Genomic DNA, 288,358 nt, shown 5'->3' with positions numbered 1-288,358 from the left:
TAATAGACATATGGAGAAAAATAAATAGGGATAAAAAGGAATACACCTTCTTCTCAGCACCACATGGCACATTCACAAAAATTGACCATACATTAGGTCACAGAAACATAGCACACAAATGCAGAAAAGCAGAAATAATGAATGCAGCCTTCTCAGATCACAAGGCAATAAAAATAATGATTAGTAATGGTACATGGAAAACCAAATCTAAAACCAATTGGAAATTAAACAATATGATACTCCAAAACCGTTTAGTTAAAGAGGAAATCATAGAAACAATTAATAATTTCATCGAGGAAAATGACAATGGCGAAACATCCTTCCAAACCTTTTGGGATGCAGCCAAAGCGGTAATCAGAGGTAAATTCATATCCCTGAATGCTTATATTAACAAACAAGGGAGAGCAGAGATCAATCAATTGGAAATGCAAATGAAAAAACTGGAAAGCGATCAAATTAAAAACCCCCAGCAGAAAACCAAATTAGAAATCCTAAAAATTAAGGGAGAAATTAATAAAATCGAAAGTGATAGAACTATTGATTTAATAAATGAGACAAGAAGCTGGTACTTTGAAAAAACAAACAAAATAGACAAGGTACTGGTCAATCTAGTTAAAAAAAGGAAGGAAGAAAAGCAAATTCACAGCATTAAAGATGAAAAGGGGGACAGCACCTCCAATGAGGAGGAAATTAAGGCAATCATTAGAAATTACTTTGCCCAATTATATGGCAATAAATACACCAATTTAGGAGAAATGGATGAATATATACAAAAATACAAACTGCCTAGACTAACAGAAGAGGAAATAGAATTCCTAAATAATCCCATATCAGAAATTGAAATCCAACAAGCCATCAAAGAACTTCCTAAGAAAAAGTCCCCAGGGCCTGATGGATTCACCTGTGAATTCTATCAAACATTCAGAGAACAGTTAATCCCAATACTATACAAACTATTTGACATAATAAGCAAAGAGGGAGTTCTACCAAACTCCTTTTACGACACAAACATGGTACTGATTCCAAAACCAGGCAGGTCAAAAACAGAGAAAGAAAACTATAGGCCAATCTCCCTAATGAATATAGATGCAAAAATCTTAAATAGGATACTAGCAAAAAGACTCCAGCAAGTGATCAGAAGGATCATTCACCATGATCAAGTAGGATTCATACCAGGGATGCAGGGCTGGTTCAACATTAGGAAAACCATCCACATAATTGACCACATCAACAAGCAAACTAGCAAGAATCACATGATTATTTCAATAGATGCAGAAAAAGCCTTTGATAAAATACAACACCCATTCCTATTAAAAACACTAGAAAGCATAGGAATAGAAGGGTCATTCCTAAAAATAATAAACAGTATATATCTAAAACCAACAGCTAATATCATCTGCAATGGGGATAAACTAGATGCATTCCCAATAAGATCAGGAGTGAAACAAGGATGCCCATTATCACCTCTACTATTTGACATTGTACTAGAAACACTAGCAGTAGCAATTAGAGAAGATAAAGGAATTGAAGGCATCAAAATAGGCAAGGAGGAGACCAAGTTATCACTCTTTGCGGATGACATGATGGTCTACTTAAAGAATCCTAGAGATTCAACCAAAAAGCTAATTGAAATAATCAACAACTTTAGCAAAGTTGCAGGATACAAAATAAACCCACATAAATCATCAGCTTTTCTATATATCTCCAACACAGCTCAGCAGCAAGAACTAGAAAGAGAAATCCCATTCAAAATCACCTTAGACAAAATAAAATACCTAGGAATCTACCTCCCAAGACAAACACAGGAACTATATGAACACAACTACAAAACACTCGCCACACAACTAAAACTAGACTTGAACAAATGGAAAAACATTAACTGCTCATGGATAGGACGAGCCAATATAATAAAAATGACCATCCTACCCAAACTTATTTATCTATTTAGTGCCATACCCATTGAACTACCAAAATACTTCTTCACTGATTTAGAAAAAACCATAACAAAGTTCATTTGGAAGAACAAAAGATCAAGGATATCCAGGGAAATAATGAAAAAAAACACATATGATGGGGGCCTTGCAGTCCCTGACCTAAAACTATATTACAAAGCAGCAGTCATCAAAACAATTTGGTACTGGCTAAGAAATAGAAAGGAAGATCAGTGGAATAGACTGGGGGAAAGCGACCTCAGCAAGACAGTATATGATAAACCCAAAGATCCCAGCTTTTGGGACAAAAATCCACTATTTCATAAAAACTGCTGGGAAAATTGGAAGACAGTGTGGGAGAGACTAGGAATAGATGAACACCTCACACCCTACACCAAGATAAATTCAAAATGGGTGAGTGACTTAAACATAAAGAAGGAAACCATAAGTAAATTGGGTAAACACAGAATAGTATACATGTCAGACCTTTGGGAGGGGAAAGGCTTTAAAACCAAGCAAGATATAGAAAGAATCACAAAATGTAAAATAAATAATTTTGACTACATCAAACTAAAAAGCTTTTGTACAAACAAAACCAATATAACTAAAATCAGAAGGGAAACAACAAATTGGGAAAAAATTTTCATAGAAACCTCTGACAAAGGTTTAATTACTCATATTTATAAAGAGCTAAATCAATTGTACACAAAATCAAGCCATTCTCCAATTGATAAATGGGCAAGGGAAATGGATAGGCAGTTCTCAGATAAAGAAATCAAAACTATTAACAAGCACATGAAGAAGTGTTCTACATCTCTTATAATCAGAGAGATGCAAATCAAAACAACTCTGAGGTATCACCTCACACCTAGCAGATTGGCTAACATAACAGCAAAGGAAAGTAATGAATGCTGGAGGGGATGTGGCAAAGTAGGGACATTAATTCATTGCTGGTGGAGCTGTGAACTGATCCAACCATTCTGGAGGGCAATTTGGAACTATGCCCAAAGGGCGACAAAAGAATATCTACCCTTTGACCCAGCCATAGCACTGCTGGGTCTGTACCCCAAAGAGATAATGGACACAAAGACTTGTACAAAAATATTCATAGCTGCGCTCTTTGTGGTGGCCCAAAACTGGAAAATGAGGGGATGCCCATCAATTGGGGAATGGCTGAACAAACTGTGGTATATGTTGGTGATGGAGTACTATTGTGCTAAAAGGAATAATAAAGTGGAGAAGTTCCATGGAGACTTGAACAACCTCCAGGAAGTGATGCAGAGCGAGAGGAGCAGAACCAGGAGAACATTGTACACAGAGACAAACACACTGTGGTATCATCGAACGTAATGGACTTCTCCATTAGTGGTGGTGTAATGTCCCTGAACAACTTGCAGGGACCCAGGAGAAAAAAACACCATTCATAAGCAAGGGATAAACTGTGGGAGTGGAAACACCGAGAAAAAGCAACTGCCTGAATACAAAGATTGAGGGGACATGACAGAGGATAGACTCTAAATGAACACTCTAATGCAAATACTATCAACAAAGCAATGGGTTCAAATCAAGAAAACATCTAATGCCCAGTGGACTTACGCGTCGGCTATGGGGGGTTGGGGGGGGGGGAGGAAAAGAAAATGATCTATGTCTTTAACGAATAATGCTTGGAAATGACCAAATAAAATATATTTAAAAAAAAAAAAAAGAAAGAAAATAAAGTTTACTTATGTAAAAAAAAAAAAAAAGAATGTGATCTTAAAATATACATTTTAAAATATTAATCAAACCAAAAAAAAATTCTTTTAAAGCTGAGCTCTTAGAACTCCTACACACACACACACACACACACACACACACACACACACACACACACACCTCCTTCCTCCCACACAACCCACCTATACAGTACCACCATTGTGTTAGATTGAGATAGCATGTCATGCTGTAAGGGTAGGAATGGAAGAAATTGATTCTCTCCCAATCCATCTTTCCCAAAGATTACATGCACTGACAAAATTAATCATTTATCTTTAGTACCCATCCTAATATTGCACTCTATTTTTCATTTGCATTCTCCCATTTTTCCTAACTTTTGTATTTTGGGAATTTATAAAGGAGTCCTCAAAAAATGGGGATACTCAGACTGGAGTCTAGTTTATGACCCAAGCATGGCTGACCCTGCAGATGGGGTGGGTTGGAAATCCAAAAACATCTACCATAAAGCATAAAATTCTTCCCAAAAGAGTTATTCTCTCAGGTGAAGGTATAGAAAGTCCCTATAAAAGATAAGATAGGTCAACTGGGAGAGATGACACATGGAACCATTTACATCTATTAAAATCTCCTTATGATAATCTGCCAGATTAGTTAGCTATTGCTTTCAAAGTACAGGGCAGGGGCCTGAACCAGTCATAGTGCAGATACATTTTGAGAGGGGGATAGAAAAGCAGGAGGTTTTTCTCAGGGAGCATAGATCTATTTAGGTAAAATGGAAAATCTGAGGGTCCTGGATAATCAAGGTTTAGCCTCATCCCTAACAAGGAAACAATGATGCTAATAGGAAAAATACAAAAGATCTGAAGGAAGTTTGTGGGGTTAGCTGTGAGTTGCTGCTGCCAAAGCATTTTTTTTTACCTTACTTGACATTTTTTGGTAGGTCTTGTTCTTATTCCAAGTCTTTCTGAATTGAATTGAATTGCATTCAAATATAACTAATACTAATACTTGAATATTTCAAATATAGCTAATATTTGGTAAATATTACCAAAATTGCCCATTTACTTTCAGAAAGCAATAAATAGAAGATTAAAGCATTTGAATTGAAGAGGACTGTAGAAGCCTTTGAATCTAAATCCCTCATTTTATAGAAAAGCAAAATTCAGAGTAGGTAAGTAAATTGCGGATCATCACAAAGGTAGGAAGTATCTGAGTCAGGATCTGAACCCAGATCTTCTTGATTCTAAATCTAGTACTCTACACACTGTATCATATTGGAAATAGAGCTCCTGATAATTTAGCTCACAAAATTCACACTAATGACTACATGTCAACATATCCCATTACTTTTGAGAAATAACCAATTTCTAATTTGGAGCTAATGAATTATGAGAGTTTTTATGTATACTTTATCCATAGTAACAATGTCCAGTGTTACTCAGAAAATTAATAGTTGTGATTATGAACTACTGATTCTGAGAATGATACTATTTTAAAAGTTTGCCTGTCTCTCAATAAAAGTCACAGAATGACTAAGCAACTCCCTCCTTACTTTGATTATTTACTTGTTTTTATTTATTGGTTGCTTTGTATATGTCAGTTGGATTTACTCTGTGGGACAGTATCCAAAAGAAAAGACCATTGCTGTTTCCTTCAGAAGAAGAGCAGATCCATATATCATGGGCTAGACTGATTCTGAGGTTAAAAAATGAGATCACATCTACCAGGTTCTCTTAAATTCATATACTGTGGTGGAGATTATCTCAGAAAGGCTCAATGGGGATCAGAATTGTAGTTCTACTGACTTTTTAAGATGTTTATTAAGTGGCTCCTAATTTTAGGGTGGCATGTGATCTTAAATGTTAATTTATAGTAATGGGAGTTTCTAGGATTGAGCATAAGGAGAAAGACAAGCTGGATCGTTTTTAGGAAATGGCACAGGGTTTTTTTTTAAACATCCTTAGGCTTCTCTTGTTTTTTAATTCCACTATTCTTTTAGTGATGTTATATAGCTATGAGTCATGAAATACTACAGTCTCAGAAGAGATGGAGCTAAGCAGGATCCAAAGGTCATTGAAGAAGTACACTGGGTGGGAAATAGCTGTAACACATTCCCAAACAGGAAATATCATGAGCAGAAGTGCCATCAAAGAAAATGACTGAAAAAGGAGATGGGCTGGTCACAAGGTGTAAAGAATCCTATGTGTTCAAACTGTATTTTCATGATGTCAGGGAAATATGAGGAACCCCTGCCCCCACCAGTACCTTGGGGCAGATTCCCCAGGCATATCTTATAGGAATAATTGCACAAGAGCTGTAGGAGATAGGCAGACATAGATGAGATGCAACCTGTATTACTGGAGTTTGGAAGGAAATATTTATATAGATGGGATCATGGATCCATTGATGTACTGGGATAGAGGGCTTTGTTTAGAAACTATAATGACAATACCTTGGGTGACATAATTTTTATATAATATACATATAAATACATAATTTAAAAGAGAAGTGAATGGCATTATTTTGAAAGGCATTTTAGTCTTTGAAAATTTGGAAGAATAGACTTATACAAAGACTTTGGAAGAGAAAGAGCAAAAAAGAAGAATTGATGGGAGTATAGGTTCTTTTACTTCATCCTTCTTCCTCTCTCCTCCCTTGGCCTCCTGGGAGATAATCCACTCAGTTTTAATTCTTGCTCACCTAGATTGGCAGCCGAGTCAGTCCTTATTAGTGCCAGACTATGCCTCATCCCATCCATTGAACTGTTCACACCTCAGGACCAGTGCAGTAATCTGGCCCTCAGTCTTGATGAGCATCCCTCTCTGCCTTTCCATATCTTGTACAGGGAATAATAATTAAATTCACATAACCACTACTACTGGAAAGATCATGACAATCTACTTTCTTACAATTTCCCTCATAATTCCTATGGTTGCTTAAAAGAAAGCTCTTTCCCCATGCCTCCTGATATGTACTACATCCACCTTAATAGAATGGTAGTCCCTTGAAGGCAAGGACTGTTTCATTTTTGTACAATTTTGTTTCAGTTCTACATGAGGCCTGGCACCTAGCAGGTGCTTAATAAATACTTGTTGAATAACTGATTGATCTTAAAGTATGGAAAACCCTTGTAAAAATATTCTCTTTTTGCTGTCAGCTTCTCTTTTTCTACTGTAGTTTCTGGTTGTAACATAGAATTTACAATGTTGCAATTATTTCCATGGCAACCGACAGCAAAATCATAAACAAAGGATTGTGACTTGACTACAGAAAAAGCTTGGATGGGAGAGAAATTAAGATTCTACTCCCATTGATATGTTGCCATTAATAGGCAGGAAGGGAAATCAGACAAGGAAAGGAAGAAAACATTTAATATCAATGACCCTCATTGACTTTGCCTTGTCACACAGAGACTTGAGCAAAAGTTATTCTGAGCACTATTTAGGGTCATGATATAGAATAAGACATTGTTCTTGAAAGGATGTAGTTAAAATAAAATGCTAACCAAAGGGAAAAGTAAAGATTCATTTCCATTTTTTCAACATTTAAAAGACAGAATAATATTAGTAGAGCTCTGTTAGAAGTTTTAAAATTCTACTTTTTGCTATGCCAGTGACTTAAATTTTGAGATTCTAGGGCAAGAAATATCATCGTAGTTTTCTTTGATCTATGAATGGGGGAAATATGACTGACTTTTTCTCATTTAATGCCTTTGAGAAACACACGCATAACACACATGTCTGAAAGAATCATAGAGAAAGAGACAGTGACAGAGAAATCATAGCCTTATAGTTGGATATACTCTGAGTGGTTATCTAGTCCCTGTCCTCATTTTATAGGATAAATTGTGGCCAAGAAAGATGGTGGTGACTTTCTTAAGGTCCTACAAGTTACTAAGTGCCATATTTGGGATAAGAACTTGTGTCCTACAGTTTCGAGTTCAATGTCTCTTTCCATTAAACTGTGCTTCTCCACTATAAAAACTTAACTTCTCATGAAAGCATTTCTACAGTACAAGCTGTTAAATGAGGGCACTTTTAAATGTACAAAATAGAGAAATTCATTTAACATACATTTATTAAATGTTTGTTGTATACAATATACTATACACTGAATGCCAGTAGCAATATTTGTTATCTCTTTAGTGGTAGGGAAATAATTATAAATGTATAAATATACATCAATATTCTCAAGATCTGTGATTTCATCAGTGTGGGTACACCATCCACTAAAGAAGATTACAGCTCCTCTACACTTGAAAACAGTGGTTAGTAAACCATAGCCTAAAAGACAAATCTGGCCTGCTGCCACCATTTTTGTCACTGTTGTTGTTGTTTATCCTGAAAGCAAACAAATTTTTTTATAATTCTAAATACAATAAAAATTAATTTTAAAAGTTAGGAGCCATTCTTAACTCATTTACTGATAAAAAAACAAACAACTCTTAGAGTTTTTAGTAGGTCAGACATAGGATCATAGTTTCCAAACATCTACTTTGAGAAAATCTTCCTGAGTCACTGTGCCCAGAAATATTTATAATCTGATTGTCATTGTTCTGATGATGAGTCTTAACAAATGTGTCTGAACTTATCCTTAGACAAACATACTTTCTATCACTAGCCTTCTACTACAAGCTTTTCCAGCCTGGTAGAAATGAAAAGAACTTTGTTCTTTTCTGTCAAAGACTTTGAAAATTCAAAGTCACCTTTTCAAAACCATGAATCACTGGATTAAGGATTTAGTGGGTGAAAATGTATACAAAACATCTTTCAAAGTCATAATAATGATAAATATAATAAGCTTACACCATCCTTGACCTTGGATTTCATCAAGAAAATAAGTCAATTGTTTGTAATAAAGGAAATAATACATTTAGCAGGCAGATCTCCTGATGTATTTTTCATCTATTATTCTATAAACTTTTGATTTTAGGATGATTTATGTAAAACATAGGAGCTCCCCTATATTCCTAAATCACGCTGTATCATCTTTACTTAGTGAAAGACTAAGAGACACTTAGCTGATGATTTCAATTTAATTGTTAACCCAGTGGAAAAATGCCAGTCATGGCATAAAGAGGTAAAAATCAGAATCTCAAACCTGCCAATAACAAGTAGGTCCTTTATTTTCACTCACCAATGAGAAGCTTATTTAGTGAGAGTTCATTCCCAGTAGGAAGGAAGAATCTTAAAAGCAAGATAGATGATTGACAAGGTAGAGAAGCTGGTTGCTCTACTCTGTTACTCATACATTCCAGAAGCTTCAAATCTTAATATAGTTTTATGCTATTAAAGAATAAAACCTCACTAAGATTTTTGGGACATCCAGGATATAGCCTGGTTGGTCATGAGCAGGGTTAGGCTAATAGGTATGAGAAGAAGGTCCATGAGCTGAGGAGATATGGGGAAAGTAACTCTTCAAACTTTTCAGGCCCAGTCCAACTGGCCATCTAACTGGAGACTAAAAGGCCCTTAGACTTTTTTCCAGTTAATTCATTCTAAATATGCTTATATTAAACAACCCCATGCTGCAGTGGAAAGAGCACTGAAATCAGCAGATACAGATCTTAATCATTACTTTGACAATGGTTATGTAACCTTTTGCAGCCATCTCCAATATTAAAAAAGAAAATAAAGGCAGAGGATTTGACTTTAAAATCTGCTTTTTCACTTAGAAAAAAGAAACCTCCAATATAACTTTGAGAGATTATCAAGGTATTTGGAACAGGATGGAAGAATAAACTTTATTACAAAAAGTCATAATAAGGGCAGGTGGTATGGCTCAGTGATTAGAGAGCCAGTATTGGGCTTGGGAGGATATGGGTTCAGGACTGGCCTCAAATGCTTTTATGATCCTGGTCAAGTCACTTGGTCCTGGTTGTCCTCTAGACGTTGCCATTCTTCTTCCTTGGAAGCAATGTTTAGTGTCAGTGCTGAGACAGAAGGTAAGGGTTTGTTTTTTTTTAAGCCAAAAAATCATAATATTGAAGACCTTTAACGTCATTATGTTAATATGAAATTTGTTGCTTCAGCTCAGTTTCCTCATCTGTAAAATGAGGGAATTTTCCTCATTGGCCTCTAGCATCCCTAAAACTATGATCCTTTCCTCCTGTCACTGTACCAGTCTTCTCCCCATTGTCAGGATTCAATGAGGACTCCCCTCACTGCAGAGGAGGAAGACAGGAAAGACTCTGGATGTAAACACAGTAGACACAGATCAGAATCATCAGAGAAGGATTAAGAATGCGTGACCAACATAGCAAAAGGACACAAGATTCAGAACAGGACCAGTTAGCACATTAAACATAGCTTACTAATCTATCAAATCCACCCCGCCTCCTCACATCTACAGTGCCACCATGCAGTCTGGGAGGCATGGAAGAGTTAATCAAAGAGCCACACCCCATGAAAAAGCAAGACAAAGACAAAGACAGGAAATCAGAAAGAAATACCTTTCAAAAATAGCTCTAAGAGGCTTTGCAAAATCAAAATACCACTTTTCTTTAATAATTGGGTGGATATGCCTATAGTTTCATTCATGCTCCAGTCTAGGGCAAATGACAACCCTCCCATGTTTTCCTTTAAACCCTCCACATCCACCCAATGTGCTCAAGGTCTTGGGAATAAGCATTTACATAGTGCCTACTATGTGCCATGTACTTTGATAAGTGCTTCACAAATATCTCATTTGATTCTTAAATAATGAGAATACTCATTTAATCCTCATTTTTCCATTTGGAGAAACTGAGGGAGACTGAGGTTTAAGTGCCTTGCCTTGAGGTCACATAGCTAATCAGTATTCAAGGCTAGATCTTCCAGCATAGAGCTTGGTACTTTCTAGCTATCTCTCATCTCTAATTCTGGTGTGCCAATATAGCCCTTCATCAGTTCTCTCCCATTCTTGTTTGATGACTGTCTTACTTTATATATATATATATATATATATATATGTACATATATATATAATTCTCTAATAAAATTTAATTATTTAATATTGGAGATGTCTGCAAAAGGTCACTTATTTGCAACATCGTTCATGTTAGGGGACATCACTGTAGGGACTTAGTGGAGGGGCAGCAGAGGGAATATGTCACAGTTTACTTAAACCCACCATGACTATTCTGGCTGTCCTTTAGTTCCCTTTTAATTTTGATTCTAGGGTAGCCAGTGGCACAGTGGACAGAGTGCTAGATCTGAAGTCAGTAAGATTCATCCTTGTGAGTTCAAATCTGGCTTGCCTCAGTTCCTAATCTGTAAAAAATGAGCTGGAGAAGGAAATGACAAATGATTCCAGTGTCTTTGCCAAAAAAACAAAACAAAACAAAAGAAAGCAAAATGAGGTAAACAAAGAGTTAGACACAATTGAAAAAAACGAGTAAATATTCATTCTTCTCATTACATCTAATTTCATTATTTTCAAATATAGCATCACCATAAGAATGACATATTGAAAAATACAGGTTTTTGTAATATCAGTCAGTTTGAGATCATCCAAAGACCTAATCAGTATCTAAAATACACTGTCATCTATTTCTCTTAATTGTCCATCTGTATGCTCTCTATCTTCTATCATTTCTATTTTTACTACTCTTCTTTAGGTTCTCATCAAATATACATGGCTTATTCCAATATACTCTAATTGCTCCCTGTTTTTGTATCTCTACTCCACCTGCCATCATTTTTGCTTATTGTAATATTAGTAATGACTATATATATATATACATATATATATATATCATATTTTCCCCCTGTTTAATTCTGAGGGACTTGTGAGAAAGAATGATATTCACATTCAGAGAAAGAATTGTGGGAGTAGAAACACAGAAGAAAAACATTTGCTTAATCACATGGTTTGATGAGGATATGATTGGGGATGTAGACTCTAAATGATCAAGCTAGTGCAAATATCAATAATATGGAAATAGGTTTTGAACAATGATACATGTAAAACCCAGTGGAATTGGTCAGTGGATACAGAAGTGGGGAGGGAAGAGGGGAGAGAAAGAATACAAATCATGTAACTAGGGAAAAATATTCTAAATTAATTAATTAAATTTAAAGATAAACAATTAAACATAAATAAATAGTTTCCCCTGTTTAATAACTTCCTATCATCTTCTATCACCATTTAGTTCTTTTGTTTGATGACAAAGTCTTTCACATCCTAACCTTCACCTGCTGTTATCACTTTAACTCCTACTATTCTCTAGCAACAATGCTTTGATTTTATTAGACTTATTTCACTCTTGAACTTTGAACATATTATGGCTATTTATGACTCTTCATATTAATTATTGCTTTGTCCCTGTATGGAATTCTCTACCTTTGCCCTAAATATTACCAATTCTTTTAATGTCCATCATAAGTACCACTTCTTTCATTTTTCACTATTCTAATTCATAGTGTTCTCCTTCTTATTTTAACTCCTACATCATCTGATAGTGTTCATTTTTGGTGCTAAGTCATAGTCTCTTGTACAATTATTTATATAGTCCACATATGTTTTCTTGAAATTGTTATTGTTGTAGTTGTTGAATTGCTTTAATTATGCCCAATTCTTTATGATCATATTTGGAGTTTTCTTTGCAAAGATACTGGAGTGGTTTGCCATTTCCTACTCCAGTCCATTTTACAGATGAGGAAAGTGAGACAAATAGGGTGAAGTGACTTGCCTAGGGTCATATAGTTAGTGCATGTTTGAGGATGGATTTGAACTCAGGTCTTCCTGACTCCAGTCCCAGACAGAGTTTCTATCAACTGAGTCACCTAGATGCCTCTTAAATTCAGAGACCATGAAAAGATATTGTGTACCTGAATTGCCTAGAATAGTGATGTGGACAAACTAGATACCCAATAAATGGAGCACATTTCAGATATTTAATAAATTACAGAAAATATGTTATTCAAAGTTTATACATATTTTTGGATCATTAGAGAACATTTTTTTCAGATCAGAAAGGTATTTCTTAGATAAAAGTTAACAGTTGTTCCCTCAGGGTACACAGCATTTTTATTGGCACCTGTGATACACAGAAGAAAAAAAAGATACAATTCTTGCTTCTTATTTCTGACACTAGTATGATTTCTGGACAGGTTAATAGACAGGGAAATAACAGGGAAAAGACATTGACACTGAAATAATTCTGAAACAATCTTCTTTCCTCCTATTTCATTGGTTATAGATCTAGAATTAATTCACCAATTAAAAGGAACTGAGGTTCCAAAAAACCACATTATTATTTTCAGTTTCAGAAAGTCCTTTGTCTTATGAATTCTTATGCAATTAGTTGCTTGTGAGAGTAAAAGATTATTTTTTTCCTTGACACATAAAATAAATACTATTGTCACAGGAAAAAAGTAAGTATTGTCACAGGAAAAAAGTATTTTACATCAAAGTTTTTCTTGTACCTAAATTCAAGTACTCAAATATACAAATGGATCTAAGATCTCGTGAATCTTGATGTTCCCTTCCATGATGAAAATTTCAACCTATTTGTGACTTCTGCTTCTGAATAACTCTTGACCACAGTATTCCCTAATTTTGCTATAGGATGGTCCATTCAATGTGCTAGGAAGCTTTTTTGCTTTTCCTTGACATCATAAAGATACCAGTTGAAACTTTTGGTTGTTTCCCTGTAATTCCTTGTCCTACCACATGGTCAGTCTATCATTCTTTTCCCAATAAATATTTCTGTGATGATATCTTTATTTGCAGTTCTTTGAAATCCTTTACAGGCTCATTTTGTAGCCTGTTCACACCCAACTATTGCCCTGAGTGTGAAAATATTTTCAATCTTCAAAAACTCTCATGTTCCATGTCTAGAAGTCACACAATAACTATAGCACAATACTGATAAAGACTTGGGGTTATTAAAGGAACTTTGTAATTTTCTGGAGGCAATCTAGCCTGTTCTCCTCTTCCATGCCAGATACACATGCTAATGGACAGGCTCTATATCCAATTATCATGTCATAATCCAGGCAATAGAAATGCCTCATCCACTTAATCTTTCTCATGTGGATGGTGAGCCAAACCCATAAAGCAGGAGAAATAGTTCTTCAGTTGTGACTGATAAGATTAATAAAACTTCATGTCCCTGAAAACTTCTATATCAACAGGATATATATACTGTACCATCATGATACTTGGAAGAATAGCAGTGTAGATAAAGAGGTGGCCTTGGAGTCAGAAAGACTTGGGTTTATGATATATACTGACTCTGTTACTCTGGGCAAGTGACTTAGAATTTTAGTATCCAAGGAAACTCTTTCAACTCTTTAAGAGTTGCATAGAACTTGCCAACCTGCATTGGTACAGCAAAGTTCCTCAAACAGGAATTACCTAGAAAAATATAATCATTAGTCTAGTCCCTATCTCTATCCCTATCTCAATGAGATAATCATTAGGGATGGGAGAAATCATGGATTAATTAAGAAGGAGCTATGCAAACCAATTTCATTTCTTTTTTTTTTTTAATGACTGGTTGCCTGGTAGACCTGGACAGTGTAATAACCCTAGATTTTCTGGTGAAAAATAGTTTATGGGGAACAGAAAATTCTCTGCCATTAGGAGCCCAATGTCCCTTGAAGTCAACCTCACAGAAACAGATTTTTTAATAGTTTTTGTTCTAATATATCCAAGTTGCATCTTGAACTAGTATTATCAGTGTATCCATTTGGGTGTTCTCTTAGCCTTGAGACTAAGACTCCTCTCTCTGTCACCAATACATTATGCAATCTCCTCATTCCCTAATTACTTTCATTGATGGGTCACCTTGCCATGTTGACACCATTTAAAAATTTTAAATCATCTAGCAATCATAAGTAAACAGCACTTTACAGGAAAGTGGTAACTTTTTATGGACTAGTAAAAATACAAACCAAAAAAATTAGTGGGGAAAAGCTTCAAATAGGTTTTTATAGTTGCTGGCAGCCTTTTCCATGATCTACTGTCTTTTTGTCTTCTTCTGCTGTCATAACCAATAGAACCTTGGGTAATGAAAAGAGAACAAACATTGGTTTTCTATTGCTAACCTGGCTGGAAATATAGAAGAAAATGAACATCTTTGCAAATACATTCCAGGCACCTTTTTAAGAATTTATTTCATTTATCTGGTTGGCCAGGAGTGATAAATCCTGTAATACAATAGCTTCTAAAAATAAGTTTGATACTCAATAGGAAATAGACTAAAATCCACTCAACCCTGAAAAATTAATTCCTATGCTGTCAATAGAGACCATAGGTGACAGTGAATCAAAGCTTTTCAGGCTCATAAGCATGTGAGGTGCAGATGATGTGAACCAATTCTTATAGTACCTGGTCTCACTCAGGGTTTGGACCAAAGTAATACTCTAAAGATGTAATAGAATTACTGATCTGAAGGTGGAAAGGACCTAGGAGGTCATCTAGTTCATTTCCCTTATTTTAATGTTTAGGAAAATAAGACCCAGAGAAGTTCAATGATCTGCTCAAGGTCATACAGGTAAGAAACATCCTCTGACTCACTGTATTAGGTGTTTCTTCTGTGATATGCTTTTCACATTTTGCATCAAAGTTGATGTAGACTCATGCCTCTCACCTCCTCATTTCTTCTCTATTCTTTCTAGATTCTCTAATATAGCCTTTCCCACAAGCATTTTGATGTCATCATGATACCTTTGAGAAAAAAAATGATGGAGATTCATTCATTTCTCTTTTTAACTCGGCATTCAAATGAGTCAAGAATAGTACTGAAATAATTAGTGTTCCTGCAATTCATGGTTCCTCTCCAGTACCACTGCTAATATCAGAAGATAGCCTTTTTAGGTCTCAATCCAACTAGATTTAATGCTTTATTTTAAAAATCCTCTTTCAACCATTTTTCTTTCTGACCATGCTATTTTGGAATGATGGCAACCCAATTTCACACCAAATATTTTCTTTTTTGTTGTATGTGAAGTACTTTTACTTAGGTCTAAGTTTTTATAATTGCTGGGACCATCCTAATTTCTATTATTATTTTTATCATCTCCAGTATGTGCTAACAAATGGGATATCTGCTGGATGCCTATATCTACATTCAATAGTAATTCTTGGGTTTAAAGAATCATTTTCACCTGTCATGACATTAGAATACTAAACAGAGCATAATTATTGGGTAAACTATCCAAGCCAGTGATTACAATGCCTGAAATAACAGTATGTTGAAAAATTAGTAAAACAATCCATCGCACAACTTTCTTCAAATGTAATGGCTGAACCATGAAATCAAACTATTGCCTTGTATTGCTGGTCACTTTTTCCTGAATGAAGGAAAAAATCAGTGCCTGATTTCACTGAAGGCTTTGCTTTCAGGAACTAACAATATAGTACAAGGAAAATCTTGACCAATAATATTTTTGGAAGTCAAATCTCACCATGGCACAAATGTGAATGTGGTTATTGACCAAGTGACCACAATCATAAAACACAATCTACACAGCATGCAACACAACACGAGCTTTAATTCCAGTGGTAGTAACACCCGCTCCTCATTTCCAGTCAAACAGGGCCCTGGGCCAAACTGGCATGACTCCATTACAGATGTAAAGCTGCCCTTTGATATTAGAGAGGAAACTGTTAAATGTTTCATTTTCCTAAGTACATTTTGTGACTCTTAAGAGGCCCATATAAACTTACCTGCAAATCTGGCAGGCTAGTTTTAGTAAATAAAGAAGCACGAAGCCGTAATTACATACTGGTGCCAAAGTGTATTTTAAAATTGTCAATAGTTAAGAGCTATTGCGATGAAGCAGATTATTTTCAGAAACCTAAACTGTGCCTGATTAATTTTGATTGTCTCTGAAATAGGGGTTACATTAATCTCATAATCCATTTACTAATCCATCTGCTTTATTGTTAATATGCTCATTAATATTGTCTAAGTTTATAATGAAACAGCTACTGAGAGCATCTCTCCTTGTATGTGGTAATTAATCAAAACCAAATATTCACTACTCTCTTAAATTATCATGGAAGATAATATATTGACATTCCAAATTAATTTACTATTAAATTATGTATTGAATGGAAATTAAATATTTTGAAACAATGTGTAATAGTTTAGTATTAGACTTGCCTTGTTGCTATCAAGAATTCTAAAATGTATTGAGCAATATTGTGAAAACAATGTATTTATTTGTCAAAGAAAGAAAAACATATTTAGGAAGACTATTAAGTTTATAATGGAATAAAAGAGCAAATATAGTAGCAAAATTATATATTGTGTGTATGTCAGTTATTCTTAAAATGCACAAAGATGAAAAGAAAAAAGATGCAATTAAAACATATAACTAGGTTAAAAAGTTTTCTCCTAATAGGTAAAATATATGATTAATTATTTTTAAATAAATAAAACTAATGATTTAGAAATGTATCACTTATTATTACGGTTATAAGAATCTTCATTATGTTTTGGATGAGTTACTTATACATTATACTTCCAAGGTTTAAAGCAAGAACAATTTGGAGTTTGAGACCATGTGAATTAAGACATTTTAAAGATATTCAAAGGTAAGGGAATGTGTTAGTGTTTTTAAAATTTCAGTCAAATTTTTTTTATTTTTGAAAATTAAATCACTACCACCATTATTTCCCTTCTAAAAATGCATTATTGATAGTATGCATAAAATATTAATTTTTAAACTATAGGAATATACATTATGAAACATGAAACAAAGCTTAAAAAATTTAATATATAGTTATTAGGGACTGAACTAGTTATAAAAGGGAAAAGGAAGGGAAATCCATAGCTGATTTAAAGTTGGATATCATGATATCCATGGGGGTGGGGGGAACTACTTTAACATATAAATACTGAACTCACAGAAAACACAAAGAATCTTACCTAGACCTCTTTCAACAAAGCAGTCATATGTGCATCCCCCCCCCCCCAATGTTTTAATCTCCTACTGGACAGGAATCTTTTAACTGTTCTCTCTCATATTTATTCACTCTCTTCCTGCTCTACTCTAAAACACACGCACTTATGCTCTTTCTTTTCCCAATAGACTGTGCAGTTAAAGCTACTATAGTTATCTCATTTTTACAAGGCTTACAGATGTCTGCCAGCCGCTGATAGGAAATACTGGATGAGGAATGGCATATCTCCACTTCATCCAAAATATGTGAGCCATTAAGGAAATTATAAAAACCAGTAACAATATACTCTGGTTTTATTCAGCATCTCTCCCATAGAGATTATTAAAAAGGATGATATTTTTAGCCAAAGAAAGCAAAATGCATCTGCAGCAGCTGGTTTCCAAGGAGACAGAATAATTTAAAACCATGTGGAACTCTGCTCTCTAATTTTCATCAATTCCCCTTCATTCCTGGAGGTAGCTTTATTCAGAATTCATAATTTAAAAGATATAACAACACGGACAAGGGATATCTCCAACACATCCTTGAAGATATATATTTGTAGTTATATATCATCTTAATTGCTTTTTATGAATTAATATTTAAAATAATTTCCTTTGACTGTTACTTTGTCTTTATTTTAAATTCACAGGTATCCATGACTAATGAGAAACATTTTCAAACTTGATGCACTGTACATTTAAAAATATAAAATATGATTTGTAATATATTATGTAGGCTTTAAGTAGGTCAATGTGACACTTTCAGTATGTAAAATTCAGTGTCTATTTTTTCTTTAAATTAAAAAGAGAAAGTAGTTTTCTAGTCAATTAGATAATTATTTAAGTTTTTGTTAGTTTCAAGAGATAATTTCTTGAAATTAAGCTATGCATGACAAAGAAAAAATCACAGTTATTTTGGAAAATTCTCTTTTTATGCTTTATCAGTTGGAGAAATAGTGAAGAGTAAATGAAAATACAGTGAACAATGTTGAAAGTTTTCTATTTTAAAATCCACTTCAAGTACTTTTTGACCATGTATTATGTGACCAGATTAGTAATTTTCTTCCAGAGAAAAGCAAATAGCAAGTAGGATTTTCATCCAGAAAATTACATATGTAGATTATTATTTTCTTTAATCTGTTGTCATCCTTTGAAAGCAAATGCACATGCAATTAATTAAATCACTTGAATATATGTATGCAAGGTTGGTTTATGATCAAAAACATGATTAATGCATTTTCTCTTTTAATTTATTAAATCTATCTATGTTTTCTGGCTTTTCCTACATACCCTCTGGGAGCTGAAGAAGGGAATCATCATTTAAAGTACTATGATATTCTAATTTAATAAGTAAAAGCTTAACCCTTCAGTTTTTTCAAAAGTAGGATTACTCACATCACTGATGATATAAATGCTGTGTTAGAATTCTTTAAATATATTTGCTTCCTGGATGAAACTGCTGATGCAGTTCATTAATTAAGCCACCATTTCTTTCCAAAATGTAACCCCTCAAAAATTCTGTTGCTGAACATTTCAGGAAGAAAATATGTGCACCTCTGTTGACAAGCACAGACACAATTCTTCATTGATCTAGTCCAGTTTAATTTATTAAATGAAATTATTCCTACCCTTCAACTGCATGAAACTCTCCTGAAGCAGTTAGTTAGAGCAAATGGCTTAAGGAAACACTTATAATCCCATTATATTAGTGCTAGGTGATGCTGCAACAATTGGCATAGATGGGGAAAGCTGTTCTCACTCATCCACCTTGTCGATGCCATTATAAAAGGATACTGCGTGTCACTTATAATAGACTGCATATTCACTGATGGCTCCATTTTCTCTGAACCATTGGAATGCAGGCAGCTTTCCTTGTCCTTTATTTGATCCCCTAATGCTCCATGCTTAATTTTTAAAGACCAAGAAATACCTTTAGTATCATTGTCTATAGCTTTTTCCTTAGGGATACTTGTGGAGAAAGTTATCCTGTGCTAGATATAGCACTGGCATCTTTATCAGCTGAGATTTCTTATAGGGAGAAAGAATAGCTCATTAAAAAGACTGCCTCATGGCATGAATGCAGCCCAAATTACCTAGCTATGATCAGAACAATTTTCACAATATAAAATTTGTCCCACAACAACTCAGAGGGCCTTTTCTGTTAAAGATCCTCTCCCTCCCCCAACCTTACCTGTATATTTGGTTTCTGTACTTCAGTTCTCTGAGAGCCGACTGAGGAACTTACTCCTCCCTCATCCATCCATCAGACAGCAGCCAACCAATAACAAAGAGCTGATCCTGGCATTCTCTGACTCATGCTCGCTGCTTTACTTCCAGTCAGTGGTCCCTCCCACCCATGGCTCATTTAGAGGACAAATCCATGGAGCTGGGAGGAGGAAAGGGAGTGGCAGAAGAAAAAAAATAAAATTCTGAGGAGAAAGCTAAGAAGAAAAGGAACATGTTGAAAAATCAGAGCTTACAGAATAACCCCAAACTAGAGAGCCTGGCTCTGTTGCAGATAAATTCAGACAGGGAAAACGTCCTCTTTTCTTTGTTTTCTACTCTATCAGGAAAGTGAGCCAGGATTCTATAGCTTTGACCACCTGCAATATAAACACATCACCTATTCTGAAAGAGGCAAAGGACCATATTCCATCTTCTGAACCACCCATATGCTCACAGAACCTCTCAATGTATACAAGCTGGCTGAAGACTGGACATCAGTGTTAGATTCGCTTCATTCCATCTGCACAGAGATTAAAAATCCAAATGAATCAAAATGCTTTTAAATGGTTCCTTCTTCTCATTGGCCCTGCAACATCCATTTAGCAATGTTTCCTCATGAAATAAGTTTCAGAGCCAGACTAGAGCCAAAGAGAGTTCATCTTTTATATCAGAATGTACAAATCACTTGGGTCCACTCAGTGCAAAAGTGAGTAAGAAAGCCATTTATTAGATAAACACCTTTTTGTTACTGCAGATTTCTTAAATCTCATGTCTTCTGACAACTAACTGAACTGGCTAGTTGAAGATTTAACTGGGAGCTAATAATTAGTGACCTAATTAAGCTGCAATTTAATTCTGATGGAAGACAAATAAAACTGCACTATGTTATATTTGATAATGTTTAGAGGTTGTCTGCAGCAATAGATTGTGAGTTTCTTGAGAGCAGGAAATGTCTTTTGCTTCCTTTTGACTCTGTAGCACTTAACATGGAGGCTGGCTCAGAGCAGGTGCTATTAATAAGTATTGATTAGCCCATAATAATAAATAATAACATTATAGTTCAATCTATATAATACATTAACATTTACCCCCCAAAACTTTCCTCACAACAACTCTATGAGGCAGAGACTGAAAGCTTTGTTATCCTTATTTTTGTAGATTAGGAAACTGAGGCTTTGAGGAGTTGAGTGATTTGCCTTTGGTCGCTGAGCCGAAGTGAGGTGGTATATGAGATCAGGCCCACTGACTCTTTATAGTCTTCATATTCTGACACTTTGCCTTTATTCTACATATGCAAATATATACATTAGGACCTTTTTTTATGCAACCAATTTGTTCCAAGATTCTTCACATTAGTTCAATGTTACACACAATAGCAAATGCTATTATTTAATCATTATGACTTTCTTAGGCTTATCAGAGCTACCAACATCACTACACTTGTACTACTTTGGGACCATTATTAATAACTAAATAGTGTTAATGAGACAAAGAGAAGCACTGCTCTGAGAGGGACACAACTTGTTACAAGTGAGAACTTGAGACAAAGACTGATACGGGAGATAATGTTTGGCACAAAACAAGGTAATGACTCACACTAACACTAGTTCCAGTGAGAATGAGTGTGATTGGGCAAATTGCTGTGAGACTTTACACCCCTTGTAAAATGGCACAGATTTAGCATGTAATTAAAACTTTATATTTAACACATTTTTCTACCTTTATATTTTCAATTGCCAGTTGGTGTGTCTGAATTTATGTGAGTTAAGTTCATGTAAAATGAAATCCTACTACTAGCATTTTTCTGCCCCCTTTTATCTACTCACCCAACTAACCTAGTTCAGGGCCACATCACCTCTCAATTAGGCTACTGTCATTTCTTCTTAATAGGTCTCTGTGCCTCAAACTGTTCTTCTTTCCAAACTATTATCCTTAAAGCTTCCAAAATTATTTTCCTAAAGCATGAGTCTGACCAAATAACATCACCTCCTCCCAACCTCAACCTTCACATCAATAAATTTCTTTTTTTCTTTTATTTCATTTCTTTATTTAGAATATTTTTGATGGTTATATGATTCATGATTTTTCCCACCCCTCTTCCCCCCTCCCTCCCTGAGCTGATAAGCAATTTCACTGGCCTATACATGTATCATCATTCAAAACCCATTTCCATATTATCCATATTTGCAATAGAGATCTTTTAAAGCCCCAAACCTAATCATATCCCCATCTTCTGAATTTCTACTTCCACAGTTCTTTCTCATAAGTCCCTCAGAATTGTCCTGGATTGTTGCATTACTGCTAGTAGAAAAGTTTGTTACATTTGATTGTTTCACTATGTTTCAATTTCTGTGTACAATATTCTTCTGGTTCTATTCCTTTAGCTCTGCATCAGTTCCTGGCAGTTTTTCCAATTCACACTGGAGAAACCCTCCAGTTCATCATTCCTTTCAGCACAATAGTATTCCATCACCATCAGATACCATAATTTGTTCAGCCATTCTCCAGTTGAGGGATACACCCTCATTGTCCAATTTTTTTGCCACCACAAAGAGAGACTCTTTTTCTTTATTATCTCTTTGGGGTACAAACCCAACAGTAGAATGGCTGGATCAAGGGGGCAGGCAATCTTTTAAAGTTCTTTAGACATCATTCCAAATTGCTCTCCAGAATGGTTGGACCAATTCACAACTCCACCAGCAGTATATTAGTGCCCCAATTTTGCCACATGCCCTCCAACATTCACCACTTTCCTTTGCTGCCACATTAGCCAATGTCCTAGGTGTGAGGTGGCACTTCAGAGTTGTTTTGATTTGCATTTCTCTAATCAGGAGGGATTTAGAACACTTTTTCATGTGATAATTGATAGTTTTGATTTCTTCATCTGAGAACTGCCTATTCATATCCCATGATCATTATATCTGTCAGATCTGTGGGAAAGGAAGGAATTTAGGACCAAATAAGAGATAGAGGACATTGCAAGACGTAAAATGAATGATTTTGATTATATCAAATTAAAAATTTTTTGTACAAAAGAAAACCAATGCAACCAAAATTAGAAGGAAAGCAATAAACTGGGGGGGGGGGAATTATAACAAAAATATCTGACAAAGGTTTATTTTCCCAAATATATAAGGAAATAAGTCAAATTTACAAAAACTCAAATCATTCCCCAATCAACAAATGTTCATGGGATAGGTTGGTTTTCCTAATAGCATCAATAAATTCCAGTGGCTCCCTATTACCTCTAGGATAAAATAGAGTCTTTGGTTTGGTATTCCAATATGGTCCCAATTTACCTTTCCTTCATTTTTGTATATTTCTTTCCTTTATGAATTCTATGCTCTTCTGCAATCTTCTTGCTATTTTTTACATTGAATCCTCTGTTTCTGGCCTCTGAGCCTTTCATAGGTTATGCCCTGAACATTGAATGCATTTCTTCCCATATATATCTATTAGATAAACTACCTTCTTTCTTTCAAAACTCTGTTCAAGTACTGTTGACCCACCCAACTCCTGTCCCTACTAGATTAAAATGTAATTAGGAGATCTTTAGCAAAACAAATAAACACAATAAGACATATATGTTACTATTAAACTCAGTCAATATGGGTCCCATAGGAATTCTTACAAATAGGTTAGTATCTTCACTGCTTCTTTTTGATTTTGATACCACTTTCCTACTTGATAGCTTTTCTAATTACCTGCTGCTAGTGTATCCCACCTAAGCTATCTGGATCTTGGGGGAAAGTGTATATACTATATAATTGTATAGCACCTTCTGGGGCTACTATCCAATTTAGCATCATGGTTTTGGAGGAATAGTTCCCTGGGTAGTAGCTATTGTAGGGTGCCACACTCAATGTGTCTGTACTCCTAACATAATAGTACACGAGTCCCCACTAGTGTGGTGATTATTAACAATTAGCCAGTGGACACAATTAGATCTTAGCAAAGGCTAAGATGGTATAGTAAAAACAATAAATATTTCACTTCCCCTCATAAATCTTGGGTACACTCTCCCCTTAATACACACAGGAACAGTGACCTCATACTTAAGAGTATGATGATAGTGAGGTACACATGTAGGATATTCATATTACAAAGGCAACTAAATTTTTTAATTTAATTAATTTAGGATATTTTTCAGTGATTACATGATTCATGATCTTTTCCTCTCCTCATCTCCCCTATCCTAGAGCCAATAAGCAATTCCACTAGGTTTTATATGTATCATGTTCTAAACCTATTTCCATATTATCAATATTTGCAATAGAGGGATCATTTAAAGTCTACATCCCCAATTATATCCCCATTGAACCACATGATTAATCATATGTTTTTCTTCTGTATTTTTACTCCCACCGTTCTCTGGATGTGGATAGTGTCCTTTCTCATGAGTCCCTCATAACTGTCCTGGATCATCTCATTGCTATTAGTAGAGAAGTCCATTACATTCGATTGTACCACAGTGTATCAGTATCTGTGTACTATGTTCTCCTGGTTCTGCTCCTTTCACTCTGTATCAATTCCTGGAGGTCTACAAAGGCAGTTTCTAACTCTTGGTACTATAAAACCTAAAAGTCATTACAGTCTTCACAGAGTCCTTACACCTATCAAGGGAGCATCAATGTTTATAGAGTTAGGATTGTTGAGTTCCCAGCTGTGGATCCCTTCTTTGCCACCATGGGTATGGTCCCTCAAAACTACATCCTTTTTCAAGTGAGTACTTTTATGTATCTGTGTATCTGGAATATCTTTCTTATCTGCTAAAGAAAATGTCTCATTACAGAAAAGCTAAAAATAACAAGACAGAGAAGGAAGAGGGAAGAAACAGAAATCTTTTCACCACCACTACCTCTTTGTCCCCAAAATGATTCTATCTCAAGAGTTTTGTTTGTTTTTTCTCCACTCATCACTAGGGGTTTGAAACTAGCTTTTCTTTGTTTTCTTGAAAAATGCAATTATTTCCTTCTTGCTCAATTATAAAAGCATTCAAATAACATTAAAGTAACACAAACTAAGACCACATTTTATAGTGACTTTAAAAGCTTATTAAAATTTTGGGATTATATTGTGGGTTTTCTGGACTAGGGGGCTGGCTAAAGACAACCAAATCCTCTACACTAATATATATATATATATATATTATATCATATATATATATATATATTATATATAATATATGTGTGTGTGCGCATGTATGTATGTATGTGTGTGCATGTGTGTTTATTTTGAGTATAAAAAGTTGAATATGAGTTTGATGAATGCTTAACTGGAAATGTCCTTGGAGTTAGGTAATTTATATTCACTTTTAAAAATTATATTTGAATTTCTATTATTTTCAGTTCTGTATCACTTAAAACTCCTTTTATTTGAGTAAATATACTAAATCTTTCTTTTTTTATTTTTTAATTCATATAATTTCTTTCATACACTTTCTAAATTCTCGCCACTTGTGTTTTGGATAGTAGTACTTAATTCTTTAGAAATGTTTACAGCTAGATTTGACCTTATGTTCTCCATCCAAATAATTGATATACTACCTCCTCTAATGGTTGGTATGAAATAGGGTTCATATTTTTCTTGGTGTGTACAAACCCAGTTTTGGTATGATTACCAGTGGAATGTGTTAAAATTCCACAACTTTTATCAGTATGGCTAATATTGCCACTAGGTAGGGATAGGAAGCTTTGTATACCACCAGCTCACTTAGAACAAGCCTGGTAGTGATCTAGCCAAATGGTTTTGGTAATCAGTTTTCTCTGAAATGTTTCCTCATGGGCATGAATGTAAATCTGTAGCATTTTCCAATCAATAACTACTGATGTGAATATTGAATGTGCATCTTTCTTGCTTTAAAAGCATAAAAATATATATATATATAATATATATTATAACTATAACTCTCCTAAAAGAATATAATTATAATGACATTTCTTCCTTCCTTCCTTCCTCCCTCCCTCCCACCTTCCTTCCCTTTTCCATTTCTTTCTTTCTTTCTTTCTTTCTTTCTTTCTTTCTTTCTTTCTTTCTTTCTTTCTTTCTTTCTTTCTTTCTTTCTTTCATCTTTCCATATATTAGGTATTTATATAGTTTTTTATAAGTTGATATAATTGAAAATTTTCATAAATAAAAGACTGAAAAATAGGATGAAAAGACTTTTGATGAAGTACTCAATTTAGAACACTGAGAGTCAACAAGGCAAATAGATCTAAGTCCAAAACCTATAGAAAGTCAAGCTGGAGTTCAATAATATCAAACTGTAGGTGAATAAAATTTTATATATTTTGAGTTATTATTTATGTTCTTTTTATATATAACCTATAACATGATAATAATATAAAATGTATAATTTCTTATAACTATGTAAAAACTATAATAAATGTCTTATCCCAGAGGAACAAATTCTCACATCAAAAATCTGTCTCATTCTTTTGTCCTCCTCTATTCCACCTTTCCCTTCTCCCCAAGAAAGCAGGTAATATGATGTAGGTTAAATATGATGTAGGTTATACATATATTTTCATATAACACATTTCCTCATTCATTTTGTTGTAAAACAAGACAAATATTCTTTATGCTAGAGAAAAATTCATGGAGGAAATAAGATGAAAAATGGTATATTTCAACCTGCATTCTGATTCTGGGTTTTGTTTTTTTTTTTATGGCAGTGGATAAACTTTCATATAATGAGTCCCTTGGAGTTTTCCTAGATCCTTGCCTTGACTAGTTAAGTCATTCACAGTTGATCATCATATGCTGTTTCTTTAAATGTGCACAATGTTCTGGTTCTGCTCATTTCACTTTGCATCACTTCATATGTTTTTCTAGGTTTTTAAAAAATATTTTAAAAAATGAAAATATGGCCCACATTCTGTTAAGTCTTTAGTAAGATCTTATATGCAGAATACCCAGTTGGGCACTAGGGAAAAATAATATGTAATTTTCTTTCCTAGAAATATTATCAAACTTTTGAAAAGTTTAAAAACCCTAGTTTGATTTTATAATATTTATAATATTCACTTAAGGAAATAGATCCAATTGGAAGAGAAGGCTGGCAAGAAACTATTCTTTAGTTCCAAACTGACAAAAAAAAATTAAATTCTTCAAATGGATATTTGTGCCACTGTTCTGCAACAGATACAAAAAGAAATAAAAGATTGACCTCTACCTTCTTCTAATGTAATAGGAGAGATAAGATATGCACAAAAATAAATATAATATGGTATTTATATGAGTGTTGTGAATTTTTACTGGAAGAAGTGATTATTTCTAGATAGAGAAATGAGTGAATGCCTTCTGGGGTAGATTGCATTTTGACTGAAACATGAAGGGATACCTAAGATTTCTGACAGGCAAGAAATTCTAGGAACACGGAATGTTATTACCAAGAGTAAAGAGGTAAGACAATATGGAATGCATTCAAGTAACTGTAAGCACCCCAGTGTGGTTAGAGGTTAGACTATAAAATGGCTTTATTACAAGGTTAGTTAAGAAAGGTAGGCTAAATCCATATTGTGGAGGCACATGAAGTACACAGAGTAAGGAATTTAGCTTTTGTTTAATAAACAATAGGGAATTATTGAAAGTTTTTGACCAACAGAGTAAAATGACCATATATATATTAGGAAGATAAACCTGAGTATGGAAGTAGAGAATTAATTGTAAGTAAAATACTAAAAGTAGGGAAACTGACTAGGAAACTGGTGTAGAAGTCTAGATGGGAGGCAATTAGGGGTGAGTGAGAGTAGTGACTATGGGGAGAGACAGGCAGACACCCATGAGAGCAATTTTAATACTTAGAAACATATATTTTATGATGACAGCATGAGAAAAGTCTGGGTAAGTGGGGAGTTGATAATGTCATTAAACTCTTTAGATATTTCATCTAATTGTTTAGATTTTAAATGCTTAATGCAACCTTCAATTGAAGATGCACCAATTGGGTTGGTAGTAATCTTTATTTGGTACTTTGATTATCTGGAAGATACCAATATAATTAATAGGTTATCATGTCTCATTTTTACCATATGACTGTTTCATTTTCTTTTCAATTAGTACAGTTCCTTGATGACTTTAAAAAATTGAAAAAAAAAAACAACCTTACCTCTTGTCTTAGAATCAATATTATGTATTGGTTCCAAGGCAGAAGAGAAATAAGGGCTAGGCAATGGGGTTCAAGTGACTTGCCCAGGGTCACCCAGCTAGGAAGTGTCTGAGGCCAGATTTAAACCTAGGACCTTCCATCTCAGGGCCTGGCTATCAATACTCTGAGCCATCCAACCGTCCCTTGATGACTTTTTTATGTTTCTTCTCATATATATCATCATTGGTACCCTGATGAGAATCTTCTTTTTTGCATCCCATTTCATATTCTTTGGTTCATGTATCTAGATAGCACTATCTGGAGACGTATAATCAAGTGCTGATGAGTTTTGGAGGCAATGAGCAGTTTAGTATCTTTGAAAACCTAGGGTAGTTTATCCATTGTGAACCAGCTTTTCTTTCTAATCAGCATTGAGTTTAATTCCGTTTTAATCTATAGCAATTGTTCAAGATTACATATTCACAATCATATATACATATATGTGTATATACATATATCGTGGAACATTATAACCTACTGTTATTAAACAAAAACAATTTCTGGAGTTAAGTGCACAGCAACATCTACAAATTGGAGGATTTGGAAATTTGTTTGGCTGTGAGCCATGAATTTCAATACTTTATTGAAGGAATGAAAATCACACAGAGGTCAATGGAGAAATGCATGATGACAAATAAAAACATATAACCAGTGAGGAACTTTGAAGAATAGGAATAAAAGATGCCATTAAGATATGAAAGGATTGATAAATGGGCAAGGGACATGGATAGGCAGTTTTCAGATAAAGAAATCAAAACTATTAATAAGCACATGAAAAAGTCTTCTAAATCTCTTATAATCAGAGAGATGCAAATCAAAACAACTCTGAGGTATCACCTCACACCTAGCAGATTGGCCAACATGACAGCAGAGGAAAGCAGTGAATGCTGGAGGGGATGTGGCAAAGTAGGGACATTAATTCATTGCTGGTGGAGTTGTGAACTGATCCAACCATTCTGGAGGGCAATTTGGAACTATGTCCAAAGGGTGATAAAAGAATGTCTACCCTTTGATCCAGCCATAGCACTGCTGGGTCTGTACCCCAAAGAGATAATGGGGGAAAAGACTTGTACAAGAATATTCATAGCTGCGCTCTTTGTGGTGGCCAAAAGTTGGAAAACGAGGGGATGCCCATCAATTGGGGAATGGCTGAACAAATTGTGGTATATGTTGGTGATGGAATACTATTGTGCAAAAAGGAATAATAAAGTGGAGGAATTCCATGGAGACTTGAACAACCTCCAGGAAGTGATGCAGAGTGAGAGGAGCAGAACCAGGAGAACATTGTACATAGATACTGACACATTGTGGTACAAGAGAACGTAATGAACTTCTCCAGTAATGGCTTTACAATGTCCCTGAACAATCTGCAGCGATCTACGAGGGAAAAAAAAAAAAACTATCCTCAAGCAGAGGACAAACTGAGGGAGTAAAAACACCGAGGAAAAGCAACTGCTTGACTACAGAGGTTGAGGGGACATGTCTGAGGAGAGACTCTAAATGAAGGCAAATACCAACAACAAGGAAACGGATTCAGAGCAAGGACACTTGTGATACCCAGACCACGTCAGCTAGGGAAGGGGGGAGAGGGGAAGGAAAAGAAAATGATCTGTTTCCAATGAATAATGTATGAAAATGATCAAATAAAATAATGTTTTAAAAACTAAAAAAAAAAAAGAAAAGAATTTCTCCTCAGTGACAAGGAGAATTAGTCCAAGAATTTTTCCATTTATCCAGGAACTCATTTGCTATACCACTACTGCTACTGGATTGTATTCCTGTAGCTCCCATGTGGCTTTGCCATTCTTTCTAATCTCTACCACTTCTGATGTCATGTGAATCTTTCTCTTTTTGGGATGTGGGTCTAAGTACTTTCTTTCACATTTTTTTAACCGTTGTCATTTGTGGAAGTGAAAATAAGTTGTAAATCCATACATACATACACATACACACAGGTATGCACAAACACACACACATACCCAATGTTCTGGTGATAAGTTTCTTGGGTTTTGGCAAAGTTGGACAATAGACACAGCGTATCTCCTGGAGTCCATATTTGAAGTCTTTTGTAAGATTGTAGATTTAGGATTAGAAAGGACCTCAGACATCATCTAGTTGAATGCCGTCATTTTACAGATGATAAAATTGGGGCTTAGAACAGGTATATGACTTCCTCATTATCACATGAGGAGTTGGCTTCAGAAGAAGGACTTGAACTGCCTTCCTCTGATTCCAAGACTTGTAGTTTTTCTAACCTACAGAATTGCCTTTCTGTCATATGTTCTTTTGACCTAGGCTTCCACAGGATTACCTTTGCATTAAAATGAGTCATCAAAACCCAATGGCTTGCACATGCTTGGATTGAATAAATATTTGTTTAGTTCAGTTGAATTGACTTTCAAGAGGCTACCATTAATAAAATGGAAATAAATAGGAAAACCAAGAGAAGAAACGGGTCTTTTGTATATTTATGCTACTTTTTTTTATGGAATGAATTTGAGATGACAATGGAATGTCCAAGTGGAGATATTCAAAACAGAGCTGTCAATATGGGATTAGAATATAGGCAAATATTTTAAATATAATATCTGTAAATAATCTAATATAACATATATTACAAAGTTTATTTAGAATGTTCACAAATCAAGAATGCAAGGCTAATATTAGGGAAATTATCAAGATGACAAATAGACTATATCAATAAGATGAAAAAAATTAGATAATTATATCAATAGATGCAAAGCAGCTTTTGACAAGATTCAGTGCCCATTTTTCTTTTTTAAAAAACACCCTAGAAAACACAGGAATGAATTGCTCTTTCATTAAAATGAAAAATAATATATCTAAAACCATGAACTAGTATTAAATGTGATTAGAACAAATTAGAATACTTTCTGATAAAAATTGAAACAGGTATTATCCACTGTCATTACTTCTTTTTGACATAGTACTTGGAATGTTAGCTAAAGTAGTAAGACAAAGAGGAATTGAGGAAGTAAGCATAGGTAAGGAAGAAATAAAATTTTCACTTTTCACAGATGATTGATGTTATACTAAAAGAACACTAGAGAGTCAAGTAAAAGTTAATTGGAAGAATAATTTCAGTAGAGTTGTAGTACATAAACTAAACCTGTATGAATTATTAGCATTTCTACACAAATACAAAAATAAACAAACCAATAGAAAGACATAGAAAGGCATTCCACTTACAATAACCACAGAAATGTATAAATTACATGGGAGTCTACCTACCAGAATAGACACAATACAAATGTTTATGAATATATCTACAAAATATTCTTTGCAAAAATAGAAATAGATACAAATAATTGGAGTAATATTAGTTGCTCCTGGGTAGGATGAACCAATATAATAAAAATGACAATACTACCCAATTTGCTTTACTTACTAAATGTCATAAAAATTAAACTATTGTAAATAATTACAGATAGCTCTTCCACGTTAGAACATTCTATATCACAACTTACCCTAACCCAGTTTTGATATATTGTGGATCAGTATAAGAAACTAAATGGGAGTTCTGAGAAAGCCACAGGTAGCACAGAAAAAGTTGAAAACTCTGAAATGCATAAAATATATGGATAGTATTGTATAGTGTCAACATATTTTATCTTTTGATACCATAAATATGTACAACTTCTTTTGCTGCAAATTCTCCATAAAAGAAAAGATTCTTACTTCTTTTCTGATTCAAAGTTAGGGCCAAAACCTTTTAAGTGGATTTTCCAGGTTTCAGGAAATACTTGCTACCATAACCCTTGTTATGTGATTCTGTTTAGAAGTAGAAAAAAATAATGAAATTCTAATGGAAGCAAGGAAGGTTAAGAATCTGATGATTAAAAAAAAGTGAAAAACAAGTGGGAAGGTGCTTAGCAGTTTCAGACATCAAACTATGTACCATATATAAACAGTATATATGAGTAGTAATTCTCAAATCAGTTTGGTACTGGTTAAAAAAGAGATCAGGGGAACAGTTTGGATATATGTTATACAAAAGAAAGTAATCTATACATCTAATGTTTAATAAACACAAAGCCCCTAGAGACTGAGAAAACAACTTGCTATTTGACAAAAATTGCTGGGAAAATTGGAAAGTATAGAAAAATTAAATTTAGACCATAAACAAGGTACTCAATTCTATTTACATAAAACTCTCCTCATTGATGGAGACTGATAACATAATGCTCCATGCATACACAAGGGCAAAATTGGGGTGGGGGTGCCTAGTAAAGAAAAGAGCCTTATCTTCTGCTTTCTAGCTTTGAGAAAATAGAAACCCAGTTCCACAGTCTCTTCAAAGCAAGATTTCTGAAGGGGAAGAAAGACTGGAAAAAAGCCAACATGTAGAAGAGCTAATATCTCAATCATATTCCTATCCCCAAGTTTACTACACTACAGACTTCAGGATTTTTTTTCCTTGGATGAGATTCATGACTCAGACTTGGTTGAAATGAAATTTCTAGATCCCAGCGGGAGAGCTCATTCACTCTGTGTGTTGTCTTGTATATTCTCATCCATGTAACTTCTGACTTCTGTTTACTATCACCTTGGATAAATGAATGTATTACTTATTCATTATGTGTGGTCTTTGTGTAACTGGCATTTGGTAGGAAGGGAGTCAAATCTTAGATATATAGCTTGGAACATTCAATCCCCAATAAAAGTCAGTAATCAGAAGGGCAGCTTACTGCTAGATTATTTCTGCTAGATTAATAATATTTAGGGAGGGAGATTGATGTAATTCTAGCTCATTACCCCTGTCTCTGAGGAGAGCAGAGAGCAGAATGGCCAGCCTTATTGTCCTTATCTTCCACACCGCTCTTGGATGAAATAAAAATTTCCTTTGGAGGAGAGTGAAGGGAGGAGAATCTAGAGAGTCACAATCAGATTCATGTGGAATCTTATAATCTCATGGGCAACACGTACACACACACATACACACATACTCATATCAATATAAGCTCCAAAAGGATATGAAACCTGTATTTAAATTGTCATATTATAAATAAATTATAAAACATGATAAAATTACTTATTGAAATGTATGACCAAAAAAGGAAGTAAGAAAATAAAATGGATAATATTGATTATATAAAATTAAAATTTTTTTTTTTTGCAGAAACACCTAATTATACTAAGGTTTAAAGAGAAACAATTGAAAAAATCTTTCTTTTTTGTGCTTTAGGGTTTTCAAAGTGCTTGCATATTATTTGATTCTCATAACACTCCCATGAAGTAGGTGATATTATCATCCCAATTTTATAGATTAGGAAATTGAGTCATAAAGGTTAAGTGAGTTACCCAGAGTCACACAGCTAGTATGTATAAAGTATTGAAATCCAGGTGGTCCTGGTTCCAAATTCACCTTTCATTGCCCTCTATCATGTCACTGCTAAAAGGTATGTAAGAAATTGATTCAAATCTGTAAGAATAAGAATCATTCCTCCAACTGACAAATTTGGTACTGATTAAAAAAATAGACCAGTTTATCAGTGGTATAGATTAGGTACACACAATGCAAAAGTACCCCAAACTAATAGCCTGGTGTAAAATAAACCCAAATATCTTTGATACTAGAGTAAAGACTAGCTATTTTGTGTAGACTACTTTTTCCCAGAAGTTTTAAAGTGAAAAAAGGAAGAAAGAAATAGGACAATAGTTTCACAGGGTTTCCTGTTGCAAGATGATGGGTGGCTTTTTATTGTTATTATTTATTTGTTTTGCTTTTGTTTGAGGATGAGAGAGATGAGTATGTATCTAGTCAAATGGGAAAGAGCCAGAGAATTTAGAGGGATTGAAGATGAAAGCAAGAGAGAAGGGGAGAGAGAAAATATTATTGATATGACAAGGACCCCAAGGAAGGGGAAGGGAATGGGAATAAGGACACAGAAGAGCTGCCTTTGGAAAAGAAGAAATCTTAATGAAAAGGCTTAAGCAAAAGGTAAAACCCACAAAGTAATGTTGAAGTGTGGTAAAGAAAAGTGAAGGAACTCTTATCAGATTGCCCCTAAAGAGACCTTAATTGGTTCCAAGTGTTTCCAGAGTAGGTAGTGAAGGGAACTGCCTTCAAAGTGCAGTAATCTAGTTTCTGCCCACTAAAGCTTCTTTAAGAGATCAGAAAACTAGACTGCCAGTCAGGCATCCAGGAAATAAACATCTATCAAACCAAGAGAACTACACTCGGTCATATTTACCTGACCCTTTTCATTTTGTGGCACTTTATTATCTGTAGAGTCAACTTAGAGCAAACCCATAGAAGTTACCGTTTAGATTCTAGCAGTCAGAATAGACACAGAAACTGGCAGTTTCCATGGAGATTAGAAGAGAGAGATGTAAGTAGAAACCAAAAAAAACCACTGTTAGCTATATTGAAATTTTAGTGTATCCAGATATCAACTATAGAGCTTGGTTCTCATTACATTAATACAGACAGAACAAAGTTGGTCTGGAACCAGGCCCTTTCTTTTCTTGTCTCTTCTCTTTTCTTCTCCTTTCCTCTCTCCTTTCCTCTCCTCCTTTTATATATTCTCCCTTCAGCAACATCTAGCTATCACCATAGAGGGAACAATTATGACCAGGACCTCTTTCTCAGGCTCATGATCTTTATCTTCAACTGTCTTCAAGACATTCAAATTCAACATATCTAACACATTTCCCTCCCATCAAAATTTGCACCTATTTATGACTTTTTTTCTAGTGATACCTCTAATTACCCAATATTATTTTTTCAAAAACTTTCTACTTTCCCTTATTTTGCCTACTCTTGAATATGTTGCCTTGTCCTGTTGATTCTACCTCCATAATATCACTTATATCTGTCTATTCCTCTGTATTAACATGCCACGAATCTGATTAAAACATCATTATCTATCTGCTAGTAGACTTTCTACAGGTCTTCTGTTTTCCAGTCCCTCTTATTTTCTTTCTATAAGTCAGCTATTACAGATTAATTTTCCAAATGCACAGATCTGAAAGAACAGGAGAATGCTATAGATATAGTATGCGGCTATTTAGTAATTTTACTCATGTCTGATCCTTCCTGACCCCATTTGGTGTCTATTTGACAAAGATAATGGAGTGGTTAGCCATTTCCTCCTTCAGATCATTTTTACAGATGGAAAACTGAGGCAAACAGGGTTAAGTGACTTGCTCATTGTCACACAGTTAGTGAGTGTCTGAAGCCAGATTTGAACTTGGGAAGATGAGTCTTCTTGACTCCAGGCCTGACACTCTATTTACTTTGCCACCTAGCTGTCTCACAGACCTATTATACCTGGGTTCTAATAAAGCATTTTAGAAAATTACTTGTATGCATGATGGAAATATATAGACTAAATGAAAATACACTTAAATGAAATGCAATTGGCAGAATGCTTGGGACTAAAGAATAATGATATCAATGTGGTAAAAGGTCTCTAGTGAACAACCCTAAGCATCCATCCCTAGTTCAGCTGTGTTAAACATCTTTATCAGCATCTTGATCGACAGGATAGAAATACAGAAAGTATACCTATTAAATTTGGAAGTTATGCAAAACTATGAGCAAGTTAATACTTAAATGACAGATTCCTAATTCAAAAAGATCTTGTTAAAATAAAGTGATGGGTCAAGTCTAGTAACTTGAGGTTTTCTTTTAACTTGAGTTTGTAAAGATTAAAATTTAAATCTCCCTTGATTGTGAAAATGAAATTAATGAACTCTCCCCGATTATGAGGATTAAATTAACTCTCCCCTCGCCCATTTTTAGATTTAATCACCAAAGGTTTAAATACCCCATTCACACTTGAGTGGGGGAGGTCTATGACCCACATGTGCAATAGTGGGTGATGAATCAAAATCAACTGATTGCCTGGACAGTCCTAAAGCAAAGCTTCAACAGTAATTAGTAGACGTAAAAATTGGAGGAAGGCACAGGAAGTGACACAAAAGAAAGTATCTTTAAAAGGGAGTTGCAACTTCCTGTGAAGGAGAATTGTCTGAGATTCATGGGAGATTTCATCTAAGATCTGCATCTGAGATCTTCAGAGAGAACTTTGACTTCTTCTGGAGTTCTGAGTTCAAGTTGGAGGCTGGTGAAGAATCTACTGATTGGACCTGAGACTTTTCCTGGTGAGACTGTTCTTAAATCTCTCCCTTTGAACTGACTCATGGTAAGTGAAAAAGGCTGCTCCTTTCCTGCATTTACTGACGAGATTAGTTTCAGGAGAGACCTATCCCTTTGAGAGAGGCTCCCTACATCCCCAGGTCCTTAGCTACAAGGGCCAAGGCCTCTCTGGTTAAGTACTAAACTCCCCTGCCTGTTTTTGAGCCAGGGGTCGGAGCAAAATACTTAATGCTTAGGCTAGATATCTTACTCTATCCTCTCTCTGATTTTCTAACCCCACTCTTTCTGTATTTTGTAAATAAATTGTAAATAAATCCCTTTGGAATTAATTAAATTCCTGGCAACCCTAATTTTGAATAATCCAGTCCAAACTTTTTTTTTACAATTAACCCCCTTTTCCCCTTACAAGTTTTTATGGTGAGGAACATAAAATACTACATTTATTTTAAGTTTTCAACCATTACAAGTGATGGTTCCCAGTTACCGGAAGTCTTCAAGTAAACTGATTAACCATTGAATCTCAGATCTAGGAGAGCCCTTACCTGACTATCTAGTCTGATTCATGTGTCCAAAAATCTCTTCTGTTACATCTCCAACAGATGATGATCCAGTCTTTTCTTTAAGCCCTCCAGTGAGAGGTAATATACTCCCTCTAAATTAGCCAAAACCAATTTGAAATAACTCTGATTTTTAGGAAATATTTTCTTATTTCTGTGATCTGATGCTCAGAGTTATTTGCACAAGACTCTCCTAACTGGTTGAGATTAACTCTTCAGTATTTCATGCTTGTAAGACGGGCAGAAATAGCAAGAATTTGGCTTCTAGCTCTGAGAAAGAAGATTCTATTCTAGACCCTTTTCAGGGAGAGGTTCTTGGAGGGAAAGACTCCAGGAAGAACATAATATGTAGAAGAACTGACACAAATCCCTATCACTAACTTGCTATGATAGAAACTACAGTGAATTTTCCTCTTTTTGAGATCTGGGACACTCTTTACAGCTGAGCTGAAATATCAAGCTCATTTACTCTGTGTATTATTTGGTATATTCTCATCTATTTAACTTTTCTGACTTCTGTTCCCTATCAGTTTGGATGAATAGATTTATAGAATATTCAATAGATATGGCTTTTATGAACATGACATTTGGTAGGAATGGAGTCATCTTAGATATATAGCTTGGGTCATTTCATTCTCACAATGATATGTTGAACAGGAACACAGCTTAACTCAACAATTATTTCCCTTAGATCATATCCTGGTCTCAGGATCCTCCGACACACAAAAAATGATTGATTACATTCCTCCAAACTTTTGTTTGAATTTTATCAATATTTTCCATATTAAAAATTAAAATTTCTTAGTATGATTATGAAAGTAGTTTTTACTTCATTGACCTTTTGAAAGTCTCTCAAAGTCCCCTAGGGGTCAGTGACCACATTTGGATAACTACTACCCTACTAGCATAATTAATTCTGAGTGAGGTTAACAGATATTATTCTAGTCCATTACCCTCTCTTTTAGAACATTACAGTGGTCAGACATATTGCCCCAATTTCCCACTCTCCTCTTAGAGGGAATCACAGTCTTCCTTGGAGAGGGGTAGGTGGAGACTATGTCGGATGCTTCTCTCTGAGCCACAGCTATATAACCCATGTGGACAAATATAACCTAAATAGGTAATATATTTTTACACACACTGAAGATTGAAATCCATTTCTCTTAAGCTTCTATCCATTATCTTCAGGTCTGTCTTCTAGGGTCAAACAAAAACAGTCTAATACAACTTTATGTCAATTTTTCAAATACTTGTGCCTTTAAATCTCTTTTTCTCTAGGATATAGACACACATGTAACCTTATTCCTACAACATAATCTCTAGATTTTTCTTTATGTTCCTCCTAAAATATAGCACTTTATACTGAATATGGTAATACTGATATGGATTGAGTGGACCAGAGAATAGTGGGAATAATACCTCTCTTATCCTGGACATTATACTCCTATTTATTTCTTACTAATTTCTCATTAGTCTTTTTACTCTTTTTAAAAATTTTTGTCATATCACACAGTTGAATCATATGTATTGATCAATGAAAACCCCTAGACCTTTTACAATTGAATTGCTTTCTAGCCACACCTTCTCTTATCTTGTATTTGCAAAGGTGAATGTTTTAAACATTGGACCAATTGTCAAAGATATTGCAGAATTTCTACTTGAATATGGGTTGACCAACTTTAAGATGCTGATTTATGCTATGCCTCTGCTCAAATGCCTTTAATGCTTCCCTAATATGCAGCAAATAACATTCTGTATCATTTGCATTGTACTCAAGTTCTCCACAATCAAGCACTAATATATTTAGCCAGAGATCTAACATATCTCATTCTGTTCCCCCTTTTATAATCTATGCTTAAACCAGCCAGAACTATTTGCCATCTTCCATACATGTGCTGTGTTTTACACTTGCACAACTTTACTTGTGCTTTTGTTTATTGGAGGAATGCCCTTTCCTATCTGTTGGAATCCTATTTATTCTTCAAATCTCAACTTAAATTTTATATTATTATGAAATCCTTCTATTATCTCCACCCTATGCAGAAATTATTTTCCCCTGGAATTTTGTATAACACTTCACTTGTATAGATTGTATGCACTTCTTATGAATATTATTAGTTTTTTTATTTAAATTATTTGTGCATGTGACATATCTACTACAATCTTGATGAGGTTAAGAACCTTTGTATGAAGGCCTTTCTTCCAAGAGTCAGAATAAGTATTTGGTTAATAAAGAGGGCATCTATCAAATAGCACATAGATGATTTAGTTAATGTTAGGAATGCTTAGAATCTGTGAATGGAAATTTCATACCTAAATAATGAATTAGTGGGACTAGAGCGAAACTGATGAAGCTAATGAGAGCAATCTGAATGTTTAACAAAATTGAGGGATCTGTAAAATTAGGCTTTTGTTTTGTTTAGTAATTTTTCAGTCATGTCTTTATAACCTTTATAACCTCATTTGGAATTTTCTTGGCAGACACACTAGAATGTTTTTCCATTTCCTTCTCCAGGTAATTAAAGAGGAAAAAACTGAAGCAAACAGGGCTAAATGACTTGCCCAGGGTCACACCTAGTAAGTGTCTGAGGACAGATGTGAACTCATAAAGATGACTCTTCTTGACTGCAAGCCCAACATTCTACCCAGTGCATCACCCAGCTGCTCTAAAATTATACTAGGTAGTCATAATAATGGAATTGCAGTTTTGTGTAGGAGGAATGTGATGAGATATAGATAAATGACTGCTAGATTATCTTATCTTTGATAAGATAAATGACTACTCTAAGAACAAGTAACTTTAGAATCTATCATGTTTTGTGTCTGAATTGTATCATGGATAAATACCAAGTGCTCAAATAAAAATAGTTCTGGATAGCCAGCAAAGTGAAAGAATGGAATATTAGGTCCTGGAGGGCAAGAATTTTGTCATTTTTCACTTTGTAGCCCTAGAGCCTAGCACAGTAATTTGTACATAGAAGATATTTAATAAATATATCTGTTGAACTGAATTAGATAAGGGACTCACTGAGGAAAAAGGCATTACAATGCCAGAAATACTGCCTAAATGGGAACAATAGGTCAGATGCAAACTAGGAATTTTAGAAATTAAAGAGATTATGAAGACTACCCTTTAAGCAAGAACCTCAAACATGACTAGTCAAAACTACTTTAAATACGTTAAAAATCCATGAAAAAAAGCGATGGAATTTAATGGTGATATTTCAAAAGGCACACTTAGAAATGAAATGATAGTATAGGGTTTAAATTAATTCCTTGTTTCATTACTTACTGAAAAAGACATTAAGATGACTAAGAAGGTTCTCTATTTATATTCATTATTTTGTTCTTAAATGAACTTTTGAAGCAAGTTGTCAGAAATATAATAAGCACAAAGAATATCTTAGATATAATATGTCAAATGGACAAAAGAGATTGGCAAGATTCAGAGGCTAGGTGAACTGGTTTCTAGGCTTAGGTCTGTTACTTATCTGTTAGGCAAGTCACTTTCTGTCTTCTCTAGGCTTCAGTTTTCTTATCTACCAAATGAGGATGTTTGACTAAATTGTTTTTATAGTCTCCTTCCAGCTCTAAAATCTCAAATTTGTTCTATATAACATTCATTACAAGAATAAGTAAAAGAATACTAGATGAATAAATCTGTCTTTCTCTGCTTTCCTTCCCAATCCATACCCCTCATTCTCTTCCTGCACACTCATACTCAAGTACTGAGTCAGAACCATAAAGCATCATAGATTCAGTCTTGTTACACCAATATCCTTTACATGATCTACAACCACCCTATCAGTTACATATTATATATATTATATATCAATTATATTCCTGTAGTACATCATTCCCAATGATGTCAGTGGACAATTTTTTCTTAAATTTTCTCTCCTTATAGTTCCAAAAAATGCACTCTATTAATTCCAAAAATGCTTATCATTTATATGATTCTTACCCTGGAAAGTATATAGCATTTTTCCTACCTTCTTTCAATGGGGGTAGGGAAGGGAGGTGACACAATAGACAAAAAAGATAGACAGTCTACATGAAAAGGACATGGAGCCTGAGCGTGAGGTTTCTGTAGCCTGACTTATCAGGACATTGTGGCGAAAGTTACATAATATATTGCTATCTCCTCAAAAACTAGTTGGAAATACTGGCATAAACATTGTGGGCAACCACAGAACAAGTGGACATTTCCCCAGTCCTTTGGATATTTATAATTCCAGATAGCCTGGTGATGCTTTCCTTCACCCTTGGATACCCAAAGTAGATCCCAAGTGTATTCATGAACCCTTTCCTCCAGACAAAGAATAATGTCTTGTTTCTAAGTAATGCTTTTAACTAGAATCACAAGACAAATCACCAGTAAACTGAGAAAATATAGAAGAGGTATACCTTGTTTTATTGTACTTCAAGGTACTGTGTTTTTTTACAAATTGAAAGTTTGTGGCAGTCTTGTGTTGAACCAAACTATTGATGCCTTCTTCCTTTCCTTTCCTTTCCTTCCTTCCTTCCTTCCTTCCTTCCTTCCTTCCTTCCTTCCTTCCAGTTAAGTGATTTGTCCAGGGTCACATAACTAGGAAGTGTCTGAAAACAAATTTGAACCTAACCTCCTGACTCTAGATATGACTTTCAATCCACTGAGCAGCCAGATGCCCCAAAAGTTACCATTTTCCCACAGTATGTGTTCACATTGTGTCTTTATGTCACATTTTGATAATTATCTCAATATCTCAAACTTTTTCATTATTATTATTATGTCTGTTAGGGTGATGTGAAATCAGTGATTCTTGATGTTAGTTCCATAATTATTTGGCGGTACTATAAAATGTCCATATAAGGCAGCAAATTAATTGATAAATGTTGTGTGCATCCTGACTGGCCCACCAACCAGTGGAAGAGTTAATTGACATGGCAAACTTCATTGTCTTATTTTAAGAAATTGACAGAGCTTTTTCAACCTTCAGCAACCACCACAATGATCAGTCAACAGCCAACAACATCAGGTAAGGCCCTTCACCAGCAAAAACATTATGACTTCTGAAGGTACAGATGATAGTTACCACTTTTTAGCAATAAAGTATTTTTAGTGTGGAAGCTTCCAGATCTTGTGTGACTCTGATTGGTGCTCCTTGATATCTGAATTGTCTCTTTTTTGGCTTCTTGTAAAAATTTCTCCTTAGCTTGAAAGCTCTTGAATTTGGCTAATATATTCCTGGGTGTTGTCTTTTGAAGATTTAGTGTGGAAGGTGCTCTATGAACTCTTTCAATGTCTATTTTGCCCTTTTGTTCAAGAACATTAGGGCAGTTTTCTTGGATACTTTGTTGCAGTATGATGTCAAGATTTCTGTTTATTTCTGGGTTTTCAGGTAGACTGATGATTCTCAAATTGTCTCTTCTAGACCTGTTTTCTTGGTCAGTCATCTTCTCAGTGAGATATTTCATGTTTCCTTCTATTTTGTCAATCTTTTGACTTTGCTTTATTAATTTGTGCTGTTTTACAAGATCATTGGCTTCTAATTGCCCAATTCTAGTCTTTAAAGACTGGTTTTCCACTATAATCTTTTGATTTTCTTTTTTGGTTTGGTCTATCCTGCTTTTCATGGCTTCCAACTGTTTAATTTTGATCTCTAATTTATTTATCATTTCATTGGATTTCTGGGCTTCTTTCTCCATTTGGGAGTTTCTGTCTTTTAAACTGTTATTTTCTTTTTTAACTATTTCCCACTTTTCTTGCCAATATTCTTCCATCTATTTGATATGGATCTGATTTAAATTCTTCAAGAATTTGTGGCCAATTTCCATTTTTGGGGGAAGGTTTGGATGCATTTATTTGTATGTCCTCTTCTGCTATTTCCTCTGTAATCTGGATTTTTCCTCCATAAAAATGATCCAGGGTCAATGCCACCTTCTTGTTTTTCTTAGTGTTGGGAAGTTGTTTTTCCTGGGCATGTTTTGCCATCATTATGGTGCTTTTTCCTTCCTTTTCTAGTCAGAAGTCTGAGTGAGGAGGGCAGGTTCTCTGTGTATGGAACTAAGGAGCAAGGTTTTTGTCTGAGGCTACCTCTCGAATTTCTGGAGCTTCTACTGTTTGCAGCCCTTCTCCACACTATCTCTGCATGTGCCCAATGTCTGTACTCTTCCACCTATTGGGGTCTCAAGTTTAGCTGCTCTTAGACGTAGGTCTTTGGTGGCCTTAGTCAGTTGCCAAGGACCTAGAGGTGCCCCTCACTCACTCACTGATTATATCATGAACTGGCTCTGAGTCCAGCACATTGGCTTTGTAGGTGGTTTGGGGGAGGATAGATCAGCTCTCGTTTTGGTGGAAGCTATTTCACCCCCTTATAGTGTGGAAATGCCCAAATCCTACAAACCTTAAATACTATGCCCTACTGTGGAGTCCCTTTGTTCTTATGAATTTGGGGTTTTTTGCCTTTTGAGGTAGTCTATATCAGTAGGCACTGAGGAGAGGTAGAGTCCTGTGTCTAAACTGCAGCCATGTTTATCTGGAAGTCCCAATAAAGTATTTTTAAATGAAGATATGTACCTTTTTAAAGACATATTAAACTGGAAAGTTAATATGAAATACTGCAAAATAAGTGAGCAGAACAAGAACATTGTAAACAGTAACAACAATAATGGATGATGATCAATCTTGAGTGACTTAACTAGATCCAGGACAACTCCAAGGGACTCATGAAGAAAAAGGATATCCACCACCATAGAAGGAACAGATGGATTCCAAATATATTTTGAAATATACCATTTCTTATTTCCTCCATATATTTTTCTCTTGTGTAAGCAATATGTGTCTTGTTTTACAACATAAGAGATATGGAAATATGTACTATGTGATAATATATGTACCAACTCTATCCTATTACCTGTCTTCAAGGGAAAGGAGGTATAAAAGGGAAAGAGAGAATTTGGGTTGTAAAAGGTTAGAAAACAAATATTAAAGGTCATATTGATGTGATCTATAAGAATAAAATTTTAATATAATTTTAAAAAATATATAACATTTATGCATTGTGCAAACAGAACTTTTATGTGCCCTTGGAAACCAGAAATTCACGTGACTTGTTTTATTGTGATATTGTAAACCTCAAAATTCCTTAGACTTATAAATGTTGGAAATTTCACCATTGGGATATTTCATACTTGGAAAATTTCTTACTGATGGTCTATTGGAATGGGAACCCCATTGGCATGGGAGGTTCTTTCTCTTCCCTTCTTAAGATTACTTTAGGACAGAGACCCTTTGCTGAACAATGGAAAGGACTTTGACCTATGCTTAAGCATAGAACAGGAATTTCTTTGAGTCTTGATTGATTTTAGAATTGATACAATGGAGATACTCCACCCTATTCAGTCCTAATAGGATTGAGTAAGGGCTGCAGCCTAGATCAAAATTTAATTATTCCAATCTCTACCATACTCAAGTTAACAGGATTTAGAAAGGGCTGTAGCAAAGGAGTATAGATTTAATCATTTGAAAATATGACCTTCAACAGACATGTGCAAAGGCCAGAAACCTCTGGGCGGTCCTGGGTTAAGCGAGAGCCTCCATTGACAGGGAAATTGATGAAGAGTGATTGGTAGATGTGAGGACTGAGGGGAGGCAACTTGGATGGTTTCCTTAAAGATAGGAGGGTCTGGAGACTCGAGGAGAGGGGGTTGAGTTTTTTGGTCGGTGTGGTTCCTGGGCTCTGAGGAAGCTTGCTCTGAAGGAAGCTGAAGGTGGGGGCCTCTGAGACTGTTTCTCCATTTTGGTCACGTGAGTAATAGGGACTGATCTCTTTTCTTTGCCCCAGCTATCTAAGGGCTTGGGCCTTTTGGCCCAGCCTAAACAGAAGGGGTATTTAAGCCCTATTCCCTTCTCTCCCCTTTCTCTCTCTCTATATATATCTCTAATTCCTTTCTTGCTCCTATTGTAATTAAACTCCAAAAAAGGCTGACGGCTGACTTGAGTTTTTCAATTAGGAATTACATAGCTGATTCCTTGGCGACCTTAAATTAATATATATCAGTCTTTTAAAGTGATTCCCTTGTAACAATATTCATTTTGTTGAGGTGACCTGGAGTCAAACCTGCAGTATTGCCAAAGTATGTCTCTATGGGCAAAATTAGTAGTAAGAGATAAATTAATATAAACAATGCACTATAACATGATATAATACAATATAACATCATAATATAGTATAAGTGATAGAGTATAATGTATTATAAATTATAGCATATAACATGATATAGTATCATGTACATGGTGTATCATATATACTATAATAGTAGTCATTAGTAATAATCATTCTGCTATACATATTTTTCTCAATTCACTCTTTAATCTTTTTTAAAATTTCAGGTGACTAGAATATAACAAGCAATTAATTAATGCCTTAAATTAATTAATATTTAATTATTTTAATAACAATGAGAATAACTAATTTTTAAATAGAGATTAAAGATTTGCTAAAGGATTTGCTATTATAATTTTATTTTGTCCCTACCATAATACTGAAAAGCAAGTACTATTATAAGTTCCGTTTTACAGATGAGCAAATTGAGCAAACAGCAGTTAAGTGATTTGCCTAGTGTCACATTGGGAAGTATTTGAAATCAGACTTTCTTGTCTCCAGCATACTATACATTGTGCCACCTAGTCACATCTTAAAAGGATTAGATATTAGGATCTAGAACTTAAAGGGACCTTCAAGTTCATCTAAGCTGATCCTGTCATTCTACAGTTAAAGAAATGAGGTCTTGAGAGGTTTATATGAATTGCCTAAGATTCAAGCCCAGGTCTTCTAAATCTAAACCCCAAACTCTTTCTAGGGCATCATGAAAAGTCCTCAAGGATGATACTTTTAAAAAACCGCATAGATTTAGCTAAGAGGGTGGGAAAGTAACAAGGACCTGCAGAAGTTGCTCAGTTATGAATCCAGTGTTATTCACAATTTCATCAATAATCTGGATAATGGTTTGGGACCTCGTTGATGAAGTTGGTAGATGATATTAAGATGAATAGCTAGTCCCTCGGTAAATATTAGCAACAGTGAAAAATAACTTTTTTTTTCAATGAACTAAAATAAAGTCAATAAGATAATGCAATTATGAGGTGGAAAAAAAACCCCCAAAATAACCAAAATATAAGTTAAGGAATTAAAAGCTATTGATTAAGTATAATTTTTCTTTTCTCATTCACTTTAAAAATGGTCATCTGAACCTACTATATTTTATTTCTGGAAGATATCCATGGATTCTTTTGATTGGCACTTTGTTTCCTATATTCAGGAGTTCTGGGCAGTTTTCTTGTATTGTTTCTTACATATATTGTCTATTGTTGTTTTTTAGTCTTTGTGATCATCAATAATCACCCAAAAATGACTCCCCAATTCTTATCAAATAAAGTTAAAATTCTGCCATTCAAACCCCAGTATAGTCTACATTTTATCAAGCTATCCAGCCTAGTCTCACATTGCTGCTTTTCACATACTCTATACTTCCATCAAACTGGACTACAAATCATTCCCTATACAACTAATTCTTAGTGAATTCATGCTTTTGCTTATGATTAGACTATCTTCTCCCCACTCTTTTTCTCATCAAACCCTACCCATACTATAACGTTAAATTCCAATTATATGTTGTCCATAATACCTTCTCTAGTTCCCTTTGAACACCCAGAATTTTCTGTAAAGTTAGCATCTCTGGGTTACATGTAATTATGTAATGATAATAGCATGCATTGATGTATGGCTTTAGGGTTTGCAATTAATTAATCAATAAGCATTTATTAAATATTTATTCTATGCCTGGCACTAATATAAGGCATTGAAGACACAAAGAAAAAAACACAAACAGTTTCTGCTCTTAGGGAGTTTGCATTCTAACTAAAGAAATGACATATGTAAATCAGAACATAATAACTAAGTATAGGGTAGAGATACTAATTTGGGGAGGGATGATATTAGCAGCTAAGGGAACCAAGAAAAGCTTCCTAAAGGAGGTAGTCCTTGAATTGTGTCTTAAAGCAAGCCAGATATTTTTAAATTGGGATATTGGGAGGGAAAAGATTTCAAGGTATTCATCTGGGCTGTATGCTTACAAATAGATCATCACTGTTTTCTCGAACATTTGAAAGTCTCACCAATTGATTCATAGGTCTTTAACTACTCATATTCTGCCCCAATTTTCTTATCTATAAAATAGGTATGATAATAGCAACAACCTCCAGGGTCATTGTGAGAATAAAACTGGATAATACTTGTAAAGTGCATGCGAATGGTCAGGAATTATATGAATATTTTTTATTTTCAGAAGTTTAGCTCTATGATAGCTACAGAAGCCCACCAGTAAGAAATATTTAATAACTATGCCCTTCCTTCCTTCTACCCCTCATCCCTGAAATAATACCTTTTAAGATGCTTGTTCTAGGATGGATCTAAGCTGTGGTATCCTTTCCCCTACCTCTGATTGAAAGGATATCTTGTGTATGTTTCTGCTCTATAAATCCATGACAGCATTATGTTTCTTGTGAAAGAATAACTATTGATTTTTTTTTAACCTTAAAAGAGGTGAAAAAAATGTGTGAAAATTTTGTGGTCCAAGTTTCGGTTAGGTGGTGCAGAATAAGAATCAGGCATGTAAACCTCTCATTCAAGGATATGATGGTTAGGCATAAAGATTTACTGGCATGAAAAAAAAATTAAATGTGGCCTTATGGAAATGATCTGAAACAATGGCTTTATTTTGGTTTTCTGTTTAATGCACCTGATGTGATTCTAAACCCAGAATATCCTGAGGTGAATGAAAGTAAAAGAAAGAAATAATGCCAAACTCCTTATTGGAAAACAATTTGGCAGATGACAGTGACAGAAAGAGAACCTCACTCACACTGAAGCACACAAAGCTATACACCAGGATCCATGCTGTTTTCCTGGTTTGATATCAGAGCCAGGAAGTTGAAAGGACGCATGCATTTAATGCGTGGTGAAAACTACAGAGACAGCCTCTACTAAAGTGGAATTTGGCTTTTCCCCAAACATTACATTACCCTTGAATGGAAAATTGATCAGATGACATATGGTGATAACATCTGCCACCCATGGATAAAGCCATAGTGCCATGTGGGTGGTAATGGAAGCTGTAATAGTGAGGGTGGAGGATTTAATGGCAGTCTATAACACAGAGGAAAGTAATAGCAATCTGAGAGGAACAATTTGAGTAAATCTTCAGGATGGGTATTATCAGGCATGTACATCCTGAATTTCTGTAGTCATTCCTTGGTGGATGGGAGAATTGAAGGATGCTTTGTCACTTTATTACCCTCAAGTTAATCCCAATGGGTATCCCTTGGGAGTCATTTCTCCCTAGACACCATTAAGGGGGTATGGTAGTGCCCTGTCACTATATAGACGTCGAGCTCTAATTTGGAACAATCACAGTGAAGAGTTGTTACAACTATTCCTTAGCTATATTACACACAAAAGTGAAGCCAGCCAGGTTATTGCTATATCTACATTCCAAAGAAATTCCATTTAACTCTGGGAAACTGGGAAATAAATGAAAGCAATTAACAGAAGAATTGTTTTTTTTAGGGAAGAAAATAAGTGGTCTGTACAGTTAAGTTGAAAAATAGACCTAAGTTCTCCAAGGGCAGGACCCTGCCTGCATTCTTATCTGTATGCCCCCAGCAGTTAGCACAGTGCCTGGCACATGGTAGGAGTTTAATAAATGTTTGTTTAATGGACTGTCTGAATTCTTTCTAAAAACAAACAAACAAAAAGAAAACATAATATCTGTGAAATATTTTGAAGCTTAGTCAAAGGACAAGTCTCTTGCTTTATCAAATCTTTAAGATGCTACAAAAGCAAGTCCTTTTGGCAGGGTTGAACAAATGAAGTTCAATATTTTCTAAAACAACAACAATGGAGTGCTACTAACGTAAAAGTTAACTCCTTAGCTTGCTTGACTTAAATAGTGTCTTCCTTTTTAAATTTCTTTTTCATCTAAACAAGAATGCCCTGTAACATCCCTCTTTGTGGAAATGAAAGAAAACAACTGCTTCACAGAGTAGCCTTAATGTGCAGTACGGCCTTTAATTGACTAATCACAGAAAGCCACAGGTGGGTAATTGAGTGATCCTTCCCCACACTTTTCTTGCCTCTACTTAGAGAGGCTTTAAAGTCTCCCCCATCAAAAGCCCTGCCCTCACATCTTTATTCTTCAAATCTCCTTTTTCCCTTCTTGCCTTCCTTTTTTCTTCTACCCCCTCCCTTTTAAAACACACACACACACACACACACACACACACACACACACACATTAAAACTCAGTTTATTAGTGAGGTCAAGCAGGTGCTATACAGTGTGTTTTTCTTAAATAGTACTTGAAAATGAGTCACATTTTCCAAGGAGAAGGATAAAATAAAAGAAAGAATACCTTTTAGGGTCACGTAAGAAAGAAAGAATAGTCTAAAACACTAATTCTGTTTGCATGTGAGTCATAGGGGCAAAAATGTTGATTAATGCCAAGCATCTGTAATTAGCTTAAATACTTAACTCATTATTATTTTGTGAATTTCAATCACTGCAGCAAATAACTTTTAAATAAATTCTTCAAGGCAAGACATAGCTCCCCAGATCCCCTTATAGTTACACAAAATGTGATCAATCTCATCCATTATCACTAGCTATATGGGTGACCTATGTGGAGACTGTATTTCTCTTTGGAATTTTTTCAGCTGCACTTTTGTCTTTTATAGATTCCTATAATTTTTATGTTTTTGAATGTGCTGAAGTCTTTATAGTTTAAGTACTGCTTTAAATATTCATTAAAACCACATACTTTTTGCAAGTGCTTTCAGAAAGAAAAAGCCAAATATAATCTTTCTTATCCAACCTAAATATTTTTTTACCTGTTCAGTTCTCCAATACAGGAGATATAAAGAAGGTTATAATTAAGTACAAAATTTCTGATTATGTAGGGCATTGATATAGGCCAGTGATGGCAAACCTTTTAGAGACCGGCTGCCCAAACTGTAACCCTCATGCTGTATGTGAGCTCCTCTCCCCCCTTTATTCCAGACAGGGGACAGAGGAAGCACTCCCATTGGGCTGCTGGGCAGAAGGTGTATTAGACAAGGGGCAAGTGATATGAGAAATGTCCTCAGGCATGGTGGAGAGGGGGAAGAGAGCAATCCCTTCAGCACTCTCCAGCACAGTATGCCTTAGGCTTGCCAGCATTGCTCTAGATAATAAGGAGAAAAATAAATACAAAGAAAATAGAAGCAATCTAGTCTAGTTGGAAAATAGGCTTGAGAAATAATCCAAAGGAAAATATGAGAGATATCATGGTATAATCAATCAATCAATCAATCAATCAACCAGCATTGATTATATGCCAGTCTCTGTGCTAAGCTCTACAAATAAAAAGACAAAGGGAAATAGATTGTATCCTCAAAGAGCTTAAATAGTATACCTAGCCATGTGTGCATATGCACAAATATATTTGTAAACAGGTATAGATGAATATATATGTATATATTTACTGGGGAGGCAGTATAAAATGTACATACATAGGTACATACATGTATACATATAAATGTATAGATACATATATGCAAATATGAATATACACATGCATTCCTTATTTGTAAATGTTCTGTAATAATTTCTTATGAAAACTGTCTAATGGGACTATATTAAGCCAGGGTTTTGTTTCGTTTTATTTATCCCCCCCCCTTATTGAACTAGGAATTACTGAGTGAGATTAGTTCTAAATATGTAGATGTGGGAATTATCTGCATAGAAATGGTAATCGACCCCCAGGAACTGCTGAGATCAAAAAGGAAGACAAAGTAGAGAGGAAAGAGAAAATTTTGGAGAGAATCTTGGAAACACACCCATAATCAATGGGCCATGGTTGATGAATCAAAGGAGGTTGGCTAGGTAGGAGGATTATAGGATTAGAACTGGAAGAGACCTCAGAGGTCGTCCTATCCAACACCCTCAGTTTTACAAAGGAAACTGCCTTCTAAAGAGATGAAGTGGTTCACTACCTAAATTCACACAGGTTGTATATGGAAGATCTATTTTTGAACCCAGGTCTTCTGATGCCAAAGCTAGGAAAAGAAGATGGTCAATAGTGTTGGATGCTACAGAGAAATCAAGAAGGATGAAGATTGAAAAGAGGCTGTAAATATTTTTCAAAGAAATACCAAGACTACCAAGAAAAAAGCAGTATGGAAAAAGATGAGAAAGGAGTGCCCAAAGGAACTGGTCTTTGGTATTAGAAGTCACAGAAAAGTAAAAACAATGGGGAAGAAGTATTTTCACAGTAGCTTAACATGAGAATAAGGAGAGGAGCAATATTTGACTTATTGTTTTTCAGTTATTTCAATTGTATACAATTATATGAGCTCATTTAGAATTTTCTTGACACATATTTACTGGAGTGGTTTTCCCATTCTTCTTCAGCTCATTTTTACAGATGAGGAAATTAAGACAAACACGGTTTAGTGAGTTGTCCAGGGTCACACAGTTAGTAAGCTATCTAAGGCCACATTCAAACTTAAGAAAATGAATCTTCCTGACTTCAAGCCCAAAACTCCATGTATTCCACCACCTAGCTACCCCAAGTAATTTACAAGTAATTTCCAAGCCCATCATGAACCAACAAATATGAGTTTGTTTCCTCCGCAAAACAAAACAAAAAAAATCTTATGTGATATTAAGCTACACACACAATTGTAGTGCTAAGGTTAAGAAAGGTGGTAATTCCATTATTCTCTTCCTAGACCACCCTTGGAATATTACACCCACATCTAGGTTCAGTAGTTTATGAAGGCCATTGACAAGCCAGCAGGTAAACCATGGTTAACACTTTAAAACAATATCATGGAAAATGGTTGCTGGATCTGAGGAACTGTGGAGAGAAAAGACAATTTCGTTATCTTTAAAATCTAAAGGGTTCTTATGTGATAATGCATGTACAACACAGTGGAATTGCTTGCCAGCTCTGGGAGGGGGTAGGGAAGAATAGAAGGAGAGAACATGAATCAGGTAACCATGGAAAAATATTTTAAAAATAAAATTATATTAAAAATTTTAAGGGCTCTTATATAATAAAACTTTTCAATATTTCTTGAGAGGATAAAACTAGAGGCAGTGTGTCAAATTTGTAGGAAGACAGTTTTCAGCAGAATATAAGAAAGTACTTTAGAACAACTATCCAACAACAGATCAGGCTGTCTCACAAAGTAATGAATTCCTGGCCAGTGAAAGTTTTTGAGTTATAGTTTGATCACCGGTCAGGAATAATATTAAAGGGACTTTTGCATTGGGAGAAAGGTTAGACTAGAAGACTAGGGTCTGTCCAATTCAGAGAGTCTGTGATTTGATGAAGAATCATATAATTTGACTAAGTGAAGATGTGTAGACAGAAATCATAGAGTGATGGCTAATTAATGGCCTTAACTATAATATTAGCATATCTTAAGAATCAAAATCCTAAATTTAGTTGTTGCAACTAGTTGTTAGAATTCTCAAACGCTCATTTATTTAATTAGTAGAGAAAAAAAGATGTTGGAAAGGCCAAATAAAAATTATTCCTTAGAGAAATTAGCTGTTTTCTTGTGAATAAAAACTCTGAGAATAACATACATACATACATACATACACATAGACAAAAATTTCCTCCAAAGTATCTGTGAGTTCTGTAAATGTTTTTGTTTTTATTATTGTGAATTTGGCCTCTCAAAAAACATGCATATATAAAAGTGTCTGAGGTCAGATTTGAACTCATGAGGAAGAATCTTCCTGATTGTGATCCCAGTGCTCCATCTACTGCTCCACCTAGCTGCCCACCTCTGCACCTTCTTACAGGAGGTAACCCCTGCCTGAAACATGCTCCCTTAGAAAATCCCTACTTTCCTTCAAGGCTCCTATCAGCTTCCACCTCATACAAAAAGACATTGCCAGTTGCTCTTTCTCCTCCAGAAATCATTTTGCATTTACTTTGCATACATTATATAATTATCTGTGTTCAGATAATTTTTATATTGCATTTACTTCAAATAAATTTTATTTTATATTATCTATTGTCCCCCTTCTATAAAAGAGTCACTCTGAGGGCAGGAGCTTTTGTATCTCCAGCATTTAGTACCGTATTCAGTATGCAAGAGGTATTTAATAAATACTTGTTGGTTTAAAAGGGTTTAGGGATGAGAATCATATTTTAAATGGTTCCTGGGAGGGAGCTAAGTGGCTTAGTGGATTGAGAGTCAGGCCTGGAGATGGGAGGTCCTGGGTTCAAATCTAGCCTCAAACACTAGGTGGGAGACTGGACAAATCACTTAACCCTCACTGCTCTTCTGCCTTGGAACCAATACACAGTATTGATTATGAGATGGAAGGTAAGGGTTTAAAAAATGATACCTAACACTGTGTCATGTAGTTTATCAGGAAGACAAGGGTCACCTTTAATGGCTGATGGGGAAATGATTTTTTCCCCTTTGGTTCAAGGTCAAAAGGAAGGACTTGAAAGGAGAATGGGAATGTCATGGATGAAGACACAGTCAGGACTTAAGCAAAAAACTTTTGGCTTTTACCCAGAAGCATAGATCTTGGCTTTACTATCCTGAAGAGAAATCCTTTCCTAAAGCTGTATTCCCTCACTAATGAGCCAGCATCCTTATTAATCACAAAATCTCCATTCCATTGTAAGATCCCTGTCAGTGCTATACCTTCGCCTCCCAATTGCCACTATAATTTCTGGATGCTCTACAGGAGTGCCTGTCCCTCTTTCCGTTTCCCTTCCGGGAAGTCTGTAAATCTATTTCATTCGATCTGTAAAGCATACATTAACTACCTACTACATATAACACACTGTGCCAGGTGCTCGGGCTACAAAGTGAATTAACTGAATCTAAATAGATTGTGCTTGTATTTTTAAAGCCCTCACCCTTAAGGAGTTTATCATCTGCTTGGGAAATATAACAGAGTCAAAATTCCTGAGCTGGAAGAGACCTCAGAAGCCATCTAGTTCAGTGCCCTCATTTTACAAATCAGGAACAGAAATACAGAGAGATTAAGTGACTGGCCCAACCCCCCCCCCCCCAACCCACTCATTAAAAGTATCGGAGTCTGGATTAAGCTCAAGTCTTCTCATTCCAAGTACAGCATGTTTGCCAGCACACTCACCTGCTTCCATGCAACCAAATAAGTATATACGCAATAATCTGAAGAGGGAGCAACTGCAACTAGGGAGACAGGGAAAGGCTTTTTATAGGAGGTGGCACTCGATCTAAGCCTTTAATGACTCTAGGGATTCTAAAAGGCAGAGTTGAAGAGTTCATATAAGCCTTGTAAGGGTTTATTCACTAGGGTAGAGTTCATCAATAAATAACCCAAGAGTGTGCAAGAATCTTACCAATGGGCCCTCTGGTTGATTTTAATCTTGTTTGAAAATAGCAGTCTCTCCAAAGCTCCATCTAGGTGTCACACTGCACATCCATTATGTGATGCTTTCTTATCATGGAGAATCTTTGTCATGTAACCCCTACTTTTTATAGTCAAGTGATTATTTATCATCTTCGGAGACTTCTGCCAGCTCTGGATCTGTCTAGCTTCTGGTTATATACATTTATCCCACAACTCTGTTTACTATCCTGACATTTGCAGCCAAAGAAGAATGGTACCACCCTCAGCTAACGGGGGAGAAGGCACTAAAACCTGGTTGTGACGACATTTTGCCCAACTGTGTCCATTAGTCATTGATTCCTAGGATCAAAGACCTAAATCATTGATACTTAGTAGTGTTCAACTCAAAAAGAAATTGGGCAACTAAATCATATCTGAGGATCCTTGGCATTGACTTAGAAAACCACATATTAACATTATCTATGCTTTATTCCATTTTTATTTTGCTAAATAGTTCCTAATTACATTTTAATCTGGTTTGGGTGATATTCTAAGTGTTGCTGGCTGGGTGTTAGATGTCTTCAGTTTCCAACATCTGAAGAAATTAGGCACAATATACATATACACAAAACTCATATGCTACCATAAGGGATGTAATTTTCCCATCACCATTTTTGATTCAATTAATTCATGTAACAAATCTACTTAAAGTAGATTATGGGTCAAAATAAGACAAAGAGTACATTATAAGATGCAAAATAGATTACTTTGGCTATATTAAAAAGATCCAGGTCTGGAGAGGGGAGGTCCTGGGTTCAAATCTGACCTCAGACACTTTCTAGTTGTGTGATCTTGGTCAAATCACTTAAGCTCCATTGCCTAGCCTTTTCCTCTCTTCTGCCTTAGAACTAATGCACAGCATTTATTCTAAGATGGAAAGTAAGGTTTTTAAAGAATGGTTCTTCAGGAAAAACCAAACAACAATGCAACTGCTATTAAAAGGCAAACAACAAACTGGGGGGAAAATCTTTATAGCAAGTGCCTCTGATGAAGGTATCATTTCTCATATTTATAGAAAATAGAGTCAAATTTATAAGGTTACAAAACATTTCCACACTGACAAATGGAAAAAGTATGGCAATTCTCAGATGAAGAAATTTAAACTATCTTTAGTCATATGAAAAATGCTCACAATCACTATTAATTAGAGAAATGCAAATTATTATTATTATTATTAGTAGTAGTAGTAGTAGTTGTTGTCTCTCGGTAACCGAGGATGACAATTGTCTTTGTGCGTTTTTGTGCACAAAGACACTTGTGGGTGAAGATTTAAGTGGAAAAGTCGATGCACAGAGACAGTGCCACTCTCTTGGCTTTGGAAGCCTGGGTCCAGTGGCATGAAAAGTTGTTACATCTGGAGACTTCCTCAGCTGCATTGGATGGCCATGTTGTCTTTTGTGCTCCAACACGCCCTAAGCACTTCACAGTGCTTATTATTATTATTAAAAACCCTTACCTTCAGCCTTGGAATCAATATCGTGTATGAGTGGTAAGGGCTAGGCAATGGGGGTCAAGTGACTTGCCCAGGGTCACACAGCTGGGAAGTGTCTGAGTCCAGATTTGAACCTAGGACCTCCCGTCTCTAGGCCTGACTCTCAATCCACTAAGCCACCCAGCTGACCCCAAGAAATGCAAATTAAACCAACTTTGAGGCACTGCCTCCTACCTATGAGACTGTCTCATATGACAAGGAAGGATAATAATCGATGTCAGAGAGGATGTGAAAAAATTGGGACACAAATAAATGGTGGAGCTACCATTCTGGAGAACAATTTGGAACCATGACCAAAGGGCCATCAAACTGTGCAGAACCTTTCACTCAGCAATACCACTACTATGTCATTATCCCAAAGAGATTTAAGATAGGGGAAAAGAACCTACCTATACAAAAATATTTATACCAGCTCTTTCTGTGGTGGCAAAGGACGGAAAACTGAAGGGATGCCCATCAATCGGGGAATGGCTGAATGGTATACGATTGAAATGGAGCACTGATGTGCCATAAGAAATGGCAGATAAGATGGTCCCAAAAAGATCTGGAAAAGTTTACATGAAGTGATGCAAATCAAAGGGAACAGAACCAGGTAAACACTGTACACAGTAAGAACAGTAACATATGATAATCAACTGTGAATGACTAATTATCAACAAGGCAAGGAGACAGAACCACTCCAAAGGACTCATGATGAAAAAGGCTTCACTGCCGCAAGAAAGAACAAGGAGAGTCCAAGTGGACATTGAAAAATACAATTCTTTATTTCTTCCATGAATTTTTCTCTAGTGTAAGCTATATGTCTTATTTTGCAACATGACAAACATGGAAAGATGGATTGTATGATATTGTACATATACAGCCTATATTATATTACCTGCCTTCTTGGGGAGGAGGGAGAACTGAGAGAAAGAGAAAAAACCTGGATTGCAAAATGTCAGAAAATATCTATTAAAAATTATATTGACATTTCATCGGGAAAAAAGTTAAATTAAAAATGTAGACTAAGAAACAGATCCATGATCTTCAAGAGGTTACTGTGGAGGGACAGATTCTGAGCTCCTTGAGGACAGGGACTACTTTGCCTGTCTTTGTATGCCCAGCCATCAGGACAGTGCCTGGAATATAGTAAGCCTTTGATGAGTGTTTGTTGGCTAAAACAGTATGTATACAGATTAATAGAGACAAATTAATTAGAAGAAATACTGGGGGGATTAGGAAAGGCTTTTCTTAGGAAGTGGTACCTTAGCTGGGTTTTATAGACATCCAAGGATTCTTAGGAGATGGCAATTAGTACTTAGAATATCCCAGTCATGAGACATGCACAGAGATAATATTGAATTTGAGAAACAGCTAATAAACTTGGTTAGCTGGAATGAAAACATGTGAGAATAATATGAAATAAGCCTGGAAACAAGTTGGAGTCAGATTATATGGAACTTTGAATAACGGAATGAGGAATTTGTATTTCAGTCTAGTAGCAATAGGGAGCCAATGCAGACTTTTTACAGAGGGGGGATGAAATGGTTGGATCCATTTCTTACCTCACCAAGGACCTTGTTTCATTATTGGATTTCCTCTTTCAGACATCTAATAACACACTTCCAAGATGAAAGATGTACTCGATTCTGATTTTGTTCCAATTGACTATTTCTTCTATAAATGTTATGAGCAGTTCTGACGTTCTCATGTGAACTGCAACATCTTACCTCTGGGTTTGACTCTGGTTCTGTTTGGTTTCTAAAACAGTTACCGAGGCATACACTGGCTATGCTCTCCACAGGGAGCTTGGGCTATGCTGCCTACCTTCATTTTTTCTACTTTAATATGTTTTCGATCCTTCCCAAATCCCTGCGAATGGCATTTTTCTTAAGCAGGGTGAAAAGAAATATTTTTAATATCACATGTTTCATTTTTATGAGTAACCCCCGCTAGCAGACTGTAAATGGTTTTGTGGTTGCTTTTTCCATCCCCTTCTCTCCAGCATCATCATTTCTGACTTGAATGATAAAATGTTGCTTTAACTTTTTCTTTTTAGAAAGGCTGATTTTTATCCTCATTGCAATGCAAGTTACTGTAAAAGGTGATTTTTGGTACACCTATTCCATATTAGGATTAGAGATTTTGAACAAAAGGGAATTTAGAGATCATTTTGTCCAATTATATAATTTCATAGATAAGGAGCCTGCAGCCTAGAGGGACCAAATGATTTTTTCAAAGTCAGAGCAGAAACAGGTTTTGAACCTCTGTTTACTATCTTCCCCAACTTTACCCCTTCTCTTGTGAACCATGCTTTTAGATTTAATTGGAGGGCAATATATTGTACTGAAGACAGACCTAGACCTGAGATAAAGAGATCTGTGTCAACTAGCTCTGAGATCCCAGGTAAAGTATTTCCTTCTTAACTATTCAGTTCTACTAAGGATAATAATACTTCTACCACCTAGCTGATAGCGAGTGGTGTAAAGGAAAAGCTTTTTGGACATTACAGCATGATACTGATGTCAAGTATTGGTAGTGGGAGAACACAGGATCTACACCAGGATCCCTGATATTTCTCCATATATGGGATCATTGGACTATAGATCTAGACCTGAAAGGGACAAAAAAACCCAAAAGGAGTTCAAAGCCCTCATCTGTGAAGTCTCTAGAAATCAAGAGTCTTGACCAAAGTCACGCAGTTGTAAAAGTCAGAAGCTGAACTCAGATCCTCTTTAAGAGATGAGAATCTCTTTTAGGAGCAAAGAAAAAGATTGCTATGACTCTTATTCTATAAGGGTGGATAAAATGCCAAACCTAGAGTCAGGAAGACTCATTTTCCTGAATTCAAATCTATCCTCAGAAACTAGCTGTGTGAGCCTGGACATGTCATTTAACTGTTTACCTAAGTTTATTTATCTATAAAATAAGATGGAGAAGAAAATGGCAAACTAGAATTTTGACAAGAAAATCCCAAAAGGGGTCATGAAGAGTCAAACATGACTAAAAATGACCGAGTGGCAATAAATTGTATAAAAGTACCCTGAGCAAAAACTTTATTAGATCCCCACTACCACTATAACGTCCTCAAACGTGTTGTTTTTCTTCAGCTCACTTACCTGAGGGTCTCTCTTGAAAATTATACTTAACTATTATCACAAGACAAAAGATCCATGACAACTCCAAGAGACTCAAGACAAAAAATGGATATCCACCACCATAGAAGGAACAGGTGGAGTCCAAATGCAAATTGGAATATACCATTCTTTATTTATGACATGAATTTTTCTCTAGTGTAAGCAATATATGTCTTGTTTCACAGCATGACTAATGCTAGAAATATCTATTATATGATAATATATGTATAACATATATCATATTATCTATTTTCTTAGAAAGGGGGAAGGAGACAGGGAATATGGATTGCAAAATAGCAGAAAAAAATTTTAAAATGGTATTAACATGTAAAATAAATAAAGAAGATTAGTTATAAATAGTTGGCATCAGGATATTAAAAAAATTTTGGAAATGGATTTCATCTTTCTGCAAAAGCTAACATCAGATCAGGATACTTTAGGGCAAATTAGAAGCTGGATTTTAATTGTTCCACATAAAAGATAGGTGTAGGAGAAGTAGCTTGTAGAGATAAATTCTTTCCCTGGCAGACAAGGAAGCCTAAGACATAGGTCACCAAGTGATGCTCCTGTAACCCTTCAGTCAATAGTTTCTTTCCTCCACATACTTAAGCTTCTGGAGAAGCTCTGATTTTGAATATCAGCATCCTGGTCTTAATTTGCTTGGTTTTAGGGTAAAGAAATGAAAAGCCTTTTGTAGTGGGTATTTAGAATGGGAGTTGGGGAAGGGAGACATTTCTGGGGCTTTCACATTTGAGTACTGCTTCATTTTACCTAAGAACCCAAAATATTTTCTCCTAAGGTTGATGGTGTTTTGTTTCCTCCCCCCCCCCAACACACAAAGACTTGTTTTTATTCTCTATTTCATTTTTCTTTCAATCCAGAAAAGAGGGGCAAGAAAAGCTTTGCTAGAGATTTCTATTCCCAATGCAAACTTTGGTTGGAGAGAGACTTTTCAAACATACCAATGACTATATCTTATGTGTTCTCTACATAACCTAGTTTGAGAAATAATATTTTGGCACAAAATACATTGGCCTAAGGCCAGTGGTGCATTCTGGATCTCTAAGAGAGACAGTTCAAGATGGAAATTCCAAGTTTGTTATGGAGTAGGAGCTGCCAATGACAAAACGGGCATATTTCCCTTTTAAATGTCATGATTCACACTGCAGAAATTATGTATCTATCATAGATGCAAACACTCTTATGCCTAAATATGTTCTGTTCTTTGCTTTGCAGTCTCAAACTACTCCAAGAGTAGAGAGAGAGCCCTGCTGCTTCCCCTGAGAGTCGTTGTGAGTGTTGTGTGCTTCGGTGTGTGTGTGTGTATGTGTGTGTGTGTGTGTGTAATGTGTGTGCTATTTTCTGGTTTAGTTCACAGATGTGAAACAAACATACCTAACCAGAGAGTTCCCTAGTTACTGCCCAGGTGCAGCTGCTGAACCTAATGATGTTGCCAATACTGCTGGCACCAATCATTTTGCATGAAAACAAAAATGTAATTGGTACCCTTTCTTCTGATGTTTTAATGATGCTGCTGGGATAGTGTTGGCCTTGTATGTTCATCCCCACATTGGGGCAGACTACACCTCTTTTGGGGCTTCTGCCAACACAAATGTTAATGACATGCAGATCTGCCCTTTCATCTGATGGTATCATCCCAGCTAAACTTGGGTTTCCTGTGGAGGTTGCTAAGACAAATACATAAATCTTGTCAGGTTTCATTAATATGCTGAGTGGATCTGACAATATCATATGGGTGATTATCAAGCACTAGCTCTACTCTCTGGCATGGTCTTTCATTTGTTTGTTGTGCCTTTGTTAATCATTCTTACAAAAATAGAAAAAGAGGAATATGCCCAAGGATTGTCACTTTGACCATCCCTAGAAAGATTGTATTCTGGTTAAATGAGTTATGTTCTTCTCAGAAATCCAGGTAAATGGGGGGAAAAAAGTATCATTATTTGTTTAAATCCTCATTGAAATTAACTGGAGACAGGTGCAGCGAGGTGGCTCATGGATAGAGAACCAGGTCTGGAGATGGCAGGTCTTGGGTTCAAATTTGACTTTAGATGTTTTCTAGCTGTGTGATCCTGGGCAAGTCATTTAATCCTCTCTGCCTTAGCCCTTCCTGCTCTTCTTCTGCCTTAGCGTCAATACTTAATATTGATTCTAAGACATAAGTTAAGTTTAAAAAAATAAAGATAGGCCTCTCTGGTTGAAACATATTTTCTTAGCCTTGGCATCCTCTCTTGTAAAATAGAGATGACAATAATAACTATATCAGAGCTGTTGTGAATATAGGCGGTAATAATTAAGTACTTTGTAAACCTTCGGGTGATATATAAATGTGAGTTATAATTACAAATTGTTATTTTCTTGAGTCACTGAGTACAGTCACTGAGACTTTACTAAATCCCATCTGACTTTCAGGTCTGTTATCAAATCTTATACCTGGATTTCTAGTTTGTTGCTTTCTTTTACCTGCTTTCTCTTCTTTGTTACATTTATTCATCTATCATTTTACCACTTCTCTCATTTAAAAAAATATTTATTTCCAGATTACATGTGGACACAATTTAAAAAATTGTTTTCTGACATTTTACAATCCATGTTTTCACCCTTCTTCCCACTACTCCCTCCTTCCCAAGAGAGCAGGGAATATGATTCAGGTTGTACATGTATTATCATTCAATATATATTTCCATGTACATCATGTTGTGAAAGAAGACACATATTGCCTGTACTAGAGAAAAATTCATGAAGGAAATAAAATGAAGAATGGTATATCTATTTAACTTCTGCCCCAGCTGAAATGCAATATGATAGAGTAGAAACAGCCAAATCTGGAATCAAGAAAGAGCCAGATCTGAATTTTGCCTCTTGACATTTGGCTAGCTGTGTGATTGTGGGCAAATTACCTAACCTCTCTGTGTCTCAATTTCTTCATGTATACTTTGGAGGGGAGTCACATGTTAAAGGGCTGCTGTGGGGATTAAATAATTTAAGATATAGAAAGCCCTATTAAGTACCCCCTATCATATAACTGAGACATCTTTGGAGAAGCCAACCACAGTCCTATTTGCCACTTAATTATATCCTGAAAAGCTAAGTGCCTTTTCTATTACACACCAAAAAGAAATTCATAGTATTTTGTTTGTTACTTGACACATTCTGTGAATGCTTACTCATTCAAAGAAGACTACCAATGGAAGGATTCATGAAACCTGATATAGGCAATAAACACAGGATTCAGTTAATTTGGTGACCTTGAGCTCAGAATACAGCCCTAGAAACAGACTGGAGAAAGCCTTCTCTCTCTCTCTCTCTCTCTCTCTCTCTCTCTCTCTCTCTCTCTCTCTCTCTCTCTCTCTCTCTCTCTCTCTCTCTCTCTCTCTCTCTCTCTCTCTCTCTCTCTCTCTCTCTCTCTCTCTCTTCTCTCTCTCTCTCTCTCTCTCTCTCTCTCTCTCTCTCTCTCTCTCTCTCTCTCTCTCTCTCTCTCTCTCTCTCTCTCTCTCTCTCTCTCCCTCCTGTCTCTCTCTGTCTCTGTCTCTGTCTTTCCCCCCCTCCCCCCTTTCCAGGAAAGGTGTGAATGAGCACTGCAGCAGAAAGAATTTAACAACAAAAATAGCCATTTACACAGGAACACATGTGTTTACCCTGACCTCCTCTTTTATCTTTTTGGGTCAGTGTTGTGGCAGGAGTGAATGGCAAAGCATCTGGATCACAATGAGCTGCAGAGTACTCTGGGTAAAAGCAGGCACGGTTCCCTGGAAAGCTGAGATGAATATAGTCACCTACTAACTCCTTTTGAAAATGTCCAGACAAACAGATCTGGACAAAGAGAATACCTGCTAATGGAAGCGAATAGATAGTAACCAGCCTATTCCTGGACAACCATCTCGTGCTCTGCTCGTTTTGACATGGCTCTTTGAAGGAAAAATTTCGGGAGATGAAGAGATGGGGTCCCTATAAAACAGAACACCTACGTGCATACACACTAGGCACAAGCATTTGATTCTTTGCTAAATCGAGATGAGCAGTGTCTTTTCAGAATGATGTTTCAAGCATACAGAAGACTATTTCTTGATAAAGGCTATACATAACGCTCTAAGGCAAACAGTCCCGGCATAGAATATCTACCCAGGGGAATCAGTCAAAAGGAGGGGTGGAGGGCCGGTGGCAAAGGGGTCAATTCGCTCCCCTCCTCCCCCACCCCTCCCCCTTTTCCCGGCGAGCTGGAGTCAAGCAAAGCTGCTGTGATAGTCCCTGATAGACAATGAGAAGCTTTGTCGAGGAAAAGCAAGCCCTGTCCTATTGTAAGGGACGTTATTATGGAGAAGGGTGGCAAAGGCTAGCTGTCAGAGTTATCACCTCATTATTTCCTTTCAAAATCCAAACCTGAGCATTGCGCAAGCCCATGAAGACTATCACCAGAAATGGAAATGATGAACCGGAGGGCCGGTTGTAAGTGCTGACCTGAGGGACTCCATTAGGATGCCAGGTTGGAAAAGCTGGAAGAGAAAATACTCAGGGAAAGATGAAAATTTAAAACAGATGAGGGGCAGCCAGGTGGCTCAGAGGCTTGAAAGCCAAGTCTAGAGACTGGAAGTCCAGCGTTCAAATCTGAACTCAGACACTTCCTAGTTGTATGACCTTATGCAAATCACATAACCCCCATTGCCTAGCCCTTACTGTTCTTTTGCCTTGGAACTAATAGGCAGTATTGATTCTAAGCCAGAAGGTAAGGGTTTGACCCGGTGGAATTGTGCCTCAGCTGGGGGGCAAGGAGGGGAGGGAAATAACATGAATCATGTAACCATGGAAAAACATTCTGAATTAATTAAATAAAATTTTTCAATTAAAAAAAAGAAGGTAAGGGTTTGGAAAAACAAACAAACAAAAAACCAAACAAACCTAAAACTAAAAAATAGCTGCCTGATGCAGCTAGGTGGCTCAACAGATTGAGAGGCAGGCCTAGAGACAAGAGGTCCTGAGTTCAACTATGACCTCAGACACTTACAAGCTGTATGACCCTGGGCAAGCCAATTAATTCTACTCGCCTAGCTCTTACCCTTGAAAATAATATGCAGTGTTGATTCTATGATGGAAAGCAAGAATTTTTTTTTAAAGATGCCTACCAAACAGATGAAAATATGATTCAGCTTGATGCAATTTGGGAAACAATTTTTAAATGCCTACTACCTTGCCACTCTACCTGTAAAACACTGATTGCTCTAGGGATTAGGGAAGCAAAGACAAAAAGAGATCATCCTCAGGGAGCGTGGATTCTACTGGAGCCTACAATATATACTCAGAGAGCAAATAAAAGCTAATTTTAGAAGGGAAAGAAAGCTGGGATTTGTATGTTCCTTTAGTGACCTCAGACATGGCAAGATTTCATGCTTTGAGGATAAATGTGATTTGGAGAAACCTCCAAGAGTCATCTGGTGAATAAGGTGACTGATTTAGACCAGTGGTGGAATCATCATGGAGGGGGAGAGGGGGGGGGAGAGAGAGAGAGAGAGAGAGAGAGAGAGAGAGAGAGAGGACTTCAGAATCAGCAAGACTGATGAGAGATAGTTCTATCTTCTGAATTTATAATGAACTTGGGCAAGCCACTCAAGCTCTTATAAGTGCCTTAGGCAACTCCAGCAGGTGCTGATCTACACTGATAGAGATAATCTTCTACTTCAGCAAAATTCCAGGCCTCTTCTAATGAGAAAAAAATAATAACAATTAGAAGAATCTATGTAAATGTGGAAGAAAGAATAGGGGATCAGGGAGTGTCTGGGTTTAGAATGGGATGTGTATATGTGTATGTGTGTGTTTGAAAGTTTCAAATTTAGTTAATAGCCCAACATTTTTAATTTCTTTTTTTTTTAAATTTAGTAAGTGCCTTTTTGTATAGTTGTACTAGATTCTTTGTGATCCCTCTGGGGGTTTTCTTGGAAAAGATACTGGAGTGTTTTTCCATTTCTTCCTCCAGGTCATTTTACAAATGAAGAAACTGAGGCAAACAGGATTAAGTGGCTTGCCCAATAATAAGTGTTTGAGACCAGATTTGAACTCAGGATGATGAGCCTTCCTGACTCCAGGGCTAGCACTTTATCCACTGTACCACCTAGCTGCCCTTCAACATGATTAATTTCAAATGCAATATATTGAAGCATTTTCTTTAGAAAGGGAAGCCTCTACCCAAGTCTAATTCGGCCATCTCACTGTATATGTGCCAGGATTGGGGTTTTTTTCAAGGACAATACCAATGCAGGACAGGTCCTAGGAGGTTCTATTATGGAAAAAAAAATAGGGACAGCCTGGACAATGACATGTGGTACATGAGGAGCAATACAGCTGAGCTTGAAAAAACTCAAGCATTGAATGACTACTCCATAATGGGTTCTTCTGATCACAGCAACACCTGAAGATTTTCCAGTAGGGTGCAGAAGGGTCATCATTTGCATCAATAGCAGCAGGGTCTACACAGACAAAATTATGTCCTTGAAATATCTGAGTATGACCTTGTACTTTATATCTCAAAGCTGCCTTTTTCATACCTGTAAAATAAAGGGGCTGGATTAGGTCCTTTCCAGCTATAAAGCCATGATTCTATGAGCCATAAGAAATATTAAATCAGCTACCAGTATATAGGCATAATCTTACATAATAAATATATTTTAGGGAAGTCTAAATTGCATTTCCATAAAGTGAAAAATCATAGATTTAAAGCAAGACCAGTGGAAAAGTGACTTGTCCAAGGAAGTAACAAAAATCCAGGGCTTCAGCACACTCTCCTCCACTTCTTTTATGAAATAAAATCCCATCATTTTAACTTGTATGTAAAGGTAGCTGCTGGTGCAGTGGACAGAGATCTGAGTGTGAAGTCAAGAAACCCTCAGTTCAAAAATGATCTTAGACTTAACTAGCTCTGTGACTCTGGGCAAGTCACTCCCTCTGTTTGCCTCAAATTCCTTATCTGTAAAATGGGGACAATAATAGTACCTGCCAGGATTGTGGTGAATATCAAATAAGATAGTAAGTATAAATGTACTGAGCAAGGTGACTGGCATGTAGTAAATACTATATAAATGGGGATTAGTTTTGTTAACTAGATTTTTTAATGAAGATATTATTTAAAATGAAGCCTGTCAGCAGTAATTGTTTTAAATGTGATCAAAATTACTTCAAATGTAGCAGTTTAAAATGTATAAATAAAATAAAAATATTGACTGTGGCATGCAAAGAGAAAAATGAATCAAATATCAATTTATATTTATCATTTTGAAGTATATAAAGTAGCCTGTGTAATAGTAGCTTATGAAGAGATATACATTTAGTCATCCTTAAAAACTCAGGCAAAAACCATGGAGTGAATTACATGACTTAAACCCCTATACAGACATTTTGACAGTTTGGGTTAGTGTAAAAATGATCTTTTCTTAGCCACAAACAAGCACAGAACACATTTTCTGGAAAAGCATTCTCAGGAGTAAAAAACATTAAACTTGACATGAGTGTGGGGTGACATCTAGTGAACAGCTTCAGAAACAGATCCACTGCCAATTGTCATCTCCATCACTAACTCACTTTGCCTCTTCTCTTTTAGAATACAGTTATGAATATTTTGTTTCCTTTCACAAGATTCAAGATCCTCCAACATCTCATTGATTGTAGTATTTCCTAGCCCTACAAAAGTATCCATTTTTCCATTGTACCAAAGTAATAAAAACCCCAGACATCTCTCCTAGATTTACACCAATGAGGAACTGGCATCCATGAGTCCTTTCTCCAATTACAAAAATATACCCAAGGGTTTCATTTTTCAGATGGTGATTCATAGCCATTAGTTTGTACTGGATAGGATGACTCCATTTTTGCTAAGTTTGGGGATAGAATTGCTTTTCCAGACCTCCTTCATGTCTCCTTGTCAGGAAATGGAAGTTCTCTTCTTTAATTTTTCAACCTATTAGGAAAGTTCTGACCTGAGAGGTGAGAGAGGAGGGAAGGAAGAAAGAGTCAGTCCAAATGGAGGACACAAGGATAATAGGTGTGTCATGGACAACTATCTGATATATGTCTTGTGTATGTATGTGTGTGTGCACGTGTGCACACATATGTGCCCTGAATGATTGAGCAACTTTGAATTCTAAAAAATGTAGTCAGTCCTATAAATGTGATGAATTATTATTTGTATATGTATATATCATATATACGTTCATATATATGATACACACACACTTGGAATATATAGGGTTGGGAATTTAAAAAACAAAGAGGCAGAAGTAGAATTAAAATACATTTTTATACATGCATCTACATATAACCAGAGGGCAGCTATAAGGCTTCTTGACTAGGGCGCTGGCCTGGAATGAGGAAGACCTGAGTTCAAATACAGATTCATACATTTACTAGCTATGTGAACCTTTATTTGCCTTAATCCACTGAAGAAGGAAATAGCAAAATTTTCCACTATTCTTGCCAAGAAAACCCTATGCACAAGAGGGTTCACTAGGGTCATGAACAGTCAGACATGACTAAATGACTGAACACAACAACAAATATATGCAAACTAAAGAATATTCATACATATACATATCTATCTGCATTTCAGAGGACCTGGCTTTTAATCCCTCCTCTGTCACTACTTCCTAGTCTTGGGTAAGTCACTTAATTTCCCAGGATTTCATTTTCTTATGTGCAAAAGATGTCAGAATTGACTTGCATGGCCTCTGGCATTTAGCCCTAAATTTATGGTCTATCTATCCACCCACATATCTATCCATGTCTCCATCCATCCATCCATCAATCCAACTCCCTTTTTCTATTTTAGAACCAGGACTCAATTCTTCCTTATTAGTACAAATAATCAAAAAGTAATTAAAAATGATTGTAATCAGGACTTGAAAAAGGAGGAACGGGTGAGTCGTCTACTCTCATCTAGTAATACCCCATCTCCTTACTTGCTTTCATGGGGTGTTTTTGTTGGATCATTTCAATCAGGTCTGATTTTTTGTGACTTTATTTGGGGTTTTCTTGGCAAAGTAGACTAGAATGGTTTGCCATTTCCTTCCTCAGTGCATTTTACAAACAAGGAAATAGACAGAGTTTTGTGAATTGCCTGGAGTCATACAGCTACTACCTAAGACTGGATTTGAACTCAGGTCTCCCTAATTCAATTCCCAATGTTCTGTCTACTATGCCACCTAGCTGCCTATATATATGCTTATTAAATTGAATTAAATAAAAGTACTGATTACCATTATGTAAAAACAAACAAAAAAGATGTAGGTTTTACATGCATTTAATTTTCACTGTGTTTTTTTCTGTTAATTTGATAAAAGTTCCTATTTTTAAAAACCTTATTTTTTGGGGGATTACATAACAAACTCTTTTGTATACATACAGAGATACAGACCTATAGATCTTGACCTATGCCTTGTCAATTGCTTTCCTGCCTATTTTCCTGCTGATCACATAGAAAGAATAATAATTGCTGCCAGTTACATAATTGTTTGAGTAAGAAGAATGAGAACCTGTTGGTATGGTATTTTGAGTTCCTGGTCAGTCTTTTAATCAGTCTGTTGGACCAGTAGAACAATCAATCTGTTTGGCTTTCTTTCCTGGCATTCCTCCAACCTTCTGACCTGGGGTTACTAAACCCCAGCTTGGAGGTTCAGCTTTGCATCTCAAACTCTGGGGTGGTGTATTATTGTAAAGGAATATTGTGATGCCATAAGAAATGATGAACAAGATGTCACCAAAAAACCTTGGAAAGACTTATTTGAAGTGATGCAGAGGGAAGTGAGCAGAACCACAAGAACATTGTATGTAGTAACAGCAATAAGTCTGATAATCAACGGTCAGTGATTTAACTGTTACCATCAATGCAAGGATGTAGGATAACTCCAAGGGACTTATGATGAAAAAGCCTATCTGCTGTCATAGAAAGGACTGTTGGAGTTTGAATGCAGATTGAGTCATGCCATCCTTCACTTTATTTCCTCCACGAATTTTTCTCTACTGTAAGCAATATGTGTCTTGTTTCATAACATGATAAATATGGAAATATGTATTGTGTTATAACACATGTATAGCTTAAGCATGTATTAAATACCTACTGTATGTCAGGTATAATGCTATGTAAGAGGGATATAAAGAAAATAAAAAGCTCTCCTTCTCCTTAATGAGTTAACAACCTAAAATGGGGTAAAGGGAGGTTGTTAACAGAACAAACAATATTTCTGTGATAAATTAGAGATTATCTCAGAGAGAAAGTATCCAGGGCAGGAAAAGACTTCTTGGAGAAGATGAGATTTTAGCTGAGATTTGAAGGAAATCAGTGAACCATGAGATGGAGGTAGGAAAGAAAGAATAGAGTTTGGAGTTGGAGTATCCTGTTCAAGGAACAGCAAGGAAACCATGTGACTGGATCTCAGCATCTGTGCAGGAAAATAAAGTATAAGAAAATTGGAAAGGCAATAAGGAGTGAAATTATGAAAGACTTTCAAAATCAAGCAAAATAAATTCTATATGATCCTCAAGGTAATAGGGAGCCACTGAAATTTGTTGAACAGAAGAACTATAGAAGGATTTGAGGGGAAAAGGTAATAAGTTCAATCTTGGACATGCTGATTTTAAGATATATGCAAAAAATCCAATTGGAGAGGTCCAATAGCCAGTAGGAGATGTAAGACTGAAAGAGAGAGAGAGAGAGAAAGAGAGAGAGAGAGAGAGAGAGAGAGAGAGAGAGAGAGAGAGAGAGAGAGAGAGAGAGAGAGAGAGAGAGAATCTTGAAAACCTTGCCACAAAGGACATGAAGGGTCAAGGTAGCCATTTGGCTGAACAAGCACCCTGTATATAATCCTAGTGCCAGGAACTGGTTCCTGTGCTGAGGAGCAAGGTGTAATTTGAACAGAAAAATTATCAGCTTTTCTCTTGACTAGTCTTCCTCTATTTCCTTCATGCAGCAAGGAGTAGCTATCTTATACTGAGTTTATGAACTCCTTAACTAATGTGCCTACTCTCTTGAAGGTTAAGAATATGGCATCATCTGGGAACTCTGTTTTATTGGGTCAGTTCTTTTGCTCTTGCTTTCAATATTGTCTGTACCCTTCTCAATACCTTATGCAGTACCTGGTGGGTCTAAATGATTTAAGTATATTTTCCCTAAAATTCCTTATTTATAAGAAGTCAGGCTGGGAAAAAACATGGGTCTAGCCATCCAGGAGTTATTGATGTTATTCCTGTTCCTTTTATTTTGGTAATGAGTAAATCCTGGATGTAGCAGACCCCTTTGTCTGAAAAGAAAAGGTCACATGAGAAATACATGGTGAAATGCAGCCAATTTAGGCAAGAGGAGTGAGGAGACAGGAGCTAGAGAACCATTTTGATGGGATAAGTCTTCACACCCCTTAAACTAATGACATAAGCTGCTGCCACCAAGACAGGATTGAAGTTAGGGAATAGTGGCCACCAGTTCTCTGGAAACCATAGAATTTAGAACTTCTAAGGAGCTATCTTTAGTGTTCAATGGAACACATATGGGCCAAAGTGAACCCAAGACTGCCCCTCATCTTAACATGAACAGGATCAATCAGGCTGGTGGCAAGCAATGGTTAAGCAGGAACTCTGAACCTCAGATCCTCTGGCTGCATCATAACCTCCAATTATTAAACCTCATGACCTGACAGAGATCAGGTTGCTTGCTGATAGCAAACAGAAGCATTCTTTGTTCTCCTTTTGCCTCCACCATTTACCATCAAATATTTGTGTCTGTCTTCTCTGCAGATCTGTCAGGAATTCAAGTTCTTTGTTTAACCTTCAAAGTCTTTTAAAACCTGCCCTTCCCCCCACCTTTTCATACTTCTTACATTCCCATCCCCTTTCCCCACATATTCTCCAGCACAGTAACATTGACCTTCATGCTGTTCTTCACACAAAACGCTGTATCTCCTGATCTGAGGAATTTTCACTGACTGTCTCCCATGCCTGAAATGTTTTCCCTTCTTATCTCCACCTCATGGCTTCCTTCAAGTCCTATAAAACCCCACTTTCAACAACAACAACAACAAAATGATCTCAATTCCCCTTAATTCTAGCATCTCTCCATCTAAGGACAACTTCCAATTTATCCTGTATATATTGTTGTACATACCTGTTCTCAGGTTTTCTCCCTCATTGGACTGGAGAATTTGATAGTGGGGATTGACTTGTTTTGAATTTCCCCAACACTTAGCACATTGCCTGACACCTAGTAGGTGTTTAATAAATAGTTGACTGCCTTGTTGTCCCTTTGCCAAATAAGCAGGTTATTCAAAGAGAGACGAAGCAAGCTGAATCACGTAGTTGTGCAAGTTTCAATAATGGTCGGAACTGTAGTTGAGGAAACAATATCTTTGACAGTATTACTACTTTCAATAAGAGTTATTTCATTGTTTTATATTACTAAGGATCTACTGAGATTTCTTGAGCCTTTGGGGAAAGAAGTTCAATAACTTCAAGAAAACAAATGGTTAACATAGTAATTATAAGTGCGGGGAGAGAAATTACTTCTGCCGTGGTAGTTGTGCATTTTCTTTCTCAGAATTACAAATAACCCCAAAGGTATTCACTAAGATAATGATTTTGCAAACATAATATTGAATTGACCATAGAGCCCAATTCCCTCCTCCCATATACACAGAATTCTAATTGAAAGTCAGTGGTGGTTTTATATGAATAAGGAATTTGGAGTTGGGATAATCTAATAAACTCATATTAGACATTATTACTGAATCTTCCTCTCATATGACTGCCCACTTATTAGTTGCACAAACATAAGTTCTTGTCTTCCAGCAGCATTTTGACTTTAAAAGTGTGTACTTTCTCCTCCTTAAAACTAACAGAATAAGGATATTAATATCAAAGAGCTTTCCACAGTGGAGGATATAAAGCATTTACTTTTTCTTTTCCATTTACCAAGATGTAAATGACAACGGTCACTGAAGAATAACAGACTATAAGGTTCTCCTTGGCCAAAAAGTTTGATCCACTGGGATCTCAAGGCATAGAACACTAAAACAAAACCATTTTGCTGTTACTAACTACAAATTAACATTTAAGTTTAATGGAATTCTACTGAAATTCACAAGTACCTCTGAATACATGGGTATTGGAATGGCTTTGCTTAGCAGAAACAATGTACCTCCCATATGTTATTTAATCAATTATTTTAGAATAAGTTAGTTGTTTTATCAGTTATATATGACCATTCAGGACCCCATATGAGTTTTCCTTGGCAAAGATACTGGAGTGGTTTGCCATTTCCTTCTCCAGTTCATTTTACAAGAACTGTGACAAATAGGGTTAAGTGACTTGCCCAGGGTCACACAACTGATACATGTCTGAAACCAGATTTGAACTCCAGAATATGAGTATTCCTTACTTCAGACTGGGTACTGAATGACCTAGTTGTCCCTACTTTAGGACAGAGATGTCAAACACTCCACTACCATTTGATAAAATAAATAAAAGTACAACAAAACATAAATGACATCACATTTTGAAATTGTCAATGGTTATCCTGCAGGGATACTTATATGTGGATTTTTTTTTTGTGGACCATATAGAAAAAAGTTGGCTCTATTTATTATCTTAGCAAAGGTGCTAGACTATGGGTGCAGAATTTTGTAATACAGTTGATATTTGGTTGGTGTGGTATAACAGAAGTTCCCTTTTTCCTTTTTAAAAAAATGTCATAAGAAGGCCTGGCTTACTTGGTTTAAGAAAGAGCAGAAGACTATATTTGAAAATGAAGCTGACATAAATAACAAAATGCAGCAATAAAAATAAGATTTAAAAAAATAATGCTTTAATTTTATTTTCTCATATATTAAAACAATTTTTAACATTTCAAGAATGCTGAGTTTCAAATTTTCTCCTTCCCTCTCCTCCCCTTCTTCCTCTCCATTGGTTAGTAATCCCTGGTACAATGGTTAAATATTTTTGTGAACTGATCCTGCCATTCTGAAGGGCATTTGGAGCAATTGAAGGCCAAAGGTGCCTGCAAAATAATGTATACCTTTTTATCCTGTATCTCACTACTTGGTCTGTATCCCAAAGAGATTAAAAAAAAATCTGGAGGAAGAACCTACCTGTACAAAAACATCTACAGTAGCTTTTTTTGTGGTGGCAAAGACTTGGAAATTGAGGGGATGTCCATAAATTGGAGAATGGCTGAACAAATTGTGATGTATGTTGGTTATGGAATTCTATTGTGCTTTAAGGAATGATGAGCAAAATGATTTCAGAAAGAACTGGGAAAACCTACATGAAATGATGTAGATTGAAATAAGTAGAACCAGGAGAACATCATACACAGTATCAGCAATATTGTATGATGATCAACTGTGAAAGACTTAGCTATTCTTGGCAATACAATAATCCAGGACAATTCTGAAGGACTTATGACAAAGGATGCTGCTATCCACCTACAGAGAAAGAACTATTGGATTCAGAATGCATATCAAAGCATATTATTTTTCACTTTTTTATTTGGGGATTTTGGTTTTATATGAGTATTCTCTTACAATTGTGATCAGGTGGAAATATATTTTGTATGATAATACATGTACAACCCAAATCAAATTGCTTACCATCCCCAGGAGGTGGGAGGGAAGGGAGAGAAGAGAGGAGACCATTAAGGTCTAATAACTTCAGAAAACATATGGGAAAAATTGTTATAGTATGTAATTAGGAAAATAAAATATCTTTTAAATAAGATGGTAAGACATCTGTAATCAAGTAAAACATTTTTTTCCATATTAGTAAAAATAAGATTTTTTAAAAGAGAATGGAAATAATACTAGACTTACAAGGAAGAAGACCAAGGCCTTTGTTGGTGAATCTATAGCACATGTGCTGGAGGAGGTTGCTCCCTTTCCCCTCTCCGTGTATGTCTGAGGACATTTCTCATACCACCTGCCCCTCTGCCCAGCAGCCCATGGGAGGAAGTACATGGGAGTACTTCCTCTCTCCCATGTCTGAAGTCAGGTAGGGGGCTCACATGGTACTTGAGGGTTGCAGTTTTTGCACTTGGTCTCTAAAAGTTTCGCCATCACTGACCTAGGCTGTCATCCTAACTCAGACATTTATGATACAAAGCATGACATAAATACACTGAGTGAATACATTCTGTAACCCTCTGAAACTCAGTTTCCTCAGGTATAAAATGTGAATAATGATACTAACATATGATATGAGAGTTTTTTTAAGGAAGAACTCTGTAAATCTTGAAGTATTAAATACATGTTTGTTATAATAATACTACTAATAATTCAAGGTAGCATCATCTTTTCTATTTAATTTAATTTTAACACTTTACTTAGTTGATACTAAAAAGACTGAAATAGCATCAAGTCATAGTGTGATACATTATTCTGCATATCACCCTTGGCAAGTGACACTATCTCTATTTCACAGAGAAGAAAATCAAGAATTTCCCTGTTTTGTGCTAAATTCTATAAGAAAGTTTTTTAGCCATCAATTGGGCTCTGTAAATGGCTCTGATTTCATCCATGTTGCTGTTCCTTTAAAATAAAGAAGACTACTTCCTAGGGATATCAGATGCTATATTTTGCCAAATAATTAAATATATGAAGGAACTAGGTGATACAGTGGCTAGTGCTAGACTTGGACACAGTAAGCTCTGAATTTGACTCCTTCCTCAGATATTTAGTATCTGTGTGACTATAAACAGGTTACTTAAAACTCTTTCAGTCTCACTTTCCTCATCTGTAAAGTGGGGATAATTATATTACCTCATAATATTAATGTGAGGATAAATGAGATAATGCATGTAATGTGTTCTGCAAATTTTAAAGTGCTATAAATCCTACTTATTATAGTTGAATTGATTATTAAATGATAAATTATGCTTTCTGTCCCTATGTAAAGAAGTTTGAATTTTAGAATTAATCATTCTTATGCTGAAACAGGTAGGCTTATCTGCCAATTGATCGGTATTTGAAAATAGCATTTTAGAGGAAGAAAACAAATTGATGTAGGATAGACACCACCTCCCTCTGTTTTGAATTTCACAGATATCAAGAAAAATGGTAACACCATAAATATCTGTAATAGGAGAGCTTGATATTACTCAAGTTCAGGATGTTGGGAAAGAAAATAAGATTTAAGTTTCAATGGACTATAGAATTGTCATAAGTGAAAAGTATCTTCCTTTCCAAATTCTACTGGTACACAGTGGAAAGAAAAACTGAATCAAGCTTTGGCCTCTTTGCCACTGAAGTGGAACAGATAGCAGTTGGAGTGTTGGAGTGAAGATATTGACAGCGATAAAAGTTGGTGGGGGAGGAGAGAGAGTTGGAGAGTGACAATTGCTCTCAAGGCTGACTCTCTTTCCTGACCCTCTGTAGCAGCCCCCCACGGGAGTCCTATATTATTTATCTGTGGGTAATAACCTGAGATGGAGAAGGGAGACTAAGGAAATGGGGAAATAATAAAGACTCAAAGGCAAAAGTTGAAACACATGGGGAGTAATGTGAACTGTGAAGACATATGAGGAATAAGAGAATAGGTGGGGAGTACCAACTCCTTGATACTCCTGTAGACAAGAGAGTCCACTAGAAAAATGGGGGAGTCACAACTCCTTGGTGCCTCCTATAGACAAGAGAGTCTGAGCATTGGTAGGAAGCACTTTGAAGATACAGAGAAGTAAGAGCTGTAAGAGAAGAGGGAATAAGAGATGAGGAGGGAAGAGAAGGAAAATAAGAGTAAGAGTAAGAGAGAGAGTTTCGTGCTAGTTCCCCAGTATTGATTTGGTGTTTTAGGAATGTGTATTGGGAGATGATCCACGAATATGTAACATGACATAGGTTTTAACATTGGTTGAATTGACAATGATAAGATCAAAGAGGTGGAGATTAATCCAACCCGCGCTTTGCAAATGAATGTACTCTGAGCCAAGGCTGTCAAGGCCCAGCCCATGAATTTGCCTGTCCTATGCTAGTCATTTGGACTGTCCCTTTCCATACAATGACAATATCAAGAGGTCTGACCATGTGTCAGGTAATACAATATCAATACATCAATCATACTTCCCAGATGCTAACATGCCTGGTATGCTACACCCTAGGACTAGAAAGAGCACTCTCTTCCTATCTCTGGATAGACATACCTCAATTTCTGGATTTTTCTCAACTGTGTGCTTTACCTGGATTCCTGTGATCGTGTCATCGAACAAAAGGATTTAAGGGGAGTGGCTTGAACTTAAGGCCAGTCTTTAGGGGCACTAGCTCAAAGAAACAGGCCCAACCAACTCTGAAAGTCATAACCTTTTCTTCCTCTTCTTGTCTACTGTGAAAGACTTTGAACTTAAGAAAGCTAGCACATATATAACATAGACAGGAATAAAAGAAACCTTCCACCATTCTGTGAGGCCTGGCCTCAGCTCAAAAGCTGAGAGAGATTCAAACCCAATCTGTGACAAAGTATAGGGCAATCTCTATTCCCTCTACCCTGATACCTTCCCAGTTTGAACTTGTTATTAAATTAATCTATAATTAAATAATGCAGTCAGATATCTTTGTAAGGGTGAGGAGACCCTGAAGGGAGTAAGGGTCTTTTTTAGGGAAGAAAGTTCTTTGTAACCTCAAGTACCCCAAATCTTGAGGTGCCTGTCCATGCCTCTCCCCCTTCACCCATGGTTAATATCTGTCCTGAGAATATTTACTTACAACACACTCAAACACACACACACACACACACACACACATGAGTATATTTACATAGAATTATTAGGCATAATTAACAAGAACCCTTGATATGATAGATAGCTTTTGTTTTAAAAAAAAAGGATCATATCCCACTAGATTTCTAGTATTATTACACATTTATTATATTCATTATTATATATTATTACATTACATATACACATTTATTAAATTATCATTATGAAGGTGAATGCTTTTTCTGAAGAGACAAAAATTTATGGCAATGAAATGGTTGACTACTTTGAATTATTAAATGTGTAATCATTTCCCTTTCTCCAGGATGTCCTCTTTCAAGGAAAAAATAGTTTGTATTATAACAATTAACTTTTTTAGGATATTGTTAATTTTAAAGAATTGGAAATTTTCCCCAAAGTCTTTATTTATTTGAAAAGTTAGTAGATATAGCAGGCTACTGAATTGGATAACTTATTCTGAATGTGATCCTTAGATCTCAGGACCCAATTAATGAAATGTACAGTTGTCAACCTAATCAATTCCTTTGATGGATCAACATTTCTGTTATAAAGAGAAAATGTACACCACCGAGCAGTATCCTCTTCACTGCAGAACAAAAATTATAGTTGTCATGAAAACTGAAAAAAAAAGTGGATAGCCAGTCATGACCTAGCTGTGGCATAATGGAAAACATCTGGTGGGATATCACTCACTAGCATGGGGTCTTTGGTAGAAAGTGCTTGGGAGAATTTAACCTGAAAAAATTTCTTCAAATCAAATAGCAGATTCTCTTGTTGCAAATATTTACAGTGCTGTTATTTTTGCCAATGTCTGCAGAATGCTTTCCATGTATATTATATAACTGTATAATATTATTGATGTATTTTTGTTTTATATAAAATTATAAATAAATTATCTGTATCATAAATATATATCATATGTATTATATACAATTATTATGGCTGATCTGCTGTCCATAGATTTATTTTAGGAACTGATTAGTATTCATCTTGAATATTAGATGATGGAATTATTTATGCTAAAGTTGCATTGATCCAATGTGGCAACAAATAGCTAAAGAAAGGGTTTATGGAGTCATATAATAAAGGACCTGAGTTCAAATCCTGAAACTATCACAATATTGGACTGATCTTGAGCAATTGTTTGGATCACAGTTTCTTCACCTGAAAAATAAGTGTTGAACTATGTAACCTTTAATTCCAGGTCTAATTCAACAGATTCTATAAATTAAATTTCCTTGAGGGACTGAAAACTACCTTTTGGTACCAATATGATTCAGAAAAAAAAGGGTGAAATCAGATTCACTTACAAAACCAAACAGAATGATAGTAACATAGGGCAGAATTTAGAATGCTTATTTTGGTGTCAGAAAGACATGAGTTCAAATCCTATCTCTCATATAGTCTAGCTATATGGCTATGAACAAATATCTATTTTTTAAAACCATAAATTGCAAATGAGTTGTTGGTATAAACTAGTGAAAAGAATTTCCACAATTGGGAGTGCCCCACAGTGATGAAATCATAAATCTGAACCAATCCTATCCCCTTTTCCCCCTTCTAAAACAAACAAAAAAATGTCATAACAATGTCTAAAAACCAGTTTTCCTTATAAATCTGAGGTTTAAACCATAAATTATTGATTTTTTCACCTGTGAAAAGATGATAGCATTAAATAGGGGGAGATATATTTAACTGAGGATTCTATGTACTTACTTAAGTACTATTATAATTTTTCACATAATTATTATTATAGAAGTGACTAACATTGATATATTTATGATATCCTTTGTGAAAAAGCAGGTGTTGAAATCAGGAAAAGGCATGGCATTAATAGAGGAGTGGGTATGAAATTAGCACAATCTGGAAAAAGAAATGAGTAGAAATGGATATTTTGATTCAATTCAACTGGAGAGTTGAGGTGTAGTAAAGTAAAAATGGCAGTTTTTGCTTTTTTATCCATCAATCACAGGATTAAAGCAATTCTCCATGAACTCTTTATTCTTCCCTCTTACTCATTTCCTAACATACAGATGAGATGTCATCTTCCACTTTCTCCACCTTCATACCAGTTTTACATGATAAAAAGACCTTACTTGTTGCCAAAATTTACCCCTCTATTTGTTCAAGTGATCCCATGATTCCATTCTATCCCATCTCCTTCAACAGGTTGCCCTCTCTGCTATTTCTTCTCTTTCTTTAATTTTCAATTTCGTCTTCTCTATTAGTTCATTTCCCAGTATCTACAAATATGTACATGTTCCCCTTATCCTGAAATAACCCTCACTTGATCCTTTCATAGCTACTATTTCTATTTCTATTTTGCCCTTTGTAGCTAAACCCCTCAAAAAAGTCAATTACAACAGAGGATTCTACTTTCTCTTCTCTCATTCTCTTCTTAACCTCTTCAGTCTGGCTTCCAACCTTATCATTCCATCAAAACTGCTCTCTCCAAAACATTAATGATCTCTTAGATGACAAATCCAATGGCCTTGTCCCAGTTATCAATCTCTTTTACCTCTCTTCAACCTTTGATGATGGTATTTATTCTCTCCTTGATACCATTTTTTCTCTAGATTTTCAGGTCACCATTATCTCCTGATTTTCCTTCTACCTATCTAACCATTCCTTCTCTTTCTCCTTTGCTAAGCTTTCTTCTAAATCATGCCCTCTAGATGTCCCTCACAGTCCTGTCTTAGGTCCTCCTCTCTCTACACTCCCTCTACACAACTTCAGGCCCCATGGATTTAATTATCATTTCTATGATAATGATTCTTAAATCTATCCATCCAGTTAAAATTTCTCTGCTGACCTCTCATCTCATATCCCCCACTGTCTTTCTGATATTTTGAATTGAATGTCTGTCCAATGGAAAACGTGAACTTAATATGTACAAAATGGAATTCATTCATTATCTTTTCTTCTAAACTCTCCCCTTCTCATAACTTCCATATTTCTATGGATGATAGCACTATCTTTCAAGTTCCTAAGGTTTGAACTAAGGAATTACCCTGCATTCTTTACTCTCACCCTCATTTCCAAGTCCATTTCACCTTTGCAAAATCTCTTCAGTATGGGGCTCAGTGGATTGAGCCAGGCCTAGAGACACTTCCTAACTGTGCGACCCTGGGCAAGTCACTTAACCTTGATTGCTTAGCCCTTGCCACTCTTCTGCCTTAGGACCAATACACAGTATTGATTCTGAGATGGAAGGTAAGGGTTGTTTTTTTTTTTTAATCTCTTGATTATTCCTACTCCTTTCCTCCGACTCTGCCACCATTCCAGGACAGGCTCTCATCACCTCACATCTTGATTACTGCAATAGCCAGCTGGTGGCTATGCCTGCCTCAAGTGTCTCCTTACTCCAGTTTTTTTCTAGGCTGTGCCTTGATCTTCTTTGTTTCCACAGACATTTTCTATGGCAAGGGGTTTCTTTTGCTGTTTGCTCATTTTCCCAGCCTTTTTTTTTTGCTTGAAGGCTGGGCATTGTGAAAGCTGCTGATTCAGTCCCCTATAGGAATTGTTAATGATTCGCAGGACACAGAGCTGTGAGCTTTTTTGCCCTGGAGCTAGGACTTTGGGACCTCACTTCAGGCTTGTACCAGTGCTTGGGACTTCAAGGAGTGAGTGCAGTATGCTCTGGTGCTGGCCTAGGCAGGGTCCTGGGGTCTGGAAATTGGCCTATTCCTAGGCTTGGAACCTGGAACCTGGTGAAGTAGGTGTGGGTGGGTGGTCTGCACTTCTCTGTGTGCAGCTTTATTTCCCATTCCCGCTTATCTCATGAAAACAGACCCTCTCTGTCCACCTTCCAAGTTGCCTACCATAAGAGAGCCACTTCATTCCTTCCCCTCCCTGGCTCTGGGACTCCAGTCAGTTTGAGGTGCTATTTCAAGGTTGATTTGAGAGAATTCTCAGAGATGTTCCAGCTTTCCCTGCTACCAAGTTGCCATCTTGGCTCCCGCCTCTCCCCAGCCTCCAATCTATGCTCTTCCATTTAGTCACTAAAGTGATTTTCCTAAAATACAGGTCCAAGCATATCACCATCCTACTCAATCAAGTCCAGTGACTTTCTTTTGTCTCCAGGAACAAATACAAAATGCTCTTTGTCATTCAGACCCTTTCATGACCTATTCATCTCCTGTCTTTCCAGTCTTCTTACATTTTCCTCCCCAACATGTCCTCTTCAATCCAGTGACACTGGCCTCCTTGCTGTATTACAACCAAGACACTCCATCTCTCAGGCAGTTTCTCTGACTGTGCCCCAAGGTCTGAAATTCTTTCCTTCCCCCAATCTGACTAGTGATCTCCCTGGCTTCCTTTAAGTTCCAATTAAAACCCCACCTCCCAACTGAAGTCTTTCCTAACCCCATCTCAATTCCAGTGCCTTCCTTCTTTTAATTATTTCCTATTTCTGCTGTATAGAGCTTGCTTCGAACATGTTTTTGGCATTTTCTTCAACCTCTCAATAATTCCTTGAGAGCAGGGACTGTCTTTTGCATCTTTTTATAATCCCCAATGCTTAGCCCAGTGCCTGGCATATCACAAGTACCTAATTAACATTTATTGATTGATTGAAGACCTCCTGGATTGACACTGGGTCACTGATCCTAAGTATTTTGGAGAATTTACATAGAAAAAAGTGAAGTCAAATACAATATGAAAATATTAATAGTGATGCACATAGTATGGGATGTTACACTGGGCATTTGAGGGGGAAACAAAATGTAAACAAATCCCATTTCTTCACAGAGTCCAAGTTTAGAAGTTAATGCAAATGAACTCACCCATAAAACGCAGACAAATAGCAGATTGGATTAGAACACAAAACCCTACCATATGTTGTCTTCAAGAAACACATATGAGACGGGTTGACACTCACAAGGTTAGAATTAAAGGTTGGAGTAAGACCTTTTGGGCCTCAACCGATAGAAAGAAGGCAGGAGTTGCAATTATGATATCTGACAAAGCCAAAGTACAAATAGACCTGATCAAAAGGGATAGGGAAGGTAAATATATTCTGCTAAAAGGAAGTATAGACAACGAGGAAATATCACTAATCAACATGTATGCACCAAATGGTATAGCATCCAAATTTTTAATAGAGAAACTAGGAGAATTGAAGGAGGAAATAGACAGTAAAACCATATTAGTGGGAGACTTGAACCAACCACTATCAAATTTAGATAAATCAAATCAAAAAATAAATAAGAATGAGGTAAAAGAGGTGAATGAAATCTTAGAAAAATTAGAATTAATAGACATATGGAGAAAAATAAATAGGGACAAAAAAGAATACACCTTCTTTTCAGCACCACATGGCACATTCACAAAAATAGATCATACACTAGGTCATAGAAACATGGCACTTAAATGCAGAAAAGCAGAAATATTAACTGCAGCCTTTTCAGATCACAAGGCAATTAAAATATTGATCGGCAAGGGTACATGGAGACCCAAATCAAAAATTAATTGGAAATTAAATAACATGATACTCCAAAATCGGATAGTTAGAGAAGAAATCATAGAAACAATTAACAATTTCGTTGAAGAAAATGACAACGGCGAAACATCCTTTCAAACCTTATGGGATGCAGCCAAGGCAGTACTTAGAGGAAAATTCATATCCCTGAGTGTATATATTAACAAATTAGGGAGGACAGAGACCAAGGAATTGGAAATGCAAATCAAAAAACTTGAGAATGAACAAATTAAAAACCCCCAGAAGAAAACCATACTAGAGATCCTAAAAATTAAGGGAGAAATTAATAAAATAGAAAGTGACAGAACTATTGAGCTAATAAACAAGACTAGAAGCTGGTACTTTGAAAAAACAGACAAAATAGACAAAGTACTGGTTAATTTAATTAAAAAAAGGAAAGAAGAAAGGCAAATTAATAGCATCAAGGATGAAAAGGGGGATCTCACCTCAAATGAAGAGGAAATTAAGGCAATCATTAAAAACTACTTTGCCCAACTATATGGCAATAAATATACCAACCTAGGTGATATGGATGAATATTTACAAAAATATAAATTGCCTAGACTAACAGAAGAAGAAATAGTTTTCTTAAATAATCCCATATCAGAAATTGAAATCCATCAAGCCATCAAAGAACTGCCTAAGAAAAAATCCCCAGGGCCTGATGGATTCACCAGTGAATTCTATCAAACATTCAGAGAACAGTTAACCCCAATATTACACAAACTATTTGACATAATAAGCAAAGAGGGAGTCCTACCAAACTCCTTTTATGACACAAGCATGGTACTAATTCCAAAGCCAGGCAGGCCAAAAACAGAGAAAGAAAACTATAGGCCAATCTCCCTAATGAATATAGATGCAAAAATCTTAAATAGGATACTAGCAAAAAGACTCCAGCAAGTGATTAGAAGGGTCATCCACCATGATCAAGTAGGATTCATACCAGGGATGCAGGGCTGGTTCAACATTAGGAAAACTACCCACATAATTGACCACATCAACAAGCAAACCAACAAGAATCACATGATTATCTCAATAGATGCAGAAAAAGCCTTTGATAAAATACAACACCCATTCCTACTAAAAACACTAGAAAGCATAGGAATAGAAGGGTCATTCCTAAAAATAATAAACAGTATATATCTAAAACCATCAGCTAATATCATCTGCAATGGGGATAAACTAAACCCATTCCCATTAAGATCAGGAGTGAAACAAGGATGCCCATTATCACCTCTATTATTTGACATTGTATTAGAAACACTAGCAGTAGCAATTAGAGAAGAAAAAGAAATTGAAGGCATCAAAATAGGCAAGGAGGAGACCAAATTATCACTCTTTGCAGATGACATGATGGTCTACTTAAAGAATCCTAGAGACTCAACCAAAAAGCTAATTGAAATAATCAACAACTTTAGCAAAGTTGCAGGATACAAAATAAACCCACATAAGTCATCAGCATTTCTATATAATTCCAACACAGCTCAGCAGCAAGAACTAGAAAGAGAAATCCCATTCAAAATTACCCAAGACAAAATAAAATACTTAGGAATCTATCTCCCGAGACAAACACAGGATCTATATGAACACAACTACAAAACACTTTCCACACAACTAAAACTAGACTTGAACAATTGGAAGAACATTAACTGCTCATGGGTAGGACGAGCCAATATAATAAAAATGACCATCCTACCCAAACTCATCTATCTATTTAGTGCCATACCCATGGAACTTCCAAAAATTTTTTTTACTGATTTAGAAAAAAACATAACAAAGTTCATTTGGAAGAACAAAAGGTCAAGGATATCCAGGGAAATAATGAAAAAAAACACAAAGGAAGGGGGTCTTGCAGTCCCAGATCTCAGACTATATTATAAAGCAGCGGTCATCAAAACAATTTGGTACTGGCTAAGAGACAGAAAGGAGGATCAGTGGAATAGACTGGGGGCAAGCAACCTCAGCAAGACAGTATATGACAAACCCAAAGATCCCAGCTTTTGGGACAAAAATCCACTATTTCATAAAAACTGTTGGGAAAATTGGAGGACAGTGTGGGAAAGATTAGGCTTAGATCAACACCTCACACCCTACACCAAGATAAATTCAAAATGGATGAATGACTTGAACATAAAGAAGGAAACTATAAGAAAATTAGGCGAACACAGAATAGTATACATGTCAGACCTTTGGGAAGGGAAATACTTCAAAACCAAGCAAGAACTAGAAAGAGTTACAAAATGCAAAATAAATAATCTGGATTACATCAAATTAAAAAGTTTTTGTACAAACAAAACCAATGTAACCAAAATCAGAAGGGTAGCAACAAATTGGGAAACAATCTTCATAAAAACCTCTGACAAGGGTTTAATTACTAAAATTTATAAAGAACTAAATCAATTGTACAAAAAATCAAGCCATTCTCCAATTGACAAATGGGCAAGGGACATGAACAGGCAATTCTCAGCCAAAGAAATCAAAACTATTAATAAGCACATGAAAAAGTGCTCTACATCTCTTATAATCAGAGAGATGCAAATCAAAACAACTCTGAGGTATCATCTCACACCTAGCAGATTGGCTAACATGACAGCTATGCAAAGTAATGAAATGCTGGAGGGGATGTGGCAAAGTGGGGACATTGATTCATTGCTGGTGGAGTTGTGAATTGATCCAACCATTCTGGAGGGCAATTTGGAACTATGTCCAAAGGGCGATAAAAGACTGTCTGCCCTTTGATCCAGCCATAGCACTGCTGGGCTTGTACCCCAAAGAGATAATGGACAAAAAGACTTGTACAAAAATATTCATAGCTGCGCTCTTTGTGGTGGCCAAAAATTGGAAAATGAGGGGATGCCCTTCAATTGGGGAATGGCTGAACAAATTGTGGTATATGTTGGTGATGGAATACTATTGTGCTAAAAGGAATAATAAAGTGGAGAAGTTCCATGGAGACTGGAACAACCTCCAGGAAGTAATGCAGAGCGAGAGGAGCAGAACCAGGAAAACACTGTACACAGAGACTGATACATTGTGGTACAATCGAAGGTGATGGACTTCTCCATTAGTATCAATGCAATCCCTGAACAATCTGCAGGGATCTAAAAAAAAAATACAACCCACAAGCAGAGGATAAACTGTGGGAGTAAAAACACCGCTGAAAAGCAACTGCTTGACTACAGGGTTGGAGGAGATAAGACTGAGGAGAGACTCTAAATGAACACTATAATGCAAACTCCAACAACAGGGAAATGGGTTCGAGTCAAGAACACATGTGACAACCAGTGGAATCATGCGTCGGCTATGGGAGAGGGAAAGGCGGGGGGGGGGGGGTGGGGGGAGGGGAGGAAAAGAAAACAATCTTTGTTTCCAGTGAATAATGTATGAAAACGACCAAATAAAATAATATTTAAAAAAAAAAAAAGGTAATGCAAACCTGATGATTTGTCATTCCTAACATCCTGCACTCATCCTATCAACTGTGGCGTCATCTGAATAGCTGAATGGGAAATACATCTTTCCATTAGAAGAATGCATACTGTAAGAATAGATTTTTGACAGGTTCCTATGTCACTGATAGTACATGCTGTTCCATATATATATACACACACAGAGCATTGACATTATTTGCTCTTACAAAGGAAGAAATAAAACTAGTAGTCAAGAAATGTTTTCCTTGCAACTCCATCACTGCCAGGAGAACAGTATTCCAGCTGCCTATTCTTGTCATTTTGGGTTGAATAGACTCTTCAGTTAGCAGGGCTCCACTGAGTTACCCATTTATTGATAAATTCTTCCATTTATGCACAACATTACTCTTTCAAATGGGCATTGTGTTTAGAAGATTATTTCCTGCCTATAGTCTACATGCTTGTTCAAAGTGACCTTGACTTACACAAAGTACAGGAATCAAATACCGAGCTGTTTACGTTGTATTTCATGCTTTTTAAGGAAGTTTGAAGCATAGAACTAAAGGCATTTATTGCTCTGATGGGGCAACCTCTTGTTCCAGCCTAACTTGACCAAGAATATGGAATGTACTAATATACAGAAAAGGAAGAGGTCAGAGCAAAGCTGAATTTTGAAAGAAATATTTAATTTTGGGGTAGAGTAACACTACAGAGCCATTCTAACTTCCTTCTGATGGGCGGTCAGTACTGAACAACATCAGATCACTTATCAGATTTGTTGATTCACAGAACAAGAATCTGAAAGACTTTGGACTTCACCTAATCCAATCAATCAGTCAACAAGCTTTTATTAAGTGAAAACTATGTCCCCAGGCACCATAACAAGCTTGAGGACTACCAATAGAGGCAAAATCAAAATGTGAAAGAGAACCTGTAAACAATTATGTAGGGGGAACCTAGGGGGCTGAGTGGATAGAGAGCCAGGCCTAGAGATGGGAGGTCTTGGATTAAAATATAGCCTCAAACACTTCCTAGCTGTGTGGCCCTGGACAAGTCACTTAACCCTTGTTGCCTTGGACTCAATACATAATACTCATTCTAAAGACAGAATGTAAGGGCTTAAAAAAACAACAACTATGCACATCTAATATATATATATACATATAGGATTTTACCCTATCTAAAGGTAAAATGGAGCTACTGTCACACAGAATGGACTAGCATTAGGTGGTGAGGTAGAGAGATAGAGTAAGGTTTATTGCAAAAGATGGGAGTTGAGCTGAGTCTTAAAGGAATCCAGGGAAACTGGGAGTTAGAGATGAGCACAGAAAACTTTATAGGCATAGAAAGTACTAGTGAAAAGGTATTGAATATAAAGAATATCATACTCAGAGAACAGCATGACGACAGAAGCTGTTAGATCCTGAAGCACATGGAAGGGAGTAAAGTGTAAAAAAACTGGACAATTAAATATTTACCTGAAAAAGATTCTCCTCTATGACATCTCTGATGACCAGTTATACAAACTGTACTTGAAGATCAACAGGAGGAAGTCTATACTCTGAGTCAAATCACTGCAATTCTGGAAAGTTCTCCACATAAATGAATTGAAATGTGCTTCTCAGTGACTTTCACTTAATGGTGAGTCAAATGCTTGGCGATAGGCTCACATACCAATACCAGACAGCTAGATGGCACAGTGGATAGACTACTGGCCCCGGAGTCAGGAACATTCAAGTTCATATCTGGCCTCAAATATTTACTAGCCGGGTGATCCTGGAGAAATCACTTTGTTTCCTTCCATTTCCTCATCTATAAAATGAGCTGGAGAAGGAAATGGCAAAAGATTCTAGTATCTCTGCCAAGAAAATTTGAAATGGAGTTATGGATATTTGGGTACTACAGAAACAACTAAACAATAGCAAAATCATATTCTTTACTTCTTCTTTTCTTAGGTGTGACCCTCAAGGCTGTGCTCTGGATCTTCTCTTCTTCTACTCTATATCACTTGGTATCTCATTAAAACCATGGTGTCCGTGATCATATCTTTGTAAATGCTTCCCAGATCTCTACATCTAGTCCCAACCTCTCTTCTGAGGTCCATTCTTCCTTCCAATGCTTTTCAGATGTATCGAACTACATATCCCATAGGCATCTCAAACATGTTTAAAGCAGAGCTCACTATGTTCCTCCCCTTCCCCTACCCAAACTCTCTTCCAAACTTCACAGTCTTGTTAAATGCATCACCATGTTCTTAGTGAGTTCTTAGCCAGGTCCCCTACTAAGGGTTATCCTTGACTATTCTTGCTATCTCCTCATATCCAATCTGTTGTCAAATTTTATTGTTTCTACCTTCATGAACGTTCTTATATATGCCTCCTTCCCTCCTCTGATAATGCTGCCATCCTGGGGCCATCCCTTATCACCTCATGCCTGGACTATTGAAGTAGCCTGAGTGGTAGGTTTTCTTGCCTCAAGCCATTCATTTCAATCCATCTTCCATTCAGCTACCAGATATGTTTTCCTACAGCACAGGTCTGACCATGTTGCTTTCATACTCATCCAACTCCATGGGCTCCCTGTTGCTTCCAGGATCAAAAATAAAATATCTCATTTGGCTTTTAAAGTGATATGCAACCTGGTCCCTTTTTACTTTTCCAGTCTTTTTATACTTAATTCTCTTTTGAGGTTCTTTTTAATCCAACATCACTGGACTTCATGCTATTCCTTAAATATGACACTCTGTCTCCTAACTCTTTCCTTTCTGATATACCTGGAATGCTTTTCTTCCTCATTTCCTCACCTTTTGACTTTCCTGGCTTCCTTCAGGACTTAGCCCAAATCCTACCTTAAATAGGAGATCTTTCCTACTTGTACTAATCCCACCCCTACAGTGCATTTCCTCTGAAATGAATTCCTATTTCTTTATACAATATAAGTGTGCTCAGGATTACTGATTGTTAAATTTTCAATGTACACTTCAGAAATCTGCAAATTGCAAAAAATGTATTTTGTTGATTACCTAATCTTTAAACAATGATAAAGAATGCTATTAACACAGATTAAACTTTAAACTGTCATGAATATTTTTGTTTTGAAGGTCTAGTTGCTAAAATTTACCAGCACATTATCGTTGCATAAACCTTCTTTGCAGGTATTTGCCTTCCCACTAGAATGTCAACTCTGAGAGAAGGGACTATATTTTTTGCCTTTCTTTGTACCCTAGTCCTTGGCATAATGCCTAGTACATGATTAGTGTTTAATAAACACTTTCTGCCTAATTCTTCAGACTAAATGTTCCTAGTTTCTTCCATTGTTCTTTGTATTCCAACTTATTAGACTTCTTAGAACTCTGGACATCTTCCTCTATGGACATAAGTTTGTCAATGTACTTCCCCACCCCCATCCACCATCTTAACATGTTTCTATTTCTTCTACCCCTTCCTCTTCTTCCTCTTAGAGGAAGATATCTTACCTCATCCCTAAGCTTATATCCTCTCTTTGGATGTTTGTGTTTTCCTCTCCTCCAGGATCTGAGCTTTCTAATATCTCTCTTTTCTTGGACATATTCAATCACCTGCTTCTTCACCTTTTCCTACAAAAATGTATTGGCTTCCTATTTTTTCAATTTTATATTTTTCCAGATTACATATAGATACATTTTTAATAATAACTTTCTAATATTTTGGGATTTATTATCTTTCCCTCCCTCCTTTAACCCTTCCCTAAGAAGGCAACTAATATGATGTAGGTTGTACATGTGCTATCATACATGTTTGCTGTGTTATGAAAGAAATTTATTGCTTTCACTAGAGAAAAATTCATGGAGGAAATAAAGTGAAGAATGACATGCTTCAATCTACATTCTGACTCCATCAGTTCGTTCTATAGTGGTGGATAGCCTTTTTTTTAATAGTGAGTCACCTGAAGTTGGATCTTTGAATCGCTGATAATAGTTATCATTCACAGTTGATCATCAGACATTATTGTTGTTACGATGTACAACTTTCCGTGGTTCTGCTTGTTTCATTTCTCATCTCTTCATATATCTTTCTAAGATCTTTTGTGATTATCTTGTTCACCATTTTTTATGGCCCAGTAATATTCTATTACAATTATATGCCACAACTTATCCAGTCATTCCCCATTTGATAGACTTTCCTTCAGTTTTCAATTTCTTTGCCACCACAAAAGGAACTGTTATATATGCTTTTGTACAAGTAGGCTCTTCTCATCTATCTGTGATATTTTTTGGATATAGACCTGGCAGTAGTACTGCTAGCAAAGGATAGTCACAGTTTATGGCCCCTTGGGTTGTTTCCAAATTCTTCTCTAGAATGATTTTATCAGTTCATAACTCCACCAGGATATTAGTGTCCTAATTTTTTCCTATTTCTAATACTTGTCACTTTCCTTTTTGCTGATAGGTGTCTGGTATCTCAGAGTTGTTTTAAATTTGTATGTCTTTAATTATAAGTGATTTGGAGCATTTTTTAATAGGATTAAAGATAATTTTAATTTCTTCTTCTGAGAACAGCCTCTTCATATCCTCTGACCATTTGTCAATTGGGGAATGCTTAGTATTCTTATAAATTCTCATAAATTGGACTCAGTTCTCTATATATTTGAGAAATGAGATCTTTGTAAGAGACACTTGCTATAAAATTTTCAACCCATTTTGTTATTTTCCTTCTAATCTTGGTTGCACTGATTTTGTCTGAGCAAAGTCTTTTTAAATTTAACATGGTCAAAGTTATCTATTTTATGTCTCACAGTGGATTTCCTATGTATTAAAACAAAACAAAACCTCCATTTTGCTTTGCTGTCTCATTTCATTACCTTTAATTTTAAAGTTTCTTTCATAGTATAATTCTTTGAGTAATTGATCTATATTCAAAGCCTCTACTTTCTCATTGTCTTTCCTTTTGGCCTACATTGTCTCTCTACTCTGCCCCCAATCACTTCCAGGAATATAACCAGAAGGAATTTGACCTGGGGTAAGCTAGTAAAATGTTTAACAACTGGCACTTCACAAAAAGAAAAATGTTTATATAGGACACTCTTTCATATTTAATCAGCATTATTAAGAGTTTCCTCATCACTTTAAGTCAAGCCATTCAAAAAAAGGTAAATCAAACTCTACTTTGGAGCCAGTTTCCCAGATGTGGTTGCTCACACTGAAAATTTAAAAATAGATCCTCCTGCAAAGGTATGAGCCTGCTCTAGCACACTCCTAAACTGTACTGTGGGGTCCAACTTTTTTGACTGGTAACTGTCTCATTATATTATTAAAAAAAATAACTAGCTGTATTTCATGTTATTTTCTCCTTTTAAGTAACTCCTCTGCTGAGTGTCTACACTTTCTATCTCCTTTCTAGTTCTATATTTACAAACCATGACCAGTCAATTTAGTCATTGTTCCCGAATGGAGTGTGTCAATTTATTCCTTAGGAGTCCCTCATTGGTCAAAAATCCTTTACATGTGTGATTGCCCCCATTAAAATATAAACTACTAGATGACTGGGACCATATTTGCTTTTTTATTTATATTTCCAGTGTTTAGCATAGGGCTTGGCACACCAAAATCATTCAAGTGCTTTTAAATTAATTCATTCTTTTCTTCCTTTTAAATTTGGCTTCTATATTCACTCTTCAAGAAAGTCTCTATTCATCTGCTTCTTGGAAAATAAAACCTTTTCTTGGTTTTTAATCTTCCTTTACCTTTCTGTTAAGTTTGAAATTGTTTCTACTTCTTGTAACTCTCTTCTTTCTTGACTTCTGTGATATTGAACTCTATTTACCTTTCGTGGCTCATCTGTACTTTTCACTAGTTCCTTTTCCTTTTTCTATGTTCTAAATGTGTTTTTGTTCTTACTCTTCCTCTTTTTCTATACTCCCTCTATTGGCAATTTCATCCATTTTCATGGTTTCTATTATCTTTAGGCAGACAATTCTGAATCTATTTCTTGAAGCTTAACCTTTCCATCAATAATAATAACATTTCTATAGCATTTAATATATGCCAGGCACTGTGTTAAGTACTTTCCAAATATTATCTCATTTGATCCTAGTAACAACCCTGAGAAATAGATATTACTACTTCTATTTTATAGGTGAGGAAACTGAGGCAGAGGTTAAGTGACTTGTCCAAGGTCACAGAGCTAATAAGGGTCTGAGCCTGGATTTGAAATCATATCTTCCTAATTCCAGGCTTGTATCACTACCTGAATTATATTCTAGTCCCATGTTTTCAGCTTCTTCCTGGCCACTTCTACCCATGCCTCCTGATGGTATTTCAAAAGTAAAGTAACTAACTCTAACTCGTCACCTTCCCTTATAAACTAGACCTTCTTGACTTTCTGCTCCACCCCTTACAATTGGCACTAACAATCAGCCCCCAAAACCTGGGTAAATCGCTTAACCTCTCAGTGCCCCCCAGATAATTCTCCAAGACTAATACTGCAGATGTCTGTATTCATAGTAGAGGGAATATGTATCTTAATAGCTGCCAACACTTGAGAAATCACTGAAAGATCACTTTTCCTGGGAGAATTGAGCCTAGATAATCTTAGATATAAAGTTGCATAACTTTTTTTCACAAAAGGGAACAATTATATGTTAACTTGACTATTTGATAAAGCTTTTTTTTTTTTTTAAGCCCTTACCTTCCACCTTAGAATCAATATTACTTATTTATACTAAGACAGAAGAGTGGTAAGGTCTAGGCAATGGAGGTTAAGTGACTTGCCCAGGGTCAGTATCTGGGAAGTATCTGAGGTCAGATTTGAAGCAAGGACCTCCCATCTCCAGGCCTGGCTCTCAATCCATTGAGCCACTCAGCTGCCCCCTGGATAAAGCATTTAAAAAAAATGCTTTCTGTGTGTTGGGCACCATGTGTATAAATCACTGAGGATAGAAATACAAGCAAGCAACACTGTCCCTGCCCTCAGGAAGTTTATATTTCCAAGGGAGAAGGTAACACATAAAAGTTTGGAAGGAGCGAGACCAGTATGGCTGGTCTAGGGGAGGTGATAATTGGGGCAAAGTAAGGCCAAAGCTCACCTTTCAGATTCCAATCCAGGGTGAAGTCCAAGGTTCCATTGGGACTTGAGAGGAAGGTGAGAATTTTGACCAGAGAACAGGAAGCATGTTGTACAAATCACGGGAAGTAAAGGAATTTCCAATCAGAGATTATATTTGGGGCTATTAAATGTTTGGGTAAGGCATGTGACTCTTTCTTTTAAGGGAATCAGTCCTGGTTTGAACATTTTGTGAATACGATGTACTGGAAAAACCTCTTGAATATTTAACTGAAACAAACAACTCAAAATCGCAACTATTGTACATATTGTTTTCATTAATTAATTAAAAAACCCTGCTTTTTCTGATTATGCAATGCTCTCAGCATCAGATAATTTTCTTGTTACTTAATGCTGTAAGCTTACAGGGAAGAGAAATTTCAGAACCTGACACTTGGGTAGTTATTCATTTTGAAATCTAGTTTTGTCTTTCATGCTTTGTTATAAGATATGGAGTCCAACCTGATTGTAAGACTATTTCCCCTAAAATCCTAGCACTGAAAGGCTCTCACCAAAGGCATTAAATATAGAAATCAACCTAGAATTCCCTGGACAAGTGGAACATTTCTACATCAAAGCACTTGTGGGGTTCCTAGGTAACACATTGTCAAGCTTCAAGTACACTCATTCTCTGTTCATCATCAATCAGCTGTCACAGATACTAAAATGGAAGTTACTCTATGGTGTGGGACCAGTAATGAGGGGCAAGTTCTGCACAATGACAAGAAATATAGGTAACCAGTAAACATCTGTAACCTCGCTGTAACCTAGATAATTAGGTAGCAGTCCTGTGTTCTCAGGATTAAGAGTACAGTCACTTATAAAAGCAATTTTATATTCTAAATAAATATATAATCTACATTTCCTCCTTGTGCAAGAACATTCTTTTTAAGTGAGAAGGAATGAGATTCTCCCCTCCTAAATGGTTTAATGCCCTGATGCATTAGAGATCTGCATTCCCATCCCAGCCTAGATGCTAACTTTTGACCTATGACCAGGGATTCTAACCTTTTTTATATCACAGATCCCTTTGGCAATCTGGTGAAGACTGCGTACTCCTCACAGTTAATGGTTGGGTTTTTTTTTTACATTATTTTATTTGGCCATTTTCAAACATTATTCTTTAGAAACAAAGGTCATTTTCTTTTTCTCTCCCCTCCCCCCCCACTACACCTCCCAATGGTGATGCGTGATTCCTCTGGGTATCACTAGAGTTTATGTTTTAAAAGGCATAAAGCAAAATGAATAGGATGACAGGAGAAACTAAATATATCAAAATATAATTTTAAAACTAAAAATAAGTTCATAGAGTCTACATTCAAAACTTAAGCCCTATTGCGCCTAGGATAAAATGCAAACTCCTCTAGCTTTTGACATCCTTCACCATCTGAATTCAGCTTAACCCTGAAAGTTTAGTGCATGTTTCTCACCTTAGAATGCTTTGAGTTCCAGCCCACCTGCTCATTATCATTCCTCATAAAGAACAGTCCATCATCATCTTTAGGGCTTTGCAAAGGCCTTCTCCCATTAGAAGAATGGAGGTTCTGCCTTTTCTTCTTAGCACTTTAGAATCCCTAACTTCCTCCAGAGATCAGTTTAAATGTCACCCTCCACAAGTAGCCTTTCTAGATCACCTGATTATAGAGAGTTCCCCATTCTTTGTATATTTATATATAATCTGTTTCTACATTGTTTTCTTCCTCCACACTGCTCACTCCTTTGCACCCCCTATTCTACCCCTAGTAGAGTGTTAGGTTCAATTTTTATTTTTGCATTTGAATCCCTAGCACCTGGGGCAGTGCTGGGCACACATTAATTATTCTAAGAATTAATGCTTACTGAATGAATTGACAAGTCATTTTCTCTTCCTTCACCTGTAAGATTAGGGAGCTGGATAAGTCAGAGGACCTAGGTTCAAATTCTAATTCTCCATGATAGCCTATATATAGCCAAACAGTGCCATTCTGCACTTAGCACAATAGGCAAATCACTTTGAAGGCTGACTTAGGGATTTTTTTTGTGTGTGTGATTGAGTGTGTGAGTGTGTTTCCCATTTTTTGAGTGTGTCCCTGGTGCCTGAAACATAGTTGTCATAATTGTTTGTTCTTCATTTTTTGAAGGGGACCAGTAATATCTTGGGTGACACTTTTACTTGCACATGAATTAGATTTAAGTGAAGCAAAGTTGCCCAAAGTTGTCAGTCCAGGATTCAAAGTCCAGTAGCAAGACAAACGTCAGGATGACTGGTGATGGCTAGGGATGCAGTGAATGACTTTGGTGTCTTAAATGTCTGATCAAGCTCCAGTCCTCCACAGTGCTTGGTTTAGACACCTTCATGGTTATTGGAACAAATTGTTCTCATCTTCCTGTTGCAATGGGAGAGGTCTTTACATGCTTGTACTAGACACCTTCCTAACTCACAGATGGATATCAGACCTGCTGATTACCGTCAACCTAGTTTAGCCCATTGGTTGAGACAGTTTTATCTGGGGCTGGCCTCTGTGCATGCTACAGCTTCTTGGAGCCACAGGTAAGATTTGAGTGAAAGGTGGATACCAAAGATGGATGAATAGCCCTGAAAAGGGCTCAATATACCCTCATACCAAAGGTTCTCAACCTTCTTGATCACCTTATAACATTGCTTGATGCATAGTGGATGCTTAATAAATGCTTGTTGATTTTAATTAACGTTTATCAGTCAAAGTTACCTTCTCTGCAAAGTAAATAGATTATAATGGATTGCCTCCAAAGGCTTTTCCAACCCTACATCTATAATCCTATGATGTCCAGGATCCTCTTTGAAGTTTAAATCTTATTGCCCCTTATGTAATGGAAAAGTACACTAAATTTGGAGTCAAAGGACCTAGATTTGGATGCCAACTCTATTGCTTACTACTGAGTCTAACATTTCTGTGTCTCAGTTTCTTCATTTGTAAATAAGTTTTCTGGATGTTTTTCTAATGTTTCTTCTGGCTCTAAGTCAAGATCTTATGAACTTCCTAGTTAGCCTATATCTTTCTTAGTTTATTTATTTATAGATTTCTCTGACTGTCATATGAAGATGAGGGAGTCCATTAGTGTCAATGTGAGCATTTGTACCAATCTTTCGATTCCAGGTCCAAAGTGCTCTTTTACATTGCTCCACTCAAATAAATTCTTATCTAAGTTTATACTTCTTTCAGAGTTCATCACATTAAAGTCTAAGCCTCATAAGGCAAACACATGCAGACATCTTATTAGGTTTCCATTTAGATATTTTAAAATAAAAACAACATATTTATTGCTAAACTGTAAACAAACGAAATCGAATCATCTAAAGGAGCCATTTCTTTTGTCTTCATGGCTCATATTTGAACTTAGTTGAAAGATCAGATGTTGGAAAATGTTTTTTTCTGAACACAAATGACTTTAATGATGGTAATGTTTTGAAAAATCTTTCCAAATACCTCAATCTGAGTACTTTCAATCCTGAGAGTTTAAAGAATTTAATTTAATTAAAGAATTTAATTTTGGTTAATTTTATGAGAAGGCTGTTTCCTCATTGACTATCAGCTATCATTCTTGTTCTAGATTGCTAGGTCGGTGTGGTACAAGTAATGGATGAGATGAATAGGGAGATGTGATACAGGTACATACTTTCAAGTGAGAAATAGCACAGCCACTCTCACCACAATGCCTTTGGCTGGGGAAAGGTGGTAGGGAGAGTAGGTACCATGAACGGGTGCTAGGCTTCTGTTAGGCTGATATTGTGCTTCCCTACTAAACAATATAGAGCCTACCAGGAGAAGTCACACTGTTGGGGGTAAATTATTTCCTTAGTACTGATGTCCACACAAATCTGGGCAATACATCTGAGAGGTAGCAACCATGTTGACAGAGAGTTGGACTTGGAGTTAGGAAATCTTATCTAATAACTTCAGGTTCAAATCTTATCTGAGCCACATAAGGTCCATGTGGTGGTCCATGTTTAAATTATGTTTATATGTCTATGAGCAAATTGCATACTCTCATGGTTAGGAAGGAGCCATATAACCCAATACTTATTAAGTCTTCATTCCTTTATATATCAACCAGATATAGTAAGATTTCCTCTATTTATTTCACAGGTTGTAAGGAAAGAGATTTGTATATCTTAGAGCTATGTTGGTGAACCTATGGAGCAGGAGCATGATGGAGGGGACTGATCCCCTCTCCCTCTCCACTGCACCGGAGGACATTTTTCACATGACCCACGCCTCTGTTCAGCAGCCCAGTGGGAGTGCTTCCCCTGTCCCCTGTCTGGGGTAAGGGGGAAGCTCATATATAGTATGAAGATTGCAGTTTAGGCACTTGGTCTCTAAAAGGTTAGTCATAACTGCCTTAGAATGATATGAATTATAATAATAATAATAATAATAAACAAATACTTCCTATCTCATATAAGAGATGTGAAAAATTACATGATGCAAAATATGTATGTATATATGTGTATGCATATATATGGATTCAAATATGATACACATATATGTGCACATATACATATTATACTCAATGGTTTCTGAGATTCCTCCTAATTCTGAAATTCTATGACTTTCCTGCAGCCATTTAGTTAATATAATTTGGAGCTAGGATTTAAATCTGTGTATGTGTGTGTATTTATATAAATATACACGCATATATATGACAAATGCTAAGTTATGTACTGCTCGCTGACTTCCTATATCACTAGTATGAGAAAGGAAGTATTTATTACATTATTATGGTTCAGAAAGCTGAATTTACCAAAAGAAGGTTTCAGTGTTGGATCTGGAGCCAGGAATCTTAGATTTCCATCCTGACTCTCATATTAGTTATGTAGCCCTGGACAAGTTGGGTAACTTACCAAGCCTAGATTTCCTCATTTGTAAAAGGCATATTATCTACTTTTCAATATCTACCTCAGGGAATTGTTATATTTTTGCCCTTTGAAAGTACAAGGAATAAATGCAAATGGTTAACAATAATAATAAAAGTAATGGAAAGCAAAAGAAAAATCATTAAAAATATTTGACAACAAGTAACTACTTTTAAGAAGGGACCATGACCAGAAGAACGTTGTATACAGTAACAGCAATCATGTATGATAATCAACTATGAATCACTCAACTATTATCAGCAATTCAAGAATCCAAGACAACACCAATGGGCCCATGATGAAGAAAGCTGTCCACCACCACCAAAAGAACTGACTGAGTTTGAATACAGATTGAATTCCTTTTTTAACCTTTATTTCCTCCATGAATTTTTCTCTAGTGTAAGCGATATGTGTCTTGTTTCACAACATGACAAACATGGGAACGTGTACTGTATGATACACATACAATTTATTTTGGATCAGCATTAGTGTCATAGTTAGTACTGTAGGGAAGAGCAGGCTCAAGAGAGAGGAGAAATATAAATAAAATCACATAGAGCCATACCCACCTTCTAAGTGCCAACAGCTGGCAGGGAAGGGGCTAGGACCTCACAGATTGCACAGGTGTCTTTGAGCTGCCCAATGGCAGTCCCTTTTTTCTGGACACCTAATTGTCATACAAAGAAGGAGGAACCAGCAGAAGGGGAAATGGTTTGGAGGTTGATTAGCTCATCCATCAGGGCCTACTCTCTTTGATGTGGGAAGTGGGGGTAGGAAGCAATGTGAATTTGGATGTCATATGAGGAGTTTGCTTCCTACCATTTGCATGAGTTTTATATGTCTCTTTTGAACCTCCCTAGTTCTCTGTTTGTATCTAAATACAGAATGCAGAATTTCTCTTGTTGAAATGTTTCTTTGAGTCTCTCTCCATCTGTGCCTGGCACATAGGGAAGGTTTAAGAAATGCTTGTTGACTGACTGACAGTGGGCAAATGGGGAGAACCAACCTTGGGAATCCACCAAAGCCTGCCATAGTCCCAGGGAGTGTGAGCCATGGAAGCTGACTAAAGACTCTTCCAGAGTGAGCTCTGGCCTGAGAATCACTTTCTGCTGCTCCTATTGTTCATACTGTTGAAGCCCATGCGCAGAGGAATGAACCTTTCTGTGTGCATATAATGCATTTCTTTCTATGGGCATTTTTTGCTTTATTTTCCCCTACATCTTAAGGGTCAAGTCATGTGCCACATTTTGATTCCCCTGGTTTCTTGCCCTATGTAGGCATAAAGAGTTAGATTCTATGCAGTGGAAATATTTAAACACTGTTCCAGTTTCATGACATGCTGTGCTGCTTTCATTGCTGAACTGTGAAACTAAAATAAATAAATCTGATTAAGTTTTATTTTGCATGTGAGAGGTCTACTTCACTGTTATGGAAATGAAGATTAAACTACTATTTGTATATTAATACATTTCCTGTTTTGGAAATTGTTGCAGGAGATGCCATGAGCAACGTAAGGAAAAAAAAACATAGAGAGAAAGGAGTTAAATGAATCTGAGAGTACTTAGTACCAGTTCATAGATTTAGAATTGGAAAGGACCTTAGAGATCATCAGGTTTTAGCACCTCATCTTACAAGGGGGAAAACAGGCACAGAGAGATTAAGTGATTTGTGTAGAGCCACATGGCTAACAAATGTCTGAGGCAGGATTTGATTCAAAGTGTTCTTGGTTCTAAACTCAATGCCCTATTCACTCTCCTGGACTGATTCTTCATTGCTTGCCAAAGAATAAAGTTGGGTTAACTCCACCTATTCCCACCTCAGCTTACCCTGAGGCCGACTGGTTTTGACCTGAACCTCAGGGCTCAGTTGAAACCAGTCTGTTGTGGGAATGTTCAAAGGCATTATTAAAAAGATGTGGGGGAAAAGGCCCTATGAATGGAAAGGCTATGGTATAGTTGACATGGCATTTTCAGATCATTTTATAGCTTTAGCTTCCCTTTAGCATAGTGGATATTTGAGGAGTGTAGTGTACTTGATCCTAAACTATAAGGAGAAACGGTCTTGAAATGAGATGTCAAAATCTTTTTCTGGGCCCCAGTGGAATTTTATCAGCCCCAAAGTCTATGAATGTCACCACAAGTCCTGGGGACAAACATCCATTGCCTGGAAAACTTTGATAACTACACTTTGAAAGCAACCCTATAGGCAGACATGTAAGGGTTTGGCTACCTCTTTGTAGAATATGTTCAAGTCTACAGACCAAAAAAATTCCCATGTAGATATGTAAGATGATCAAGGTCAAGAACAAAGGAGTCTCTAGATATAGTTATAGATCTTTTCTCAGGAATTCAGGGCCAAAAGCTTTCATTGAATGAATTCTATTACCTTGAGTGTACATTCTTCCTTTAAAGAATATCTCCTCTACTCTCTCTCCTTTTTCTTCCCCTCATTAGGAGATCTCAGAGGTATACAAGTGAACTATAATATCTAGAAATGCCTGATAATAGATTGTATTCTGTCATCTTAATATTAGCCTAGCTAAGTTCAGAAATCATTTGGATATAGAAAAAGCATAGTGACATGGTAGATAGAATTCTGGACTTGAAGCCAGGAAGATGAAACTTTGGATCCCATCTGTGATAACTATTAGTGGTACAAGTATGTACAAATAACCTCTCTAACCCTGTTTGCTCATCTATAAACTGGTGATGATCATATTTACTATACCTACCTCAAATGCATGCAGAGTTCTTTGAAAACTTTAAGATGCTCTATACATGCCAGGCATCATTACCATTATCATCTTATTGTTGATTGTCATAAAGGATAGGTGATCAGATTTTATTGTGGTGGTGTAGTTATAATTAATAGAATTTCATAAAGATAGCCTATCCCAGTGTGAAGTGACAAAATCCAGGATCCTAGGAGTTTTAAAAACTTACAAAGTTGAGGACTTCCGGTCAAGATGGCGGCTTAGAGAAAGCTAAAGTTCAGATCTCCGGAAACCCTTCCCTACCAAACTCAAACTATATGCTCCTAGGGCACCGAAATTCAAAACGAACAACAGCATAGACCCCGGGAATCCTCCTCCTGGACCTGGATCAAAAGGTAATGCCCCCTCCGCCCCCAAAGCCAGAACCTGAGAACACTTGGACCTAAGGGGTAGGCAGAAGGAAGATCCCAGGACCCATCCCCCCAACCCAGAGTGCAGAGTCCAGGGCAGCAGAGGTAACCTCAGAGCCTCAGGGCTGGCTATTCTGAAGGCCTCTTCCTGAAAACAACCTGACTCAGACAAGGGGGCACCCAACATAGACAGCAGGGAAACAGAGAGGGATGGGGGGGGGGAAGCTTGTAACTCCCCTGGCTGGATCCTTCCATCTGAGTCTCACAGAAGGTCCCTGCCTCAGGGCATACTCAGTTCAACCCAGGAAAGCTAACCATATCAGGAGCCCTCTGAGCTCCCGGAAGCTGCGGCCCCTCCCCCCCTCAGAGTGCTGGCTCTTCTGGCCGGCTAAGGCACAGAAACAAACACCCCGCGGAAAGGGCCAAGCCAGGCTCAGAGAGTGGAAGTAAGGCAATGGAGAATCATTGGGAGGGAACTGAGGAGGGCAGTAACATGGAAACACCAGCAATTCCTGGCTTCCCTGGGAAGACAGAACAACAACTGCATAGAACAGACAATCTGCCTAGGGCTAAAACCTCTGAACACTAGACAGAGATGAGAAAAGCCAGTCCTCAGATAGAGATGGCAAACTCCACAGAAGCACAAAAGCCCCAGAATTCTAAGAAAAACAAGAAGAAGGGGGCGATTTTGGACACATTTTATGGAGCAAAAATACAAAATACAGAGGAGATAGAAAAGGAAACACAAGCAAATGCTCCGAAACCTTCCAAAGGAAAAGGAAACTCTCCACAAACCCATGAAGAATTGGAATCGGAAAGGATCAAAAAGATGGAAGCCCTCTGGGAGGAAAAGTGGGAAATAATGCAAAAGAAATTCATGCATCTACAAAACCAGTTTGACCAAATACTGAAAAGGAAAACCAGGCTTTAAAGGTCAGAATTAGGCAACTTGAAGACAATGAGCAAGAATTAATAAAGCAAAGCCAAAAGACCAAGAAATTAGAAGAGAACATAAAATATCTCACTGACAAGGTCATAGACTTGGAAAATCAAGGGAGAAGAGACAATTTAAGAATAATTAGACTACCAGAAAAGCCAGAAATAAACAGCAAACTCGACATCATAATACAAGATATATAATCTAAGAAAATTGCCCAGAGATCCTAGAACAAGAGGGCAATACAGGCATTGAAAGAGTTCACAGAACACGCTCTATACTAAACCCCCAAAAGACAACTCCCTGGAATGTAATTGCCAAATTCCAAAGCTTTCAAGCAAAAGAAAAAATCTTACAAGAAGCCAGAAAAAGACAATTTAGATATAAAGGAATGCCAATCAGGGTCACACAAGACCTTGCAAGTTCCACTCTGAATGACCATAAGTCATGGAACATGATTTTCAGAAAGGCAAGAGAGCTGGGCCTTCAATCAAGAATCAGCTACCCATCAAAACTGACTATATACTTCCAAGGGAAAGTATGGGCATTCAACAAAATAGAAGACTTTCAAGTTTTTGCAAAGAAAATACCAGAGCTCTGTGGAAAGTACGATATCGAAAAACAAAGAGCATGGAATACCTGAAAAGGTAAATATGAAGGAAAGGGAAAAGGAGAAAAATGTTATCTTTTTCTTTTACTCAAACTCTCTTCTATAAGGACTACATTTATATCAATCTCTATATATTAATATATGGAAAATGTAATGTGTAAATAGGGGGAAAAGAAAGACCAAATAGATTAATCTTTCTCACACAAAGATTTACACGGGAAGGGGAGGGGAAGAAAACTCCTATAAGAAGGAGAGGAAGAGAATTTTTACTTAAACCTTATTCTCAGGGACTCTGAGAGGGAAGAACATCCAGATCCATTGGGATCTTGAATTCTATCTTACCCAACAAGGGTAGGGAGAAGGGAAAACCAAGGGGGGTAGGTGGGAGGGAAAACAAAAAAGGTAGGGAAGAGAGGGGGGAGGAGGAGGGAACAAAAAGGGAGGGACTAGAAAGGGAAACATATAAAGGGAGAGGACAAGGGGGACTGATTTAAAGTAAATCACTGGACTAAAAGGTAGAGCTGAAGAAGAAAGGTTAGAATTAGGGAAGGATATCAAAATGCCAGGGAGTCCACAAGTGACAGTCATAACTTTGAACGTGAATGGGATGAACTCACCCATAAAACGTAGACAAATAGCAGAATGGATTAGAATCCAAAACCCTACCATATGTTGTCTTCAAGAAACACACATAAGGAGGGTAGATACCCACAAGGTCAGAATTAAAGGATGGAGTAAGACCTTCTGGGCCTCAACTGACAGAAAGAAGGCAGGAGTGGCAATCATGATATCTGATAAAGCCAAAGCAAAAATAGACCTGATCAAAAGGGATAGGGAAGGTAATTATATTTTGTTAAAAGGGACTTTAAATAATGAGGAAATATCACTAATCAACATGTATGCACCAAATAATATAGCACCCAAATTTCTAATGGAGAAACTAGGAGAATTGAAGGAAGAAATAGACAGTAAAACCATATTAGTGGGAGACTTAAACCAACCATTATCAAATTTAGATAAATCAAATAAAAAAATAAATAAGAAAGAGGTGAAAGAAGTGAATGAAATCTTAGAAAAATTAGAATTAATAGACATATGGAGAAAAATAAATAGGAATAAAAAGGAATACACCTTCTTCTCAGCACCACATGGCACATTCACAAAGATTGACCATACGTTAGGTCACAGAAACATGGCACACAAATGCAGAAAAGCAGAAATAATAAATGCAGCCTTTTCAGATCACAAGGCAATAAAAATAATGATCAGTAATGGTACATGGAAAAACCAAATAAAAAACTAATTGGAAATTAAACAATATGATACTCCAAAATCGTTTAGTTAGAGAAGAAATCATAGAAACAATTAATAATTTCATTGAGGAAAATGACAATGGCGAGACATCCTTTCAAGCATTTTGGGATGCAGCCAAAGTGATAATCAGAGGTAAATTCATATCCCTGAGTGCATATATTAACAAACTAGGGAGAGCAGAGATCAATCAATTGGAAATGCAAATAAAAAAACTCAAAAGCGATCAAATTAAAACCCCCCAGCAGAAAACCGAATTAGAAATCCTAAAAATTAAGGGAGAAATTAATAAAATCGAAAGTGATAGAACTATTGATTTAATAAATAAGACAAGAAGCTGGTACTTTGAAAAAACAAACAAAATAGACAAAGTACTGGTCAATCTAATTAAAAAACAGGAAGGAAGAAAAGCAAATTCACAGCATTAAAGATGAAAAGGGGGTCCTTACCTCCAATGAAGAGGAAATTAAGTCAATCATTAAAAATTACTTTGCCCAATTATATGGCAATAAATACACCAATTTAGGTGATATGGATGAATATATACAAAAATACAAACTGCCTAGACTAACAGAAGAAGAAATATAATTCTTAAATAATCCCATATCAGAAAATGAAATCCAACAAGCCATCAAAGAACTTCCTAAGAAAAAATCCCCAGGGCCTGATGGATTCACCAGTGAATTCTATCAAACATTCAGAGAACAGTTAATCTCAATACTATACAAAGTATTTGACATAATAAGCAAAGAGGGAGTTCTACCAAACTCCTTTTATGACACAAACATGGTACTGATTCCAAAACCAGGCAGGTCAAAAACAGAGAAAGAAAACTATACACCAATCTCCCTAATGAATATAGATGCAAAAATCTTAAATAGGATACTAGCAAAAAGACTCCAGCAAGTGATACAGAAGGGTCATCCACCATGATCAAGTAGGATTTATACCAGGGATGCAGGGCTGATTCAATATTAGGAAAACTATCCACATAATTGACCACATCAACAAGCAAACCAACAAGAACCACATGATTATCTCAATAGACACAGAAAAAGCCTTTGATAAAATACAACACCCATTCCTATTAAAAACACTAGAGAGGGCAGCTGGGTAGCTCAGTGGATTGAGAAGCAGGCCTAGAGATGGGAGGTCCTATGTTCAAATCTGGCAAGTCACTTGACCCCCATTGCCTAGCCCTTACCACTCTTCTGCATTGGAGCCAATACACAGTATTGACTCCAAGACGGAAGGTAAGGGTTTATAAAAAAACAAACAAACAAACAAACAAACAAAAAAACACTAGAACGCACAGGAATAGAAGGGTCATTCCTAAAAATAATAAACAGTATATATCTAAAACCATCAGCTAATATAATCTGCAATGGGGATAAACTAGATGCATTCCCAATAAGATCAGGAGTGAAACAAGGATGCCCATTATCATCTCTACTATTTGACATTGTAGTAGAAACACTAGCAGTAGTAATTAGAGAAGAAAAAGAAATTGAAGGCATTAAAATAGGCAAGGAGGAGACCAAGTTATCACTCTTTGCAGATGACATGATGGTCTATTTAAAGAATCCTAAAGATTCAACCAAAAAGCTAATTGAAATAATCTACAACTTTAGAAAAGTTGCAGAATACAAAATAAGCCCACATAAGTCATCAGCATTTCTATATATCTCCAACACAGCTCAGCAGCAAGAACTAGAAAGAGAAATCCCATTCAAAATCACCTTAGACAAAATAAAATACCTAGGAATCTACCTCCCGAGACAAACACAGGAACCATATGAACACAACTACAAAACACTCTCCACACAACTAAAACTAGACTTGAGCAATTGGAAAAACATTAACTGCTCATGGATAGGACGAGCCAATATAATAAAAATGACGATCCTACCCAAACTTATTTATCTATTTAGTGCCATACCCATGGAACTCCCAAAAAATTTCTTTACAGATTTAGAAAAAACAATAACAAAATTCATTTGGAATAACAAAAGATCAAGGATATCCAGGGAAATAATGAAAAAAAAAACACAAATGATGGGGGCCTTGCAGTCCCAGACCTTAAACTATATTACAAAGCAGCAGTCATCAAAACAATTTGGTACTGGCTAAGAGACAGAAAAGAGGATCAGTGGAATAGACTGGGGGAAAGCGACCTCAGCAAGACAGTATACGATAAACCCAAAGATCCCAGCTTTTGGGACAAAAATCCACTATTTGATAAAAACTGCTGGGAAAATTGGAAGACAGTGTGGGAGAGATTAGGAATTGATCAATACCTCACACCCTACACCAAGATAAATTCAAAATGGGTGAATGACTTAAACATAAAGAAGGAAACCATAAGCAAATTGGGTAAACACAGAATAGTATACTTGTCAGATCTTTGGGAAAGTAAAGACTTTAAAACCAAACAAGACATAGAAAGAATCACAAAATGTAAAATAAATAATTTTGACTACATCAAATTAAAAAGCTTTTGTACAAACAAAACCAATGTAACTAAAATCAGAAGGGAAACAACAAATTGGGAAAAAATCTTCATAGAAACCTCTGACAAATGTTTAATTACTCAAATTTATAAAGAGCTAAATCAATTGTACAAAAAACCAAGCCATTCTCCAATAGATAAATGGGCAAGGGATATGGATAGGCAGTTTTCAGATAAAGAAATCAAAACTATTAATAAGCACATGAAGGAGTGTTCTAAATCTCTTATAATCAGAGAGATTCAAATCAAAACAACTCTGAGGTATCACCTCACACCTAGCAGATTGGCTAACATGATAGCAAAGGAAAGTAATGAATGCTGGAGGGGATGTGGCAAAGTAGGGACATTAATTCATTGCTGGTGGAGTTGTGAACTGATCCAACCATTCTGGAGGGCAATTTGGAACTATGCCCAAAGGGCGACAAAAGAATGTCTACCCTTTGATAGCACTGCTGGGTCTGTACCCCAAAGAGATAATGGAGAAAAAGACTTGTACAAGAATATTCATAGCTACACTCTTTGTGGTGGCCAAAAATTGGAAAACAAGGGGATGCCCATCAATTGGGGAATGGCTGAACAAATTGTGGTATATGTTGGTGATGGAATACTATTGTGCAAAAAGGAATAATAAAGTGGAGGAATTTCATGGAGACTGGAACGACCTCCAGGAAGTGATGCAGAGCAAGATGAGCAGAACCAGGAGAACATTGTACACAGAGACTAATACACTGTGGTATAATCGAACGTAATGGACTTCTCAATTAGTGGTGATATAATGTCTCTGAACAATCTGCAGGGATCTAGGAGAAAAAACACTATTCATAAGCAGAGGATAAACTGTGGGAGTAGAAACACTGAGGAAAAACAACTACCTGACTACAGCGGTTGAGGGGATATGACAGAGGAGAGACTCTAAACGAACACTCTAATGCAAATATTAACAACATGGCAATGGGTTTGAATCAAGAACACATGTGATACCCAGTGGAAACACGTGTCGGCTATGGGGGGTTGGGGGGGGAGGAAAAGAAAATGATCTTTGTCTTTAATGAATAATGCTTGGAAATGATAAAGTAAAATATTATAAAATTAAAAAAAAAAAACTTGCCTCAGATCTCACATTCAGTGACCTACTTCCATAGTATAAGCTAGGCAAAGTCTCATAATCCCTGACCCCAGAAGCAGGCAGACTGTATGGTGTAGTGAGAAGAGTGCAGTGGATTTGCAGGCCAAGGACATCTATTTAAATTCTGGCTCTGTTATTTCCTCTATTAATTCTTGCTCTTTTGCAAGATCATTGGTTTCCAGTTGCCCAAATCTGGTCCCTAAGGCCTGGTTTTCTGTTTTAGTCTTTTGGTTTTCTGCTTTAATCTTTTGAATTTCCTTTTCGGTTTGGCCTATCCTACTTTTCGTGGCTTCCAGCTGTTTCTCCAATTGGGAGTTTTTGTTCCTCAAACTGTTATTCTCTCTTTAAACTATTTCCCATTTTTCTTGCCAGAAGGTTTCCATCTTTTGGATAAGTTCCAATTTAAATTCTTCAAGAGCTTGTAGACAATTTCCATTTTTTGGAAGATTTTGGCATTGTTTGAATTTTCTCCTGTATTTCCTCTGTAGCCTGAGTTTTTCCTTCATAAAATTTTTCGAGGGTCAATTCCTTTTTCTTGGGGTTTTTTTTTTTTTTTTTTTGGTGGTGGATGGAGGGTGTGGCTTCTGGGCACAATTTGCCATCACTGTGGGGGTTTTTCCTTACCTTTTTAGTCAGAGATCTGAGTGAGATGGGCAGGCTCTCTGTGTAGGGACTCAAGGAGCAAGGATTTTGCCTGAGGCAAGCTCTCAAATCTCAGCAGTTTCTGCTGTTTGCTACTCTTCTCTGTGCCCCTTGCTGATAGCGCCCATGGTCTGCACTTCCTAGCCTGTCAGGGTTTCAGGTGAAGCTTCTCTCAGGGGTAGGTCCTCAGTATTTTTAGTTAGCTCCCAAGGAGCTAGAGGTGCCTCTTGCTCACTCCATATATGTCCCTCACTCACTCAATGATTATGGCATGCGCTGGCTCTGACTCTGGCTCCTTAGGTGGGGTGGGGGAGGGTAGATAAGCTTATGTTTAGGTGGGAGCTTTTTCACTCCCTTACAGTGTGGAAGTGCCCGAATCCCATGTACCTTTAGTGCTGCATCTTACTGTAGAGTCGCGTCGTTCTTATGAAAATGGTTTTTTGGGTCTTTTGAGGTAGTCTATATTGGTGGGTCTGAGGAAAGGAAGCATCCCGTGTCTAGATTGCTGCCGTGCTTACCCAGAAGTCTGGCTCTTTTATTTCCTGGAAGGTAGCATGTTTAATTGGAAAGAATCCTGGATATTGAGTCAGAGATTATCGTTGTTCAATCATTTCAGTTGTGTTTAATTCTTTATGATCCCATTTGGGGTTTTGTTGGCAAAGATATTGGAGTGGTTTATCATTTCCTTTTCCAGCTCACTTTAGAGATGAGGAAATTGAGGCAAATAGGGTTAAGTGACTTGCTCAGGGTCCCAGAGCTAGTAGATATTTGAGGCAAGATTTGAACTCTGGAAGATGAGTTTTCCTGACTCCAGAATTGGTGCTTGATCCACTATGCCACCTAGCTGGTTCTAGTCAGAGGAGTTGGGTCCAAAAACTTGACCTGACATTTGTCTTATTGCTGTGGGTGTCAGTTAATCTCACTGTACCTTAATTTCCTCTTTTTTTTCTGAAGTTGATTTTTTTATGACCAATTGTTTGACTTAATGCTTATTATGTCATCAAATTACATTTGTCCTAATGTTCTCTCATTAAAAAAAAATCTTTTTAGATTCTGTCTCTTACATCTAGCAATTCAACTACTCCTAGTTTTGTGTCACCTGCAAATTTTATAAGCATGACATTTATGCATTCATCTAAGTCATCAACTTTTGTCAGTGCTAACCAGCACAGAGCCAAACAATGGATCCCTTAGGCACTACACTGAAGACCTTATTCCAGTTTTATTCACTATATGATTTCAAATTATAGAGTATCATATCATATCAGAACAGAAAATAAAATTAACCTATAGGTTAATGAAAAGATGAGTAAGAAGACTTTAGCACTGCATTAACAATGACTTGCATTAAAGTTCTCTCTCTTTTTTAAACATATTAAATTAGTCAGTTTAGAATATTTTCCCTTTGTTACAAGAGTCATGTTCTTTCCCTCCCCTTCCACAACCCCTCCTATAGCTGACACACAATTCCACTGGGTTTTGCATATGTCTTTGACCAATACCTATTTCAATGTTTTTGATGTTTGCTCTAGAATGTCTATATCCCTAATCATATCCCCATCAACCCATGTGATCGAGCTGTTGTTTTTCTTCTGTGTTTCTGCTCCCACAGTTCTTCCTCTGAATGTGGATAGTGTTCTTTCTCATAAATTCCTCAGAATTGTTCTGGATCATTGCATTGCTACTAGTAGAAATTGTACTGCAATGTATCTGTCTCTGTGTACAACACTCTCCAGGTTCTGCTCCTTTCATTCTGCTTCACTTCCTTGAGGTCATTCCAGTTCACATGGACTTCCTCCAGTTCATTTTTCCTTTGGTCACAATGGTATTCCATCACCAACAGATACCATAATTTGTTCAGCTATTCCCCAATCAGAGGGCATCCCCTCATTTTCCAATTTTTTGCCACCACAAACAGCACAACTATGAATATTCTTGTAAAAGTATTTTTCATTATTATCTCTTTGGGGTATAAACCCAGCAGTGTTATGGCTGGATCAAAGACAGTCTTTTAGCACCCTTTGGGCATATTTCCAAATTGTCATCCAGAAAGGCTGGGTCAATTCACAACTCTTCCAGCAATGCATTAATGTCCCAATTTTGCCACATCCCCTCCAACATTCATTACTTGACTTTGCTGTCATGTTAGTCAATTTGCTAGGTGTGAGGTGGTACCTCAGAGTTTTATTGAATTGCATTTCTCTGATTATAAGAGATTTAGAACACTTTTTCATGTGCTTATTCATAGTTTTTATTTCTTTATCAGAAAATTTCCTATTCATGTCCCTTGCCCATTTATCAATTGGAGAATAGCTTGATTTTTTTGTACAATTGACTTAGCTCTTTATAAATTTGAGTAATTAGACCTTTGTCAGAGGTTTTTGTTATGAAGATTCCCCCCCCCCCAATTTGTTGCTTCCCTTCTAATTTTGGATGTATTAGTTTTGTTTGTATAAAAGCTTTTTAATTTAATGTAATCAAAATTATTTATTTTGCATTTTATAATTTTTTCTAACTCTTGCTTAGTCTTAAAATCTTTCCTTTCCTAAAGATCTGACAAGTATATTATTCTGTGTTCACCTAATTTGCTTATAGTTTCCTTTTTTATATTCAAGTCATTCACCCATTATGAGTTTATCTTGGCGTAGGGTGTGAGGTGTTGATCCAAACTCAATCTTTCCTATACTGTCTTCCAATTTTCCCAGCAGTATTTGTCAAATAGTGGATTTTTGTCCCAAAAGCTGGGATCTTCAGGTTTATCATAGACTGTCTTGCTGAGGTCACTTACCACAAGTCTATTCCACCAAATGTCCTTTCTGTCTCTTAGCCAGTACCATATTGTTTTAATGACCACTGTTTTATGGTATAGTTTGAAATCTGGTACTGAAAGACTCCCTTCCTTCACATTTTTTTTTCATTATTTTCCTGGATATCCTTGATCTTTTGTTTTTCCAAATGAACTTTGTTGTGTTTTTTTTTCTAATTCAAAGTAAAAAAGCTTTTTGGTAGTTCTGTAAAAGATATTTGTAGAGTTAGATGGGTATGGCACTAAATAAATAAAAAGTTTTGGTAGGATGGTCATTTTTATCATGTTAACTCATCCTACCCAGGAGCAGTTGATGTTTTTCCAATTGTTTAGATCTAGTTTTAATTGTGTGGAAAGTGTTTTGTAGTTGTGTTCATATAGTTCCTGTGTTTATCTTGGCAGATAGATTCCTAAGAATTTTATATTGTCTAGGGTGATTTTAAGTGGAATTTCTCTTTCCAATTCTTGCTGCTAAGATGTGTTGGAGATATATAGAAATGTTGATGACTTATGTGGATTTATTTTGTATCCTGCAACTTTGCTAAAGTTGTTGATTATTTCCACTAGCTTTTTAGTTGATTCTCTAGGATACTTTAAGTAGACCATCATATCATCTGCAAAGAGTGAAAGCTTGATTTTCTCATTGCCAGTTTTAATACCTTCAATTTCTTTTTCTTCTCTAATTGCTACTGCTAGTGTTTCTGGTACAATATTAAATAATAGAGGTGATAATGGGCATCCTTGTATTACTCCTGATCTTATTGGGAAAGCATCTAGTTTATCCTCATTGCATATGATGTTTGCTGATCGTTTTAGATATATACTATTTATTATTTTTAGGAAAGGATCTTTTATTCCTATACTTTCTGGTGTTTTCAATAGGAATGAGTGTTGTATTTTGTCAAAGGCTTTTTCTGCATCTATTGAGATAATCATGTGATTTTTGTCAATTTGCTTGTTAATATGACCAATTATGTGGATGGTTTTCCTAATATTGAACCATCCTTGCATTCTTGGGAAAAATCCCACCTGATCATAGTGAATAACCCTCATGATGACTTGCTGGAATCTTTTTGCTACTATTCTATTTAAGATTTTTGCATCTATGTTCATTAAGGAGATTGGTCTATAGTTTTCTTTCTCAGTTTTTGATCTGCCTGGCTTTGGAATCAGTACCATATTTGTGTCATAAAAGGAATTTGGTAGAACTCCTCCTTTGCTTATTCTGTCAAATAGTTTGTATAGTATTGGGATTAGTTGTTCTTTGTATGTTTGATAGGATTCACTTGTGAATACATCAGGCCCTGGGGATTTTTTCTTAGGTAGTTCTTTGATGGCTTGTTCAATTTCTTTTCTGATATGGGATTATTTAGAATTCTATTTCTTCTTCTGTTAATTTAGGCAATTTATATTTTTGTAAATATTCATCCATATCACCTAGATTGCCATATTTGTTGCCATATAATTGGGCAAAATAGCTTTTAATGATTGCCTTAATTTCCTCTTCATTGGAGGTGAGGTCACCCTTTTCATCTATAATACTTTTAATTTGGTTTTCTTCTTTCCTTTTTTATTAGATTGACCAGTACTTTTTTATTTTGTTTGTTTTTTTCAAAATATCAACTTCTAGTCTTATTTATTAATTCAACATTTCTTTCACTTTTGATTTTATTAATTTATCCCTTAATTTTTAGGATCTCTAATTTAGTTTTCATCTGGGGTTTTTTAATTTGTTTGCTTTCAAGTTTTTTGACTTGGATGTTCAATTCATTGACCTCTGCCCTCCTTACTTTGTTCATATATGAACTCAAGGATATAAATTATCCCCTGAGTACTGCTTTGGCTGCATCCCATTGATTTTGAAAGGATATCTCATCATTGTCATTTTCTTCAATGAAATTATTGTTTCTATGATTTGTTCTTAAACCAATTTTGAAGAATCACATGATTTAATTTCCAATTAATTTTTGAATTGGTTGACCATGTACCCTTACTGATTATTATTTTTATTGCATTATGATCTGAAAAGGTTGCATTTATTCTTTCTGCATTTGTTTACCATGTTTTTATGCCCTAGTATATGGTCAATCTTTGTGAATGTACCATGTGCTGCTGAAAAGAAGGTATGTGTTCCTTTTTGTCCCTATTTATTTTTCTCCATATATCTATTAAATCTAATTTTTCTAAGATTTCATTCACATCTCTTACCTCTTTCATATTTATTTTTTGGTTTGATTTATCTAGATGTGATAGAGGAAAGTTCAGGTCTCCCACTAGTATAGTTTTACTATCTATTTCCTCCTTCAACTCCACTAGTTTCTCCTTTAGAAATTCCACCCCCTCCCTTTTTGTTCCCTTCTTATTTTTTTAGGGTCTGTAAAATTTCCTCTGCCCTCGCTTTCTCTTCATTTTTGTACTCCCTACCCTACTTCCCCCCCACCCCCTGCCTCTTGGTTTTTCCCTTCTCACTTTCCCTGTAGGGTAAGATAAAATTCGATATGCCAATGGATCTATAAGTTCTTCCCTCTCAGAACTGATTACACTGAGAATAAGGTTTAAGTATTACCTATTGGCACTCTCTTCTTCTCTTTCTTATAATGGTATTCTTCCCCTCCCCTTCCCATGTGACTCGTTGCATGAAACAGATTATCCTATTTATCTTATTCCTTCAATTTCTCTTGGTATCATCTTTTATTCCCCCCCACACACACCCTTTTTCTTTTTTCTTTTTTCTGCATAGCATCTTAGATCACTTATTACCACAATCTCTACCTGTGAATGATTCTCTACTTACTATAATAGTGAATATAATTTTTGAGAGTTATAAATAACATTTTTCCATATATTAATATAAATAATTTGATCTTATTGAAGCCCTTAAAGAAGAAAATTTAAATAAAAACATGCTTTCCCTTTTCCCTCTCTTTCTTATTTACATTTTTCATGTTTCTCTTGATTTTTGTGTTTGGATATCAAATTTTCCACTTAGTTCTGGTATTTTCTTTACAAATAATTGGAAATCTTCTATTTTGTTGAATGCCCATACTTTTCATTGGAAGTATGTAGTCAGTTTTGATGAGTAGGTGATCCTTGGTTGAAGACCCAATTCTCTTGTCTTTCTGAATATCATATTCCAAGCCTTGGCATCCTTTAGTGTGGAAACTGCTAGATCTTATGTGATCCTGACTGATTCTCCTTGATATGTGATTTGTCAATGTTTTTGACTTTTTAAAAAATTTTCTCCATATCTTGGAAGTCCTTGAATTTGACTAATATGTTCCTATGGGGTTTCTTTTGAGGATTTATTGTAGAGGGTGTTCTATGAACTCTTTCAATGTCTATCCCCCCCCCCCCCTTGCTCAAAAACATCAGGGCAGTTTTCTTGGATAATTTCTTGCAGTATGATATCAAAAATTCTGTTTATTTCTGGGTTTGCAGGTAGACCAATGATTCTCAGATGGTCTCTTTGAGACTAGTTTTCATGGTCTATCATCTTTTCAGTGAGATGTTTTATATTTTCTTCTATTTTGTCAGTCTTTTGACTTTGCCTTATTAATTCTTACTGTTTTACAAGATCATTGGCTTCTAATTACCTAATTCTCATCTTTAAGGACTGGTTTTCCTCTATAATCTTTTGATTTCCCTTTTTGGTTTGGTCTATCCTGCTTTTCACGGCTTCCAGCTACTTCTCCAATTGGGAGTTCCAGTCCTTTAAACTGTTATTTTCTTTTTGAACTATTTCCCACTTTTCTTGACAAAATTCTTCCATCTTTTTGGTAAGCTCCATTTTGACTTCTTCAAGAGTTTCTGGTCAATTTTCATTTTTTTGAAAGGTTTGGATGCATTTATTTGTATGTCCTCTTCTGCTATTTCCTCTGTAGTCTGGATTTTTCCTCCATAAAAATTATCCAGGGTCAATGCCTTCTTGTTCTCCTTGGTTTTGGAAAGTTGTTTTCCTGGGAAATTTTTGCCATCACTATGTTGGTTTTCCCTTCATTTTCCTGTCAGAAGCCTGAGTGAGTAGGGAAGGCTCTATATGTATGGAGCTTAGGAGCGTGGTTTTTACCTGAGGCCACCTCTCCAGTCTACACAACTTCTCCTATTTGTTGCCCTTTTCTGTGTTATCTCCACATGGGTGCCCAAATTCTTCTGTCTACTGGGGTCTCAGGTCTAGCTGCTCTCAGGGGTAGATCTTTGGTGGTCTTAGTCAGCTTCCAAGGAACTAGAGGTGCCCCTCACTTGCTCACTGATTCGAGTACATTGGCTCTGACTCTGGCTCTATAGTTGGGGTGGGGAAGGGTTGATCAGCAAGCATTTTGGTGGAAGCTATTTCACCCCTTTATAGTGTGGAAATGCCCAAATCCCTTCAATGCTGTGCCCTCCTGTAGACTCCCTTCGTTCATATGATTTTGATTTTTTTTTTTGCCTTTTGAGGTAGTCTATATCAATAGGTAGTGAGGAGAGGAAGAGTCATGGGTCTACATTGCCATCATGTTTACCTGGAATTCCTCTCTCTCCTTTTTTTATAAACCCTTACCTTCCACCTTAGGTAAAGGTTTAAACAAAAAAAGGGTATTGAGGGATTGGCATTTGCAAAAATGATCCAAGAACCTAATTAAATGAAATCATGGATACATCAAATAACCAAAGTGTTCAATAGGGCTTAAGACAATTGTTAGTTTTGTGGTGGCAAAGATTTGGAAAATGAGGGTATCCATCAATTGGGGAATGGCTGAACAAATTGTGGTAGATGTTGATGATGGAATGATACTATGCCATAAGAAATGATAAGCAAGGTGATTTCAGAAAAAAGCTGGAAAGATCTGCAAGAACTGATGCAGAGCAAAATAAACAGAACTGGGAGAACATTATACACAGTAATGTCAAGTCTTGTTCAATGAATTATTCATGGATCAAGAAACTGGGATGAGAAAATTGATTCTGGGATTACAGGAGGACCAAATTGCCAGACTGACAGACAGATACATAGACAAAATCTTCTTGCTGGACAGTGGCAAAGTTTAATGATTTGAGGCACACACTTTTAGGGAAAATGATGCAGGCAAAGGGTAAATCTTTTGCAGGGACAATGATTTGTAATGATTTACAAGATAGAGACAATGGATGTAGATTACCTAGGTGACTTTGAACAGAGTTTTCTATAGGATAATAAATCACAGATAATATGTTAATTCAACATGTTGTCATATGACCCAGTTTTGTATAGAATAATGTATGTTCTTCTCACAGAACTCCTTCATCAATAATTTTCTTAACAGGACATCTTGTATTTGGGGAGGGGGGAAAGTTGGCTTTTCTCATGCTGGGGAGCAGACTACATGCTCATCTGTGAAAACTTGACTACTCTCAGTAATGCCATGATCTGGGACAATCCTGAAAGACTTAGGCTAGGGAAGGCACTGTCTACCTCCAGAGAAAGAACTATTGACTAGAATGGATGTGGATCAAGGCATACTCTCTTTCCCATCAGTGTATTTATAGTTTTATATGGGGGTTTTGGTTTTGTATGAGGTTGTTCTTACAGCAATGAACAATATGAAAGTGTGCTATGCACGACAATAAAAATAAAGAGAAAAAACTAAAAAGAGAAAAAAAATTGCTAGTCTTCTCCCTTGTCTTTATATACCAGTGTTGGGAAAACAAGGGGGTGGCTGAACAATTACATTACAACCTGAAATACATACTACGAAACAAGATCTGAATTTATGTCCAGATATAGACAATCAGAAGCTACCCCTTTGGGTATTCTTTGAATGATTTGTATTCGATATTAGTATCTTACAACCTCCTTACTGTTAACTGACAAGGCTATATAAATGCTAGCTATTACTGTGCTATCTTAAGAAGAGACGAGGAACTCAGGGAGTGGTAACTTAATTGTCTAGTTTTCTGGTGTGATGTTTCATCAGTTTGTTAAAGTTGAACCCAGAAATGAATAGCATATTACTCAAATGATTTTAAAATTGCCACAACCCAAATTCATCTCTGAAGTGAAATATCTTTTCAGGAATAAAGGAGGGCACATTAATTTTGTTTGATGCTTTTCTGAGCACTTTCAGTCAGTTTATACACAAATATTTCTCAGAAAACGATTACCTTTGGATTTCTTCCTGCAGCATACCAGAGAGACCTCCTTGATGTTTAAGGGTAGAGTAGGAGGCTATTAGATGTACTTAAAAGTCTTAAGTTTGGTAGGCTAATTGCTTGAAGTGAGAGAAATAACAGAGATGATTTAACTGTAATTACAGATTTAAACCTGGTGGTTCTTTCTGCTCCTTTTTCTTCTCCTCCAGTACACCAGGGGTTGCTGCAGTCTATTCAATGTCAATTCATTTTACTTCAACACCTATATAGAACAGTTGCTCAGTGGGATATCCTATGCCATGCACTGTGGAAGCTATTAAAAATAAACTATCATCTCTGCCCTCAAGGAGCTTGAAATCTAGTAGGTATATAACTAAGAGAGCTGCCCCAATAACTATAAAACAGGATGCAAAAGGGAGGGAGGTGTCAAATGCTCTATGAGGTCTGAATAAGGAAAGATTATATCTGATTGGGAGAGGAGGATAGAAGAAGGGTCAGGGAAGGTTTCTGTGACACTCTAAACTAGCCATTTAATAACTGCAAAAACAAACCAATTTCACTAGGACATAAAGTAGACAACTCCAGTGACTTCCTGACAAATCACTGACAAACCAGTTTTTACTAGGACATAAATTGGACAATACCAGTGCCTTCCTATTGCCTCCAGAAGTGAATACAAATGGCTCTGACTGACAGTCAAAGCCCTTCAGAACTTAGCTCCCTCCTACCTTTCCAGTGTTCTTACACCCTTCTCCTTAACATGTACTCTTTGATCCAATGACACTGATGACATCCTTAGGTATTCCACAAACAAGACACTCCTCTTGGCTCCAGGCATTGCCTTTGGCTGTCCCTAAGTCTGGACATTTTTTTCCTGACTGTCCTCCATACCTAGAATTCTTTCCTTCCTCTTAGATCACTGACCTTCCTGGCTTTCTCTAGTAGTAGTCTCTCGGTGACCGAGAATGACAATTGTCTTTGTGCGTTTTCATCTACGGTGTACCCTCATATGGCTTTGAAGTCCAAAGACTGAGGCACAAAGTTTGTGGCACATGGGGCATGGGACGCCAGTTGTTACAGGAGGTGCGGTTGTGGCCTGGTGTCAGAGGTCACGCGCAGCGGCAAGACATCGATGGCGTTCATCTTCAAAGGTGGTGGTGGCATGGTTAATGTGGGTACACCAGCTGCTTCTGTCAGAGGCAGCGAGTTCTAGTTGCTTTGGTGTAATGCCAGCCCACTTCAAGTTTGACTTTAACTGATCCTTGAATCTTTTCTTTGGTCGACCTTGTTTCCTGAGTCCAGCTGACAGTTCACCATAGAATACTTGTCTTGGTATTCGCTGTGGGTCCATGAGGATGACGTGTCCAGACCATCGTAGCTGGGTTTTGAGGACCATGACTTCGATGCTGGTGGAGTTGGCTCTGTCAAGGACTTCCTGGTTGGTGATTCAGTCCTGCCATTGGATCCTCATGATTGACTGGAGGGAGCATTGGTGGAATTGCTCCAGCTGTTTCATGGGCTTTCGGTACATGTCCATGTCTCATAACCATATAGAAGTGAGCTGAGGACCACTGCGTTGTACACTTTGAGCTTCGTTGCAGTGCTTACACCGCTGTGTTGGAGGACTTTGGAGCGCAGCTGCCCGAGTGCCTGGCTGGCCTTTTGGATCCTGGCATTGATCTCATGGTCTAGGGACCCGTTGTTGGTGATGGTGCTGTCCAGGTACTTGAAAGTATTGACGTTAGAAAGCTGCATGCCATCGATTGTAATGCACGGCTGGTTCGTTGTCCTCCCTGGTGCAGGTTGGAATAGCACCTCTGTTTTGCTGAGGCTGATAGTCAGGCCAAACAGTTTTGTTGCAGTAGAGAACCTGTCCACAATGGTTTGAAGGTGATTTTCTTGGTGGGCCATGAGAGCATAGTCATCTGTGAAGAGAGCTTCCAGGATGAGTCTCTCTGTTGTCTTTGTTTTTGCAGTCAGGAGGCAAAGGTCGAATAGTGAGCCATCTAGCCGGTATTTGATGTAGATGCCCAGGTCTAGATCCATCACAGCATGTTGTAATACTTGGGTGAAGTATAGGTTGAATAGTACCAGATCAAGGACACAGTCTTGTTTCATGCCATTGGAGATGTTGAAGCGATCGGAAGTCTCTCCACCAGATAGGACTTTCCCTGTCATGTCGACATGAAAGAGTTGGATCAGTTTGACAAATTTTGCTGGGCAACCGAGCTTGCTGATAATCACCCACAATGCGTCCCTGTTCACTGTGTCGAATGCCTTTGTCAGGTCTATGAAGACAATGTAGAGACTTAGGTTCTGCTCAAGGCATTTTTCCTGCATTTGCCTCACCGTGAAGACCATGTCGATGGTGCTGAGATCTGGTTGGAAGCCACATTGTGATTCAGGCAGGTTCTGCTCTGAAACAGATGACAGGAGTCTGTTGAGTATAACACGGGCGAGGATCTTTCCAGCAGTGGAGAGTAGTGAGATGCCTCTGTAGTTGTCACAGGCTGCTCATGAGCCTTTGTTCTTGTATAGGGCTACGATGGAGGCATCTCTGAGTTCTGGGGGCATGTCTTCCTCTTCCCATATGCTGGTCAGCACTATGTGGAATGCCTGGAGTGCCTTTCCATTTAAGGCCTTGTACACCTCGGTTGGGATCCCGTCCTTATGAGGTGCCTTGCCTGCACTCATTTGTTTAATGGCTTTTTGGACTTCCTCTATTGAAGGAGGGACGTCAAGTTGTTCAATGGTATGGTTTTGGGGGATGTGGTCAAGGGCGCTTTGGTCGACTGAAGAGGGTTGGTTGAGAAGCTGATTGAAGTGTTCTTTCCACCTGTTGCTGATGCCTTTGTTATCTTTTATGAGAGTGTCACCATCAGAGGATAGCAAGGGAGTGGTGGTGGGTTTTAATGGCCCATAGACAGTCTTGAGGGCACTGAAAAATTATTTGTCGTTTTTTGTATCAGCAAACCGCTGGATTTCTTCTGCCTTTTTTTCCCACCATCGGTCTTGCATCTTCCTGATCTCACGCTGCGCCCCATGGCTTGGAAAGACTTGAATCTGTCCTTTTTAGGAGCAGAGTTTGGGTTATTTTGCCACTCCATAAAGGCTTTGTTCTTTTTGCTCAGTAGGTCTTCAATAGCAGTGTTGTTCTCGTCAAACCAGTCCTGGTGGTAGCGTTGTTTGGGGCCTAGGACTGCCTTTGATGTTTCCTTCACTGCGTCTCTGAACTGGTTCCATTTCTCGGTTGAGCTTCCAGTGAGTGGTCCCTTGGCAGACAGCTTGTAGTCCAGGCAGGACTGGAATGTTTGCAAATACGATGGATCTCTAAGATGACTCATGTTGTAAAATGCACGAACTGTCTGGGTGTGTTTTGGATGGCGAGGCGCAATGCGCATTTGAAGAGTCGCTCTAACCAATCAGTGGTCTGTCGCATTTCTCTCTTTGTTTTTGCTTCCTTTTGGTTGTGTTGCTTAAATTAAAGGGACTCATTCTACCTGCTTACAGAACTTTTTATGGGAAGGCACCCTGTGAACCTTCAAGCACAGCATGAATGCAAGTCATTGTTATAATAACAATTATTACTGCCTTTCTTTCTTGTCTTTTTTTTTTGAGGCTTTCCCATTTTTCAGGTGTACAAAGTTGTAGGAAGGCAATTCCATTTTCTGATGCACTTACCAATTTCTTTTAGTTTTCCAAATGAAAAATAATTTATTTAGCACTATATGCTAGGCAATTTACTAAATGTTAGAGATACCATAAAAAAAGCAAAAAAAAAATTCACTGAGGAAATAAAGTTGTGTCCAGAGCAAAAAAAAGTCTCTTTGTGACTTTTCATGGGAAAATAAAGTAATTAGCATATCACAAGAATTCTGCATAAACTGAGCCTTCTAGCAATTGGAGAGGCTGATGACTAGGATACTGTACTGGATTGATGGATAGATAAATACCACTCTATTTTCCCACTGGATATATGGAATGAATTTAATTTTAATCTTATTTTAAATTCAGTCTGCACATTCACATTGCATCTATTTCATTTCCCAAGTGCAGGATCTAATAAAGAATATTCTTTGCTTAGGGTCTGATGAAATAGAGGGAAAGAGGTGGGATGGAGAGAGAAGGACAAACAGATAGACAGAAAGAGAGATTGAGAAAGAAACAGAGGAAGTGAGAGATGAGAGAGACACAGACAAATGGAGAGATGGGGAGAGAGAGACAGAGAGATAGAGACAGAGACAGAGAGAGAGAGGGGAAAGGAAGGGGGAGAAAGGAGAGAAAAAGGGAAAGAAACTGAAAGAGAGAGACAGAGACAGAGACAGAGACAGAGACAGAGACAGAGACAGACAGAGAGAGTCAGGTATGCTGGTGGGGGGAAGTAAGCAAAATTGAACTTCCTTGAACAGGTTATGTGAAACACCTTACTGATTCCACCTTTAGGATTGTTGGTTCCTGGTCAGTTGAGAGATAAACAGGGGCTCTTCCTATAGTCCTAGTTTAATATCTGTATGTCTACAGAATAAGAGAATATTATCATTAAAAGGAAATTTTGAGGACATTTGGTTACAGGATCATAAGATTTAGAAATAGAAAGAATATTAGAGGCCATTTGGTTCAAGCCCCCCCCCCCCACCTCCCATTAACATGGTAGAAACCAAGGATCTTAGAATAAAAGTGTTTTTCCCAAAGTCACACAAGTATATAAGTTTTAAATTTGATCCTAGGTCCTCTGACTCCAAAACTGCCATTCTTTCCACTAAACCGTATCAGGATCACTAAATACAGACAAAAGGTATAAATAAACATTTAACCAAAGAGCTAGGAGATATAACAGCTAGAGTGCTGGGCCTGGAGTCAGGAAGATCTGAATTTATTTAACGTCTCTTTGCCTCAATTTCCTCAATTATAAAATGAGTATAATAATGGTACCCACCTCCTAGTGTTATTGTAGGGATAAAATGAGATGAAATTTATAAGATGCTTATCACACTGTCTAGAACATAGTAGATTCTATAAATGCTATCTAGCTATTATTAACACTTTATGAATTAGGAATACTTTAAGAAAAAAAATTGAGTCACCTTGTACAATAAGCAAAGATATTCTAGGTTCTAGCTCCAGATAATTTTGATCTGGTACTATTTCAGGAATAATAGTACCTTGGTTCCTTTATAAAATCTTTCAAAGTTCAACTTAAGGTATAAAAATCAGGTTATGCTTTCTTTGGGTTGTGCTACATTTCCAAATTGTAGTTCCTCTTGGGACCAACACTATTTTTTGATTTCTCAGAAAGAAGATAAACAACATTCTGACTTAGCCCCCAAAGCTTCTTTCCCTGGACTTTAGACAATCTTGCATTGGTTTTGTAGTCAATACTTTCACTGTATTGTAAGAGTTATATTTATATTGCAAGGTAGGATTACAACATAACTTGACAAGATAACATTACCTTGTTTGGTGTGGTAGAAAGAGTATGTGTAGTTAGAAAAAAATGTGAGTTCAAATCCCACTTTGGACATTTAGTAGTCTTATGTCCCTGGGCAAATTACCTAGCTTTTCTTGGCCTCCGGTTCTTCATCTGTAAAAATTAATGATTTGGGTTCAATGACCATTTTCACTTTAAATCTATGATTGTTACAACATAGGACCATAGAGCTAGACTTTAGAGGCAAACTGGTTTAACCCCCTCATTTTATAAGGAAACACAGATAGATGCTTGTCCCTCTCACACCTTGTCAGGTGTGGAAAATTAATACTGAATTATGATATTATGTGAGATCATTTTCCTCTTGAGCTTCCCAAGGTTAGCTAAAACAGCCTAAACTGATGCTCTTCCTAAATTTCCCTCCCAGGCTACCAAATCTGATTGGGACATTCCTTCTTTTGTTAAGATTTTAAAAGGATAACAGGATTAAGGACCTGACTGATTGTGGTGAACTCTGACCCTTTTGAAAGTATGCTGGGCCAGCTATGTGCCTGGAGATTGGGGGTGGGGGCTGGCATCTTCTGGTATAAGACTGATATCCCCTGTGGTGAGGTCATGAAGGAAGGGTTGAGATCTCTTTTAAAAATATCCACCAATGGGGACTATCACGAAGTCCAAAGGTTGAACTATCAGACCAGTCAGAAAGAGGGACAAAATTCCCTTTATATGTAAGGGGCAGGACTTGCTCAAGGAAAGAGGCTATTGAAAAGAACCCATTTTTTGTTAATGGCAATTACATGCCCACCTTAATAAATAATTCTCAGAGAGAATAGTCTCATTCTTTATTGGTTAAAATTCAAATACAACTCAGGTCTTAGATAAAATACAGGATTTATACCCAGGTTCTCTGATTCCAGAGCCAGTGTTCTTTCTATTGTACCACGAGGCTGTCAAATATTATCCCCATTATATGAATCATTGTATCACAAAATGTGTATTATGTTGGTTAATACCTCAAAGGCTCTCTAGTCTACTCTGTACCAAAATAAGAAATTTCTCTGTAATATAACTTAATCATTCAACTCTTGCCTTGAGACCTCCAAGATAAAGAAGTCCCTACCTATGGAGATGTTTTGGAACATAAAGCTTAAATTGACTTCTTTTCACATTCTATCAATTGCTCCTACCTCTAGCTAATCTTTCTCCTATGTGACTGTATTTCAGATATTTGAGTCCAGTTCTCACATTCATCTTTTCCTCTAGGTAAAAACAATTCCCTATATTCCATCTGATCCAAAAGACATCATCTCCAGGTCTTTAATAATTCTGAATGTATTTGACTCTAGAGTTTTATAACAATTAAATTTAGGTTTTGACTCAATATGAGAGTTATAAAGTCCTCATTGTTTATAAAATATTAGTCCCTAAGTCAAAATGACTATTAGAAGCTTTTACTTACAACAAGGGAGAGATATTGAAAGTGGGAAATGTAGGAAGGAGATAGAGCCTTGTCTAGTCTACTGCCCTAAGTGCTGCTCCAATGAAGTCTGGCTTAGCCTCTAGCAGGGGCTCCCACAAGTCCTGATCTCCATGTGAAAGTTCCGGTGGTGTCTTCTGCCAGAAATCCAGGTGGTGTTTTCAGCCAGAGTTCCACAAACACAGAATGATTCCAAGGAACAGTGTGTCTCTTCAGCTCTACACTGACCCAGAATGCAAGGGAAGTGTTTCTCCAAAAACCAAGGAAGGAATGGTCTCCAAGGAACCAGTCTCTCCAAAAACCAAGGAAAGAAAGAGGCCAGACCATGCTGGTGTTTTTTTATACCCCTTTTTCCCACACCATTTCCTGTCTCTCCCCCTCTTCACAGGATCCAAATTTGCCTAGCACTACCCAAGAGGGAGAGTACTTGTGGCCTTTGGGGGTGTGAATGAGTAAGTGACTTGTGAGCTCTCTTGCCTAATAGCTAGCTAGCTATTAAGTAGGGGTACTTTAAGTTCTTGATTTGATTAAAATAGACAAAGGGAGACAATTCTATCTTCACATTTTCAATCTTTCCTAAAATGTGGACTCCCATACACCATGCTAAATTCCAAATAGGATTTGAACAGGGCAGAATACCATAGGACTACTCCCTTTTTGTTCTTGGAAACCATCCCACTCAATAGAGCCTAAAATCACATTAATTTTCTTGGCTGCCATTTCTTGTTGTTGATATATATTGAATTTTCAAATTCCCAAACCCCTCTAATCTTTTTCTGACAAGCTTTACTCTGGCTCAATCTCTCCCATCTGCACTTGTGAATTTAATTTTTTTAAAAATTCAAGTGAAAGAATGAAGAAAAATAAGAGTAGAAGATGAAGTCAATGAATTGTAGAATAAACAGATCAGCTGACTATATTACCAGAGTGAGCAATGGCTCCGCTAGTAGCTGATATTTGAAGAAAGCAAAGAAGGCCATCATTCTATTGGATGGACCCTGGATGGTGAATTTTGGGGAAGAGGTAGACAAGTATGCATACATGGGTTGTGACTATCATGGTTGCTCCATGAGATGATAGATTTATTTAACGTTTTAAGTATATGAAAAGAGTTTAGATTCATCTCTAGTGAATTTCATCTTATAGAATTGTCTAGAGACTTTTAAGATTTTTTTTTTTATTCTCCGATATGTTGTAAATTTCTCCCAGCTTTGTGTCATCTTAGAACTTGACAGGCATGCCATTTGTGCCTGTAGTCAAGTCATTGATAGAAATGCTAAACAGATCCCTCAGGCAATCTGTTATAGACTTCTTACCAGGTGACATTGAACTCTAGTGACTGGCTCTTTTTTAGTAAGCTACTTTTCCTTGAAGATTATTAAAACTAGCATCTTGCCCATAGTCTGTGTGTGTGTGTGTGTGTGTGTGTGTGTGTGTGTTCACATTAACATATGTGTAACTTCCCAATATAGCTATTTCCATACCCCAGTAAGTGTCTGAGGCCAGATTTAAACTCAAGAAGAATATTTCCTATCCCAGGCGCAGCAGTCTATGCCACCTCCCTGACTCAGGGAAATATAGTAAGTCTTAAATGAACTCAGAGTAAAATAAGTAGAACCAAAGAAACAACTTAAACACAATGATTACAAAGATGCAAAGAAAATCAGTGCAACAACAAAAAAGGGTACTAAATTCATTTATTGAAATATCTGAAAATGAACCTGAAGAACAGCTGATAAAATAAAATTTCCTCCTTGAGACAGAGATGGGATTGGGGGTGGAGGTGGGGGACTATGGGTACAGAATACTGCTTATATTTTATAATATTTTTTCTAGTCATTTTTACCCAAATATTTTTCTTATATTTTAAAAATGATTTTGTTATTGATATTTTTTGGTTTTATACTGCCTAAATTTCCTTTATATCTTTATTTCACTTCCTCCATACATCCAGAGAGCTGCCCCTTATAAGAAACAACCCTCATATATTTCTTTCTTTGTTCTTAGGAAAGGTTTATTGGTTGAAGTAGATCAGGGAGACTGTGCTGTTTTAAAAAAGGAATCATAAAGCTCTAAAAAAGAAAAATCTAAGTCCGTGAATTCCTTCAGCAAAACAGTTTTGTTCTTTTTGCCCACTCCCCTTTGAAATCCCCATTCCCAAAGGTTATGGTTTCCCTTTATGCATTCAGAATTTCACATTTCAGAGCTTCTTATCCTTTTCTTGCTGACTTCCCCTGAATAATTTTAGTCCATGGAATCCCAAGTATCCTTTCTTTGATCTCTTAAAATTTGTTTTCCCAAAATCTAGGGTGCAGGTCAGATTATGCTTAGAGCTCGTCTCTTCTCTCATAGTTTTTCTGTTTTTTAAATAAAACCCTTACTTTCTGTCTTAGAATCAACACTGTGTATTGGTTCCAAGGAAGAAGAGTAGTCAGGGCTAGTCATTGGGGGTTAAGTGACTTGCCCAGGGTCACACACAGCTAGGAAGTATCTGAAGTCAGATTTTAACCCTGGACTTCGTATCTCTAGGTCTGGCTCTCAATCCACTGAGTCACCTAGCTGTTCTTCTATCATAATTTCTAAGATGGAGGGATTACTTTTTGGTAAGATTCCAGTTATTTCCATTTCAACATTCAGTTTCTCCTTGTTAGGGAGAATCATATCCAGAAGAGAAGCCCTTCCCATTGGTTCCTCGACAAATCAACAAGCAAATGTTAAGCATCTCTATGTGACAGGAACTATGCCAGGATGAAATTATCATTAAGGAGAACTAAGATGATTTTAGCAAAAGAGTGTCGAAGCTTTTCTACTTAGATAATTAAAATCCTTAACACCACTTTCTCACCTTCTCCCACCAGTGTTCTCAAACTGATTTTGTCCAGACTAGTGGTACTTAATTATACATGATTATCTTATAAATCAGCTGTCGTTTAGAGTACTTGAAATCTATATTTTATAGGCCTGACAAATCTTTTCGTGATGGGAGTAATTTCTGAAATGAATTCTCCATATAAGTGTAAGCATCCCACCTCCCTACTGTCACTATTACCCTTTACTCCACCATCCTGATATTTTCATCTAACATGGTAGCAGTTTTATGGACAGAGACTTTGTTTAGGATCCCAGTATGTTTGCTTTTAGAAATTCCTCCAAATGAATGAAGGGAAGAAGATTTACAGGTCAAGAAAGAATGAAGGTAGATCGCCTACATACCTGAAATCCAAGCTATGTAAATTTCCAAACTGAGAGGAGCTTTCAAAGATCATTCTCAGTATTTTCTGTAATAAAGAAAAATTTTACTTAAAACATATAAATCTATGAACTGGGAAGGAGAAATAGGATGGGAAAGAAACAGGAAGTCATTGCCCTTTTAACCACAGGAAAATTCCTTAAACTTCACTTTTGTCCAGCTAGAAAAATCTCCTATAACTTGAGTACATATTTTTCTTCCTTGTGGTGTATAGATTTTGACTACTAGCCCTAACAAGGAAAGGTTCTCTAAGCAATAGTACTTTAATGAGAAGCACTTTCAGATACATTGTTTAGCCAAATAGTTTCCCAAAGAATCTCATTTCTACTTTTTTTTTTTAAACAAAAAGAACTAAAATGTCTTCTTAATGAGAATAGCTCCCTCTGGTGGATATGTTTGCAAATATGTTCATATTCTTAAAATAATTCCAGTAGTTCAAAAAAATTATTTCTGAAATAAACAAAAGTGCAATTCTAGCTTAATTAAATATTAGCTTCTTGTTATAGAGCAAGAATTTACATGGAAGAGATATTAAACTTACTTTTCTTGCTTGTGAAAAGCAGAATTAGAACCAATGGGTAGAAACTACAAGGAAGGCAGATGTAGTATAAGACAAATTTCCCAAGAATTTAACTTATTCAAATGTGGCATGAACTGCATTAATAGCGAGTTATCCAGGATTGGATGTCATTGAGATTCTCACAATGATGTCAAAATCAAATAGAATTTGGGATAAGAGGCCATAGATTGACAGAGAAAACCACAAATTAAAATTATCTATGTTTTATTGTATTTTTATTTATTTTTTAAAAAGCTTTCCTAATTACAGTTTAATCTGGTTTGGGACCACACGGACTGGCAATGAATTTGGCACTTCTAGTTTAGAAGATTATAGACAAGGGTTAAACAAAATTATCTAGAACCAAGGTTTTAGAGTTAGAAGGACATTTGAACTCCCTCTGATCCTAGCTTTTTATTTTACATATGAGGAATATCCAGATTAGAAAACTTAAATATTCAGATCATGTTGACACTAAATGGCTTGCACAAAGCCATGAATTATAGTAATTAATGTGTTGTTAGAATTTAAATACATCTGTTGATTCCAAATCTGGTTTTCCTGTTACTAAAGCATGTTGCCTATGAGGTCCCCACTAATGCTAATGTTCTTTGGTTCTGTAATCAGATGCTAGTATTGAAACAAAATGAATTTTTAATATATGGAAAGAAAGTGAACTATAATGGAAGAGTGGTTAGCTTGGAGTTGGAGTGCTTGGATTCTAATATTCTCTCTGCTACTTGTTATGGGTATGATCTTGGGCAAGACACAGCTGCCAAATGGATCTCACCTGATCCTTGGGATAACCCTGGAAGTTATTATAATCTCCATTTTAAAGGAACAAAGAGATTGAGTAAGTTATACATTTCATACAACTAGTGTCAGAGGCCAGTTTTTTAATTTTATTTTTTAATAGGCCAGATTTTGAATCAGGTTTTATTGATTGCAGATCTGGTCTGAATGGTTTAGCACTACAAATTTAAATTCACTTTGGAGGTATTATCATTTTTACTATGTTGGCAGGGCCTTGCCATGAGCACTGAGTATATCTCCAGCTATTTAAGTCATTCTTTGGAGCACTTTGTAATCGAGTCTATGCAAGTCTTTTAGATGCTCCGGTAGAATGATTCTCAGATATTTTATATATTTTGTAGTTATTCAGAAGGGTATTTCCTTTCCTTTCCTATCCTTTTTCTTTTCTTTCTTTTCTTTTCTTTTTTTTTTGGTTCTAGGAATTTGTTATCATTATATAGAAATGCTATTGATTTTTGAAGATTTATTTTGTAACATGTAACTTTGTTGAAGTTATTATCTCAATTCTCCAAGGATACCATCATATGTTAAGGGTAAAATTTTTAGGGTTGAGACTGAATATATTATTTAATGGTCTTCAAGGATTTAATTTCTAAATCCCAATGAAATACTCAAGTCAGAATAGAATTTTATGATTGTTTATTTACAATAGAAGGAAGGAATTAAGAATAAGAGAGGAAAAAGGTAACTGAACTGCTCCAGCCCGGACTGAGTCAAGCAGGAGTTCAAAGGCCTTGGTCAAGGGGCCTCTCCAGAAAGCCAAGGGAAAGGAAGTCAGTCTAATCACTCACCACCTAGCCTTCTAAAAGGAGGGCAGTCTGAGGTCTCCATGAGCTCCTTCAGGCTCGAGTTCCAGGGCCAAGTCAGCAAAAGGGGCCCTGTCACAGGAAGTGACTTGAAATATAAAGGTAGTTCTTTACATCACTTCCTGTGTCTCACATGTACCAATGATTGCTTAAACTTTTCTTAGGACAGCCCAGGGGATCAGTCAGTTGTTTCTGATTTGTCACTTGCTAGTACATGTTGGTTATAGGCCATCCTCCCCTACAGTTAATCCTTAAGTGGGAGTGTATACATTCCTGGTTGCTAAAATTCTAAAGATCAAGCAGGGTGGAATAATTCTAAAATTCACACATAGTATATTATTTTATACCAAATAGTATGAAGTGTTGATCTAAACCCGATTTACTCCAGCCTTTGTATAGTTTTTCCCAGTAGTTTATGTCAAATAAAAAGCCCTTCTATAGTATCTGGGTTCTTTGGGTTCATCAAGCCCCATTCTACTGTGCTTGCTTGTTTCTGCATGTTGTGTACTTAATCTGTTACATTACCTCTCTTTCCCCCCATCCCCCAATTAAAAATCTTTTTAATGATTACTGATTTATGGCATAGTTTATTATGCTTATTGCCATAAACCCTTTTCCTTCTCATCTACTTCCATTTCCTATTGTCTTTTTTGGAGCCTTTGGAATGCCAAAATTTGTAACCATATTAAATCATTGAGAGAACATTTGAGTTTAAGAAAAGGATTTTTGTGCCAAGGAACAGATTGGGATTTTTTAAAACCCTTTATTGTTTCTCAATTGTGCTCTATTTCTTTTTTTATTTACTTTGATTCCAATTCGTTGTTGTCTATCTGTAGAGGTTATTTCAGACCTATGTGCTAATGGACTCACAATGGATTGTTCACCAACTATATGTTACAGTGTAGGCAATAGCATTTTTTCCATCCATTTAGCCTTTTTTGCATATTTTATTAGACTAATCTGTTTTGAGTAATCATGGATCTTCTTGAACATTCTGGGGCATGTTGCAGTCAGCATAATATCTACAAACATGAAAGTCTGGATAACTTCACTATTTATAGGGGATCCGTTTTATGTTTGGACTTTTTACTTTTAATAAGCCTGGTATATTCTTTCTTTCTTTTTTAAAACTCTTACCTTCTGTCTTCAAATCAATACTAAATATTGGTTCCAATGCAGAAGAGCAATAATAGCTAGACAATTTGAACTCAGTTCTTCCATCTCTAGGCCTGGCTGTGAATTCACTGAGCCATGTAGCTGCTTCCTGGTCTATTATTCCTTAAATGTGTATTTTATACATGTAGTTGCTAAAAGAATAAAAATTAAAATATTTTTAAATTGTATATTTTTCTATCTCTCATGATAAAAACAAACAAAAAAATTAGAAAATATCACATCTCTGAAATAGGTAGTAAAGGTATCATCATCCCTATTTCTGGAATATGTACTACATTTAAAATAGCCTCTTGTCCTGGCAAGTTAAGTTCCCAGAGTGTTGTTCCTTTGTAATTCATTCTTGTGTTCTTCCTTAGGAAAGCTATAAGACAGATTGATACCAAATTACTAATATATAAGCTCTATTTTTTATTATCTTATCCAAAGAAAATGAGGCACAAAGTGAAATACAAGACAGAAAACAATTAGAATAATAAAGAATTACATAAATGCCTAATCATACTACTGAGCTTGAAAATGCTTTAAGTGAAATTATAATACTTGGTATCCTTTCAATTAGAGATTTCCATCAATATAGATTTCCATATGTACATATACAATACACCCATATATACATATGGGTACAAAGAGATCCCTTACTCTCAAGGATGTGTGTGTCTCTATATATCTATATGTATGGAAATATACAATTGACAGTGTGACCCTTTAAAAAATTTTTAAATGTCCATATTATTCATTTTTGTAATACTCTTTTAAAACCCAAACCCCAAATCATATACCCATATAAACAAGTGATAAATCATATGTTTTTCTTCAGTGTTTCTACTCCCACAGTTCCTTCTCTGAATGTGGATAGTGTTCTTTCTCCTAAGTCCCTCAGAGTTGTCCTGGATCATTGCATTGCTGCTAGTAGCAAAGGAAATGACTCTTCTGGAAGATTTAACTAATTTTTAAAATTATTCTTTAATTGGTTATGGAGTTAGACTGAATATCATTCTGCTGCTGAAACTGCGGTTCAGAGAAGGTAAGTGACCAAGTGACTTGTCTTTTCTTCACTTCACTTTCCTTTTCTCTAAAATGAACTGGAAAAAGAAATGGCCAACAGCTCCAGTTTAAAAAAAAAGCAACAACAAGAAAACAAGAAAACCCCAACTGGCATCAGAAAGATTTGGATATAACTGAAGAACAACAGGAGACACATACAAGGACTCTCTCTGTAACCCCAAAGCTTAGTATAGTGCCTACTACAAAGGAGGCACTTAATAAATAATTGTAATAAGACAGTGATTGGAATAGTGTGATATGGAAAATATACTTTAGATGTCTGACTATGACATATTATGATGTTGCTATATTAATGAGATTTTAAAAAACTAATCCAATTATTCTTTGATTTGGATTGTGGGAAAGGAAAGGCAGAGATAAAAGGGAAAAAGAGAGTGGAGGCCAGACTCATTTGTCCTGTTATAGTGGTAGTAACAGGAAGTGGGGAGAGGAGTTAACATTCAGATACAAGGGATTTCTGAATTAAATGAAAATTAAATGAAAAAAAGTAAAATAGTAACAGGGCCAAGAAAAGATGTGGGTAGGGAGTAGGGGAAAAGGATTTAGTGCGAGATTTGCGATCCTTTTATTGTCGAAGTTTACAAATGAGTGAAATGAGAAAAGTCGAAGTCAAAGTTCCCTCCATCCCCACTCCTCAACCCTTTAATTTCTAGGAAAAGCTGGAAGTGGACTGAGATGAGTAAGGTCAAAAGTTTAGAGCTTCTTCTTTTACATGCACATATTTTTTAATACCAGTAAATTCCACTTTTAGGCCATGTAGATATTTGCTTTGTAACAAATTAAAATTGTATTTTAATAAATATTCAAAGCTTTTCAGGGACATATGTAGGAGATATGATTCTCAGGAAGGGATAAGTTTCAAACTTTCCCCAAGGTTGATAAATGCTTTATCCAAGCCTAAGAAACAATGTTTTTTTGAGAATATGAACTCAGGTAGAAATTATAAGAAGTGAGCCAAGTCAGTTGTAGAAGTGGAGGGCAGAAGCCCATACAGCATTTCTAACACTCTTAAATTCTCATGTACACAAATTCCTTAAAGTGCCTTAACTTATAAATACAAAGACTATTGTTATGGTGAAAATCACCTTTAGAGATTGTTAAAATATTAATTTATGGTCGCCAGGGAATTCAGCTATGTAATTCCCTAAATGAAACACTCAAGTCAGAATGGAGTTTATGGTGGTTTAATCACAATGGGAGTAAGAAAAGGGAGAGGGAGAGAAGGAGAGAGGAGGAAAGGAAAAGAGGTTAACTCAACCTTCTGATAGAGTCAGAGGGAGTTTTTAGGCCAAGGTAAAGAAGGGAATCAGTCCTTGACTCACGTGACCGATCTGAAAGAAGCTGTCTGCGGGCCTCCTCCCAGCTCAAGCTCCTCGCAGGAACTGGCGTCTCGCCCTGTCCACAGGAAGTGAGCGAATTCCAGAGTCTGTTCCCTACCTCTCTTCCTGTGCCTCACAAGTGCCAATGGTAGCTCTAGCTTGACCTAGGACGGGCCAGAGGTCTGTCCTTTTTTGCACATGTCTGTTGAGGGCCATATTCTCAAATAATTAAATCTTGAGCTTTTTGCTGCAGCTCTTCCTAATCTCTACCTGAGTAGGGTGGAGATTGCAGTTTCCAAGACCTGACTCTTACTCCAAGTATCTCCATTGTCATTGATCAGGAAATAGCTAAATCCCATCCTCCAAAGAATGGTCTGAACAGGGTGGAGTAGTTTTGAAATTCATACTATGACTTCATAAAGAGAGACACTATTCCCTCTAACTTGGTATATGTGTCTTAGAGAACTTCCTGAAGTTTAGAGAGATTAGGTGCCTCCTTCCTGTTCAATCCAAAGGTAAATATCAACAAGCATTTGTACTTTCATACTCTCTGCTAGGTACTGTGGTAGGAATTAGGTGATTAAAAGCTAGATAATTCTTGCTCTCAAGGGTCTTGTATTCTTTTGGTGAAAACAATATGTATACATTTAAGGAAATGTAAAATATATCACAAGTAAGTTGATGGTAAATTCAGGGTGTTCAGAGAAACACTAAAGGCAGAGGGGATCAAGAAAAGCTTTAGCTGGAGCTAGTTCTAGAAGTAAGCCCCAAAGGAAGCTAGAGATTCCAGGAGGTAGAGGGGAGGACCAAGTACATTCCAAGCTTGGAGCTCAAGTAGTACAAAGGTCTGGAGTCAGGAGATAGAATATTGACTGAGAAGCATCAATTAGGCCAACTTAACCTGACTGTTGAAGGAGAGTAAGTCTGGAAAGGTCTCAATGAATGGAGAACCAAATTGTCAGGAGCTTGGAATGAATGCTAAACATAGGAGCTTTTTTTCCCCCACCTCAATGCAAGTGGGAATTCCTGGAACTTCTTCATCAATGAAGTAAAATACACAGACCTATATTTTGAGAATATTAATTTAGCAGTTGCATGGATGACAAATTGGAAAGGAGAGAGAATTGAGACAGAGGGAACAGTTAGGAACCTATTGAGAAGTAAGGAAGACCTCTGGTAGGGCGTTATGGTCATGCAATAGAGAGAGGGGGCAGATGAAGCAGTCCTAGGAGAAGAACTGACAAGACTTAGCAACTAATTGGGGATGGGGTGGTGAGAGTGAGTGAAAAGTTGAGCATGATTCTTGGGTTTCATTTCTAGATGACTGGAAGTTAGTAAGATGGAAGATAGTATACTGGAAGATAGTAAGACAGAAGACTTTGGAAGAGGGCTGAGTTTTGGAGAAGAGATAAGTTCGCTTTTGGACATGATGTGGCTATGAGACAGTCCAATAGATAGCTGTTATTGCAGATTGCAAATCAGGAGTGAGATCAGGGTTACAAATATAGATCTTTGAGTCATTTTCCCAGAAATAATTGAAGCCATGGAAACTGATCATCTTCACGGAGAGTGGAGAGAGAAGACCCAGTGTACAATCTTGGAGAACACCTCAAGTATAGGTGGAGGAACATGGATGATGATTCAGCAAAGTAAACTGAAGAATAGTCAAGCAGGTAGGAGGTAAAGTGAGAAAAGGATGTCACAAAAACTAAAGGGGAAAGAATATGCAGATAGAGAAGGGAGTCAACAGTTTTAAATGCTAAATGAAGAAGTCATGAAGGACAAGGACTTTGAAAAAGTCATTGGATTTGGTGGTTAGGTTAGTGGTAACTTGGGAGGGAACAGATTCAATTGATTGATGAAGTCTGAAACTAGGTTTCTAGAGGCTGAGAAGTGAACAAGAGGAGAAAAGGAGGCAACAATTGTAGACACATTTCCTTTGGACTTTGCTTATGGAAAGGAAAAGAATTGGAAGATAATTATTTGAGGGCATGATAGGGTCAAGTAAAGGTTTTTTTAATCGTGGGGGAGATATGAATATGTTTGTAAAATGTTGAGGAGTTAATAAACGAGGAGATATGGAAGATTTTAGAAAGGGGGTAATTGGAAGTCAAGTTGGGAGTAATCTTTCCTGAAGAGATGGGATCAAAGATATAGGCCTTGATAAGAAGAGGATATGGGGTTTTATATGAGGAGATAGTAGGTTTTAAGATACATAGATAAGTAAGTACAGAGTAAGAGAAATAAGATACAGGGTAAGAAATAAGAAGGATCCCATTGCAAATAGCCTTTATTATTTCTTGGTAAAATAGGTATCATGAGATCTCTTCAGACAAGAGGGTGGTGGAAAGAGAGAGAAACAGTGAAAGACACACAGAGAATTATATTAGGGAAAGAGAAAAGGATTGGCCAAATTTCTACTCCAAATCCAATGACCCTTTTAAAATTATCATTCTCTTTGACCTCTCTGCAGCCTTTGACACTGTTGATCTGAGCACTCCTTCTCTGTCTCCTTTGCCAGATTGTTCTCCAGATCACATCCTCTAACCATGAATGTCCCTCAGGGTTTTCTTTCCTGAGCCTTCTTTTCCCCTTGATACTCCTTTGCTTGTTGATCCTGTCAACTTTCATAGACCTAATTACCATCTCTAGATGGATGATCTATCTTTCCTGCTCCAAACTCTCTGCTATTAAACTCAATGTGTATAAAACAGAATTCATTATTTTTCTTCTAAATCCTTCCCTTTCCTAGTTCCCCTATTACTTTAGAAGGTGCCATCTTTCTGGTCCCTCAAGTTCACAACCTAGGAGTCTTCCTGGACTCCTTACTAGATTTCTCACCCCCCATATTGAAGCTGTTGCCAAAGTCTACATCTCCTTTGCAACATCTTTTGAATATGCTCCCTTTCTTCATCTGACACTGCCACCACTTTAATGTAGGTGCACTATTACCTCATTCTTCCATTACTGAAGTAGTCTGTTAGTGGGTCTGCCTCACTTAAGACTTGAGTCCCAACTCTAATCCATCTTCTATTCAGCCATTAAAGTGATTTTCCCAAAGCACAGATCTGATCTTGTCATTTCAGCCCTCCCCTTACTAAAATCCAGAAGCTTCCTGTTGCCTCTGCTTGGAGTTCAAAGCTCTTCATAACCTAACTCCCTCCTACTTTTCCAGTCTTCTTGCTCCTTAATCCCTGACATAAACTCTTTGATCCAATGACACTTGCCTCCTGGCTGCTCCATAAACAAGACATTCCAACTCTCTATGATGAGCATTCTCTCAGCCTGACCCCCATTCTGGGAATGCTCAACCTCCTCAATTCCATCTACTGATCTCCCTGGCTTCCTTTAAATCCCGACAAAAAACCTGCCTTTTATAGGAGTTCTTCCTCAATGCTTCTTAATTCCAGAGTCTTCCTTCTGTTATTTTTTTTCTATTTATTCTGTATATAGCTTGCTTTGTCTATATTTGTTTACATTTGTCTTCATTATGTTGTAAGCTCCTTGAGGGCAGGGACTATCCTTTGCCTCTTTTTTATCCACAGTGCTTAGCACAGTGACTGGCATATAGTAGGAGTTTAATAAATGTTCATTGATTGTCATTGTTAGGGCTCAGTTGTGATTAGATTATATAAATGTGTAGTTGACCAGGTCAGCTCAATTAAGTCACCTTATGAGCAACAATTATTGTCATTCAGTTTCATTTGTGTTTGGCTCTTCATGACCCCATTTGGGATTTTCTTGGCAAAGATACAAAAGTGGTTTGCCATTCACTTCCTCAGATCATTTTGCAGATGAACTGAGGTAAACAGGATTAAGGGTCATACAGCTAGAAATTTTCTGGTGCCAAATTTGAACCCAAGAAGTTAAGTCTTCCATATTCCAGAAGTGACACTCTCTCCATTGTGCCATCTAGCTTCTCTATGAGTAAGAGTAGAGGTGGTGATTGGGGGAGGCTGGGATTTAACTTTTTCATCTATACATTTACCTTTTTTTCTACCTTGGTCATGAAAAAAATTTCTTTATGACTATTTACAAGCAAGAGAGACAACAGAGATAGGTTGCCAGACTTGGAGCCAGGAAGATTTGGGTTGATAAACCCAAATAAATAAACCTCTGAAATAAACAAAGGTCAATCAGTGGTGTAAAGGATTTGGGAGTGTATATTGTCAAATTGGTGAACTAATCAAGTTTTTGAAGGAAGGATAAAAAGCAGAGCAGGCATAGCACTGAAAGGTGTATGCACTAATGGTGAAGGTTCCAGAAGGTTCCAGAAGAATGAGGCGTAAGGGAAGAGTGAAATGATAAGAGGTTATTGTCAGATAGAAAATCTCAGAATTCTTGATCATGGAAATGGAAGATCAAAGATGTGAACATTCACATAATGATGAAGTCGAATCTTGGAGATTAAGATTATTGAGAAACTGGGATGCCAGAGTGTTAGAGGGAACATCAATATAAATATTTAAGTCCTTCATTTTACAGGTGTGTGGATGAAGATAAGGACCATGAAGCTGTCACAGCTTGATCAGAAAACTAATAAATTTCAGAGGCAAGAACTTGCTGGCTCTAAGTCTGATACCGTATTCACTATCCTCTGTTGCCTTTATTGCTTGAACCTCATCTTAAAGAAATTATTTGGTGACCAGGGTGAGAAAAAAAAAAGATGAGCTTATAGGTGAGAAAGTTTTATGAAGTTCTAAAGAAGCAATGTGAAGTGTAAAGGAAAAGTTGAAGTAGAACAAAAATATAGGGAAAGGAGTGAAATGGAAAAGTGGAAAAGAACAGAGGGGAAAGAAGATAGAATAATTAAGACACAACTTAAAATGTTAGTAAAATTTTTATTAATTTATATAACTTTCCACCACTCTGCCCGACACTACTTCCAGGTATTCAGTCAAATATTAAAATTTGATATTCAGAACAGCCATCTTAAGTTAAGCAATCAAATTCATTTCCCATTCCATGAAAAATTTAAAAGATGAATGAATTATCTTTAATTTTAGTTTTCTTTACATTTATTTTTCTCTGAGATCTTTTTTTACATTATAGAAATCTATCCTTAACTCATATTTTCAAAGATAGAAACAAAGACAGAAACAATCAAATGCAATTTAGCAAAACAAAACAAAATTCTTTTGGTTTGATTGTAATGTGGTTTACCGTTCTTTATGGTAATAGCATTTTCCTACATGCAGTTCACCAACACACTACAAGTCAATAGCTTTAGTAAAAAGGAATCTACACTAAACTTTTTGCTTGGGTAAGAAACACATAATGTCCTGATCTGATTGAATATAAACCAATACTTGGTTCTTGTGGAAACAGGATGTGGAGCTACCTCATCTTTAGAACAGGCCTTAGTGCAGTATGAATCAACAAGAATAAGAGTAGTCTGGGGAAACAAACTCTGGAAAAAAAAGAAATGGTTTCATGACCTAAAGACAGTAGACTCAATCTTGTGAATTAGGCAGTGCTAGAAATCACAGTTCATCTTACCCACCCACCCACCCCTTTCCACAACACAATATTACTATTTGGAAGCAAGTGAATTTTGTCCTCATTTTGAGAATTATTTCACATTAATTAATATGTGTGCAAATATACAGTACTACTGGAAAAAAAAAGCAGAAATCGATGACTCATCCTTGTCTTTATATCTTCTTTTGTGAAGTGCTTCAATTTAAAAAGTGCTACGGACAGAAAGTAACAAAAGTGACTGTGACATAAACTGGCAGATAATTGTAATTTCTTATTTTATGTACAAAATGCTGAAAAATAAAATAAAATGAACTTTTTACAGTATTTATATTTTATTAGAAAACTCTAGCCATATAATTTTTTTAGACAGATTTAAGCAGCTGGCAACGTGTCTGTACAGTCTTTCTATATACTGCACAGAATTCACTTAAAATTGAAGAATGCAAAGCAAAAAGCTCTTAAGATTGCTGCAACCTATTGCTTAATGACATGGAGGAATGAGGTCTCAGTTGAACGATTGGTTTCACTTTACCACTGACATATGGCTTCCCATATTAGACTTCTGAACAGTGGAAGGAGTAAGATACAGCAGCATATAGGCAAGATAAAACATGCATCAGTGATAGCTCCCGAACTATTAATAATGGTACCAATTACATCATAATACCTGTTGAAAGCTTGCAAACTACACTTACTGTGGTACATATTTGATGCAATAAATACTGCGCTCAGGTCATTATTTTATCTTATTTTTTAAAAAAATTCATTGCTCAAACATGCACCACTAGGTAAAATTATTATTTACATAGTAGACTTTTGTTTGTTCGCTTGTTAATTTTTGGATACCTACTGTGTCAGCCTTGCCCAGAGCAGAAGATGGCTAAACAATACTGCAGGAGAAAGCAGAATTAACTTTAGAAAGGGCTTTGTGTATGTATGTGTATGTTTATGTTTTGGGGTCAATTTCATTTCCTCAGAAAGACTACTAGGGTATTTTTGTTTTATGCCAAAGGACACTTACTGAGAACATAAATTCGTGCTGCCGGGACTCTGAGTGACAATCTGAACCAACTTTAATATATATATTTATATCCAAATATAAATATATACACACATATAATGGATTGTGTAAAAATAAAACAACTCTTTAATTCTTGTGGATTCTACAGGACTTTTACAGGCACATTAAGATTTGTCTGGATGAGACACCTTAAACGTAAATCGCTATTTAAGCACCTCAAAATTTAGAAACATCCTGAAACATGAAGTAGTTAAGCTGTTTCTTTTTGTGATGTAATGTTTTCCCGTGCATGAGCTAGCAGTGAGACATGCCTTCATGCAAATCATTTCTGTCTGTACAATAGAGAATTGTAGTCTGCCCTCCCTTGAACCCATATCCCCCCAACATAAAACCCATTTACAAAAATAGTCACATATAATAGTAAACAACCTGTGAATTAAAAAAAAGAAATTCACCAACACAGATTCTGTAAAAATATGGCAGATGTGGCAGTTGAAACATAAGCAGTGGATACGATTACCGTAGTCAAGTGTCATATGTTAAACATACATAAAATTTTAACTTTTCACTCCTTTGTCTAGTCCCTACAGTCTGTGTAGCCATTTTGTCTCTCCTCTTCAGCAGTGTCAGCTGGTAGTGAAAACAGGAACCACTGGTCAGGATTGTTACTCTGCCTTACAGAGTCACAGTTGACTGACGAGCGGTCACTGTCTTGTGATAGGCACTGACCTTAAGTATGTATTTGTAAAAACAGTCAGTTTGGCATAAATCTCCTTTAAGGAGTCCTGTTGACACAAATACTTCACCTTCACAGGCTGTAAACAAATGGTCAAAAAAGGGAATATTCTTTGTTTCTTTTTTCCTCCTTTCTTTTTTTTCTTTTTACTTTTTGCTTTCCCTGACATCTTTCCCTTTGTCTTCCTTTTCTGTTTTGTCTTTTTCATATTTTTCCTTTTCAGGTTTTGTTACGCTATCATAGGAAGGTGGAGAGGTGGTGGAAGGGGTCACATCAGTTTTCTCCGGGGTGGAATTATCATTCAGTTTATCAATTATCATATCTTCTTTGATAGGCAGTCCATTGCCTTCTTTACTTTTGTCTTTTTTATATATACATGAAACTTTTTTAACTTTTTGCCTCAAGAGGTGACGCCGGTAAGCCCGCTGAATGATAATTGCTGACACTTCCTCTTGTTTGCGTTTCAGAGTGGTGGTGATTGGCTCATAAGAGACTTTGGAAGGATTAGAAGCCATGAACCGCTCTTCCATCTGTATTCGGAGAGCATCCATCTCTCCACTCTCTCCTAAAACACGCTTTGTAAAAGCAAATAAGATGTCAAGGCAGTGAATTCGGTCCCCACTTACCATGGGCAGGTCCATGGCTATGAGTTGGACCTTGTTTGGTTTTGCTATAAGAAGAGGTGGATCGAGGGCGGCTGCAAAATCAGAGAGCTTACAGAATTCAATGAACTGGGTAGCATCTGGATCAAACTTCTCCCAAACCTCATAGAACATCTCAAAGTCATCTTCACTCAGTGGCTCAGCACTTTCTTCAGTAGCAACACTGAAGTTCTCCAGGATTACAGCGATGTACATGTTTACCACCACCAGGAATGAGATGATGATGTAACTAACAAAAAAGAAAATCCCAACAGAGGGGTTGCCACAATCTCCTTTGACTGAGCTTCCAGGGTGATCTTTTTCAGGGTCACAGTCTGGGGGTCCACTGTTAAGAATGGGTGCAAGCAAACCATCCCAACCAGCTGATGTGGTAATTTGGAAGAGGCAGATCATGCTGTTGCCAAAGGTCTCAAAGTTGAACATGTCATCAATTCCAACTTCCCTCTTGACATAAGCGAAGTTGGACATTCCAAAGATGGCATAGATAAACATGACCAGGAAGAGCAGGAGCCCAATGTTAAACAGAGCAGGGAGGGACATCATCAAAGCAAAGAGAAGTGTACGGATACCCTTTGCTCCTTTGATAAGACGGAGGATTCGTCCAATCCTGGCAAGACGGATTACACGGAAGAGGGTAGGGGACACAAAATATTTTTCTATCAGCTCTGCTAGAAACATACCTACGAGGACAAACACACAAAAAAAGATAAAGCACATTTAGTAGCAAATTTTGATAATTTATATATATTCCAGTGACTAGGGCTAATTTATTAATATGCTGATTTTTAAAATACAAATACAAAATTTTAACATACAAATTTAACATAAAAATAAAATTATTTTTTAATTCAGGAAAATTTGGGTCAAGATATTCATCTTATAATTTTTGGTAGTCTTCTACCAACTCTTTGACTGAAGTTATCAATGAAGAGATTCTTAATTTCAAGAGAAATAGGATGCAACAAAGAGGTGCCAGTCAGTGAAAATCTTGAGAATAATAGCATTATAGGAAATCTCTCCTTCCGAAGTCTAATAATAGAACACATTCTCAAAAACTAAAAAAAAAAAAAATCCAGGGACATGTAGGTTGCTCAGTGGATAAAAAGTCAAGTTTGGAAAAGGAAGGTCTAGATCCTCAGACACTTTCTAGCTACATGACTCTGAGAAAGTCACTTATCTCCATTTGCCTAGTCCTTACCCCAATACCTGGTATCAATTTTAAGACAGAAAGTAAGGGTTATTTTTTTAAGTATTGTCTTTTACAGAATTCTCTCTCTCTCTTCATATATATTCTAGCTAGTGAAACATCATATTTTGTGGATTCTCTGGCTTTGACTAATGAGTCTTTGTGTCAGTTTTTTGTTCAAAGCAATATCTGTGTTTACTAGGTCATTTTTTATATACTGTATTGCTTTCCACTACATATTAGAGCATTATGACAATGCTACATTTATCAGATTCTGGCATGAACAAAAATGATAAATGAATCCTGATAAAAATAAATGCTTTCTTTACACTTCATTTCAAGCATAGCCTACAATTACAAAGATGACAAGCTGAAGAATGGGCTAGAAGACTTGTCTGAAAGACCTAGATGATTGAAAGAGATGAATGCAAAGCCATGTCAAAGTTTTCCAAGTTTTGACTTTTTGCTAACTTTTATTTTGGAAAAATGACTCTTCCTTACCAACAATGGAGAGAATGACCACCACAAAATCAAAAATGTTCCAGCCTATGGTGAAATAATAGTAGCGGAGAGATATCAGTTTCAGCACACATTCTCCAGTGAAGAGGACAATGAACACCAAATTAATCCAATAAAGAATGTTAGTCATTTCTTGACTCTGATCATCAGTCTCCACCATCATGGTGACCATGTTGAGGCAGATGAGAATCATGATGCTGATATCAAAGACTTGTCTGGTTACAAAATCAAAGACCATTCCCTGGAATTTATTCTGAAACAAAAGAAAGGACTTAATTTAGAAATGAATAGGTATTTTCTTATTCTATTTATTTTAGCAGAATTGATTATGAAAATGATAAAAAATGCCATTACAAATCAGATCATTTTATTTTTTACGGAAGGGCAAACATGAGTCTGTCATATCTTTTGTGTGTCGATGTATTCCTATCTTTCTAAATATGTTTATTTTCTGTATGCCATTTGTAATGTCACATTAGATGATTTTAGTGTTTACAGTAAGTATCTCATTTTAATATTTACTGAACATCTCCCAACAGAATGATAAGTCCATGAGAAAAGAGACTATCTCAGTTTATATTTCAATCACAATGGCTAGCTGGCACTGTGACTGGCACATAGAATGTATCTAATAAATGTTTGTTGATTGTCTGATTCATTGAATTACAGCATGAAACCTCAGAGAATAATCCAAACCCCTTATTTTACATGTGGGGAAGGTTAGGCCCTGTGGGGATAAATGACTTGTCTATGGTCTTGTGAGCAGTCAGAATCAGAGCAGGATTTTGAACCAAGATCCTCTGATTCTAGTTTTGACCTCTGACTCTCCTCTGTACCATGCCACCTCTAAATAAACCAGACACTGAAGGCACTCAATAAATAATTAGCATTAAAGTAAAACTTTATTATCCAAAATACCATTAGATTGGGGAATGTCAGTCAAAAATGATGATGAATGAATTCATGTTGTTCTGGGTGGTGTCACTTTTTGCTTTTTTTTTTTTTAGCTCTTCCCATCCATAAATGAATGTAAGAAAAGTGACTTGCACTGACAAATTGCTGACATTTATAATTAGCAGAGCCCTAATCTTCTTTTCTAGAATGAATGGTAGGAAAAAAAGAATCTTCCCCACATTTCTGCTGTAACTAGAGGCAGTAATCTCTGCAGGAATAACAGATTTTTCTTCCCTTTTTTTTTTTGGTCCCATTCTAATACTTCTGTTGCTAATCCCCATCTGAGGACCATGGATCAGATTTTCCAATAAAACTGCCTAGCAATGTCTGATTAGTTTTTGTACTTCAAACCCAAAGAGGACCAAGATGACATCAATGAGTTTTGCCTTTTGACTCAAGTATAAACTGAATTTAGTTGAGTCTGTGAGCATAAAGTGACCAGCCTCTCTTTCTCTTCCAGAATCACAAGTCCAGTCACAAGAAAAAAGTCAGGACGACTGGTGATTCTCAAGATACAGTGGATGACTTTGGTGTCTTCCATGTCGGACCATGCTCTAAATGTTCATAGGGCCAGCTTCAATCACCTTCATGGCTACTGGAACAAATTATTCTCATCTGTCTCCAGTGGGGGACATCTTCATGTGCTTGGGGTAGATCCTCCCCACCCCAACTCATCAACAGATTTGAGGCTTGTCAGTAATCTTCAACCTGGTTTAGCCCATCTGCCATTACTGGAGTGTGGTAGCTACTGCTTCTTGGAGCCACAGGTGAAATCTGGCTGGCAGGTGGACACCAAAGGAGGAAAGCAGCCCCAAAAAGAGCTCCTCCACAGGCTCTCCCAACAGAGGTGCTAGTCATCCCTGAACAGCCTAGATCTGGGTCACTACAGATTCCTGGTTTCTCACTTTCACACTGCCCTAGATAATCTTTTTCCTTTGTCTCTTATTCACCCCAGAGAGAACTTACGACCTACTCTCAGTGAATGATCTAATCTCATGATGAAGAATGATGACATCAACTCATGTGAGTTCCTTCCTTTGGGCTCTTCACTTAAGTAAGAGTATGCCATCTCTCCTAGTATCTTTTCTTTTGCTTTGGGTTCAAAGGAAGAGAGGATGCCTCTTTCTGAATTTTACCTTATTAAGGGCGTTCTACAGTGAGAACTTTTTTAGAAGAGCTTTGTTTTATACTTATCCCCTTCCCACTTATCCATTGGTTTATACAGGTTTAGGCTTACATATTTTCACCTCATCTCAAAACCAAAAAGAAACAACAGAACCCATTCATTTCCCCTACTGACAGCTACATTTAACTTTCCTAGGTTTTTGCCCAATGACTCTATGATAGCTCTTTTCCTATCAATGGAACTATTCCTTCTCTGCTTCCTTTTCAAGTTCATCATCCATATACCACCACTTTTGCATGGATGTACTCCTCAGCTCTCTCCTGTACCCTCTCATCTCTCTCTATACTTTATAATGGGGATCTCATCTCATCTGCTTCCAGGAATTCAGCTACACATTTAATTTCCTAAGCTGTGTCATCTCTCTCCTGAGCTCTAGTTGTGCGCTTTAATTGACTGTCTGACATCTCCACTTAAAAGTCCCATAGGCATCTTCAATACAACATAACTAAAACAGAACTAACTCATTAGTTTCCCCCCAATCCCATCTCCTAATTTCCCAGTTTTTGTCAAGGATATCATCATTTTTTCAATAGTTCAGGCTCACAATTTAGTCATTTTTATTCTTCACTCTCTCACACTGTCCATCCTAATTAGCTGTCAAGTCTTAACAATTTTATTTCAACATCTCTTTCATCTTTCTCCCTTCTTCCTCTCTCTCTCTCTCTCTCTCTCTCTCTCTCTCTCTCTCTCTCTCTCTCTCTCTCTCTCTCATCTGTCCCCTCCCTACTCTTTCCACTACTACTCAATCTAGATATCTAACACCATTCACACAGACTACTGCACTATCTTTACAATTGCATTTAGTCTCTCTCATCTCTTTTCTCTTCAATAAATCTCCCAAATTGAAATACCTAAAACATAGTTCTGACCTGGTCACTTTCACTCAGGAAGATTCAGTGGCTCCTCACTGCTCTTGGGATAAAACATTTAAAGCACATTTTCACATTGTAGCTCCAGCCCATATTTGCAGGTTGATTTTATAATACTCATTACCCTCACTCATGCATGTTCTCCTCTTCAGCCAGATTGTTCTACTTGCCAATCCCTGTGCAAGACATTTTATTTCATGACTTTTTTGGCTGTTGTCTACATCTGAATGAGCTCCCTCATCACCATTTGACTTTTATTAACTGTAAATCTCATCAAAGCTTACTTAGTTCAAGTACCATTTCATCCAAGAGTCCTTTATCAAATTGCCTAATTGTTAGGTCCTGCCCCACATACATTGTAAATAACTTTTTAGATGTCAATATGCATTTATCTATGAAACTACTGAATCTTCCTAATAAAATATATATTTAAGGGCAGGGAGGGTCTCACTTTGTACTCATATAATTTTCTCTCCTCCACTTTACATAGTATATTGGTTTAAAAATTACCTATCATTTGACTAATAGATTGCTTTTATTTCCCATCTCCTCAGTACTACCTTCCTCAACTTCTTCTAATTTGTTTTGGGGACCTACCACTGCCAAAACTGCTCTAAGGTCACCAATTGTATCTTTCTATATGAATTCAGTAGTCTTTTCTCATTTATCATCATTCCTTATTTTTCTATGGCACCCACAGTTCAAATCAATTGCATCAACATTAATTATATAATGTGTAAGGCACAACACTAGGTACAGGAATACTAAAATAATTTAGGACCTAGAGTCCCAATAAATTTGCATCGATTCAAATATAATTTCTTTATGCTGTTAATTCTTAAATCTACATACTCCGTAATTATCACTCACCTAACTCCAGTCCTTTATTTTTTAACTTTCTTCCTAGACACAGTCTTTATATATTCTATCATTATTTGACATTAAAGAGGCCCAAAATTTAGCTCATAATTTTCTTTCCCAAACGAGTTCTTCCTCCCTGTTTTTGTTCAATAGATCACGATTCTCCAGGTTTTTCATCACCTCAAAGTTATTTTTAGTAATTATTCTGTTTTTTCTCCTACATGTAGTCAATAACAGCAGATTTATTTCCTTTTTATGCTTAATTTTTCAGTTCTACTAGTACCCGACCCCAGAACCTAGACTATGGAATAGCTTTATAACTGGTGTTGTCTTGGAAATTAATCCTCCCACTTGTTTCAAGACCGTACTCAAAAAAACTTACAATGTCTTTCTAATACCCATCACATTAAGTTGAAATTCCTATGTTTATATTTAAATCTAGTCCTACATTATAACCTACTAGTCACCATTACAAATCCTTCATTCTAGCCAGGCCATTATCATTGCCATTCCACTCAGATACTTTAGGCTATATTTTTACCCCCAAATATAATCCTTGGTCCTGCTCACCTCACATATACAAAGCTTATTCATTTTCTAAAGTCACTTCAAATCCTACCTGCCTACTCTTAGAATTATAGAGATCTCTACTTTTCTAAATTCCCAAAGGATATGCAATATATAGCATTTAACATGACTACCTATTCTCTCATATTATCTCCAATTACTTCATTGTCTCAGGAATCTCAGGGGAACACTGGAAATCTTTATATAATGAGCCTATTCTTGGATGGTGAAGAAATGTGAAGACACCAGAACAATAAGGTCATAATGGCAGAGACATCACCTTTACCAGGTGAGACTAGACAATTAAGCTGCTGCCCCTCTCCCAGCATGTACCCATGGAAGGTATTATTACAAAGTCCATGGGGTTTCAGGATTTGGTAGCCAGACCTTTCATTTATGGATGAGGGAAAACCCTAGAGGTATCTCTATGAATTGGCAGTCAGATTGGGCAACCTGACATGTCATTCTGGCAATAGCCAGAGGGGGAAATAATTTCGTTGGCATAAATTTGGTATGAATTAAATTAAGCACAGCCTTTATGTGTAGGTCCCTAATTCTCCTAAAGCCACATAATGCAACATGTAATGCTTTAACAGGTGCATACAGTTGTTTTTCCTCAAAGGTAAGGTTTTTGAGGTCATAGACCATTCCATCATACCTTCACTTTATAATCCTGCAAGTTACAGAGTAGTCACTCCAGAAATACTTGTTGAATTGATTATTCTAGCAAGTTTCTGATATAAATAGAGTAAAAGTGTACAGAATATTAGAAATACTGCTATTTACAGATTTCTGATTGCTAAAATGACTAACACAGCTACTATATATACCACAATGAAAACTGTTACTCTTACCGCAGGTCGAGGTATAGGTTTTTGTGGTTTCTTGGAGCCTAGTTTTTTCATGGCATTGTAGTATTTCTTTTGTTCTTCTGTCATAAAGATATCTTGACCTCCAAAGTAAAGACATGAAAGTAAAACTGGTTACAATCATGTATCTCCATTAGCTACAGTGCCTGGTAAAACTCATGAATGCTGAGGAGTTTGGATCTTTTCAAAACTTCTTAGATATGATCTCTTTTCTAATTTTATATACCTGCATTTATATATATATGTAGTTTCACTCAAAGGCTGAATTATGAAGCACTGGTTATTAGGCATATTATGTGATAAAAAAGCATCATAAAATAATGTGATATTTGAGTTTATCATGACAAAATTTTTCTTTCTTGAGTTATGTTGTTATAGGTTATCCTATTTTGGAACCCAAAGGAGAAATTATTAACTATTCAGTTTAATTTGGGGAACAATGATGAACCTTCTCGATACTTATCTTCTTTTTCTGTTGGTTGAAGTTATCTATGATGACACCAATGAAGAGATTCAGAGTGAAGAACGACCCAAAAATAATAAAGATGACAAAATAAAGATACATGTATAGATTGTCTTCATACTTGGGTTGCCACTCTACCTACAAGATATGGAGATTGATGACTGTCAGAAAGAAGGGTTTTACAGAAACAATATCATGGAATTCTTACTAAGATGTGTTTAAATTTCTAAAAATTAAAAAAAAAATAAGCACCAGATTTTGTTAGACTCTGAAATGTGATATGTTTAGCTAGTGAGTACTGAAATCAATTTCACATATCCTGACTTGAGAAAATACAGCATTTCACAGAAAAATCTGAGTTTCTGAATAACAAATAAGCTGCCCATCATATAGAGAAATGGCAGAAGGACATGTGTTTGGGTGCTGGATTTCTAGTTATCATGTTATATTTACCCTTCTCTGAGCAAAGCCCTTATGATCAGCAGTGCTCTCTTATATGGTCCCCATTGTACCCAGAGTCATGGCAGGTTAGCTGTGCTTAGGGTATAACATATAGTTAAAGGCAGGTTCAATTCCCACTATAGACCCTTACCAGCTATGTGACCCTAGAGAAATCATTTAATCTCTCCAGTCTCATCTATAAAATGAAGGGTTTGGACTTGATGACTGCAAAGTTTCTTCCCACATTTTTCTTTGTGAATAAAACTAAGTCATCCACCTTTGACTTTTCTCATTAGCATAGTGTTCTAACCCAGTTGTGTTAACTATTCACATTCAATTAGGAAGGAATGATAAACTTTTGACTTGCTTAGAGTGGTAAAACCCATAGCTATCTTTATTTTTGAAACCTTTCTATATTGATAAGATCAAGAGACAACAGCATTTAGAACTTGTAGGGACCTTATCAATTATATAAGGCTTCTTTTTTTCTGTATCATATAAGTCTCTCTACTTATAGAGAGACTATATATATTCAATGAGCAAAAATCCACTTTCTCTCTCTCCTTCACTAATACTTTTCCTATCACACCTAAATCTTTTTAACTTATGGTCTGTGAACTTGTTTTTCAAAATATTATAACAACTACATTTCATTATAATTGGTTTCCTTTATAATCCAAGGAATTTTATGAATTTAAAAACCACTCTGAGAAGAAGTCAATAAGTTTTACCAGACTGCCAAAGGGATCCATAACATACACACAAAAAGGTTACAGATATCTGACAGTCCAATCATCTTATTTTTCTGATGAGGAAACTAAGCTCTAGAAAAGTGAAGTAACTTGCTTTAGGTCACATAGGTAGTAAATGATAGAGATAGAATTTCATTTTAGGTATTCTAACTCTAGTGATCCCCCCCCCTTTTTACTATACTATGAGGTTCAATTTAAATGATTTTTTAAAATTATACATTCTCGTAAGTATAAATTCATAAATGGAAAGAGAATATGTCCTCTCTAAAAGAAGGAACCACTATACTATAATCCTGCATATATGTTATGACACAATAACAGTGATAGTAATTAAAATATACTTATGTTTATGTAAAAAGAAAAACATAATTAGATGGAAAAGTACTAATTTTTTTTCTTGTTAATCACACCTATGGGAAGCTTGATTGTGAATCTATCTCAAAGGTACCACTATCTTCCTGATAGCAGCATGATTTAATTCTAGGGAAAAAATTCTTAAAGGAAAGTAAGTATATTTTTTTTTGAAGTTTGTCCTTACAAATTCAAATAGAAAATAACACAATCACTAGCATAAACTAATCAACTGAAAGAAGAAAAACTGGGATGAAGTGAAAAGGTACACATATATTATACATATATATGCAGGCACAAGTGAACATAGCAGGCACTCTAAAGCTTTGTTGTCTCAAGTAGATCTTTTGAATTACAATTGCTCAAAAAGTATGAGGAGGGGTTGAAAAAATTTGTTTTGAAACATTTCCTAAAATAAGAATTAAACAAGTATATCATCTACAGATTGGTGTTTTTCTTTAAAGACCTAAATATGAGAAAAAAGGAAGTTTTACTATATATTTTACTACATATAGAAGCTAAAGAATTGAGAAAAATAAATTTAAATTTATCCACAATATTAGATTCAGGACTTTGGACAAAATAGTTTGGCAAATAGGATTTAAAAAGAAACGTACTTAGTTGAATATGACAAAAAGTCAATTATTTGATTAATGCACCAATTGGGCATTTAGATGTTGCAATAGATAAGAGTATGGAACCTAGAATCAGGAAGATCTGAGTTTAAATCTGGCCTCAGACACTAGCTATGTGATTCTGGGAAAGTTACTTAACCCTGTTTGCCTCAGTTTCTTCATCCGTAAAATGAATTGGAGAAGGAAATGGCAAACCATTCTAGTAATTTTGTCAAGAAAACACCAAATGGCATCACAAAGAGCCAGAAATTACTGAATTACAACTGAAGGAGCAATCAATTAAAGTGATTTTTAAAATTAGTTGTAACTATGCCTGGGTGACAGTTCATTAAAAGAAGACCCAAACAGGATGTTCTATACCTAAAACAGAGATCAGGGATATATGATATCTGCATATATGATGCAAAGGAATCAAGATCAAGAAACTGATAACATTGGATAGGTGGTGCAATACTAACAAAAGGTATATCCAAAGCAGAAAGGAGTCAAAAACAGAATTAGGTGAGATCTGGGTTCTGGCTTCAAAGGTTTGTTTGGTTCCTAGCAAGAATGAAAAATTCAAACTGGACAAAAAGAACTCAGTGTGATGGATTTTTGGCTTCATGGAACCTTATGCACATTTCAAGTACTACCCTGAGGCTGGTTCTTGTCCTTCATTCTCATCCAAATTCACTTCAGATGGAGAATTACCATTGTTACTCATTTTAACTTCCTTACAATCTACACAGTCAGAGACACACCAACTCAGTTTCAGTTTTTCTTTTAAAATGGCAATAATGTTACACGGGATAAATTTTTTGAAGTAATAAATAAGACTTGGACAGAGACAGAGACAGAAACAAACTGACAGAGAGAGCTCTTAAGTAGAAATAAAGAGAAACTGAAATGGTTTTTTTTTTCTTCTAAAGTTAAATGGGAACAGGATAGGGTAGGAGTGATTATTTGATAAAAATGTTTTTAGATTTAAATACTTTTCTGGGTTGACAATATGTTACTTTTTTCTTACATAGCAGAGCAAGAAATGTAATATTTAGAAAGATAAGTAAGAATGTATTTAAATAAAATATATGAGTAGTGATAGGATGTTTTATAGTAAGTATAATGAAATGAAAACTTTATTTTTATCATTTTTCACAGATTTTCACACATTTTAAGGAAAAAAATTGACATGTGAAAAAATATATGTGAAAAATCTTTGAGCTTAAGAAAAATACCATAAGAATTAAAGGTATAATTAAGCTTGTTAATATGAAAATAATAAACATCTATACCATTTATTTCATTTGATTTTCATGGCCACCCTGGGAAGTAGGTACTATTCCCCTTTTGTAAATTAGAAAACTGAAGCTGAGAGAGATTAAGTGACTTGCCCAGAGTCACACATCTAGTGAATGTCTAAGGCAGGATTCAGATTCAGCTATTCTTGACTCCTGATTCCAATACCAGGGCTCTTCTACCCACTGTACCACTTGAATGGTTTTGACTATTTCAGAAAGCATTTCATACATAGTTATCATTCAAAGTAAATTAATCTTATACATTTGCCACCATTTTCTTCCATGTATAGTACCATTCAATTTAAATATAGTGGCATCATATAAATGATCAAATTGAGTAATTAGGTAGAAATATACCTACATTTCTTGAATCAACAGCTGCATACATGATATCCATCCATCCTTTAAATGTAGCCTGGGAGGAAAAGACACATTGTTTAACTTTAAAATGCTGATATCAGAAAAAATTAAATTATTCTATATGGGATCTTATTAAGATAATCAATATGTATCTAATTACCAATGTAATAAAAGTTTTAAATGAACATATGAGCTTTGTGTGCAGTGGTTAATTTAATATAGTATGATTCACCTTAGAAGTATTCTTTACTATTTGTAATTTAACCACAATAATATAACCTACAACTAAAATATATGATCATATAAACAGTTCTCTCCAATTTCTGGCCTTTGCTAATTTCCATAATAATTGCAGGTCTATTGGTTATATATGGGTGTGAACATCTCATGCACAACCACCCTACCAGTAAGAACACAATTAACATACATTTAGAGGGGGTTGGACTGGCTGTGACTTATTGACAGCCAAAGCAGCTTTGGTCTCCTTTAATAGGGTGGGGCACATCATTTTGAAGCAAGCATTCTATAATGAGAAACAGCTCCCTCAGTAAAAATCAAATACTTCATACACAACATTTCCTTGTGGCTTTAAAATTCTTTCCAGGATCCTATCATCCACAAAATCTATATAGTAACTATTTTACTCACTGTTAATCATACTGTATGGGTCACAAAGATTATGGAGGCCAGGGTTACTTACCACTTGTAACAAGGAAAGGTATCCAAGTCCCACATTATCAAAGTTTACTTTCACATTTTTCCATCGGGCTGTTTGATTACTATCTATAAGGGCCTGGCATTCACTCAAATTGTTGACAACACTTATGTCAAACATCTCTCCAGTAGTGGTGTTAATGCAGTGATAAAACTTGCCAGCAAAAAGATTTACTCCCATGATGCTGAATATTAGCCAAAATATTAGACACACCAGAAGTACATTCATGATAGAGGGGATTGCACCTAAAAGGGCATTCACGACCACCTGATAGAAAGAGGAAAGAAAGAAAAAATTACATCACCACCAAGGACTACTTTTACCGAAGCTTTTGTGAATTGGGTAGTATCACTCAAGTAACAATAAATACATCTCTCTTGTTAGAGAATATAATGTGGAAATAATAGTTTAAAACCCCCCATCATCATCTCACTCAGAAAATTTCAAACAAATAGGAAAGTGATATTTATAAGATACATCTTTAGTCTCTGAATACTTTAGGGAACACAAGCAATAAAGGTCAAAATATTTTTTAAGTCACTGAAAAATGGAACAAATCTCAAAAGCAAAAAATGTTTGATAGTAAAAAATACTGAAAAGAAAGGAAAAAAGAAAGGAAACAATCTCTACTCTCAAGGAAATTACATCCCATAGGAAGAGACATTGTGTATTTAAGTATATATAGAATAAATCTTTATAGAATAAATACGAAGTGGTTAAATGGAAGTTAGAGGTGTAAGGCCCTAAAAGATGGGGAGCTAAGGAAAGGCTTTGTGAAGAAGGTGGTACTTAAATTTCCTCCTGGGGGATGAGAGGAATTTGAGGCAGAGGCGATGAAGAAGTTCATTCCAGGGATAGGGGATAGAGTACTATATCTGAAGAGCAGAGAGATGGCCAAATTGGCTGGTCTATCAACTAAGGGAAAGCATATAATTTATACTAGTTAGCTGTGTGACCCTGGGCAAATCACTTAACCTTTTTTTTTAATCTCAGTTTCCTCATTTGTAAAATGGGATGATACAGCACCTACTTCCCAAGGATATTGTGAGGATCAAATGAGAAAACATATAAAGGGCTTTGTAAATCTTAAAATACTACATAGGTGCTAACTATCCTCATCATCATTGTCATCAGGCTACAAAGGTAGGTTTGGGTTCAGATCAAGTTGAGAAAAACAGAAATGTTTACATTCTTTCAGAGACAATAGGAAACTCTATGTTTAAGGTCAGATTTCTACTTAATAATAATAACTAATATATAACTGTTACCTGCTCATCAACTCAATTTACTCTTTGGTGAAATAGTGGTAATAATATAAATACTTATGTAATACTTGTATTTGTAGGGAATATATTTACTAAGTTGGTATTAATAATGGAGTATTTGTTTTAGATATAAGATCTTATGTTTATAGATTTAAAGGTAGAAAGAAGCCTAGAAGCTAACTATTCTAAGCTTCATTAATTATTTAAAAATTTTCTGTGAGCTAAACTTTTTTGTGACTCAGTTTTCATGGTTCTCACCACTTTTGAGCTCAAAGAATATCTTTTTATTAAATAATTGTGGCTGGGGAAGACTGAGTCAATTTTTCTCTATGTGTGTAAATAATAAAATAATTCACATTTATGTGGTAGTTTAAGGTATACAAAGTATTTTCATCACAACAACCCTGTGAGACACGAAATGTATTTATTCTTTCCATTTTATAGATGAAAAGACAGGCTTAGAGTAGATACTCTACTATTTGTCCACTTGTTAAAATCAAAGCTGAGATCTGAACCCACATCTTTGGTGATTCTAAATTCATTGATCTTTACAGCATTACCTTCTGGCTTAGACAGACATTATAAACAATCGAATTTCTACATAGTTAAGTACTACTTAAGTACTATCAGTTCCACAAAGAATGTGCAAAGCATTGTGATAGGTACTGGGTTGCCTTCCTTAGCTCTTCATTTTTGATTGGTAATAGTAACAAAGAGGACAATGAAAAAGAAATACAATAAACACTCAGGGCTTGAGATTCAAGTATCTCCTTTAATCAAATATACTAATTAAATAACACTACCTAGAATATCAGTTTTCAAAGAATTAGAATACAAGATAATAAAATACCCTGATCAAAAACCTATATTGAATATCCTCATGTTATTTTCTAAAATCTCCATTTGATGGTTCAAAAAGCCCTCTAGAACCTGACAAATGCGCCAGAATCATCATTATAAACATCAGTAATCACTGATGATCAAACAGGAGGAAGATAACAGTTAATAGCATTCCAGCTGAAAGAATGTTGAATATCGTTTGTGTATATACACATATAAACACACACACATATCCCAGGAGAGGCTATTTTAAGACAAGATGAGAAAGTGAAGTTATGTATTTAGGTCTGCAATGGTTACAGTGAACATAAAGATACTGTACATAAAAGAGTATTAAGTTGTCTTAATAAACAATTGTGATTCAGAGTTATAGGCAATGAAAAGTATCTTCTCAGTGACTGTTATAATATTTATAGGAAAAATGTGTAGGGGATTGAAGAACACTATGTTGATAACCCCCCAAAGCTTTCTCAGACCCATCCCTACCTAATTCCCTTTTAATTGTCTGCCTCTAATTCCTGTTCTGTCTTTAACGAATTTCCACTTATCTTAATTCTTCCTTATTTCACACTTTCTGTCTTCATGGGATATGGGAAAATAGCTTCCTCTAGCCAACACTGAATCCTTTGGCTACACCTTCTAGTTTCTCATATATCCTTGACATACTGGATCAGAAGATGTATATATTCCTTGTTTTTCACTGATAACTTCTAGTCCTTCTTTCTAGACCCATTACTCACTAATTTCTCTTCCTTTGAGGTTTGTGCCATTTGTGTCTATCACCAAGACCAGATCCTTTTTATGCTCATCTACTGACTAGTAGGTCATTTTCTTTCCTTTCTTAAGGAATTGAGTAGCTTGTTCATATTTACACTTCTTACTCTAACTCTTATTTCATACTTATAGATTCCAACACATATGTTGATGCCTCAAATGCCATGCACCTGCTGTTAGTTAATTTTATCAATTCCCATGATGTTTATGTTCATGCCACCTTAGTTATCCACAGAGATAGTCATACCCTTAATCTCAACAAAATTCATAAATATGTTAACATACATAGAAACATAGCAGAAATAAGCTCACTGATCTTAAGTTCTGAAATTCTTTTTTCTAACCACAACTTCATATTCTTTTCCCCCTCCGCCTTTGAATCTACATCAGTCTCCCTCTTCCTAACATATTCTTTGTTGTACTTTCACCTTTGGTCTTTCCCAGTCTGTCATTCCTACTCTCCCCTTACTTTCCTTCCTTGACAATCTTGATATAATAGTTATTCAAGTCAACCAAAAACTATCCATAATGTTTGACTCTGTTGTTCTAATTCTCCTGACTCTTCCAGACTTCAACCACAGGATTTCTTTGATTTTTACCTGGCTGCTGAATGATGATGAAGCATCCATGTCACACCTGCTAATCATGAGTGTCTCCCAGGGCGCTGTGCTGGTCCCCCTTCTGTTTTCATTCTATTGAATCACACTTGGTGATCACCTCAGCTCTCATGGGCTGATGAGTCATCTCTACAGATGACTCCCTGGTCTAGATGGTCAGTCTTATTCTCTCTGCTAGGCTACAGTCATATATTTCTATCTGCCTCTTAGACACCTCAGACCAGAAGTCCTGAATGCATCTTAAACTCAATATGTCCACAATGGAATCTGTACCTTTCCCCTCAAACCACCTCCCCTCTACTCCACTTTCTTGCTTCCCTCAAGGATACTACCATTCTACCAGGCATTCAGGTTCATACTGTTGGCATCATCCTCTATTCCCCACTTGCATTCATTCAATATATCCAGTCCATTACCAGCATGTCATATGTATTTTATAACCTATCTCACATACCTCCACTTCTTTCCATTCATATCACCTTATCATCATATGAATATGATGAAATATGAAACCTATTCATCATATGAATATCACTCATATCATATGAACATATCTAGTTTAGACCTTCATCATCTCACATGTGAACTATAGTAATATCCTTCTGGTTAACCTCCTTGCCTCATATCTCTCCCTACTTCATCTTCCACTTAACTACAAAGGTATTTTTTCCCCTAAATTATAGGACTGATCATATTACCCTTCTGCTCACTGAACTCCAGTGCCTCCCTGTTATCTCCAAGATCAAATATAAAGTCCTCTGTGTCGCATTTTGAGCTCTTCATAACTTTGCCTCTGTACATTCATCTTACTCCTTTCCACACACAATCACACTGGCTTACTTGTACTTCCTGGAACAATCCTTCATTTTGCATGCATTGGTACTGGCTGTACCCCATTCCTGGAGGGTTCAGCCCCCCCTCTTACTTCTGCCTCTTAATTCCTTTGGTTTCCTTTGGGACTCAGCTTAAATTCTACCTTCTGCTTTTTCTGGTTCCCCCAGATGCTAATGCCTTACCTTTTCAGATTTCCTTAATTCCTAGTGTATGTGCCTTTTTTGTACCTAGTTATATATGTTGCCTCCTTATGTTCCTTGAAAGCAGGGTTGTTTGTTTGTTTTTTGCCCTTTTTAATATCCCCAGTGCTTAGCATGAAGCCCAGCACAGAGTAAGCATTTAATATACTTGTTGACTATCTGACCTTATTGTTCCAGTTTGTGAAGAAAGAGTTGACCTCCTTGCTCTCATGCTACTCCTATTTCTATCCCCTCTCAACTTCTCTTGGAACTTGACTCTCCAATCATTCTATTTCTCCTTCTCATCTTCAAGTTCTTATTTACTGGTTCCTTCCTTGCTTCCTAAAGACATGCCCAAGTTTCTCCATCTTAAAAAAAATCTTGACTTGATTCTGTCAAACCTTAAAAGCTACTGTCTGATATTTCTCCTCCATTTATAATAAAATTCCTTTAAAAAGCTGTCTACATTCATTGCATTCACTTCCTCACATCCCACCCACTTTTTAACCCCATTCAATTCCACACTTGGCTGAAATAGATCCCAAGTTTACCAGTGACCTCTTAACAATTAAATCTATTTTTCTCAATTTCCCTACTGGATAACCATCTCTTTTCTATTCCCTTCTCAGACCTTTTCTATTCCTATTCTCAGACCTTTCACCCTCTATCCTTCCCTCCCTCACCCCCACTGTTTCATTCTTCCTCCCTCTCTCTCTCTCATTTCTATGGCTCCTAAGGAGTTCGATTTTTATCTTTTTAAAGATGACTTTTAAATCCATGCATATTTCTGGTCTCTTCTGAATTCTAGTGCTAAATACTAATTTCATGCTTATCATCTCTAAAGTTTCATATGCATCGGAAATTCTCTATATTCAAAATTGAACTCCATATTTCTCCCTAAACATTTCTCTCCTTTCAAACTTCACTATTTCAGTTGAGGACCACCATTTTTTTATTCACTCAATGTCTGCAGCTTTGGTGTCATCTTACATTTTTTCCTCTCCATAAGCTAATAAGTTGCCATGTCCAATTGACACTCTCTTCACAATTCATATTTATTCCCTCCTTTCCACTCAAATGGTTCTCATTCTCTCTTGCTTGAGCAATTGCCTTTAATTGTTTTATTTGCTTCTAATATTTCTCCTCTCCAAACCAATCTCCACATAGCTACCAAAATAATTTACTTTTTAAAATCCTTACCTTCCATCTTAGAATTGATACTGTGTATTGGTTCCAAAGCAGAAGAATAGTAAGGGATATGAAGGGAGTTAAGTGACTGGCTCAGGATCACACAGCTAGGAAGTATCTGAAGCCATATTTGAACCCAGGACTTCCTGTCTCTAGATGTGGTTCTCAATTCACTGAACCACCTATTTGCCCTCTCCACCAAATACTTTTTCTAAAACACATGAATCTGTCTTTGTCGTTCATATACTCAAAAATCCCCAATAGCGCCCTGTTATCTCTAGGATAAAATACAAATGACTTCATCTGCCATTTAAATGTTTTCAAAAAGTGGCTCCTACTCACCTTTCCAGACTTATTTCACTTATTTCCTTACATGCACTCTAGGTCCCAGCCAAAAAATCTACTTGTTGTTCTATGAACTTGATATTTGTCTCTCACTTAATAAGATCATAGAATTAGTGCTATAATGGAACTTAGAGTCTCATCAAGCTTAGTCACCTCATTTTATAGATGATGGCATTGGATGACAGAGAATGAAGTGAATGACTCAAAGTTAAATAGGTACTAAGTGAAGGAGGTAGGATTTGAACATGTCTTCCTGACTCCAAATCCAGAGTCCCATTCCATTAAAAACCATTTCCTTTCATTTCAGATCCTTTGCACAAATGATCATCCAGGCTTAGATTGCTCTACTCATGGATTCTTAGATTCCTTAGCTTCCTGGAAAGTAAGGACTTCAGTTTTTGTCTTTGTATTTAGTTTCAAATGACTATTACAGTGCCTTAAACATAAAAGATACTTAATAAATGCTTGTTATATTGAATTTAATATATATTAATTAATTTCTTAAGCAGTTAGAATTATATGCCATCATCTGTAAAATAAGGTGACTGGGCTTGATGAGATTCTAAAGTTCTATTGTAGCTCCAATTCTATTACCTTAATTTCAATTAGAAGAGGAAAATTATTATAGAAAAGTGGTATAAATGAGTAGAAAGGACTTGGATAGGAAATCTTTAATTTAGTTCCAGCATTTTTATTGTCATATGTTGTACCTAAGTTTCTCAACCTACAAAATAAAAGAAATAGTTACCCTTTAATCTCTCACTTATATTGTATAGATGATAAAACATGTTCTGAACTCTTCACAAGCAAGAATATATAATGTTAAATTCCTTCAATAAAGACAGTGAAATGAAAATTCTTTTTAGGAATCCTAAAATGAAGAACATTGGATAGGTTGCAAAAGGAAGAAAGAAAAAGACTTGAAGATAAAATGGAATGAAAATATAAAAATAGAATGGAAATTGAATTTCAAATAGTCCAGGAACCATAAAAATGGTTTATTTAATAATTACTTTTTTAGCATTCAAAAATGAATATAAAAAGTTTGTACTTAAAAAAACCCTAAGAAACACTAGATTAACTTTTTTCATTGCTCCAAATTCTCTTCTAATCTTGGTTAATATATATATATATATATTTATTTATTTATTTTATATATTTTATATATATTTAATGACCATCTTTTCCCTAGAGAAGAGATAATGCCACATCTTCATGTTTTCACTTTTCATGTGAGTAGAAAAAGCATGTAGCTCACTAGTAATTTGGTGAAATGTATACTGAAAAATAGCTGTAGCTTCTATCATTATTTGGAGTACTTCACTGGTCGTGTTTCTAACACATAGACACAGTTTTAAACATTTCCTCAAATGTGTTCTCAAATATCATGAAAAGCATCTTTTTCTAAATGTTCCATTTGTGAATTGTCATTGCAAGGGAGACAGAATCAGCATGTCGTCAGAAGTGTGAGCATCAGGCTTCAGGGTCTTTGCCTTAGAGGATTGAAATGTCAGGGCAAATTCTTCACAGGTCCTTTATATCTTGTTTCTTGTGTAAGGGCTCCATGTCCAATGTCTGACCTACTTTTTATCCATTTCAGTCTGAGCCCTCAAGCTAAAGAAGCTGTTTCTGACATGAATCCCTTGGGGAAAAAAAAAAAACCCACAACCCTCCAAACATCAGAAATGGAGCAGTGAGGATGCTGTGAAGAAATATCTGGCAGTTTTAAATTACACCAACTGGGATTTCCTGCACATTTATAAATGAAATGAACACCCCTGATCTGAGTCCTGGTTCACCTCTTTCACAGCATGATGGAGAATTCCCACAGAGTTGTGCACATTAGAAATCTATCTAACAGATTTCACATTGGCTAAATCCTATTCTTACCTTTTCATTTATTGTCCCGTTCCCATTAACTAAATCCATTTCCTTTTCCTAAGGCACACAAAATAATTAGACTAGATGGTTTCTAACATCCCTTTCAGTTTCAAAGTTTCACAATTCTATAAATTCTATAATTTTGTGATTATTACTTAAAGGAGGAGAAAAAAGCACCTATTGAGAAGCAGAGAGAGAAAGGAATAGAAAGCTTTAACAAATGTATTTTAAGTTGGAAACTCTGGGACCACAACAGAAAGGAAAAAAAAAAACAAATGTCTCTTGGATAATGAATCAAAGTATGTGTAAGATAATTGTGTGAATATGCACACATAAACTTTGTTAGAAGTCCCTGCAAGATAGTGATGGTGACTCTCAGGTAACTGCTTTCTAAGTGCCCCCAAATTCAGTTTAAATCTAACATAACCAGTTCTTTGAAATGGAGGTCATTTAAATCTCTTCAACTGTAATCTTTCTTTTATTGGCCACTCTTTCATCCCTTAACTACTCAGTCTATAGTTTATTAACATGAATGTATTCATGCACTGCTTGGTAGGTATTTTTAAAGTAATTTTCTTTTAAAGAATTTTTTTTTTTTGTTAACCAGATGATAAGAATTGAGTGTTAGAAGACTGTGAATTGCAATTCAGGAGACCTGGGTTTTAGACATCTGTTACTAATTTATTATGTTACCTTAGGCAAGTTAGTTAACCTCTCTCTGTCCTAATTTTCTCATTTATTAAAAGGATATAATGGCATTTTCATTCTGGAAAAAATTGGCGCAATGTTTTCAGTGTTACTAAACTGAACATGCTCGTTAAACCAGCAATACCACTTTGATCCAAAGAGATCAGACAAAGAGGAAAAGATTCTATATATATAACAAGTATTTGGAGCAGTTCTTTTTTAAAAAACTGGTTAAGGACTAGAAACCAAGGGAATAAGGGATAAGCTCATCATTTGGGGAATGAATAAATAAATTATGGTATATGGATCCAATGGAAAAGAACTCTTGGAAGACTTGTATGAAGTAATACAGAATGAAATAAACAAAACCAAAAGAACACTTTATACAATAACAACTACATAAAATAAAAACAATTTTGATCAGATTCACATGATGAAGAATGCTACCTGCTAGTTGCTGACTAAATAAATATGTAAAATGAGAAATAATTTTGGACATGACCAATATGAGGTTTTGTTTTGCTTCCCAATACCTATTTGTTATAAGAGATTTCTTTTTCTTTCCTTTTTTGAGACAGGTGGAAGAAAAAGTAAGTATCTGATCATTGAAAAAATAAAATTCAATTATAATAATGGAACAATAAAACTTCCTTTATTTGCTTTAAACATTTAGAAATACATCATAAAGCATTGGAGATAGAAGGGATCTGAAGGACCACTTAGTTCAACCCACTCAGTTTAGAAATGAGGAATCTGAGACCCAGAGGATTAGGATGTGCCATGCCTAATGTAACATAGCAAGTCAGTGGTGGGGCCAGAATGAGGTATCCTGAATCTAATGCTCATTATATTACCCTGTATATGGTGAGATTCTCTGGGAAAAAACATTTAAAAAAACATAAAACATCAATGCAAATGTATGCTATTACCCTAGTTAACATTATGTTGTGCTCATTAAAGTCAACATATCCTTATAGCCCTCTCTCACCCAACAGAGCAAGGATTCAGTAAATATCACTGACTTACTGAGTAAATACACCCCTCACAATGGAAAGAAAATTATATAATTCTGCATGGAGTTGACATTTTTAAGCTGTCAGCTTTCTTTCTTTCTATGTGTGAATTCTTTTAGAAAGTTAAAGTGTGGTCTTACCCTCATCCCTTCAAACCGAGATAAGGCTCTTAGGGGTCTCAAAGCTCTTAGTGTTCGTAGAGATTTGATGGCACCCAGCTCCGAGTAGCCCAAGGCATTTGCAGTTAAGCTAACCAAAGAGACCTATATAAAAAGAAGGAAAGAATCTTCATTAATATTAGAGAAGCTTTATACAAAACTGGATTGGTCTGTGACATAAACATATCAGAAAGGAAAATTTATAGTAAACCAATTGTCTTCAAAAGTCATTTTAGAAAGATTTTATGCTAAAAGAAGATGGTTACAGGGTAGATAATTACTCTAATCTTGTGGGAGCTGGATACATATACTTAATAATTTCACATAATTCATGTATTCTTGGGTGATTAGAGAGTAAGTGTAAAACAAATGGGAAAAACACGTTAAGCACAAAAGTACCTTAATGAAACCAAAGGTATATGTGAAACACTGATACCCTGGTCACAATTGCTTCATTTGTATTAGTTTTTTTCATCATGAAGTTCATGTAGTTCAAAAAAGTTAATCAGAAAAAAGTGGATAAAAATAAAAATCAAGAAATTGGTTTAAATGAATTAAAGATTAATAAATCAACAAATTCCTTAGTCATTCACACAAATAACTGACTTTGCATCTGACAAAATTTCTAAAGCAGCAATTTGTTACTGCTAGCAATAGGAATGACCAATTCCACTTTGAAAATATGAAATGGATTAATGAAAGCTATCCACAGTAAAGAAAGGCTTTATTTTATTGAAAAGTTAATTTATACCATAAAAAGGGAAACAAATTAAAGAATGGGAATAATATTTTCAAAAATACAGCATTAATATTTTCATGATTCCTTTAATTTATAATTATTCAAATGCTTTATCATAGATCTAAATGGTTAAGAAAGCAAAACTCATTACTTAAAAGTAATTATGCCATCTAAATTAGTGCCTGCATATGTTTATATGTTGGGAAGTTTCTCTGCCTGGGGTTCGTGAGAGCCTGGGGAGACTCTCATTCACCATCAGGTGGGCAAGAGCAGAGGTCAAATAAAGTAATTAGCTAAAATGAGAGAAAGATTCATTTGTTGTGCAAAGGAAGAATGCATCAAGGAACTTTAGACTTCTCTTCCTTAGAGTAGAGATCTGATTTTTATAGATTTTTTTCTTTTAAATAATTCTCTTCCATCTTAGAACTGATACTAAGGATGGGTTCCAAGACAGGAGAGTTAAAGATTGGCAAGGGGGGGGTAAGTGACTTGCGCTGGATCACACAACAAAGATATATCTGAGGCCAGATTTGAACTTAGGACCTCCCATATCTAGGCCTGGCTCCCTATCCACTGAGTCACACACATGAGGCTTATATATCTTTTCAGGTCTGTTTAGGGGCACAATCAATCAACAGCAGCATTTGAATAGACCAATAGTTTGCAGTCTGTCCTGATAAGGAAGTTGGTCTGGAAAATTTCTGATTGTTTCCTTTAACAGGTTTTATATAGTTAAGAAAGACACATGTATCTGGGCTTTGTATATTCAAGAGTTTTGCCATTCATTCTATAGCAGAATAATGGGCAATTCAGTTCCACTTAAGGTATTTAGTCCAAAGCAGAGAAGGGGTGGAAGTTGTGGTAATTGAATCAAACAGCACATTATATTTCAATAACAAGTTTTTTTTTCTTCCACAAACATATATGTGTTGATAGCATAGGAAAAGTATACATATATGCACAAATATATTTGTGGCTAGACAAATAATTTCTTCAAGGACACACAGGTTATAAGCAAATTGAATGTGGGTTTATTTGTTTTTTTAATACCAACTTCATTGCCCTTTAAACTATACCATATTGCTTCACTTTTAAAGAAAATGCAACTTCACTCTCCAGGGAAAATAATATTTTGAATTCGGCTAATGATGCTGGGCTTGAATGAAGGTAAGGAATCATCTGACTTAGAATATGTCAGTTCATGTTTGAAATAAGTCATCACTTGCTACTCTGAAGTACTACTCAAGTGTGCTTGAAAAGTTTGTGTTCTGAAGTACTTTCAATGGTCTTCCTAAACTGTTCTTTTCACTTCTTAAATTGCTCTTCAAGTGCTTCCTTCTGATCTAAATCAAAAGGAAACTTCATCTGAAGAATCACAATATCTGAACTTGTGCAGTTCAAGTGTCTGAAGTTTAGCGTAACTAGAGTATCAAGAACAGTTGTGATTCTCAATTATGGGGAACCTAACAAAAACAAAAAGGTTTAAGCCAACCTTTGAAAGATCCTTACACTTAAGGAGTCAGATCTAGGGAGAATTTTCTAACAATGAGGTTTAAGTACTTTAATAAAGTTGGAAAATTACCTCATTTAAGGCAAAACCAGAGGTTAATGAAGACAGGATGAGGTAGATGGCTTTTGGAATCAATAAATTGCTTCTCTGACTATAATTTTAATATGCTAATTCAGGGATTTGTTTACAGAATGTTTATATCCCTAGTTCTCAAACTAAGAAGGATAGAAAGAATTGGGAATGAGTGGCTTGAATCTAGAGGCATAAAATTTACTCATTTTTATTATAGAACTGCTATATTCCTTATTCAGAAACCAATGGCACAGCTAAAATAAAAAATAAATACAAAATTAAAATTATAACACTAATTTTATTCTAAATTAAAGTAAAATAAAAATATTCTCATTGTTACAAAGTACATAGAAAAATTATAAATCTAAAACCTAAGAGCATATGTGAATCTAAATTTTAGATGATGAATTATTTGGTTATTAAATTATTAAGTTAGTTATCTTGACTATATCACGTATACATTATTTATAATGTGCATATTGTATAAATATATATAGTATATTATGTATCTAACTTTAAAGTTATTTAACTTATGTTAGAAACTAATTTATGAGAAATAAAATTTTATCTATACATTATTATATATTATATGTAACATATATATCTCTAACTTAAAAAGTTATCTAACATAATTAATTTAATAAGTAAGAGAAACAAAATATTACCAATAGGATATAAAAGATGACAATTTCCTTCTTATTTAATAGATCAAGACAGTAAATAAAAATAAAGGGGAACTAATATGTTCTATATAATCAGACAATAAGAGTACACACTGTGAAATCAACCAAGCTTCTGATGCTTTCCTTTTTCTGGAAACAAAAACAAATTGGTGCTGTACTGGTTGTAGAAGACTTTATTCATCCTTAATCACATTTATGTATTCAGGTTTTATATGAGGCTTAGCCCTTTTCTTCCTTTACGGGTACACTGGATATCTGATAGTTTGTATATGAAGCAATTTTGAATTAGATATTTATATTTTTTCAGATCATCTATAGTTACTGTTCCTCTCTACTACTGCAAATGTCAAAAGGATGATTGGAATTTTATGGAAAATATGCAAATGATTACAAAATGAATAACTTTAAAATACTTACATCAACAATCAGAAAGTCCAGCCAGCACCATGCATTAGTAAAATACATTTGGAAACCATATGCAACCCACTTGAGAAGCATTTCCAGAATGAAAATGTATGTGAAAACCTTGTCAGCATATTCCAACATTGTCTTAATTGTTTTTCGTTGTTCAATATATATGTCTTCAAAGGCCTACAAAAGAAAGCTTTCTATTAATTGTTCATTGACATGAATGGTTTCTGATTAATTTCTCAGTGCTAGACATAATATGTAAATGCAATCTTTTGGGTGGTTAAATCATAGCTTCTTCAGGAGCTCTAGGCTAGATAGCTTCATGTTTTTCCACAACTGAGTTTCACTCTATAGTTTTTTCTTATAAAAGCAATTCAACCATTTTGACTAAATTGATGGGGTAGCTGAGTACTATGTTATGGTTGGCTGATTTCCTCATTCAGTTAGGCTGCTGTCTCAGAAGCTTTTTCTTTCTCAGGAAAAGCATCTGTAAGTGAAGCCTCATCTCAGACCATTGATCTGGAAGTGATTTCACTAATATGAGACTTCCCTCAAAGACTATAGAGCATAGATGGTGGGAAACCAAAATAGAAGCCTCTAATCTTCAAGGGACATGGACAAAATAATCCAGGCCTGAATGAATGGCTGAAGATCCTGACCTTGAATAGGGTGTGCAAAACTCATACCAAGGATGGGGAGCTCCATGGATAGAGTTAAATGTCAGGTATTTAATGGGAGGCTTTCCCATTTTTGTCATATTGATCTGTGAATAATAGTTGATTAACAAATGTTTTTGAATTAATTTTCTGATCTCAGAAACTTGGAATATTTTAACAAGGTTCCACTGTGTTCATTAACTGCTGACAAATAAAAAAAGCATTTAGACAGAGCAAAACACTGCTTTAAGTGCTTCCTTCAACAAGTCTCTTAATCATGTGACAAAATCATACAAGATTCCTTGAAAGTTGTGACAACAGAGACAACTTTGATCAATCTGATTATTATCTCAAGAAAGACATAAAATAAGAATATGTTTTTGCCTCTGCCTCAGAGGGTGTCTTATTTCAGAGACCAAATGGAATCAGAGATTCCCTATAGATGGTGAGAACTTCCAAGCTCTCCCCTTTGTGGATATTGTAGTGCAAGTTACTTCTAGTCCTGGAATATTGCGGAACCTCCTGAATAAGAAGCATAACCATTCAAAAGAGTTTGGTTGAACTTTCCAAGAAAGAAAGACCAAATTTAGAGGAAGCATGCTTATTGTATGGATATATATGTATGGATAGTGAGCTGACCCTGGAATTTTCGAAAGAGGACCAGGAGACTGTAATGAATTTACATAGAGCTTTTAATGATCTAAAAATCTCTCACTGAAATAATAGCCTATGTTTTTAGCAATATTATTGTTTTGATGATGATGTAAGGAGATGAATCATAGGATTCCACAATGTCTGAATCACTAAAATTCAGGACTGACTGAAGAGCAATGGAGAGATGTATTGAAGGTATAGGCAGGCAATAGTATATGATCAACCAAGAATTAGACACGAGAAATGGCACAAAGGTTGTTATCAAGAAGTATTACTCATAATGTCTCTCTTTGCATATGATATAATGGTATACATAGAAAATCCTAGAGAATCAACCAAAAAACAAAGTGAAATAATACCTTAGTAAAATTGCAGGATATAAAATAAACCCACAAAAATTATTAGCATTTCTCTAAACTACCAATAAAGCCCAAGAGCAAGAGATTAAAAAAGAAATACTATTTTAAATGACTGTACACAATATATAATTAGCCTCAGAGCTAAAACTAACTTTATTCCATATGGACCTATATGCTAGCCCATCAACTATATGCTTCCTTTCATTTCATAGTAACTACGTTCTCTAGAATCTTTGGAAGTAGAAGGCAATTCTCAAATGCTTAACAGAGGCAAATCAACAAAATGAGGATCTCAGAATTTAGAGTATGAAGAGATCATCTACTTCAGAACCTTTATTTCACAGGTGAAAAAACAGGATCATGAACTGGTCAAGAAGTTTAGTGATTCCTGTTCCTCACTGTTTCCCTTTATTCTTTTGTTGGGCTATTTGGTCTTCATTGTTTTTCTTTATTCTTTTGTTTATCCTATCTGGCCTCAGTCAAGAATGGGGCTAAGGGGTGTGGTATATATTAAAAAGGTATATTCATGTGATAAAATTCAAAGAAATTGAAAACTAAAGGGTAGAAGAAGCATGAACAGGGGGACATTTGTGAAAATAGCAGTTGAGAAAGAAACAGGTGTTTTTACCATCAGAATATATTATAGAACATCTGGACATAAAGAAGGCATATGGGATAAAGGATAAGGAATTTAGGAAACAAATCGGAAACCTGGGACAGAGGCATAATAGTTAAATTGGGGAACTTCAATAATCTAAACATTTGATGCTTTAACAAAATGAAAGCAACTAGTAACTTCTTTCCTGACCTTAAGAATAAATTAATCCTTGAAAAGGTAGAGGAATTGACAAGGGGAGAGGGGATTCTATTCTGGATCAGACTGTCATAAAAAGGGAGGAATGGTTTGCTGAGATGGAAATGATGGTAATTTTTTTGGGGAAAGTGACTATTTCCACCTAGATTTTGTTAGAGGAAAGCCAGGCAAAGTCTTACATGCCCTCCAAATTTGAGGAGAACATACTTCAAAGGGTTCTGTGAAAGGTAAGGATTGCATGGATTAAAATTTTATCGTAATTCAAGAAGACCCAAAATGAATTTCTGAAGTTATAAAGACTCATAATTCCATGATGAGAAGGAATTGGTAGGGAGGGATACCTGAAGAAACTTATATATGTACACAAAAATGTATTTGATCTCTTAAAGTTTTTTAAAATGTAATGGGAGATTGGTCCATGAGGCCAGTCTCTATAAATATGTGCAAAATGCTGATGATACAATTCCCCAAATGGAAGAGGCTAAGTATCCTGCTCCTGGAAGAGTGATATGTAATGGAAGAAACTTAGGCTGAAGCATATGGCAACAACTTGTAACTGATTTCAGTTGGTTCCATGCATTGATTGAGAGCCTGGATGCTGTTCCTTCCAGCATTAGAACTGGAGGACAGGAGGGAGATTGAAAAGTAGTTGGTCTCTTCTCTCTTCTCTTCTCTTTTTCTTGGCTGACTTCTTTCTGCAATGCAGCATCTAGTTAAAGAGAATGCTATATGGGTGAGTGCCTTAAGTCTTTTCTCATATTTTGTGTTTCAAAATAAGGAAGCCAATTGGGAATCAAGAAAGCTGACAATCAAGGCCATGATAGGTTTTGCAACCAGTCCAGCAGAGAGGTCCCAAAGAAAGAGGAGCTACTTTCCTAACTTAGCCCAGTGGTAGCTGAGATGAGACCTTAACACTTCTGCATTTGGATATGAACTTGGTGAGACTGATGTTACATAGAAACTACAGAGGAGAATGTGCCTAGAATATAATTTTGAAACAGAAGAAATATTTGTACTTCTGTCCTTGCTATATCTTCTAAATAGCTTTAAAAAGTTAATCAATGTTAATTGACATAACTTTGATCTAGTTAATCAGTTAAGTGGAACTGGGCTGCTGGTCAGTGATGGCTAATAGTAAGGGAATAAACCCAGAAACAAGGCTCCACTCCACAAAGTTATAGAAAGATACCCTAACCTCATATAGGGACTCCTAGAAGCAAGAGTGTGTTAATATAGTTAATGTAATTCCAGAAAAGTGAGGCCAGGGAATACTCGTGTCAAAAATATGCAAAGAAGGGAGAAACAAGGGTTGTTAATGGAGGATGACTATAAAAATGTGATTATTATTCTGAGAATAGTTTCAGGAGTGCTAAAGTCTTAGGAGGAGAGTTAAGAACAACTAAAAGGAGGAGGGTTTTTGATTTTTGTTCCTTATTTCAACTATAATGGGGGAAAGAAGAGATTCTAAACTTGTTAGATTCTATCTATTTTTTTACTTCTAAGGATATGAGAAAACTGTTTAGAATGAAATCATGCTTGGGAGATCAAATCCAAGAAATTGCTAGTGTGACTGAATGAAAATTCAGTACAAAAGGGAAAAAGGTGCTATTTTCTCCCAGTGGTTGGAAGCAGGGGCCACAAGAGCCTATTTGGATGCATTAATAGTCAATAAGATATACCCTGAAAGGACATTCAGAGAAGGGTAGAATGAAAGGTTCTCTCAGAGAACCACAGGGAATTTGGACTTTCCCTTGAGATTCCTTTGATGTTATTAGAGTATAAAGTAATAATAACTAATATTTATCTAGGACTTAATATGTGCCAGGCACTGTATTAAACTTTACAATAATTTTCTCATTTGATCATCACAAGAACTCAGGGAAATAGATTTTACTATTATTCCCACATTGTAGATGAGAAAACTGATGCAATTGGCTGTAAAATGATTTGCTTGGGGTCACCCAACTCCCAAGTGTCTGAGGCTAAATTTGAACTCAGGTCTTTCATACTCTTGCTCTGGCATTCTATCTAAAGTGCCAAATTGAACTACCATAGTACTGGACAAGGGCTTGCTACTGCCTGGTCCTTAATGCTGAACAGATAGGGAGGTGGTTTGCAGTCTCTCATAGGAGCTCAACAAAGCTTATCAAGGTATAGTTGCATCAAGAGAAGGGGCAATCTTCTCTTTACCACTGTAGAGGATAGGGGAGTAGGTAAAAAAGACGGTCAGTGTCCAACCATTCATAGACCCATAATTCTAGTTTAAAATTCCATTGTTTTTAAACTGAGACTATTTTAATAAGAGCATAGTTAGTGCTCCAGCTTCTAGTTTCTCCCCTCTGCAACTCAGAAGGTTGCCATAAGCTTTCTAATGCTCAGATTTGAACCATGCTATTTTTTTGCTGAAAAGTTTTCAGTGATTACCAATTACTTAGAAGAGGAAATTCAAACCCTTTAAGGCCCCTCTACAATTTGGCTCCAAACAACCTCTCCAGCTTTGTCTCATACCATTTCTCTTCACAATTTTGATTTCTAGACAAAGTGAACTACTATCTGTTCCCTGATCTCATCCTTCCTTCTTCTGCCTCTGAATTTATATACATTGTTTGCTAAACATACAATGGAGTTCCTCCACATTTCTGCCCATTGACATTATTCTCACTCTTCAGGAACCAGCTAAGTTGCCAACCCCTCCATGAAGATTCCCTAATCTCTTCTTATTGCCAACCTCCTTCCTGCCACCACATGCACATACATAGATAAAAAGACAGGGCCCTTCAGCTTCTGAATTGAAGATAAACATATGGTTAGAATGAGTTAGAGGGTGCATAGGTAGACTAAATAATTCTGAATTTTTCAGGCAGGCTGATAGGGAGAAATAATACAAGCACATCAGGGGAATCCAACATGTGAGTGGTTAGGCATTTATTTGTTGATAGAGAGAACTACTCTTTTGGCAACTCTGGCTCTGCAATGCTTGAATTAAGAACTGTGGACACGTGGGCAATTTATGGCTCTGGCTGTGGCCAGATGACTAGTGGTAAATTAATAACTAAGAACCCACTAATCTACCATATGCCTAATGGTTATGGCCTGTGCAATAGCAATCAAGACTTTCAAATGATTGAATTCAGTATTTGAATCATTTGAACTTCCTTGATTGAATTGACATGACAATTTAGTCAAGAAAGTCAAACGGAATATACAGAACTCTGATGCTCCTAAACAGTTGGATCTTTAACCATGGAGGAAAAGCAAATAATAATTCAAATTTATATTCAAGTCAACAATAACTTCTGAGGTGAGACTATTTCTAGGGGAAAATGAGCTGTAAGTCAGGGTATTACTTTCCTTTAAAATTTACTCTAGTCCACTTTAGTCTAAAAAGTTCAGATTATCAGCTCAATAGAGCCCTGCTATGTATCACTGGACTTCAAATACATATGGTTAGGGATATTTTAGGGGGCAAATGAATTTTATTTATGCTCTATTGGGTCATGTTTAGAAATTTGGTAGGATAGGTTCACTTACCAGAGCACCACTACTTAGGAGAATCATGAAGACAATGAAGGTCTCAAACCAGTTATGTTCTACTATCTTATAGCAAGTTTTTCTTAAGTTCCACCAGAGTTTTCCTCTGCCCTCTTCTATGCTGACCTGACAACATTTGAACTTCCGTACACAGCCTAGGATATGGGATATAGAAAAAAACATGGAAAAAAGAATCATAATACAAAATAATTCTGAAGTCATAGTCCCTAATTGAATATTTTAAAGAGAAAATAAATGAAAGTTACGTCTCTCTCCTATAGCATTTTATTGAAATAAATGCTGTAGCCATTTTAAAAGTCCACACAATACTCAATGTTTTTAATGGAGTAAAATAGGACTAAATTTCCTGAAAATCCTCCCCTTTTCAATTTCTTTTATCTCATACTTCAAAACTAATTATCTCTTAATTTTTACAAATAGTTTTCCTATCTCCCACTATATTTAACTGAATTTTCTTCTTCCCACTTTTCCTCCTTTCAGAAACATTCCTTTTACTCTTCCATATCTTCATCTCATTGGCCCTTTAAAAAAAATCCTTACCTTCTGTCTTAGAATTGATATTAAGTATAAGTTCCAAGGCAGAAGAGTGGTAAAGGATAAACAATTGGGGTTCAGTGACATGCCCAGGGTCATACAATTAGAAAGCGTTTGAGGTTAGATTGAATTCAAGAACTCCTATCTTTAAGTCTGAAGCTCTATTCACTGACTTATCTAGCTGCCTCTCCCTAACTTCATTCCAATCTTTAAAAACAGCAGAAAAAAAGGAAAAAGCAAACGGCCTAAACTGTTTCAATTGTCTTTCCTTACCTTCTGTGAAGCAGGCTTCTGGTTCCAGGGTTTCTTCAGGCTCTACTTCAGGCTGTTCTCCTTCTGCAGGGGCTCCTACATCCACTGTACTACCTTCAGATGAACTAGATGCATTTAACTTCTGCAAATCAAACCCCATAGAAAATAACTTTTTTTTAAAAATATCATTCTCAATGCTGATAAAGCATACCTCAAGTCTTCTGTATGCATTTCCCAGCTCTGAAATGTAAGGTTTACTTAATGTACATACGTAATGCCAGTCTGCTTTGGTAGAGGTAGGGTCACAAGATTAGACACAATACAGACTGTGTCTATATACATTGTTTCCTGCACAAATATGCTCTATAATTTGGCTTAAGCCAATATCAGAACTCTAAAATGAAATACTCAAGCAAGTCAGCAAAATGGTTATCTTGCTAAACTTGAGCTTCTCTGACGTCTTGTCCATCATGAACCAGTCTGTGAAAGACTTGCTTTATTCTAACATTGTGACCCAACCAATGAAAGCCGCACAGGAGTATTTTCATGTCAAATGCAGAAAATATCATATTGGATGCACATAGACAGCAACAACTAAATTCACCCATTTCTCATTGACATGAAAACACGTTATTACCAGTTGTTGTTAAATATCTTCTATGTCTCTGTAATTTCATAAAGAGCAGCGGATTATTAGCTTTATAGCAATAGCCAGTATATTGCATTCTCTTTAGCCAATGCACTTGTATGTTTCATTGTGCATTGGGGAAACTACTTGTTACTCTGGCACACATACCTGTCCTATGAACACAGGAAGAAACAAGTGGATTTTCTTTCCTTTTTTCTTTTTGTTTTAAATGGAATTAAACATTGCCAAAAGAAAATAGAGTAAGACAAATTGCTTTATATATTTTTTACAACTGTATTTAGGTCAAGTGATTCTTCAGTCAAAATAAATGAAGAAGTCCAAATCTTCAACCTGGTTCCTTGAAGACCCAAACTGAGGCACTATCAAAGTAAGCAGGGACAGATATGAGTGCCACACTAAATCAGAGTAGTTTTGATCACAGCATTCTCTGACCTGTTACAATGTTATTACCATAAAGTGTATAACATCAAGAGATGGCTGCACTGATAAGTAGCTAATTTATAAAGGGAATGATGTAAGCACATGAGTAAAATGCAGAGTTCACCATGTTGCACTAATATTGACAAAATGGATATTGTACTATAATACTAGAAAAGTTTGGATACAACTTGGACAAAGAGTTAGAGGTATTTTTCCTGAGAAGACAGATAGGGTTAGTCGGGGTGGTATCTCAGCATATAGGCATCTATCATATGACAAAATTATGCATATACAGAAGATTTTTCTTCTCTTAAAAGTCTATTCCAATTCTTTATCCCAGCATAGAGTTTTACCCTGTTTGTTTGTTGTTTTTTTCCCCCCTAGGAATCTATGCCAGAAAATTGATAGGTCCCATGGAAACCGAAAAGATTTTTCATACAAGCTGGTGACAGATGTTGTCTGTCATCTGAGAAACAGTTTAGGCAGGTTCAGAGAAGTTCACCACCAAACAGCTGATAATCAAATATATTTTTTCCAACCATAGCAATTCATCAAGACTCTCCCCAAGCACCATGCAGTACTGATTTGCATTAATTGAGGAAGTGTCCACACTGTTTGATTTATATCTGATATTTACTTGGTTAATTCATGTGATAAGAGGGTTCCAGTTATCCTAAGTAAAAATACACAAACATATAAAAAGTTTTCCTTCTTTCACCATGAAAATATGTCTAAGAATAAACTTTAGGTCTCTGACTTTCAGAATACCAAGTTCATGACTGTAGCTTTTTTTAATCTTTCCAAAGTAGGTGATAAAAGATAATGCATACATTTTGACACAGAAGTTGAAATATTTTAGCTTGGTCAAATATTTCATGTCATCAAACATATAGAGATCTAACTATACCATCTTTGCCCCCATGTTCTAATATTTTACTTAGGTCAACCTGTATTTTTATTCTAAACAAGAAACAAGTAGTCTTCAAGTACTTTAAAATATTATATCCCGAAATTGTCTTGAAAATATTTCCTTTTCAGGAAAAAGAGAGTTTCATTTCTGAGTAGCCAATGTTGAATGAAAGAGTCTGTGGCATGCTCATGAAGAAGAAGGGAATAGCACAAATTTATACGGAACTTTTCTTGTAACGTACATAACAGGTTATGTGACTTATTCAAATCACATATGTTGACTTTCAGATATTGGTAGGACCTCTGGGAGGAGCTGTCTTATAGACAAATAGAGATGTGAGACTGCAACTCAGAAGGGAGGTCAGGAGTAGGGCTATACATTTCAGAGATAGCTAACTAAATAAAAAGGATGGTAGTCAAGGCCATGAGATCACTCAGGTTCTTCTACTGCCGTGCTGCCAACTATCCAGGTCCAATTGTTACATAGCAGTTTCAGGGAGTGAAAATTCTAGTTCTGTGATTTAATGATAGGCCCATCCTCATAACAATGTTCTCCATTCCTACTTACCAAAGGATACCCCATTAGGCTGTATACAATTACCCTCTACAAGAAGAGTCATTCTCTCTCTGTCCTTGATGCAGAAAACCACATCCTTTTCCCTTAAAGGGGAGAGAATAGCTCTAACACAGCAGGTTTTCACATGTAGTTACTGCCCTTAAAAGAATGTGTGTGCACAATAATAATGATTCATTAAATGAAGCTATCATATTCTAACTATATTGATAGGAAAATCAAGGCAGAATAGACAAAGTATTTTGCCTAGTCACAGTGAGTCAGTGACTAGATTTTAGGACTTCAGTCATTTAGTCTCACTTTTATTCCTTCTAAGTCTGTGTGGATTGAGAAAAAGAATCTAATCCTTTATTAACTTTCAAACCTGGAACAACTTATAAAATGTGGAGAATCAGCTGTATCTATTTGCATGTTAATAAAATGTCATGACTTTAAAAAATCATATTTGTGGACTTGCTCATCTTTATGACTGATTCTCATGGCCCTATTATTACATTCCAGTTCTTGTATCTAGTTATGAGATGTACATAGTGTTATATACAGTACTGAGCATTTCTTTTAAACCAAGCATTTCACTTAAGAGAAACATGATGAAACATAAGAGATAAATTCTGATTCCTAAAGTCTTTCATAAGGGAGAACATGGAATAAGCATTTATATACCACCTACTATATGCCAGACATTGTGCTAAGCACTTTTTACAAATATTATCTCATCTGAAACTCACAACTCTGCAAGGTAAGTCATATTCCCATTTTACATTTGAGAAAACTGAGGCAAACAGAGCTTAAGTGACCCCCAAGGTCAAACAGCTAATAAGTGCCCGAGTCCAGATTTAAGCTCAGTTTTCTGACTCTAGACTCAAGTCTCTATTCACTAAGTCACCAGATGCCTCATCATAGTAAAAGTCGTCCTAGTCAAAAGTATTTGAAAGTGTGAAAAGTCATCTACTTAAAAAAGAGAAAGAAGGTAAATATTTTGTATTGGATTAGAATTACAGGCTTTTTGTATCACTTAAGCCTGGATAGTACTAGCAGGAAGATTGAGAGAAGAGATTTCAGAGGGATCATATTCAAACTAATCTTGGACAAAATATAAAGGATTTCCAAGGTGATCAGACAACCAATAGTGCCTATGCATGAAGAATATCAAGAATTAGCTTTCATATGTGTGAGATCTAAAATTAAATTTTATGGTGGTAAAGTCACAGAGTAAATTTATTTTTTCCTGAAAACCTACTTATAATCACAGTCAGATGAATTGATCTAGACGGTATTTCATTCTCATAAATGAACCCTTCAAAGACTCTTATAGGAGCTCAACATTCTAATTTATATTTTGAAATATTATTTCCCCATACTATTCATGACTTACCCTTAAAATCAACATGACAACAGTCATACTCAAAATATTAAAAGTACCATATAAAAATCATAAATTATTATGTGACTCAGAAAAAGATAGATGCTACTTCCTCATAAATTATTTCTGTACTTTTAAAGTTTACACTGTCGATAATCAAGACCAATTAGTAAGAAACTATAATTGAAATTCTATTCAACTCAAAAAGGAAGGAAGAATTCTAATTCTATTTTGTAAAAGAGGAGGGACAAGTTCAAATTGAACCATACATGACTCAGGAATTCTGCTTCAGTTATTTTAGTCCTCCAGGATTCTAATGTTTTCTTCCACATGGATCCTACTGCTAATCTGTATTTAAAGAACTTCAAGTTATTCTGCATGAAAAATCTCAGCAGCCTCAGTCAATGGGAGTTATGCCCTGGCTCTAGAATAGTTTCAAGATTGGAATGTCACGTCCAAAAAAGGAAGGATTCCTGCATAACCCTTTCTTCATAAGAAAGATGCCAAGTCAGAGGTATCTTTTTATATTATAACATGCCAACCAGACTATATTGGTAGGCTTTATGATTTAAAAATGAGATTAGTTGTAACCCTCAAAATAGAAATTGAACGAAGTATAAATGAAAAGATATTTTTGGCAATTAGGGTTTTTAGTGAAGCTAATTACTGTATAGTATTTTGTGAAATACCCAAGCAAATTCAATTTAATTCAAGAAAATTATTTGGAACAGAAATTATTTTAGTGAAATAGTACTGACTTTTAGTTTCAAATAATGTAATAGGAATGGGTGGTTGTGTATGTGGCAATAAGGTGGATAGTTAGTCTAATTCTCAGAAACCTGGGTTCAGGTCCCCATCTATACATACTATATGCATTATCCTAACTAATTTATTTAATTTTTTCCCTGTGCTGGTTAACTCCCTAAGATAATAAACTGCTGAACATTTGCTGTTAATAATTTCCAATCATTCCATCTCACCTTATGCTCTACTCCCCCTAAATTTCTTCACCTTCATCCAGATTTCTATTCCCTCCACACTCCTATTTACTTTTGTTCTGACTTCACTTTTCTCCCTTTCCAAACTTAAGCCAATAGTTCATTATTTGGCCTTTACACTGTATTCTGCTGTTGAATTTCTTGTCCTCTTGGTCTGCCAGTACTCCTCTCTTTCTAAACCTCAAACCTCTTTTACTGTCATTATCTGCCTCCGTTCCTCTTCACAAGCTACTAAATAAATGAAGCTTGAGGAAGTCTCCCATTCCTGTGCACTGGGCACATTACAAATTCATGCTATCCAATCTCAAATGTGCTCCTACTAAAGCAAAATAGTCTCATTTTTCATTTCTAATTTATTTCCCCATGAAGAAATTCCAAACCTTCTCTTTCCTAATGAAATCTATTCCTAACCACTTTCCCCAATCTCTCAGCTCAGGAACTTGCCTTTTAATTGCAAAGACTGAGATCATTCATTGTGATCATCCTCTTCTCCCATTCTCTTTACCTCAGAACACTTCGACATACTTTTCCACTCTTTCTTCCCATCCTCCACTACTGGACAGAGAGGTAGCCTTTTTACTTTGCCTTGTCTAACTCCTCCACAGATGTCCTTGATCCCATTCTCATCTATCATTTTCAGAAAATTGCATCCATAATCATTCCACACAGGACTTGAATGCCAGCCTTCCAAACTCTACTTACTCTGCTACTCTGCTTATTGTAGAGTAATGTATGTAAATATGTAACTAGATACACATATATGTAAATATGGGAGCAATGCACAAATGTACTTACTGAAACAGGAAAGCAATAGGCATATCAAATGGGGGTCCAAAGAAAATGCTATCCTTATTTTGCAAATAGTTTAATAAAGTAGGATCCTTCATTCAAAAAGCAACATTTAAAAAATAATGAAATAGTAGGTGACACTTGTAATTCTTAACTGAGTGCAGATTGAAATGTGGTGCTTCATTTTAAAACTGAACATAAAGAGATAGCTTACTATTTTAGTCTTGAGATGACTAGCATATGAACATGTTGAAGGGAGTGGGAGGCAAAGGAAGAGAAGAAAAAAGGGGAAACCATATTTGCTTTTGAAAATTATTTGAAAAAATATTTTCCCTACAATTTCTGCTTATTTCTTTTTTATACTTTAAAGGAAGTATATTTATTTTGGGGCTATTTCGTGATACTTAGATTAGTGAGCAAGGAGATTAAAGGAAACTTTTATTTTTGGTCCAGATCTGTGATTTTTTTTTCAGGATAGGTACTCACAGTATGGAAAATCAGTTCATCGATGCAGATCAGGGATTAATTATAATTGAAGAGTCTTAGAGGATTACCTACCCAAAGTTACCCAGCTAGCATTGATTAGAAGTAAGTCTTCCTGGTGTCAGGAGGGCCTGGGTTCAAATTTGGCCTCAGATATTCCTACCTGTGTGATCCTGGGCATGCTACTTTACCCTGATTGCCTAGACCTTCCCACTCTTCTGTCTTAGAACTGATACTAAGACAAAAAGTGAGGGTTTTTTAAAAAAAGTAAGTCTTTCTGATTCCTAAGTAGGATACTACCTCTAATATTATACTGCCTTTAAAAACATCTTTAAGTAGATGAGTTTTTGAAAGATTAAATTTTTTTTAAATGCTGAATAAAATTATGGTATTATCCCTTAACTCTATATATCTTTCTGGCAACCATATTTTAATTAATTTACATTTTCAGAGAATTATAACATCTTTTTGAGCAGCTTGCATAAGTGTAAGGATTGTTCTAATTTGGCAAATTAGCTTAAAAATAACTTGTCACTAAGTAGAAAATAAGAAATGCTATAATAGCCTAGCATTACTAGCAAAATACATTTATTGAATATTTTTTAGAAGTGGGGGGCAAAGTAGGAAAGGGCATCTTTTCTCTATGTCTATTTCATAAAATACCTACGTGTCTTCTTTAGGCTTGTAAATAGCCTTCAAAACCCTATCATATTTTAATGGAAAATAGAGAATTCATAAAAAGCATGCACTTTGTCATTAAGTACAACTTTCTATTAAAATCTACACAGGAAAATCAGCCGCTAAGTCACAGAAATGTTAGGATTGTCAGACTTGCCTGACCATGCTTATATGACAGCGTAGAGAGCAGCTGTGCATGTTTCTACTATACTGCCAATGGATGGGCAAAGAACATAGCTAAAGAGCATGCAGGCCAGTCAATAGTCAGGAAGAAGTGAGTATACATTTATAACTTGCTTAGGTAACCTGTATAAAAGTGGTGGTGGCACGTGCCTCTGTCTGGTTAAAAACCACCAGAGCTGCATTCTTGATTGCTCCAGCTTGACTCTACCCCTGTGAGAAGTAAGAATGGTAAGCAATGAAGTTCATGATATGAAATGGCTACATTTTACACTGGAACAAAAAGGCATTGAAATATGACTTTAACACATTGTTTTCAACACATCTCTTTTACTGAACTTCGAAAAGCAAAGCATATATTCATTCAGTCACTATAAGTCAATGGGTATTAAAAGGAATTACTTTAAATACAAACGAATAGAGATGAAGTTTAAATAAACAAATCAACTGCTACTACATGAACAGTGGCCAAAATACCCTGGAGTCTTACTCTGAAGCTGTCCTAAGCAGAGGACATGAGAGCGATCTCCTGATAGTCAACCAGAAGATGGCTCTCCTCTAAGAAGATCCATATGGCTCTTCAATAGCTATCGATACTCCTTTGCATGGGTTCCATGATGAGCTTGCCTTATACTGACCTCCATATTTTCTACCTTAATGTCACATTACATATGGGCACAACTTGTTTGATTGCACCTTGCTTTATTACTCGGCACAGATATTGCATTTTTTTTTTTAATGAATTGAAGGTTTGTGGCAACTCTGCTGAAGCAAATCTATAGGCACATTTTTTTCAACAATGTGTGATCATTTCAGGTCTAGGTGTCATATTTTGGTCATTCTCCCAATATTTCAGACTTTTTCATTATGATTATATCTTTTTTTGGTGATCTGTGATCAGTAATGTTTGATGTTACTACTGTAATTGTTTTGGGGCACTGCAAACAGCACACATATAAGATGAAAAACTTAATAAATGCTGTGTGAGTTCTGACTGCTCTACTGATCCACCATTTCCTGATTTCCCTCTCCTTGGGTCTCCCTATTCCTAGGGATACAATATGTAAATTAGGCCAATTAGTAACACTACATGGCCTCTAAGTATTCTAGTGAAAGGAAGAACCAATTAAAGCAGCAAAATTCATTATCTTATTTTAAGAAATTGCCACAGCCAGTCCAACCTCCAGCAGTACTACTACTCTGATCATTCAGTGCCATCAGCCTCCAGGCAAATCAATCCACCAACAAAAAGATTACAAAGGCTTATATGATTGTTACCATTTTTTAGCAATAAAGTATTTTTATAAAGGTATGCACATTTTAAAAAATGCAATGCTATTACACACTTAATAGATTATACTACTGTGCAAACATAGTTTTTATAAATACTGGAATAGCTTAAAAATTTGTGACTTCATTGTGATATTCACTTTATTGAGGAGCTCTAGAACAGAACCCACTATATCTCAGCTATGCCTGCAGTAGGATTCTAGTGTTGTATGTAAGAATATCATATGCAGGATTAAAATAGATCTAAAACATATTGCAATTTGAATCCTAGGGTATTCCTCCAAGTATAACTTTTAATGAAATCATACTAAAATGTATTCTTCAATAGCTAAGGGTTCAATATAGAAAGCTGGCAGTAGAGACTGTGATTTAGAAACACATAAAGAACAAAAGATTTTTCTTAAAAACACTATGGAGAAAAACTACTAAAATCATTCTTTATCTGAAGACATTAAGACACCATCTCCTTAAAAAATCCTTCATTGGTCTGTTCTTATTTTATTTTTAAGCCTTTTTAGCCCTTTGGAAAGGAATAGAAACCCACATTTCCTATCCAATGGAATGCTCATATCCTGCCAGAGTAATGGTAGCCTAATTCAGAAAATAAATTCTCTAGACAACTTATCATGATTCTCCACATCTTTGATAGCATAGATCTACCTTGTAGAAAACTGATAAATACCTACACATGCATATATATGTGTGTGTGTGTGTGTGTGTGTGTATATGTAAAACATATAATATAGTTTCCCCTTAAGAGTTGCTGAGGCTCTAGTCGTATTTTTAATCACCTGCCTTTAAATGATTCAATTTGTTTTATAAAAAGCCATAGGTGTAATTTTTTTCAAATCTGAGTTTTAAACATATTTAATGTTCATAACAGGTCTTTAATAGATTACATTGAATTAAAGAAACCGGTATAGTGGCACAATGGGATAAGGAGAGAGAATACCCTTGAATTATGTACACTTCCAGTAGGAATCTATTGATTAGACTCCCACAGTGTAGCTTTCATGTTACCATTGTCATAATACATTTAACTATAAAGAAAATGATGTTCACACAAACATCAAACATATAAGTAAATAAAGCATCAGAAAAAAATTGAGAGCAGAGTATAGTTTTTCTCAATTCAAACCATACCAAATCAGTGAGTCTTACTTCCATTAGATTATAAACTCCATGAAGGCAGGGATTGATTGCTTTTCTTTTTATTAATTGTATCTTCAGTGCTTTGTACATTGTCTGGCACATAGTAGGTGCTTAATAAATATTTATTCATTGTATTGGGCTACATGGGAAAAAAGGACTTCTTGGGTCAAAGCAGCCGAACAAATACCAAAATTATGAGTTAAAATCACTTTGTCTTTCAAAGGAACCACATCTCAATGGTTTCATTAAGTAATGGGCATTTTTAAATGTTTAGTTGTGTGAGAATATCAAATCTAGTTTAAATAATACTTTGATAAATTAGCATGCATTGAAATAAAAATCACCTTTATTTACTAAAAGAAAAAATATATACTATTAGAGAATAACATAAATATTTCTATACTAATGATGAAATACTGCTAGCTAATATTCATTTTGTAAGTCTGATTTTAGTCTCTGCAATTGGATGGATGTATTAAATCTCATAAATTTGGCCTTAATTCTTTATTTTTACTCTAATTTTTGGTATAATCTGTTCAATAATAACCAATTGAAAACTTGTTTTGTGTGTCATGGACCCATTTGGCAGTTTAGCAAAGTCCACCATGGATCCTGTTTCAGAATGTTTTTAAATGCATAAAATATAATATATAGGATTACAAAGGAAGCAATTATATTAAAATAGTTATCAAAATATATTTTTAAAGGGACAAAAACATTTGTTTTAGATTATTATTCCATTTAAAAATAATGTTCTTCATATCAGTACCTATTTTTCTAAGCTATAATATATTAGTATATTTTCATAAATTATCTCATTATTTTGGCAAAATGGTGGCATAACCTTTATTTACTCTGCTGCTTAAATTTTATAGAAGCACGTAAACTAAAAAAGTTTTCTTTTCGTTTCAGAATTTCACATCACACTTACTACTAGTATTAAATGTGATATCTCATAGTCCTAACTACCTCATGAACTATAATGTCATAAAGAACAAAAGCTCCTCTTTTAACTACCAATTTTGTTTATTAATGTGTTTTCTGGGTCAATGCTTCAAAATACTGTCATTATAAAGCATAAAGTTGAGGCTCATTTTTGAGAGTAAAGCTTTCATTTTATCTTCAAAGAACTGAAGGGCTAACAAGGACAATATGTGGATTTCATGTGTCTATGTATATTTATGTGTGTGTGTGTGTATGTGTAGGTCAAATTCTTTATATTAACAAATTCAGATTTATTTTCCACTTATTGTTCATGTGGTTCTCAAGAGATTCTAAAAAGTTTATTTAGGTACTACGAACTAAAAATTTATTGAAATAAGTGTTATGTAACATTTTCTATTTTGCCTCTACTAAATAGTATGGTAATTATTCAGGGAGCATAAAAGAACATAGGAGATCATTATTGCTAATCAAAGGTATTGCTTAATTTCTTTTCTGCAGAAAAGCAAGAAAGGAAATTAAAAATCAAAAGAAAACTTGAACTAATTAGGCTTGTTTTTGGGTATTTGTGCATATTCCTGTGCTTTTGAATTTTACAATGAAGTAATTCCTAACTTTTAATCTTCAAATTTCCAATTATTTTTAAGATGTCCATGATCTTCTTCCCCATCTCTTCCCTTCTCTGAAAGGAAATGGCTTGATCTATAAATGAACACTTAGGTGCCTTAAGAGATTACTGACTTAAAAGAATCTTTTTGAAAGAGACTTTTTTACAATGCAAAGAATCAAACTCCTCATGTTTTGGAAGGCTGAATTGTCACTTATTTTGTCAGACTTCTTTAGAGCAGGAGATTCACAGTTAGGATTATATATTTCCTGGAAAATTCCCCCAATTACCCTTGTTGATCAAAATAGAATTTGAGTTTCAAGTCAAGATCCAAACCTGACATTAGCCAAGGCTAACAATTTTAGGTCATAAGATTGGCCATCTCAGTGTGATGCTCAGTGAATTCACACTGAAAACAAATGCAATTATATTTTATCAGTGATTTCTGTGGTGACAAGGACTTAACATTCCTAGAGATCTAATCACTTTTCCACTAAAATTTCTCCATTACATCCAAAGGCACTTAAGATATATAGAGTAATGGCACACTTCTGAGAAGGATTCCTACTGAACCCTTTTAAAGAACATTGTATTAATCACAAGATAGAATACATAAGAAGGAACATTTAACATTATTTCATTGTCTTATGTATCACAAGGCATCCAAAATCATAATTGCTTGAAAGAAATAAGAGATTGCTAGGATCATTATTACTGAAGTGAAACTTACATAATAATCATGAGTCTGGCCATAGACAATGTGTTGATAGATATTACTTCTTTTTTCAGTTAAAAAGCAATTAAGTTTTAGTATAATTCAATAACATAAAAAATGTAAAAAAAAACATTTTCCTGTTTCAAAAAGTCATACCTCTTTGCTTTCTTCTAGATCCGATTCACTGCTGAATTCTTCTGTATTCAAATTCTCAAAGTCAGATTCTCCAACAGCAATTGGGACTGTTACAGTGAGGCTGGGGTTGTTTATGAATGACATGTAGTCACTTTCATCAATAACATATTTTTCAACACTGCTGCCTATTCCACTGGTTGTCCCATTTCCATCTTTAAGATAATTCAGATCTTTGCCTATTTCTACTGTGGTATGGTTAGAAATACAGCTATCTTTCTTATTGTTCAAATCCTCAAGTGGTTTGACTTCATCCAAAGCTTTCTGTTTTCTAACAAAAGCTTTCTGAATAAATTCACGTAATTTTCTTTTCACATAATCTATCCCCTTCTGCATCCTTCCCACAGCAATCTGGAGATTGTTCATTTCATTGTCATCATCTGTGGCAGCAAGGTTGTCTGAACTAAAGGAGCTTAACAGCAAGGCCAGAAACAGGTTCAGGACCTAAAATGCAATAAGAAAATGGGTTATCGGAAAATCCAGTTGTTTCCAGTATCATTAAATATGATACTTCTAACACAATACTTAATTTTTACATATTATTAGCAGTTATTTCCCGTGAACCATGTTAGATTATCTTGTTAAAATGAATGCAAAGCTAATAATTCACTTGTATCAAAGCAGAGAACTTTGATAAAATATAAAATAAAATTTAAGGAGCAAAGTCAATATCCAAACCCAACTTTAGCCAAGACTGACATTTTTAAGTCATAAGATTGGCCATCTTGGTATAATTTACAGTGAATCCACTTTGATACCATATGCAATCATAATTTATCAGTGATTTCTGAGGGAAAAAAGCTTCAGTAGCTTCCTATTACTCAAATAGATCTGTATTCTCATCAATCTGAGGTTCACTCCAATGCAGTCATATTTCCCCATCCTACATGACTCTAATCCATTTCCCTCTTATAGGTTTTACACAAAGATTCCACTCAATATACTTGGGGACTTTCTTTGCCTTCTCCTGATATCACAAAGATCCCAAACATAATACTATTCATTTGTTTTCCCTTGCTCTGACCAAAGTTGGGTAGCTCAGTGGATTGAGAGCCAAGCCTAGAGGTGGGAGGTCCTAGGTTCAAATTCGGCTTCAGCCACTTCCCAGCTGTGTGAACCTGGGCAAGTCACTTGACCCCCATTGCCTAGCCCTTACCACTCTCTTCTGCCTTGGAGCCAATACACAGTATACATATATATATATATATATATATATATATGTATACTGTGTATATATACATATACATATATATATAATATACAGTATATATATAAGGGTTTAAAAAAAAGAAATAACTTGACTGGCATCGATCATCTGTTTTGATCATACATTTTCCTAATGACATTTTCCTTTTGAAATTCATTTTTTCTGATTTACTGTAGTCTGCTCATAACCACTTCATTCCTCACAGGAAAAAAAGTTCAGACTTAAGTTGTCTCTTTTAAAAGTCTATCAGAATTTAGCCCTTCCATAACTGTACCCTCAATCTATCTTTCCTGACTCATCTCCCACTATTTGCTAAAAAATCTTCATTGGGTATTTTATATATACCTAACAATGATTTGTCCAATAATTAATGACACCTATAATCCACAGTTATTGATAATCTAAATTTTTTACTTAATTTAATATATATCTCAAAGTAGGGAAAATATGGTTTTTAAAATGATTTTTTCAATTAACAAAATTAATTTTCTTTGCTTTCCATATCTCTCTCACTATTGACAAAGAAAAAGACAACTTATAAGAAATATGAATAATAAAAAGCAAAAAACCCACCCCAAATAAAAATCCTTCACTAACCATATTTAAAAAATATTTTTATCATCCAGCACTGTGAATCTATTACTTTTCTGTGAGGAAATGAGATACATGTTTTATTATCACTAACCTCTGGAGCCATGGTTGGTCACTGAATTGATCAGACTTCTTAAGTTTTTCAAATTTTGTTTTTAGTGTAGTTGTTATTGTCTAAATTATTCTCTTTATTCTTCTCACTTCACTCTTTATAAGTTCATACAATTCTCTCCAGGTTTCATAGAAACTGAGGGCCTATATTTTGTGCATATTTCAGTTCCCTCTCCACAGAACGTAGCACAAATTCTCAGTAAATATTTGTTGAATGAATTAATCAGTTGCTCAATTGACAAAAGGTGCCCTTTTGCTTGAAAATAATTTCCCACAAAGCAAAAGTCATGTATGCTTTTAAAAGTGTGAAGATACTGTCTCAAAAATGGGTGAGGAGAAAGAAGGGGAAGAATTTGGAAATCAAAATTCTAAAAGTTAATAAGTTGTGTGAAAACTAATTTTCATTCCTCCATTACAGCTTTTGAACCCTGGAATAGTAGGCAATCTAGATTTGAAACATTATTGATTGACCTCTTAAAAGCACAATATCTACAAGAAAAAACTAAAAGTGCTATTTTATTTTAAATGAAGGAGAGAAATCAGGAACTACTTGCTCAAATGATATTTTTGGATTTTCTGTAGATTTCAATTATCCAAGCTATTCCTGTCCTTTTATCATGAATAATTGAGCATTGGCTATGGTATTTTCCATTGTAAAGTAAAACCAATCATATAAAATATTCATTCCCCTCCTAAAAGGGTAGTTGAGTCATGCATCTTTCTTAATAGGGTACATTATTTGAGGTTTTAAAATAATTAAGAAAATACATTTACTACATACCACTAGGTTCCCAATCACCATAACCATCATGAAGACAGTAAGGCACATGGTTTGACCTGCCACCTCCATACAGTCCCACATAGTCTCTATCCATTCTCCACACAGCACCCGGAACACAATCAGGAAGGAATGGAAGAAGTCATGCATGTGCCAGCGTGGAAGTTCACAGTCATTGGAGATCTTGCAGACACATTCTTTGTAGCTCTTGCCAAAAAGCTGCATGCCGACCACAGCAAAAATGAAGACAATGATGGCCAACACCAAGGTCAGGTTTCCCAGAGCCCCCACGGAGTTACCAATGATTTTTATCAACATGTTCAATGTAGGCCATGATTTTGCCAACTTGAAAACTCGAAGCTAAAAACAAACATAAAAAAAGCTGTTATTGTGAGTATATAATGGAGTTCTTGGGTTTGAATTCTTCTTTTCATACTTACTAGTTTGGAGATCATAGGGAAGTTATTCTCTCAGCCTTAGTTTCCTCTTCTATAAAATGGGGATATTAGTACCTACCTCAAAAGTTTGTTGTAAGGGTCAGTTGAGAAAATACACATGAAATACTTCACAAAGGTGAAGCTATCTATCTATCTATCTATCTATCTATCTATCTATCTATCTATCTATCTATCTATCTATCTCTATCATGTATCTATCCATACATCTATCTATCTATCATCTATCTATCTATCCATCTATCTATCTATCTATCTATCTATCTATCTATCTATCTATCTATCATCTATCCATCTATCTATCTATCTATCTATCTATCTATCTATCTATCTATCTATCACAGCTTATTTCTGCAGTGAATAATTATGTTCTATAGCTCTGCATCTAGCTTATCAATAATGATACTTTGAAGCTCACCATATCTGTTTATTATACCCTACCCAAATCCTTATTGTGATATACTTGTTTCCTTTCTCAAAGAGATTAGTATCTGACTCAATCTTCCTTCCCACTTCCATCTTGGCCTTCTTACTCAGGAATTTCAATACAAATGTTGTTGCTTTCTTCAATAATTTGGCCTGCTAGCTATTCAACACTTTTGACTCCCCCTGATCTACATTTCTCTCTAATGGCCCCATTCTTTCCTCTTTTCTGTGAAGAAGAGTTGGCCCTTTTACTTGCCAAGACCAAGCTTCCCATTTGTGCCTTTGATCTCATGTCCTCCTTCCACTTTGGAAGCTTGCTCCTTCCATCTTTCCCTTTCACTGCTATATCATTAATATATTTTTGTTTACTATATCCATTGCCTATAAATATGACCATTTCTTCCCTCTACTTAAAAACAAAAAGAAAAGAAAAAATCATTCAATTGATTGGCATTTCTGAAGTAGTTTGCTGAGTTGGAAAAGAAGGAACTGCTTTGGTCAGACCAGCACTTTATGAAAATCACTTATCATCTAGGTGGAAGATGGATTGTAGTGGAGAGAAACATAGTAGGGAGCCAAAATAAGAAGACAAGAGATAATAATGACCTGACCTAGGTTTCTGTATGATTGTCCATAAGGGGACTTGTGCAAGAGATGTTGCAGAAGGAGAAACAACATTTTTAGGGAGAGTTAAGCACTGAAGTTGTGAATATGAGTGGATGGAAGGATGATGATACCTTTGGCATGAAGAAAGAAGTTTAGAAAAGGTATGAGATTGGGGCAATAGATAATGAGTTATATTTTAACCATCAATCCAAATGAAATTATTAGGATCCTGAATTGGGGGAAATTAAATAGATGCTGATTTTTGCCAACTCAGTAAACTCCAGTAGCTCCTTTTTACCTTTAGGAACAAACATAAAGTTTTCCATTTGGCTTTCAAAGCTATTAAAGGTCCAACCACATTCTACTTTTCTTGCATGAAGGCAGAAGAGTTGATGAATTTAATATCAATAGTGGGATGTGTAAACCTCAAAATTTCTCAGACTTATGAATCTTAGGGGTTTCCCCCATTGGGGAATCTTCTACTTAAAAAAAATTCCCTAGCAGATGGTGAGAACTCTACTTGAATGTGAAGGCTCCTTGCCTTGGGAGTATCCCTACTCCACCCTATTTAAGACTGCTTTGGGACAGAGGGCTCCTTGCTGAACAATGAAAGTACTTTGATCCATGCTTATGGAAGGGACAGGAAGTTCTTTGAGTCATGATTGTTTTAGAATTGATACAATGGGATACTAAGTACCTATAAAGGTGGGGCAACTTGTAAACTACTTAAACCTAAAAGGGTGATAACTTATTCAGAGGTTTTTTCTTAATGAAATTTGTTGACACAGCAGCATTTTTTCCTGACTTACTAAAGAGATTAAAACTACTCAGCTGTGAATTCAAAATGGGCAGTCCTTTAGAAACATCTACAGTGATTGGTAGATGTAAAGACTTAGGGGAGGTGACAGAGGAAATTTTGCCCTTAAAAATAAGAGCTTGGATCTCATTCAGGGATCTCGATTTCTGATTCTCATTCTGGAGGATCTCATTCTGATGGAGAGCTCCTTGAGAAGCTCCTCTGAGGGGCTCTCTCCCTCTGGGGTAGGAGCTCTGGAGGCTCTTGAGAGAGGCCCTTTGAAACAATCTCTGGCTGGAAGACTCTTTGAGGAAGGACTCTGGCCTGGTGTCATTAGTATCCTTGTTTAGTCAGACCTTGTGGTGAGTGTTAAAAAACTGACTGATTTCTCTTTTAAGACTCAGGTCTAGGCCATATTGGCTTGAGGCCCTTCATACTTATTCCTTTCTTACTCTCTCTCTCTTTCTTTGATTGCTCATTGTATTGTTAATTAAAATCTCTATAAAACCAAATTGACTTGGGTATTTGAATAATTGGGAATATTTCCCTGGCAACCACCTTATATTTGATTTTAAAACCCAACACACTGTAGTGAAACATTTCTGCGGTCAAATTTACTCACCCTCTCTTATATCTATCACAATTTATATCTTCCACTATTTTAATCATTACAGTTTAAGACCTCAACCATTTTAAATCTCACAGATGCCAGCACAATCTGGAAATGATTGCAATCAGATACTCTATCTAGGCAATCATCACTAGAAAGTCCAGAGTCTTATGTATATTTTAAAATGTGCTTATTATTTTACCAAAATCCAGAAATGCTAAAATATTAGAATGTTAATGTTAAATATGAATAACTCTTACTTAAGCCATTTAAAAATCTTAGATATATTTGTTTTAATATCTGGCCATATTTTTTAAAGGTTTCATTTTATTAAAAGATAAATGTATACTTGCCCCTACTATGTCAGGATCCCTCTTCAATAAATTAATTATTCAACTATTAGAACTATCTATTATTAAGTTAGAGACCTAAGGGTATTAGTACTTTCAGGTCAATAAAGTATCATTTACAAGTGAGTAATAGCAATTTTTTTTACTTTTGTAAATGCTAGTAGATTCAGTTTAATGTTAAATGTAAGTGACCCATAGGAGTCAGATATCTATCAAAGTACTTAAATGATTATTAGAGAATAATTTACATACTAAAATCCTTGATTGAGTATGCAATTTACTAGTTTCATCATACTATCCATTTCCCTAACTTACTATAGTGAATTTATAGCCCTAAAATCAAATCAACCAACTTATCCAGTCATAGGAGATAGGCAATAGTCATCTTAGATGGAGCTGAAATTCTTTTATTCCACTTAAATTCATCAACTCCTCTCCTAGATTCAAATTATCTTTCTACCTCACTTTCAAATAAAAGCCACCACATTCTATTAAAAACAAACAAACAAACAACCTCAATAGAAATCTTCATTCTGACAGGATAAAAGGGAAATTTAAATAAATCTTGCCACTAGTCCTGATGATAAAATATGCAAAAGAACTATGTTTATCTTGAAGATTCAACATAAATCACATACATTTTTTTACTATATTCCACCTCACATAAAAAACCACAAAGAATTGAAGATAATTTATAAGTGTATAATTAATTAGATGACTTTTTTCTCTCTGTAATATTAACAAGTCCATAAACTTAAGCCATCTTGTTATAAATATAAAAGAAAAAAATACCATTTAATAAAATGGAAAAAATATCCCACATAAGTTCAAGAATTATCCTGAGAATTCTTAACTATTTAGTTATAGAAAATGAAATTGTAGGTAGGAGCTATTATTAAATACAATTTTCTATCTTATGGTAGGCATTTTAGTATTCTATATAGTATAGCACATTAAAAATAAAGATTTTAAAAATTAAAAATGAAAATTAAATTTAAAAATGAAAAATAAAATTATATAAACATGTAAAATCTAACACATCATCTTTTGTTACCATCAGATATGGGCAATTCATTTACCAGTCTGAATGATCGGAGGACAGATAATCCTTCCACATTTGCCAGGCCAAGTTCCATTAAACTAAGGCTGACAATAAAACCATCAAAAATATTCCAGCCTTCTTGGAAATAATAATAAGGATCCATGGCAATTATCTTGAGAAACATTTCTGCTGTGAAGATTCCAGTAAAAACCTATGAGAAAAATGTAGATTACTATATTAATATCATTGAAAACCTTTTAAAATTATAGATGTTCTTAAATTACAATAGACATACATATTTATTTTCAAAAGCTGCAAAGTACATACTTACTGGTATACATTGAATTTTATGGATTCAAATACAACCTGAAAATCTAATGAGTAATTTTAAATATTAAAAATTCATCAAATAAAAAGATAAGCAGAGTCCCATAATACAATTGTGCTGGGAAGACCTATATTTGGCATATTGTCTGTGGGATCAAATACATAAGCTCTCAGGGGCCCAAGGCAACTTTGTAAGACTATAAATTGAAGAGAAGGTGCTTATTTGTATTGGCAGAGAATTTCCCTTTACCAAACTTCCTTCTCCCCCACTCCCCAACTCCCTACACTGATGAAATCGCAGGTCTGATAGGAAAAAAAAAGGCAGAACTTAAAAACTAAACTATTGACTAATGATATCATTTTTTCTTTTTTTAGTTTTGACTCTACCAAATCACATGTGACATTTCATGACCCTATCTACAAGTCATTTGAGATTACATTCCTGGTACCCTCCTTTCTCACCTCTTTCTCTAGAAACAATTAGGCATTACAGTGGATAGAGTTGAGGATTTGGAGCCAAGGAAGACCTGAATTAAAAATCTAGCTGCTTATACTTTCTAGCTTGTGATCCTGGGCAAATCAATTAAGTTGTTTGCCTCAGTTTCCTTAATTGTAGAAAGGGATAATACTAGCATATATCTCTCAAAGTTTTTGTGAAAAGCAAATGAGATAACATTTGTAAAGCACTTAGCACAGGACCTAGAACACATTTAATATTTTCTTTCTTCTTTCTTTGCTTTCTTTTTTCCTTTCTCAAATTCTTAAAATTCTTAGTTCATTTCAAAATTCAGCACGAATACTATCACTACATGAGAGGGAAAGGGAACAAGAGAATAAGTGTTTATATTCATTTGACACTTACAACAACACTGGGAGGTAGGTGTTGTTATCTCTATTTTACAGTTGAGAAAACTGAAGCAGATATTCAGCAACTTGCCCAGGATCATTCCACTGCTAAGTCTGAGTTCACAGTTGAACTCAGGTTTCCCCAGCTCTGGACACAGTGCTTTATTCATGCATCACTAGTTGCCTCTTGTAGAGAAAAATTATGCTACTAACTCTATTTCCTAATGAATTCTTAATTAATTAACGAATATTTTTCTACATTCTTGAGGCCTTTGTTGGTCCTCCCGGATGCAAATGTTCTTCCCCACCCCCATTAATTTGCATTTATTTTGTATGGCTATTATTTACATGCTGTCTTTTAATAATGTTAACTTTCTTGAGAAGGGATTGTTCATTCTTACTTTTGTCTATCTCATTTCCTAGCATAATGCCTGACTGCACTTAAATGCTTTTGGTTTGTTGATTTATTCATATAGGAAAATGACACTGATAATTCACCTGCTTTGTCTTCTGTCCTCACAGCAGACTGGATATGGTTTGGTTTTATGGCCATCATCCTTAGATTTTTTTTTCTTTTATTACCAGAAAGGTCAAGACACCTTTTCTGGCTGGGAAAATTTAACTCCATATCCTAATAATGGGCATTTTCCCCTTCACTATTCCTGCATAGATTGTTAGGCTAAGCTCTTTTGAGTGATTATGAATCTCATTTAGGGGGCATTCCAGTATTGTAGATCCTACATCATCTGTCAAGAACAACTGGAAGACCTCAACAATGATGGGATTTTCTCTGTAATTAAGATTTTGTGTAGCATTTCCTCTATGGCAAATATGGTTAGGCATATCTCTATTTTTTTGCTTCATTTGATAAAAGCAATCAGAAGATCCACTGAATAGTGTTATACTTTTTACTGTTTCTTTTAAAGAATTTTATACATTTTTGGCATATGTATGAGAAATATTTTGTTAAAGCAGAGCCTTGAAAAACACTATGGCTCGCTAAATTAAATGATAGTTATAATCAATAAAAAATTAATACAATGAAATCTTGTATTCCTGACATCTTTTGGTCAAATATGTCCTGGTAAAAGATATGGTCTTATGTGTGACACTGAACAAGTCATTTTACCCCCAATGCCTAACCCTTACTGCTCTTCTATCTTGGAACCAATACTCAATATTGATTCTAAGATGGAAGGTAAGGGTTTATTTTTTAAGAAATGGACTCTTATTGAATGTCACTTGGAAAGCCTGCCTATCCCCATTAAGGAGGCCATCAATGCACATAGAGCTTATCTGGAAACATTTGATAGAGCTAAGAAAGAAGTCATATGGGTATGGGGCTATTGATGCTCACTTGGCCACCTTTTGGAGGTAGTAATAACTCATGAGATTTTCCTCATCTATAACTTCCTTTAATTACTTACAGAATAGATCTGAAAATATCATCACAACATATATCTCCTCTAGGTCATTTTTGTCTAACATACTTGTTCTCATTCTTATTCTCTTCAGTTCCCTTTCTCCCTCCCTTAGCATATCTAGGACTTGGACATTAGTGCCTAGGTATGATAGCTCTAGAATTAGAGAATTTTTGCAGATCTTTTCCAATTTTCAGTCTGGTTGTTGTCTTCTTTCCAGTTTCATAATTAAATGCCCTTGGAGATGACTTTGCTTAAATGGGCCATTCATCAAACCTTCCTTAAACTAGTTCTATCCTTCATTGCTTTTCTCTGCTTGATGTAGGACGATGTATGAGATGATACTTCTTCATACATGTTTACTAGCCTGCACTATAAAATTTTAAGAGACACTTATGGTCTCAGTATTGATTTTGGCTACTTTAACTGTTTGCTTAACAAGTAAGTAAAGTAGCTGTTGCCTAAGGTTGTTTCAGGCTATTTTGATCTCCATTTTGGCAATTAATTTACATGGATTAACCTTTTCTATAAAACCGTTAAAGGCTCCATAGATTGTCTTTTCTCTATTGACTTATTTTTTGTTTGTTTAAATAGACTATTTTGGAGTATTTCAACTGAATATATCCCTTTCCCTCATTTTTATTTTTTCTTCTTGTTTTGTATTAATTTTTATCTTTGTTGTAATAAATCAGTCATCTCACTTTGTATCTGATTCAATAATAATTCATAATTTAGTCATTTCTAGTATGCTAAGATATAATCAGTTTGACTTTTTGGATGTTTGTCATGTTCAGCACCTCTTGATTTTTTAAAAAATAAACTACTGTAGGTTGAATTCTGGGAGCTAAGATGGTAGAGCAAAGGATGCTTTGCTCCCCCTCTCCCTACACACACACACACACACACACACACACACACACATGCACATGCACCCATGCATGCACACATGCACAAAGAAAATAAATCTCTCAAAAACAAAAGAAAACAGGAGGGGCATGTCTCACTGGGATAAGAAAAAGAGAATAGCTTGGACAGGACAGTATTTATGAGAACTGGTAGAAGTTGAACCAGCCCAATATGTTGAAACTCAGTTAGAAGCAAGAAGCTGAAGAAGGAAAAGGAATAGGACCTGAGCCACTTTATATGAGATGCCAGGAAATCTACAAACTCTCACATAGCAGCAGAGTGCCCAAGACAGTAAGGGAGCAGAATAGGGAACCTATAAACTGCAAAAACCTATTCCCTTCCTCTTGGCAGCAGAGCACCTGAGGAAGGACCTATGAACAATAGGAATCAACTCACTCCTCCAGGATAGCAGAGCACCTGAGGCAACATGGGAGCAGAATGGGGCACCAGTGGTCTTCAGGAAACTACATACTCCCATGTGTCAGTAGAGTGCCCAAGGCAGCAAGGGAGCAGAGCAGGGGACCTGCCCAAACCAAGACACTTGGCAGAGGCAGAGAAGTAACAGAGTGGGGACCAGCCCAGTCCATGAAACAATAGGGAAACAGGTAACATGGGAAGCTGAATCTAGCTGGACAAAACAGATTCAAGATTCCAAAAGGGCAAGTCAGTAGTCAATAACAAGATTTAACTTCTGTTACAAGATTATCCGGTTTTATCAATCTCTAATTCAGTGAAAAAGAAGAGAAACGCCAGTAGAATTTAATTATAGTCTTCAAGTTTCCAAAGGAAAGACTATAGAGAATCTTACTTTAGCTCTATCGTAACTTAACTAGGGATAGTTTGAATGGCCTGGTAAACAAAATCAGCAAGCAATCTTAAAGTCAGCCCTAAATCCATTATGATTAAATACACAGAGGATAAAAGGACAAATATAATGGAGGGAGCACTCTCAAATCCTTCTGTACTTTGCCAGAAGAGTAATGGAAAGATAGTGTAATGATATTGGGACTTGATTAACCACTCCTTTATCCTAGTAAACCTTAAAGCTGAACTCAAACATTTAAATTTAGCCCTGTCCTAGATTCCAGGATATTCTGCTTCCAGGCAGGAGAATATAAAGACCTCTATCAGAAGTTCATTGACTTAGGACTTATTATTTCTGCTCTGAATTGGATGCTTCAGTCTTCTAATAATTGGGTTTCTCCCTTGGACCTCAATTCCCTTTTGACTAAGCCCCACTTTGTCCCCTGAGTTCATCTATGACTAAGTCTCTGCCTCATACCTCAGTTCTCATGAACCATAGGAAATCAAGGGACTTTGAACAAGAAGGGACTTTAGAAATGATCCAGATGAACCATTTAATTTTAAGGAACTCATAAAGGTAACTTATCTAAAGTCTGACAACTAATAAGTAGCATATTCAAATCCTCTTATTCTAAATATAATGTTCTTTCTGCTAAATTATGATACTTTATTCCTCTTTATTCCTGATATTTATATTTCATTCCTTTGATCCAAGTATTATTGAAGGCACCACTATATTTTCAAGGTTCATAAACTCAATATCATCCTGAACTTCTAACTCTTCCTCACCCCCCTTATTGAATTAGTTGCCAAATATACCTTGATCTCTCTTACATTAATCCCTTCTCTTTACTCACATAGCTACTATCCAAGACAGACTCTCATCACCTCTGGCCAAGATTAGTGAAAGTTTCCTAAATGTAAATGTTTTCCCTATCCCAAGTCTCTCACTATTCCAATCTATTTTATATGTTGCTGTCAAAATAATTTTCTTTAAGGTAATTTATTTTGAAATTAATGTGACCATGTACTTCCCATTCAGAAATCTCTCAAGTGGATTCCTATTGCCTTGAGGATAAAATATAAACTCCTCTGATTATCTTTTAAAATTCTACCTAATCTGGCCCCAATCTATCCATTTTGAACACTATTTCCCCTTCAGTACTCTGTGATACAGCCAAACTGGACTGCTCTTTTTTTCTCACATATGCCCTATCTCCCATTTACCTCTAGGTGGATGCTGAAGAATCCCTTCCTCTACCTCATAGACTCTCTCTTAATTTAAGATGCATTGTAGGTGCCATCTTTTGCATGAAATCTTTCTTGAGTCCCCAAATACTAATGCCCTCCCTCCAAAATATGAATTTTTGTGTATTTACATATATTTATCAATTTTATATTTATGCTCTCATTATTTTACTTCTGCAGTTTAACTGTCCTCGAACCTTGATTTCATTCTGTTTCAAATACTTGCTAGATGTGTGAATCCAGATGAAGTGTATTTAATCTGTTTGGATTTGTTTCCTTATCTGCAAAATGATGGGGATGTACTCTGTGACTTCAAATATCCCTTCTGGTTCTATCACCTTATAAGCTATCATTTTTATTCAGTTGACTTCCAAATATTCATATCCAGTCATCATCATCCTCCTGAGTGAGTTTCATCCCTATATATCTCTTAACTGCTTGCTAGACAGCTCTACCTGGATAAGATAGGGATCTCTCACACAGGCCCAAAACAGAACTCATTATCTTTCCCCCTATAAACTCCAATTAACATTCTTATTTCTGTAGAGGGCACCATCATCCTTCCAGCTACCCAAATTCACAACCCAGGAGTCATCATTTACACTTCACTCTCATTCACCTTTCATATCTGATAAGTTGCTACATCTTAGAGATAACACAATTTCAATTTCTTCTGCACCTTTTCACTTCTCATAAGTATCCTAGTTGAGGCCTTCATCAACTCTTATATTTTTATCATAATTGCTTTTAATATATTCTTCCTAAGTCGTCTTTCTCTTTACCAATTCATTCTCCACCAAGCTACCAAAAGGATAGTCTTGAAGTGCAGGTCTGACCACGCCACTGCATAGCTCAAGAAACTTTAGCGACTCAAAATTTTAAAAAGATAAAAGGCACACTATTCTGTTTGGAACTTAAAGCTTTTACAATCTGCTCCAGCCTAAATTTCCATACTGACTATGTTGTTCTCTCCTCATGCACATACATTTGCATACAGATAAATTGACCTATTTGCTATGTCCCTCATACAACATTTCATTTCCAAGTTCTCTGATTTTGTCCAGACTTTCTCCTGTGTCAGAAATATGCTTTTAGCTACCTCACCTTTGGAATCAATGGCTTACGTCAAGGAACTTAAGTACCACCTCCTTTGACAAGCTTTTCCTGATTCCCTCAGTATGTAAGTTCTGCTTTAGCTGTATTTTTTTTTTTGGTATATATATTCTGTATTGATATTCTGTGAGGATGTTTGTATCTTGTCAAAATGTAAGTTACATTTTTTTTTCTATTTCTTTCCCCAGTGCCTAAAACAGTGATGGGCACAAAGATTATTGAATAATCCATTATTGAACTAATTGTATGCCTTAGAACTTCTGATGTTTTCATTACTGGTCAGGGAGATAGTTAGGTGACCTAGTGTTTAGAACACTGTACCTGTAGGCAGGAATCAAATTTGAGTTCAAGTTTAACCTCAGATGCTAACTAGTTCTGTAACTCTGGACAAGACACTAAACCATTATCTATCGTAGTTTCCTTATTTATAAGATGGGGATAATGATATCACCTGCCTCTCAACCTTGTGAGGATAAAATGAAAGAATATTTGCAAATGACCTTACAAACCTGCAAGCACTATGCAAATTGTACTTATTATTATCATTATTATCATTACCATCTAGCAAAAGCAACCCTCTTCTTTTACATCTTCTACCTGCTTGAGCCATTGTCAGTTTGACAGTAGAGTTAAGGCACTACTTCAGATGACTTTAATGGTTTTACTCTTGCTGACTAATAGTTCATTTGTGAGAGATGTCTAAAGTTAGATTTTATGTTGCATCCATGGATCAGAGTAAAACAGGATGGGCCTCTGAAACCAGAACCTTGACTTTAGCAGCATTAGTCTCTAAACTGGTGATTTTCCAACCCTAGTGTAAAGAAAGTATGTTTTAGGAGAAAGGAGTATTAAATTGCACATCAGAATGTAATACTGGTTTGAGCTGAGGCAACACCATTTACTACTTGTACAAATCACTTAAGTATCTCTGTGCCAAAACTCCCTAATTTGGAAAAGATAGCTAGACTACACTATATTTAAGGTTCATTTAAGTTCTAAATCTATTTCCTTTCCAACTCTAAATTAATGACCGTATCCTATAATCAATTGACTCATTCTCTCCCCAATGAACTGACCATTTATTTGACTGATTTAGCTGCTATAAACCTTAGGGCAAAGATGCTTTAAGACAAGGTACATATTTTGTTGATCCTAAAAGAAAATGTTATAATATCCTCTTAAAGATATGGCAATTATTTTAGTGATATTAATGATATTTATTTATCATCAAATATATTGATGAAACTATATAATACAATATTTAAATATATTTGAGCAAAACTACCCTATGATGACTACAGTTACATCTTCATCTGAATATTAGATATCATGTAGATATTGTGGAAAGGAAAACTGAATCAAGCTTTTGGCCTTTCTGCCACTGAGGTGGAACCAACAGCAGTTGGAATGTTGGAGGGAAGATATTGACAATGATGATGGTTGGTGGGGAGAGGGGACTTGGAAAGTGACAGTTGCTCCTGAGGTCTCTTTCCTAGCCTTTGGACTGGAAGGAGCTCTCTTTCCCTGTCTCTGGATAGAAGTACCTTTATTCCTGATTTTTATCATCTGTTTTCTCTACCTGGATTCTTGTGATCATGTCATCTAGCAAAAGGATTTTAGGGGAGTGGTTTGAACTGTAAGGTCTTTAGGGGCATCAGCCCAAAGAGATAGGCCCAACCATCTCTGAAGGTCAGAAACTTTTTTTCCTCTTGCTGTCTACTGCTAAAGACTTTGAACTTAAGAAAACTAGCATAGATTAACATAGAAAGGAATAAAAGAAACCCTCCACAAACCTGCAAGGCCTGGCCTCAGCTAAAAAGCTGAGAGATACTCAAACCCAATCTGGGGAAAAGTATAGGGAATTCCTCTTCCCTCTACCATAATACCTGCCCAATCCAAACTTGTTATTAAATTCGTTTTTATTTAAATAACCCGCAGTCAGATAAGAGGAGAACTACCATTTCAGGGGAACATAGAGGGAGCAGAACCTAAGAACAGCCATTCAACTATAAATGGTCCTTGTCAGACCACTGTCAGACAATGTTGATTGGGGGGGAGGCTTGTTCCTCAGGAGGGTCCCTGCTTACCTGCCATAGGGTATCTTCAACATCAATCAATAGGGAAGACATAGCCTCACGTTAACCTAGTTGGCCCATTTATTGGGAACCCCATTTTTCATAGATAGCCTCTCATCAGGGGGTATCTCTCTCCTTTTACCTCATCAGCATCTATATTCCCTTTATCCCTTCAACTCCTCCATTCCCTGTTACAAAACTGTCCTTATCCCCTATACCTCTTCAATTGTTTACAATTTCTTTAAATATTACAATATATGTTTTGGAATATAAATACATGAGAGCTTAAAGATTCTATACTATATAGTTTAATGTTTTCTATTAAGAGAAGAATAAGAAACGATTCCTGATTAAGCCCAGGATCCGAAGATGATTAGGGGAACAGGCTCTTCTTAGTAAGTTCAAATCACCAGTCTTGAATTAAATCCTTAGGGAAATGGAAGAACTAGTGGATGTGATTGCCAAGCCTCCATCAGTGACATTTGAAAGGTGACACTGAAGTAGTAAAGAGCTTTTAGGAGAAAGGAAAATACTGTACAGTGGATGAACTTCAATAGCAAAAAATTGTAAGTCCTACACATGATTTTAAGAAACTAACCTTCAAGTATAAGGTGCTGAGGCATGTCTATATAGCAGTTTGTCTGAAAAATATATGAAAAAAGTTCAGAATAAATCAAGAGAGTTATGTAGCAGCTGAAATGAACCAAGTCTTAGAGTGAATTAAGATAGGCATAATGTCAAGAGTGAGAAAGGTGACAATCCATCTGTACTCTTTCTTAGTCCTATAAGATCAAGAGTGATGTGTTTAGTTATGCGAACATTTTCAGATGGATCTTGAAAACTCGAGAGCATCCAAAATAAAACCAAAATATAGTAAAGGGCCTTAAGAACTATATAATGATCATTGAGGAAGTGTATATGTTTGGCCTGGAGAAGCAAAGACTTAAAGGTTACATGATGATGTCTTCAAGTATTTGAAGGGCTATCATTTGGAAAAGGAGTTTGAACATTTTTTTTTTTAAATTCAGATGGTAGATCTAAACAAGGAAGTTGCAGAGAGGTGGACTGAGGTTTGATGAAAAGGCAAATCTCAAGAGTTATTTGAAAATGTAATGGGTTGCTTCAGTAGATTGTGGCTTCCCTAACTCACTGAAGTTATTCAAGGAAATGCTGGATTACCTCAGCAACTTTTTTACAAGGGATTTTCACTCATTTTCTCTCACCAAAGAAACTGCTAGAACTTTTCACTCATAGTAAGAGAATAATGTACATGATCAAAACTGATTAATGCATACTAAAGGTTTTATAAACCATAGAGAAATATATATATATGTATATATATATATAAAACCACCACCAACACCATCACAACAACCACCCACACATTGCCATTCATTAAAAAGTTATAAGGGATTCATATAATACTGTTATGCTATAGCATAATTACCTAGTAGAGTGGAGATTATTCTACCTATCCCTTTTCCAGATGACTTCACGGATATAGTCTTCAGTATTAGTTTTTTCTTCTTTCCTTTCTTTTCCTTCTCTTTCACTCAAACCACTTCCTCCCATGTGTAATCTACTTATTAAAATTTTACTTGTCTTTCCAGGCTCAGCTCAAATGCTATTTCCTCCATGAAGCTTCCTTGATCACTACAGCCAGCCATACTCTCATTCTTCTTTTACCCCCTACCAATTTCTTTTGTCTCCTCTCATAGAACTTATAATTTATTCATTATAGTTATATGTTGGTATCATCATCATTTCTATCAAATCATAAACTTACTGAGAGCACATTGTAACTTATTCTTCTTTATTATATGGAATCAGGGCACTTGGCTCAGTGGCTTGTAAATGGTAGATTAAAAAAATACTTATTGAAGAAATAAATGAATTAAAATTTACCTACATCTATATATCCAGGTTTTCACTCCTAATGTATTCTTCTCCAGATGTAAGATGGATATTTTGTCAATCTCAATTCATTCTTTTCCTCAACTTTATTGCATTCACAGTCAAGTTAAGTATCTCACAGTTGAACACTTAGTCTTTCTGTTTCTTGTAAGCTAGTTTTCCCCTCTCATCTGGTACCATAAGGGAGGGCAAAAACAATGCCCTTTTCTTACAAATAAAATATATTAATAGAGTGATTCATTCATTTCATTGGCTTTAAATTTGAAAAATTTTGAATTTGCATGTGCTAGGAAGTAAGATAAAACTGGAATTTATCTGTATGGTTTTCATTGAAGGAACTTAAGGACATAAGCACAAAACACATTTTTTTTTAAAATCACTAAGCTTTGGACTTGAAAAACAATGTTTTTAACTGCTTAAAAAGATTTAGTAATGTATGAAGAAAGAAGGGAATTATTTGAGAGACTACAAATCAGAATTTGATTTGTAGTGTGGTAAAGTTTTGTGATTTTTATGACTTAAATTTGTTTCCCAATGCAAGTACATACCTAATTTTTATGAAGTTTTCATGAGCCCATTACATGGGTAATTACATGTTTTTGTTGGTATATATTTATTCTAACAGTAAATAACAAATTCTCGAGTTCAGAGACCATATCCCTATCATGATTAGCATATTTTATGTATATTGGATATTTTAAAATAATAACAATAATAATGAAAAACTTATTCAATCTTTCAGATGATATATAGAAATTAGAATCCATACAATATGATTCCTGGTTCCCTAACTACTCCTTCAGAACTTTACATATGACTTGAAATTTACTTAACTAAATAAGATATGGATATTATCTACTTTGTAAGCAAATGTCCTAATGAGAGTATCCTGTTTTGTCAGAATTTTTGGTATCTTACAACCATTTCCTCAGAAATTAATAAAAAAACCCTACATAATTAAGAGGCAATTTATTTTCACTCCTAATTGGAGTATGTTATTTAAGAATCTTTAATTAGCTTCACAAATACATTTTAAATACTTGCTCTCATAGCTATAACTAGTTCAACTATGACAGTAATTTCAAATTTATTTTGATCCTGAGAAATAAATAAAAGAATCCAGTAGGTCATTAGTGTTGTCTTTTAAAGAGAAAAGGTACACTCCAGTAGTCAGTCTTACCAGGTTTCCTACATAAAGAACCCCACTAAACTGTTCAGTCATAGGATAATGTTCCATGGCCATGAAGAGTGTATTCAGGACAATGCAGATGGTAATTGCCAGGTCAACAAATGGGTCCATCACAATGAGACTGACAATGTGCTTTACTTTGAGCCATGGTTCACAGCAATCCCAGATCAAACATGTGTTAGCAAATTTATACCAGCATGGTGGGCATTTCTGTCTGGATTCTTCAAGTTCTGGAAGAAAAATGAAAGAACATCAATAAATATAGTACTCAATATGTTTCATGTTAAGCATCCTCTGGTTCAAAACTTAAAGAAAAAATGCTAAAATGAGATGGACTAATAATAAAGACAGTTTGCCTACTGAGATCTCAGCCAATGAAATTAGAGCAGGATGTAAGATGGATATTCTGTCAATCTCATATTAGTGTATAGTGAGGGCAGGCGAGTAATATCTGATATACTTTCCAAACTCCAAATTGTAGAATTTATAATTTCCTATCTGAATTCCATCTGCTGCCTTCAACTATCCCACAGTAATCTTTGTTTTGCATAATAAAAACAGATGCAACTAAAGACTAAGAGTAAGTACAAGACCTTCTGTATTTTAGATTAATGCTCATAACGGATATTTATCCACAGTAGTTATGCTAAAATTCAACTAGTAAACCTAAATCTCTGATTTTTAATCAGAGATGAATGAAATGCATTTATTAGTTCTTTAAAATAAGACAAAAAACCTGTCACAACATACCAAAGTTGGAAACCTACAAATCAGGCCCACTAGATAGATTTTTCACATTAAGCCCCACATAAAACCTTCTATTGCTAACTAGAGACCACAAGAAGTGAAGGAAATAGCAAGAACTTAAAGGTTTATGTGCTTCCTTTATTAATAAAAATTGTTGGGCAATTAGTTGTCTCATTAATCAGGTCTTAAATCGTATGGTCTGACCTTTTTTTTTCTTTTTATTTCTTTATTTCTATAGCTTCTCAAGTGACACTTTATTTTCTACATGAGCCCTTTCCTCATACCCTTAGTTTCTGGTACTTCTCCACCAAATTACATAGTATCTACTTACTACATATACCTTTGTAAAAACTTTCAAAAACCCAGGCTACAGAAGCTATGAAAACCATTGCTTTCTCTTTAAGAAGACAAGAAGCTAGGAATTATAGTTTTAGCTGGCATTAGATGAGGTGTTTTTTTTTCCCCTGCAAACTTGGATTATATAGCATTATCTTTGATTTATGAGGATTATGAGGATTTTGTAGAAAAAGATGGGAGGAGATATCTTTTTTGTTAGAAATTTCAACTTTTTTTTTGGAAGAATCATTATAAGGAAAATTTTATAGAGTGATTCTGGAGAGAAATTATTAAGAATGGATATTTCAGAGAAAATCAAGATGAAAATTTCCTGTCACATCTGGTGAGATACCAGGAGAACAAAGAGAAGGAGGATATAATTTTCTGTATGAAACTATGTAACTATTATCTTGGGAAGAGGAATTTTTTGTTATCTTGAGGAAACTAAATAATGTACAACTTTGTCCTCAGAAGTGAAGAAGCTTGAGGTGACTGAACATTTTTTGCAACTAAAATAATATAAAATATCAATATTTTATTATTAATTTCTGTTAATAAATTATGTATTCAATAACTTTAATATTTATTTAATCCTAGGAGACTGTGAGAAACATGAATAACTGCCATTGGAAAAAGACGATTCTATATTTTATTGAATAAAAACTATTTGAAAAGGACTTTTTCGATTTTATTGAATAAAGAACTATTTGAGGAACTGTCAGGGTCTTTGAACTTGATTGAGCTATTTGTTAAAATTTAATAATTTTAAAAGGATAAGCATATAATGTATTACATTATTGCTACATTACATTTTATATTATGTTATATATAAAAATAAAAATAAATAGTAATAAAATTTATGAGAATACTTTTGGATTACTTTAGAGTTCTGGATTATAAAATTAAGTATAAGAATGTAATTAAGTAGCAGGCAAGGGGGGACTGATAAGTAAGGGTGGTTGATCAATGTAGGGATCATCTTGATAACTCTAGAGCACTTATTTATTGTCATATATATTTCTCTCAATAGAATGTGTAGTCCTTAAAAGCAAGGGCTATTTAGTTTTTGTCTCTGTACCCTCAGGGCCAACAAAAGTGCTTGACACATGCAAGTACATAATACAGGCTTGCTGACTGACTGACTGAATGGGATGAAAGCACACATCTGTTTTTTATTCCATCCAGTTTTTACATGTAACAGCTGATCATTGCCATCAATTTAATAGAGATCAGTGCCTCTTACCAAACCTACACCATACCCCAACAAAGTGCATTTGATGTCCTATCAACTTTGATAGCTTACATTCAAAACTCAAATTCCCAATCAACTGATATAGCACAGAATAAACTTGCGGCTCACTATAACAGAAGCACAGAATATAAAATGAACTGAAGTCACAATTAACTACCTAACCAGTGTTAATTATGCTGATCAAATTCTCTGTATTTTAAAGATTTCATTCTATGTCTTACAAAAACCAACTTGTAGTCAGAAAACCTAGATTCTACTCCACTATTTACTAGTTGTATCATCTGAGCCAAATCATTTAAGTTCCTTGAGGTTTAGTCTTGTTAGCTACGAGATGGGCATTATATTATTTGCCTAATTTTTTTGTTATGAGAATCAAATAAGATAATGGATATAAAAGTCTTTTTTAACAATGAAATTTTATAGAAACATGAATCTACTTTTTAGTGCCTAGCATAGTACTTTTAGTAGCTAACACAGTAGATTTTGAATAAATATTTGTTGAATGCACAAAGTGAATGGTCATTAGAGTTATTAAATGTCTTCAAATTACTTGTCTCTGGAGATGTCAAAGCTATTAATGTACAGCTTTTAAAAATAAGAACTAAAGCATTTTTAACTGATAAAAGTCATCTTTAAAGGTCAGTGACAGATATCAAATATGTAGCCTTCATTTTATAGACACTTTCTAGAATTAAAATGATAACCTGCTGGGGTAGATTAATTAATGGGTAGATTTTGATTTACTATTATAAAATTTTCTCAAATAAAGGGGACAATGAAACATTATTATCAACATTTGTTCTTGATTCACATAACAAAATAGAAAGCAACAAAATCATCCTTTACAGTATACTTTTAGTTACAACCCCCCCCCCCCAGAATAGGCTGTTACAATTGTCAAAAATTACTATCTGCTTTGCATTTTGTAAAAGTACACAAATTTTGTAGAAAAAGAAAGAGAAAATATCAAATAGGGAAATCCAGCATTACATTTACAGAATAGGCTCTGTTTAGCCTCACACCAGGTAAATTTAGGCACTAGAATAAAATCATATTTGCATAATACATCCCACAAATTGAATACAAAACAATAAAACCAGCAAAGGACTAAGAACTACAGTCATCTCTCAATTATATATATGGATTAAACATACAATGGATCAGCCATAGTAAATATTTAATCTTTCCTATGCAAAGTGCTTCAATTTATTTTCTAATCCACTCAACTGATGTATGTTCAAGAAATATAAGCTAAATTTAATATTAGCCAAAGCAACATAATGCAATGCATTTTAAAATCAAACAGTTTTTGAACTGTTTGCTCTTTTTGTACCATCCATGCTACTGTACCCTTCTATTATCCTAGATAATTAAGACTTGACTGTAGAAATGAAAAAAAAAAGGTGGGGTAACACAGATCAACAAAGTCCCACTCATAAAAATAAAAGTAAACACACTTAAGGTTAGACATAGAAGGAATATATTTCCAAACCATTAGATTTCCTGAACATTATAACATTATCATTCAACCATTTCTGAGGAACTAGAAAAGTACAGATAGATTATTGCTATGAAAGTTAGATGTCAACAACTTTCCTGACACACAACCTCAAAGTTTGGATACTATTGTATAAGGAAGAACCTGATTCTCACCATGTATAACTAATGGAAACAGGATGAAAAAATTAGTGGTCATTCCAAAGGTCACCAAGTTCATAAAACTAAATCTTCCCAATAAATACTGGGTAAAAAGTAAAAGTTTCTGTACTTAGGAAAAACGTGAACAAAGAAGTCACCATTGGCCACCTGTTTCTAACTTTTCAATGGACTTATGTGACATAGTCAGCTGTATTTGTGCCATCTCTTTACTGTAAGTTCCATGAGGGCAAATCTATTTCTCATTTAAACTCCTATCTCTCCCATTGCCTCATCCAGGATTCTGCTCACTGTTGAAATTCAAATGTGAAATGTATGAAAAATATATTTCTGAGTCATCTTTCCATCCTATGCTCCATTCTTTATAGATTCCAGATGAGTGAGTTCTTGGTGCATTTGTATTTGAAAGTTATAACTTTTAATTGTTAGAAGAGCCCAATCCTGTGGTGCTATTGTCTAAATAATTTCTTATATTTATTGAAAATTAATAGTATTGAAAGTGCAAAGTATTACTATTATTTTGACTTACCCTGTCTCCTTCTCTACTTCCTGCTTTAGGGAGCAGCCATGCTGCTGACATCGGTAGCAGAACCACTGGCAGCTTCCTCTCAGTGGTTTTGCTATGGCAAGGAGCAGAAGCCCAGAGAATCTTCAAAAGACTTTACCTGGAGGGACAGGGAGGAGCAAGCTACTGGCAGCTGGGGGAGGAGAAGGAGTGCAAGCTAATGGCAGGCGAGGTTGGGGAAGAACGTACTAGAGTTTAATATTCCAGTAGAAATCAATGAAAAGATTTCTGTTACTGCATCAGGACATTAAGAAAACTGGGACTTGTCGTATCGATCACATGACTGTGAGAAATACTGTAGAGCTACACTTTTAGGATTTTATGGTTGTGACTTTTAGGCCTCTGACACTTAAAAAAATGTCCAAGTCTTCATTCAGACTGAAAAAAAAAAAATCTATCAAGAATCTACCTGACATTGTGAGAAACTGAGTTAACAATAGGAACACACATACATATATAAACACACATACACATCTGTACACACACATACATACATACACCCTTAAGACCCATTCTGGGTCTGCAAGTTCACATAAAAAAGGGTAGAACACATTGCACACAGAAGTATTCCCAAAATAGTGGAAGGCAAATTCTGAGTCCACTACAATATGGAATGAAATGAAAATGCTGCTAAAAGTGAACCTCTAAAGAAAATACCATATCTGGCTTGGAATAACAACCTATGTAGGCATCAAATGCACTTTAGTTATCTGCTCTAAAACAGCTGAAAGAAAAAAAAAACTCTTTAGTTTTGAAATTTTTATTTCAGACTGGCTACCTTTAAATCCTTATTTACATGAAAATCACGTTACACTTCCTGCACAAAACCAAGAGTCCATAGCTCTAGTTGCATCTGTTGAACATAACTTTATTAGGTTAATATTCTCAAAATACATTTGTCAAACTGCTTTCCACATTTCCCTACACGTTTATGGGAGCAGGGGAGGAATACAAAACAAAATACTTACATTTACCTGGGAATCTGCAGGAGCTTCCCGGAGGCTAAAATGGGAAATCTTTACCAGACAGCACATACTGCTCTAGTAAAAGATGCAAAGCATTACGTGAAGTAACAAGTTTGGAAATATTTTTTCTGGGAATTCATAAAAGCGGTTGAGTGGGGCATTAATGCCAACTGAGCATTGATGATATAAAACTGGCTACCTACCTTCCATTGTGTTGGTAAGTATACTGGCTATACTCATTGCTCTTTGCCTTCCAGAAGGGTCTTCTAGCAAATCTATGGACACATGATAAGAACTAGATCGTCTCTTTCTTATTTCTGTTTCTGTAGTGGTGCCCTGAAAAGAACATGGCAAATCAAGGAGCCATCATCCTCTAGCAGAGAAAAATCAACAAAATCCTAAAACATTGCTACAAAAGCAGCTCATGCTGCAGAACAAGTGTGTGCTATACTCTTTTTAAAACCCTTACCTTTTGCTTTAGAATCCATACTTTGTATTGGTTCCAAGGCAGAAGAGCATAAAGGTTAGACAACAGGTATTAAATGACTTGGCCAGGGTCATACAGCTAGGAGGTGTCTGAGTCCAGATTTGAACTTAAGACTTAAGACATCTTGAGGTCTGGCTCTCAGTCCACTAAGCCACCCAGCTGCCTCCATTATATTTTTTTCAAAGCAGAATACTTCACTAAGTCGTGCTTTTTAGAAAGTGTTTTAAGTTTTTAATATAGGCTGTTAAATCATGGATTATTAAGGGGACAAAAGGGGCTAATCAATACCATTTTGGGGAAGTCTCAGAAAAATAGCAGATTCCTATCTCTCAGGGATGCTCAAAGTAAGTCAATCCTCTTTGAAGACAAGGAAAGGAAAAGATGAACATGGTTATAAGCATTTGCCTAGAAATTCCAAAATTAAGAGATAAGAATGCTTCTAGAGAGTTAAAACCAACCCCAAAAGGGTGATAAGGCCTAAGGTGATAAGGTGACACAGTTTGCTTTTTCTTAGTTTTTCCTTTCATTTTGGTTTTCATGGAGATCTATAGGATAAGTACGCTAGTATCCTCTTGGGCTACCAATATAAAAAGTCAGGAAATGTAGGCGGAATGGCTAAGATAAGGTGGGAAGGCTTTTTAAAGTCTCTTCCAGTCCTACCTATGGTTTGGATACTGTGTAATTGACAGCTAATTTTTTAGTTAATTGTCTTTTGTCAAATTACCAGATATTTATGGGAAAGCAGATTTCATATGATTCTGTGCAAGTTATGAAAGGGAATTTCAAAGTTGACCTTTTTTCCATTAATATTCCCGAAGAAAAATGTTATGATCTTTTATTAATATAATCATTTGTAAACTCTGAATAGAGATTGAAGCATATTTTGCTTACTTTCTTTTATAGTAGTCTGTTTTCTTACTCAACATGGCTAATATGGAAATGTTTTGCATGACTTCACATGTATAATCGATATTAAATTGCTTAACTTCTGGAGAGGGAGAGAATTTTCAACTCAAATTAAAAAAATATTGTTTTTTAAAAAATTATTATTATTATTATTTAAACTCTTACCAATACTGTGTATTTGTTCTAGGGCAGAAGAGCAGTAAGAGCTAGGAAACAAAAGTTAAGTGACTTGCACAGGGTCACACAGCTAGGATAAAAATGATTATTTAAAATTTTCATATGTAATTGTGAAATATTTAATTAATAACTAAAAGTTTATTTAAAAGAAAAAATGAATGTAATTAATTTTTATAACATTTCTGAATATTACTAAAACTAAATTCTTAAGCTGATTTAATATTTGCTTCACAATGGAGTGATAATAAAAGTAGGCTTTTCTTGCTAAAATCCTAGATTATATTTGGATGAGAGACATTCATTGGAAATAATGCTAATTATATATAATGCACATATATAATACATATATCAGGTGGCATAGGTGCATTATGACATTCTTTTGACATCTCTCTCTAGGACATATTTTGACACATATACGGATTTCATGCTTCTATGGTTTAATAAAAATGAAGTCTATTTTCTGTCAAAATTAAACTCTCTAGATATTTACATATTTCTTCTTTGAAGGATCAGTTGAAAGATCTAAATCTACTTTTACTACTCATCATTAATACAGTTTACCAGTTAATTTTTCCTTACTAAGTAGAAAGATTAACTGTGTTATTTTCATTCCTATTTTTCTATATGATTGTGATGAGTACAAATTCTAGATCAGATATTTCTTTGGGAATGCTGGCCTATATTAAGTGGGAGTCTTTTAACATCAACTTTAAAGTCAGAAATTTAGAAGCAAAGCAAAATGAAGAAGCAAATAAATAATCTTCATATAATGCAAGAAATACACTTTTAGAAAACTGTTTCTCAAGGTGTATAGCATTGCTTGAATTTTGCCTGTTTACTAGTATTTTCCAATTAATTGAGTTAATTCCTAAGAAAAGAATGGATTAAAAGAATCACTGAAAAAACACCTAATCCATTAATCTGCTTCTAGGCTGAACTATATCTTCAATCCTACTTCAATGAGTATTTCTCCCTCTTTGGGAGAGAAATACAGACACATATGAAAATATTTATATTTTAACACATATAATGCATATGTGTGTATGTATACAGACAAATACACATGCTACGTATTCCAAAACTTCTGTAGTATATTCTCCTCAGTATGAGGCTCATTACTAAACAAACTATGGAATATGTACAAAATACACTCCTTTTTTCTAACATATGTTCCAGGAGCCAGTTGTCCCTCCTCAGTCTTTATAAGCTTTCTGTTCTCCTTTACATTTTTATGCTTCCTAAAGCCCTCCACAATTTCTTTTCTTCCTTCTCTTCCTCCCTCCCTCCATTCCTTCCTTCCTTCCTTCCTTCCTTCTTTCCTTCCTTCCTTCCTTCCTTCCTTCCTTCCTTCCTTCCTTCCTTCCTTCCTTCCTTCCTTCCTTCCTTCCTTCCTTCCTTCCTTCCTTCCTTCCTTCCTTCCTTCCTTCCTACCTTTATTCTTTCTTTCCCCTTTTAGAGTGGCATTCAATTTTTTCTTCCACCATTATAACCTCTTATTCCTCACTTCCTAACTGAGCTAGTGGGTATTAAAAAATAAAAGAAGTGGCGGGGGTGGGGGGGTGGTAGCTAGGTGACTCAGTGTATTGGGAGCCAGACCTAGAGACAGAAGGTCCTGGGTTATAATTTAGACTCAGACAGATCCTAGCTGTATGCCCCTGGGCAAGTCACTTAAACCCATTACCTAGCCCTTACCACTCTTCTGCCTTGTAACCAATACACGTTATTTTGATTCCAAGATAGAAGGTAAGAGTTTTTTTTTTTTTTTTAATGAAGAAGTGAGTAGAAGGCCCAGAAAAGACAGGGATCACTTTTGAAATACTGTCCCCAAAGTACCTTACATTTCTCTTAAATGTTTTGTTTTAACTTTTATAATAAGAATTAATAGGCTTATCAGTGAGTTTTGCTCCCTACTCAGAGTTTAGCCAATATCCTGATTTCATCAATGTAAGCAAAATGTAAAACAAACAAACAAAAAACCCCCCATCAAAGTAGCTGTTTTCTTTCCCAGTAATTTCTGTCATTCACTGAAATAAGTTAAAGAATTTCAAAATAGCTAATAAGAAAAGAACAGACTGTCGGTTAATTCTGAATTTTTCCAATACTTATTTTGCCAATATTCAATTATAGTTTCCAGGAAAATCTCAGGGCAAGGAAAAACCCCAGGTAGAAAAAAAATGATCTACTAATTTTTATTATCCACACTTAAGTGTTCCTTCACTGGCTGGGAGAGATAATTGAAAATTAGCTCTATGGTTTTAATTATGTTTGAGCACTTTTGCAGCACTGATAATGGGAATAGATAAAAAATGTATGACATGGATTACAGTTCTGGAATTATAAAAATATAATCCATAAAAAGACTCATCATATACATTTTTTGAGGGCAGGTATTTTTTCTTTGCTTTCTGCAACAATTACTTGATAAATGCTCATTGAATTGCTTTGTTTTTGTATCCCCAGTACTGAGGATAGGGCTTGCATTTTCTAGTGCTTAATAATTATCTGAAAAATTGAATTACAGGGTCATGGATTTGGAATTGGAAGGGACCTTAGGAGCTATCCAACCCCCTCATTTTATATATGAGGAAACTGAGGCATAGAGAAGTAAAGGAACTTGCCTAGTGACCACTCAGCTGGTAAAGAATTCACATTCACCTAACTCTGAGCCTAGTGTTCTCTACATTGTTCCATGCTTTTTCTTCAATTATATACCTCTTTTTGAATATTTCTATTCTGTCAAAGAAATACTTAAAAACATTTTGGTTTGCTATCTTAACAGAAATTTTCTTCCAGCTTTATTTTGACTTTTCTTCACATTGCCAGAGAGAGTCTTGCAACAGTTTCTATATTATTATAGTAGCTAGGAACTTGGTTTGCAATGGAGAAGACAATGAAACACTTTTTGAACTGAAATCAATTTTAAGAGTAACACATGATAAACAATAATTTTGGTGATATCAAAAATTTAAAGTGACTTCTGTCACCAACTGTAGTGGCAACTAAAACAAGAAGTTCCATGTTAATCAGTTAATTCCAAAATAATAGACAACTTTATCTAGGGTTGAATTGGCTCATCTGTGGACAAAATAATCTTTTAATTCTAGATAATAATAGATCATATTTCAGTATAGTATTTAATAACAGTCTAGTTCATGTAATTTGCAAATTCCCTTTGCTTAATTACTAGTAATTATCAGCCTGATAAATGAGCTAATTCATATTATTTTGTAAACTCTGATTTTCTTGTCTTAATTTCAATTAATTTACACTAATCAAGTTTTATTCTATTAAGGTTTACTAAGCCAAAACAGTGAGCAAAGTGGTAAAATAAAAAGAGTGCTGGTTTTGGCATGAGGAGAGCTTTGGGCTCAAATCCTACCTCTGGCACCTGCTAGCTATGTGACCTAGAGAATATATGAATCTATATCTTAAAAGGATTATTAGTAGAAACAGACGAAGTAATGTATTTAGAAGTAGCTTTCTGTGCTTGATAGCCCAACTCCTAAACAATCAGGATTCTATTCTATACATATTTGGTTAGAGATATATGGAAAACTCATTCAAATCTGAAGTGGCTAGTCCCAGTTTTCTTCCATTCTTTTAAAAACAGTTAATTATTATCACCTCTGGCAGGAGTTGTCCAGTTGGTGATGTCAGGGCTGAAGGTCCACCAACCAGAGAAACCACACCATTACAATCCACTGAGCTGTGCATTTTCCCATTCACTGGCAATATGGGCAGCACCCGAGATGACCGGCTAGCCTGACTAACATTACTGTGGCGTCGTTCTCCATGTCTGTGTGGAACAAACAGGGAATCTCTTCTACTATCATTGTCTTCAAAAGTACTGTGCTCATCATCAGCAAAGTCATTTTCAGAGCCAATATCTTTTGCTCGACCCCTGAAGCTGAAAATGCTGGTCCGGCTGTTGCGTCTTGGAGAAAAAAGAGAGCCACGGATGCTCAATAAAGACTATTAAAAGTAAAAGAGAGAGAGAGGGGGAAGAGAATTATTCACTTGTATTTTGTAAATATAAATATATATGTACACACACACACACACACACACACACACATATAATTGCCAGTCTCATTTTACAAGTAGAAAAAACCACATTCTTTAACAAGAGTAAATGACCTATGATAGGGGTACCATAACATGCCACCTGAAAGCAGTTGTTGAAAGTACTCTGACACTTCCCATTATATATGATTTTCCTCAATCCTTTCTTTCTTTCCTTTTCTCTTCCTTTTTTCCTGTTTCTCTTCCTTTCTCCTTTTTGTTACTCCTTTCCCCCTCCCTTTTCCTTCCTTCATTCCTCTCTTTCTTTCCTTCTTCCCTCCCTTGATCTATCCTTTTTTTCATCCTCCCTCTCTCAATCCTTCCTTTCCTTCCTTCCTTCCTTCCTTCCTTCCTTCCTTCCTTCCTTCCTTCCTTCCTTCCTTCCTTCCTTCCTTCCTTCCTTCCTTCCTTCCTTCCTTCCTTCCTTCTTCTTTCCTTCTCTCTTTTCATTTCTTCTATCTCTCATCTTTTCCACTCTCTCTTCCTTCCATTCTAATTAAAATTTAGCTATGGCAGGAATATCCCAAGACATCACAACCTTCTTTAGTGGAATTCAGGACTAAAGAGTTTGATGACTCATACTCTAGAAAATAATTACAAATAGAAGTTCAATAGAAAGTAAAGTTATACAGTACTTACCTGCACTTTGATTCGTGAATAATAAAAATAAACACAGTAAAATAGTATCACCACTGACCACAGCAAACTGAAGATGCTGATTTTAGCACTGAGAAAAATAAAATCAATCTTGCTTCTAGTTCTATTTAATTATAGTACAAGGATCTGTTTCTTTTCTTCCTTCTGAATATTTTATTACAGCCTTCATGAATAAATAAAACAAATCAAGCTGGAAAGAACTGATTGATTCACTACTTGCTTTCCACTTTTCTATCTGTCTCAGAGAATTGAAGAGTATTTTATTTGCCCTAAGTGAATGACCCAATTTATCCAATGATCTGGTCACAAATTAGAGAAATATTAACATTTTTGTAAGTATTTTATTCATTTAAACCACTGTTAAAATAGAAGTCTTTTCTTAATTACCACTCTATGGATGGATAGTTTTTATAATGAGGAAATTTTTAGTCTGTTACTAGTTTTTCATTTTCTAAAAATATTAGTTAATGTCACTACCCCAATTTGGTATATTTTTGTCCTAAGGCATCTAAACAAAAGATAACTATGTGTACAATATAATACCTATGTTTTAAGTCAGTATGATTCCAGTTTTCAATTTAACTTAGCAATGTATCTTTGTAGTTTATCTGACAACTTTAACATTTTCAAGATAAATTGATTTATCTGTTGTTTTGAGTTCTTTGCAGAATATAAAAGTGACAATAGTTACTTAGTAGAAAGCATGTTTCGTGTGTTACTTGTTCAACTTTTTTATTGTTTTTATATAAATAAATGAATTATTTTAAAAACCATTCAGATAACTAAACCTCTTCTTTCATGATTTCTGTGTAGCTCTTTCTTCATGATGCTAGAATTTTAATTAAATTTTAATATAAGATATTTGAGGGATTACTCTCCATCAGAAAATATTTGATTTTTGCTCCCTCAGAAGACCAGAAAAACATGCTATGGTTTCAAGGAAGGGCTTAGGAATAAGGATAATTTAGAAAGCAATCCTGAGGAGAACACATATTTTGTTTAAATGCAGGTTTATCACTTCTTAAGTACTCTAATCTCTAGAATGATGAAAAGATTGGATAGTAATGTTATAAAATACTCTGTAAAATTATTTAAGGCTAAAAAGTGAAATATCCTCCTACAAGGGCACAGTTTACATTTGATGTCTATGTGTCAATTGGATTTGTATGGCATTCATCAGCCTTAGTACTTATTCTTCACCCGAAAACATCATTTTATGTTTCTGACATGAATATCATTTCCATAGCAACCAAATGCCATGACCCAAATAGAAAATAAAGGAAAAAAATAGCCAAATCCAGTGAAATTCTAAGGAACCTAAATCTATGTGTGGGAAATTAAAACCTAACAAGATAAACTGTAAAGCATCAAAGAAATATTTCAAATAAAGTATCTTTGTTCAATTGACTAAGCTGTTAAAGGGATTCACTCTTTTTCTAATGCCATCCTTTGGTTAGCTTTCAGCAAATATTTCATACCTTAGAACAATGATCAAATAGGACAAGGGCCAAATATGGCCCACTGCTTATTTTTATGTGTCTTAAAAACTTTATTTATAATACGTAAAATATAAATATTGTAAAAATAAAATGAATAAATAATATAAATACAAATAAAACTTTTAAAATATTAAAACCATTCTCAGCTCATCATCCATACATGTAAGATAGGAAACAGGGAGGTTGCTGAGCCATTCTTTAGAAGACACAGTATCAAGCATTGTCAAGGTTAAAGTTATTTAAACAAAACTTCTTGCTAAAAGTAAAAAATATTGGCGATTTTCATGCCCTCATTCTCTTTTTCTGTCACTAAATAGCTTTCTCTTAGGGTAACTACAGTTAAAGGTGGTAACAAATTGATTATACATGGGAAATTCTGTGACTTTTGAAGAGGACAGAAGAATAATGTTGGGGATGAGGAATTCAGATTCTCATTCAAAAACTAAAAAAATCAGACTAGTCCAGAAACTCTTGAAAAGGTTACAGAGATTCTACAATGTTTGATGAAATGGTAAAAAAGCTTTGATTTGGAAATGCAAAACAATCTCTACCTTTGTTTTTAGTTCTATCATATTAAAAAAAGAAATCATATTTGAAAGTGAGCAATATGAGAATGTATTCAGCTTCAGTATGCATATTTGTTACAACGGTTTCTATATTTTGTTGTTGTTGTTTCAGTGGGGAAGAACCACTGGGAGAAAGAGACGATGAAAAGTGAAAAACTGAAATTTCATTAAAAGAAAAGATGGGGGGTTAGCCAGGTGGCTCAATGGATAGAGCACCAGGTCTGGAGTGAGGAGGCCTTAGACATTTCCTAGCTATGTTACCATGGGCAAGTCACTTAGCCTTGTTTATCTACCCTTTGATTTCCCTTCTATTTTAGAGTTGTTACTCAGATAGAAAAGTAAGCATTTTAGAATAAAAGGAAGAAAATATGAATTGCTACTGAGGTAGACTACAACTAAAGAAGTCTGAAGAATCTAGTAACTTATTTGAAATAAAACTTTTTGTTATCCCTTTAAATAATTTAATTTTATAAAATTATGCACAAATCAAGAAAATAAGGGTTTTAATGGAAATTGAAAATGTGGTTCAGGATGTTGATTAGTGTGAAAAGCATTGGTAGAAACTTGGCAGGCTGGTAAAAACTTATATGATAACCCTTTTTGAAGATAATTCTTATCAAGGGTTGGATAAAGTACTTTTAAAAAGTCACTAATATGGAAAAAAATGTTCTATATTATGGCACATGTAAAATCTATATCAGATTTTTTTACCATATTAGGTAGAGGAGAGGGTTGGGGTAGGAATGAGGAAGGGAAGTTGGGAGGGAGGGAGAGAATTTGGAACACAAATTTTTTAAAATGAATGTAAGGAATTCTTTTTAGATATAATTGGGGATATGTGATTTTGGAAAATTCTACCAGAAATATTTCTAGGTCTTGGAAGATGCCAATAACAAATACACAGAGGCTCTCTTGAGTTTGAGAATCTTGGCAAGGAAAGTCCCACTCATTCTTCTGAGGATGGAAGTTTGACTTTGCTGTAAGGAATCTTTATTCTTAGGAGATTTGTTAGTAGGGAGTTTCCATATCTTGAAACTAAAATAATTACCAATATAATCATAACTATAGCAAAATAGGATAAATGATAATAAGCAAATATAGGTAGCTGGTTTAAACAATAATTCCATTAGAAAGTTTAAGTAAAGCCCAATTCTAGGATATAATTTTATCTTATAATTTATGCAGCCTCTGTATGAATCTCATTAATTTGCAAGGATATATACAACTACTGTGCTCAAGGGTACATGAGACTATGCATATGAGAAAGTAAAGAAGTTATCCTAGGGACTATTATGGTTCCTAGACACACATTTTTTAGATGAAATCTAAATGTAGAAGTCCTGATAATTTTTAAAAAGACATTTTCTGTACTTCTATGAATAGAAATCCCTTATCAAATTCCCATCCAAGGAATTATTTATTAGTACAGGGACCTCTTGTTAGGTGAACTCTCTTCACCAGTGTAGATTACAACTCCCCTATGACTTAGTAGGTATGTTATAGGGAGTTGCCTAGGCCACCATGCAGTTAAGTGACTTTCCCAATGCCATGAAGCTACTAGAAATGTTACTTTGTGCCTAAAGTTCTACATTTTCTTCACAGTAATTCTTTTATAATTTCAATTGCCTAAGCATTTTGATTACATCATTAGAATCATTTCTCATCCCCCTCCCCACTTCTCACTGAAACAATGGCAGATATAATGAATTGCTCATTTTTTGAGGGGCAAATAGCAAATAGACAACCAGATTTCCCTTTTGGGTATAGATCTCTGATATTATTATTTAGTTCTTAGCACATAGTAGGTTCTTACTAAATGTTTGATGATTGATAATCTCTACTATGCAGCTAGCTGGTACAGTGAGTAAATAAGCCTATTGGGTCTTGAATCAGGAAGACCCGGGTTCAAATGTGACCTCAGACTCTTTGTGATTAGCAGTTTGATCCTAGGTATATCATTTCAACTCTTTGCCTCAGTTTTCTCATCTGTAAAATAGGGATGATAATAGCATCTGCTTCCCACAGCTCTTGTTAGGATCAAAAAAATTAATAATTATAAAGTATTTAGTATAGCGCCTGGCACATAGCACTATATAAATGTTAGCTCTTATTATTATTGTGAATAGATAATAGTAGACTTTAATTGCTAGCTTCCATTGATGTAGGTTAAATCTTATGAACAGCAGGAACTTTGCCACTCAGCAACCCATAGAACAGAGGAGACACTGACATAGTAAACAGTGGTTCAACCACATATCCAGTATGAATCCTTTCTATAGAGAAATAGCAATGTCAAAAATATGAACACAGTAGAACTGCCTGGTTTCTAAATATTCTAAAAACTTTATCTCTTATTAAGTTTATTCACTGAATATACAGTTCACATTTTCTTCAAGTTGATGGTAGCTAGAATCCATGGTGATAATTAATATGGCAGCATTATGTGCTGCATCTATAAGGCAGCCTATCAAAACACTGAACTTTTTTTCAGTAGGTGAATAGATCTCTTGAGCTTGAGTTCTGATCCACAGTGGACTAAGTTGATCAAGGGTCTCCATTAAGTACATCATTACCATGGTGGACCACCAATTGGGGGAGGGGATGGAGGAGGAACCAAGTTGTCTAAGGAGGGCCAAATGAGTCCAAGAGGGAAAATATAGGAATTCAAAGCTCCTGGGCCAATCAAAGTGGGACTGGTCTATGAGTAGCCCCTGCACTAACTGCATGAACTAGAAAGAGCATTAGTCTTTAAAAACAAACAAATAAACAAAACTCTAAGAAAACAATCATTCTAGTTAGTACTAATATACAAATTACTTAATCAGAAATGTATACCTGGTGGGGAGAAGAGAACCTCTTTTCATAGGTCAGGCGATTTCCTTCGATGGAAAAACGAAAACCTTTCTTTCTGATACTATCTTCTGATTCAGATTTGTGGAATTCCTCTTCTTGTTTCTCTTCTTCTCCAGACTGTTCTTTCTGTTTTCTTTTCTTTCTCCGGTTCCTCCTTTCTTTTGCACTTTTTGAGCTCAACTTTGATGCTTCGGAAGAGCTCTCTGAGAAGCCTCCTACCCCGCCACCTCCACTAAATTCTCTTGATTCTGCAGATGCTGCTGCTGCGGCTGCCTAATAGAAGAAAAAGTATGTGGTAGTTGCAGGCAATGATGCTTTTAAAAATATATATCTGCTGCCATTTTCTTTATCATTAGCATGATCAGAGAAAATGTATATTTTCTATTCTATTAATGAAAAAAGCAGTGCAGCAGTATTACTGATCTAACCAAATATGGAGGAGCAAAATGATGAAAAACATTGGACTTAAGAGCCAGAAGACATGAATTCAACTCTTGTCTACTTCTTACTAGTTGGGTGATAATGGGAACGTCACTTAGCCACTATATCTCTCAGTTTCCTCATGTGTAAAATAGAGGCTGGGGAATATATTTGTATCGCATACCTGATGGGGTAGCAAAAAGAATCAAATAAGATTGTGTGTGTGTGTGTAAAGTTTTTTAGGTCTGGAGAGTCAAGGAAACTTACAGAATCTTACATATGGTCTTGAAAAGAAACGAGTAAAAGATTAGTCATGTCATATTTTAAAATGGTTTTTGATATAACCAAGAGACTCCAATTATCATAAGACCAAGCTGAACCTTTGCCAGTATTTAAATACATGCCATAAAATGCAAACAACTTCAGAAATAAACCTCTGTCTTTCCTGTAATTATGAACCTAGTGAGTGCTTACCTTTTTGCTACTCATTCATTGAAAAACAGTCTACTTCTAGTGGTAGCACAAATTAATGCCATTTAATTCTGACAAAAATATTTTTATTCAACTGAGAAAATGCTTTTCATTTTGAACTGATAAATTGAAGGGTTTCAGAATGGGACAATGACAAAGACAAACTTCAGATCATATATATTAGGGTAGTCTAGATTGTAGGAATTTATGTGGCTTAGCTAATTAATGATTGTATAGTATTTGAAAACCTGCAGCTACAAACTATTAAGCACCAGCATTACTGAACAAGCATATTTCACTGATTATGTTATTGTGCATTTTAAAACACTCAATGTTAAAAAGCAATAAGGTGCTCAATAGCAAAGGCATGGAATAAATGGGTGACTAAATTAGTGCCTAAGAGGAAGTGTTTCCAAGGAACTGCCCCCCAAAATAATGATGAGCCATATTTTTTCCTCCATGTGAAAGCTTATTATACCCAGATGCATGGAATTATTAGGGAGAGAGGAGAAAATATAAATCAGAAAGACATTATTTATATATGCTTATGCCAGATTCATTTCATGTTTTTTGTTTTTTTTTGGCATACCTTGTCATCCATGCTTAAGACCTGAGAAAAATAAATAACCATAAATAATGAATAGGTCTATAACATTTCTAGTCTCTGTAAAGCACTTCCTGGGCTACTGGAATTACATCCAATTCTGAAGATGCTGCAAGGAAAGAACCTACAACTTGATTAACCACCTGACAATACCTGAGCTTCTTCCTGTTGTTTCTTAAGTTGTTCCAACATCTGCTGAAACTCAGCCTCCTTCTGCTCTGCCTCCTCCAAGGTGGCTTGATTTTGTTCCTCATAGGCCATAGCAACCACAGCCAGGATCAAGTTTATAAGGTAGAAAGAGCCCAAGAAAATAACCAGGACAAAAAAGATCATGTATGTCTTGCCAGCTGCACGAAGTGTCTGAGAAAAAAGAAAGGAGGGGGTGTTTTATTGCCCATCTGTCTTCAAAGTAAAGCATTGTGACTCATTTGACCCCATTACTGCAGTTTTAAAAACTGAAAGTCATTGATCTAACTCAGGTCTCACCAGTTGATAAAGATTTTCCCAGAAGTCCTGCGTCATCAGTCGAAATAGGGACAAGAAAGCCCAACTGAAGGTGTCAAAGCTTGTGTAGCCATAGTTAGGGTTTCTGCCAGCTTTCACACATATATATCCTTCTGGACACTGGCTGCAATTAGATTAGAAGACAGGAATGAAATTATATCTGTGCACCTCTTTGTTAATTTTTAGATTTTTATAGATTTTTTTCAATTACCATTTTATATAACAAATTTACAGAGGGGTAAAAGGTGGAGGAACAATCATCTATGAAGCATTTATTGCATGTAAAGCACTATGCTAAGTGCTTAAATATATTATCTCATATTTAAATATATTACCTCATTTGATCTTTACCACAATTTGGGAGGCCCTATTATCATCCTGATTTTACATTAGGAAACAGGCAGACAAGAAGTTAAGTGACTTGTTCACGGTCACACAACTCTGCATTTTGGTCAATTCTGATCCAGGGCCCAGTGCACTCTCCACTGCACCACCTAGCTGCTTTATTGTTTAGTTCATTTCATCCTGAATTGAATATAGTTCTAGGTTTATTAACTCCTAAAGCCCCTCAGTACCTATGAAAGAGTTTGACAACAGGTTTTTAGGCTCAGTCACCTCAGTACTCAATGTTCCTTTATGTATCATTAGCATACTTCTAAGCATGAAGATGACATTTACATTAACAGATGAACATTTTTTAAAATTCCAGGACCCGATAACTTCTGTAGGAAAATAAGTAGTGTTGCTATGTCTTTTGATTGTATTTGCCTCTGTAAGAAAATGTCAGAAGGGCACATTCTCTTAGAGGACCACACGTTAAAAATAAAACCTAATGGAACAGACCAGAATAAAACTCTAGATTCAGATTCACTGTGTGGAAGCATTAAAAACTCCTACCCCCCCCCCCCATTTTTTAAACAAAACTGAGAAATATTAGGAAATGACATTTTTCTCCAATACCCTTTCCAGATTTCTGGGAATAGTCTTGTAGAAAAGTGTGTAATAAATAGGTCAAGGACAATAAGGCATTTCCTTTTTTTTTTTTAAACCCTTACCTTCCGTCTTGGAGTCAGTACTGTGTATTGGCTTCAAGGCAGAAGAGTGGTAAGGGCTAGGCAATGGGGGTCAAGTGACTTGCCCAGGGTCACACAGCTGGGAAGTGGCTGAGGCCAGCTTTGAACCTAGGATCTCCCATCTCTAGGCTTGGTTCTCAATCCACTGAGCTACCCAGCTGCCCCCCAATAAGGCATTTCTTAAAGAAATAGATTAAAGGTAGTACCCTAACATGTCTTGTCTCATTTACGTCATTGACTTTTCTACTCCTGAATTCACTGGTGCCAGGGCCCATCCAAGGAAAGTGTCCTCTATTTCACTGAAAGGGAGGTGCCCTAATGTCTCCCTTCAGAAAACATTCTCAATATTGATTTTTCATTCATCCTTCTTCTGTCTCCTCCTCTGCAAAATGGGATAATAAAAAAGTCAACTCCTAAGGTTTTTGTGAAGATCAAATGAGATAATATCTGTAAAACAGTTAGCATGACACATAAAAGGCTCTAGACAAATACCTGTTTCCTTCCTTACTTGTCTTCTTTATAGAGAAGCCAAATTAAAATCTTTTGTAATTTTGCTAATAAATGTTTGACAACTGACTCTCCAAAAATAAAAATGCACCTGATACACTTTGAAGTTTAATCTGTATTAACATTTTATAGACCATCAATAAAACAACAAATCAAATTCTGATTTGTAGCATTTGCCAGGTTTAAAGGTTTAAATTATCACACAGAAAATGTAACAATTGGCTCTCATGAACATGTGAGTTAGTCTTGCACACTCCTGGCAAATGTTATAGTATTAGACATTTCTGTATAAAGAGTATAAAATTATTATATTTGACTTTTAAGCTTCATGTGACAAGGGTGTTGTCTCATTCTTCTCTGAATTGTTCAGAATCTTGTATAGTGCCTTGTATACCAAAAGAATTATTAAATATTTGTTAAATTGAATTGGGCTAAATTATAAGAAAAGAATCTTTCCAAATGAAAATCCTATCCTCATAGAAAATATTCCATCCTCCACTTATTATTATTAATAATGATAATTTTATATAGTAAAATGTGCTAGGCATTGTACTATGAGTTTTATCATTATTTTCTCATTTGGTCCTCATAACAAGCCTGTGAGGTAGGTGCTATTATTATCTTCATTTTACAGGTGAGGAAAATGAAGCAGACAGCAAATAAGTGACTTGCTCAGTCACACAGCTAGTTAATTTCTGAGGTCAAATTTGAACTCAGGTCTTCCAGACTCTAGACTCAGAGTTGTAAACACTGTACTAACTACCTGACCCAATATTGGGCATGGAGTCAGAAGACCACATTTTAAAACAAGCTCTAAAGTCGTTGAAATTCTGAGCCCTTATCTATGAGAAAGGGAACAATAAAACTTTCCATAACCTCCTTAACTGGACTGTTATAAGGAAAGCATTTTGCAAACTTTACATACCCATCAATGTAGGCAATTATTATTAATAAGCCATAATGCGCTGTGCACTAAACAGATTCTAGCTAAGACACAGCCTGTATCTTCCAGGAGGTTACATTCCAGTATGATGTGATAAAACACTAGCTAATTCTCTACACATGAACCCCAAACAGAAACAGTCTGCTTCTTACAGCCAGTTTTAGTTTTTACCTTTTTGTTTTTCATCGTACTTATTTGATAGATTTGATCTGAGTAAGACTTAGTAATTGATGGATGTGGATGTTTGAAGGGGGTGCAAATTCATACTCTGCCCATCCATTTGGGGAATTATAGGAAGTTTTAAATGAGAAGGAATTGGTGGCCTGGTGGATAGGCAGTAGGAGGTTATTCTAAGCAGATGGTACAGAATGGCAAAACACAATAGGAAAGAATTTCTTACCCTGCATCAGAGCTGTTACCACAAAGCAATGCATCATTTTGCCCTTCCAAAATGTAAAAATGACCTATTTTAAGGAATAAGAAATAAAAAGTTGTTGAACTTAAAAGTATTTAAGCCATTGTATTCATTTGTTCAACATCAGAAAAATTTTTTTCTTTTTAAAATAAGACTGTAGGAATATTGAAAAGGAACACGATGCTGGGAAAAATGTCCACTTTTATTAGAGATCAAATTTAATTTAATAAAGATTAAATTTATTCAGAATCACAATGTCAAAATATTGGTAACCAAACTTTATAAGATCAGTGTTAAAACAAATCTTACCACATCAAATGGATATTTGTTGCTAAACTTAAAACTATTCCTAAAAACAACTGTCAAGAAAAAAATCCCAAAATAGGACAGAACTACTAATTCAAGGCCCTTTTCTTGGCTCTAAAAGTGGGAGGGGAAGCCTTGGTGCTATTAAAATCCACTTATGCAACAAAAAGATTACTTCATTTTTTTTAAAAGCTGGTTGCATAGATTTGAACATGCCACTTCCCTTATTCACCCATCTCCTTACCATATTTTAGCCTAGTTTCCTATGAGTAGTGGGTAGTTAGGTTTTTAATTAGATTTCTTTCATTATTTGTCTTCTAATGAAATTACAAGTAGAAAATCGATCTTTTTCAACTTGAAATGATAAACATGCTTCTCTTTGGATATATACTTCCAGGGTGCATTTTCTTTTCAGGGAATCTGAATAGGAAAACCATGGGTCAAAGCCATAAAATTCTTACACTTTTTCTATATCCTCTCTCCCTGGGCAAATGAATTATGACAGAACTAAGGTTAAATAACACTCACAGTATTTAAAGTCTATTCAAAGCAGGTGGTTTATAAAAAGGCTTATTTTGGGCCTTGAAGTCTTCAGGCAAATCCCACTGTTACTAAAATGGATCTCATTTCTCCCAGTATAACCTTTACAAATCTTTCTAACTCCTGAAACAGTGGTGAGGCTGTGAGAGTGATATGACTTCATGAGTTGCCAGTGATATAGTTGTAGAAACATGTTATATGACAACGCTCTGGATTAAGTGAATAATACCAAAAGGAACTATTATTAGAAGCTAACATTTAATAGATATAGGCTGGAAAAAAAGAAAAAAAATTAAAAGGCTTAATTTCTTACTGAGGGATCCTATATGGCAAATTATGGAGATGACATATGTGATGACAAGGAAGAATTATAATGAATATATGATAAATTTATAGTAATTTCCATTACAAAAAAATCTTGAATATATTAAAGATTATCTGCCACAGAGGAGCTAAGACCATGATTGGGTGTGAGCCAAAGAAATAATTTTGACAGATAGATGCAGTGAAATAAAAGCAGATAAAGGTATAACAATGGCAGGGAAAGTGCAAATCGGTTTTAAAGGGAAATGTATTCACATTAATACCATTCTTTCTTGTGACAGTGTGTGTCTAACAAGAAAGTCTTCCACTTAATCTCTTCCCATACCTTCTTATAACTCTTTTACTCATACACACTCATGAAGGATAAGATATGAAGAATAGAGAATGAGGCCAGTTGTTCAAAACTGTGTCAAGAATTGACAATAAAGATTGAATTTGGAGTTCTCAGTCTTATAAGCAATACAGAAATTTAAATTTTACTACCATAATAATGGTGCCTCAATCTTTAGATACCAATGTTAAAGGAAAAAATCATCTTGATGACATATACATATTATTATTTAATCAACCAAGTAGTTCTAAATTGATTTTTTTGCCATGTTAAAAAAAATTGTCATGTTACCTAATTGTATGATATCTAGAATTTAGATAAAAAAATTTTAAGGCAGGGAATATGTTAAGTGGAAAGAACACAGACTGGATTCAGAGGATCTAGGTCCAAATACTTTCTCTAATGCTTATTAACTGTGTGACCGTCATTGAGTTAATAACATCCTAGGCCTAAATTTTCTCATCTTTAAAATGACAGGATAACAACACCTATAAACTTGGTCAAGTCTTCTTCATCCTTAAAAAATGCCCCGCTTTTAAACTCTATTATCCCCTCAAGGTATCATACTAAATCCCCCCTCTCTTTCTCAATGAAATTCCTAGAGGGTAATGTCTGTTTTCCTTCCTTCTACTTTCTCTTCTCTTACTCATGTCTCAACTCCTTACAATCGGACTTCCAATCTCATCTCTCATTGAAAGCTGCTTTGTCCAATGTCTCTAGTGACCTGTTAATTGCTTAATCTGATGATCTTCCCAATCCATTTTTCCAATCTCCATTCTTCTCAATCTTTCTGTCAAATTCCATATCAACAAGAATTTATTAAATAACTTTCTATCTGCCTGGCTCTGTAGTATTAGGCACAAAGAAAGGCAAAAAAAAAATCCCTGCTTTCAGTCTAAATGCATGCAACCAACTATTTATAAATGAGATATATGCAGTAGAAATTAGAATTAATCACAAAGGGAAGACACTACTAATATAAAGGACATTGTGGACTTCCCTCTCTCTCCTTTCTGAGTTTTTACTACCCTGTTTTTCTTAGTTTTCCTCTTATTAGTCTAATTGTTCCTACTTCAAATTATCATTCATATTTTGTTCCACGCAAGTGTAGGTATACTCCAAAGTTCTGTCCTGGGTCCTCGTATTTTTTCCTAATATATATTCTCTCTTGGTGATATTGTTAGTTCCAATGGATTTATTATGGATTGATGGATAAAAATGGAAAAAAAAATTACACAGAATGATTCTTAACTCTATATATCCAGCCTTCAACTCTCTATTGAGTTCCAATCCCACATATCCAACTGCCTAGTAGGGCTTTCAAACTCAATAGACATCCTGAACTCAACACGTCCAAAAGAGGTCATGATTCTTACCTCTAAACCCACCCCTTCACATTTTCCTATTTCTTTTGAAGATATCACCTTTCTCACAATCACCAGTTCCATTCATATTCCTGACATCCTTCTGTCTAACCCAACCTATCAAACTGGTTGTCAAATATTATAGTTTTTATTTCTACATCTCTTGCCAATACTCTATTCTTTCAACTCCCACAGACAGCACCCAAGTTCATGTCCTCACTTGTCCATCATTTCTTACCTGAACTATTACAATGGTCTTCTAACTGGTCTCTTTGCTTCAAGTCACTCTTGATTCTAATACATGTGGCATCTAGCTATCAATGTGATTTTCCTCAAGAGTAAGTATGATTAGGGGGCAGCTGGGTAGCTCAGTGGATTGAGAACCAGTCCTAGAGATGGGACATCCTAGGTTCAAAGCTGGCCTCAGCCACTTCCCAGCTGGGTGACCCTGGGCAAGTCACTTGACCCCCATTGCCTAGCCCTTACCACTCTTCTGCCTTGGAGCCAATACACAGTATTGACTCCAAGACGGAAGGTAAGGGTTTTTTAAAAAAAAAAAGAGTAAGTATGATTATATTGCTTTTATCCTCAATAAACTTCAGTGACTCCCTATTGTTCTAGGATGAAATATGAACTTTATAGTTAAAATTTAAAGCCCTTCTCAACCTGACTCCAATCTACCATTTCAGTTTTATTAAATATTACTTCATTTCAGTTCAGTCAAGCTGACCTTTTCACTGTTCCTCATCCACATGGCTTTCTATGCCTTTTCATTGGCTATTATCCATGCCTAATATAGAATCTTTCCTCAATTTCACTTTCAAAATCTCCAGTTTCCTTTAAAATGTATCTCAAGTTCCACAAATTCTATCTTCTCCATGAAGCTTTTCCTGATCTTGTAGCTGCTGCTTCCATCCCCTCTAATTGATCCTACATACATCTATATATGTGCATGGTATCTCCTCTCTTGCTTAGGCTATAAGTTCCATTAGGTCAAAAGCCACTTAGTTTCTAACTTTGTATCCCCAGCATTTAGTACCTGGCACATAGCCTTTGCTTCATGAAAGTTTCTTGATTGTTTGATTGAAAGGCAAACTATAGTCAGACGGTGAAACCCTTTTAATGCTAAGACACAGAAGTTGTATTTTATTCAAGAAGTAGGGAAATACTAAAGATTTGTGAGTAGTTAAGTGACAAACATGATTTAGGAAGATTATTTTTAAAGGTATTTGGAGGATAGATTAGAGAGCAAAAGCTGAAAAACAATGAAGAGATTATGATACTAGATCAAGGTAGAAATCATGAGGGTGTGGACTGCAGTAATGACTGAGTAAAGAGAAGTGGGACAGTTTGAGAGACAGAGGAAGAATTAAAATTTGGTAAATGAATGGATGTTGATGGCTGCTGGGGGTCAGAGAGTATAGAGTTGAGAATGATTTCCATGATTCAAATTAGGAGAGAAACATTGTGATGACTTCAACAAACACAGCAAAATTTGGAAAGGAGATGGATGAGGTAACAATGAGTTCCATTTTGGACAAGTTTAATTTGGATAGAGATGTCTATCAGGAAACTGATATTGCTAGGCTGTAGCTTAGATGAGAAACTCAGAATGCATATAAAATTTTAGTTTTATCTGCTGAGAGATTATAGAACCCATAGAAGTTGATGATATTACCAAGAAAGAGGAAGGAGAGAATGGAAGACTAGAAAAACCAAGAGAAAGTCTTGAGAGATACTCACATGAGAGTAGGACATGAATTAGTCCAGTAATTATGACTGAGGTCAGAAATATAGCAGGACCGAAAAAGAATAGTGTCAGGAAAACAGGGGGAGGATAGTTTATCAGGGAGATGGGAGTGGTGGTGGCATCTAAGACTGCAGAAAGCAGAACGTTGACTGAGAAATGGTCATTCAATTTAGCAATGAGATCATTGACAATTCTGGAAGCCAGATACTTTGCTAGAACTATGATTTCAACAAAATGGGTCGTCCTTTCAACAAAACACACAAACATTAATGCCCTCTCAGGGAATACTTTTTTATCCTATGAAAATTTGCCCATATCTTCTCATAAATCCTGTATATGGGATCCATTCAACAAGTTGGGGCCTTTCAGTAGATCTCTTGAAATTATGTGGATACATGTGGACTGTCCATTTCTTACCTCTTGATTGCTTTCCCAGTCATACACTTCTTCAATGATACCTTTTATACTGTCTCTAGCATGCAACTGTGCTCACTGCATGTTGTCCTAAATACTGAAGAGCTCCCTAAGGGAACTTCAAAGTCATTCAAAATAGTTTGGACTATCAATATAGGGAAAGAACAAGTAAATGAAGAATGCCCTTTATCTAGACTATGATATGCAGTTTTGATATCTGTAGAACTGACCCACAAATAAAATAATGAAATAAAGAAATAAGTGAATGAATAAATATAGAATACATACATATATATGTCAAACTCAATCAGTTTAATGCTTGAATAATTTGGACAAACATTATGGATAGATAATTAATTGGGCCCAGAATTATACAGAAGGGATATTGTAAATTGGATTGATTTCATACTGCTGTATAGTTGTTTTAATGATCCAAAGCTGCTCCCTGAACAAAGATCCATCTTTTCTTTTTTTTAAATTATTTTTATTTTTTCAGTTACATGTAGAAACAATTTTAAAACTTGTCTTTTCAATGCCATTTTTTGGATGAAGTTATAATGTGATAAATCATGGAAGAGAAGAGTCTCTGAAGAACTGAAATTGTGAGCTACTGAAAGGGTATTGTAGAACCTCATGGTGGACATAAATATGCTGTAACATAAGGAATCAAATAAAATATAAATGATAAAAGAATGAGAATGGATAATATATCTTGATATTTTTCATTTCTTTTTTTAGACCAGATCTGTGATTTTATCACTGATGGAACTCAAAAAGTGAGAAAACTCTCTCTACCACTTCAGATTAAGAACTTGTTTTGTCAATTTACTTGACTAGAATACTAGAGATTGTTATGTGTCACAGTAGGGAACAAAATCCAGGTCTTCTTGTCTCCTAGGCTAGCCCTTGTCATTTCTATTTTCCCATTAATTTTGCTTACAGTTTTTAATCCTTTAGCTTACATCACAACAGAAACAAGTTTTATATGGGTCTAGAAAATTTCCACCAATAAACAACTTAGTAAATTTAAAAACAGAATGTCTTACTTCTGTCCTCAATGTAGTCATCCCAGTTAAACATGCTCACTGTCTTATTATAATAGGTACCATTTCCATCCCATGAGCTATTAAAGTAGGAAGTAATGTTTATTTCAAAGGTAGAGTTATCTGGGGGCCATTGCAAACATTTATTCCTCAGGTTGCCCATGAACAGCTGGAGCCCAATGAGTGCAAATACACTCAGGCAAAATACAGTCAGGATCATGACATCAGAAAGTTTCTTCACTGATTGGATCAGAGCTCCCACAATAGTCTTTAATCCTATGAGAAGAAAAAAAACAAAAAGAGAAAAGGTCTTAATTATGCTATTCAGAAGCTTCTAAACATAGAAAAATATCATGAGCTTGTCCTGCAAAATAAAGTTTCATGCATAATGCCAACTATATTAGTTCAATGTCTGTGACTGAGTAATGTTTCCATGAAAAGCCTGCTAGCTTGTGAAGATGAATGAATAGCTGAATTGTCTATGTTCACTGAAAAATTAGAAATGGAAATGGAAATTGCATATTTCTAAACATTTCTTCTTACAGCAAAATGTGAATTTGTTATTCATGCTTATACATCAACCCTCTGTAAACAGTTTGCTTTTATTTGCAGATACCTCACTCCCAAAACTCTTAGCTGATTTTAGAGAAATTCTTGTGACTACAATAGTATGAAACATTAAAGTGATGAAAGTGAGATGAGATTACATTTTAATGTATACTACATGCCAGGTTTGGAGGAGGGAGACATCTGAAAATTGAGGCCCATGCAACACCCATGCTATTTTTCATCATTTCATTAAATCTGCAATTATGATGGCATCTGAGCCCTAAGTGCCTGCAGTAAATGGCCACATTTGCATCAGTACGAAAGCCTCATAGTTTGGTTTCTATGTAAAAAAGGAAAGCTTGATGTCATCAGATGCAAACCAAATAGGCTATATATTGCAAATGCCTCATGCAAAGATGTGTTAAACTCAAAGGCTGATTTAGAAAAGAAAAGAAAGCTTATATTAAAAAAGCAAAGAATCACATCAAGTTAAAATCTGATGTCTTTATTCCTGCTTTTTTTATATGTCTATGTAACAGGTAACAAGCAACACGGCTTATGCTGAAAAGCTGTGATATCAAATTCAATGCAACTAAAGTCAGCCTCGGTGTTTAACCTGGCTCTCACCTGGAATGACCGAAATAGTTTTCAATGCTCGGAGAACTCTGAATGTTCTCAACGCTGAGACATTGCCCAGGTCCACAAACTCTGTCACATATCTGTATAGGGGAGTTCACACACAAACACAATGACAGCACACAAGAAACGGCTGGAGATACAAGGGGCCTACCACCTTACACCAGTCAACTTCTTACCTGGGATTACAGAAATAGTTTTCAAAGCTCTCAAGACTCTGAAAGTTCGAAGAGCTGAAACATTGCCTAGGTTTACAAATTCTGTTACATACCTGTAGAATTAAACCAGAGTTATTCAGAATTTTGGAAAAGTTTAGTTTGTGTCGGTCTTTTATTGAGACCTTTTCAATGTTTACCTTCAGATGATAATAGGTATTTCTGATTTTTAGGAAAAGAAAATAGCATTGTTGTCCATTGTAATTGTTTTTGATTTTAGGGTATTGGATTTGGCCATTTGGTAATTATAAATCAAAATAGTCATTTTAATTAGATGAAAAGATCTAGGAAATACTCCTTTTCATCTAACAGTATAAGGTTTAAGTGAATGATAGAAAATCATATGGTCAGTCTTGATTTCCTACTCTCTCTTTCCCTCTCTCTCTATATTCTGATATGGAAGGTAGAGGAGAAAATGAAATAATCCACCTTTTTATTGGTAGTTAAGGTAAATGCTTACTCTGGTAAATGGAGTAAGCTTAAAGGCAGTCTATGGTATTGGCATCCACCAATGGTTTACCCTCCCACTCTGAAAAATGATAAAAAACACTTACGCAAAAGTAATGACAGTGAAATCAAGCCAGTTCCAGGGGTCCCGAAGAAAAGTGAATCCTTCTAAACAGAAGCCCCTTGCAAGAATTTTTATAAGTGATTCAAAAGTATAAATTCCTGTGAATGTGTACCTGAAGGAAAATAGCCAAGAGAGGATTAAACATTGATAGGATAACATGACAGAATATCTTTTAACAAAGGCTTCCATTCAATTTGGCAACCATTTATTGTTTACTCTGTGTTAGGCACTGGGTTTGATGCAAGAAATGTAAAGGGGGAAGAAAAGCACAGTTTCTGGGCTCAGGGAAACAAGAGAGGGAAAAATAATGTGTGATAACAAGATACTGAAGGATAAGAGCAAAAGAAGAGGTATGGACTCGTAACAAGAAATTCAAGGAGGGAGAAAGGATTTTTAAGTGTCAAATTTTTATGGAAGTAGCAACTAAACAGGCCTTGAAGGAAGCCAAGGATTTCAATGGGTAGAGACACAGAGTAGTGAGTTCCAGAATAGATATGGGCTGCATGAAAGCACAATGGTTGAAGAGAGGAGGTGAAGATACCAAAATAGTGAGGAGTCTGGTCTGACTGGAGCACGGTGCATGTAGGAGAAGAGCAGTACATTTCTTATCTGCTGTTTCACTTTGCACACTTTCAATTGCCCCAGTCAACCTCAAATTTCAGGGGAAGGCAGTAGAGAGGAAGGGAACTGTACATGGAAGCTGGGGGCAGATAACAATACCTGCCTACAGATGGAAGACAGACATGCTGGCTGAAGGCTGGCTGGGTAGAATGTAGCAAAGGTCTTCTCTCCATGTGGCATTTCCGCTTTCTTTTGGAAGGTTCTTTATTTAAGGTTATTTTTTTCCATTTGTGGAAGGGAATTCATAGAAGGGGTGAGGGGAGAGAGCACATACACCATCATTCACTTGTATCTACGGTTTCAGCCATTCATAGTAGTTTTTAGATTGTATTTCCTGCAGATATGGGGCCTTATTCTTGTGGAAAATAATGACTGGGAAGCACAGTTGGAACCAGACTATGAAGAATCTGAAATATCAGCCTAAGGCATTTGCGCTATCCTACCAGAAATAAGTGTTTGAGCTGGTGCAGGATAAATTCATTATGCACCAAGACGAGTAATGGGTGAAGGACCCCCTTTACAGGGGTGTGAAGGATGCATTAGAGAGGGTAGACATGAGAATCAGGGATACTAGTTAGGAGGGCCCTTAAAAAGTCTAGATATGAGGCAATTGGTTGAGAATGGAAAAGAGGGGGCATATGGAAAGTTATAAAATTGTGGACTCAGCATTATGGGCATATGCAAGAGCAGGATTAGCCTGCTTGGATATGATAGTGGACAGAGAGATAGAGCCAAAGATTACTGGGTTTTTCATCCCAAATGACTGGAAAGATAGTGATAGTATCAATAGAGAAAGTTGGGAGAAGCAAGTTTTAGAGGGGAAATTTTGAGCTTAATTTTGGACATACTGAGTTTAAAGCCAGATATCCAAATGCAGGTATTTATCAGGCACTTAGAAATGTGAGACTGGAATTCAAGGGAGAGATTAGAACTAGATATATAAATATTGGGATCATCTGCAAAAGGTGACACTTGAAGCCAAGTGAATGCCTTAGATTGACATGTCTTAGAATGTAGAAAAAAATGAGAAGAGAACTTAGATCAGAGGACTGGAGGATATCCTCATTTAAAAGGGAAGAGGAAGATGAAACAGTAATGAAGAGTAAAGAGAGATTAGACAAGTAGGAAGAGAATCAAGAAAAATCAAAGGTGCCAAAGAAGAAAGAACATAAAAAAATAAAAGGTTGGTTAGTAATATAAAATATTGCAGAAAAGTCAAAGAAGAAGTTTAGGAAAAGGGTACTGGATCTTGGCCAATAGCATTGAAAGAACAGTTTTAACAGAGCAGTGGGATCAGAAGCCAAGAGCCAGGAGGCTAAGAAATGAGAAGGCAGTATGCTAATGGAGATGAATATAGACTGCTCTGAGCAGTGAACAGGAGGTAAATGAGAAGGTTGTCTTAAATGATATCAAGGATATCTTCTTGCTTTAACAGATATGATACTATGTTGGCTTAAGTGTATCAAATGGAGATCTTCTCAAGATAGGGCTTACCTAAGCATACTTTTAATGAAGGAAGACAGAGAAAGAATAAAGATGATAGAAAGAAGAAATCATCATTCAACATCAGAGGGAAGGAGAAAGGGATGAAGATATGGAAGCTTTTGAGTTATAAATCAGGAATGAGAGGTTAAAAACTTAAGAAATGAATGTAAATTTTCACATGGATCATCTGAATTTTTCTTTTTGAATCATGGAGAGAGACGATGTCATCACTAAATTCCAAAGGACTTACTGAACTTGAGGCCAGGTAAATATATTTATTTAATGAATAATAATTTTTATTTGGACAAATGAAATATTCATATCAACATAAAACAATGCACCATTCATGACTTCCAGAATCATGAAATTTTTTCTTCTTTTAGGAAAATACAAATCTATTTTCGGAATCAGAAGAAACAATATAGAAAGAGATTCGGTATTGTTTTAATGTAGAGTATGTATATTCCTTCTTATGCATCCCCAATGGTCCTTATAAAGACAATGAGGATATCATAGGATCAGAAACTTAAAGGTGGAAGGGAACTTGGAGATCATCTAAGAGACCAAGTGAACTTGTCCAAGATAGCCAGGTGGTTAGGAGCAGATTTGACCCACATTCTTTCCATTGAACCTTGCAGTCTTTATGAACAAAGGGTCACAAGTACCCAGGGATAAATCTATGATTTACTTAACTTGCTGATAGCATGACAGAATTTCCTCCCTTTCTTTTCTCTGCTCACTTCTGCATTCCTGCCACTGATCCACAGCAGGGTACAAAAAAAAGTATTGGCTGTGGAGTCAGAACTCAGGGTTAATATTTGTGTGACCTTTCACAAGTGATTTAACTCCCCCAGGCCTCAGTTTCCTTGTTGGTAAAATAGAGGGGTTACATTTAGATGTCCTCTGAAATCCCTTACAGCTATTGATCTAGGATCCTATTAAATTAGCAGTGCCTAAATAATGTCACAGTTTTAGTATTTCTCATTGAAAGTAAAAGCAACAACAAATTCTTATAGAAGTGGGATGATGAGGTCAATAAGATGCCAAAAGCACATTTTAAAACATAAAAGATTATTGATAATAATATATTTTTTACTTACTCTACATTCTTTGTCCAGTCCGGAGGGTTACTCATGGTCATAAACACACAATTGGTCAGAATAGTACACATAATGAGCATGCTGAATAAAGTAAGGTGCAGTCAAGGAACACAGTGTACAGAAGAAAAATTTATCACCATGGACTACAATGCTAATAACACTTCTTGCCAATTCAAAGGTAAGAAGCCACTAATAATCATTGTACTATTTTTGCATTTTTCTCATTTCTCTGTGGCTGAGACTATATTCACAAGGGCTATTTTTAAATGTCACCATAGCAACCACTTTGAGGCCAGTTCAGTTATTTTGACTATTTTGATAACCAATTGCCAAGCAATCAATTTATCAATAAACAGTACACACATTTCAGTTATTTTAAAGGCAAGATCAGGTTGGCAAGTTTTCTCTGAGGCCCACCATGAAGTGATGATGTTTTTTATATTATGAAGTCTTTTTAGGACTTGGGAAACCACACCATCCATATTTGGATGGAGTTCAAGGTAGACTAGCTCACACTGAATTTTGTATCATAAGAAACATTTTAAAAAGAGAATTCCACTCTTGTTCTTTTTATATTTTGCATATGTAAAAACAGGAGTTGGTGTTAATTCACATGTAAAGATAAAGAAATCATGGTTCAAAATTCAGAAATAAGATGACAGATTTATTATCTTCCATATTAAATATAATGGGAAGAAGTTTATCACTGTTGTAAAAATCAACATTTATCAATGAAAAAATAGAAAAATTATAAAAGGATTCAAGATAGAAATAAATGAATTTTTAATAAAATAATTTATAAAATAAGTGAATATTTCTTTTATTCCTTTTTCTGATAAAATATAATATTTTATTTCACTATACAAGTTCAACCAGACCTTGGATTCTAGAGCTGGAATAGAAAAGGCCAAGTAGCAGAGCTGGAATCTGAACCTAGATCTTCTGACTTCAAATGGTTGAATAGTATACATCAGGATCAAACAGGTTAAGTGGGTATGGTAAGGAAATTATCTTGTATAATGAGAGTGAACACTGAAGGGCTAACTTCAATCAATGCTATAATTAGTGTTTCATTTTTAACAGCATTCAAATTCATGAGCTTTATTCAACTAGAGAGCTTAAATTGATTTAAATAAAAAATAGACATAAATGACTGAGATGAAACAACCACATGATGGCACTATGACCTAAATCAACATGGGAGACTTTAGATTTAACAGTAAAATTAAAATAAAAGAATTAAGTAAAAATTAAATAAAGTTTATGTCATAATTTTTGTGAAATGTTAAGGTATTAGGAGATAAAATCATACTATTAAAACCCATAACTTGGAAAAATGACTAAATGCAAGATATAATTGTTTATTTTAAAGTTCTTGTTTTGTATGTACATAGTCTGCATGTAATATATGGCACAACAATCTTCCTCATGAATACTGAGCATAAAATTTTGGAGTATCTTTTTGGAAGGGAAAAGGGATATTGTGAAAAATAAAGAAATTAAGATAACTTTATAATATTTATAGCATATGGAATGTTGCATAGTTTTATGAAACATTTATATTTCCCCTCCCCCAAACCTAACTTTTTTTGCCTCACAAAATGGTGGGCTTCTATAAAGATATATACTATTCAACTTATTTCAAAACTGGAATACTTTATTGGTGAAGATGCAGATTTCAACTTCTTTATAATTTGGTTGGAGAGACCTGCTCTGGTCAAACAACTACTCAGTTTGCAGAAAACCTCATCATGTACCTCTCTGTAGTTAGTCTGGACCCTGCATAACAGATGTACAATTGTCTATCATTGTACCCATACTCAAAACTTTCCAGTTAGCACTAAACTTCTATAATTCTTAAGGCACTAGGTACATTGATCAAATTTCATGTCAAAGCAAAATGTGAATTTTAGTGACAATCCTACAATCTTTAACAAAAAATAATTTCCTGATGTTTATTAAAAAATTTACAACTAGTCCATATACACATATCAAAGGAAATGATGTTGTTGTATTACTAATATAATATAATAAAATAAATTACTGTTTTAAAGATAGATTTTAGCTCTGAGGTACCACCTCATACCTAAAAGATAAGCTAACATGAAAGAAAAGGAAAATGACAAATGTTGGCAAGAGTGTGGAAAAAATGGGATACTAATGCATTGCTGGTAGAATTGTGAACTAATCTAATCATTCTGGAAAACAATTAGGAAATATACCCAAATAACTACAGAAGGGTGAATACCCTTTGACCCAGCAATGCCACTACTTAGTCTGTATTTAAAGAGATGAAAGAAAAAGGAAAAGGACCTCTATGTACAAAAATATTTATAACAAATCTTTTACTAGTAACAAAAAATTGGAAATTGTAGGGATTCCTGTCAACTGGGGAATGGGTAATTCTCTTTTCAATCCATGGTTGCTCCTCTTCTTTTGAGAGGTAACATAGGTATATAATGGATAGAAAACTGGCCTCAAAGCCAGGAAGGTTCAAATCTAGGTTCAAATCTTGCCTCTGACACACAAGAAGTCATTTAACTCTTAGTGTTCTAGGTCACTCTCTGATATTGCAATTTACAGTGAAGGTCCCCTATGTCTGTCCTGATGATCCTCATCTCTCCCTTTTCAAATTCCTACTTTCCTCCAAAGTTTAGTTCAAACGTCAGCCAACTCCACTTGAACCTTTTCTTGATTCTATCTCTAAGGCCCTCCTTCCCTCTCCCAATTACTCTGTATATATTTTATTTGCGTACACTGTCTACCCTGATGAAATGCTCTTTGAAAGCAGAGATTTTTTATTTCTGCTTCTGTATCTCCAGCACCTAATATAGTGCTTAGAACCCAGCAGATATTTAACAAATAGTTGCTTTTTAAAATTGAACCCAAAGTCCTTGTGCACTTATGCTAAGAATGGCGTTGATGAGCCCTTGATCTGCACAGTAATCTAGATAATGAAGTTTCTAGCACATGCAGGAACAACTGGGGAGAGGAGTTTTGTGTTTTTGTTTTGGATTTCTGATTTCACAGATGTAGGTAAATGCTGGTAAAGAAACTTCTATCAAAGCACATTTGTAGTTCTTCTGCAAGTTATGGTCTTAAAGAGCTTCCTGCACCACTGAGATACACTTGCCCTGTGTTTTATGGTCACAATGTGCCAGAAGAGAGACTTGAATGTACTGCTGACTCTGAGGTCATCTATCCATCCACAACACTAGAAAGAGTTACCAGTTATAATATCTGAAAAAAAGGACTTTAAACTCAATAACATAAGGGCCTAAATTCTACAGAACTAGGATATACAAAGCTAATACAGTGGAATAAATAAATATTTGTTGAAATACAATGAATTCGTATCCTTCAAACCCCAAGTTACATTTTCTCCTGTTTCTTTGTCTGCAAAGTTTTTTTTTTTAAATTAGGAAGGTCCATGCATTTCATTTATTTCCCTTTAGACCACTGAATAGGACATCAGCAAGCATACAGTGTGAGCTTCCATGCCCACTGACTGGTCATCATGCAGATCACTTAGGTCACTAGAGCATCATCATCCTTACATTGTAGAACTAGTGTTGGAAGGGACCAGCAACCCCAACCTTCATCTGGTCCAATCCTTCTCACTTTACTGAGCCAGTTAGGTGAGCAGAATGTATAAAGTAAGGGGCCTGGAGTCAGGAAGACTTCAGTTCAAATCCAGGCTCAGATAGGTAATCCTGGGAAATCATTTCATCCCTGCTTGCCCCACTTTCTTCATCTATAAAATGGGGATAATAGAGGTACTTACTTTTCTGGGTTTCTGTGAAGATTAAATGAGATAAAGTGTCAACATGGGATAAGTACCATATAAATGTTAGTTCTTATTACTGTCTATAAACTGAAGAAGGAAACATGAGACTGCAGTTTTAAGTTTCTGACCGCCAGTCCAGTGGTTAAAAACATTAACCAATCCCAGTTGTAATTACTTATAGCACTTACAATTAGTTATGAGGCCATCCAAACTACTTTGTTAGCAATATCATAATCTCTTTGTGGGATTTCCGTCAGCACTTTGCTTAAGTGATTTCCTTTTCAGAAGAGTTACACTAGACAAAGTTAAACTTATTTAGGAAAATGCTTCCCTTCATTTGGGGGGAGGGTTGCAACTCTAATGTAGTGGGGGGGGGGCTGCTTCTTTTCAGCCTGGTTTATATAATCACAGAAACAAGGCATAGAGGTATGAAAGTTTTGATGTGTTAAACAAAGACAAAGACATGTCTATATTCTATTATCCTTTTATGAACTTTTAAAAAGTCTCCTTCCCCAAACTGGAAGGGCAGCCTTCCCTTGGCCTTTAAAAAGCCAAATGAAGCAATTTTGTGGAGTGTGACCCACTAGGTCTCTCTCAAAGGGCAAACCTCACCCTACCCTACTGGTCTAGGCATCTTGGTAGGAGAAACTCAATCCAGAATGAAGAAAGGAGAGACAGAGACACTTGGGGAAGGGAAAAGCTTCAAGGAAGATAATTTGGGGCAACAAAGAAGAGAACCAACTGTGGATTCAAGAGAGAATCATGCCAGTAGCTGAGAAGTCCATGCAGAAGAGATGCTGGGCTCAGAGGGAGCAGTGTGAGGAGACCAAGAGAAGAGAAGGGCATCATGCTCTGCAGGAACCTGCGCTCCCTACAGGTGTGCCTTATTACCAGCTTACTCTAAGTTTGGACCCACTCTTCCCACTGATGTGTTTATAGGATGACATGCCTTAAAATTGTGTGGGGGACATTTTGCACCAACTTTTCTTACCATGTCATCGTGGGAAATGATTTTATTTTGCGCTATGTCTATTGGGTGACAATTAAGAGAAGGTAGGTAAGAGCTAACAAGCTATAGTTTTAGGAGGGCAGACCCACCTTTAAATCAACAGAGAAATACCATTCTCTAAGCAACACCCAGCTACAAGGGTAGGTTGAAGCAGGAGGCTCCTAAGGATGGGCTTGGGAGGGCTTATATATATATATATTTTTTTTTTTTAACCTGAAAAATATTTGGATTGCAAAGGATGGTTGGGTAGCTGTCTTATCTGAAGGACAAGTATACAAAATGAAGGGAAGTATGAAGGTTAGAATAAGCTAATCAAGCCTGAAAATTTGGACTAATGAAGCACATTAAACATTTAATATATATTAATAGAAATATGAATCTCATTAGTAAGCAAAATATCTGATATTTGCATAATACTTTACAACTTACAAAGTGCTTAAATATCATTATTTAATCCTCACGATCATAATTGAAAAAAATTAAGACAGAATATAAAGAACTTGAAGCTCAGACAATATGAATGACCTATTCAAGGTCTTATGGTCAAATTCCTAGTATTTTTAGCTAAGGGAATTCCTTCTACAATTTTACAGATGTGGAAATGAGTCATGCAGTGGGGAATAGAACCTATGTTCCCTTACTCTTATTTTAGGCTTCATTTTTCTACTGCATTCTATGGAAATGACAAATTTGGTTTGAACTAGGGAGGTAAGGGTGAATCTAGGGGAGGAATGGAAATGGTTGTCAAGTTAGAATGTTGGAGACCTGTGCCATAGTCTTGACTTTATCACCAATAAGTTGTATAAACAAATATATGTAGAAGGGAAGGATTAGAGAGGGCCATAGAACATCAAAATTATGCTGCCTTACAAAAAAAAAAAAACCTATCACAGTAAGCATAACCACAATTTATCCATTTTCAAAGTTCAAGAGAAAAAGCTATTTTTATGTCCCAAGAGTTCCTAATGAAGATAGCAGCCATCCATTAAATAAATAATATGAGAAACAGAAACATTAGCACAAGTGCACTACTAGTTTGTTCAAGGTTAATGGTCATTGGTTGATTCATGGACTAATGCCAAGTCTTACTTAAAGACTGCACAGTGGATAGAATATTGGACCTTAAGTCAGAAAGCTTGAAGTCCTAAACTACCTTGGACACTAGGTGAGTGACTCTGGGTAAGTCACTTAAGCACTGTCTGCCTTTGTTTCCTTAAATGTAAAATGTGGGTAATGATAGCACTTACCTCATAAGATATGGTAAAATCAAATAACACAATATTTATAAAGCCTTCAGCATAGTGCCTGGCATAGCATATATTTACCAAATTATTTTTTTCTTCTCTTCCCCTTCGCCTTTTACAATGCATCACTCAGTAAGAATGATCTTATCATAAAAGTCAAAGAAATTATCAATCACTGAGTGATGCATTTATCAAGCACTGAGTGATGCATTGTGATATCTCTAGATCCAACTAGTTCTCTCAGTTCTGATTCTTAAGATTATTGTCTTTTTATGGAGGTTACATCAATTTCCCTAAATTCAAATTGAAACTGCACTAGCTTATAGATATCTGATATACCCTGGTTAGTCAAACCCTAATATCTATTATTGAAACCTTTACAATTCTTCTCTCTCTTAGCTTTCAAGGTCTAGATTAAGACTACAAACAATCTCTTCCTTGGCCTCTTTTGCCCTGAATTTCTAGACTTCTCTCTAAGTTTACATGAATCTCTTCTCAGTCTACACATTTTTTTGCTCTAAAAACCAGCTGTCTCTTGCTCTTTTTGACCTTGTTCAGATTGGGTCGAGGAAATACATAAGGCGAAAAAGAAACTGAGTTCTAGGAGAAACCCTTTCAAAGTAATTAGTCTCCAGAGGGACAGGCAAGACTGAAAAAGATGAAGAGGTCTTAGCACATTTGAAAGGCTAATGCCTATAAACATACCTATCCAAAATGCATGTATACATATGTGTATGTGTGCATACACCTTTCTCCATACAGACACACACATATATAACAATAGTTGAATTCCTGTGACTTTTTCAAATGCTGAATTGAAAGGCAGTGCTTTTTCACAATTAAATTGTGAATCTCATATTGGACTAATGGCAACAAAATAAGCTAAGTAATATAATGAAGGCAAATTTCTAAGGAATATTCAGTAATAATTCCCTGATTTCGTTTTTATATAAACATACTAAGACATTCAAGTTATATCCGAAGATAAAAATCATGATATTAAAGTTATTTTTTCCTTTAAGAAAATCCATCAAAATAAATAAGTTCAAAGTACTTTGTGTTATAAACATGACATGATATTATTTAAGGTAAAAAAAAGCATAATATGGAGAGAAAAAATGAAGTGGCAGGAAAAGCAGATTTTTTAAAAAAGTTAAAAAACAGGAAGGACAAGAATGACAATTATGATTGAACTGGGAAAGAAGAAAAATATAGTGAAAGAAAAGTAGTTCACTTACCTCTGATTTCCTTACTGAATAAAAGGAGAGAGAAAAAACAAGAGAAATAGGGTAGAGAAACACCAATCAAATTGGCTTTGAAGTGAACTATACAGAAGGATAAAAATGAAATAGCAAATACTGAAAACCACTTGAAAAAGGATATGAATGTACCAAAATCTTTATAGCTATTTTTCTAATAGGGTTGAAAGGAGTTAAAATGTACAGGGCAGATGTGGCACTGAATCGGAAGATTGCCTTCCCTTTATTCAATACTATAAAAGTCTGGAAAAAAACACATGTTAAATGAAATTTAGAACATACAGTGATAGGATTAAAACAGTCTGCTTTACTTTTTTCTCAGCACTAATTAGTGTCCTTAATTAACCAGATTAAGTATTCAGAGGGAATAGAAAGAAATTATTTGGAAATATACTAATTTTAATATTTCATATGATTTCAATATAGTACAATAATGAATCAATTCCCCTCCTATAACATCATAAAACTAACATGCATATATTACTTGTTTCCAAGGTGACACTATATGCTTCTCCTTTACTTCGTAGGCACAATAAGGAAAATGAGTATAATGACTTAAAATGAGTAAACTCAAGAAGTACCTGGGAGCAAAGACAATCTAAGGTTTTTTTATATACTTTAAAAGAAAATTTGTCAATTTCATTTATCATATAGGTAAGTACTAAGATGTGCTTTTAATCATATCTTCATTGAAATCAGTATCCCTTCCCTTAGCATTCCCCAAATATGTTCCTTTTTACCTCCAAATTCAATCTTAGTACTTTCCCCTCACTGTTCAAATGCTTTGTTATATTTTTTCCTTTAGATATTAAATAGAAAGGAAGAAAATGATTTTTCAGAAGGATTTAATTTGCTGATTCTAAAGGTATTTGTGGTAGAGATACCACTTGTAGCAAAATGTTTTGATATTTACTAAGCAGAATCATGGAATTCTCCTAATTTTGTACGGTTAAATATACACAGTGATTGTTTTACAGGCAATAATCCTTTCCTCCTACTGTCTCTGAGTTTCCTAAATACTTGATATAGGATTAGTCCCACTCAGTGTAGAACTAGAATTCAAGAGGATAAACAATTATTTGCCTGAAAACTTGTTTCTCCCTTTCTAGGTGACTATTCATTTCAAGGCAGTGGTGTACTGCTGAGAGTTTTTAACAAATGGCTCTCTGAAATTTTTTTTAAAGAATAAATTTTGTGAAATACACTTTAAATTTAATATGCTTCTTCACCATTTTCTTCAGACTAGATAATCAATCAAAGCATTCATCATTTTCTAAGGTGTAAATGCTCCAATTGGAAATTTTATAATTGACCCTTGAACCTGTACAAGCTGGTTCCAGCATAGTTTGTTTTTAGGTCTGTTCCAGTGGATTCAATTTCATCCTTCCAAATTAATCCAGTGATAATAGATTTAGTTAATGACTGGGTTCACCTGGCATCCTCATGATGTTTTATATAGGTCATGATATGGTTCTAGGCTCATCCTAGATGGCACTAACTGGGAACTATCTTGCAACTTTTAAATTTAAAGTTGCTTTTTAAAAGCAACTTGTAACTATTAAACTTAACAAGTTTAATAATAAAGGAAATTGTATTAAGAACTCACTTTTTTATTGATATAGTATGGATCCAGGTCCTCCAAGGGCTCTGACACCATTCCGGGTGGAATGTCTCCATAAATAAATGGGAGGGATTTTCCTGCTTCCAAATCACTATTTGCTTTGGGGCCATTTTCATCATCCTCATCCTTTCGTCCTTGTTTGGGTTTTGTAGCTTTTTCTTCTGCAATACGTTGCTCAATAGCAGCAAGGGATTCCCTGGTGAAGTAGCGAAAGCTGTCAGGTCCTGGTGGTACCAGCACTGATTGTGCCATCTTTTCATCCTGTACCTTTTAATTACCGTTTAGCTTCTTGCATAAGAAAGTGCTATGGGAAATATGAGAGGACAAAAAAGCAATGAGTATTAAGATAAAGGAAAAACAAAATACTAAGATGTTAGTAACTTAGAGACACCTTCATATGAGGATCAGAGGCAAAATATGGAAATCAAGACATATAGCTATTTCAATATCTACACATAAACATAAAAATGAAAGTAATTTCTGGCATTGAGAGAATGGTAATTTATAGGTTTTCTTTTTCCACCAGAGGTAAGTGTTCTTCATTATATGATATTTTGTGGTAGGTATCTATGAGGTAACCTAAATCCCCACATCCAAAATGTTTTAAGTAACTTCTACTAGAAAAAAAAATTATGATCTAGAGCTCTAAAATGGATGTTTGATGGTTTCTGCTTGCTGTTCTACTTGTGTGAGTATTTTTGGCAGCCATCTTTTAGCAGACTGTCTGAAACAATTGGAAAACAGAGTGGGAGGAAGAGATGGAGAAGAGAGAGCATGTCATAATGAATTTTATAAGAAAGGAAGCACAAAGGGTTTCCAAATATCTCAATTTTTTCTTTCTCTTTGCCCACTAGAACCTGCAAGGGCCTTATGATGAATCAGTACACCTGGTGAAGAGGACTTAGAAACACAGGTAAAAAAGCTTGCCTTTGTACCTGCCTATGTTGCTTGCAAGCAAGTTGTGGGACAGTTCAGGGGATGCCCTGGCTTTTTATAGAACTGCTTAGGAAGCTCCAAAGGCAGGGTCAAGCCTCCTGCCAAACTGAGCAGGAAGTCATTTATATCAGGGCATCTGTAACTGGACCTCTTGACTTAGCAACCTGCTCCTGGATAATATGATTGCTTTGGAAGTTAATCATTCAACTACAGTTTGGGAAACTGTTAGGAATATTTCATTTTCTCAAATTGTACTAATTTGGAAAAAAAATGAGGAATATTAGCTAAGTAGCTTCGATTTCAGGATTTTTATTTATTGAAAAAGTGAAGCTAAAGATTCAATGGGAAAAAACAAGAAAAATCAATCCTTCATCTGTTACAGGAGACTTTGCCACGTCATAGATTCAGTTACACAGAGATTCTGCTCAAAGCCTCCTGATACACAATATAATATACTGTGTAGTGCAGCTCTCATCAAAACATGGAAAACCTATCACCAAAATGCTATCCTTGAACCGCAAAAGGATCTACTATATTTGGAACTGAAGAACAAATTAAATCTTAACTCTTGAGTGAACTCCTATAGAGATGTCACCTGTTTTTCTTTCCTTCAAAAACCTTTTCAACCCTACATGACAATATTGAAATAAATGAGATATAATATTCGAAGGTAATATGAGATAATCAGCTTCATTCCTATAGAGTGGGCCAGATAAGATGTATGAATAGACTACAGGGCTGTTTCCACAGTGTTTTGCTCCTAAGTATACCCACCGGACTTCTCTGGAAGCAGCGTAGCTGCAATGAGTACATGTTATCAGAGAGCCTTCTGAATCAACTGATGCTTCCACATATACCTCTATGCCAGCCCCCTTGTAGGTACATAGGTATATATGTGTGTATAAATATATAAAAGTACATATACACATACGTGCACTATATATAAATAGCATATATGATATAATGCTGTATGTTTGAAAATGATCCCTGCATGCTCAGTGGTCCTATCTGAAAACATCCTAACATCATATTCTTGGATGCTCCAATAAGACATGATTTTTAAAAAATAAAATCCAGCTACCACAAAAGGGATAATTATGAAAATGAAGTGGTCCCACTGCAGAATCTATAGATTTGACTGTTGTCTAGAGCAGAATCACAGAAAACAAATAGAGAAATAATATTAAATAGCATTATTACCCCCTGTAGAATCTTTCATCCAATGATTTTGGTATTGATAGGCTCACACCAAAAAGACTGCAGCTAAAATTCCATCATGCTTTATTTAAAAAAAAAAAATAGGGGGGTGGTGGTGGTGTAACTCTCCTTCGAAAGACCACACCTTACTTCCTGTAAAAGGATTCTGGTTATTGAAGGAAAAATAGGCATTTCCTGCACGAGGGACTACAAGATGATGTTACTATATCTACCACTAGAGGGCAGACATATGATCAATGTTGCTTTGCTTTTCAGCACTTGGTACCCACAGAAACATAAAAGCCAGAGATATTCAATTTGGCATTATCTATTTATGAATAAAACTCCTCGTTTCGCAACCTAGAAAGTCAGTAAACATGAAAGTGGAGTTCAAAAGAGGAAAGGGTATTTGCCAGAGGAATCAAAACATTTATAAACTGGCTTACTTCATCAAAATCTCCCCTAAAAATCTTACATTTGTTGTGGCCTAATTTGTGTTTGTTCTTTGCTAATTTATTTGAAATATTAATAGATATTCTTATTATTGTACAATGATGAGTTACATTTTGCCTATTAATTATGGCAGTTTCTCCTTGTCTTGAAACACTTAAAATGCCAGATAAAAACAAAAGGTAGCTGGAAAAGCCAGTGATAGGTGTGATTATCATATAAGCATGTGACTATGTGTCAGCTGTGAGATCAAGAACTTACTCATATAAAGAGACCTGAAAATCATGTTCAACTGATAATGTACCTCAGATCCAGTAAATATCAGAAAAAGACGCTAAAAATTTAATATTTGCTCCACTGGCTATTCTCATTGCTTTTTCAATTTATGCTTACAGGATGGTAAGAGTGAAGGAAATGTACTATGAGCAGGAATATAGGTTCCTATTAGTTTTCTTAACAATGCTGAAATGTTTGGAAAGAATCATCCTCAGTTATACAGCATCTGCCCTCAAAATAAACCTTTTTAGAAATTCTGTAAACTTAAGCGAGACCACTCCCAAAGCAGAAGTCTCAAATCAGGTTATCTAAACATTTTACCCTTTACCTTTCAAAAGCTCAATTTCTTCATCAGTAAATGAAAGTTTTCTGTCTCAGAATCTAGATAAGTCTCGATTTAACACAACCTGCTATATAAAACTCCCAACATTTTTTAAAAAGAGAGAAATCAAGAATTGATTACATAGGTTGAAAAAATATCCTTGATGTACAACATATTTTACCATAGTTTTATTTTTTGTTTTTAAGTAGATAGTAGAGTCTAAATGATTAAATTCATATTTGATTTTTCTAAAACACATCCACTACAAAAAGTAAAATACACAATATCCTAATCTTGTAGGTAAATATTCTTAGATAAATGTACATGCTTATATCTTTAGTTATTTACAATATATATTACATATATAGCATATACACACATGTGTTTTTAACATATATATTAAACATACAAATCCAAGAATCAAGGATAGATGAGAGATATCTTGTCTATACCACCAGTATTCATGCGATGTCCTAAAAACACAAAGAAGGCCTCCTACCTAGCCTACTGGGTCAATCACTTATGGCATGGTATGGTAGGATATAGATGACAATAGTAAAAAATAGTAAGTCATGCAGGATCAACTGCAAACTGCACTTATATGAGATAATAATATCAGTGGAATAGTAATTAATCAGACAATATTTATTAAGCACTTAATATGCTAAGCATTGGGAATATGCAAATTAATAAATCAATCATTAAATTTCTATTAAGAGCCTGGCATGTAGGGGCATGTGAAGAGTGAATCAAGCTTTCTTTGTCTATTAATCAGCAATTTTTAAATTAATCAACCAAAAATTTAAACACCTCTACTTAACACTTAGTAAGGGAGTTCTCAAGTCACTTATTAAAGTGAGTCACAACTACAGAGGTCACTGACCACCCCCTGGACAGTGCTAAGCAAATTGAAAGATTGCAATTGGTTCCCATAACGTGAAGGAAGGTACAGGAAGTGATGTGGAAAAAGGACTATAAAAAGTCCTGAACTTCTTGTCCAGGGAGCTTCTCCTGGTGACTTGGCTTTTGGAGGTGGCTTTGGACTTGACCTTCAGCTTGGACCTCGACTTTGGCTCTTGGATTGCTTCTTGGAGGGCTGCTCCTGGATCTTCTCCATTGGACTTCATCTTGGGTGAGTGAGTAGTTGGCCTTCCTTTCCTGGCTTCTGGAGAGATTAGTTACAGAGAGGCCTTCCTTTTTCTGGAGGAGGCTGTGAAAGTGGAACCCTGGCATAAGAAACCACCACATCCTCTGGCTGAAGGTTAACAAGCCCTGCTGGGGCTGAGCTGGACACCAGAGCAACACTTAGGGTAATAGGCTAGACATTTTCTCTACTTTCACTTTTTCCATCTCCTAGTAAATAAAAGCTACTAAAAGTCATTTTGACTTGAACTATAACATTTTAAATAAGCAACCACAACATTACCTTATAATTCTCATATTAGCATAAAAATCTAATTTTAAATTGTTACAGGCAGCTAGGGAGTGCCAGGCCTAGAGATGGGAGGTCCTAAGTTTAAGTCTGGCCTCAGATATTTCCTTGCTGTGTGACTCCAGGCAAGTCACTTACTCCCAATTGCCTAGCCTTTACCACTCTTCTGCCTTGGAACCAAAACTAAGACAGAAGGTAAAGGTTTAAAAAAAGACTCTGCTATGTGCCATTTACTGTAGTAAATGTTGAGATTACAAAAAGATGTAAAGGATAATCCCTGCACTCAATGAGCATACACTCTGATGGGGGAAATAGATAATAGGCAAGCAAATATAAATAGATAGATAGATAGATAGATAGATAGATAGATGATAGATAGATAGATAGATAGATAGACAAACAGATAAATAGGTAGAGAAATATATAGAGAAAGCAAATTATACCAGGCTGATTAGCCATAGGCACATGGTTTTTTATTTTGTAACCTTTTTATTCCTTTACTTCTAACAATTATTCATAAATCTCCTAAAATATAATATTTTAACTATTTGATATTAATTTTAATTTTTTACAGAACTACTGTGTGCCACTATGGTATTTTCCCCTTTCGTTCTGGGAGGCAGTGTTGCTCAGTGAAAAGAGTTCTAGCTTCACTCTATCTGTGGACTCCTCACAATAGAAGAATACTTGGACTATAGCTCCATCAGGTAAATAGCTAGTTTCCCAGAACCTCCTTTTTAAGGAAAGTACACAAAACAGCCATATCATTCCTCTCCAGTATCTTCTACTTACTTTTGCTTTTTCCAGGCTAGAGAGGCCTCTTCACCCTAGAAGTTCACTATTTATTACGCTTTTCTCTTTGAAGCCCCTCCCTCTAAGAGGCTGATTCTTAGCAGCCTCTCCATTTTTAGGGAAGGACCCAGGCCAGCCATATCTTCATTCCTCTCCAGGAAACACTCAACAAGATTTTCTATAACATGCTCTTCAGTGTTGACCTTTTCTCTCTACCATCCTCCACTTTCCAACTTCTTTTTATACCTTACTTTTTATATGGTACCTTCTTACTTTCTATAATAAGTTCCTGAGGATCTAGGACTGCCTTTATTTCTGTTTAGTATTTGTATTCATAACACTTAGCATAGTGCCTAGCACATAGTGTAGCTTAATAACTGTTCACTTAATTGTTGACTTGGTTTTGGGGACAAAGTAGTCAGCAAGCATTTATTAAGCTCCTGCTATGTGCTAAGTACTATGCTAAGTGTGTATATATAGAATATATAGAAAGGTAAATATAAGAGCTAATAATTTAATAAGCAGAGGACCTATTTTCAAATTCTTGCACTGCCATCTAATGTATGACCTTAGGCAAATCACTTAATGTCTCAGTTTCCTCGACTCTAAAATAAGGGCTAGATTACTGCAAAGATCCCTTCAATCTCTAAATCTATAATCTTCTAACAGTAAGTATAGCAAAATGACTATTTACATTACTTTATATATTTAAATTTTTCTTTAAGACATTTGCTGTTATAAGATTATAATAAATTATCAATTTTAAAGTAAAATGAGCTAAGGTTATCTACATAGAATGTCATGAAAAATAGGGGGGCAATTTTTTTTTTTAAAAAGGAGAGATATTGTTACAGTGATTTTAGGAAAGAAACTTTATTTTAATGATTCTAAACCTCTCACTGAAACAAAGTCCTGTCATCTTAACACTAATATTCTTCCAGTGATGCTGTGTGGTTGAGTCATGGAAGATCACATTGTTAAATAATTAAAGATTAGGGCAACAACAACAGAAGTAGTGTAAATGATGCCATCAGAGAACCAAATGACTATAGAAGAAGGTGGTGCCATCCTATAGTGAGTGCAAGGGGTAAATGACTGAGGGTCCATGTGATTTATTGGTATCCACACCATATCAAAAGAACCAGAGGAAACCTCTCAGTATGCTGGGTAGACCTCACTGTGGAAAGTTTATAGAAGGACAGTGAGAAAAGCTGTACAATATATGAAGGTTTTTATTTGCAATATATGAAGGAAAACTAACATTGATGTGATCACAGAACCCTCTGAAGTGCTGAAGTCCAGAAATAAATAAAATCTCATGGTAAAGTGAAGGCTCAAAGTCTTTGGTGGAAAATAATGTACAGTTTTCAAACCTTGCCCAGGACAAACAAGTACCTTGTTCTAAGTCTCCTGCTCCATTTATAATATATTTACTTATATTATATTCACAATAATGTTTTATTATACAAATTATAAGAGCTATTGCCTCATCTTTAAGAGCTTATCATTTAGTTGACTAAATGAAATACATACACTTGAAAAGGTAACAATTTAAGAGATACAGTAATGATATGAGAAGGCAACACATCAGCAGAAGGAAGGAAGCAGAGCGAGTGGGAAGGTGTCTCAAGAGAAAATAGGAACTGACACTGCCAGCCTCAACTAGGCCTGCCATCTGCCTTCCTTTGCAGTTTCATCATTGTCTCCTCTGGGTTGTGTTTATCAAGGGAAAAAATGTTCAGAAGGACTCTCAATTGACAAGATCCTGGAACACAGCAATCCTACCAAAGAGAAGGGGATAAAATGGCATCATCCTAGAGTCACTCTGCTAAGGTGGCCAAATATGGAGAGAATGGACAAAAGCAGGACACCTCTGTCAGAGCCACAAGGTGAAACAAGACAGGATGAAGTTACTGGAAACAGACAGAGAGATAGAGAGACAAAAAGAGATAGAGATCATACCTATGAGTCATTGGGAATCACTGGGAAGGATGACACCTAAGTGCTATAATTTATATAATTGGTTTGAAGTTTACCAAGTGCTTTATTCAACCCGATAAACTAAGACTTACTACTTCTGCTTTATAGATGAGGAAATTGAGTTCAAGAATATGAAGTGACAGATTCAGACACACAATTAGTAAATGTATCAGTGTCACTACTCAAACTCTCTTGATTCCAAATCCACTGATCTTTCCACAACAATATACTGCCTTCTCTAATGGATTGAGATGAATTCCTTTTGAAGAAAAATCTCTTTTGTAAACATTTCTTAGATTTACTTTCTCTTCTGGGGATCACAATAGCTCCCATAGTTTCAATTAGTATCAGTAGGCAGAGGACCCCAAAGCCTATATTTCTTATCTTTGCCTTTCTCCTGAGCTGCCATCCTATATCACTATCTTTTAGATTCCTAAATGTTCCCCACTGGTTGTTGTTCAGTTATTTAGTATTGTTCAACTCTTGATGACTTCATGGACCATGTTGCCCATAAAGTTTTCATGACAAAGATCCTGGAGTGGTTTCCCATTTCTTTCTCCAGTGGAAGCAAAAATACAGTTTATCTGACTTGTCTGGTGTGATTTGAATTCCTCCTGACACTTCCACTTTGAGGAAGGGCCCAGACTAGCCTTTATTCATTCCCTGAAATTCATCAACATGCTCAGATGGTACCATCTTTTCCATGCCCCCTGCTTTTCAGCTACCTTTTATGTGTTATCTTCTTCTATTAAAATGTGAGATCCTTGAAGGCAAGGACTGCCTGTCTTTTCACTTATACCTTTCTATCTCTAGAACTTAGCACAGTACCTAGCAAATATTTTTGTTTAACAATTGTTTGTTGACTTAATTTATCCTACCATAATCCAACCCTTTTTCTAACTTCTCGATTTTTTCTAGGGCACCAGAAATAAAACAGCATTTGCCCATCAAGTTAGAAGTTTTATTCTGAATGACATCACAAATAAGAAGCAATCTGGATAGCTGGAAAATACAATAGACTGTTAAATACACTAATAAAATTATTAGGAAAAAAGGCCTCAAAGGTCAAGAAGTCAGTGTCAGTGAAAAAGATTTAGATGAATCCTTTCATCTTTCTAACAGAATACTTAAAACAGATCCTTTAAACAATTTGAGAAACTTGTGCCACCAGATAACATATCTGTGTGACATTCTAAAGCTATTCTAAGGGAATTAAAATGATCATTTTAAACCTTTTACAAGAAGGACAAGTAGAGGTTGGAACTCTAACTGACACTACTAATAGGCTTCATTATTTAATGTACAGTATAACATTTTATATAACAATATACAATATAACATATCATTTCCCGATTGCTTAAGGAATCTTCCTTGGTTATTCACTCTTCTTTAGCATCTGTGTGATAGAACTAGCATCTATCAAAGTTTCCTACATAGGTTAGGTCCTTTTTTCTTCCCTCCTTATGTAAGGATTAGTCTCCCCTAAAAGGAAGGCAAAGTAGTCTGGGACCAGATAGGTTCTAGTGCATCTGATGGCACACTTTCCTTCCCTCATCTCACAATACAGAATAGGCCCTGTTGCTGACAGAGAGGTCCTAAGTCCTTAGGTCTCCTTCCTATGGTCTAGATCCATCCCTACTACTTGATAAGAGCTGGCTCTACAAGGTTACTCACTATCTTTTAATGATGAAATCCAACTGTCTTTTTTGGGTCCTCAGCTTTCTTGACCTCTCAGCAACTTCTTGTGCTGCCAAACATGAATGTCATGTGTATGTTCTTGATTGTCTCTGAATGCTACACTAATAAGATGGCTAGTATTTCTATAGCAACCTATGTGCCAGGCACTGTGCTAAGAACTTCACATATATCTCATTTGATCCTCACAATAACCCTGCTATTATCCCCATTTTGTAGATGAGGAAAATAAGTCAAACAGAGGTTAAGTGACTTCCCCTGAGTCACACTGCTAGTGTAAAGCTCCTATTTTGGCTCTTGTCTTCTGGGCCCTGTATTCTATTCACTGTGCCACCTAGCTAGCATTTATATGGCACTTTATGATTTGCAAAGCTCTTTACAAATATAACACACTTTATCTCCACAGCAACACTGGGGAGGTAGATGTTGTTATTACTCCCATTTTGGAGATGAGGAAAGTGAGGCAGACAGAGAGATTAAGTGACTTGCCCAGAGTCACATAGCTGGTAAATATTGGAGGCAGTCTGTCTGTCAAGACCAGAATCCTCTTACTTCTGCATTTTGGGGTAGGTGGTGTACTTACTAAGCTTACCCTTGACTACATGAGTGCCTGTGCAAAGCTCCTTTTCCTAGGATTGGTGGGAGGGTTGGGAGGAAGACCAGAACTTTGAGAGTGAGTGCCAGATATTCAGGACTCTCCATGCTGGGCTTCAGAGCCCTGGAGTGTTCTGGACCAAGCTACATTCACACTAGTTGCTACTACACCTGGTGGCTGTGATTCCCCAGCAGCCCTGCTGTGTGCTTGTAACCACTTCCAGAGAAAGAACAGATAAACAGAAACAAACATGACATAGTTTTATATTTGCATTTTTTGGGTCAAATTATGCCTTCTGTAGTGCAAGGAGTAGAGAGACAGAGATACTTGGGAATTTTAATGTAACAAACAAAAATTTTTTTTTAAGTTTTAAATATAATTACCCTGGAGCTTTCTCGGAAAATTTCCTTTCCTCTAGGCAGAAAGTCCAGCGTGCTAATTTTGCCTCTCACCTTTTTCTGGCTGAGTTGGGAGGCTACAACTTGTTTGCCTGTGCTGGTAGTGGCTTTATTGGAGGTCACCTATCCCATGGCTGATGAAATTACATTTTATATAGTATTATGGTAGACGTCATTTGCCATACATTCTTATTGGATTTCTTGATCATTATTTGATCTGATGCAAATTTCATGTTTTTTGGGGGTTTGTTTTGATTTTTGCTGGAATGGGTACAAGAATTGGATAGTCTGCCTTCATTTAGGAAGTCGTCTTGACTTGATATCCTCAGGTTGTTTTCTCTGTTTTCTCTGAAGACAGAGATTGTTTCATTTTTGTTCACTAGCCCAGTGCCTGCCACATGGTAGATATTAATAAATGATTATTATTTTTTTAAATCCTTACCTTCTGTCTTGGAACCAATACTATGAGGCAATATTTGTAAAAGCACTTAGCCTGGCACATAGTAGATGCTATATAAATGCTTATACCTTTCCATTCCCATCATCAATCACTAGAATTGTCAGTAATCATTGCATTGCTCAATGTTCTTAAGTCTTTCAAAGTTGTTTGTCTTTACAATGCCCCTGTGACTGTAAAACTTGTTCTTTTGCCTCTGCTCACTCCATTCTGCCTTCCTAGGTTTCTCTGAAATTTACTTATTATTTCTTCTAGAATAATAGTTTTCTGCTATATTCATGGCACACAATCATACATGTCATACACAATTTGCTTAATCATTCTCTACATGATGGATATTTTCTTAGTTTCCAGTTCTTTATTATAACAAAGATTTGGTATATTTTTGTTCATATTGGCCCTTTCCCATTTTTAAATCTCTTTGGTGTATAAACCTAGTAGTTGTATTGTTAGGTCAAATTGCATATATATTTTGGTAACTTTCATAGCATAATTCTAAACTGCTTTCGATTATAATTAAGCCAATTCAAGCTTCATCATCTCCTTACTGTCCACAAAAACTTACAAAGCTAGTAAATATTTGAAGTAGGATTTGAATTCAAGTCTTGGGATTGTAAATCAAGCCCTCTTTCCCATTGTGTTATCTAACTGCCTTTCACAAATTTGAAACATATAATAAAATAATGATAGCAGGGACTATATTTAGTTTTTCTTTGATTCTTCAGGGTATGGTACATAGTGGGTTCTTAATAAATACTTACTGATATATGTCATATAACATTTGTTTACTGACAAAATACTTTCTAATTTTCATATTAATTACTCATAAGTACAGAAGCCATACTTTTTAGCACAAAGATTCTCAAAACATATAGCCACTGTTGATATTGCTACTCACAATTCTTTTTTTAAACCAACAATCAAAATTCTGTGTTCTGTCTTTATAATAGTTACAGAAAACCCCCTGCTCTCTACTTCCAAAAGGTCCAATGGCAAGAGATAAAAAAAATCTTTTTTAAAGTAACTATAGATAATATAAAATAATCTGGGAGTCCATCTGCCAAGATAAACCTAGGCACTATATAATCACAACTACAAAACCCTTTTCACAAACAATCAGAGCTGAACAATTGGAAAAATACTAGCTGCTGGCCAAGCCAACATAATGAAAATGGCAATTCTGCCTATTTCCTGCCATATCAATCAAGCTACCCAAAATTATTATATAGAGCTAGAAAAAAATAGTAAAATTCAGCAAGAAGAACAAAAGGCCAATAACATCAAGAGAATTAATGAAAAAAAAATATGAAAGAAGGTGACTTAGTTGTACTAGATCTTAAACTGTATTATAAAGTAGCAACCATTAAAACAATATGGCATTGGCTAAGATAACAGAATAGTGAATCAATAGAATAAATTTGGCACTCAACACACAGTTGTAAATGACCATAGTAATCTGGTATTTGACAAACCCAAAGCCCCAAGCTTTTGGAAGAAGAAATCATTGTTCTACAAAAACTGTTAAGAAAACTGGAAAACAGCATAACAGAAACTAAGCAAAGATCAACACTCATACCATATACCAAAGTAAAGTCAAAGTGGATACATGGTTTAGAAATAAAGGGTGAAAGAAACCATGAACAAATTAGTGGAGCATAGGATAGAAAAAGAAAACCCAGCATGCTTCTCAAGGAAGAGGATGATCAATAGGATCATTCTGTAGCTGGAAGACCACAGTGATTTGATGCAGGGCCAGGAGACCTGGACCCTGCCAATCTTTTATGATCATTTCTGGGAGTTCTTCAGACTGTATAGGCAATGAGGAATTTAGGAAATATTTGTTCAGTAGTTTTACTACTAAAAAAAAGGTTTTTAACTTCAGGGTTCAGGAAGACTATGAGTATAATGTGCTATTTGTGAGTTTTTTGCTTCCCATATTTATATAATAATGGCTGTGAGAATTATGTATCTTATTAAATTGTGGTAATGATAAACAAAAAGCAACTTGATATTCAAGACCTATATTTTGTACTGAAGACTTATGGGAGGGGAATTTGTTAACCTGCCTTTGTATAACCCTAGATATGAGTCATCCCAAACCTTTGATTAAGAGATAGATGTCCCTGGAATTTTACCCTAGGATGAAGCCAGAACCCAATGAAAGAAAAGCTGACATTTCTAGAGACTGACCCAGGTTTAAGTGACTCAAGAAGCCCATTGTGAGACAAAAATTTAATTAATGATAATTTCAAACCATTAGATATAATCAGAAGTGGACTGGTAAATATTTAACAACTACTTGGTGAAAAAATTCATGACAGTTTTAAGCTTAATATGCATTAGTACCACTTTTTTCCATTATTTTCCTACATCTAGACAATTAAAAACCAATAAATTAAGCCCTAATTTGTAGCTCTTGCTAATTTCAAAGTTGTAAATGCTTATGTTGAAAATTTAACAACCGACTCTTGCTGATTGGCATGACCTAGATCTAGAATATTCCTGGCTCTAACTCATCTTGTTATATTACAATTTTAAAAATTTATTTTTTATTATTTTATAAATACAGCTTATTATGCAGAACTCACCAAAATGAATGTTGAGAAAAAAACAGATATTATGGGGCTTATAACTTCTACCTAAAGATTATTTAACTTTAAGTTTATACACTTCAGATCCAAGTTCCTCAGGGAGCTAGATAGTACAAGATTTCTGTTCTTTGAGAATGATGGCAGTAAGGCATACCTAATTAAAGATATCACATTCACTGATTCAAATTTGATTGTTTGCACCAACTGTATTAAACAACTCTGCCCTGTGTCCACTGCCATATGGAGTGCATTAGCTGTTTTCATCTTGACTTTATTGGGTTTTATTCCAACTTTTTGTGTTTATTAGACAAAGTAGAATGTATGTTTGTGGAGTTGTACTGAAAAATAGCCACTAGTTTTGATCACTCCTTCATTGTCATCCTTTCACTTCACCCCTGGGGAGGAAGTATTATATTCTCTTCCAGGGGCAATGTCTCAATTTGGAAAACTGTTCTTGAAAGCATTTCCAGTAGTGCTTCTGAGAAAGAAGACCAAGATGACTTCTGAAGTTGAAGAGTAAAACTGGGACATTGGTGTGGGATAGTGAGGGTCTGAGAGACAAGAGATCCAAACTTTGTCACCTCTCTTAGTACTGTGAGTTATTTGAACTGTACAGGTCTTACAGAAAGGGTTATTGCTTGTTGGGCAGTCTTTTAATGTGTCTGCATTCTATGGGTACTCTAAACCATAGACTAGCACTATGAATCTGGATGGGCTTATATAGAATTAAGTGAAAGGGATTATTCGGAATGTTAAACCCTTTAATCATAAAGAGTTTAACTAAATGTTAATCCACATTAATCTTTCATACTTAATCCTATATAACCCTACTCTTAGTCCCAGTTTACCTTTCCAGATTTATTATACATAATTCCAATGAAACTGGCCATTTTGCTGTTCCTCACATTCATACAGATACAAAACTAAAATATCAAAAAATGAATAGGAAATTGGGATATGATTCCATCCACTAAGCAGAACCAAATAAAAAAATAGGAACAGATCTCTACCGAAAACTTTCTGCAGAGCAGAAATCAGAGACAATTCATTTTTTCACATTGTGTCAAGGGTATATCTACCCACAGAAATATTAACCCTGTTGAAAAGTAGTTATATTTACTGACTTGTGGCCTATTCATTGTTTGTTACATTGTATATCTTTTAGTTAAAAAAGCTTTTTAAAAGGAATTCGTCGGATTGACCAGCTACATTCATCAAATTTGCAAATACTTAATTACTCACATGAATCATATCAAAGTCTACCTCATGTCTTAGGACATACACAAACATTTTGAAAAGCCATACATTTTTGTTTTTAATTTTTATTTAATTTATTTAATTGTAATTTAATTATTAATACCAATAAATAATAATTTTATTTATGTTGATATTTTATTAAAATACAAATTTAAAAATTTTAAGTACTGCTTATATCATCTTTAGCTTATCCTCTTAAACATATTCTGTATCTATTCTACAGATACTATACCTATACAATATATATAATATCAGACATATATTAGAATACTAGTATCTATTACTAATTTATAAAGTATACATTATTGAAAAAAATTTAATGCTAGGCTATAGGATCAAAAAAATTTGGAAGTTACTGTTCTACAACAGAATGGAGTCTTTAGAATCTTTATCATCTTGAATAATTTACTCTGGACAACTTGAGCTTATAAATTTCCCTAATCAAAAGTGGTAAGCAGAAATAGATCAGTGTTTCATATAATCATTAATGGTTATGAATCTTTCTTTTAATGTAGTATAAAATTATAATAGTTTTCATAGAAATGTCATCACATATGGGTTCTTTGTTTATGGTAAACTAAAACTCCTAGGTCTTTTAAAAATACATTTTAATTAACCCATGTCTTCTTTAATCTGTCTTTGTGTGCTTAGCTTTCTGTTAAAACCTACATTCAGAACTATAGATCAAATCACCATTTTTTAAGCCTTTACTCTGCTACAGGAACCATGTTATGTTTTAGGGAGAGAACAGAAATAATACCTGCCCTCAAAGACTTTACATTCTAAAAAGAGAGAACATTGACAAAAATGGCCATGTTCGTTGCACAGTTAGATGGAAGTTAATTTTAGTGGGGAAGACCCTAACATCTGGGAAACCAAAAAAGGTCTCTTTAAAGAGGAAGAATTTGAGCTGACTTTTAAAGGAAGCCAAAGATTTTTTCATTTCCCCCATTTTCATTTTTTGTTCCAAATTTTTAATTCCAAATTAATGAGTTTTTTAAATCATGGTTCATAATTTTTTGGTCATTTATTTTGTCCAGATTTCTATTACCTAGAATTTGATTAGTATGTCTTCTTTGCTTTCATCTATGTTTGTGTAAAACAAATTTGAACCTACTATAGCAGATTGAGCCTTTCCACAAAGTACTAGTGACCAGTTATGTTGACTTCTATTAATCAACAACCTGGACATGGCTGTTCAATCAGGAATCCGCCAATCACTCTATCATACAGATTCCATTCCTCCATCTTGTTCATAGAGCTATCAGGGGGAAACTTGTCAAATGCCTTTCTGAAATCAAGATTCATGATATCCAAGGCATTCCCTTAATCTACTAACTTGCTAATCCATTAAAAAAGCAATCACTTACAAATATAAGTGAAAAATCAGTACCAAGTATATCTTTAGTCAGTGAAAGACATGAACATTGACCTTGGAGACTGGTTTGTATTTAATCAATAGCAAAGTGTACTTTTTCCCTTGAAAACTAAAAGACCCTTTTAAGGTATCATTTATCATTTAGCTGTCTCACATATCATATACCATATTACTTATTTTCTGCTTCTCACACTCCCACCAGATGAAGCTTTGTAAGAAATTTCTAGCTATACAGCTTATCTATTTGGAGCAGTTTGGAAATTAGGGTACTGTTATAATAATATCAGACATTGGGTTTTATGAAATTTTTAAAAAGGAAATATAAATTAAAATACTATTTAATTCTTAATCTTCATAATTAATAAACATTATAAATAAAAAATTATGCAGGTATTGCCAGGTTAAGCCTAGAATCCATCCAGTGATCAGAGATAAAAAGACAAGGGTAAAGAGAAAAATTCATTCAACTTGGATCACAGTTTCCATATTTTCTATCTTTTAATAATATATTAACTTACATTTATATGGCACTTCAAGGATTATAAAGTAGTTATTGTTTGTCAGATCTGAGAGCTTACATGAATGTTATAATTTTTGTTTACTGGTGTGGGAATTGAGGTTCATAAAAACTGACCAGTTCATCTATGCTAATACAGTTAGCACAGTTATTGTAGGGTCAAGAGACAATGGATTTAGAGTTGAAAAGAATCTTGGAATTTATTTAGTTCAACCTTCTCATTTTACAGATGAAGAAAAAAGGAGTCAGTGACAACCAAGGTCTCCCGGGTAGAGAATGGCAGAGACAGATAAAATATAAAAAATGCAAACTATAAGGAACCAAGTTAATATCAACTATTATATTTAGGAAATGTCAGTTCATATATTCAAAGCTGGAAGGGGCTTTAGAAGTCACGAAGCCCAACACTCTCATTTCATAGATAAGGTGTAGAGAACCTGCCCAGAGTCAGATGGCGAGTAAGAGCATAAAAAGGGAATTGAATTCAGGCCTTCCTGACTTTAAGTGCAACAGTGTCCATTATGGTGAGTATTGGAAACAGTCTTTGACTTCCTAAACCTGTGTGTGATCTGCTAGCCCACACTATCTTTCTTGCTTTCTTGTTTCACTCTTCTCTAATTTTTATTTTTCTCATTTACCTCCTTAAACTCATTCAGATTCCTTGTTTCCTTTTCTAATTCTTTTATGAGAGATTCTTCTGAGCCCTCCACTGTTTCTTACATTTCAATCCAATAAACATTTATTAAATTAGTACCTTGTACAAGTACATTGTGTCTTCTATCCTTTTGTTAGTCTTCATATTCCATACACTGCCTCTGAAAGAAGCAATAATAAGGTTGGATTCTTGCACTAGTTGGCTGCTTGTAGTCATAGCTTTGGGAAGACATAGGTTAATGCTTTTCCTCAGCTGTCTTGGACACCCAAACTAGAAATGAACAGGATGATGTCGCTTTTTAAGTATGATGGCTATGGAAAATGGTGAATGGAACGAAAACGGAAATGAAAAATGGAATCACTGGTGAATACACAGCTTATTCAATGTCTGTAAAATGGTCATATTTCACATCCTACAAACTGAGATTTATCATCCTAGGGGCAGAGAAAGGCTGAAGGTAACTAAATAAGATTCTATAGGAAGAGTTCTTTTTTAAAACTGTAGTTAATCTAACCAAAGACATACTTGTGCAAAGCATTCTTACTGTGCAAACATAAGAGCTATAACCACACTGTATTTAAAAGATAACACGATAAGACCAGATTTGACAAAGTTACAAACCAATAAAGTTGTGGCATCATGTGAAAGAGCTCTGAACTTTATGACTAATAGGAGAAACATGTCACGTTTCAGAGACATATAGGCAAGTCTGATTCACAGAATCAGAGAATCATCTGTTTAGAGTTATAAGGGAACCACAGAGGTCAATAAAACTGGTTTCCTCATTTGTAAAATGAGATCCTAAAAATTTAATTCTTCTTCAATTCCCTCAGGGGAACTGAGGCCTAAGGTTTAATTGAAATAACATGGAAATTTTAAATTAAGCATTTTATTTTTAATATCTAAAATTATACATAAGAAAATTAAACAGACTTATTCTCTATATTTATTCATTTTCTCATTGAATTAAATGGGAGAGGGAAGAAACAGATTGAATCTGACTACCTTAGATGAGAGTGAATATATGTGTTCAGGAACTAATCACAACTGAAACTTCAAGTCTCTGATCTACAAGATGATACAAACAAAAACACCCACGCATGAAATTTAATGGCCTTTTCAGGCTAATTAATTTCTTGAGTGGCTGTCCCTTTTCTTTTCAGAAGCTTCATATCTGATCATCTTGCTTCTCATCTATCTTCTTTCTAATTCATCCTTCATATTACTGACTAAACAATATTCATCAATTCCACAAGGCATTTCTATAATAAGGTTCCTTAGAATGTTTTACTATTTCCCTGCTGCCTGTTAAATAAATCTGGTATTCAAATCCCTCCACCATCTTCTCTTTCATGTCCTCTATACTCCAAAAAAAAAAAAAAAGGAATATTATTATTATCAGTTCCAAACCCTAGTCTTGCTCTCTATTTCCACAATTGTACTGTAGCTCTCTCTTGCTTATAATAAAGTACTTTATTCTCTCCCAACCCAGTCTATCTCCTTTCCTTCATTACTTAAGTCAGATATACTTCCCCTGACTCATTGCTAAGATAAAAGTAATCATTTTCTTAAATTCTTCATAGAACTTTAAGATCTATCATTTTTTACAGTTTAATATTCAGTGATAATAGCACCTTGTACCTGCACTCTTGAGCAAAGGAAAAGAAGGAAGAAATAAAGGGAGGAAGGTGAGAAAGAAGGAAGGAATTGAGAATGTTCTAGACACTGTGCTAGTTGCTTTATAAATATTTTATCATTTAATTATCCTAACAACTCTAAGAAATCAGTTATGTTATTATCAAATTTTAATATAAATATAAATATAAATAAATATTATATATAAATATAAAATAAATATATAAATATAAATAATTGTAAAATTATGGAAACTGAGGTAGATAGAGGTAAAATGAATTGCCCAAGATCTCACAGCTAGTAAGACTGGATTTTAACTCAGTTCTTCCTGACTCCATGGCCCACCATGCCATCTAGCTGCCTTACTATATCACCTGGATGAATACTTTCTCCAGTAAGTGCCATCAACTTTTTAATGTTTAAGAAGATTACGGAGGGCTGGGAAAGGCTTCTTACATAAGATGGAACCTTAGCTGAAACATGAAGGAAGCTAAGGAATCCATGAGACAAAACTAGGAAAGAAAGTATTCCAGGCATGGGGAATGGCCAGTGAAAATGTCAGAGAAATGCCAGGTAATGTGCAGGGAAAAGCAAGGAGGTCAGTATTACAAGATTGCAGAGTCCATAGAAGTTTAGAAAGGTGGGAAGGGGCCAGATAATGAAGAGCTTTGAAAGACAAAGACAGCACTTTATATTTGATATGAGAGGCAATAGGCCATTAAGAGTTTATTTAATAGGATGGTGATATGTTAAATTTGATAACTAAGTGGAAAATGTTTTGAAGTGGGAAGAAATTTGAGGTAGGGAGACCAATAAGCAGACTACTGATATAGTCCAGACAACAGGGATAATACCAGGGAGGTAGCAGTGTTGGAAGAAAGAAGGCAATCTACATAAGAGCTATTATAAAAGGAGAAATGACAGCCCCCCTTAACAATAGATTAGAAATGGGAGGGCATAAGAGAGAAAAAGAAAGAGAGAGAGAGAGAGAAGTTGAGGATGATACAGGTTGTGAGTTTTGGGTAATTGGGAAATTAGGAAGATGGGTGTAGTTGGGGATGGGGGAGATGTGGTTCAGTTTTGGATATGATGAGTTTCAGATGCTTGCCAGACATCCAATTAGACATGTTTAAGAGATAATTGGAGATTAGAGACCACAGTTTGGGAAACAGATTACCAAAAGAGCTAAAGATATCACCAAATGAAATAGTATAGAAAAAAAGGGATGAGGGTCAAGGATGGAACCATCTGGGATCCCCACAATTAATGGGAATGAACTGGATAAAGATCCAGCAAAAGAGACAGAGGAGTAGTTACACAGATTGGAGAAGAACAAGAAGCCAATAATATTATGAAAACAAGAGAGAATATCTCTATTTTTTAGGAAAATCAATTTGGCAACTACTTAAATAATAGAGGAAGTAAATACTAGAGGCAGTGATATAAACTGGTAGGCCTTTCACTACAGTCCAGACAACAGGAGATTATGGTTGAGCCAGTATTAAAGCTCTGTGAGTAGAAAATAGGGAATGGAAATGAAAGATACCTTGGAGGTATCTTTAACACAACTTGGTAACTATATATAAGGGATGAAAAAGAGAGAAGAATCAAGGAGGAACCCAAGTTTGTGAATTTAGGTGACTAGTCAAATGTTGGTGTCATGAATAGAAACAGAGACGTTTAAAGAAGGGATGTTTTAGGGGAGTTTTGAGTTGTCTTTTTGATTGTTGAGCATGGAAGTGTCTGGCAGGCAGTTGGCAATATGGGAGTGGAGATCAGAAAAGCATTAGGTTACACACACACACACACAGGGGTTTTATTGGTGTAGAGAGAATAATTAAAAGCATAAAAGTTGATAAACTCACCGAGAGAGTAGACAGTTAAAGTTGGGAAGAAATTGTTGTTTTGTTTTGCTTTTTCATTTTGTTTTTTTTTTCATTTTGTTTTTTCATTTTTTCAGTTGTGTCCTACTCCTCATAACTCCATTTGGGGTTTTCTTGGCAGAGATACTAGTGTGGTTTACCATCTACTTTTCCAGCTCATTTTACAAATAAGGAAACTAAGGCAAATAGAGTTAAGAGATGTGTCCAGTGCCACACAGCTAGTGTTTGAGGTCATATTTTAACTCAGGAAGGTAATGTTAAAAGGAAAGGAAGAATACCTCTGAAATGATGATAAAATGGTTAGTCAGAATGCCTAGTGAGCAAACTGGCCCAAGGGTACTTCCTCCTTTCCCAGAAAGAGAGCTGATGGTTGCCCTCTGTCCTTGATCTATAAGATGGAGGCACAGGTAAAGCAGGTCTATACCAGTTTAGGGAACACCACAGGAGTGAAGAATGACGGTTGATTAGATAAGTTTTATGAAACCCAATCCCCCTGGATGTCCTTCTGGTAAAAACCCCTTGCCGGAGGAAGATCAGTGGGATATGAATCAGGATTTTGCTCAACCTGGATCTGATAGAGATCTCCCTCCTGGATATAAAACCCTCCAACCATTAACCCTCCTTCTTTCCATAAAGATCTTACTGCTAATGAATAAATAATAATTATTTATTTGGGATAGAACAACTAGGGTGGAGTTAGGGAAGAGGTCAAACAGGAGTTCCCTAAACTAAAAGATAGATTGTTGATGGATCCTTTCGGCTCAGTCTGGCAGTGGAAAGGACCAGCCTGGAAGCTTTCTCTGTCTTCTTGATTCTTTTATGTTGGCTATCCTAATCTAATGTTAAAGAAAAAACAATTGGCTATAGGTAGAGCTGACACAGAGGGAGATGTTTCTGTCTTCAGGACTGACTCAGTCAGCCCTCCAGGGTAAAACCTCTCAGGCAGCTGAATGTCCAGACAATTCACTTTAGGTCTTGAGATGACAGAGAAACAGGATCAATTCGCAGTCAATGTGGGCCATGGATACAATTGGGAAATCCTCAGGAATGGTGGATTTCAAATCCTGAGATCAGAAAAGGAGCTACTTTCAGTCCAAGATTCAGAACTGAACTCCTTGTCTGGTGGTTATTTTCCCAGCAGTCCCTGTCCCCAACATTCTAAATGCCCTATTTGTCACTCTTGCTTCTCCATCAATCCATTTCAACTCTGTGAAAATTCTTCCCTTACAGTAAGTCTACCTGACTTCAGGCTAGGCCCTCAATCCAATGGGGTAGCACCACCAGCTTGCCCCAGTTAAGGTTAAAGTAGGGAAAAATTATCACAGATGCTGAAATAACTATCATAGAATGATGAAATAACTTGCCTAAGCTATTTGTTAATTATCACTTCTGGCAGAAAGTCCATTTCACTTCCACTTGAAAAAAAAAAAGCTTTCAAATTGCTTTAGAAACACTGGAAAACAAATACAAGTTCCTGGCAGTTTCTTAAATAAGAGTTGATTTAATTATGAGGTGGTCACTATGAAGTACCTAAAATCTATAAAGTACTTTGAGTTCTCTGTGTGTCAGTGTTCCAAAAGTTAACAAAAGAGATTCAGTCAGTATGAAAACACCTGTGGTCTGATTCATGCCCTTCATGTATTTAACACTTTCCCAAGCCGAACTACTCAGTGAACAATCAGAACCAAAGTAGGCGGAATTGCAGTGGGCATTTTTGGAGACTGAATCACCTAAATTAAAAAAAAATTGGGGATGGGGAGAAGATGTTCAGTAGGTGCTTCTTAAATAAATAGCAAATGTTAAACAAATGGAACAGTGACATTGCTTGCTACACTCTTCAAAGCAATCATTATATCCTTGGAATTGTTATGTATCACCAAAAAAATCTCTATCCCATGTTGAGAATACTCAGAATAAAGTACAAGTCAATTTTTTGCTTTCAATATGGGGACAGAAGAAAGAGATTTATAATATTACAAAAATACAATAGGATAAATATATTCTGTTGTAAAGCAGTATGTATTGTGTTAAAAAATGAAAGCAATATACATTTAGGGCTGAGATCAGGGACAGTCTTTTTTTTGAGAACCAACCTGGGGTTGCCATATGACACAGTATCTCTGCACAGTATCCTCTTAATTACTCTTAGAAAATTCTATAGTAGATTTAATTCTGGCACTTAGCTTCCTGCCTGTACCTGGTCCTAGTCCAAATGGCCAAATTCCCTGACAAAGGGAGAATTGAATTGATTTTTTTGAAAGAAAGAAAGAATTGTCATATTCAATCTGTTCTAATAGAGGAGTAGATAGAATGAAACTTGTAAAATCTGGGGTAACCTCAAAACTGAGACAGGTGGTATAGTGGGACTTGTATACATTTAAATGCTATGACTTCAGAAGAATAAGCTAAAAATTAAGTTTTGCTATTTGATGCTGTTGTAAGACTTTTCTTGTCTCTAGGCCTCAGTCTGTTCATATATAATGGTCTCTGTACATAAAGGAAAAGAAGACCAAACTCTAGAGTAGCTGAAAAACCAATTGTAATCTTAAAATACAAATAATGAAACATGCTTTCCTCATTTTGGCAGCGATGTGGGAGGCTACAAGGGCAAAATGCCGTTGACATTGTTAGGCTTGGGCACTCAGTTGTTTTTACTTAATTGCTTTTCTCTGTTAAAGGAGAAATTTCAGCTATGATGTAGAGAAGACAAGGGATTCAAATAACAGAACAAAATAAAGCCATAACTCATTTAAAATATTTATTTTTAATTTGTAAAAAAAAAGACACGATTCAGAAGATTAAATGAGAGCTTTATGTTATTGTTTATTTTGAGTTGTTCTCTTAACAAAACTCTGAATATTACTATAACTTAATCATACTATCTCAAAAATTATTTAATCTCTCTGAGTGTAGGCACCATGCCTCTCTTTACTTTTGCATCCTTAGCATTTAGAGTCATGTCATAAAAATAGAAGAAAGTTATTAAGTATTTATTTGAGCGAATTGAATCAAGTTTTGATCAGATAGATTCCTTAGTCCCCTAATTGGAGCCATTTCTAAAATAGATCTGAATAAAAAAACAGAAGTAGCCAAAGTATGACATCAAAGGCCATGCCAAATACTGGTTATATGCAACAGCTGGGTCTGAGAAACATGTTTCTTACAGCTACAAAAGCAAGAGGAGGAAAGTGGAAGAAAGGGAATTCATGAGTAAATTTTAATTAATTGTAAGATAAGCAGAAATTGGAGCAACTCTTATTTAGTATACAGCAAAAAGTGAATAAAACATGGTGACTAGCAATCAATAAACCTTGATCCTACCAACTCTGAAGTGGATAACAAAGTGGATTGAGTGAGGCTAGATCATGGAAGTATTTAAATGCCCAAGAGCAGAACTTATATTTGATTGTAGAAGTAATATGGAACTATGGAAGTTTGCTGAGTAGGTAGTGACATTAGGAGTCAGACTTTGTACTTCTGCAAAACCACTGTTAACTGTACGGGGAATGAATTGTAGTGTAGACATACATAAGGTTTAGAGGCTACAAATGAGAAGGTCATAGTAATAGTCCAGTTAAGGGAGACAAACTAGTATGGTAACTGTGAGAAGAGAGAGGGGAGAGATACACAAGAGAAGTCATGGAAGTAGGGAGTATGCCAAGATTTGGAAACCAATTAGATATGTGGAGTGAGACTAAAAATTTAAGAATGACACCATGGTGGCAAATTTGGATAACTGGAAGGATGGTAGTGCTGCAGATTGCAAAAAAGGAATTTCAGAAGAGTAACAGGTTTGGAAGAAAAGATGAGTTCAATTTTGGACATGAGGAGTTTGAGATGTCTACAGGGCATTTAATTTGAAATGTTTAGTAGATGGTGATTTGGGCCTGAAGTTCAGGAGAGAAATATGGTCTAGAAATATAGCTCTGGGCGTCATCTGCATAGAAGTGATAAGCTCACAGAAGCTGATGAATTCACTAAGCAAAGCATTGTAGAGAGAGAAGAAAAGAGAAGGCCCCAAACAGAGCTTTGATGTTCATCCATATTTATGGGCCCAATAAGGATAGTGATTCAGCAAAGGAGATTGCAAAGGGAATAATGATAAGGGTAGGAGAATCAATAGAAAGCAGTGATATAAAAACTCAGAGAGGAGAGAGAATTGAGGAGAAGATGGTGGTCAACAAAGTCAAATGCTACAGAAATATCAAGAAAGATGAGGATAGTCAAAACTCCATCAGATCGATAATGCAAAGGTTGTTGGTGACTCTGGAAAAGGTCGAATGATGCTGTAAGAAGGTCAGACTGCAAAGGGTTGACGAATGAGAGGAGGGGAAGTGGAGTCAATGAGTTTAAATTTTAAATTTTTAAATTTTTAAAAATTGGAATTTGAGTAAAAGATGAGAAATACAAGATAATAGTTTGAGGAGACAATAGGGTCTAGTGAGGGAAAGTGGGCTTGTGTTAATAGGCATCAATAAATGAGCCAGTGTAAAGGAAGGAAAGAGGTTTTTTAAAATTACTTTCTTTTAAAAATATTTCTATTTTCATTTTCAGATCCAAATCTCTCCCTCTACTCTACTATGCCCTACCCAAGAAGTTAGGAAAAACTGTAATCATTTGATTTAATATATGTTTAATTAATTCAATATGATTACTTCATAGGCCATGTACAACCCCATCCCCCCAAAAGCATGGAAAATAAAGAAAGGAAAAAGAAAACTCACCACCCATCAGTTTTCTATATAAAGATGGATGCACCACACACTGAAGGTCATTCCCTCAGTTTCTAATTCTTTTCCTCTACAAAATGAATAACTATAAATAATTGTGTACAAACTTAGCAGTAATATTTTTGAGTCAAAGAACATGCATTTTATAATCCCATTTGGGCGTAGTTCCAAATTATTCTTCAGAATGGTTGAACTAGTTCATAGCTTCACAAACAGTGCATCATTATACCTATTTCCCCCCATCTCCTCCAATATTTGTCATTTTCCTTTTTTTTTGTCATCTCATCCTATCTGATGGTACCTTAATTATTTTTTTGATTTGCATTTCTCTAATTATTAGTGATTTATTTTTTTCATGTGATAGTATTCAAGCTCCCTATCAATGGCCAATGTAACAAGGGACATGAGAAATGAAGAAGGAGGAGGGAAGTGAATAAGTATTTATATAACATCTACTATATGCTAAGAACTATACTAACATTATCCCCTTAAATCCTCACAACCCCAGGGCATATGTGCTATTACTATTCCCATTTTTCAGATAAGGAAATTGAGGTAAACAGAGATTAAGTGACTTGTTCAGGAGCACACCACTGGGAAATATCTCAGATCAGATTTGAATTCAGTTCTTCCTGGATTCCATACTCAATGCTCTAGCCACTATTCCACCTACCTGACTCTAGGAGACAGGTGCAGAGTGGGACGTATATAGGTTTAAATGCTATGAGTCAAAGTCCAACCAATTCACTAGTCAAGATCTCACCATTTGATGTCATTGGTCCTCTCCAGAACAAAAGACGAACAGCACAATTTATCCTAGATGGCAAACTGACATGGGAAGCAGAGAGAGCTCAAGAAGACTCAATCTACCCTACCTAGAGTCTGGGAGGTTGTACAGAAAGGGATTCAGGGTCATTCAACACTTTGAATTATTCCCTGTCACGTAACTCCATCTCAACTTACCTGTTATGTGTTTCTTGCTATGCCTTAATAAACAGAACAATTGGATACTTTTTGGAGTGTCACTTCCTGACAATGGGTTGAAATGTTATCCTTCCTATGTGGAGATTTCCTTTTCCTAAGGAGGACTTCTTTGTCACAACGAAAGAAACTGATGATAGATTTTTCAGCTGGAAGGCGGCTTTGAAAACTGGCATCCTCGGACGTGTAGTTCAGAAGAACAGACATTCTCTCGCAGCCCTGAGATGGCTTTGTGCCTGGCACGGAGTAAGCCCATGGTCAATGCCTCTTAATTTTGGGCTGTGGTGATAATGGACTTGTCACACCAGATAAGTTTTTTAAAACCATACCGCAGTCTGGGAACAGATAGCGGAAGGAGCAGGGAGTACGCAAAGGAGCAGTGGCACCCACGGCAGCCAAGGGGAAAGCATCCGCGGCTTTTCTCAGGACTTGGGCAGAGCTGGGAAGTATTGGTGACACAGAGGAAATAGAAAGGAGAAAGAAAGGGGGAGCAGAGCAATGCCGGAGAAGGAGAGCCCTCTGCAGGAACCTTACATCAGAAGCCTCAGACTAAGGTTGCTGTTATTGCTGGGGGTGGGGGGGGGGTGGCATATAGAGGGTCTATTCCTTCCTTAACGTCACCTTCCCATGGCTGTACTGTAGCTGTAATACACTTGGTTGGCTTCTTTTACTTCAGACTTCCAGTAGTTCAATTTTATCTCAAACTAACAAACAAACAAAAAAAAATCCTGAGAACTTGCTGGAATACACATAAGGAATTAAAACTAGGCAGAGAGCCAAACTGTGATCTAAAAGTTAGGGGTTTTCCTTATTGGGGGTTCTGAGCTATTGGGTTTGTAGTAATGACTTTTTGTCTGACGAAAATTTCATAAATAGCAAAGGGACCACCTGGGCCTGAGGACCATTATATTGCTTTTAGGCCAAAAGTGAGCTAATTGCTGTAACAGTGTGGCTAATTAAATCCTTAGCCTCAGATGTAGAAAAGGGAGGGGTGGAGAGAGGAGACAAGTGAGGCCTGGGTGAGAGCCAGAACTGGTGTTATGTGGGTATCCTGACTGGTTGTGCAGATGCTTTTGAATTTATGGATATGTAGGTAGCTTTTAGCATACCCCACTCCCAATCATGTTAATAGGCATTTTCCTACTATGCCTGCTAATGACTACTATCCTACTGCCACAAATACCTGGGGGGGGGGGGGGGAAGAAAGGAAAACCTTGTGGTTTAATCTTTAAAAACAAAAACTTCTTGTAAAAATTAGTCCAAGGCTAAAAGAAAGAAAATCTCATTTCATGTTGGTCTTTTTTCCTTGGAATGGAGTCTTCATAATACTTATAGGGATTACTTTTTCCCAGGTAAAGATAAAAGTAAAGATTGAATGATGACTAAAATAAGTGTTGGGATTTTATGCAAATTGGGAAAATAATTTAGATTTTCCTTGATCTAGAAATCATTTTCCTGAACCTTATGATGAATGAAATGAAAAACAAACAAACAAACAAACAAAACAACTGGAGTTTCAAATTGGAAGAAGTAGAAAAATATTTTCTTTATCATTAGGTTAGTGAATTTATAATCTTAAAAGTTTTGATTCAGTGGTTTGAAACAAAAATATTTGAAATATTTAACACTGCTCACTTCAACCCTTTGGTAAAACCATCATCCTAATTCCACATTTCCAAGGCAGGGTTGACAATTAAAGGGGGCGGCAATAATAGATGAAAGTTACAGAAATAAGAGAACCACCTTTACTTTAACTTGTAGGATTTTAATCATAAATTTGACTCTAGAGTTCATTATCCTACTTTAAAATCTCAATTAAAAATGAAATGTTATTTTAAAATCTCCCCTTTTCACATCAGAGGCGAAGGATTTAAGTTAAATACACTCTGATACATTATCTCTATGCAAACAAAACATTTATTTTGGACATAGGATGCATGGACAGTTATAGATTTCCCAGAAAAACACAAGTTAAAGAACTTTAAAACCATAATGCAAAAATGATACAAGAAAATTACTCAGAAATTCCAAACACAGAAAACAAAAACCACTAAAAAGAATCCACAGATCAACTCCAGGAAAAAGAAATTCTATGCTGCAAATTCCAAGACATAAGATGGGTAAATACTATCATTCCAATAACAAACAACAAATTCTGCAAGTGAACAGGGGAATGATATTCAAATATAAAGGAAAGGAAATTCAAATAACAAGACTATTCTGCTCCCACAAGAAACTGCAAAAGGGAAGAAATAATACAAAGGAGCTTAAGATGCCACTCAAGGTGACATACCCTGCAAATCTGACCTTACAAGCAATGAAAAAAGATGAATATCCAAATAAAAGAGAGACATTTGAAGCATCTGTGAAAAGAAAACCAGACTTACATGAGCAGGTTATTTGCTTTGCAAGCATGCCAGACACAAGTAGGAAAATAAATTACCTAGAAAAAAGGGGGAAAATCTATAAAATGAGAGACATATAAAGGGTTAAACAACAAAATAAAAAGAGAAGGATATTGAGACTTCTTTCTAAAAGTACACAAAAAAGACAAAGGTGTCTATGGAGTTTATATTGAAGAACTGAGGATGAAGGAATAATAACCAGCTTTTAGGTGAGTCAATGTGTTTTTGGGGGACTAAATTGCAAAATGGGAGGGCCCATAAAAGGATAGGGGAGGAAGATAGAATGAAATTTGTGAAGTATCTTAATCAAGTCAATGGTAATCAATAACAGTAAAATAACTTCTGTGATCTAAGTAAATAGAGGACCTATAGACAGTAGTCTGACTCCTTGGAAAGAATTTTCTTGTCCTTGCCTTAGGCCAAAGAGAATTATAGTTCCTGGGGGCAAATGACATCCTGAAAGTTAGGAGGGAAAGTAGCCAAGAGGAAGACTGCAAGGCAGATGGGAAAAATAGACATGAGGAATAGGGATTAATACTGAATTGCACAATAAGATACAGACCAAAATTCCTACAATGGGGGGGGGGGTTTCCTCCTTTATATTTAGGTGAAATTTTTATTTTTAAGTGAAGTACAACAAATATAACTAAAAAGCCCCAAGGCAAGATGTATAAGGCAATAACACAGTAACTATTTAGAAGAAGAAACTCAAAATAGATGGCAAAAATGTGTAGTTCAGAAACTAAATAAGAAGCAATTTAGAAAACCCCAAGAATCAAAAAATAAAAGTTTAAAAAAGACACAAAGGGAAGAGAAAATGAAGAGAATGAGAGCAAGAAATCTTTTTTTTTTGTGGTTGTTTTTTGGAAAAAGTTGCAGACAATAAGAAAAAAATTCTACATAAAAAAACAAATTGAGGGGGAAAGGGTAATGGGGAAGGGTATTTGACTGTTCTAACTAAGAAAGAAAAAAGAGAGGAAGAATTTTAAGATACCAGGCTATCACATACAAGGAATAAAGAAAAAAATGATTAAGTTAAGTGAAACTAGAGGAAGAGGTGACAAATGAGACGGGTAGGGATTGAGGTTAAGGAGAAGACAACTAGTGGGAATAAGGTTTCTTGAAAATATATTAAGCAAAAAATAACTTAGCAAAGTATGGTCTTTATAAAGGAAGAGAAAAACGACCATAATTCAGAAGGAATAATTAAAGACCAATAGAAGAAATATACACACATGTGTATATTTGCATATATATATTTATATAAGTATATGCATATGTAAATGCATGTATGTATATCTTTAAATGTGAATCTATTAAACCATTAATAAAATACAAAAGAATAACCAATCATAAGAAACAAAATCTCATAATCTTTTGTTTTTAAAAAATAAAAAGTAAAAGCAAAAACATACACAGAACAAAAATGAGGGGTAGGTAAAATTTACTATGAATCAGGTGAATATGCTATCAAAGCAAAAACCAAATATTAACAATGTAAAAAGAGATGAACAAAGAAGCTATATTATGCTGAGAGGAAACAGAAAATAAATCAGTTGCAATATTAAATTTATGTGTTCCAAATGCCTTAGCATCTAAATTCACAAAGGAAAATTATTTTAATTATGAGAAATCATAAACAATAATATAGTAGTAATATAGCAGTATTTAATGTGCCTCTCAATCTTGATTAAATCTAACAAAGATAAGCCAAAAAATTATAACTGAACAATTTCTGGAGAAAATTGGCTTAAAATATTTTTGGTGTCTTCTAAATGGAACACCTAAAAATGTGTGTATTTCTCAACATCACGTAGAACTTTTACCAAAATATGACCATGTTAAGGGCATAGAGATACTGCAACAAAAAAAAAAATGTAACATAGACCTTTAAAGAGTGACATATACTTATTTAGTGACACAGACCGAAATATATAATTATCAATGAAATCCAATATCATGAGTGAATGAAAGAATAAATGAAAGAAACAAATGTTGTAAAAGAGAATGCTAATGATGAATGAAAAAGAATTTCTGTGATGCAGCTAATAACACAATTGTTGAGGGGGGGAATTATATGCCTAAAACTAACAACATAGTAATGGATATTAATGAACTGAACATACAATGAAGAAAATTAGAAATATAACAAATAAACCTAGAAAAGCACAAAATGAGAATTAAAAAGTAGGGAAATAAATACTAAGCCAAAAAGACTTTTAAAATTATAAATAAAACTAAAAACTGGTTCTTTGAAAAGACTAAAATATTGATAAAACTAGTCAACTTGATCATAAAGAAAAGAGTAGAAAATTAAACCAACAAAATAGCAGAGCAACTAAACAAAATCACAACAAAACCTGAAGAAATTAAAAAAAAGATCAGAACATAAAACAGCTATATAATTATTACAATAAATATGTAAAAAGAAAACTACCTTAAAAACATAAAATATCCAAATTAGCAGAGGATCAAATAAAGATTTTAGCTAATTAAAATTTGAGTGGGGTGGGTAGGTGAAGATAATTAGTAAAAAGGCAGTGGTGGCAGGAATTTCTATCTTGATGGATTCACAAGAGATATCAATTTTTTAAAGAACAATGAGAACAAAACATACAATTATTCTCAATAATTAAGAAAGAAAGCACTTTCTCATATTCCTTTTAGGAGACTAATATAATCCTGAAATCTCACCTATGGAAGGATAAGGAGCAAAAGAACTATAGGCCAGTAGCATTAGTGAATATAAATTTAAATATTTGAAATAAAATACTTCTTCTGTAATAGAAATGATTCATTATGACCAAATTGCATTTATTTCAGGGATGTAAAGATGATTTCTCATGTGGAAAATGATGAAAATAATTAATCATATTAAAAGTAAGCCCTTCTAAAACATGATTCTCTCAATAGATGAAGAAAAGACCTTTGAAAAATGCAATACTCATTTATGCATTGAAAAACTTACTCCTTACAAAGTATAGGCATTGAGAGACTTTTTTTTATATCATAAAAAGCATTTATCTATATGTAATGGGGATACACAGGAAAATTTCTCAGTAAATACAGGAATAAAACAAGGGTGCTCCCTCTTCCCACTATTATTTGATTCAGTTTTATAAATGCTAGCAATATCAATGAGACAAGAAATTAAAGGCATAACAGCAGAGATGAAATAACTACTTTCTGTTTGCTTCACTACAAAATGGATTAACTAGAGAAGTCATCAAAGATATTAACAGAGAATAAATTCAGCAAAGTTGCAGACTACACCATAATCAACACTTTACCCCTCCAAATCAACATTTGTCTATGATAAAAATGAAGCTTAGAGGCAGCAAATGGAAAGGCAAATACCATTCAAAATAATGCATAATGTGAGGAACAGTCTACCTGAATCCACAAAATGCCACTATAGATTCAATTACAAAGTGCCAATTAAAGAAATAAAGAACTTGATGATTAGAATAAATTGCTAATCCACAGATTATATTCAGGGCTATTATATATATTACAATATATAATATAATATAATATATTTGAGTATGATATTATGTATAATATCATATTCAAGTATATATTCAAAAAATAGTGTATCACATGATCAGAAAAACATATGTAGGTGTGCCATTTGGGATACAGAAAGATAATTAAAATGTCAATACTACCAAAATTAATTTGTAGTTTCAATGCTATATACTCTTCATACTATCAAAGGGATACTTTACAGAACTTGATAGAGTAGTAAGAAAATTAATTTGGAGAAACAAAATATCTAGAACATCAAGGCAAATAACAAAAAGAGGTAGTGATGATTGGGGACTAGTGCTTCCAGACCTCAAACAATTTTATAAAGTCACAGTATCAACACCATTTATTATAGGATAAAAAATAAAAAGTAAAGTACTCTAAAATTTACAATAATTTCTAAATGAATACATGATCTTAATTACATTATGAAAATTAATTAGAAGAGATGTATACATTTCATAGTTATAGAAAGGAGTTCTATTTTTAACTAAAGGATAGAAAACTTTTCTAATAATACCATTAAGAAGTAAGTTTTTTGTGTGTCCATCTAATCCCATTACCATAAAATAAAACAAGCCTTAGTAGTTACTTTATGAAGGGTCTAAATTCCTATACTGTTGGCTTTCTTTGTGTTACTAGATAAATGAAAAAATACTCATATGCACTTCTATGACATTATTTTAAAATTAAAAGTTAGACAGTCATGAACAAAGAAGTTCAAAGCAAAATCATTTTCTTTTCTCTGATTTTTAAAAAAGCAATTTAAAGAAATGGATGTTGTCCCTTTGTAAATATATAGCTTTAGAAGTCTAAGAATATAAATTTTGGAACTGTTGCTGATCTCTGTTGCAGGAGAAATTTTCTCATCAGAATCCCTAACTGATAAAATCACAGGTCTGCCTCCTATCTATAACCATTGCCCCACTGAAAAGAGAAAAAAATTGGCATCTATGATCTTCCATTTTCTAGTCCCCATAATCCCTATTGTAGTATCTAATTATAGAGGCATTTAACCAGTATTAATGGAATCAAATCTGAGTCAGAACTTTCACTTCAAAAACAATAGCCAAAAAGGGAGAGAGGGGAGGAATTAGGATACTAGTAGATGGAATCTATTATGTATGTATGAAGAAAAGTAAGTTGAACATATAAGAAATCTGTGATTTCATTTGTATAGTATCTTCCTTTTACATATGGAAATGTTTCTTTTGTTTGGATTTTTAAGCATTTAGAGCCAAAATAAAATAAAAATCCACAGTCCTCTGACAGTCATCTTACAATCATCTTAAACTTTCTCATTAAAAACAAAACAAAACAAAAGAACACACACCCAATAGAAACCTTTCCTGAAGAAATTTTAGGACTTGAAATAGAAAAGGATTGTTCTCTATTGGCATCAATAACTTTCATCTCATATTGATTACAGAGATGAAGAGTAATAACAAACAAAACCACTAGAGAAATATTACCTTTTCCATTTCACTTGACAAAATTGTTGCTAGAGCAAGACATTTGTAAGGTATCCAAGTTTTTAAAATAGTGGATCACATGATCAGAAAAACATGTGTGGGTGTGCCATTTACATAATCTTTTTAGCCATAACAATTGTAATCTATTAATTTTTCAAAAATTCAAAAGCAGGTTTAAACGATTAGTCAACTGCAACTAAAACTTACACAGTCCTAGGCCTCATGAGTTACTGATCAATTCTGACCAAGTCATTCAGAACACAGAGTAGTATTTAATAGACTATATAATACTCCCGAAAACATGGGATGTTTTGGGAAAGGGTACATCTCAATTCTGATTATGAGGTTACCCTATTGAATCCAGCAATTTCTTGAAAGAGGTTTTTTTCGTTGTCAAGTAGACCAAATATTGATTAGAAGTTCAAGTTACAATGAATTCCCAGTAGGAGAGTGGATGTGCATCAAAGACAAATTTTGTGTCTTTTACAGTTTTGTCTAGGTCTTCCAGATGTAAATATAGCTCTTCTGTCACCAAATATAATCCCACTCTCCCTCCTCATTAGAAATAGCTAAGATATTTGTAGGATTGGGCTAGATAGAGAGAAATGATGTAAGAACATACTCCCAGGCACCCAAGTTCCCAGTGAGAGAATTTTCATTCTCTCACTTCTCTTTCACTGATAGATTCAATCAGTTAGAAAGTCTTGTCAATTCTACCCCCATAACATCTCTTAACATCCATCACTTTCCTTCAGGACATGTTGCCACCACTCTAAGCTTAACATTCATCACCTTTTGCTGGGTCTGTTGCAATAATTTCCTAATTGGTTTCCCTGCATCTGACCTTTTGATGCTCAAATATAGCTGTCAAATTGATGTTTTTTGGTGTCATGGACTCCTTTCGTAGTCCGGTAAAATCAAAGGCTACATTCTCAGAAGAATGTTTTTAAATGCATAAGATAAAACACAAGATTTCAAAGGAAATCAGTTATACATAAATAGTTATCACTTTTTTTAAGTATGCTAATCTCAGGAAAAGATCTCTTGGATTATGCAGTCTCAGAGTATATTAGTAGAAATTTAGAAAAGTAGATTGCCTCTTCATTTCCATAACAATGGTAGTAATTATTTAATTATTTGAAGAGCAAAACCAAGGAGAATAGAGAAAAATTAAAAAGAAGAGGAAAGATACCTTTGACAAGATGACAAAATGCTTGTACTTAGTAGGTCTTACTATCCTGCTAGCAGATCAGATGAGGTGTAAATGCTATGAATCTGGTGAGACAAAGTGGGTTTATGCAAATGTTTACATACTCACCAAAAAGCAAAGCTCAGTTCCAGGGTAGTACCCCCAAAATGAGTAGAACAAATCCTGGGATGAGGGAACTGAACTGAATTGAATGGAAGAAATCAAGAAATGTAGCAAGTGAAAAGCTTCTGACAGTCTAGAAAAATTAATAGAGAAAAGAGGGGGAAATGATAGCTAGGAAAATCACAAGGATTCTGGCAAGAAATGGGAGAAAGTCTTTCATAGGATTTTCTTTTCTTTTCTCTACAAAAGCAGTGGTAAAAATGTTAATTAGGAGAAGGAAAAGAAGTGAAATGCTTGAATAATTAAATCATATTTTAGCCAATCACTGCTCAAATAATCAAGAGGCAAGGTATTATATACAACAGAAATATGCTGATTTAATTCACTGTTGATTTTAAATAACATCTGTTTTTCCAAGGGCACTTCAAATAGAAAATTAATGCTTGTAAGAATGTATGAAATCTCATATAAAAACTTATTATTTTTCAAATTTAAAAGTAATATGACAAACTACAATTTTATTGAAAATATATTTACTAAAGCAATAGTAGGGAAATCCAGTGTGTTCCTTGGAAGATGATATTAGTCAACCTATTTGCTTTTTCTAAGGAACCAATATCATTAGAAGTATTTTTACCTTATAGTTGATTAAATTTTATTTTAGATTTGTTCATGTATATGGTTTTGATCTAGATCTATATATTTATCAGAAACTCTCATTGTGGAAACATTCTCCCCCAATGCAGGTTGACAATGTGGCAATTCATCTCTAACTTCTAGCCTCAGAATTTTCCAAGTCACTGAGAGTTTGTGACATAAAAAGCTAAGACTTTGAACCCAAATGTTCCTGACTCTGTTTGGGTTTCTATTTGTTTGTTCTGCTAAGAAATATGCTTTACATCCATTCTTTAAACATAAGAGCTGGCATACTGCTATAGTACTGAAAACAAAACAGTAAGACATGCCTCAAAGGCAATCAAAGAGGAAAAACTCTAGAGTATGACATGTTTTCATTAGTATGGTCAGCAGAATAGAAAAAGGTACAAAGACTTATTCTTCTTATGCTTACATGGCATGAGTGGTGAGTATGTGATCAATGGTCTGCCAATCCATCTTTTAAAGATACCATTAGAATCTCAGGAGGATGTATTAACATCATCTAAGAAGAGCAAATGAAGACCTAGGGAGCCCTGTATTACATAGTTACAGTGATTATCCTCACAGTTACTATTTGTTTTTTTGGAAACCTTAATGATCTCATAGTATTTATGGTGTAATTATAAAAATGCCCAGCCTTAGGAACCAATAAAGACCTTTGCTAGATGTTCCCTATGATATATACAAGTTTTGTGATCATATGTATATCACCTAAGTTCTCTTTAAGATAATATTTAGAGCTTGAAGGGGCCTCTTGAATCCTAGGCCAATTGATTCTCCTCTATATCAGAAGCAACTCTATGAAACTCTTAAGTTGCAGTGAAGAGCTGATATGCCTTGGGTAGAGGCAACTTCTCACCAGGAATTCACTTTTACTATTAAATCCTAGGTTCAGAAACAAATTGCATATATGATTCTGGCAATAATATTTATTGCTGATATGAATACCCATTATACCTTTATGTAAATAATAGCAATAATTTTATTGATATGATGTTTATGTCAATGAAATATTTCACATCTGTATCTGAGGTTCAGTATTGGAGTATTTGCTAAGACTCCTTTCACTGGTAAAAAAAAAAATGACTCAGTGCTGTTCGCCTGCCCGAGAGGCAGAGTTGGCATGAGATCTTGAGAGAGGAGACATTTTTTTTTCCTTCTTCCTTTGAGAGAGGACACATATAGTTCCAGACTTTCTTCAAGGAGAGCTGGGAGAGAGAAAAAGAATATACTTTGGAAGGCAGATGTATAGGGGAAAGCCAACTCCTTAAATTGTCCCTGATTTCCAGCTTACCTCCCAAAAGACTTTGGAGAATTTCCTTTTGGGAATTAATTCCTTTGGACTCTTTCTTTTTATGGAACTAAGATATTTTGTCCCTATTGGGAGACTTTTTTCATTTTTTATATTTTCTAGTATACTCTACTCTATAAATTCCTTTATTTCTGTTTATTATCTTCTTAGATAAAAGGGTTTATTCACTATTTGATATTTGTTATAATCTTTTATATAAGTAGCATTAAATGGAAATGGATTAAACCTTCAGAGATATAAGCTTGGTGTGTCTCTTTTTCTATAAGTATAAAAACAAGGAAGCAATCTGAACCTAAGGAATAATCATTTTTGTAGAGCAAGGGACAATATTTAGAGGAGTAGATAGGTCTAATTCTAGTCAGGTCCCTCCCTTCTCTGAGGTTATAACAGCCTCATGACCCTCTTCTCTTCCTACTCCCCCTTAAGCAAAAAAAAAAAAAAGTTTCCCTAAAAGAAGGATAGGTAAGAGCCCAAAAGATATATTTATTCCCTCCAACAAGTTTCATTTAGACAACCTATATGAAGATACACATAACCTACATAGGTAACATCATCTCTTATATATTGAATATTCCATTTGTGTCTTCCAACACCTCTGTGAAATACTTAATGTAAATATTATGCCTATTTAAATATGAAGTAACTGATGCTCACAGAGAGCACATGATTGTTCAAAAGTTACACAAGTCTTCTTAAGGACTACTAACAAAGAGTCCACCTGAACCTCATTACATATGAGCAAAAACACATCCTAATTAAAATAGAATAAAATAGAAATTTACCTCTTGCACATACTTCCAGGCAGGCAAGCACATATGAGAGGTAAAATCAGTCACTTATACACATAGTGCTATTGTGCAATCATTTTCAGTGGTGTCTGACTTCATGATTACATTTGGAGTTTCTTGGTAAAAGGTACTGGAGTGGTTTGCCATTTCCTCCTCTAGCTAATTTTGTAGATGAGGAAACTGAGGCAAATAGGGGTAAATGACTTGTCTAGGGTCACACAGCTAATATGTGACTGAGGCCAAATTTGAACTTGGGAAAATGTGCCCTGACTCTAGGCCTGGCGGCTCTATGTACTATGCCAGCTAGCTGTTCTAAACACATGGAGGCACTTTAATAAATATTTTTTGTATGTAACAATGAAAAGTAAGCACAATTTCAGACTTGGCCTTGTCCACTAAGTAGATATGTAACTACAGTATAGTCATATCCTTCCCTGGGCCTCAAATTTCTCATTTATAAAATGAAAAGTGGAACTGAATGGTTTCAGATGTCCCACTGTATTTTCAAAATTCTAAGGAACTCTGAACATCTACATTTGCACATATGAAATGAAACATTTTTTCCACATTAAAAAACAATCTTTTAATGAGTGGACCAAGTATCACATTATAAAATTAATTCATTTTCAAAGATCTGGTAACCACTGACATATGAATTAGAGAGGAGAATGCCTGAGTTAGAAATGTTTTGATTTTGCCTCCCCTCCCCTCCCCCACCCACTTTTCCCTTTACAAGAGGGGGCAGTGAGGCATTTCTAAAAACCTAATAAAATAATTTAAAGTATTTTTTAACCGCCACTGTTAACGTATTGCAATCCTTGGCTGTTGGCTTTGAAATACAGTGTTTCTACATTGCCGTCTCCTGATCTTTATTGTAAATGGAACCTATATTTTCCAAGGCAAAAAAAAAAACAGATGAAGGAAAGTCAGGGCGTTGTATGCAATCGCCACCTACTGAGTCATTCTGCTCTTTAGCACAGCCAATATCATGTGATCAAAAAAAAAAAAAAGGAATGTCAAAATGTGATGCACCTTATTCAATCTCAACGATTTTAAATGGACAGAGCCCTGACACCACAAGCCACTTAGAACTACAGAAAAGACTGAGCGTTTCCATGATAGCTGATGGTCTCATGTATAAATTATATCCATTTAATCCTCACAACCACCCTAGGAGGCAGCTTCTGCTGTATCATCCCCCCAGCCTTTAACTCTTTGCAGAACTCATCCATTTCCAGGGTGAAAAGGATTCGTTTTTCAAGAAACAAATACTACACAGCACAAAGCCCATTTAAATCTCTGCCTAGAATTTTTCTTTAAGCCATCTGGCCTGTATGCCCCCCCCCCTCCCTCCCATGTGCCTTGAAGATGGTGGAGAGAAGCTACACCCCCATGTAACACTCGCCTACAGCAGCCCCACTGCCATGTTCACCAGCCTCCCTCCTGCTCTCCATCCTCCAGGGATGTTCTTCCATTTGTGAGAAAGATCGCCTCATTAAATTTGCCATTTTTTTTAACGTATTACCTCTAGAAGGCAAATAAATACGGCTACAGAGGGCCTCTGAAAACTGTAAGGCAAGTGAAAGATTAAAAGGCAGGATGTCCATTTCGGAGCCAATTTCAGCCGTGAGAGGGGGATTTTTTTTTTTTTTTAATAAAGCAGTACGGACCATCCACAATAGTGAATCCCTCCTGCCTCAAGAGAAAATTCAGGATGACATCTTATGAAGAATGAATGGTTATATAAATAGAAATCGGGGCCGGCGACGATTCATTTTTAATGATGCTGGCTTACCTGGAAGAGAATTGTAAGTCTCAGCACAAGGAGGGCCAGGGTCCATAGGTAGGCAGAAGGAAGGTGATCGTCTTGCTAATGCAGCTGTCGAGATGTCTAAGCAGAGGAGATGTTAAAAGCGTACATTCATTCTCGGCTCACTGGAAGGGGAAAATAACAAAGGGGCCTTACAGCATAGTCCCTGCTTCTGCCTCAGCTTCCTGTTCTGACACTCACTCTGCGAGCCACCGGCTATTAGGAAGCGGCGTGTTTAAAAAAAAAAAAAAGTCCGCACCTTACACTCTATCGCCATCTGGTGGTCAACAGAGAGAAGACCGTGGTTAGCAATGGCCAACAGAGAGAAGACCGTGGTTAGCATCTAGTCAAGAGGGATGGCACAGGAACAACCTAGAGGTTAAAAGGGAATTTTGAGGAGAGGGGGTCTAATACATATGTTTGTATTTTAAATACATAGATCTGATAACTATTGGATTTAGGGATATGTATATACATTATATACATATGTATGTTATATTTTTTCAGATTTTTTTTTTTACCTTGGTCTTCATGCATGCTGTGGTACAAACCAGCTTTTCCTTTTCCTTTTCTTTCTTTACCTATCATATTCCATTTCCTACCTCTTTGCTTTTGTACTGGATATCTTCCATGCTTGGGAATCACTCTTCATTCATTCCGCCCTTTAAAATCCTTAATTTCCTTCAAAGATTGCCCAGGGGTCATGTCCTACATAAAGTATATCCTGATCCTCCTCCACCTTCAATTATCTTGTGCTAATTTTGTATATAATTTTATATCCATATATTGACTTTCTCTTATTAGACAATAGGGACTGTTTCATGCTTGTTACTGTACCTCTATTGTCTAGCACAGTGCCTGGTACATTGAAGGTGTTTAAAATAAAGACTTGTGGATTGATTAATATAGTTAAATAGTTTCAGAACCCTATAATTTCATTGGTATAGGGCATTTCACTCAGTAATGGAGATCATTATCTCTCCACCTTAATAAATGCTCTTCTTAAGTTAACTTTAACTGAAAAATTAATTACTTATTGGCTAGCTTTCCAGACATTGAGGGACAGGACTTCAATCTTCTGCCAGTCTGCACTCAAAGTTTTTCTGGTTTGGGAAGACCTGCCAGAATTTGTACTCTGATGTCAAAATGAGGATTATCTACAGGATACAAAGAAGGATCACTTCCATGTAATAGTGAAAGGCCAGGGGAAGTTTCAAATTAAGGAGATGTGCATACAATACCTGTAAGGATACTGAAAAAAAAGTTTATAGTGTCACCAAAATCTTAATTCATATTATGTGATCTAAAAAAATATCTGAAAAATCTCATGAGATTCTTTCAATTCACAAAAGAACACACCAATTACTTCTTTGTGACTGAGTTATTTAAAATTTCCATAGATACTAGATAATTTAAAAATGTTAGAGTCATAAGGGACCTTGAAATCAACTAATCCATTGCTTATCATAATGCCTGGTACATAGCAGGTGCTTAAGGAACGTTTATGGATTGATTGATAATCCAATCCTTTCATTTTACAGATGATAGATCTGAGGCACCCAAAGGATTCAAGGTGACATAACCAGTTAATGACACAAGTAAATCTGTAATATACGTATCTTGACTCTGTCTACTATATTTTTACACTATGTCAAATTGATTCTGTTTTCATTACTAGGGAAGTGGAGGAGAAAAGGCAGTGGATAGTATTAGTTATATCAGAGTCTATATTAGACAGCTAACACAACCATTGAGAAATATCTAATAGAACCCAAATCAAAACATGAGTAATAAGTTTATGAATAAACAGAATTATGGGTCTAGAAGTGGATTGTTGAGATAATCTAGCCCAATGGAAACAAATCCAAGTTGTATAATACTGCACATATTTAAAATTAAATACTCCTCAAGAATAGTATCATATTGTAAATTTTCTATGAGCTATGAATTATTGCTACTATAATTTGAATCCTTGTGGAGAGCTTTCAAATACAAAACCATATTACCACGAGAGATTGTGAAACATTTGTGATTTTTTAGAGGAAAAAAGACAAATTTATGTCTTGTCTATACAACTAAAAAAACCTTTTGTTAAGGTATTGCTATTTAAGATTATAATTCTGACCAAAAAGTGGTGAACATCAAGGAAAATTTAGGCAAATGAACTAAATGATCTCCTAATAAGATTCTAGCAAGACAAGTGAAAAATCATTAAGGCTGTTTGCAGAAGGCTAAAACTCTGTCCAAGGTTCTGAATACCAGCTACTGCATACTGCATACTGCATACATACATAGGGATGAAATTTAATTTCATCCCTAAAATGTCTTTTCATTGCCACAAAAAAATCACAACATATATTTTAAAATCCATAGATTATTAGGGCTAGAATGAACCTTGTAGATCAACCTGTTCAACTTCCATGTTTCTAAGTGAAGAAACCTAAATCTAGGAAGATGAAGTGATTTATTTAACAACCCAGTGTAAATTAGCAGAAGGACAAGTGCACAATTCTTTCTTGTAGTTTGATACTACTATACTTGTAATTCTTTAAATATCATAGTAATAACCTATATTCACATCACATAGCATACCTTTCAAAACATTTCCCCATAATCTTGACTAATTTAAATGTGTTTATTTATTTAACAACAACTGTGTTGTGTTTGGGGAGGATACCTTTTTATTTTTATGAATATTTTTGCATTATGTAAAAACAATTTTAAGTTCTGATTTTTCCTGCCATCATTGAGAAGGCAAGCAATATGATACTTATCATAAATGTGAAGTCATGCAAAACATTTCCATATAAGCAAAACATTTCCATGTAACATGAAAAAGCAATACAATTAAAGATAGTGAAAAAATATTCTTCAATCCGTAGTTAGAGTTCATCAGTTCTCTTTGGATGTGGATAGAATTTTTCATCATGAGTCTTTTAGAGATGTTGTGGATCATTGCTTAGAATAGAATAGCTAAGGCCCTCACAATTGATTATGATTACAATATTGCTGTTACTATGCAAAATGCTTTTTTCTTGTTCTGCCCACTTCAATTTGCATCATTTCATATGTCTTCCCAGGTTCTTCTGAAATTATACTTTGCATCATTTCTTAAAAGCCAATAGTATTTCATTACCTTCATATACCACAACTTGTTAAGCCATTCCCTAATTGATGGGCATCCCATCAAATTCCAGTTCTTTTCCACCACAAAGGATATGCTATAAATATTTTGCACAAAAAAGTCCTTTTCCATTTAAAAACAATTCTTTGGGAAGTAGGCATAGAAGTGGTATTGCAGGGTCAGAAGGAATGCATGATTTTATAGCTATTTAGGCATAGTTTCATATTGTTCTCCAGAATGGTTGAATAGGTTCACAGCTCTACTAGTAGTACATAAGTGATTCTATTTTTCCACATCATTTCAAACATTCATCATTTAACTCACTTTGATAGTTGTGAGGTTCATCCTCAGCATTGTTTTAATTGGCATTTCTCAGATCAAAAGTGATTTGGAGCATTTTGTTTTTCATATGACTTGATAGTTCCGACTTCTTCTGAAAACTACCTGTTCATATCTTTTGGCCATTTATCAACTGGGGAATGGCTCTTATTTTTTATAAATTTGGCTTATTTTTTCATATATTTGACAAATGGGGCCCTTATCAAAAATATGGCTTTAAAAATTCCCCCAGTTTCCTGCTTGCTTTCCTTCAGATTTTGCTTGCATTGGTTTTGTTTGTTCAAAAACCTTTTTATTTTCATGTAATCAAAATTATTCATTTACCATCTATGATCCTCTCTATCTCTTATCTGGAAATTAACTCTTCCCTAATACAAAGATCTAACAGGTATTTTTTCTATGTTTCCTTAATTTGCATGTGACATCACCCTTTATGTCCCAATCACATACCTATTTTAGTGTTACCTAGACCTAAGATGTGAGATGTTGATCTATGTCTAGTTTCTATCAGATTGCTTTCTATTTTTCCCAGTTGCTTTTTTTTTGTGGGGTAGATATTATACTCATTTGAGTTATAAAAAGTGTTCTTTTTAAAAAGCCACTTATCTGATT

At 35.5% G+C, this 288,358-nt stretch overlaps 1 protein-coding gene across 5 annotated transcripts; it reads right to left on the bottom strand.

Annotated features, from left to right (window-relative positions):
* Window positions 1-137,151: 137,151 nt before the first annotated feature.
* On the bottom strand, window positions 137,152-284,502 carry LOC100016409 (sodium channel protein type 2 subunit alpha). 5 transcript variants are annotated; one of them, XM_056797215.1, is made up of 27 exons: window positions 284,269-284,502; window positions 244,828-245,146; window positions 243,322-243,464; window positions 235,923-236,003; window positions 232,700-232,828; window positions 231,922-232,013; window positions 230,749-231,021; window positions 224,659-224,722; window positions 221,718-221,859; window positions 221,385-221,591; window positions 219,719-220,009; window positions 213,724-214,071; window positions 208,733-208,865; window positions 203,000-203,238; window positions 191,203-191,376; window positions 186,884-187,240; window positions 184,158-184,637; window positions 172,274-172,394; window positions 171,446-171,600; window positions 165,438-165,611; window positions 161,999-162,121; window positions 152,221-152,502; window positions 151,522-151,575; window positions 147,705-147,842; window positions 147,227-147,331; window positions 141,918-142,188; window positions 137,152-140,910 (listed from the first exon to the last, which is right to left on the bottom strand). In XM_056797215.1, the coding sequence occupies exons 2-27, from the start codon at window positions 245,092-245,094 to the stop codon at window positions 139,715-139,717; spliced, it is 6,039 nt and encodes a 2,012-aa protein (XP_056653193.1). In that variant the 5' UTR covers window positions 245,095-245,146; window positions 284,269-284,502; the 3' UTR covers window positions 137,152-139,714. The 5 variants fall into 5 exon arrangements, with proteins under 5 accessions (XP_056653193.1, XP_001367197.2, XP_007494351.2 ...); XM_001367160.3 differs by lacking the exons at window positions 231,922-232,013; window positions 243,322-243,464; window positions 244,828-245,146; window positions 284,269-284,502 and adding an exon at window positions 232,110-232,201 and having other exon boundaries at window positions 235,923-236,570; XM_007494289.2 differs by lacking the exons at window positions 243,322-243,464; window positions 244,828-245,146; window positions 284,269-284,502 and having other exon boundaries at window positions 235,923-236,570.
* Window positions 284,503-288,358: the final 3,856 nt, after the last annotated feature.

This window comes from Monodelphis domestica, chromosome 4, assembly GCF_027887165.1.
Source record: "Monodelphis domestica isolate mMonDom1 chromosome 4, mMonDom1.pri, whole genome shotgun sequence".
In the NCBI taxonomy this organism is placed as follows: domain Eukaryota; kingdom Metazoa; phylum Chordata; class Mammalia; order Didelphimorphia; family Didelphidae; genus Monodelphis; species Monodelphis domestica.
Note: the sequence above shows the minus strand (reverse complement) of the source record. Positions and strands in the feature narration are given on the sequence as shown.

Coding starts and splice junctions, on each gene's coding strand:
- LOC100016409 (XM_056797215.1), bottom strand. CDS start 245,094: ATGGCACAATCAGTGCTGGTACCACCAGGACCTGACAGCTTTCGCTAC. Junction 231,022..231,921: donor AACTATTTCGGTCATTCCAG/GTGAGAGCCAGG, acceptor TTCTTCTCATAG/GATTAAAGACTATTGTGGGA. Junction 208,866..213,723: donor CTGGACAACTCCTGCCAGAG/GTGATAATAATT, acceptor TGTTCTTTTCAG/GGCACCACTACAGAAACAGA.